Here is a 246,529-nt window from a genome sequence, read left to right as displayed (position 1 = left end):
ACTAAAATTGAGTGTAAAATTAATGATTTCGATCACTGAATACAAATAGGAACTCATTTTCAAACAAAACGGCCTAAAACTATGCTAATATTGAGTACCAAAGTTCATGATTTCAATACAATTTTAAAAGCTTTCATAAGGGTTTCGCTCCAACTGTGTACATACCATTTTGTTCGTCTCATCTCATTTAATGAAAGAATATTATAATAATGATTATAAGAATATTATAATAATGATTATTAAGTTGCATATCGAGTACCTAAATATTTCTTTAGTTTAGTAAAGGTTTTATTTTAAGTTCATTTTTCCTTATTCATACAAAAATATGGTACTTAACTCTACGTTTCGTGTTTTATTCTTATGAATCAATGCATAAGCTGGGCTGGCTTTATGCATTGATAAACTTAGGCAACTGCCCGGCTAACATGGGCAGTAGATAAAAATTATATCCCCCGATTATATCCACTGATGTCATAGAAATCAGTGGATATAATCGGGGATATAATTTTTATCCACTGCCCATGCTAGCCGGGCTGGAGTAAGTTAACAAAATGTAATATAATCATATTATACTTATAATATATATTATAATTATACTTACCTGTTATTAATTTTAAAAAGTGCGTTATTCCTCAATTCTGTTGTTGATAGATTGTACAATATCTAATATACTTAATAGCTGCTTTAATTTTACAAATTTTATACTATGTAACTACATATTAATAGGTAAATTGATTACTGAAATGCTATGGATTTTTGTCTGCACTTTCCAAAAAATTAGCTATTATGATTTTAAGCTTATTTCGTGGTTTAACAGGGCTCTCTTCATCACTTACCCCATACAATCGTAGTTCCGATTTCATTTGAATATTAAGCAACCAAAGTCCATAAAATTTTGCAGACATATTCTAGAAACTAATATCTGTGACTGTGGTGTTTTAGATTTTTCTAAAAATATCTAGTTTTAAAATTACAGGGGCTCAAAGATTTGTATGTGAATTTTTAAGACCGCGGAACTTTGAAACCGAATATTTTAACGGAAATCTGGAAAACCACAGGCATAGATATTAGTTTATAGAATATATCTGCAAAATTTCATGGACTTTGGTTGCTTAATATTCAAATGAAATTGGAACTACGTTTGTATGGAGCGAGTGACGGAGAGACCCCTCTGTAGTCGAGAGTTATTTTGTAGAGTCGGAGTCGAGACCACGACTCATGCAACTGAGTCGAAATACCGACAGTTAAAAACACCAAATTATTTGGGAGTACATGTTATCTACAATATAAAATTAGCTACTTTGTTAAGTAGTATCTACAGCAAAATAAATTTCTCATATTATTATAATTACTATGCTAAAATATTGTAAAATTATTATTATTTATTACTATGCATGTAGGTACCTTCATAATATTAATAGAGAAACTACTGTATAAGTAAATTATAACTCGAAAAGTGAATGTTGACAACATGGTTTATCCTACTTACTACCTATTAGTCATAAAAAACGCATTGTATAAAAATTATATTAAATATAAATTAAGTTACTTGCTTTACTCATTTATTACGAATTCAAACCCAAAAGCCTCCCTGTAGAATTTATTTCTGAATTTGATTTGACCCAGATTTGTAGTAGACTACCTATGAGGACAGATAATAGGGTTCCGTATCTCAAAAGGAAAAACGGAACCCTTATATGATTACTTTGTTGTCTGTCTGTCTGTCTGTCTGTCCGTCCGTCCGTGCGTCGCGTCTGTCATGAAAACCTTTAGGGTACCTACTTCCCTTTGCCCTAGAAACATGAAAGTTGTCAGGTAGGTAGGTCTTATAGCACAAGTAAAGGAATAAATCTGAAAACCGTGAATTTATGGTTACATCATTAAAAAAAATGTGTTTCAATTCTCAAAGCAAGATAACTGAACCAAGTGGGCTATCATATGAAAGGGATTTACCTGTACATTCTAAAACAGATTTTCATTTATTTTCATGCATAATAGTTTTTGAAACTGCAAAATGTCGGAAAAAATACCCGAGTACGGAACCCTCGGTGCGCGAGTCAAACTCGTATACTTGGCTGGTTTTTTTTAAATGTTATGAATTTAAAGAAAACCAGTCAAGTGTTAGTCGGACTCGCATCATGCAGGGTTCCGCATATAAGGGTAACTTTTATAACCGACTTCAAAAAGGAATAGAGTCTCAATTCGTCGGCATCTTTTTTTATTCCCTTTGAGGTACGGAACCCTAAAAATAACGCTAAACTGAATTAATTGATAAAAATCAACAAAAATAAAAACTGCTGAAAATAAAGTAGGCAAGTACCTAGAACCTACCTAGGAATCCAAACCGTACAAAATAGAGTCAATAATTTTCAATAGACTGTTTCAATATTGTAATAATATTATATTAATGCAATATAATATATCTTTATTAAAAATATTTGTAATTATTATCTTTCAAAGTGGCTGTTGGCGCCGTAAATTTTTGATGTAAATGTAATTAGAATTAATTAAATAAGTTACATTCCATGAATATTTTTAAATTTAGCGCCATCTATCGATCGGTGCAAAAACTACGTTACAACTTCAAACAAGTTTGAACGACAGCGCCATCTAGTGATAAGTAGATAATTGTTTTGGTACCACTATTCAACGCAAGATGTCACTATAGTCCCAATAAGTAAAGGCAAATTAAAATAACACAGCTCCGGGTTCTAAGTTTATAACCCTTTTGAGCCTTGCTTGTAATGTCAATCAATCTATACTTTTTTCTCCACGCAACCATTTAATTTATGCCAGATCCTTTTTTAAGGACTTGTTATTCCGTCTTGTGGAGTCCACGGGTGACCGGAGGTCTAGCAGTTACCTCGGTCAGCATATTAGTCTAGCCATTCAACGAGGTAACGCAGCCAGCGTTCTGGGCACCCTGCCTCGTTACAGTGATTTGGATTTTTATATTGAATATTGTGATTATAATATTACAAAGTCAATAAAAATATTATCTCATTTAATATACATATAGATAGGTATACCTGCATTCATCATCATCATCGTCATCAGCCTGTGGACATCCACTGTTGGACATAGGCCTTCCCTAAAGAGCGCCACCACACCCGGTCCTCAGCCTTCCTCATCCAGCCACTTCCCGCCAGCCGCTTAATATCATCGGTCCATCATGCTGGAGGGCATTATTATTATAGAATTATGAGCTATGCTATAATATTATATCCAAGTCAAATCGACTCAATAATAGCAAGAAACAGTAAAAAATTATTTTGCTATAATCCGCCAACAGACTCAATATTATTAATACTTGGTAAACTTGTGCCAACCCTCGCTGCAGGTAATTTTGTGCTTCATCTATCATTCGAAATAAGCACCATTAGGCTGTATTTAGAGGAATAATGAGCATAATATCGAGTGTTTACGCTGCCATTAACTTCGTGGGTTAGGTACCTACTTATAAATGACTTTCGAGACCAATTTAGTTGGTAGGTACTAGGTAGGTACCTATCTAGGTATCTACTATTCTCCTTTTAGGCGTTAAAAAACCGGCCAAGTGCGAGTCGGACTCGCGCACCGAGGGTTCCGTACTCAGGTATTATTTTGCTCGAAAAATCAAAAACTATTGTGCATGAAAATAGATAAAAATCTGTTTTAGAATATACAGGTGATATATACCCTTTCATATGATACCCCACTTGGAAAAGTGATCTTACTTTGAAAATTTAAACACATTTAAATATTTTTTTAAATGATGTAACCACAAGTTCACGGTTTTCGGATTTATTCCTTTACTTATGTTATAAGACCTAAGTACCTACCTGCCAGATTTCATGATTCTAGGTCAACGGGAAGTACCCTATAGGTTTTCTTGACAAACAACGACGGACGGACGGACGCACGACGGACAGACAGGCAGACAGACAGACAGACAACAAAGTGATCCTATTAGAGTTCCGTTTTCCTTTTGAGGTACGGAAACCTAATTATGGAAAACTCTCCAGAATACGGGTTTTTTCACGTGTTTTAATTACCGTTAAAGCACTTGATATTTAATTGCTTAAAACAACATTTAGATAAGTAGGTAGATACATGGTAGGTATCTTTAATATCGGTGCTTAAATCACTCATAACTCCGAAAAGTTAATGGTCGGGGATCGAACCTTGATCATCGAATAAGGAGGCTGACATCTTAACCACTAGGTTATCAGTTTTTTTCTAAGACTAGGGTACGATAATGAGAATCTAAAAGCAACTCTCGAACTAACTACCACACTCAATAGACAATATCGTTCAGTAAACTTCACGCGGTCTGTCTCAATTAGATTGTCTAGGGTTGGGCGGTGTCGATACGTCGATATCGATAAAGAACTGGGTGTAATTAGAACGCCAGTGTTTTTGCGTAAATGAGTGACACACACACACACACACACACACACACACACACACACACACACACACACACACACACACACACACACACACACACACACACACACACACACACACACACAAACACACACACATTACACGCACACACGTCTACACACACAAACTCATACACAAACAAGAGTGAAGTACGATAGTGAGAATCAAAATTTACCAACTCTCGAACTAACTATCACACTCAATAGACAATATCGTTTATTAAACTTAACCCCCCCCACATCTACACACACGCACAGACATACACAAACTTTCGTCTTTATAATCTTATAGTGTGACTATCTCTATAATCAATAATTATTTATTCCCCAAAGTTTACTAAAGGGTTAACATATTCCTTAGGTAGGTAGGTACCTACTTAACTATACCTGGTACCATCTCTGTTATCTCAAAACGTCAACGAGCATTGTTAGTGTAAATAAGGGCATAGCCAAAGTCATAGTCAAAGTCATTTATTCAAATTGGGTTCCAAATTTTGGTACGTACATTTACAATTTAAATAGGTAAATATCGGATAATACCTACATTAAAGTATTACTTACCAAAAAGGTACTTATTAATAAAACCTTTATCAGAAATTAACAGTCTCTCTCGATAATGAGGCTGTTATTTTTATCGTATCGATATCGATATACGAGTGAGTAGCGACAATTTCACAAGCCTAAAACCACAAGAATGAGATGCTCTAAACTTAAATCCGTTTCCCGCCATCGCACAATCTGTTCCACGCAACCAACCAATCGGGGGCAAGGAGGGCGTCAGCGGTCGACGAACGGCGATGCTGATTGGCTGAAATTATTAAAACGATAACAAAAAAAAGTCTGCAACATAAAGCTTACAATTGAGTGCCACTTTTCCGTCTCGCATTCATTGCCAACATGTAGAAATGTGTGCGATTTACGTAACATAATGAAGACGGGAAAAAGAAAAGAGATAGCGTGTGTAGACTGTAGAGTCAAGGGACTTTTGTTGTCTCTTTTTAATTTCCAGTGTTCCGCACCCAAAGGGTTTGTTACGGAGCCCTATTAAGGTCTCGGCACACATATGGGATCGTAACCGTAACGCCTTTCGCCGCGCTGTCAACCAGGCGTCGACCTACCGTATGCACGTAACGAAAGCGTATCAGCAGCGCCTGTACGTCAACTCGGCTACGGCTAGGCGACACCGCGCTTACGCCTCGCCGCCCGCTGGCGGAGATGTGGAGATGTGAGCTCGGGTACGGAGAGACGTAAGCGCGGGGACGATGAGCCGTAAGCGCGGGAATTGCAAGTTCGGAGCCTGTTCCGAGGCGAGGCGATTACGTTACGATTCCGATTAGTGTGCGTTGCAGTAGGGAGTTTAATACAAATCATTCTGAACGGCTCGAGGCGATACGGTGACGATCCCTTTCCGATCCCATATGTGTGCCGAGACCTTACATGTCACTCTATGTCTGTCTGTCTGCGTGTTACGGGTCTCCAGCTCGTAGATGACATTCGAGTACAAACCTGAAATTTTATTATTTGGTGTTGAACGTTGACCCAAAAAACCGAGTATCAAATTCGAAATCCAATATTAAAATATTTTTCAGGGGGGATCCAATACATGATTGAGTTGAAAACTGAAACACGACTGCGATCGTCTTAATAAACGCTGAAATATTACAGTAAAATTGTTTTTCTGTCGCTTGGTATATTTTAATGTTGTAGTAAGTACATTTAGGTATAATGAACTCAGAATTTTCTCCTCTTTCATTTGACATCCCAATCGATACAATAGCAAAAAAAAATTTTTGGAGACCCCTACTTTTTTTGATGTAATATCCGTTAGGTCAATTATTTTCGAATAAGATATAGCCTATATCACCCGTACTTTTACAACGAATCAATTGACATTCGACACCTCACTCATCAAAATCGGCCCAGTAGTTTAGGCGCTACGTTTAACACACAGAATCTGGACACAAACATACATATTATGTATGTACATACATAGACTGCTAAAATCATAACCCTTCCGTACGGCTTTGCCGTAGTCGGGTAAAAAAAACACTATCATAGGTTCTAAGTAGGTCATGTTTCTATCTAGAAAAGAACCTTTTTTAACCCCCGACCCAAAGAGGGGTATTATACCTAAGTTTGACGTGTGTATCTGTGTATCTGTCTGTGGCATCGTGGCGCCTAAACGAATAAACAGATTTTAATTTAGTTTTTCTTGTTTGAAAGGTGGTTTGATCGAGAGTGTTCTTAGCTAAGTAGGTATAATCCAAGAAAATCGGTTCAGCCGTTTGAAAGTTATCAGCTCTTTTCTAGTTACTGTAACCTTCACTTGTCGGGGGTGTTATAAATTTTTAATTTACACTTGTTTGTTACATATAGCGTGAAACAATTTACAATTCGTGTAAAAATTGATGAAGAAAGACGTTGAAAAAATTTCTCGATGAGATGCCCAGCTATTACCTTCTATAAAAGGAAAATGATTTATTATAGACGTCAGTGAACTTTTTAACTCATTGGACGTTAATAACTTTTGATTTCGCTCCGTCGCTTTTAGAACTCTGGGGGAATTTTATTTTCGTAAAAGCTATTGTTTTGAAAGTAACTTGTATCAAACAAATGAAAATAAAAATTTATAACACCCCCGACGAAGGTTACAGTAACTAGAAAAGAGCTGATAACTTTCAAACGGCTGAACCGATTTTCTTGGATTATAGCTAAGAACACGAGAATCAAGCCACCTTTCAAACAAAAAAAAACTACTTAAATTAAAATCGGTTAATTAGTTTAGGAGCTACGATGTCACAGACAGATACACAGATACACACGTCAAACTTATAAACCCCTCTTTTGGGTCGGGGGTTAAAAATAAGGATGTAGATACTTAAGAGCCCACTTCATGGAAGCGATACCTAACTCGTTGGCGAGTGGAACCTAAAATAGTGCTGTTGCCGCGGATTACGGGAACAACGTTATTTGTGCGTGTCATCCTTTCCCTCGTACTGCACCTCACCCCGAGAGAGGCCAGATGAATAAATTTTGCTTAAGATTCAAGATTTTTAACTCAAAAACGGTAAAGTGATTATTGTTTTGTTAAGTTTTGTATTGAGTGGAATATCATGTGAAAGACGAAAAAATTCTGAGTTCATAAATAGGTATAACAATTGTTAAAACAAACCGAGCGACAGAAAAATGGCGGCAATTCGTCAGTAGTAGTCGGGTTTTAGTGCTGTTTAACTTTATTAATATACCTACATACAGAAAATTACCCTAGGTATTAGGTAATGTGTCTTCAGCCTTAATATAAAGGCTAGTCATATAATAGCGCGTGGCGACGTGTCGTGGGCGACGCGCGATATCGTATCGTGACGACTTTATTCCATAGACGCGATTTATTCAAGACGAAACTTTTCCAGTTCGTTAATAAGTACTTAATACAGCAAATTAACATTAGTATTAATGTGTCTCCAGCCTTATCATAAAGTCTAGTCGTAATATGGCGCGCGGCGACGCGCGATATTGAATCGTGACGACTTAATTCGTAGACTCAGTTTATTCAAGACCAAACTTTTCCAGTTTGTTAATCGGTAATACAGAAAATAAACCCGCGTATGTTATACTTAATGTGTCTCCAGCCTTAACATAAAGGCTAGTCGTATAATAGCGCGCGGCGACGTGTCGTGGGCGACGCGCGATATCGTATCGTGACGACTTTATTCCGTAGACGCGATTTATTCGCGCCGATAACGATGCTCCAATAGATCCGATTTTAACGACTCTCTCAGGACGGTAAAAAGACAATTGATGCCTTCCGGTATGTGAGCTCGCGCGCCCGCAAGGGCGCGGGAGAGGCACGTCCGAGGCAATGGCCTCCTGCATGCGGGATCTTCCGCCTGGCGTGACTACGCCAGGGTCCTTGGGTTGGCCCATGGGCCTACGGGCTTTCCTCCTCAGTGAGGAAGAGGGAGTTGAGAGCGGTCCTCACGCCGTCGTGGTCCGACCTAGCCGGGTGGAACCCGCTTGTGGGAAGCCCAGCTGGGTGGTCGACGTGTGCGGAGGACGCGCTCCGAGGCATCTATGTGGCGCGGTTCTCTTCTTCCTCCTGTCTGGCGTCCTTGGTAGGCTGGGCCTCACCGGTGAAGGCGGCGAGTCGTCGCAGTCCCTCCAGGATGCGCAGGAGTGGGTCTTCCCCGCCATTTTTAATGGCGTGGAAAACGTCTTCAAGAGTCTCAAACGCCACGGCTTTGATGGCCGCGACGCTTGGTTCGGCGGTCCTTTTGGGCTGGGGCGGGATCCCCTCGGCAGGTCTGGGCTTCTGCGCAGGCGGCGGCGAGGGTGCGCGGGTTGGCGATGTCGCCTTCCTGCGGCGACGACCTCTCCTCTTTCTGGCAGGAGCTCTCTGCGTGGCCTCTCGTGGCTTCGGGTCGTTTGCAGGCGTCCGTACCCTGGAGCCGGTGGTCTCGGTGCGCGGCGGCGGTCTTGGGACTGTAGCCGCGACAGTGCCCGCGCGTCTGTTCCGTGCCTCCTTGCGGAAGACGGGACAGCCCACGTGGTTTGCGGGGTGGCTGCCTCCGCAGTTTGCGCAGGTCGCCGGGTCCTCTCGGGGTCTTGGGCAGTCCCGTGCGCTGTGCTCCTGCGAGCAGATCACACAGGCCTGGCGCCTGTGGCAGTGCGTTGAGGCATGGCGGAAACCCTGGCATCTGTGGCACTGAGCGGGACCCTTCTTCCCTCTCCATGCCTCGATGCGGACTCCCCCCATGCAGAGCAGCTCGGTGACTTCGTACACTGCTGGAATCGTGTGTGGGGTGCGGCGGAGCATGGCGAAGAAAAGGCAACCTGGTCTGCCCTTCCTCGCCCTGATCTGGCGCACGTACTCCGGCTCGAACCCCAGCTGGCGGAGTTCGTCTTCTATCTCTGCCGGCTCGGTGTTGAAAGGAAGGCCGCGGATTGCGACCTTCAGGCTCCTCTCGGCCGGCAGTGAGTAGGAGAACCAGGACACGCCCTCCGTCTTCTCCAGGGCGGTGAGGTACCGCTGGACGAGGCGGAATTCCTGGTCTTCCTGAGGCGTGAATCTAATACCCTTTCCATAAGGGCGAGCTGCTGGGTTTCTACCCAACTGGAGCTTAATCTGTTTGATGTGGTGCGTCCAGTTGGGCAGATTTTCCACGATGAGTGGCGGGTAGCGAAGCTTTCGCTGTTTCGTCGGGGCTGGGCCGCTCGGTGGCGCACCGCCGGAAGGGGCGGCGGCGGCGGGCTTCGGCGGTGGCGTTGCTCTCGCGCGGTCGGCGTAGGAGCGTGGGGCCGGCGTCGGAGCTCGGGTGTCGTCCGACCCAGAAGCTTCGGCTGTGCGTCGGGGCATCTCGTAGCGGGAGGGAGGGGTGGTCTTCGCAACCCGTTTCGCCTCAGCGGGCGCGTCCTCCTCCGAGTCGGTGCGCTGCCTGCGGCTGGGGAGCGCACGGCGATCTGGGCCTTCCAGGGCCAGGATGGCGGCGTAGTAGGCGTCATCCTGCCGAAGTCTAGGCTGGACCGTTGTCTCGCTGTCCGCCACACTGTCGTCGTCGAGCAAGGGCATCGACAGCGGGCGCGGCGCGGCGGTTAACGCGGCGGGCGCGGGTGCGGCGCGCGAGACGTGCGGGGCCGGTGGCGCGGCGTACGGCGCGAGAGCGCGCGTGACGGAGCCATACGGGGCTACAACGTCGGGCGCACTCGCGGGTGCGGCGCGTGATGCGGGTGCGGCGCGTGGTGCGGGCGCGGCCGGAGGCGCGGCGCACAGCGCGAGGTCGCGCGTGACGGAGCCGGTCGGGGCTGCAACGTCAAGCGCACTCGCGGGTGCGGCGCGTGATCTCGGATCGCGAGCATGTCGTTGATGGTGGCGGCCCTGAGAAGGGCCTTTGGAGGTGGATGGACGGCTGTCCATCCTCGCGCGGCTCTAGCGGCGCGTGGGAGCGGTCGTCACGCCACCCAATCGATCACCGGCTGGTGAGATCGGGCATCTCCGGGGTTCGGGCTTCTCCTCCGCGCAGACAGAGCGCGCGGGCGAAAACTGCTGGAGCTTTTTCTCAAAAAAAGTCTTCAGTTTTCTTCAAGGTGTAGGGTGCGTGCGTAGTGGACGACGTAGCCAATCCACGCCGTAGCCAATCCCCGTGCCTTGATTTAAAAGCTAATGTTATATAGGTATAAGGTAGGTAGGTAGGTACATAGCCTCGATAGCTCAACGGTTGAGGAGCGGACTGAATTCCGAAAGGTTCAAACCCCACCCGTTGCACTATTGTTGTACCCACTCCTAGCACTTTACGCTTAATTGGAGGGGAAAGGGGAGTATTAGTCATGATTAGCATGACTCATAGTAATTTTTGGATCACTGTACGTGTCACCATACTAACTTATAATTGGTATTGTATATCAAATATTTGTAAAGAGCAACCGCCGAGTCTCTTACTGGTTCTTCTCGGTAGAAAAGGCATTCCGAACCAGTGGTAGATGCATTTGACGATTCAAAAGTACCTGCTTGTAACACATGTTTTTTAAATTTTTTATTACAAAAAATACTAGGTAAGTAGGTACTTACCTACATACAGTACTACAACGAAATATACGCGGGCGAAGTCAAAAGCAACCGCTAGTATTAGATAAAAACAAAAAAGTCTTGATACTTTATTGCAATAAAGCTTAAAGATAAGGGGGCTGTTTCGCGAAGTGAGTGCGATTTATTCGATATTGATAAACGCACTACAATGGGTAGAATTGTAACAACTCTTTTGTAGATTGTGTAGGATGGATTTAATGTGCACCGTGCCTTATATAAGGGATGTTGTACACTTAGTTATAGAATACGTTGTCTCTGTCTTCTTGATGGTCTTATTAGTGAGAAGTCCCGGGTTCCACTCCTGGCAAGAATTTGGAATTTTATAATTCCTTAATCCCTGGTATGGTCTGCTGGTAGGCTTCGGCCGTGGCTAGTTTGCAAGTAGGCTAGTTTAAAGTGTAACGTTTGTATGGTGTGTGTACTCATACCCTTCTTACCTTTTTGTTTTTTTTTTACAGACTAGCTCTTGGCTGCAATCAGACCTGCTAGCAAGTGATAATGCAGCCTAAGATGGAGCGCGCTTGCCTAGAAGTTGCCTATTCACTCTTGCCTTGAAGGTACCCATATTAAAAGTCGAAGGGAAAGCTGACGCCGGAAGGGCGTTTCATATTCTAGCGGTTCGGATTAGAAACCAGGAAGCAAATCGCTCCGTATAACCTTTTTAACCCCTACATTATGACCCTACATCAGGGATCACGCGACTAGACACAGACAGACGCACATAATATTGTGTATAATCTATTGAAATACGAGAGGCATTTGTACGTTCATTAATACCTGCTGTTTATCGCGGTTTCATTTAAATACCCCCGCCTTGTAAAACGAAGTGCATGCGGGCAGGGAGAAAGTATTGGATGTTTAACGAATCGTCCTTAAAAATTTAAAAACAATTCCCTGCCAAAAATAAAGTATTTTAACTAAAAAAATTCACATATGAAAATGACGTCATACAGTCGCCATATTGAAGTTTTTAGGTCACAAGTTGAAACGCGACCTCTGAAAACAACTAAGAATCTCTGCAACAGATTAGTGAATAGGATAACAAGTGTAAATAAAAAATTTATAACACCCTCGACAAGTGAAGGTTACAGTAACTAGAAAAGAGCTGATAACTTTCAAACGGCAGAACCGATTTTCTTGGATTTTAGCTAAGAACACTCTCGATCAAGCCACCTTTCAAACAAAAAAAAAACTAAATTAAAATCGGTTCATTAGTTTAGGAGCTACGATGCCACAGACAGATACACAGATACACATGTCAAACTTATAACACCCCTCTTGAGTTATTTTACTGTCATACTCTGTCATCACTTGGCACACAACAATGCATGTAAACTTGTAAATTCCACTTTTTTATTTAATGATTGTTGCTGAGGTCGAAATTGATTTGAAAGTTTTTGTAATTGGAGGATCAATCACTAAAAACTTGTGACGAATTTCGTCTAAAGTTCGTCGTCTAAGACGAAATTGCGCGACGAAAAGATTTTGGTTTAACAGTTTTTGCAACAATTGCAGTAATTAACACTTTTGAGGGCAATCAAAAGTGTTAGTTACTGTAATTATTAGCCTCAATAGCTCAACGGTTGAGGAACGGACTGAATTTCTAAAAATTATTGTGTTGCACTATTGTCGTACCCACTCCTGGCACAAGCTTTACGCTTAATTGGAGGGGAAAGGGGAGTATTAGTCATGATAGTATGGCTAATATTCTTTAAAAAAAATCGCTACCATCTTGCGACGAATTTCGTCTAAAGTTCGTCATCTTCAGACGAAATTCGTCGTGTTTGTACTAAACTTTCCCCGCCTCCGCGTCGTCGCCATAATAAAGTTTGAACAGAACATAATATTAAATAGCTTTTAACATTCCAGCTGTTATCTTAATGTGTCTCGGAGACATTTATATTTAGCCCAATACGTGTCCAATGTTTACCTTTTTGCTTCTTTATCAGTGCTCTCAGTTTATGTTTTACTGATTTTCGGGTTCCGCAGGTAAAAGGGTTAGAACTTAATGAAAAGACCATTTTGGCTTAGACTATGGTTTGGTTGATATACCTAGCTGTGATGGCCTAGTGGTTAAGACGTCCGCCGCCTATTTGGGAGGTCGAGGGTTCGATCCCGGGCACGCAATTCTAACTTTTCGGAGTTATGTGCGTATTAACCAATAAAACTTAAAGCTAACCTCATCTAATTACTATACAAATCATGCCCGCGTGGAATGGTGCCAAGAATACTGGCTGTATTTCCACGATGGACAGCCAAGCTGATCCGTTGCGCAAAAAATGAGTCAGCCGTTCAGTCACAATTAAATATTATTTAAGCAATTAAATATCACTTACTTTAGAGGTGAAGGCAGGCATTGTGAGGAAACCTGCATGTCTGAGAGTCCTCCATAATGCTCTCAAAACTGTGTGAAGTCTGCCAATCCACCAACCAATGTGGCAGACTATGGCCTAAACCTGAGGAGAGGAGACCTGTGCTCAGTAGGTAGTGAGCTGGCGATGGGTTTATCATGATGATGATGGTTTGATGATGGTTTGATGATGGTTTGATGATGGTTTGATGATGGTGATCATGATGACTGAACCTATTTGGCTGAAAGGAGTGGAGACAACTTAATTAGTTACCCTGAACTTACACAATAATATGTTCTATTTTTTATCCTATTACTAGCCGATGCCCGCGACTTCACCCGCGTGGATTTAGGTTTATCGAAATCCCGTGGGAACTCTTTGATTTTCCGGGATAAAATTTCCGGGATTATCTATCTCCATTCCAAATTACAGCCAAATCCGTCAAGTTGTTTTTGCGTGAAGGAGTAACAAACATACACACACACACACACACATACAAACTTTCGCCTTTATAATATTAGTGTGAAAAACCTGAGTCCTACCCTACCTCCTACCGGCAAAGTCGAGCCGCCAATGGATTCATAGGTAGGTATGGGTTTAATAAAAACTGTCATACCCCTTCCATGTCAGTCCGCTTCCATCTTAGACTGCACCATCACTTACCATCCGATGAAATTGTAGTCAAGGGCTAACTTGTATCTGAATAAAAAGATGCCTATATATTAAATCTCTGTCGTATACAGAACCCTCGCTAACTGGTCAGTGTTTTTCACATAATCAAACATGTCTTTAGTGATTTGTGAGTATTTGCCCCAAGTATTGAATGCTTTAAAACCTTTTAAGTCCCAACTGAGCGTCGATAGCGGTGCATAAAAATGTAATTAATAGTTCCTATTAAAAGCCCCCCTTTTAGCCTTTTTGGGCATTCAGATACTTAAGCCTTTTATATGGGGTTCGATGTTGATTCTCATGTAAGACATGTTTTTAATAACGTTTTAAGTACTGGTTGTTATTTGTTATTGCGTGTTTAACAAGTTTTATATAATACTAGCGACCCACCCCGGTTTCGCAAGGGTAGCTGCTGCTTATCCATACTAATATTATAAATGCGAAAGTATGTCTATCTGTCTGTCTGTCTGTCTGCTACGCTTTCACGGCTCAACCGCTGAACCGATTTTAATGAAAATTTGTACAGACTTAGGATACATTCCGGGGAAGGACATAGGCCACTTTTTATCCCGGAAAAACAAACAGTTTCCACGGGATTTCCAAAAACCCATCCGCTTAACCGATTTGTATGGGTACCGAGGTAGGTAGCGTACCTGTAATTGACATAGGCAACTTTTTATCCCGGAAAATCAAACAGTTCCCACGGAATCTTTAAAAACCTAAATCCACGCGGACGAAGTCGCGGGCATCTTCTAGTTACAATATATTTTCGGGGATCTATATTTTTTTTGAAAATAAAATTTAGCCTATGTTACTCAGGAATAATGTAGCTTTCTTCTGGTGATAGAATTTTCTAAATCGGTTAAGTAGTTCCAGAGATTAATTCCTACAAGCGGAAGCGGTTTTCAACCCCCGACCCAAAAAGAGGGGTGTTACAAGTTTGACGTGTGTATCTGTCTGTGGCATCGTAGCTCCTAAATTAATGAACCGATTTTAAAGGTATGATTCCGAACTCGGCAACAAGCAGCAGTGCTGTTGCCGCAGTGCTGCCACTAAGGTGCTGCCCAGCAGTGCTGCCTGCCGCGCTGTTTTCGAGCAAGGCGGCAGTGTCGCTCTGTTCGTGGAGATGCGTTGTTGTGTATTCGTTAGTTTACTTTGAGTTGACAAGATGTCGATTGATGACCAACTTTTATTTATACTGTTGGAAGAGGAAGAAGATGACGATGATTTGTTGTTGCTTTATGCCAATAGTAAAAGAAAAGCAACAGATTCGTTTTATAAAAGCAGACAACAGGAAGGATGTTACAAGTCGCTGATTAAAAACCATTTGATAAGTGATGAAGAAAAATTCAGAGAGTACTGTCGTTTAAATAAAGAACAGTTCAGTTTTATTCATAGTTTAATTGCTGACAAAATTGAAGCAAAAGTTTCTCGCAAGGAAGTTATCAACGCTGAAGAAAAATTATTCATAACATTAAGGTGAGTTAAGTTTATAAATTAAAAAAGTCTTGGAGACTATCATCAGTGTCTTGATTAGATGTACGTAAAGCTGTAGGTTCTGGTGATGATACATGTCCTGGTGATTGAACATCCGCAATAGGAGAATATGGGTCTGTAATATGTTGAACAGGGCTTTGGCCAAGTATTGATAGATGATGTGTATCTCTAGGGCCTGGAGATACATTCGTTGAAGACTCTGACCCTTCTGGTGAAGATGTATACGAGGAACTCAGCGTATCTGATCTCTCTGTTCCGGTCGTAATTCTTGCTGCCAAGATTTCATAATCTGATACAACAGAGCTAATATGCCTTTTCGCTTCAGCCTTTTGTAAAGGCGGTAGACTTCGTAAAACGTTACCAATATAATTGCAGAAAAGTTGCACGTCGTCATCCTTGCGTTGGATAATAGTCTTCATTAAATCTTGCCTTTTTTCATTTCTTTCTTTCCAAATTTTTATTATATTATCGTCGCTATGTTTAAGGCGTTTTACTTTGATTGGAGTCTCATTTAGAACCAGTGATGTTTCCGTTTCCTCGGTATCTTGATTTTGTGATTCTCTTTCTAGGTGATCTGAATCAACACTATCCTCATTATCAGTGACATTCGAAGGTGAGGCTATTATATTTGTACCGCCCGATCTGTGTTCGGGAATATTGTCTAGGAACGACAACTGTTTGTACCTTTTGTCTTTTGCGTTTTTTGCTGCGGCTGACCCAGTACCCGCCTTATTTTTTTTTCTATATCTTGTATAGGAATCGCGTATCATTTTCCATTTTTTCTTGCAGTCATCACCTAAAACCAAGAACTTGAGTGAGGTATGTTTTTCTGGATGTGTGTGGTGTATCGTACGGACCTAAATACATAACTACATCAAACTATACTAGTATTGTTTAGATATTTAAATAAAGGTAAAACAATCTTGATGTTTTTTTTTTATGCAAAAAACATTTCTAACAATTAAACTACTGCCTAAACTCTTGTTGTACCTATTTAGATTGGTTTTTAGCTGCATTTTATTTACTGAGCTTTAAAAATTAAAAAGAAAAACAACACATCGAGATTAAAAGTTTAGTTAAATACCTAAACAAAATGAGTAAAGGATTTCATCATATCCCTCACTTTGTTAAATCATTATTATTATAAATATGAAAATAGTATTATGATTTTTACAGGTTCATGGCCACCGGTGAAAGTTTCAGATCTTTATCGTATTCATACCGTATATCTGAGGGCTATATATCACGTATCGTGAAACATGTATTGAAAGTTTTGAGGCAAGAATTAGTACCTCTCCTAATGAAGCCTCTGGAGGAAAACGACTTTACAGTCGTTGAAACATGTTTTTGGCATAAATGGAATATACCTAATTGCGTTGGAGGAATAGATGGCAAACATGTTCGTATCAAAGCTCCAAAAAATAGTGGATCCCTCTTTTTTAATTATAAAGATTACTTTTCAGTTGTCTTGTTGGCTATTGTGGATGCAAATTACAAATTTATAGCCGTTGATGTAGGTGCTTACGGCAAAGAATCTGACAATGGCATTTTTCAAAAGTCAAGAATAGGCAATGACATAGCAAATGAGAGATTTCATATTCCACCTCCTAAGAATTTGCCTGGAACGAATGTAACTCTACCCCACTTTTTAATTGGAGACGAGGCGTTTGCTCTTAGTAGCTTTATGATGAAGCCATACCCAAGAAGAACAGCGAGATTGTCTAGAGACAAAGAAATTTATAACTATAGACTATGTAGAGCTCGGAGGGTGACAGAAAATGCTTTTGGTCTTTTAAGTCAAGTTTTCAGAGTTTTCTATTCGCCTATCGGTATATCGACAGAGGTGGTTGATGACCTGATACTAACAGCTTGTTGTTTGCACAATTTACTTAGAGATGGTTACCTCGAAGAAAATAGCATTCCACATTATCAAACAAATAGTGACAATCTCCCTGACCGAAACATGATAGGTTTAGTGGCTTCGGGCGGGTTTTCGAATAGCAATGGATTCGAAGTCAGAGACAAATTAAAAGATTTTTTCGTTACTGAGAACGGTTCAGTTTCATGGCAAGATGCAGCAATTAGTCGAATATAATATATTACAAGCAAAATACATTTTTAACCGACTTCTAAAAAAGGAGGAGGTTATCAATTCAACAGTATTTTTTGTGTTTTTCTTTTTTCTGTGTTACGGATATTCTTTTCTAAAAAGGTGTGTAGGCCAAAAAATTCCACTACTTATCTACCTATATGTACACTAACAATGGAAAAATAAAACAACTTTAAAAATGTAAGTACCTACTGATGTGAGTACTGTAGATAGGTACTAATCATTTTCTACTCTTGCCAAACAATAAGAGTAAGAGTATTCATAAACTTATTTTAGTTTAGCTATTTAAATTTTGTTTTTTATTGTATTAACTATTTGTTATTAATTGAAGTCGGTTCAATTTTTTCATTGAAAAAAAATATACCTATATAACTGTAATTAGTAGGCATGTATGTAATCATGAAATTAAAATAAAGTTGATAAGAACATTTACTCACTTGTTTTATTGATTTTCTTCGATATGTCCTTCCAGATATTTTCTTTTATTAAATTATTACGATAATTAGTATGACTGCTATCGTAAAGGGCTGGATATAAAGTCACATAGTTAATTAACTGTTCCTCTTCTGAATCAGAGAAATTCATCCTTTTGATGTCAACATACACGTAGGTAGGTACTCTCGCTGCGGCGGCAGACGCGTCACTACTGGTCTGTCGCGGCGGCAGGGCGACACTGACGCGCAGCAGTGCTGCCGCTACATTGCCGCCGCGACTTTGCTGCCTAGCTCGGAATGTAATCTCATATAAGCTTATAGAGATTGTATGGGGACCAGTAGTGCCGCGACAGCACTGTTGCGGCAGCACTGCTGCGTGCAGCGTGGTTCGGAATCATACCTTAATTTAGTTTTTTTTTTTGAAAGGTGGGCTTGATCGAGAGTGTTCTTAGCTATAAACCATGAAAATCGGTTCAGCCGTTTGAAATTTATCAGCACTTTTTTAGTTACTGTAACCTTTACTTGTCGGGGGTGTTATAAATTATAATTTACACTTGTTCGAACTATGTGCCACTTCCGATTCGCAACCGACATTGAACATTATGGGATGTGTACATATCTATAATAGTAGGTTACATATACTTACTAGTGTTGTAAAGCACACTTTACCGCATTAGGTCCGTAATCGTACAACTCGGAGCGTAAGCAATGGCCTCCCGACGTCGTAAATGTCCCGCCAAATAACAATGCTAGTGCCGTTTGTATACCGAGCACGTTTACTCTTACTATGTGTAGCCGCACGGGTAGTTTTGATACTTGCCTGCCATTCATCGACCAATAGGTTTTGGTAGTTGGAATACGAATTCAATTTATTTTATAAACAAGTGTACTTAAATTAAAAATTTATAACACCCCCACAAGTGAAGGTTACAGTAACTACAAAAGAGCTGATAACTTTCAAACGGCTGAACCGATTTTCTTGGATTATAGCTAAGAACACTCTCGATCAAGCCACCTGTCAAACAAAAAAAACTAAATTAAAATCGGTTCATTAGTTTAGGAGCTACGATGCCACAGACAGATACACAGATACACACGTCAAACTTATAACACCCCTCTTTTTGGTTAGTAAATAAGTTCATAAATATCATTTATTCGTCCAAAAAACAAACTAATGTACAAAAATACTAATAGAGTACAAATAGGTAGCGCGGTAAGTGCGGGATGAAGGAGTGACCCAAAATGGCCTAATTGAGACCTTAATTAGTATGTTATAGGGTCGTCCTAGTTGTCATTTACCACAAGATCAAAGGCGTCGACTATACTTTAGCTCTCTTTATACTGTGGCATCCAGGAAATCACTAAATCGCTTGGCGCCAAGTCTTTTTCAGTAGGTTGATGGCTAGCAGCAACCAAATCCACCCCCCAAACAAGACCAAAGTCAATTTATAATCTTTGAAAAGAGCAACCGCCGAGTTTCTTGCTGGTTCTTCTCGGTAGGAAAGGCATTCCGAACCAGTGGTAGATGCTTTTGACGATTCAAAAGAACTTGTAAAAGTCTAATTGAATAAAAATATTTTGAATTTGAATTTATAGAAATTAAGAAAGTATAAACTTGGCCTTTCCGGGATCTACCAAGTTCTGATTCACCACTATGCCAAGGAAATAGTTATTTCAATGCTGCAGTGCTTTTGTGTCGTTTTCACTAATTTTCCAAGTCCGTAGATTATATTAAAAGTATCAAGAGCTCACAGTCCGAGTGTAAAAGGAGGATGTCATAAAAATGATATCCAAGCAAATATATTAGGAAGCCTACCTTTGTAATACACCTTTATTTCACCCCTCTGGCGCAGTGGTTAGAATTCCAACTATCATAATAATTAATCATCCCTGTAATCATTTAAGTTGGTAAATTCTAGCTTAAGCTTGTCATTATAACTGATGTAAAAAAGTTTAGCATAAGCATTTTTATTTCATGGATAGAATCCCGTAGGAACTCTTTGATTTTCTGTAAAAAAAACTAGTTATGTATGTATGATTGAAATAAATAATTATTATGTATAATATAATTATAATTTAATTAATTTTTACATAATATATTGTACTATATAAATAATATTAGGTACTAAATAAGATTTTGAGTATTGCGTGTAAGTACTATCCAACACTCCTAGTGTCTTCTTTCCTGGTGGAGATGCTCTGAGCAATAAGGCCGCCTTTGAATACAATTGTTTTTATTATTTAGTTTCTTTATTTTATATTGGTTATTACATGTTTTGTATGCAATAAAGTTTAGTCTCTATCTAGCCTATATCCGTTTAACTTATCAATACTTTTGTATGTATAATATTAGTATGGATTATCAAATATTAGTGACTAGCCGATGCCCGCGACTTCGCCCGCGTGGATTTAGGTTTTTCGAAATCCCGTGGGAACTCTTTGATTTTCCAGGATAAAAAGTAGCCTATGTGCTAATCCAGGATATTATCTATCTCCATTCCAAATTTCAGCCAAATCCGTCAAGTAGTTTTTGCGTGAAGGAGTAACAAACATACACACACACACACACACACACACACACACACACACACATACAAACTTTCGCTTTTATAATATTAGTGTGATACAACCAAGAACGGCTACGTGGTATAGGGTTCGGAATCAAATATTCGTCTCGACAAAAATTGTCGATGGGCATCACGCACGGTACACCAATACCTTGTGAAATATTCATGCGGATTTCAGTTCTACAGTGATCGGTTCCGTACGTGAACGTGAGCGCGCTGCCGTGATTTTATATGACTGCGGATACTTAACAGGGCTCTCTCCGTCACTCGCTTCATACAATCGTAGTTCCAATTTCATTTAAATATTAAGCAACTAAACTCCATGAAATTTTGCAGACATATTCTAGAAACTAATATCTGTGTCTGTGGTGTTTTAGATTTTTCTAAAAATATGTAGTTTTAAAATTACAGGGGCTCATAGATTTGTACGTTAACACCGCGTAACTTTGAAAAACCGCGAAATCTGGAAAACCACAGACATAGATATGAGTTTCTAGAATAATATTGCAAAATTTCATGGACTTTGGTTGCTTAATATACAAATGAAATTGGAACTACGTTTGTATGAAGCGAGTGACGGAGAGGCATATACAGTCAGCAATAAAGCAAGGTTTGAACCCGTCCATAGTCGCTTATACTGGCCGTAGCAAACTTAGCTTTGTTGCTGACTGTACCATACTGAAATGAGAGCTTTTGTTTTTTTTAATTCAGACACGAGTTAGCTCTAAAGTGCGATCTCACTTGGTGGTAAGTGATGATGCAGTCTAAGATGGAAGTGGGCTAACCTGGGGTATGGCAGTTTTCATTAAACCCATACTCTTTTGGTTTGGTTTAGTTTGTGAAATAATTCATGTGGATTGCAGCTCTACAGTGATCGGTTCTTTACGTGGGATCGCTGCCATTTTATATGACTACGGGTAGGTACCTACTGAGTATGAGAATTTGGGTTATTGATTTATTAGGTTGATTTCGGCGGCCCACTACTGAGTACGAGTCTCCTGAGAATGAGAGGGAGGGAAAATTTCAACTCTCTACAGATTACGGTTCATGAGATACAGCCCGCTGACAGAAAGACATACTGAAATATTAAACTTGTTGGTGGATTAAATGATGGACGACGGCTTTGTAGTACACGTCTTTATTTGGTGCAGGCTTATGATCGACTCTTTATGGACTAAACAGTAATTATATCGAAATCTTACATGCTAAATTTAAATTATATTTCTTAATCTAACCTACATAATTTTGCATCACCTTTTGTTCTAATTCAACATGTAAACAACCTACATACCTAAGTATTACACTACTGACGGACGGACAGCCGTCCCTGAAAAAGATCCAAATAAAAAACCTACCTACTTATACCTAAAAATGAAATAAATACATACATATTTAAATCAATCGCTAATATCAAAATGGCCATTCGCAATAATCTCTGTCACAGAACACAACCAAAATACGCGGCAATTTAATTACACGTAGATCCACATATAATTAGTTTTAATTACACTCATCGGCTCATTATTGTCGTATCATTATATCTGCATACACACTAGCGACTAGTCGTACGACATAAAGTTAAGTAAAAAGTTGGTTGTCTGTAAAGTCGGTTTACTGACGATAGTTGAACGTGACAACAAAGGCCGATTGTGCTTCTTTGTCGCTCGTTCCGCGCTCCCGCTTGCACTTCAAGCCTTACATGGAACGCCTCAGAGCGAGGTAACGCCGCATGAGTCATGTTTTTTCGTGCGTGCAGCCGGCTCTATCGAATTATAAGACGTTGTCACGTCAAAAATAAAAGTGAAGCCTCCTTTTGTGAGTAGGAGAACTACTAAGTACCAGGAGACACCGCTCTTCCATAACAATATTATCAACATTAGGTATATAGTAAGTGCTGCACTACAAGAAAATTATAACCATCATCATCATTCATTATCCATACTAATATTATAAATACGATAGTAAATTATTATCTGTTTGACTGTATCTATATCTGCTAACTTTTCACAGCCTATCCGTTCAGCAGATTTAGACCAAATCGGGTGCACAGGTAGCTTGCATCCTATAAAATGCTCGATACTACTGTTATATATACTAGATATAATATTATGTAAAAATCGCAGTACCTACTCAGCATTATCACAATTTAATTTTCTCACAAATTTTTAGGGCTGCTGAAAGAAATCTCTCCAGTGCAGATAAGTAGTCCTTTGTACTTTTTACATGTTTAAGTTATTGGTACTTACATGAATAAATAATAGATCTCAGTCTAAGAGTTCTCATAAAATTAAGTAAAGGACAGAGGTGCCAAAGCCGTGACCATTCACTAAATAATTTTCGCGCGTAGCTTCAGTGCCATGTTGTGTATCAACTTTTTGTCGCCCAACAAATCGCAAGCGTGAAGTTAAACTTAAACGCACCACGAGAGGACGTGAATAATTAAAACGTAGCACTCCCTTTATCATAGTCGGTAATATTGTTGTCATTTTGCTCATTAATACCCGCGTCATAGCGTTGATTAAAATCGAACTGATCAAACCACACTGAAAGTATTAAAACGAGTTTCAATAGGACCATTCTAATTATAAGTAGCTACTCATTTTTAAGTACCTACCTAGGCGGAATGCAATACAACGTATCAATTAATGGATTTCTGATAATAATTTTAATATCAAAGACTTAGTAGGTAAATATAAGGGACCTTAAAGATTTTATTAAGTCGGTTGATTTTAGAAACTGCAATCTACTTAAGTGCATTTTTTTTTAAATTTTTTTTTCACACTAATTTTACCTCTCTTTAACATTTTATATCTCGCCAAACTGCTGGGCCAGTTTGTTGGCGAGGTGGCGCTCTTAACTTTATGCTACCCATACACTATAACTACTTCTAATAAACATAATTAATAATACATAATTAATAATACATAAAATTAATAATACATAACTTAATAAACAATAAATAATCAGCATAATTGATTACATTTTAGGAAGTTTTGTTTTAAAGTTAGATAGACCATAACTACTACCTACTTAGCATGTTAAGCTAGGTTGACTAAGATATTATAGAAAACTACCACGACTTCGACACGAGTTTTTTAAAATCCCGTAGGAACTATTTGATTTTCCGGGACATAAAGTAGCCTAATCCACTCTCCAGGTTTTTAAAACTATAGGTTATCCATGCAAAAAATTACGTCGATCCGACGCACTGTAGTGTCGTGATTGAAGGACAAACCAATAAATCAGCAAACAAACACACTTTCGCATTTATAATATGGGTAGTGATCGTGTGCTAGGGTTTTTATTTTTTTAGGTTTAGAGCCGATTTCATATAAAGGTTATCAGCGTACTTTTTAACCGACTTCCAAAAAAGGAGGAGGTTTTCAATTCGTCGGAATCTTTTTTTATTGCCGTTTTACTCCATTCTGTATCGACGGTGAAGGATACCTAATATAATTTAATTTTTCATTAATGGAAAAGGTTACCACCGCCAGATTACAGAACTGTTATTTTTTGGCTGAGAATTTAGGAAAGCGAGTAGATCGGGGCGGGATGAACTAGTCTCAACAATTATTATCTCGCAACAGAACTAACGCACCCTCTTTTTAATTTGTCAAGCGCAGTCCATTGATGAACTGTTCCCCCAAACTAACTCAATTATAACACAATTTTATTCTGATCTGCTCCTCTGATCCATTTCATTATTTATTCGCGTCTGTTTACTTTTGGTTTAATACTCGTAGGTATGTTTCTAATTATAGCTGTAAGTACCAAATTGTTCAAACTCAAAATCCAAGAGTTCCTAACGCGCCCAGGTCTGAGAAAAGCTCATATTAATTTTGTGTGTAAGTAATAAACTGGCAGGAAATCTAAAAACAATATTCGTTGCCAGTAGATACTTATTTCGAATTTCGATCGATTTCATTCAAAATCGCATTATTCCGGAAGTAAGGTTGTGATCTGATTCTGAAAATTCTTTTATGCTACATTATCCCCAGATACCTACTATCACTACCCATCACTACCCATATTATAAATGCGAAAGAAATTGTTTGTTGGTTTTTGGTTTGTCCTTCAATCACGTTGCAACAGAGCAATGAATTGACGTGTTTTTGCATAGATAATTGGTGTAATAGTTAAAGACCTGGAGAATGACATCGGCTACTTTTTGTCCCGGAAAATCAAAGCGGGATTTTTAAAAACCTACATCCACACGGACGAAGTTACGGGAATCAGCTAGTAGGCTGTACATTATATCACGTGGACGAAGTTGCGGGTAAAAGCGAGTATTTTGTATACAAACTTGATAATGGTTATCTCGGGCTTGTCTTGCCCCGGTCTCCCCTTCTTTTCTTATATCTTCTACGTAGACTTAATTTCCTACCTAAAATCATTAACCGCTCTCGGCCATAAAGATAATAAGTGGCCCTAAAACAAAACCGTACTTAACGATATCAATAACTGTATGGTATGGGCGGTACCCCGCGCCCTTGCGATTACAATTAACTTATTGCAACCATCGAGGGGTTATGGGCATAGATCAGAATATAGTTAATGCAGATGTGACAGTTGCTTCATATGGAAAATACAGCGAAGATAAATACCTGAGTATTTTTAATGTGAGGATATAAAACGTAAATAATTAGGGCAGTCAACGTAAAGAACCGAAATGGACCTACTCGCTGTTTAAGAATTAGGTAAAAACCACAGAAATGAGAAACATGGGTACATAATTGTTTTATGAACAAAAGCTTATTGCAAATAGTAAAGATAAATAATAAGTAACAAAATAAAACCAAGACTTAATATATATAAATACTTAACGATATCAATAACTGTATTGTATGGGCGATTACAATTAACTTATTGCGACCATCGAGGGGCTATGGACATAGAATGGATATTTAATACTGATGTGACAGGTGCTTCATACCGTGAAGTGTGTATATAAGAAAGATAAATAACTATTTAAAAAAATCACAATTAGGTACCTATTATACGCAGATGCCAATAAAATAATCGAAATGAATAGACTTTAATACTTACGTAAATATCTAGCACAAAAGTATGAAACATAGATATGATACTTAATACTTGATGAGGATTATTCTATGAACAGAAGCTTGTTGCGCGTGTTGGGAAAGTAGGTAAAGACTATAGTGATAATAAAACATAGAAGAGCTAGGTATTTTAAGTAAGTAGATGTGCCAGATTGATGTGTTAATAATACAAAGTTTTCTACGTAAAAAGTCCATAAGTACGTACCTACGTAAAGTTAGTACCACGTAGGAAGCATTAGTTTTTGAAAATTCCCATTATAGGCGATTACTTTACTGAACAAGTGTACCCCAACACCCCCGACAAGTGTAGGTATAATCGATCTTTCTGACAGGCAATTCAAAAGTAAAATAAAAGAAATTTTAATTAAAAAAAGTAATTATAAGATTAATGATTATATAGATGATAAAAACGCATGGAAAATGTAGCCCTGCACAAACTATTCAACGAGTTAAGCTAAAAATTATGTACCTACTTGTGTACCTGTAATATTAGAAATTTGGTTTACTATTGTTACTATTGTTATTTTGATATTATTTAGATCCTACTTATTTGGTAGACTTATTTTTTCAGTGTATTGTGACTTTCGTAAGTGCTTTTATAAGTCTGAAACGAAGAATAAATAAATACAAATACAGTAACTAAAAAAGAGCTGCTAACTTTCAAACGGCTGAACCGATTTTCTTGGATTATAGCTAAGAACACTCTCGATCAAGCCACCTTTCAAATAAAAAAAAAAACTAAATTAGAATCGAATTTTTTGAAATAGGATGGGAGTATTAGCACTAGTAGGCATAAAATCCGTTCAAAACGTGTCGCATCTGAATCTCTAATCAAACATTATGAGCACAAAAGCAATTGGCCCCCGCTCTATTGAGCTTTAGCGCGCTTTTGTGGGTTAAGGAAATAGATCCAGTTTAATCTGACCCGCCCACCCCCTACTGGTCTTTGGGCGTACAAAGAGGGTAGGGGTCAGTTAATAGTGGTGATGCTATGAAATTTATTTGTTTGTGATCGAATTATAATCGATCTGGTTCCGTGATAGGAATCTTTATGAGGATGGCCGATGTATTGTTAATTAATGATTGTATTAATGTGCATTTTGTTGATTAATATTTAATGTCATCCATACTATCCATACTATATTATAAATGTTCAAGTATGTCTGTCTGTCGGCTAGCTTTTCACCGCCCATCTGTTCAACCGATTTTAACGTTTGGTACTGAGATAGCTTGCATCTCGGGGACGGATATAGGCTACTTTTTATCCCGGAAAGTTAAAAGTTCCCACGGGATTTAAAAAACTCTCAACCCACGCGGACGAAGCTGCGGACATCATCTAGTTAATTTTATAGTTGCGACGGCTTGCATTATAACCTAAAGATTGATATTTAATTGCTCAAATCGCATATTATTAGGTCCGAAAAGTTAGAGTTGCATGCCCGGGATCGAACCCCCGACCTCCCGAAGTGGAAGCCGATACGAGCGTGAACTCTTAAAATATCACTTGCTTCAACGGTGCAGGAAAACATCATGAGGAAACCTGCATGCCTGAGAGTTCTCCATAATGTTCTCAAAGAGCCTCGATAGTTCAACGGTTGAGGAGTGGACTGAATTCCGAAAGGTCGGCGGTTCAAACTCCACCCGTTGCACTATTGTCGTACCCACTCCTGGCACAAGCTTTACTCTTAATTGGAGGGGAAAGGGGAGTATTAGTCATGATTAGCACGGCTAATATTCTTCTTAAAAAAAAAATTGGTTGTCTGTAAAGTCGGTTTACTGACGATAGTTGAACGTGACAACAAAGGCCGATTGTGCTTCTTTGTCGCTCGTTCCGCGCTCTCGCTTGCACTTCAAGCCTTACATGGAACGCCTCAGAGCGAGGTAACGCCGCATGAGTCATGTTTTTTCGTGCGTGCAGCCGGCTCTATCGAATTATAAGACGTTGTCACGTCAAAAAAAACATGGGTGAAGTCTGCCAATCCGCACTGGGCCAGCGCGCAGCGTGGAGGTCTGTTGCCTAAACCTTTTTCATTCTGAGAGGAGATCCGTACTCAGTAGTGACCCAGCGATAGGTTGATGATAACTAAGGCTCTATAAACTAAAAGTTTTCGAAACAGATGGCCTTTTTACGAAACGAATAAAACACAATGTCATAGACTATAAAAAACACGCCAATCGATACCTACTGAATAAGCAACATTACAAGCACTCGTATAAAACAATCTGTCCAAACAAACAGAACACTTGAACTGCCTGTCACACTCCGTGACAACGAATTAAAAAACAGGGTCGCAGGGTTGTCACTTGAAAGTTATAAAAAATCTATTCTGAATTCTGATGATTCTAGCTTTTGTATATTTGTCAGGTTTCTTTAATGTTTAAAGAATATACAAGATACAGTCCTACAATACATAGCCTAGTGGTTAAAATATCGGCGTCCTATTTGGGGGGTTTGGTGCAGCTGAACGCGAGTGCCGTGCCGTTTTTATTATGGACAGTGAAATAAATATTTTTTTTAATTCAATTGAACTTTTACAAGTACTATTAAATAGGATTTTTAGAAACTTAAACCCACGCGAAAAAAGTCGCGGACAGCTAGTCACACTAATATTATAAAGGCGAAAGTTTGTATGTGTGTGTGTGTGTGTGTGTGTGTGTGTGTATGTTTGTTACTCCTTCACGCAAAAACTACTGGACGGATTTGGCTGAAATTTGGAATGGAGATAGATTATATCCTGGATTAGCACAAAGGCTACTTTTTATCCCGGAAAACCAAAGAGTTCCCACGGGATTTCAAAAAACCTAAATCCACGCGGGCGAAGTCGCGGGCATCGGCTAGTTATCAATAAAACAAAATTAGCTTTTTTTAATTTTAGATATACTTGGTACCTTGGAACCAGTGGTAAATTATTTTGTCGATTCAAAAGCACCTGTAAAATTTTACTTGAATAAAAATGTATTCTATTCTATTCTAGAAAAAAAAAATTAACAAGCACAGTTTTAGTTAAGTTAATCAATTTTCAAATGATAAGCCACGTGCCAACCCATTATATTATTCCCAATTCTGTGTGCCAACCCTAATAAACACCGCGTGTGCTAACCCGGTAGCTGCTCTCTACAATAAAAACGCAGGGGTGCGATCGAATTATCCCGCGCTATAATGCGATGCGCATCTGATATGATCGTTTGATGCATCGATATGATAGGGGATGCGAATTTAATTATTTATTTGTCTTCGCCACTTTCACTTTAGATAATTACCTCGTCCAATACTCTTTAGTGCTTGAAGACCAGACCAAAGTCTTCGAACAGTGCGTCATCGCTAAAATCCATACTAATATTATAAATGCAAAAGTGTGTCTGTCTGTCTGTCTGTCTGTACCTTTTCACGGCCCAACAGTTCAACCGATTCTGACGAAATTGGCTACAGGGTTATCTTATACCCGGGGACGGACATGGGCTACTTTTCATCCCGGAAAATCAAAGAGTTCCCACGGGATCTCTAAAAACCTAAGTCCACGTGGACGAACTCCTCGTGGAATTAGGTTTCGCATCCTCTAGTATATCATAAATAAGGCGCTGGCGGCTGGTCAGATGACACAATATGTTTACTAGCGTGTGACGTCACACGTGTCATGTGACCAACGCCATTACAGAAATGTCGTTTTTGGCGGTCTTCAAAACATAAAACTTTGTCATTGATTCTAAATATCAATGTCATGAGCTGATTAATAAAGAATAATTTAAAACGATTTCCAATGATTTCCAAAAAGTCAAAATATACTTAGCCTATTTGCAAAAAAATTTAGTACCTAATAAAGTACCTAAGAAATAATTTGTAATCAGTATGTTCGAGCATTTCATCGTCAAAACGATAAATTTACCTACCTACCTAAACCATTGATAAAATATATTATGTAAAAAGTATATGCGCCATGTCATAAGATGTATGGATGGATATACGGATGTTTGTTACTCTTTTACCTAAAAACTACTAGACGGATTTGGCTGAAATTCGGAATAGAGATAGATTATACCCTGGATTAGCACATAGGCTACGTTTTATCTCGAAAAATCAATTATATCTCACGGGATTTTTAAAATATCCACGGGAACGAAGTCGCGGGCTTCAGCTAATAAGAATATAATGTAAACCCAATGTTTTCACAATCTACTACTATTGAAGTCACGCGAACAAATGGAGAAACCATCAAAAAATTCAACAACAATACAATGAAGCCATGCGTGAGAACTCTACAATAAAGACATTGGCTGTCGCACCGAGATCATACCACTCTATCACCCCTTCTAATTTATATCTCTTTGCAACAAGATGTTATCCATTGAATGGACAGTCAAGTGCAAAATTCACTGCACCAGTGCAGATTATGGGAATCACGCCTCGGTTTCCACTCCAAAAGATCACAAGTCTCACCACTCATTACACTCAATAACCAACTTTATTTTTTAAGCCATAGAATATAAATTGGTGTGTCTTTAAGGTCGATTGGAGCAATTACATTGTCTGTTTCAGTAAAAGCGTAAGTGTGATCTATAAGTTTTTCTGTTTCAGGTTCTATTGATTGGTAGATAAGGTTTAATTTAGAATGTTATATAGAATCAATAACAAGTGAGTTAACGCGTGTAATCTCTAGGGGTTACAGTAACCCCGAAGCTTTGTGGGGTGGTTTGGAAGTTTATGAAGGCGCACTTGTTTCTGGGGGATTACAAAAACTGTTATTGTGTTTGTATCATACGCGAGGGGTTCCGTATCATCGTACGAGAAATAACACTTTTATTAGGGTTCTGTAAAGGAAATAAAAACCTAATAGGATCTTTCCTTCCTTCGTTGTCTGTCTGCTTGTCGTGTCAGTCAATTCGGAGGAATTAAACCTATACTTAGGCTATTTCCCGTTGATATAGAATCATGAAATTTGCCAAGAAGTTATATCTTATAGCTCAAATAAAGAAAAAAATGCGAAAACCGTGAATTTATGGTTGCATCACAAAAATGATTTAAAAAAATTAATTGTGTTCGCGACAAAATAATAATAATTATTTTACTAATTTACATCAAGATGGCGCTGTTCGTCATTAACTTGCAATATTGTACTACAGCACTGTTGAAGCGAATTTTTTTTGTAATGTCTTGTAGGTACGGTGGTACGGAACCCTTTGAGTTCGAGTTTATTTTATTTTATAGCCATTTTGATTTTTTATTATTTGTTGTTATAGCGTCAATAAAAATACCTACACATTCTGTGAAAATTTTAACTCTCTACCGCAGTTTATCGTAAAACTGTCTCTACATATTATTACGGTTCACAAGATACGGCCTCGTACGGAACCCTAAATACATACTGTTATTGTGTTTGCACCATACACGAGGGGGGGGGGAGTGAAAAAGGGGGGTCTTTATGAGTTAATAAAACGTGAAAATTGGCAATGTGTAATGCGGTACGCTTGTTACTCAATTGTCTAATGATATTTTTATAAATGGGCGCGCCGGCTGAGTTAATGGGGTTTTAATTTAATTTTTTTAGTATTGCTTAGTTTCTAATTTTTTTTCAGTGCTGTCTTTTGTTTTTTTTTTAAATTATATAGACTAGCGCTTGGCTGCAATCACACCTGCTAGCAAGTGATGATGCAGCCTGAGATGGAGCGCGCTTGCCTAGAAGTTGGCTATTCACTCTTGACTTGAAGGTATCCATATTGAAAGTGGGAGGGAAAACTGATGCCGGAAGGGCGTTGGTTATTGTACTGTTAGTACCTCAACTCAAGTAGGTATACTTTTTCGAAGTGGACCAGCAGTAGGATTCGACATCTCTGGAGCAGTTGTAAGCGCCGCGCCCGCCGTGCCTTGGTGTTTCTTCTCTCTGAGCTGGTTTTCGCACTTATACGTTTTTTAAATGCATCTCACCTGGTGGTAAGTGATGACTGATGATGCAGTCTAAGATGGAAGCGGGCTAACCTGGAAGTGGTATGGCAGTTTTCATTTAACCCATTACGTTTCCGTCTGTTGGGCGTGTGGCGTCGTGTAGGTATAGGGGACTTTGCCTTCAATTGCCAGAAGGACTAATCTGATAATTTCTAAATTGACGCTGGTCTGGTTCGAGGAGGCTTCGGTTAAGAGTACCTACCTATGGGTTTGATAACCCCTTCCACATCCAGGTTGTCCGTCTTTTATCGTAAACTGTATTATCACTTATTACCAGGTGAGATCGCAGTCACGGATTTGTTTGTTAGGTAAAAGCTTAGTAGATAGCACCTAGATAAACTTTATCTAACGGATTGACATTTTGGCAGATTACCAATACAAATACTGTCATAATGTCAAATTAAATCACTAAATAAAGTTTATCTAGAGTTGGTGAAACAGGCCCTTAGTAAAATAATAATCAAAAGTAGGTGGTATACTTAGTAAAATCAAAAAACAATTAGAAGATTTGATTTGGTAATTCTCGTCATCCATATTATTTCAACCCGTCGTCGTCGCCGACTGCGTACCTACCTGAGAATTCTTCATAGTATTCTCAAAGATGTGTGGAGTTTGCCAATCCACACTCCAGCGTGGCGGACTATAGTCTAAAGTCTGAGCCCTTCTCATTCTGAGAAGAGACCAGCAGTTGTGCTCAGTAGTTGGCCGACGATGATGATGACGCTGTATACATATACATAGTAGGTACGAGTATAGTCCAACGGATGGGAATTCAAAGCAATGTAATAATAGTTTTCCCACTTGACCCGTGCTATCAGTAAATCTTTCACTAATCTCTACCTCTCCCGTCATACAATATTCGTGCGAATATGATAACCACTTTACTACAACCCCCGAACCTTCATACATTCCCATAAAACGTAGCTATGTTTCCATGGGGTTAGATAATACAGGGGTCAAGTCAGCTGGTTTTGATGAAACCGAGCCCCATCATAAGTTTGTTCTCTAGAGACGAATTATAACCGTATTTGGAAATCGTCACACCAAACTATGCGAGAATCTCCCACGCTATTTGGTAAGTGGTTTATGATTAAATTCAATATAGAATTTATTAAAGCAGCTGATGGCTATGGCTACGCCCATATTCTAAGTCTGCGTGGATTTAGCTTTTTAATCCCCGTGAGAAATCTTTTGATTATCCAGCATAAATTTAAAAAAAACCGGCCAAGTGCGAGTCGGACCCGCGTACAATCCTTTTTCCGTACCATCGTACAAAATATACCTACCTAACATCACTTCTAGGTAGAACTCTGCAAGTTAATAACGGTCTGCGCCATCTATATGTTTTTGTGAACATATTTTTAACTTTTTTTTGTGTAATATAACTACAAATTCACGGTTTTCGGATTTTTCCTTTACTTGTGCTATAAGACCTACCTACCTGCCAAACATGATTCTAGGTCAACGGGAAGGTATAGATTTTCTTGACAGACACGACAGACGGTCAGACCGACAACAAAGTGATGCTATAAGGGTTCCGTTTTCCTTTTGAGGTACGGAACCCTGAAAAACAGACTTCAATAACCACAAACACTGAAAAGTATATGACCTATATGCATTTAATATGTAATATTATGGTACACCTCTTCCAGCGTACCTATATATTATGCCCATTTCGGTGTTGCTAATACATAATATCTACAGGATGTTTGGTAATTAGTATAATAAATAATGACGACACGTACTCATGCTACTTTGATCTGATAAACACAATGCTGAAGTATAATGACGAAATAAAATTATAAAAATTTCCATATAAAATTTAAAAAAAAATTATGTCAAAGTTTTCATGACCCTAACGTGACCTAACTCACTGAGATCGTTGGCCATCTTTAGATAGGCCGAGGCCAACGATCTCAGTGAGTTAGAGCACATTAGGGCCATGAAAACTTGGTCATAAAAAAAAAATTAAAATTTTGTATGGAAATTTTTATAATTTTATTTCCTCATTTTACTTCAGCATTGTCAGATCAAAGTAGCATGGGTACGTGTCGTCATTATATTATACTAATTACCAAACATCCTGTATATGCAGGATGTATTTAAAGCCCACAAGCAGCGCTAGATGGCTGGATGTTTGTACGCATCGTATTTGATACGACTGCGGTCCCTTAATGAGTCGGGTAATGCCGAGCCGAGTTAAAACACCATAGACCTATGAAGTTTAGACAGGACACTTGCATTGCTAGTGTTTTTCATTTAAAACCTGCGCGACCAAAGCGTCTACGAAGCAGGAATGTCTGCCGCACCGCATGTACACTACAGCTGCAGATACCACACCATGACTACAGATTCAATACAGAATTTATTAAAACAGCTAATTTGCGTGGATTTAGCTTCGTAAACCCCGTGGGAACTCATTGATTTTCTAGCATAAATAATAAATTTTCAAAAAAAAACCCGACTTGAATAACCACAAACACCAAAAAGTAATAACTCAAAATTTAAAAAACCCCCGACACAAAAACCTCTATAAGAAAACTAGAAAAGAGCTGATAACTTTCAAACGGCTGAACCGATTTTCTTGGATTATAGCTAAGAACACTCTCGATCAAGCCACCTTTCAAACAAAAAAAAAAACAAAATTAAAATCGGTTCATTCGTTTAGGAGCTACGATGCCACAGACAGATACACAGATACACACGTCAAACTTATAACACCCCTCTTTTTGGGTCGGGGGTTAAAAAATAATATAATTAATTACCGAATATAATAAGTACACAAGATTTTTTTGGAGCCGGTGCCAATTAGCCGTACGAACCGTCTACTCTTCATATTGTTTGTGTGACTTGCGATTGCCGACCTATTTTTGAAGCAATTAAAATAAACGGTGCCACTTCTATCGCTTCGTAAGTGAACACGAACCTCAAATTGCTTGCCAACCCCGGATTATATTTGATACGGCGCTAATCAGTCTCACTTACGCGCTAATTGCTTTTCGCGCCGCCCTCTAATAAATAATACTTGAGTCGCAGTACCAGCGGTAACGAGAATTACCTACCTACCTACCTATATACCTACCATTCCATTCCATCAGCCTGTATGCGTCCACTGCTGGACATAGGCCTTTCCAAGAGCGCGCCACCAAACACGGTCCTCCGCCTTCCTCATCCACCCGCTCCCCGCCACCTTCTTCAGGTCATCGGTCCAGCGGGCAGGAGGTCGTCCCACACTGCGCTTACCGGTACGCGGTCTCCACTCCAGAACACATCTGCCCCATCGGCCGTCAGTTCTGCGACAGACATGACCTGCCCGTTGCCACTTCAGCTTGCTAATCCTTTGAGCTATGTCGGTCGCTTTTGTTCTTCTACGAATTTCCTCTTTCCGGATTGCAAGACATTAGTTCTACAAAAGCCTCGTGCATCGTAGAACCCGCAAAAAAAGTAAAATCCCCAAAAACATTGGCCAAGTGCGAGTCCAACTTGCAAACGAAGGGTTCCGTGGTTCCGTACCATCGTACAAGAAATAACACTTTTTAATTTCTTTTAATTTCCATCGCGACTATTTTGAAATTTTTATTATTTGTTGTGATAGTGGCAATAGGAATACACATTTTGTGAAAATTCCAACTCTATACCTAATAAGTTTCATGAGATACAGCCCGCTGACAGACAAACGGACGGACAGCGAAGCCTTAGTAATAGGATCTTGTTGGCACCCTTCGTGAATACCCGAAAACTGATGGGTTTCTGAAAACTTTTCCTTTCATGAAGTCGATCAATAGGGAATCTTCACTTCTAGGTACACTTCTCACCATAAGTGTAAACCGATCTCCGCAGGTGTCGACGCCATGAATATTTGAACGCAAGACGGTCAAGGGTCAGACTGTAGCTGTCATCCGTCAAAGTCAATTTTAACTTAAAATTTACTCTTTATTTGAATTTTTTTGCCAAGTAAGGGGGAACATAAAAGCGTTATCGAGTTGGGGCGATGAAAATAATATGGGGAGAGGGACTTTTTAACATTGAAAAGTTGGCCTTGTTAAATATTAACACTTTTCGATTTGATTGTATAGGTACTATAGGCACTTAGGTTCGTCGGGAATTAGGGTTTGCTCAGTTTTACATTTTACACGAATGCAAAATAGGAGTGTAATGTTTTCAGGGTTCACGTAATATCCATACTTCCATACTAATATTATAAATGCGAAAGTGTGTCTGTCCGTCTGTCTGTCTGCTTGCTGCTACCTTTTCACGGCCCAACGGTTTAATCGATTCTGACGAAATTTTGTACAGGGTTAGCTTATATCCCTCGGGGACGGGCAATGGGCATAGGCTACTTTTTATCCCGAAAAATCAAAAAGTTCCCACGGGATTCCTAAAAACCCATCCGCTTAACTGATTTGTATGAAAGGCACCGAGGTAGCTTGCGTCCCTGTAATTGACGTAGGCATTTTATCCCGGAAAATCAAACAGTTCCCACGGTATCTTTAAAAACCTAAATCCACGCGGACGAAGTCGCGGGCATCCTCTAGTAATATTATAAATGTGAAAAAGTATCTGTCTGTCCGTATGCTAGATTTTCACAGCCCATCCATTTAAACGATTTTGATGAAATTTGGTTCAGAGATAGCTTGCACTCCGGGGGATGACATAAGCTTCTTTTGCTCGCGTAAAATCGAAAAGTTCCCGTGGGATTTGTTAGATGATATAGTTATAGGGGTGATAATTACGTAAACTTAAAACTAAAGATACAAGGCTAAGCTAGTTTAAAATATAAACATTAGATGTCGCGTGTGAAACTAAACAAACCAATAATTGGGCGGTTGTGTCTGAACTGTAGGATTCCTGACGGATGACGTGACGTGTCGTGACGGACAAATTGACGACAAAGCCCCCGTGTCAACTGTTTCGCTATTTCATAGTAGGGCTGCTTTGGAATGGAACATTATCAAATTATAAATTTGTAGTAACTAGATTATGTTCACGTCATTCCCAGCAGAGGTTTGGAATTTTATAATTTCAATATTTCTGCTCTGCTCTGGTGGAAGGCTTCGGCCGTGGCTAGTTACCACTCAACTGACAAAGTCGTACCACTAAGCAATTAAGTGTTCCGGCACGATGTTGTGTAGAAACCAAAGGAGTATGGGCTTGAAATTTTTTCACGTTATTCCCAGCAGGGGTTTAGAATTTTATAATTTCTATATTATATTTTCTGCTCTGCTCTGGTGGGAGGCTTCGGCCGTGGCTAGTTACCACCCAACTGACAACGCCGTAAGTACTTACCACCAAGCGATTTAGCGTGGCGTGTAGAAACCAAAGTAGGTAGGGGCTTATTGATAACTGCCATACCCCTTCCAGGTTAGCCCGCTTCCATATTAGATAGACTACATTATCACTTACCATCAGATGAGATTGCAGTCCCTTGTATCTGAATAAAAAATGCCTGAGAGCTGCCCATAATGTTCTAAAAGTGAAGTCTGCGCACTTGGCTAGACTATAGCCAAAAGCCTTTTCATTCTGAAAAATGATGATTATTGATTATCATTGATGTATACCATTCTAAATCTGTATCACTACATTTACTATACTATCTCAATAATTATATTATTTTCATGGAGTTTGTCCCCCGTCCTCACGCAATGCCGATTACTATTATACTGGCTGATGCCCGCGACTTTGTTATCGTGAAAATAGGTTTTCAAAAATCCCTTGGAAACTCATTGATTTTCCGGGATAAAAAGTAGCCTGTGTTAATCTAGGATATAATCTATCCCCATTCCAAATTTCAGCCAAATCTGTCCAGTAGTTTTAGCGTAAAAGAGTAACAAACATCCATCCATACATACATACTTACTTACAAACTTTCGCGTTTATAATATAGGCAATATAAGTAGGATTTTATCAAACGTCGCGTCGGTCGTCGATACCCCTGCCAGTCTCATTTGACGACTAATTTGGGACAGAATGACATGCGACCAGCGACAAAAATTTTAAATACATACTTTATGTGAACTGAAAAAGATTGGAGTATCCTTTTGAGAGTTTTTAGGGTTCCGTACCTCAAAAGGAAAAACGGAACCCTTATGGGATCACCCTATAGGGTTCTTGTTGAACTTGAATCATGAAATTTGGCAGGTAGGTAAGTAGAGCTTATAGCAAAATGACGAAAAAAATACCCGAGTACGAAACCCTCGGTGCGCTGACTTACACTTGGCCAGTTTTATTTGTAATGTAGTAGTTATTTTCATTATTTTAATAATGCTACTTACCTTTTAAATAATGATACCTACAATTATGCAGCTTAGCTGACTCTTCTCGGCTTTGCACATGTGTCCGTACCATAGTGGGCGTACCTGTACCTACTATAGAATATCTAGTAAATATATGCAGTAAATGGTTTGGCGGATTGAAGCAAAAATTTTAATCATTCTGAAAACTACTAGCTACTTAAAATGAACCTCAACCGATTGCAGAGATCAGACGATAGCAATTATATCTCCAAATAGCCGTATCTTGTAAACTGTCAGTAGAATTATTTCATTGATTGCCCGGAGTCCTAACCCTCTCTCTTTGGTTCTATTAATTTAGTTTTTCAGAAGAATAAAACATGGGCAATTAATGAAACACACACACAATCACTCATTCTCAGCCAATCAAAAGTGATTGTGATCACACATGATCCCAATCACTTTTGATTGGCTGAAATTCTCTCACGATTAGCACACCTCCGACAATCCATACAAATGAACTGATTTCATTACCAATTACTACTACCGGTGCACCGGTCTGCCCGCGCACAATTTGTGTGTGTGTGGGTAACGGTAGGGCTGCAATCACAACAATAGCGAGTATAGCAATCTGATAATCACAATTCTTGTGCTACTAGAATTTGTTTTAGCGAAGGAGATAATTTAGTAAAAGACGAAGAAATAATTAATAAACTCAGTGCCCGGTAAAACCAACTGTGGTTTTTGTGGCGCTGACTGTAATAAAAACTCTCTGTATATTTTAAATGTAAATAATAATAAATAAAAATAAAAATAATTGAAACGTGAATCATTTGAAAACTTAGCAATAACAGAAACAGATCCAAAAAACAATTTCTTATAATGGAAGAAAAAACTAATGCATTCATTTTTAAACTGCATTAAAAAACGATCGTAATGGCTGCGCGGGAGTCACGTACGTTTATAATCTATGCAATTACCATCGACCTCCTTCCCTCGAAGATATTAAAACTGTATTACTATGTAATTGGAGATCCTAAATTGTCGCTAAACCGAACCATTTCGGGGACGGAAACAGCATTTTTTACATCAAATCGATTTCGTTTAATGTAGTTTTGAGACAATTGTTTTCTTGATAGCTTCCTATTTTTTTGATTTTTTGTATTTTGTATAATTTGTGGTTTGGTGGACGGGAAGTTGAAATGGACTGTGTTCTAAAGACAATTTGATGGTTTTAATATAGATGCATCTTTTGAACGTAATCGTAGCGTAACTTTATTATGTTTATAACTGGCTGTTTTAGCGCTACTCGTAAGTATTCTATTTTGCCCTAAGGATTTTTTCAATCGGACTAAGTATATTGATTATCATTATTCTAAAGCCTATTACTTGCGTTAGAATTACGAAAATGAGTCTCTCCGAAAAAGACCAATATAAACTAAGTGAGCAGTAAAAATTTACTTATAATCTTGACTGTCTTGTCTTGGAAGCAAAAATATCTTACCAATCTTAACCAATCATGTTCAATTTGGGACCATATTATCACAAGCAGCAATCCCATTAGTTTTTTTATTGAAGTACCTACCTATCTCAATTCTCATTTAAGTATGAAATGTGATTTGGTCATTAATGTATATAAAAAAGAGTTTTGGTCCCAAAATACTGCCTTGTCAATGTATAGGCACACATTTATTTTATCTATCTATTTATTTATACTACAGCTATCTATTTATTGGCTATGTTATCCATTGGTTTCTTGGTTATTAGTGTTTCAGTCACAACTCACAAGCTTTTCGTTTCTTGTAACTTTTTCATATATTTACAAACCACTTTTTTCCAAGTTTGTAAACTACTGATCAGAAAGTCATTGATTAAACACTAGATGATTCAAGTTATTTCTTCCACATAAGTTTCGGTTTTTTAATAATCCCGTAGATCTCTTTGATTTTCCACCATAAAAAAATCTCTTTACCAAATTTCGTCAAAATCGGTTAATCGGATGGGCGTGGAAAGTTGATCCTCACGTATTTGTAATATTAGTAGATATGGAAGTATGGATTTTGCATTAGAGTATCAAACCTGATTACTTTTTTTTGGTTTCATGGACATCTGAGGACAAGCAGTTCAGATTGACCAGATTTTCAGAAGGTTAAATTAAACAATTTTTCATACATATTTCGTTTATTTTATTAAAACGACATTTCTCAGCGAGTTCTTTGAAAACATGTAACAATTTAAGTACAATAAGTACAGCATACCTACCGTTTTTCAGTTTTCTCTTCTACACAATATTAAGCTTAACTAATTAATAATAGCTATATTTTATTTATTAGATTTATATAATTTACTATTTACAAAATAGATACAGTTCTATTTTACCTTAGTTAATCTAAGTATTCATCTGAGTTTAGACTGTGATATAAAAAAAAACCTTGTAAAGCGTCGACCAAAAGCGTCGTTTATGAGTTTCTTTAGCAGTTTTCTTATTCGTTTACCTATCTTTTACGTCGATTTGTTTATCTTTTGAATCTGATAAGCAAAAATAGAACATACATTTTTCTACACGTGTGAATAAAAGAACACATATTGTGACAGGTTTGCGTGACATAATATTACATCATAATAGTATAACACATTGCAAGATATTTATGCGTACCTTTTACCTTAGATGTGGGATTAGCTTTAGAAGTATTTTGGATTAGCAAAGTATTTTGTCTTTGGAAAGTATTTACGGATGGATTTAGAGAATCTGACTAAGACGTCTAAAGGTGCCCACGCACTTGAACTGCACTGCAGCGGAACTGCGCATCGCGTCAGCGCCCCGCACGATATTCTCTCCAGCCGCGACGTAAGCTCGAGCAAAATGATTTTTTTTTACAAATTGATTTTTAACAAATCTAAATCAATGTGTCACAGATTTCTAGAAAATTCGCGGTGGAAAAAGATAGCATAATTTTTTGTCCTGTCAATTTAGTTTTATTTGTTCCGCGTATTATCGAATACTTATAACGTGAACATTCAAACTTGAAAATGACGATTTTATAGTAATAATATTATTTAGTTGATGAGCAATATACAATTATTATCTAAATTTATTTTAAACCTAATTTATTCATTTAAGTACCTACACATTTTGACTTATAACTAAATGCTTATAATAATATAATACTGTTTGAATCAATATTTACAAAAAATCAACCTAATTCTTACTTTATAAGTTCAATACATTGTGTGATAAGATTATGCTAAAAAGCGATTTCTACAAAGGCTGGCTATTTACAATTACTTAATATTTTTTTCCATAACTTACATAAATGTCGTAAAAGCTGAGCAGGCGCATCATTTACGTGTTTCAGCAAATATAAATTTAAAAAAAAAAAAATTTTTTTGGAAATTAATAAGGCTAAAGATAGATAGATAGATAGATAGATAGAAACACTTTATTGCCCACAAAAACACATGTAAAGGATCACAACACAGAAAGAAGAAAACAGAAAAAACAATTGTGTGCAAAGGCGGCCTTATTGCTTGGAGCAATCTCTACCAGGCAACCTTTGCTGAAAGGAGATGTGCTAGATACTAATAAGTTAAAGATCTTACTTAATTAAATACAATCTAGACTAATCTCAACATATAGGTGAAGCGACCGGCGGCGGGTGTGGAGGGGGGGGGGCTTGACCTGGAGCATTCATAAAGGAGCCTTGACTCCCCGCCCAAGGCTGCAAGTTTAACGCTGTGTTAGACGGAGGCGCCTCCGTGTTGGGTGGACTCTGATAATTAAGTGATTCAGCATAAATAGCTCTGAATTGGGGAATTGGATCAAATGCACATTTGCAGCATTAAATCGCTAATTTTTTTCATACTTAATCAGGTAACTAACATGAATTAAGTATGAAAAAATTAACATTTGCAGTGTCACTCAGCTGTAATTTCAAGTTCTTAGAAGGACGCCCTTAAGTAAATCTTAATTAGATACATTCTAGACTAATCTCAATTCTCAACATATAGGTGAAGCGACTGGCGGTGGATGTGGAGGAGGGGCTTGACCTGGAGCATTCATAAAGGAGCCTTGACTCCCCGCCCAAGGCTGCAAGTTTTGCAAAGCGTTTAACGCGGTGTTAGACGGAGGCGCCTGCGTGTTGGGTGGACTCTGATAATGAAGCGCTGACAGCGATGCAGCGCCCGGAGGAGGTTCTGGTATGTAGCCTTTGCTCAGCGCTTCCGCTTGAAGGGATAACATCAAGCGGTTGGCTGCTTGGCGTTCTGCTTCTCTTTCTTCTGCTGTTTGTCTTCTGTAACAATGGAAATGACAGTTAGCACTGGTTTTGATGTTTTTACTTTACGAAGTTGTGTGTGTGTTTAAGTAATTAAATATCACTTGTTTTATCAGTGAAGGAAAACATCATGAGAAAATCTGCATGGATTAGTATAGATATGGAGTATTATTTATTTATTTATTTAGATGTAATATCTAATTGGTGGCAGTGCCACTTACACTAACTAGATGTAAGCAATATATGTATAACTTAAAATTAAAAAACCCCCGACACAAAAACCTCTATAAGAAAACTAGAAAAGAGCTGATAACTTTCAAATTATAGCTTTCTTAGCTATAATTTGAAAGTTATCAGCTCTTTTACTTTCTACATTTGAAAGTTATCAGCTTTTTTACTACTCTCCATCAGGCCATCTTTCAAACAAAAGAAACTCAATCAAAATCGGTCCATTCGTTTAGGAGCTAGTTACGATGCCACAGACAGATACACAGATACCTACACACGTCAAACTTATAACACCCATATTTTTGGGTCGGGGGTTAAAAACAACGATGATTAATGATAAATTATTATTATTGAAAAAAAAGAGACAGTATCATACGAAAACATAAAACAAGTGAGACAATAAAGGAATTTGAATTTTGAATGTACGCTGAGAGTGATGACCATGTTACTTTAAAAGTCAGATTTCCATATCCATAAGGAAAATCCAGATTTTAAAGTCAAGATTATCCTATACTTATTTGTTTTTAAGCATAAAGCCCTAATTCGCACGAGCGTGAAAAAAGCGTTGCGTTAAAACCCAGCGTTGCGCTGAACATACAAAGTGCGCGTTAAAAAAGCGTTGACGTGTGAACAGAATATACTTGGGAATGCATTTGTTCTATTTTGAACGCTTTTTTAACGGTCGTTAAAAAAGCTCTCGTGCGAATGAGGCCTAAATCGCCTTCAAGCTACCTAATCACACAAGTAACCAGCATACAGCACCAATAACAGCGTGTGAATAATTCAGCTGAACCAATCAGCGTGAATATTTCACCGGCCATTAGTTCCGGCCACGAGACAAACATATCGGGTAATGAGGATACACTACTAATTGCCCATGCCATTCCTAATGAATAGTTTAAATCATTCCTTTCCTAAAAAACCCCACACAAAACTGGCTAATAAACATTCCAGTTATTTTATTTACGAACAACTCAAATATTATGTACTAGCTGACGCCCGCGACATCGTCCGCGTGGATTTAGGTTTTTCGAAATCCCGTGGGAACTCTTTGGTTTTCCGGGATAAAAAGTAGCCTATATGCTAATCCAGGATATCATATATCTCCATTCCGAATTTCAGCCCTCAGCCCAATCCGTCCAGTAGTTTTTGCGTGAAGGAGTAACAAACATACACACACACACACACACAAACTTTCGCCTTTATAATATTAGTGTGATGCTAAAAAAATTAAAGCTGTTTTCTTAACAAGGTAATGCTTTGGGTAATATTATTTAATAGATAAAAATTGCTTGTTTTTATCTTTCTACCAAAATTGTAGTTCTAAAAAGCGTCCTAGTGTGTGATCATCTTAAACACCAGTACCATATATAAATCATTTTATTTAATACCTAAAGATATTGTTACATTTAGTTAAATAAATAATGTACAGAATATTCATTTATGCTTCGATCGCCGTATACTTCTATCGTCATAATTTGTAAATTGTGTAATTAAAAAAAAAAAGTTAACTTTATATGATTTGTGACTTATTTGACAGGTTTATTTGTCGATTTTTAAGTACACAATCCCGTATTTATTCTACCCAGCTTTTTATAACATTTATCATGACTGAACTATAAGCTGTTTCTGGTAATGTCAATAAGTTCTATTAGTTACCTGTCCAGTATAAAAGTAAATATTCATATAAATTATAATAATTAATTTCATGATTTCTAACATTTGTGTGTAATAAAGAGTTACTTACTTCGTTAGTTACTAAAAAAGCATAACTTGATAGGTATCTAAATAAGAAGCATAAAATATAATTATATATATATATATATAAAATATAATAAGAAGAATGTCTTTCATGAGCATAAAAAGAAAGGGGGTTTTAAGACCACGAAATAATTTTTTTAACAATAACACATTATATGTTGCAATATAAAGAGTTCCGGACTTGAAACTCTAAAATATTAATTGATGGTTGAAATAAAGCTAGGTAGGACCATTATATAACTTAAATAGCACCATTATTAGCACCATTTAATAAACTAAAAGGCTGTCATGACCGAAGTAATTAATCTTTAAGCCCTCTAACAGTCTCACTTAGCGATATTATATGAGATTTAGAAATCAAACTCGAATAGAATTGATTTATTTCAATTAACATTTAACTGCATAATAGTTTGGACAATGAATTAATTATATCTGCATGCTAAATCAAAGCCAACGTAAATCTAAACTAATATTATAAACAGGTAAAGTTAGTCTGTGTGTGGGTACGGTGCGGGTAACCTCCAGAACTATTGATCCGATTATGAAAACTCTTTTACTGATAGTCTTACATTATCCCCGAGTTCTTATAACCTATTAATTAAAATATCACGTGGATCAAGTCACGAGAAACCAGAAGTAAGAACAAGTGTAAATTAAAAATTTATAACACCCCCGACAAGTGAAGGTTACAGTAATAACTAGAAATGAGCTGATAACTTTCAAACGGCTGAACCGATTTTCTTGGATTATAGCTAAGAACACTCTTGATCAAGCCACGTTTCAAACAAAAAAACTAACTTAAAATCGGTTCATTAGTTTAGGAGCTACGACGCCACAGACAGATACACAGATAGTTTGATAGCTTTCAAACAAACAAAAAAACTAAATTAAAATCGGTTCATTAGTTTAGGAGCTACGATGCCACAGACAGATACACAGGTAAAAACGGAAAGTTTCACAATGAAATTGAGAACAAAACCGGGAAGTCTCAAGTGAGCAGCTGATGTTACGTAGAGTAATAGCACGGTTTGATCCCGATTCCCGAGTCAAGCACACTGTCGTCCTATAAAGCGTAAAGTTCGCGCTTTTAGCTAAATGTACCGCCTGAATTATTTATAACTCGGCCCATCCCTTTGCGGGTTTGAGGATACAGATTATGCTAAAGTTTGTATTGAGAAAATGGTATTTTGACGTCCTTCCTGACTTATTTTTAGGGTTCCGTACCTCAAAAGGAAAAACGGAACCCTTATAGGATCACTTTGTTGTCTGTCTGTATGTCTGTTCTCTGTCCGTCCGTCGTGTCTGTCAAGAAACCTATAGGGTACTTCCAGTTAACCTAGAACCATGTTTGGCAATTAGGTAGGTGTTATAGCACAAGAGGAATAAATGTGAAAACTGTGAATTTGTGTTTAATTATTTCATACAAAAAAAAATGTATTCACGAAAAATTTAATTCACTAAATCACATAGATAGAGGTATAAATGGATGGATTGCATTAATCATGCATTGGTTACTATAATAATATAATGGTCTATCTTGGAATATAATGCGGGAGGTACCCAGGTCCTTATTTATTTATTTATTTATTTATTTATTTATGTACCGCCCACAGAGTTACACATTTAGATTAAATACATGTTGTTCCTTAAATTCTAGGGCTCTTATGCAACTCCACTTACGGGCAGTCACAGCATACATTAACATAAACATAAGTCGTACAGTAAAATATAAAATATAATATAATTGCTAACCTAAGGAATATGAAAAAATACCTAAGTTATAAATTTTAAAAGAATATAATAAGATGGAAATTAAATTAAAGTAAAGTTAAGTTAAACTAAGCTAAATTATCTAAATCATCTAAAATACAATATACTTACGGCTAGGGACTGACACTAATTATCGTTATCCTATTGAGGAATCGAATGATTTGAACAACTTGGCTTTAAATTTAGCCAGGTTATCGCAAAACAGATCCGTGGTAATGTCCTTGTCCAAAAATTCCTTATATGTACTACTAAACCTTGGTATTAACGAATGACGACCTAGATTGTCCTTATGCACAGTGGCGTCATACAATCACTGCTTTCCTTGGAAATGGTACCCTAGTTGAAATATTTCAATGCTTGTTATTCTTTATGACTCGCCAGTAAATAGGTTCCTACCTACCTTACTAATGCCTACCCTGGCTTTAAGAGGGGTCTCTCCGTCACTCGCTCCATACAAACGTAGTTCGTCTCTCATTGGAATACTAACCAAACTCAATGGAATTTTGTAGAAACGTTCCGGGAACTAATATCTATGTCTGTGATTTTCCAGATTTCCGTTAAAATATTCGGTTTCAAAGTTACGCGGTCTCAGAAATTCACATACAAATCTTTGAGCCCCTGTAATTTTAAAACTACATAATATTTTTAGAAAAATCTAAAACACTACAGGCACAGATATTAGTTTCTAGAATATGTCTGCAAAATTTCATGGACTTTGGTTGCTTAATATTCAAATTAAATTGGGACTACGATTGTATGGAAAAAAATAAAATGTTAAATCCTATGCACATCCTATGCACGCCACTGCTTATGCGCAAGATTCTACTAAGAGTATGCATACAAATTAATGCGAAAACCGCATATTATCAAATAAATCGAGTCATTTATTGTTATGTAGTTTTATTTTAAGTGATACTTAAATGCAAAACAACATTACAATAAAGATAAGCTTCCAAAATAACATTACGATTTAACGTTGGAATTCGATGATTTTATTGACCGCTTTTAAACATTTTTTAAATGGGCGAAAATCTTTGATGCCTTTACTAAAATAAATGTTGACCTCGAGCGTCAGTCAGACGTTTTAATTGCAATACATTGCGAACTTTTAGAATTTTTTTAATTTTTTCGCTTTTTTTAGGATTCCGTACCTCAAAACTCTTATGGGATTACTTTGTTGTCTGTCTGTCTGTCTGTCAAGAAACCTATAGGGTACTTCCCGTTGACCTAGAATCATGAAGTTTGGCAGGAAGGTAGGTCTTATAGCACAAGTATAGGAATAAATCTGAAAACCGCGAATTTGTGGTTACTTCATTTAAAAAAAAAATTAAAATGTATTTCAATTTTCAAAGTAAGATAACTATAACAAGTGGGGTATCATATGAAAGGGCTTTACCTTTATATTCCAAAACAGATTTTTATTTATTTTTATGCATAACAGTTTTTGATTTATCGTGCAAAATGTTGGAAAAAATACCCGCGTACGGAACCCTCAGTGCGCGAGTCTGACTCGCACTTGGCCGGTTTTTTTTTGCGGTATCAGTAATCATCAGTACTAACACCCGTTTTCGTTTTTGCTAGCATTCAAATTCAAATTCAAATTCAAAATATTTTTATTCAATTAGACTTTTACAAGTTCTTTTGAATCGTCAAAAGCATCTACCACTGGTTCGGAATGCCTTTCCTACCGAGAAGAACCAGCAAGAAACTCGGCGGTTGCTCTTTTCAAAGATTTGCATCCTCAATATAAAGTTGTCCTCATAAATAAACGTTCCCAGTTCACATAGCCTTGAATAATCTCAATTGCAAGATCCCAACATGGATCAGTTGTGCAACTAATCGCCGGAGTAATTTGAACTCGTCCTACATCATGCACCCCGCAGCACCTACCTACGCAACGTTCGTTGACCTCTAGCGTCAGTCAGATGTTTTATTTGCAATACATTGCAAACTTTTAAAAATACAGGTTTTTAATTATTTTTTCGCATTTTTTGAGGTATTGTAGCAGCCATGCAGCGTATGATAGATAACTTGATAAATAAAAATACCGCTACATATTAACTTGTATTACTTGGGCTGTATTTACAATATGTGCCTTGGTTACAATTAAAACTGTGGTAGAAAAACGAGGGCCGGAGCTTGATGCTAGACCGAGGCGTTTCGGTCTTGATGAGCTGAAGTGAATTGGTTGAATGCGCTGCCCGGGGTTCGTCCAGGCCAGCAAGATATTTTGAATCGCTCCGAATTCAAATTGTGTTCTCTAAGTGACAGCTGCAAAGTGTGTTGCTTTCTTCGCAGCTGCCGGTCTTAAAAGAGGCTGCATGCCTCTACAGTATCATCTATCTTCGTTTTTGCATCTAATTGCACCCTCTATATAAAGTTGTCCTCATAAATAAACGTTCCCAGTTCACATAGCCTTGAATAATCTCATCATTACGACCGAAAACACCGCAAAACACCTCAAATTGCAAGATCCCAACATGGATCAGTTGTGCAACTAATCGTCGGAGTAATTTAAACTCGTCCTACATCATCATCCAAATTAGTTTAGCTAGAATCGGCCTCGGTTTGAAGAACAATTTAATTGCTTTTAAAACTTTTAATGGTGCTCATTATTTTTGTTAGAATCTTAATTCTTTGGTGACGGGTTAGTTTTTTTTCGAGATTGCATAAACGTTATGTCAAGCAAAAATTACATACCTAATAGATAATAATATAATCTACAGGTTCAGGTAGGTACTATAAGAACGAACCAGTGAAAGGGTAGCTACGACTTAACAAACTAATAAACAGACAAACGAACAAACTACTGGAAATATAATTAAGTGAATGAATGTCAAATTCTAGGGCAAAACTGAAGTAAAACTTTCTTAGGCGCGATTTGAAAGTAATTCAGATTTTTTTCGAATGGGAGTAAAGCGAAGGCTACTTACGTCCTCATTTGAAATGGCCGCCCAACAGAACAGTTGTTTTAATCCAAATGTTCAATACATTATACCTACATAATACTATTCCCGTTAACTTAAAGTTAAAGGTGTTATAGGTATCTAATTCGTACGCGAGTTGGCTTCAGAAGAAGACGACAACAAATTCAGCCCAGCTTTTCACTTTATAGTCACTTCTAGTAACCTTTGTATATCATTGCTATTAAGTATGAATATCTTAACTCATCGTGGCCTTTGCTTAAAAGGGGTGAATACACTTTAGTCTAAGCACCACCTTGCTTAAAATATTGAACGCAAAGTTACTGTTTTGAACTTTACCTGTTCCTTACTGAGTGTAAAATGTGCCTTTATATAACTTAGATAAGTCTTCGGACTGGTTTAGGTATTAAAAGGAACAAAAAGGTTTTACGTTTATCTACTTACTAGCAAACAAAGCTTCGATATAATTACTGTTTAGTCCATAAAGGTCGATCATAACAGTGCTCTCTCCGTCACTTACTCCATACAATCGTAGTTCCAATTTCATTTGAATATTAAGCAACCTAAGTCCATGAAATTTTGCACACATATTCTAGAAACTAATATCTGTGCCTGTGGTGTTTTAGATTTTTCTAAAAATATGTAGTTTCAAAATTACAGGGGCTCAAAGATTGGTATGTGAATTTTTAAGACCGCGTAACTTTGAAACCGAATATTTAAACAGAAATCTGGAAAACCACAGACATAGATATTAGTTTCTAGAATATGTTTGCAAAATTTCATGGACTTCGGTTGCTTAATATTTAAATGAAATTGGTACTACGTTTGTATGGAGCAAGTGACGGAGAAACCCCCTCATAAGCCTGCACCGAATAAAGACGTCTACTACACCGCTGTTGTCCATCATTTAATACAACCAACAAGTTTAATATTTCAGTCTATCGGTTGATAGTAATGATCATGAAGCAACGAATGTTACCATTAAGTCTTAACGAGCATTAAAATTGAACACCTTAAGGCATAATCTGTACTTAGACTCTCGACTCACCGACATAGCCTTAATAACTCCGATTACGATAAAAAGGTTTCAATTTAATTGAGTCCCTTTAGGTCACAACGTGCCATATCTTTGCAAACCTAAAAGCTTTATTACCAAACCCAAACAATTTTAAACTTTATCCCCATCGAATAAAATTGAATTTAAATTGCACGAAATACTGAATAACAAATCAATGTTAAAACTTTAATAGGATTTTGAACTCTATTTTGATAGAGCTAAGGTTGTGTGTAAATGGCTTGTAATCATGCAAATGAATTGCAAGGACCACTCAGTAAGAATAACTATCTTAATTAGCAAGATACATGGTATTTGTATGTATGGGGCTCTTGATTTTACTAATGTAGGCGCTTAAGGAAGATAAACGTATCGACAGATATGGGTTTAAGTTATCGGTAGTCCCTACTATCTAAGTACATGTAAGGGACTCTAATAAAAACTAAATTAATTTAAATTTCAAAAACCCCCACACAAAAACTCTCTAAAAAAAATTCAAAAGAAAAATAAAACCGACATCAAAAACCACAAATACTAAAAAGTTTAAAATAATTTTTGTTTCTACACGTGTTATGTACTATGTTTGAAGTCGGGTTAGCTTACCCTTGGATTTCTAGTTTCTTTTATTATGCTCGCTCGACTTCATACATAGTACATTACACGTGTTGAAACAAAAAAATATTTTTTACTTTTTAGTGCTTGTGGTTTTTGAAGTCAGTTTTATTTTTCTTTTGATTTCTTTTTTTAATTTCGGAATAGTATTAGAAATGACATCAGAAACTTGCTAGAAAAAAATCGGCCAAGTGCGAGTCCGACTCGCACACCAAGCGTTCGCACACCACAATCGTACCAGAAATAACACTTTTCTTTTTTTACGGAATTTTCATGGCGGTCATTTCAAAATATTCACTAGATATTTGTTATTATATATTATAGTGGCAATAGAAATATACATTCTGTGTCAACTTTCTACCTATTATGGTTCACGAGATACAGCCCGCTGACAGACAGACGGACGGACGGACGGAGAGCGGAGGCTTAGTAATAGGGTCCCGTTGACACCTTTCGGGTACTAAACCCTAAAAAGATTAGTCATCGTAATGGATGGTAGGTTATCCGTCAGTCAACAGCAAAACCTATCGTCTAATGGACCCCTAAATAGATGGATGCTTAGGAGCCGAGACGAGGGTAATTAAAATGGGCGGCTCAAATAATGAATGATTGAACAAGGCGCTAAACCTATTAACGAAGGAACTTTATTGCGGCGGGTGGTTAATGCAAGAGAAGGAATGTGTCGAGCAGCTTTGATATTATATCGATAGTAAAAATTATTATAATAGTATTTTTTTATAATATACATATAAGTATAACTAAATGGGCTTGCACTTGACTGCAATCACACCAAGAGACTTTGCTGTTAAAACGCTAACATAACTGAAAGTTAAGTCTAAGCAAAGTCAAAGTACGCTCTATGGATCTCAGCCTAATATACGTAGGTAACGATTTTTTTCCTTATTTAATATTTCCTTACCCCGCCAACTAAGCGTAAAGCTTATGCTAGCATAACCACTATGCACCCCCGTCGTCGGTGGTATCCATGACGGATTTTCCTCACGAAGAAACAGGAGTAGGTACGACAATAGTGCAACGGGTAGGCGTTGAACCGCCGACCTTTCAGATATTTAGAACTGACTAAATAAATCACGGCCAAAATTAATAATCATAATCTATCAATGTATCTGTAATCAACGTCAAAAATTAAATGGTATTCTTTGACAAATATCAACGTCGCTATTTGCGAAGTTACGTTAGCAAAGTTACAGACAGATTGTAGATAGATTGATTATAATTATTATCTACCTACTCTCAGCCGATAATAATTCATGAATTATTTAAATTCTTTGACTTACGTATTACTTTGTTTAAATATTTTCAGATATAAAAGTTCTCTTGTGTTCTGTCAACTTTGCAAGCTTATTAAATTCGGAAAAGGTAGGTAGGTACCGAGGTATATCTTAAACTTTTCGGGCACTTCATCATAATATTCAAAGCTTAGGGTTAACGTAATTAAATTAAGCGAACGTGGAAACTGGAAAGTTTATCGATATTTCACACCGAGCAGCTTCCCCATCCCTATAATTAGATAAGTGAGGCGCAATGAAACTTCGCTTAAATAAGCCAAGCACCCAGCAATTAGTAATTTCTGCCTGATTATTTTATAGCCCGCGTAAGGATTATTGGGGGTTTACTGGAAGAGATAGCTATGAATTACAGGTTTGCCCTTCCGACTTCCGTTTTCACAACTAGCTGTTAAGTTAGTTTTAATTTTTATCCCCTTCAGGAAAGGCAAAGGTCGTAGACCATGCAGCCTGGTAAGTCGTAGTTGTAGATACAGTCTTATGTTGTTATGAAATATGAAGGCAAAGTCTGTTCAGTCGTTTATTTTAGTAAAATATTTTTTCTTTAATCTTCAAAGATTCATCTGAATGTTTTTTATGTGTATATTTCTTTCTTTTTCCTTATCTCCGGTACGGGTCAACCAGCTAGCTGTAATATTGGTATCTTCAACTGAAGAGTGAATATGCAGCTTCTGGATGCGTTTTACTTTAGGCTGCATCATTTCTCACTATTTGGTGTGATTGAAGTCAAGCGCAAGTCTTATCTAGTTAAACAAGTGTAAACTAAAAAATTATGATAAATTTCAAACGGTAGAACCAATTTTCTTGGATTATATCTAAGAACACTCTCGATCAAGCCACCTTTCAAACAAAAAAAACTAAATTAAAATCGGTTCATTAGTTCATCTACGATGCCACAGACAGATACACAGATACACACGTCAAACTTGTAATACTCCTCTTTTTTGGTGGTGGGTTAAAAAACAAAGTAGGTAGGTATTAAGTAAATAATCTGTAAAGATTTCTACATTTGTTTGTCCTAGGGTTTCTACTTGATATTTTTACGACAAAGTTCGATTTTTTTAGTAAAACAATGAACCAATGAGTGTCTGTCTGTGTGTTACAGTCATTATAATGTAAAGTATAAGAGCTTGAAAGGCCCGGTTATGGAAAACTGTTACCACTAGACAGGCTAGCAGATAAACAGTCGCACTTTCGCATTATTTATAAGTAATATTAGTATGGAAGTATGTAAAATAATAGTAAGTAAAATACTAGAAGCTTTTGTAACAAGCCTCAATAGCTCAACGGTTATAGGAGCGGACTGAAAACCGAAAGGTTGCAGGTTCGAACCCCACCCGTTGCACTATTGTCGTACCCACTCCTAGCACAAGCTTAACGCTTAGTTGGAGGGGAAAGGGGAATGTTAGTCATGATTAAAAAATGACTAATATTCTTTAAAAAAAAAAGTAGGTATGGTTCGCACTTCCAGTAAAAGCTACGCCAGGAATCGCTTTATTTCTGCGCGTGGTTCGCGGCAGTTAATTCAAACAAATTTATGTGAGGTAATTAAGATCTGTTTTATTAATTACTTTGCTCTTTCTCAACAGTTTTTACCTAAATTACGTTATTTTTTGTAATTGCTGCTGAAAATGTTTGTTGGTGAATATTTTATTTCACAATGCTCAAGGGCCTCTGAGTCTGAAGCATTTGAAAATTCATTAAAAACAGGGGTGTTATAAGTTTGACGTGTGTATCTGTGTATCTGTCTGTGGCATAGTAGCTCCTAAACTAATGAACCGACTTTAATTTAGTTTTTTTTGTTTGTAAGGTGGCTTGAACGAGGGTGTTTTTAGCTATAATTCAAGAAAATCGGTTCAACCGTTTGAAAGTTATCAAGAGGTGTTATAAATTTTTAATTAACACTTGTCCTATTTAATTTATTTTGTCAGCTAATGAAAATAGGTAAATAATTTCTATTGACAATAGTTTACACACACACTAAGGGCGCCTTCGCCGCGTACCGCGCAGAGGCAGCGCTGCCTCCCTAGATTACCTTATACCCTCTTATTCCACCTCCTCGCCCGTGACAAACGACGTGCAATAAAAATTAACGACTACGCAACTTATCCTCCCTACCTACTGACTTCCACGTCAATCACTAAAGGGATTTGTTCCCTAATTCCCGAGAAGACAGCCAACAAGCTACAAGTAACAATTATCCAAAAGACATCTCCAACAACCCAGAAACAAAACAGCTCAACTCCAATAAAGCATTAAAACAACTTTATACCTTATAAGAAACATATAAGACGTGTTATCGTACAAGTAAACAACATTAAGTACTGAATTAAGTTAACGCTAACAATTCTAAAGGAATATATGCTTTATGAGTAATATGTAAAGGTAGAGAATCGTGTGAAGGTGTAGACCCCCTAATTCGACTTTAATATTTACTTACAAAGGCAAAGAATTACAAGAAATGAAGCAGGGATAGGTGGTAAATAAATAAAGACCCCCTCGTATTGGTACATTAAGTGTTAGATGGTGGTTCCAGGCGATTCGATTTGTTGGAGCGGAAAGCGAATCCCGTAGTTTATCGTGGCTTTTAGAATGTGCAAATTGGTGGTAAAGTCCGGTGAATGATAGAGGCCTATGTAGAGAGCTATCATACACTTTTTTACCCGACTGCAGCAAAGCCAAAAGAAGGGTTATGATTTTAGCAGTCTATGTATGTATGTATTAAATAAATAAATAAATCGATATTATCTTGACAAAACAGTGTTTACAAACTTTAGTGTAAAGCCCTGCCTCCTGATGAAGTGAAAACTGTGTTTCAGGGGGCAATTAAGTAAGCGAATTAGATATGGGATGAAATAAAAATCTAAATAGGTAGGTATATAAATGGAAAAAGTGACTGCTTAGAATAACAACAATTTAATTACCAACTAACCAACTACTACAGGACTACATGAACTTAACACCTTTAGAGATTAAATATTCAAAAATCTTTTCTTGGCGGATGTCTAGTTCATTATCAGTAAGTAGTTTGAGCTGTGCGTTGATATCAGTCATTCAGTCAGTCACCTTATGGCTTATGCTTTTTAGGGTTTCGTACCTCACAAGGAAAATCGGAACCCTTATAGGATCACTTTGATGTCTGTCTGTCTGTCTGTATGTCCGTCCATCCGTCGTATATGTCAAGAAACCTATAGGGTACTTCCCGTTGACCTAGAATCATGAAATTTGGCAGGTAGGTACTAGGTAGGACTTAATAGCACAAGTACAGGAATAAATCTGAAAACCGCGAATTTGTGGTCACATCATTAAAAAAAAAAACAATTTTCAAAGTAAGATAACTATACCAAGTGGGATATCATATGAAAAGGCTTTACCTTTTCATTCTAAAACAGAATTTTATTTATTTTTAAGCACAATAGCTTTTGATTTATCGTGCAAAATGTTGGAAAAAATACGCGAGTACGGAACCCTCAGTGCGCGAGTCTGACTCGCACTTGGCCGGTTTTTATATGTTAAAGAAGATTCAAAACAACCATTATAAAAAGAAGTTCCTACACCAGACGCTCACGTAGACACATAAAATAACCTCAAACCGGCATTGTACGTAACGGCAACGAGCAATAAAGCCGGTGAAGAATGCATGTAAACACGCGTAGGTTCAAATAATAACAGAATACAGATGTGTGAGCACTCTCTACTCCCTTACACTTCTACATATTATAATTCTATGGGACAGCAATCCGATACAATCGGAAAGAGATCAGGCTCAAATCCAACGGTGTTAGGTCTTTCAGGTCTAATATATACCTAAGCAATACCTGTTCTTGACCAACAATTGGAGCCTCGATAGCTCAACGGTTGAAGAGCCGACTGAATTCCGAAAGGTCGGCGGTTCAAACCCCACCCGTTGCACTATTGCCGTACCCACTCCTGGCACAAGCTTTACGCTTAATTGGAGGGGAAAGGGGAGTCATGAGAATTAGTCATGATTAGCCATGGCTAATATTATATGATAAAGAAGAAGAGTCTGTATACTAAGAGTCACTAATAGTGTGTATATGAATTCAAAAAACCATTATAAAAAGAAGTTCCTACACCAGACGCTCACGTAGACACATAAAATAACCTCAAACCGGCATTGTACGTAACGGCAACGAGCAATAAAGCCCGCGAACAATGCATGTAAAAAGGCGTAGGTTCTTTTCTACCGCGGTAAATAATTGATCATCCGAAACTGCCGAGTTGTGTTACTCGTACATAATTGATATCCCTTGCTACCCTCGTGTTACCGCCTGCTTGATGTTTGGGGATATATTATATTTATACAAATAGACGGATGCGACGTTTACGATTTCGCTTCTGTTTATCGGTGACAGTTTTGCGTTTGACCAAGTCACCAAGATCTCGGAATTCAATCATAAAATGTTACGTACACATTGGCCCAATGCTTGGCCAATACACACAGCGTTATAATTGTACGCTCTACGCCTTTCTGGTTTTCATAAGCGGTGCAAAAATGCCGCTTTATAAAATTAATACCTATATTTGTTCCATTTGCCGTGGAGATTATCAGGCTATGAAGTATTAGTTCTAAAAAAAATTTAAGAGAGATTTAACCACAGTTAGTTGCTTCATCTGGAGACAGAAGAGCTGGCTTATTTCAATAACAACCTGCGCGGAAAAGCAGCTAATATTATAGCACAACTCCACGGGGACATGATATACCTATACAGTCATTACTAATTAGATTAGGCTAGCTTTAAGTTTATTTTTATCATCCATACTAATATTAAAAAAGTAAAAGTGTGTCTATTTATCTGTCTGTCTGTCTTATCTCTTCGCAGTCCTGGGTACATTCAACCGATTTTGACTTTGATACAGAAATAGCTTGCAACCCGGTGATGGACATAGGCTACTTTTATCCCGGAAAACCAAAAAGTTACCACTGGTTAAGACAATAGCCACGGGATTAAAAACCCCCAAATCCACACTGACTAAATCACGGGGAACCTTCTAGTTATCAAAAAGTCTAAATTAAAAATTTATAACACCCCCGACAAGTGAAGGTTACAGTAACTAGAAAAGAGCTGATAACTTTTAAACGGCTTAACTGATTTTCTTGGATTATAGCTAAGAACACTCTCGATCAAGCCACCTTTCAAACAAAAAAAAAACTAAATTAAAATCGCTTCATTAGTTTAGGAGCTACGATGCCACAGACAGATACACAGATACACAAATCAAACTTATAACACCCCTCTTTTTGGGTCGGGGGTTAATAAAATAGTCTTTATAATGTCGTAAACAGCGTTACACATTGGCTGATAGTAATTGATACTCGCCGAATGTATTGGTCCATTGTGTACAGGACCCATAAGAATCTTATCGGAAATTGTATTCATTACTCGTTGCCAGGGTGAAGTAACTACATTCATAAGATATAATGTCACATTGTTCCAGGGCATTATAAATGAGATATCGATATGATACAAGAATAGCCCTTTACTATGATACATCATAGGATCTACAAGATATATGACCTATACTCTTACGACTGATAGAAAGTATTGTATGTTTTTTAATCCCCGACCCAAAAAGAGGGGTGTTATAAGTTTGACTTGTGTATCTGTGTATCTGTCTGTGGCATTGTAGCTCCTAAACTAATGAACCGATTTTAATTTAGTTTTTTGTTTGAAAGGTGGCTTGATCGAGATTGTTCTTAGTTATACTTAATCCAAGAAAATCGGTTCAGCCGTTTTAAAGTTATCAGCTCTTTTCTAGTTACTGTAACCTTCACTTGTCGGGGGTGTTATAAATTTTTAATTTACATTTGTTACCAAAGATATTATAAAACTAATAAAAAGCGGTGATACCGACGTCCGCTTTCGTTTCGGGAGATCGGGGGTTCGATCCCGGGCACGCCCATCTAACTTTTCAAAGTTATGTTCGTTTTGAGTTATTAAATATCACTTGAAGGAAACACGGAGAAGGAAAACACCGTGAGGAAACCTGCATGCCTGAGAGTTCTACTTGTTCTCAAAGGTGTGTGAACTGTGAAGTCTGCCAATCCACATAGGGCCAGAGTGGCAGACTATGGCCTAAACTCTTCTCATTCTGAGAGGAGATCCGTGCTCAGTAGTGAGCTGGCAATGAGTTGTTCATGTTGATCATGATGACTCTCAGACAAAGTCAAAGGAAGCTGCTAGTCTATACTAATATTATATAAAGAGGTAATGAGTAGAGGGAGGTAAAGTTTGTGAGTTTGTTTATAGGACGTAATCTCTGAAACTACTGAACCGATTTTGAAAATTCTTTCACCAGCTACATATTTTATTTTCAAAAAATTAGAAATCTGTAGGAAAATTGTTACAAGCTACCCGTGCGAAGCTGGGGCGGGCCGCTAGTACGAGATAAAGTAAGGTCATTTGTCATAGATCAACCACCAATTCATTTGAATCGGCTAATCTATATGCTGTGACATTTGAAATAAACAGCCTACTTAATATAATAAGACAATGATTGAATGATGTTTAGAATATCAAAGGTCCTCGAATATAAAACAGGTAGCCAAATGAAGGCTTGGTAAAACAAAACGCGCGGCGGCAGCTGAACGCGTAATCATCGCAGCATGATAAAATGACATACTGAGCGATTAAGCGTGCTGTACCTTGAATCATCAGGATCGATTCAAGGTGACTGAAAGTGTTAGAATCCTATGACAATGTTTCAATTAAGATTAAAATAATAAATAAAAAATATTAAGTTAAATATACTCAATACTGTCTAATACTGTCTACTAAATTTCAATCATAAAGGTTCACAAAACATACAAAACAAATAGTTAAGTACCTACAATATGAATTCACCACCAACAGTTTATGAATCCTCATATCATAGCCGGTAACCCTACAGAAATAGGATTAGGGAGTTGGTCTCAGAATTTCTGTACGACCATTTCCCAAACTTTTCTATTTTATTAAAAAAAAAAACAAATCGATGTAAAAAAAAAAAACAAAAAAAAAAAACAAATATTGGTGACATATTAAGTGCATATTCTAAGATAATTTCTCGTATCGCAACTATTATGCTCTACGTTGTCGATACGCGTTCTCGTTGACTATGTCTTTAATAATTGTAACTTTTAATTTCGTAAAGATTATGAGGACATAACATTATGTTAATTATGGTGTTTTCATTAATAAGAATTTCGGCTTCGGCGGCTAATCTCCATAGAGATTAGCTAACTGCGCGCGATATATGTGTTTTAGAGCTGCAAGTGTGTGCGCAAACAAATATCTTCTAAATAAATATAAAAGTAAATAAATAAATAAATAATGCTGTAACCACAAATTCGCGGTTTTCAGATTTATTCCTGTATTTGCTATAAGACCTACCTACCTGCCAAATGTCATGATTCTAGGACAACGGGAAGTACCCTATAGGTTTCTTGACAGACACGACGGACGGACGGACGGACAGACAGACAACAAAGTGATCCTATAAGAGTTCCGTTTTTCCTTTTGAGGTATGGAACCCTAAAAATCAATCAATGTACAAGTTAACATTAAAAGGGTTGAATCCCAATCATAAAATGTTCAACATATTGTTAATATTATGTCTGACCAAAGTAGTTACCGACTTACGATGCGTTCCGGTTTAAAATTAATTTCGTGTTCAGGCTAGCATAAAAATCATCACACTATATAAGTATTATTACCTATAAAGTAGCATAAAGGCGTAAGTTTGTGTGTATGCATGTGTGTATGTGTGTATGTTTGTTATCCAATCACGCACAAACTACTGAACTTGGCTGAAATTCGGGATGGAGATAGTTTATACCCTGGATTAACACACAGGCTACTTCTTATTTCAAAACATCAAAGAGTTCCTACGAGATTTTGAAAAAACCTGATTCCACACAGACGAAGTCGCGGGCGTCAGCTAAATACCAAGGTTTAAATCCAAATCATAAAATGTTTAACATTTTGTTAACATAATGTCTGATCAAAGCCGTTACGATGCGTTCCGGTTTAAAAGTAATCTTGTGTTCAGGCTAGCATAAAGATACAATAAAAAATCTAATTAGTATGTTATCAATTTGTTTAACATTTCTGTACCGAGTAGTTTCGAGTTCGACTTCGACATCACGGTTAAAGTTAACGAGCGACAAAAATTTATAGTACTACTAGAGGATGCTCGCGACTTCGTCCGTTTGGATTTAGGTTTTGAAAGATCCCGTGGAAACTGTTTTATTTTCCAGGATAAAAAGTTGCCTATGTCAATTACAGGGACGCAAGCTACCTCGGTACCAAATTACATACAAATCAGTTAACCGGATGGGTTTTTGGGAATCCCGTGGGAACCGTTTGATTTTCCGGAATAAAAAGTAGCCTATGTCCGTCCCCGGGATATAAGCTAACCCTGTACCCGTCAGAATCGGTTAAACGGTTGGGCCGTGAAAAGGTAGCAGACAGACAGCAAGAAAGACAGAGAGACAGACAGACACACTTTCGCATTTATAATATTAGTATGGATGTGATCGATTTTTAGGGTTCCGTATACGAAGGGTACCAACGAGTTTCCATCCTTATATCGTCGACATTCCATCTACAGTCTACACGCACGAAACGTTTTACATCATCATTCCTTATACGCATGGCTAAGGTATGGAATACTCTTCCGTGATCTGTGTTCCCTACCAATTACAATCCGTGTATCTTTAAAACAAGACTGAATAGGCATCTTCTAGGTAAACGCGTCCCATCTTAGGCCACATCATCACTTTCCATCAAGTGTGATTGTGGTCAAGCGTTTGCATATAATTTAAGAAAAAAAAACGGAGCTCTATTACTAAGCCACCGCTGCTGTCCGTCCGGCCGTCTGTCTGTCTGTCTGTCAACGGGCTGTATATCTCATAAACCGTAATAGGTTGAGAATTGAAATCACACAATGAGTAGGTAGGTTGGTACCTATTACTATCCAGCAAATTAAAGAGTTTTAAAAAGTGTTAATTCTTGTAAAATGGTACCGACAGAACCCCACGTGCGCGAGTCCGACTCGGTAGGCTGTACAGTGTACTACATTAAAACTAGTCAAGTGCGACTCAGGGTGAGATCTATAGAGCGCGCTCTGCCTTTGCTTAGATTTAAGACAGAGTTAAAACGAGACAGAGCTATATCTCTCACATAAATCTGTCTCGTTTTAACTCAATCTTAAGTCAGAGCAAAGTCAAAGTGCGCTTTATAGATTTCAGCCTAAGACTCCCACATGAGTGGTTCCGTAACTATCATCGTACAAGAAATACCTAACACTTTTTTTTTTTTTGTGATGTTAACATAAATTCACCGTTTTCGGACTTTTTTCTTTCCAGTGCTTGTATTCCCGTGGATTTAGGTTTCTAAAAATCTCATGAGAACTGTTTGATTTTCCCAAGTCTTTAACTATACGTCAATACGTTTATTTGTGTAGTTATTGAAGGACAAACCACAATATATATATATTATTCACTATAGGTAAGCGCTTGACCACAATCACACCTGATGGAAAGTGATGATGTGGTCTAAGATGGGACGCGTTTACCTAGAAGGTGCCTATTCACTCTTGTTTTAAAGATACCCAGATTGTAATTGGTAGATTGGTAGACCCAGATTGTAATATAATATAAATTTGAAAAAAAATAACAATAGTTGTAAATGCTAGCTTCGAAAAGGGCAATACAAAATTCCGAATCCCTGTGAGACAATACGCGTTGGTGGCATCCTGATTACCTAATGGACAAGCGCTGTTTGTGCTCCGCGCCGATAACGAGCGATACCGCGGCGCCACTGGCTTCGGTATGTGATGCCTCCGATAGTGTGGGGATTGTGAGGACTGGTGTGGTGTATGAGTGTGGACCCATCTAAACATAAATTTAAAAAAAAAAAACCCGACTCCAATAACCGTAAGAACGAAAAATATACGGCCGAAAAAAAATTGAAACCAACTGCAAAATTTGCAAAAACTATCCATACTAATATTTACTAATATTATAAAAGTCTGTCTGTCTGTCTGTCTGCTAGCTTTTAACAACCCAACAGTTTAATCGATTCAGATGTTTCGCACAGAGTTAGCTTACATCCCTGGGAAGGGCATAGGCTACTTTTATCCCGGAAAATCAAAGAGTTCCCACGGGACTCATAAAGATCCATTCGTTTAACTGATTTATATGAGTACAGAGGTAGCTTGCATCCCGGAAATTGACATAAGCAACTTTTTATCCCGGAGTGTCAGAAAGTCCTCAAGGATTTTTAAAAAACCCAATCCACGCGGACAAAGTATAATATTGAAAAAATTAAAAAATAACCAACTTCAATGACACAAAAATATAGGTACTGCCGAAATCCAAACCGAAACATTTTGAAATTAAAATCGGTGGTAGGTATATAGGTAGTGTATCTATCTACTGAATTTTTTACTTTTAATCATAGCTAATTTTAATTTCAATTTAATTTTTTCAAGGCCCAATTTTACTCTGACGTTTTTGTGTTTCGACTTTCGACGCTCGAATTCTATCAACGTCGGTGAGATGTAAAATCTCATACTAAGCTTTTAATAATATGTAATTCAATGTAGTATGCACATGTGTAGAATAGAATAGAATAGATTTTTATTCAATTAAACTTTTACAAGTGCTTTTGAATCGTCAAATAATAATTTACCACTGGTTCGGAATGCCGTTCCTACCGAAAAGAACCAGCAAGAAACTCGGCGGTTGCTCTTTTCAATTGTTGTTGTGTGTTTTTAATAACCTACACCAAAAGCAAGCGTTTGGTGTAAGTTTGGTGTGAGACCTATAAAAACCTTATCCTGAATACAGGAATCCATCATAAAAAGAGCCTATTATTAACAGTCGATTTATCAGACGTCTCTTTGCATTAAGGAGCGGTGTTAATGGCTGCTTATCGCTGCTGGTTTTGTTGTTCCTTATTAAGTGCCTGTTGTTGTAATAAGGCCCCGTGTTCACGGCGCATTTTGGGACTAAGGTACTAGTAACTTTTAAATCAAGTAATTAAATAAATCAAAACTAAAAAAATATGTATAAAAGATGGTTAATGTAGGTACCTACTAAAAAGGTAATAAAAAACAAAAATCCGATTTCATAAATATCAAAAAATATTAAGCAAAATAAACAGTATTTTTTTAAAATAATTATTAAAAGCCGTAGTTGCACGTCAGTTTTTTTGTATTGGACGTGTGACTACGCCTTAAAATAATCAAATAATTTATGTAAGATAATTTTGTTTTGTAAGGAAAGATGAGTCTTCCGTTTCTTTTTTGTTAACTGCCCTTTTGAAATGGTTTTAAAAAACAGTATTTTTTGAATAAATGACAATCTCTGTTAATATTTATTTTGTATTTTAAAAACTTCCACAAAACTATAATCATGTTAATTTTTTTAAATCGATTTCTATTTTTGTGAAATTATACCAAAATACTTTAGAGTTAATGGCGTAAAATGAACCGTTATCTATTCTTTAATCTCTTAATGTTATCTACTTAGATAAAGATTCTTATCTTAATATTATGCTAATGACAGTTTAAGAGATATAAAATCAATATTATTCCGCATGATGTAATGGTTTTTTTGACTAAACGTTTTTTTAATTGGTAACATTTGCATTTGGCCATGGAGATCTGGGGAGCTAGTTACCAAAGTTTGAGAGCTACAGTGTGAAGATTGTAATCACTTGATTAGCACTTGATAGTACTTCACTATATATTGGCTAAAATGCGGTGTCGCAGCAAGAATATCATCATCAATCAACGGTCGGCCCACTACTAAGCATGGGCCTCGAGACAAAGACGCGATTCCTGCGACTTCATCCGCGTGGATTTAGGTTTTTCAAAATCCCGTGGAAACTCTTTGATTTTCCAGGATAAAAAGTAGCCTATGTGCTAATCCAGGATATTATCTATCTCCATTCCGAATTTCAGCCAAATCCGTCCAGTAGTTTTTGCGTGAAGGAGTAACAAACATACACACACACACACACACACACACACACACACACACACACACACACACACACAAACTTTCGCCTTTATAATATTAGTGTGACTAGCTGATTCCTGCGACTTCATCCGCGTGGATTTAGGTTTTTCAAAATCCCGTGGGAACTCTTTGATTTTCCGGGATAAAAAGTAGCCTATGTGCTAATCTAGGATATTATCTATCTCCATTTCAAATTTCAGCCCAATCCGTCCAGTAGTTTTTGCGTGAAGGAGTAACAAACATACACACACACATACACACAAACTTTCGCCTTTATAATATTAGTGTGATTAGTGTGATGGGAGTCTCTGTACTTTTAAAGCATTATTATTATCAACCCGTCGCGTCGTCGGCTCTATTAAGCATAGGTCTCGTTTCAATATGAGAAAGGTATAGGGCAGGCCATATTCCACCACTCTGCTCAAGTGCGGATTGGCAGACTTCACACGCCTTTGAGAACATTGTGGAGTGATTAGATAGAGGAGCTTTGCGGATGATGATCACAAATCTTCGTTTCTAAAAAGGCACGCGATGATGATGATGAATATTAGGTGTAAGAATCTAGAATAAAATTAACATTTTTACTGGCGAGAATTCTTTGTAACTGGTCCAAACTTAAGAGCACTTTATCTCAATTCTAAAACGAATAAAGTGTTGATTATCTTTAAAAGTATTTTATAGCCTACATTATTAATTAAGATTTATCGAAGATGCGTATAAAAATGTATAAGTTTTGCATAAATATATCAATAATAACTGGTCAATCTTATAAAATTCAATAAAACTACATTTTGTTATCTAACGTATTTTTCCAGTATAACTGTGGGTTTAGTGTGGGATTTCATCAACGTTGATAAAATTTGAACGTCAAACTCAAAACAAAATAACGTCAAAGTATAATGGACATACATCTTTTTGATTTAAAATCCAAACTTAATACAATTGATTTTAATTTCGCAAATCTTTCCTTTGAAGCGTTAGATGTATGGACGAACTAAATCTTTCATACAGTTAGGGCTAATTCGCACGAGAGCTTTTTTAACGTCCGTTAAAAAAGCGTTCAAATAGAACAAATGCATTCCCAAGTATCTGTTCACACGTCAACGCTTTTTTATCGCGCACTTTGTATTGTCAGCGCAAGCGAATTAGGGCTTAAGGCCTACGCAGACCGGGACGGCAAGGCAAGGGATTTTGCCGTGAGTCAGCGCACACTGGCCGCTTAGATACCGCGGCATTCCAGCACTTTGCCACGGCATGCCACGGCGTGCCGCGGCACGACAAAGCACGCCTCAGCGACTCCTGCTGCCTGATACACTTTTAGTCTTCAGTTGCGTTTGATCGAGTGTTGGTGTGCCTCAGTTTTAAAATGGTAGATTGGGATTTGGTGTTGATATCGATTATTGCAGATGAAGAAGAAGGTGCACAGGCTAATAATAGGGATAGAAGAAGATTTTGGGTTGATAATTTATGGAAAGAAAGGGAATCAAAGGGTGAATTCAATAATTTATTTAATGATTTAAAATACGACGTGCAAAAATTTTATGACTATCATAGAATGGATTATGAGAAATTTCAAGCACTGTTGAATATATGTCGACCATATATCGAAAAACAGAGGACCAATTTTCGCAACCCCATTGAAGCCGATCAGAGATTATCCTTGTGTTTGAGGTGGGTAGTTAAATGATTGTATAAGTTTTATTTTTTCTTCTTTTATTAAATTAAAAAAAAAAAACAATATTTTTTGCCAAGTACAATCATGTATTGTAGACACATAATAACGATTTTCAAGTTTTTGCACTGATAAACCTTCTCACTGATAATCCCTGGATCTTTATTTGTTTTTACTTAATTTAGAGTACCTACTAGTTTAGATTAGTTTCGTATTCAGAAACTGCAGTTTTGTAGCCAGACCCTGAAGCAGCTTCATAGCCAGGGCCAGAGGCGGTACCATAAACAGACCGTGAAACAGCTTCATAACCAGAGCCTGAGGCAGTTCCATAGCCAGACCCCGAAGCAGCTTCATAACCAGAGCCTGAGGCGGTTCCATAGCCAGACCCCGAAGCAGCTTCATAACCAGAGCCTGAGGTGGTTTCATAGCTAGAGACATCTTCAGATGTTGGAGCTGGAGTTCCCTCTATGTATTTTAATTCGGCGTCAGTTACCACATTAAATATTTGTCTCTTTATTTGGACCTGCACTCTTTCTGGTAGTTTTTTTACTGTGGCAGCCATTGTTTGAAAGAACGAATCAATGGGGTCCACCTCCTTTTTCGATTCAATGTATTTATTTAGTATTTCAGCAGTTGTTGTAGGTTCTGGTCTTATTAAGGAATGGTGTGAATCATTGGTCATTCGCGAAACTGAACGTTCATCATTATCATTGACAGCGGATTCTGCGAAAGAAGTCTGCGTATCCTCTGAAGAGGAGTCCAGATTCGAGGTTTGTTTTCTGTGCTGAATGAATTTTTTCAAAAACTCCAGCTCTTTTTCAAACTTGATAGGGCGTCGCTTTGTGTACGGGTCACCACTCTTTGTTTTTCTGTTATTCAGAGCTTTCCTAAAATTATTACGTATATTACCCCATATTTTCTGGCATTCTTCACCTAAAACAAAACATAAGCAGGTAAAATGGTATATTATCTTTCAGATTTTTGATCACGGGAAGTAGCTTCAAGTCTCTAGGTTACAGCTATCGCATGGGGTTTAGTACAGTGCGCTCTATCGTACATGAAACTTGCCGAGTCATTTGGAATGCCCTAAGACCTAGTGTTATGCCAAAACCAACAAGGGAAAAATGGACGCGAATCGCGATGGAATTTGATGAAAAATGGAATTTCCCGAACTGCATCGGTGCAATAGATGGTAAACATTTCAGGATAAAAGCACCTCGCAATAGTGGAAGTCTCTACATAAACTATAAAAAGTTTTTCAGTATCGTACTACTAGCGGTTGTGGATGCAAATTATAAATTTGTGATTGCAGATGTAGGATCATATGGACGAAATAGTGATGGAGGTATAATGCAAAACTCAATATTTGGAAAAAAATTGACTTCTAATGCCCTCGATATTCCCCCAAAAAAACGTTTACCGAGGACTGATCTTGAGTTGCCGTATGTTTTTGTAGCAGACGAGGCTTTTCCGTTAACCACAAACATTATGAGACCATTTAGTGGCGATCGATTGACAGATGAAGCAATGAAAATATACAATTATCGTTTGAGTAGAGCCAGGCGTATCGTCGAAAATGCATTTGGTATACTTCAAGAACGTTTCGAATTATGTCAAAAAGGAATTCAGGTTCAACCAAAATATGTTGATAATATCATTTTAGCATGTACTTGCTTACACAATTTCATCATAGGTGGTACAAGCACAGAAAGCCAAAATATAGCAAGTGTAAGCATTAATTTAGAAAACGATAATAATATGAACAATGCATTAGATGGTATGACAGTACGGGAGATGTTTAAAGATTACTTTAGGTCTGATGAGGGCTCTATTCCATGGCAAAACGATATTGTAAATAGACATTAATACTGTGTTAAATCTTAAAATATAATTATAGTGCAAAAATATTTACTTACCTGTTTTATTCATTTCTATTCCAATTCTTTTCCACGCATTGTTCTTCATTTGAGTGTTCATATAATGTTTTGATGACATATTATATAAATAATCATAGTCTTGAACTAAAGTTATTAATTTTTCCTCCATGTTGGAATAAAAAACGTAAAAAACTGGTCTCCGAAAAAATCACGTAGCACAGTCGTCAAAGACGCGGGCGCAAATGGATGGTCAATATTGGTGTGCATTCCCCGCTTCTCTACTCCCGCCGCCGCACCCCGCAGTATATCACTACGAGCGCCGGAGTCCGTGGCATGCCGTTGCCTACCGCAGTATGCCACGGCATCCCGCCACGGGAGCCTGTGGCGCGTGTTGCGATAAAATCCCTTTCAATGCCACGGCATCATTTTAAAGCATAGCAATTTATGTCGTATTTCTGTACCAGTACGGTTGAATGTCCATTAGTAAAAATTAAAATCCCTTGCCTTGCCGTCCCGGTCTGCGTAGGCCCTTAAGGATTTTTTAACGCTGAGCTTGTATTCACAGTTAAAATTTAGCCGTAATCGTAACGCAACCCTAAAAATCTGTCATGCAATATTGTAATGCAATATAATATGGCATGCAACGTCGTGATTCGTCGTAATTCCGAAAAAATGTAACAGTGATGGCAACACACATACTCCATTTTTTACTTCTGTAGAGTTGTATATCCTGTTCTGATAGAAGGGGAACTATTTTAGTGATGGGAGTTGGGACATACCTCCATTTCGTTCTTCTGTTCTGGAACCAGGTCTTGACTTGTGCGTCTGTCATTTTGAGCGTTTTTGCCAGCGACGCTCTCTCAGCCGACGCGAGGTACTTCTGTTTATGGAACCGCTTCTCCAGCTCAGCTATCTGCATCCTGGTGAAGGAGGTTCTGGGTTTTTTGCGCTTTGGAGGCGTTCTGTTCTGGTAGGGGTGGCCGATCCGCCTCGTGATGGGGAAGGATGCTGGAAAAATATTTTAGAAATTTTAATCCTAATTCATACTGATATTTTAAATATGAAAGTGCGTCTACCTGTCTGTCAGTCAGTTTTTCATGGCCCGTAACTGATTCTGACTAGAAATTGCATACCGGGGACGGGCGTAGAATACTTTTGTCCCGGAAAATCAAAGCTTAAAATTAAATAAACTAATTCTACGTAAATGAATTCGAGGGCATCATGTATTTGGTAGGTACCTACAGACATAGCTTGCATCCCGACCACGCATATAATAAGTTACTATTACCCCAGAAAATTAAAGAGTGCCTTTGTGATTTAAAAAAATATATCTAAATCCACGCGGACGAAGTCGCGGGCATTATTTAGTGATTTATTTTTAAAAACATATAGGTAGGTACCTAAGACTTGTTTCTGAATAGTAAGTATATTATTATTATAATAAGATGTACCACCTACTTATAGGTATTAAAAAATAATGTTGGAATAAAAAGTAAATGATGACTAGGTAGGTACACATAGGTAGGTAGGTATTTCATTTAAATATCCAAGATGGTTCTTTTTAAAATAAATAATATATTGAACAATAAAGTTGTACAGTTTTATTGTCGATCAAGTGTTGAAATAACTTCCTTAATGGCATATTTTTATAGGTTTCAATTAATTTGCACTTTATTGAAAATGCTTTGATTTGAAATATATGCTAAAGTGGATTTTTCTACGTGTAACGCATAAAACTGATTTACTTTTAGAATACTAGAAGATTCCTATGACTTCGTCCACATGAATTTGGGTTTTTAAAAATCCCGTAGGAATTCTTTGATTTTCCGGGTTAAAAGTAGCCTTTGTCCGTCTCCGGGATACATAGGCTCTTTGTTTTTTTTTGATTTAGATATAAGTTAGCTCTTGATTGCAATCTCACCTAGTGGTAAGTGATGATGCACTCTAAGATGGATATCTCTGTAACAAATGAACGATGTTCGCGGTTCCTTTGTTTGGATTTAGGTTTTTATGTTTACATTACACCAAAAAAAACCCATGGGGTTTTATTTTTTCATTCGGACGTTTGGAACCATAAAAATGGGAACCAATTCAATGAAATTAGCAATCACGTGGAATGATTTAAATTTCAGTCGAATAACTTTATCGTAAAATGGCATCTGAGCTATTACAGAAATTACATCCAAGACTTGAAGGCACATTTAAATCTTATCTTAGTAATTGAAATCACGACTTAATCGACTCGAATAACGTACGAGAATTACGGGAATGCCATGTATAAATAAAAAACTCATTAAAACATCGCATTATGTATGAATTGGTATTGTAATACTCGGTTGGTGTAATCAAATAGGTATTTTAAATTTTTCATCCATAATATACCTACCTACTTCCATAATCCATACTAATAGATACTATTCCTAAATGCGGGTCTATCTGTCTATTTGTCTGTTACCTTTTTACAATAAATCCATTTGACGAAATTTAAACAGAGACAGCTTGCATCCCAGGGAAGAAAACAGGCTATCACTCTAGGACTTTTTCTCCCGGAAAATCAAAAAGCTTTCAAGGGATTCAAAAAAACTAAATCTACGTGGACAAATTTGCAGGCATTATCTATTTGGTACAGGGATAGTTTGATTCCTAGGGACGGACATAGGTTACTTTTTGCCTGGAAAATTAAAGAGTTTAAAAAAAACCGAAATCCACGCGGCCCAAGTATCGCGAGCATCTTTAGAGAATTGTGTAAAACTAGCCGATGCCCGCGGCTTCGCCCGCGTGGATTTAGGTTTTTCGAAATCCCGTGGAAACTCTTTGATTTTCCGGGATAAAAAGTAGCCTATGTGCTAATCCAGGATATAAACTCTCCATTCCAAATTTCAGCCAAATCCGTCTGGTAGTTTTTGCGTGAAGGAGTAACAAACATACACACACACACACACACACACGTACAAACTTTCGGCTTTATAATATTACTTGGATGATCGAATACTCAGGTACCTATATTACGATCGCTAAACGATCAAATATAAGTGGTAGATACCACAGACTGAATGTAAAATAATACTTAGCTCCAACTGGCATTGAAACCAATATCCTAGTTAATATCGACATGATCTCATCTCACGGGTCATTTAATGCAAATCGTTCTATTAAGGCGAACACACTAAGTTTAGTACGAGTTTGTACATCACGAGCCTCGACAACGTTGATTGATTTCGAGTATCCAAACGCTATAACGTCAAAATAAAATAGACAAACTCACATGATTTAATGAGGCGTTCGCCGTTTTGGCTGATACTAAAATCAGTTTATAACTTCGTAACGCGAGGATCAAAATAGAAATTACTAGCCGATGCCCGCGACTTCGCCCGCGTGGATTTAGGTATTCGAAATCCTGTGGGAACTCCTTTTATTTTCCGGGACAAAAAGTAGCCTATGTGCTAATCCAGGATATTATCTATCTCCATTCCAAATTTCAGCCAAATCCGTCCAGTAGTTTTTGCGTGAAGGAGTAACAAACACACACACACACACACACATATACAAACTTTCGCCTTTATAATATTATAATGTGATTATGTAATATTTATCATTACGTTATCCTCCCTGAATAGTATGCAAGGAAAAATTCATTGGGCAAAGTTTTCACAATAGAAAAAAAAAGTTTTGGTGGTTTCAAGTTCGTCCATCAAGCGCCAGTGCCCTAAGCGCAAATATTGCAAAACAAAAATCGTACTCAAAAAATTACTTCCATAGCAATTACATTCAGTGTTCTTTTCAAAGTAACTGTAACTTGTTTAATTTTTTGTGGTAAGACGGCTAGGTTTCGATATTCGATGTTCTATCAACGTCGTCGAAATCTGTCAACTTGTACTAAGACTATTACCGAGAGCTCGACCTATTGAGGCTCGATTCAGAAAAATAATGTAATTTATAGTTTCGAAAAACGTTAACTCCGCCATCTTGTAAGTGACGTGAGCGTATATTTTTAACCCCCGACCCAAAAAGAGGGGTGTTATAAGTTTGTGTATCTGTGTACCTGTCTGTGGCATCGTAGCTTATAAACTAATGAACTGATTTTAATTTCGTTTTTTTTTTGTTTGAAAGGTGGCTTGATCGAGAGTATTCTTAGCTATAATCCAACAAAATCGGTTCAGCCGTTTGAAAGTTATCAGCTCTTTTCTAGTTACTGTAATCTTCACTTGTCGGGGGTGTTATAAATTTTTAATTTACACTTGTTTAATGTAACGTTAGAAATTCTATAAATTATTATAGTACGTAGGTATTTTTAAGAAATCTAAATGCATGCATACAAAGTCGCGGAAAAAACTAGTAATATGAGAAGAAAATTTAATACTTACCTACTTAAATTTAAATAAACACTTTGTTTAATGTCTATTCAATATCTGAAAGTCTAAATTTATTCAAAAACTAGATCATAAAATATATGTTTTAGTGGCCAAAACAACATACTTAATAAAGTTTTTATGGAAAAGTACATTTTTAAGGAAATAGTAAAAAAAAAACATATTATTATAATATATGTACCTACTTATATTAAATACATAATAACATACTTGACATTCATATTATTTTGGATTTGAATTTTTAAACTTTTGTGATAAATTTCATCTGCTAATTAATTTAGAGCTGATATTATTATAAAATTTGATCAAAAACAATTACATTTGAATATTATCTATACCACAAGAAGGAACTTATTAAAAAAAAAAACAGTAACAATACATCTTCATAAAAATATCGAGTTTTTCTAGATTTATGGGGATTTTATTGGATAGAACAGGAAAACACTTTAAATACATGACATCAAACCTGACCAATCAGAAACTAAATACCAATAAAACCGGTCAAGTGCGAGTCGGGCCTCTTTGTTTTAGGGTTCCGTATATAATTATGAACTGATAGATATGAAATACTTATTTCTTTTCCGTGCTAGAACATCGCAATAAACCGTGATAGGAAACCGCAAAAAATGTTCGTTTGTGACCAAATCACAGCTTACAAACTATTTTATATATCGTTGTTTTCAAAATTAGCCATGTTGCCCTGTGCTTGTACCTGTAGTACCTATCTACATACAACTTAACTCTACTCGCTTGTAAAAAACCATATCCAATCACATTACAACGTGTTATTTCATTTCAGTATTTTCAAAAATAGAATTCATTCGAAATGCCGAGCTCTTATTGGTCGAGCTAAGCTTAATGGCTGCTTTACGTGACCGCAAAATATGTACCAATTTACGAGGCATTTTATAGTCAGGGTTGCCATAGGTGCATTTGAATTTTCCCGGATTTAGGCTAAATATTATTATTTATTATTTATTGTATTCTCTCAGGTCATCGATATTCTTTATCAAAGTTTCAGGTACTTTTTCGGGTGCGTTCCAAATTCAAATTTACTATCAATATAATTTCAATAGAAAAAAAAAATTAAGTAAGTACCTACCTACGTAAGTAATATCGTAAGTATTGTTCCTCGCGTTCGAATTTCGAATGACTTTTTAACCCCCGAACCACAAAGAGGGGTGTTATAAGTTTGACGTGTGTGTCTGTGTATCTGTCTGTGGCCTCGTAGCTCCTAAACGAATGAACCGATTTTAATTTAGTTTTTATGTTTGAAAGGTAGCCACCTTTGCCACCTGATCGAGAGTGTTCTTAGCTATATAATCGAAGAGAATCAGTTCAGCCGTTCGAAAGTTATCAGCTCTTTTCTAGTTTTCTTGTAGAGGTTTTTATGTCGGGGGTTTTTTAAATTTTGAGTTATCCATAGTTGAAATTAACTTTTCCACTCAGATTTAGAACGATAAAAGAAGCCGTTTTCCAAGCTAGTGAGTATGTTTCTCGTAAGAAAAGAAAACATTGTGTAAGTAGGTATCGCTACACAACACAAAAGCACTATACATCGGTGAGAAGGGTGCCCTAACAAGGTTTGCTGGGCCATAATCCGTTTAGGGCGTATGATTCATGCGTGGTTTGTGTAACGTACGCCGAGCCCCTTTTATAGGTAATGTAGGTTTATTAGATGAAAGTTAGCTTGTAATAACACTGAGTGAGGCAATGTGTAAGAATCTTACATTATACTTATAGCGCATAAAATTCATTTTAATTTTAAAATTTCCGTCTAAAGCATGCTGTTATGTTTGTTGTGGGCTCTTCTCAGACCTGGGTGCGTTTGGAACCCTCGTAGCTTTAGTTTTAAGTTAACGTTATCAATTATCATAACTATATTATTATCATCTTACAAATGTAACAAATCTGTCAGTCAAAAGGAGTAAAATAGTAGGTATACCTACCTACCTATCTATATACTAATAAATAAAATTGGAGTGTCTGTCTGTAATTTCGAAATAACTACCTCATATTAAGCTCATATGGTTATTTGAACGATACCAACACTGAATCACACGTTTTCAAAATTTTTGTCTGTCTGTCTGTTTGAAAAGGCTAATCTTTGGAACGGATGAACCGATTTTGACGGGATTTTCACAGACAAGTAGAGGATTGACCAGGGTGTAACATAGGCTACTTTTTTAACCGACTTTCAAAAAGGGAGTTGTATTTTTCCACCTATGTACACCGAAATCTCCGAGATTTCTGAACCGATTTGTGTCATTTCTTTTTTAATCGATAGAGGAACTTTGCGACATTGTTTCATAAAAAATTTGGAGTCCAACTCCTCAATCCTGATGCTGCAGGGGATCTGACCAATCCACGCGGGCGAAGCTGCGGGCATCAGCTAGTTTTGAATAAATGATTTGAGTTCGAGTTTTAGTTTATTGACCTAGCACCTAAGACTTAAAATATGTTAAAAAATTGTGTATAATTCTTTTAGTGGCTTCTTCTAATAAAATAGAATGGAATTTGAATTGAATTAGAAGTTTTATCCCCAGGTATTAGTTTTCACTCACTCATCGTTGAGAACTTTATGGAGAAGTTTCAGGCCGGCAGGTTTTCTCACGATGTTTTCCTTATGTAATTGCTAACGCACATAACGCTAAGAAGTTAGAGGCCCGTGATCGAACCCCCGGCCTCCTAAATAACAGTTGGACGTCTTAACCACTAAACTATCCGGCTCCTGCACCCTTATTACAAGTAAAAAGGCATTAAAATTATTAAGTAGCTAAATTAGGCTATAAGCCAAAGAAAAGTAAATAAAAAAAAATTAACTCAAGGAAAATGCAATAACAATGAGTTAAACGCGCAGAAGAATTAACAAACAAATTAACTTTGAAAGGGTTTAACGTCTGGAGGGTGGACCCTTTATGATATTATCCCTTTGGGCCGAATCCCTTTCACCCTTGCTTTGGATTCGCCCACTCAAAACGAATTTGGAAAATCATATTTTAATTTTGCAGTACCATTTTTGGATTACAACAACAGCCGTGATGGCCTAGTGGTTAAAACGTCCGCCTTCTATTTGGGAGGTCGAAGGTTCGACCCCGGGCACGCACTTCTTGTTTTCCGGAGTCATGTGCGTTTTTAGTAACAGACAGACAGACAGACTAAAGACAGACAACAAAGTGATCCTATAAGGGTTCCGTTTTTCCTTTTGAGGTACGTAACCCTAAAAAGAAACTCACATACCTATATAGACCCTGAAAGCAATACACTTATTTAAAGGGTAGTCGTGTACAACTATTTTAAGTAAGACTAGCTGATGCCCGCAGCTTTGCCCGCGTGGATTGGTCAGGTCCCCTGCAGCATCAGGATTGAGGAGTTGGACTCCAAATTTTTTATGAAACAATGTCGCAAAGTTCCTCTATTGATTAAAAAAGAAATGACGCAAATCGGTTCAGAAATCTCGGAGATTTCGGTGTATTTCGGTGATAGGTAGAAAAACACAACTCCCTTTTTGAAAGTCCGTTAAAAAAGTAGCCTATGTTACTCCCTGGTCAATTCTCTACTTGTCTGTGAAAATCCCGTCAAAATCGGTTCAGCCGTTCCCAAGATTAGCCTTTTCAAACAGACAGACAGACAGACAGACAGACAAAAATTTAAAAAACGTGTGATTCGGTTATAGTATCGTTCAAATAACCATATGACCTTAATATGCGGTAGTTATTTCGAAATTACAGACAGACACTCCAATTTTATTTAGTAAGTATAGATACAGTACATACGTACGTGTTCATGTCAGCATCAACTCAAATTCAGCCGAAACAGCGGTCCATATTTCAAAATTTAAAAGCAAGGAATTCGCACTCATATTTATACGCCAGTGAGGGGAAGCCGGGGAGGGAAGACGAATGCCTGACGTCTAATTGGACTCAGGCGTCGCTGGGGATTACAGGTAGTCACTCCATCACGCCTGTACTCACACTCCCGAGCCTCCTCGTTCCAGTTTTTACGTTGAATATGATTTTAACACCTCCTGGTTACTCTTTTTGCTGAATTATTTATCCCACCAAAAACATTTCATGTAAAAAGGTTGCCAAGACTCACAAGTTCATAATGCTTTCACTGTTAAAAAGTTATGAGATCTCTAGTAGAGCCAAGCCCCTAGCTGAGCTTAGAATTGCGCTGCCCATGGGACCTATCCCAAGTCCAAAGTATATAGCTCTTAAATGTTCTTGAGTATATCACATTTATAACAATAAAGAACAAATAACTCTACTTACAAGCTCTGATTTTACAAACCTTAAATCTTAGTTAAAAAAGGACGGCTTGGCCGTTTAATGTTCGTGGAACTTTTATCTGATATGACATTTAAGCCCGGAATAGCTTGTGCGACAATCATGAAGTATAATACAAATTAGTAATTGTCGAACAAACTATTCCTTATGACCTTAATATAATATGTTATGTCGTGTAATAGTTTCACGAACATTAAACGGCCAAGCCGTACTTTTTTAACCAAGATTTAGGGTTTGTAAAATCAGAGCTTGTAAGTAGAGTTATTTGTTCTTTATTGTTATAAATGTGATATACTCAAGAACATTTAAGAGCTATATACTTTGGACTTGGGATAGGTCCCATGGGCAGCGCAATTCTAAGCTCAGCTAGGGGCTTGGCTCTACTAGAGATCTCATAACTTTTTAACAGTGAAAGCATTATGAACTTGTGAGTCTTGGCAACCTTTTTACATGAAATGTTTTTGGTGGGATTTCATTTCTTTTTGGCAGGTGCCCTAGATTTTTTTTTGGATCTATTTTTTGTAGGTACCTACATCATTTTCATGGCCCGCTCTATCGTTACCTCTTTTTTTAAAAGCTTTTATTCCACTTGCAATGTATGTAACTATGTTTGTTTGGGTGGAATCTTGCAACTCAATTTTAAAGCAAATATATCAAATTTCAGTCTTTTAGGACTTCAGAAAACACATTTTTTAAATGTACAGACTGGGAAAAGTTTATTTTTCTGTTGTTTGAATGAAATCCCTAGCCTACATACCAAATTTCAGTCTTCTAGGACTTAGGGAAGTACTTTAGAACTTTTGACTAGAGGGGTTTTGAATGGCAATAAATCTGAAACCATAACAGGTAGACAATTGATACTTAGTACGTTTGATAAGTCTGTCAAGGACATATTATCCTGAAAATATCAGCATTCTAGCGATAGACTTTACAAATAATTTGCTTCCCCCATACGTGGGAGTGGAGGGGGAAAATTTTGAATTTCTTAATTTTTCTGTAGTTTGTATGCAATTTTTAGTGTACACACCAAATTTCAGTCTTCTAGGACTTCGGGAAGTACCCTAGAATTACAGACTAGAAGTTTTGACTGTCAATAAATCTGAAACTATAAAAGCTAGACAATTGATACTCAATACGTTTAATAAATCTGCCAAGGACATCTTATCCTGAAAATATCAGCATTCTAGCGACAGAATTTACAGATTTGCTTCACCCATAAAAGGCGTAGAGGGGGGGCATTTCCAATTTCTTAATTTTCTTGTAGTTTGTAGTCAATTTCTAGTCTACATACCAAATTTCAGTCTTCTAGGACTTCGGGAAGTACCTTAGAGGTTTTGAGTAGAGGTTTTGATGATCATCAGTGAGGGACGAAATCGGCGTATTTTAGGTATCAATAAATCTGTAACCATAAAAGCTAGATATTTGATACTTGGTATATTTGGTAAATTTGCTGAGGACACCTTATACTGAAAATTTCAGCTTTCTAGCGTCATCCAGACCGAAGTTATGACGGGTCGAAAATACGGCGAAACACTTCGAGAAAAAGGTACTACGTAGCGCCCCGGCCGCCGTTTGGCTCGTCTTGGCGGGGGCACTGCCGTGCCCCCTGATGTATTCACCTGATTCTATGTAACTTTATTTTGAAGTTTCTATATTAGTAAGTATATTAGTTTCTAGAATATGTCTGCAAAATTTCATGGACTTTGGTTGCTTAATTTTCAAATGAAATTGGAACTACGCTTGTATGGAGCGAGTGACGGAGAGACCCCTATTAATTGGAACGTAACGAATTTTTCGGCTACTTACCATTCCAATTCAATTTTGGAAGTCCAATGGTCCAACATAGACCTATAAAATATTCTGGCCCAATTAATAATTTTACAATTAATACCTTTTGGATTTAGATTTACAATGATCTACGCATAATCCTTACCTACCTTGTTTGCCATACTAAGTTGCCATATTACGGAATAGCGGATCCTTCCTAAAAAACCGATGCATCATGCAAACAACCTATTGAATGTTTTTTACTCCATCATCAACTCATCATTGACCCAAAACTTAGCATGGGTTTCCTCTTAGAACTAGAAGGGTTTAATGGCAGACTTCACACACCTTTGAGAACATAATGGAGAACTCTCAGGCATGCAGGTTTCCTCACGATGTTTACCTTCACCGTTAAAGCAATTATAAAACTCAAACTCAAACTCAAATTATTTTTATTCAATTAAACTTTTACAAGTGCTTTTGAATCGTCAAAATAATCTACCACTGGTTCGGAATGCTGTTCCTACCGAGAAGAACCAGCAAGAAACTCGGCGGTTGCTCTTTTCAAATGTACAATTTACAATAATATGCCATACTGTATACAAGCAATTGCAGCGCCGTGTATTGCTGGAGCGCATCAAATCCAAGCTTTTTTGTCATTTACATAATCTTCGATTGTATAATAAGCTTTTTTCAGGAGCATACTTTTAATAGATTTTTTAAACTTGTGTAAAGGCAAGTCTAAAATTGATTGTGGAATTTTATTATAAAATATTACACTCATTCCCACAAACGATTTTCCAACTTTCCTGAGGCGGAGCGTAGGATATGCGAGCCTATCACGGTTTCTAGTTTGCCGGTCGTGGAAATCACCGATTTTTTTGTAACTATGAATGTTTTGTCGTACAAAAATTATATTATTATGATTTTTAAATCGCCTCTTCTTGGTCCATTAAGTCAAAAAACTGCTAATCAGGTCCAAAATGAAACTGTAGGTAATCAAACTTAATTCGAAACTCAAGCGCTTTAAAGCGTTTAACAGCAATAAATTTGTAAACAATAAAAACAAATTTTTATCCTCCATTCATGTCTTGTACCCAGATTGCTTTTATTGGCCATAAATACAGAATCACACTCGAAATCAAAAATACGGTAGCGACTCGCAACATTTTTCAATTAAGGCGCCGGACACTGCACGGTGGTGTGAATCGAAAAAATGGGCGGACAAAAAACTCATACATATTTCACGCAACATACGATTGCAATCTCCCGTAGCCCATGTTAATGGCCGGTTCATATTATTCCACTCACTAAATCCAATATGATTTTAGCGCTGGTCTGTAATGGATGACGTCTAGACTCTAGGTAGATTGTTCTAGAAATTAGGTAATTAAGCTTTTACGAGTAGAAGCTGTTGATGCAAGTCAACAGTAAAAGTAAATTTTTATCTCCTTTTACTTCTTATTACCAGATTGCTGGTATTGGTCATAAATAAAGAATAAGTACGTTAGAAATAAAAAATACGATACTGTAACTATTACTATACAGTGCAGTGTAAATAAAAAAATGGATGACTGAAAGTCTCGTACATATTTCACGCAACATGCCTATGATTGCAATCGTAGCAAAATTGATGGCTGGTTAGACATTATTCAACTCACGGGACCCAGTAGATTGATTTTAGCAATGGCTGAAAATGATAACTTTGTCTGTTATTCTAGTCATTAGTTGAACCTTTAAGAACTTTTTAGCAAACAATAAAAACAAATCATGTCTTCATTCACGTGTGCTTAGATTGTTTTAAAGGCCATAAATTACAGAATCATACTCAAAATCAAAAATACGGTACGCAGACGCCGGACACTGTATTAAGTGAAAAAATGGGCTCATGAAAATCTCATTTCACGCAATTTTTCACTTTTTTTAATTTTTCATGCCACATACGATTACAATCTCCGTAGCCAATGGTAATGGCCGGAATGATTCAAGTCACTAAATCCAGTAGGTGGATTTTAGCACTGGTCTGTCATGGAGAATTCCGCCTAGACTCTACATTGTTCTAGAAATTAGGTAATTGATCCTTCAAAAGCTTTTAAGCGTCTTAGTGCATATAAACTATAAAGTAATTTTTTATCCTCATTTACGTATTGTACCTAGATTCTTGTTACTGGCCATAAATACAAATTCGAGTAACGCCATTTCACCCCACACCGGTCACTACACAGTGCAGTGTGAATGGAAAAAATAGACAGACAAAAGTTTCATACATATTTCATTAAACAAATGATTGAAATTGCCGGTAACTTGATACAGCTAAAGTCGATTGCACATAGATGCAGCTAAAGCTGATTATAACACGCATCCAAACAATAGGTTTTCAGCACCTATTAAAATTTTTAATTAATTTATGGGCTAGTACAGTATCTCTCCGAACTATAATGTCTTACTCAAATGAGTGTCAGTTCTTGCTCTTGTCATAATTACATTGCGAAGATATTTGAATAAATAAAAAATTTGCAAGGTTTGCTATTGACTCGATTGATAAAAATCTTGCTAAAACTCTGAATTTTTTAAAGAGTTACGTGTATAGAACTTACGGCTAATAATAACTAATTAAAATTGACAGACAGAAGTGGTCAATATTAAATTGGAAAAACTCAATTCAATTCAATTTCATTTATTTGCAGATACAAATACATAAAGATGTAAATACATAATAAAATATTGCCCAGCTGTACCAATTCAAGTTAGGACTGCGATTAGATGCGATTGCATTGAAAACTTAGTTGGAAAAATTGCTTGATGAGGTAAGTATATTTGAAAAAAAAATTAAATTGGATCTTTAGATATTTTTTAAATAAGTTTGGTTTAAATAAATATTTTAAAAGGCAAGACTCGCGTTTCTGCTATATAAATGACTGCAATACACGACTTTCCAATTAAGGTACCAGTACATAGGCTGGACAGTGCAGTGGTGCGAATTGAAAAAATGGACGGACAAAATCTCATACATATTGCACGCAACAAACGATACCAATCCAAGTTGCGTTAGCAAACACACCTGGATATAACTTATAGTGTAAGAACTGGTGAAAAAATGAAATAGTTTGATCAAAGTATTTTAATTAGTAGTTCAAGTACTAGGTTTAAAGGGGGTTTCAAAAACCAAATTCTTTAAATAATATAGTATAGATTGGTATGAAGAGTAAAAAATTATGTATTCACCTTTTTTTGTAATGTAATTATCACATAAATATTGTCCTACTCTAATTTGACTTTCAATTGAAAACTTGAATGAAAGCTTATCCTTATTACTGTTTTATATAAATGGAAACTCTCCTTACTTTGAAAATGTATCTGACATATTTTTACAGTATTAGCTCTTACTAATATTATAAATGTGAATGAGTATTTAGTTGTCCTTTAATCATGCCGCAACAAAACAACGTAATTTTTTGCTAGGATATGGCTAACAACCTAGACAGTAACATAAGGCACTTTTTACTCTGGGAAATCTTTTTACAAACTTAAATCTACGAAAACGAAATTGCTGATTCATCTAGTTTTCAAAAAAACTTTTACCCAGTAAAACATCCACTTACTCTTGAACTATATTGGTAACAAACGAAACTGAATGTAGCGAACAGTGGAGGCTCATGGAAAATTCATTGGTTGAAAGCGGGATGCAATCGGTATACGGGCTTAGGTTGCATTTTTGAACATTGCATTTGTATGAACAGAGGCCTTTTATAACGCTGAGCTTTAAGTGCTCTCTCTCTTTTTAGTATTCCCTATTGATTTAATTCATTACTGGCACAGTTCTTACAAACAAGAAGTTCTTTTTTTGCACTGGATGACGTTCATGCTTACTGAAAAGCAATTGTCTAGATTAGAAATGTCTATTCACTCTTATTGATACTTCGGATAAACGAGACAGAAAATACGGTTGCTGGAAGAGTATTAAGTTATAATAATTTGTGACCAAACATGTTTGAGATCACACTATTAATTTATGTTACTACTAGAAGATGCCCGCGGCTTCGCCCGCGTTGATTTCGGATTTTTAAAATCCCGCAGGAACTCTTTGATTTTCCGGGATAAAAAGTAGCCTATGTGCTAATCCAGGATATTATCTATCTCCATTCCAAATTTCAGCCAAATCCATTCAGTAGTTATTGCGTGAAAGAGTAACAAACATACACACACACACGCACACACACATACAAACTTTCGCCTTTATAATATTAGTGTGATACCCATAGGCATTCAAGCAAATAAAACATATTTTGTTTAATTTCCTTTGAGATTGCCTGGTAAGCGATGTCACAATTGATGATCATGGATGAAAACAGCATTTGCAATTTTATATTTCCATTTAAATTAGAGCTTGCAGACAACGCACTAAAAACGCCGATTGCCACGCGATCACAATATCTTGTATTAACTTTAGTTTTGCATTTCAAAATGTAAAAATTTTAAATTACTTCATAATAAGCACAAACGTATATTTCCTACAAAACTATACGTTTGTAAACATTAAAATGATAAAAATAGGTGAAAAACAAACATCCAATTTTATCTGCAACTCTACAGGCACGCAAAGCAGTGCCTTGTACCGTTTCAAACGTGGATACCTACTCGTTTTATATTTTCAAATTATGAGAATGAGTAGTTGTCAAACAAGAACTATTAAATTTAACTTGTTTTTTTACAAAAAAAAAAAAAATAATACAAGCTCTATCAGCTACACATTGGTATTGTTAGATACTCATTATAAACCGTTAAAACAAAAACTTTTTGTAACCATACTAATTCGTAGTAATATTATAAATATGAAACTTTTTGTCTGTTACCTTTGCACAGCCCATACATTTGACCGATTTTGATACAAAGATAGCTTGCATCCCGGAGACGGACATCGGCTACTCTTTATCTCCGAAAATTAAAGTGTTTTCACGGGATTTCCAAAAACTCAAATCCCTACGGAATACATCCTATTTTTTATCTGACTGACTGACTAAAAAATTTGCTGTTAATAATAAGTACAAACTCCCTTTACAACCTTTCGAACTGCCAAGGGTCACTGGTAGAGATCTCTTATAGAGACAAGTGCTTCCCTATCCACTTTTCTTTCTTTTTCCCTTTACTGTTACAACTTTCTGGTACAAAAAAAAGTAAGTAAGTAATCATAGTGACTGAGCGTTACATTACCCAATTTAAAACTGAAACATACGTAATAGCTAATTATTTACTCGCATCTTAAACATAGGGTTATTGTCTGAAATCCCTAAACTTTTTACTAACAAAGAAATTCCTAAATAAGCGCCAGTTATTCGTTCGCACGCATTGGATCCCCTCATTAACTGCACGACAATGTTTTGTCATTAAAATTTTGTCCACTTGTTGTCATCGTGACACCACTGTGTTTAGGCATAGTACAGACTCTTTCCGCTCGAGTTTTCATTTTTGAATATTTATTTATTCCGTTACAAGTTAGCCCTTGACTGCGATCTCACCAGGTGGTAAGTGATGATGCAGTCTAAGATGGAAGCGGGCTAACTTGGAAAGGATAGGTAAGTATATATGGCAATTTAATTAAATCCATGCTTTTTATCGGTTGCTTGTTACAAGGTTGTCTAACGCAGTGAACGCAGCCTTATGGAGCAATCTAATTCCGTAAACCAAAATTTAGGGTAGTTAATCTTTTGGGTCTGTCTCATTGGATTTGAATATTATTTGAAACATTAATGTTAGAACGAAGGTTTGATGTTAAATACATGGGAAACATTTGAAGTTGTAGGTACAATTAGTAGCCTACATATTTACATAATTATGTCCCTAATGACTAGTTACATGATATGAATTATTAACGCACAAGAAATAACACTTTAAATTGTTTAATTTTCATAACAGTAATTTTGAGATTTTTAGTATTTTGTCGTTATACCGGCAATAGAAATACATATTCTGTGAAAATTTCAGGTTTCTATCTATTATGGTTTACGAGATACAGCGCCGCTGATAGAGATAAATAGGGAGTGGACGGACTATCGCGACGAAGGGACGAACGGACAGACGGACGAATAGTGAATAGGGAACCCTAAAAAGGTTTCAGCTCAGCATAATGTAGCCTGTATACCTTGTAGGTGCATGCACAAAAGCATAATAGCGCCGCACTGATTTTCATCATGATTCATGATTTATCTCATTTTGTTCCTAAGTATAGAACAATTTTTACACGGTCTCTATGAAAAGCAATAATTCATCTAAGCCCAAAGTGATAGTGTTTTTAGAGTTCCATACCCAAAGCCTCCGCTGTCCGTCTGTTCGTCCGTCCGTCCGTCTGTCAGCGGGCTGTGTCTCGTGAATCGTAATAGGTAGGGAGTTCAAATTTTCACAGAATGTGTATTTCTATTGCCGCTTTAACAATAAATAATAAAAATTTTAAAATGGACGCAATGAAAATTAAAAAATAATAATTAAAAACTGTTATTCCTTATACGATGGTATGGCACCTTTCGTGTGCGAATCAGACTCGCACTTGGCCGGTTTTTACTTAGTCGTAAAGCCGCCGGAGTTTGCCGTATTTTATCGCCAATCCATAACGTGAGAGATCATAAAAGGCGCCATATTTCAAATGTGTTAATATACGAGAGAGCTACCGACGGTAGACGCGAGGTGACGTATAGACATACATAAAATATTATATTGCTATTTATCTTCACTTTAGGGGGATTAGGTAATTCTTGGGAGGAGTTAACAACTTTAGGCTAATTATACCTACTAATAATGTCTGACTGGAGTCTGGATGTAAGCGACGCGAAACCGTAGCGTGTGGACTGTGGAAGTCTCTACAATTAATGACTAAGGAATTCTTTGAATCTTTGAAAATAATGTGACTGACAAGAAAGCTATCCTTTTCCACGGGGAACATTATGAGAAGGATAGCAATACGTTTAGATCTGTCATTTTAATTTAGTTTAGAGATTGTGTACAACATAATCACACAATCAAACTTCACACTTATATTATAAAGGCTAAAGTTTGTTTGTGTGTACGTTTCTTTCATGCAAAAACTACTGAACGGATTTGGCTGGAATTCGGAATGGAGATAGATTATACCCTGGATTAGCACATAGGCTACTTTTTATCCCGTAAAAATCCATGGTTGCCGTGGGATTTGCAAACTTATTCACCGCGGGTAACACCGCGGGGCGCACCTAGTTGACTATATGTATAATGTTAACTAAAAAATTACATTGTGAGAGCAAAATATTCTCAAATGTGTGGATACGTATCATCGCGTATCGCCTTTTCAAATTTTCATATCCTCCCGCGGGAAATGTTGAAAGAGGTTGGTATTTACTGTATCGATGATTTTGTGGGGCGTTATGAGAAAATGAACGCCTATAAACTTCGACGAACTCTACTGATAAGATGTTTGATAGTGAAAAGCAGGCGTTTCTTGCGTTTACAAGGGCTAATAAATTTAATCGTGTGTTTAAAATATCCATACTTCACACTATCACACTAATATAATATTATAAAGGCGAAAGTTTGTATGTGTGTGTGTGTGTGTGTGTGTATGTTTGTTACTCTTTCACGCAATAACTACTGAATGGATTTGGCTGAAATTTGGAATGGAGATAGATAATATCCTGGATTAGCACATAAGCTACTTTTTATCCCGGAAAATCGAAGAGTTCCTACGGGGTTTTAAAAAACCGAAATCCACGCGGGCGAAGCCGCGGGCATCTTCTAGTAATATTATAAATGCGCAAGTGTGTCTGTATGTTTGTCTGTCTGCCAGCTTTTCACGGCCCAACAGTTTAACCAATTTATATGAAAGTTACAGAGGTTAGCTTGCATTCCGGAAACTGACATAAGCAATTTTTATCCCGGAAAATCAAAGAGTTCCTACGGGATTTTTAAAACCTACATCCACACGGACTAAGTCGTGGGCATCATCTAGTTTTTCATTACCACGATTAACAGCCTTATCGGGTGACAGAAAGGCTGGCTCATTTTTTGCGCAACGGATCAACCTGGCTGTCCCGTGCCGAAAAATGCAGCTAGTATTCTTGGAATCATTCCACGCGGGCATGATTTGTATAGTAACTAGGTAAGGCTAGCCTAAAGTTTTATTGTAAAATTTGCAACAAAAAAAAAGTTTTTCATCATAGCACCATTTTCACTTACCTATAATATGTAACAAGTGTAAATTAAAGTTTAAAACACCCCCGACAAGTGCAGTATACAGTAACTAGAAAAGACCTGATAACTTTCAAACGGCTGAACCGATTTTCTTGGATTATAGCTAAGAACACTCTCGATTCAAACAAAAAAACTATATTAAAATCGGTTCATTAGTTTAGGAGCTACGATGCCACAGACAGATACACAGATAGACAGATACACACGTCAAACTTATAACACCCCTCTTTTTGGGTCGGGGGTTAAAAAGGTTTCATAGGCATTGAAAAAAATATATAGATATATTATATGTATAGGTCCTGTTTTATACGAAAAGCAATGTAGCGGCAAGGTATCATCGCATATGGTTTGTGTCAAATTTTTATGCGATCCCTCGGGAAATGTGAGCGAGAGTCTCAGGCTATACGCCCGTATACAGCCTGATATTTTAGTGTATCGATGATTTTGTGGGACGTTTTCAATTATATTAAACCATAGACATGTCATACTTTTTTACGGTTCCGTATCTCGAAGATAAACAGGAACCTTTATAGGATCATTTCGATGTCTGTTTGTCTGTCTGTCTGTCAAGACCCGTCAAGCTTTATTCTTTCAACACTGAGGAATTGTGTACCTATAGCGTAAAAAACGAGCTTATATACGAGCAAAAACTGGCCAAGTGCGATTGGGACTTGCACACGAAGGGTTCCGTAACATCGTACAAGAAATAACACTTTATTTTTATGTGACGTAACCACAAATTCACGGTTTTCGAATTTGTTCCTTTAGGTACTTGTGCTATAAGACCTACCTATACCTGCCAAATTTCATGATTATAGATCAACGGGAAGTAAGGACTCTATAGGTTTTAATTACCTTGACGGGTCTAGACAGACAGACAGATAGACAGGCAATAAGTAATCGTACAAGGGTTTTTTTCCTCTGGAGATACGAAATCTACTACCTTACCTTTTGCAATAATCAGTTTTCAGTTTCCCCTTCCACCTATATTATAGGTACCTTCAAATCAAGAGTGAATAGGCATCTTCTAGGCAAGCGCGCTCCATCTTAGGCTGCATCATCACTTGCTAGCAGGTCTGATTGCAGTCGAGCACTAGTCTATATTATAATTTAAAAAAAAACATGAATGAACCTTAGATTTGTTTAGAGAGGCAGTTAGGGTTTGTAGGCTTTATAGAGAGAAGTAAATGCCCAATTTGCATCCAATCCAACAATAACACAAAATGGCACATTTATTGTCACAAATGGCGGTAAGTAATAAAGAGGTTTTAAAACGTCAATTACTCGGCTATTAATCATGCCATTAAGTGATTGGGCGGCGGGCTTCAAAGCTCGATAACTATATAAAATACTGCGGTGTGCCGATGTCTGTTTGTGCAAGAGTGGTTCCTGTGTCGATTGTTAAAAATATTTAAACACTAGTTTATGCCTGTGGACTATACGAATTTAAAATGGCAACCATGTTGTTATAGCGGCAACAGAAATACCTACACAATGTGAAAATTTCAACTCTCCATCACGAGATATAGTCCACTAACAGACGGACGGACGGACGGACAGCGGAGGCATAGCAATAGGGTCCCGTTAGAACTTTTCGGGTACGGAACCCTAAAAATGTATGGTCTTTTGAGACAATCACTAAATACCTAACAATGTTACCTACTAAGTTGCTATATCTTATCGACATAATATTAATAGGTACAGATAGATACTCGTAAGTATAGATTGATTTTAGTAATTTCGGCCGTTAGTCATGGTCACAACATTTACAAATTTCAATCATCAAAAAAAAACTTATAAATAAAATGTTTTTTCAAAAAAAAAACCTGGTCAAGTGCAAGTCTGACTCGCGCACGGAGGGTTCTGTACCAAGAAATTTCAAACAAATACAGCGAGTTAATGACGGACAGCGCCATCTTGATGTGATAATAGTAAACTAGTTTTTTGGGTCGAGAACACTGATTTTTACTCGAGGCCCGTACCCCCGTCTTGACCTAGGTCAGATGGAGAAGACCCCGCTGCACTGATTTTTATTTTCTTTGGATTTTTCCTTTACTTTAATAAATTCAACAGGTAGCATTCTTCTAAATTCCATGATTTTTGGTCAACGAAAAGTATCCTATACAAAGCTTTGATTCAATTTTCTCGATAGACACGACAACGAAGTGATCCAATAAGGGTTCCTTTTTCTTTTACGTACGTATTTACTTACTTTTACGTATTTTTTTGAGGTACGTAACCCTTTAAAAAACATAAAACAATCAAGAATATAATCGTTTTATTCGCGATTCGTGTTTGCGCCGGCGTAAAGGCCGCTTTGACCTAAATTATACAAATTATAGACGTACAGGGCTCATTAAGAAAATGGAATGAAACAAATCGTGCCGTCCGAGAATTGAAGGGAATCACCGAGAATTGTTTCGGATTCCGAATAAAGAGGGATTCAAATGAGTCAAATGACATATTACAATCACTGAACTAATTTCAAGCAAAAAAAAACCGGCCAAGTGCGAGTCAGACTCGCGTACCGAGGGTTCCATACTTGGGTAATTTTTTTGACATTTTGCTCGATAAATCAAAAACTATCATGCATAAAAATAAATAAAAATCTGTTTTGGAATGTACAGGTAAAACCCTTTCATATGATAACCCACTTGGTATAGTTATCTTACTTTGAAAATTAAAACACAAATTATTATTTTTTTAATTATGTAACCACAAATTCACGGTTTTCAGATCTATTCCTGTACTTGTGCTATAAGACCTACCTACCAACCAATTCTAGGTCAACGGTAGTACCCTATAGGTTTCTTGACAGACACGACAGACAATGAAGTGATCCTATAAGGGTTCCGTTTTTCCTTTTGAGGTACGGAACCCTTAAAAAAACAATGACATGCAATTCCGCACAACCATATTATGGGGAATGCAATTACCCAACCGAAATTAATAATTTAATTAATCAATCCTATCTGCAATCTATGGTTAGGTTACCTAGCATATGAAAGGGCTTTACCTGTACATTCTAAAATATATTTTTTATTATTTTTATGCATAATAGTTTTTGATTTATCGTGCAAAATGTTGGAAAAAATACCCGAGTACAGAACCCTCAGTGCGCGAGTCAGACTCGCACTTGGCCGGTTTTTTAATAAAAAAACCCATCTCAAGTCATCGCCGGCGTACGGGTTTCTTCACAAAATAGGAAGGTTTTTGAAATAGTCCACAAAGCTGGCCTACTTCATTTATTAGGGTTCCGTACCTCAAAAGGACAAACGGAACCCTTATAGGATCACTTCGTTGTCTGTCTGTCTGTCTGTCCGTCTGTCCGTCTGTCCGTCTGTCCGTCGTGTCTGTCAAGAAACCTATAGGGTACTTCCCGTTGACTTAGAATCATGAAATTTGGCAGGTAAGTATAGGTCTTATAGCACAAGTACAGGAATAAATCTGAAAATCGTGAATTTGTGGTTACATCATAAAAAAAAAATTAAAACGTGTTTCAATTTTCAAAGTAAGATAACTATACCAAGTTGGGTATCATATGAAAGGGCTTTACGTATACATTCTAAAACATATTTTTATTTATTTTTACGTATGATAGTGTTTGATTTATCGTGCAAAATTTTGGAAAAAATACCCGAGTACGGACCCCTCAGTGCGCGAGTCTGACTCGCACTTGGCCGGTTTTTTTACCTTTGAGAACATTAAAGAAAACTCAGCCATACAGGATTCTTCATGTTTTACTTGACGGTTAAAAAAAGTGATGTATCTATCGATCGATAAACAGTAGGCTATCGATAACGCTCAAGCCGAATCACCGATCAATATGCTATTGATTCAATTAAGATAAAGTTGGAGTGATAACGCGATAAACATGTAAATCGGTGCCTGTTTGTAAATTTATATGGCCATTGAGAGATTGTTATCTGATATCCATTTAGAAACCATGTAGAGAGATGTTTCGTTACTGTTACTAGAGTATGCAACGTCACGCGAAATAGTAATATCTACATACAAGCGTAAATAAAAAAATTATAACACCCCCGACAAGTGAAGGTTACAGTAACTAGAAAAGAGCTGATAACTTTCAAACGGTTGAACCGATTTTCTTGGATTATAGCTAAGAACACTCTCGATCAAGCCACCTTTCAAACAAAAAAACTAAATTAAAATCGGTTCATTAGTTTAGAAGCTACGATGCCACAGACAGATACACAGATACACACGTCGCACTTATAACACCCCTCTTTTTGGTTCGGGGGTTAATTATCTATAAGGAAAAGCTGACTAACTGATCTACCAACGCACAGCTCAAACTACTGTACGGATCCAGCTGTTTGGCAAGCAGATAGCTATTATGACGTAGACATCTTCTAAGAAAGAGTTTTTGAAAATATACAACCCCTAAGGGGGCCGAATAGGGGCTTGAAAGTGCGGTTTTTAGCTATGCTACAATGCAAAGTGATAAGTAGGTATATTGTCATATTATAAACAAACTAGCCAATGCCCGCGACATCGCCTGCGTGGATTTAGGTTTTTCGAAATCCCGTGGAAATTCTTTGATTTTCCGGGATAAAAAGTAGTAAAACGTGCTAATCCAGGATATTAGTATCTATCTCCATTCCAAATTTCAGCCAAATCCGTCAAGTAGTTTTTGCGTGAAGGAGTAACAAACTTACACACACACACATACACAAACTTTCGCCTTTATAATAGGTATTAGTGTGATAGTGTGATAAACCGGTCAAGTGATTTTTATTTATTTTTATGCATAACAGTTTTCATTTATCGTGCAAAATGTCGGAACCCGAGTACAGAACTCTCGGTGCGCGAGTCTGACTCGCACTTAGCCGGTTTTTTTCTCTCGTTAGGGAAACCTAAAAAGAAAATACATTAGGATTGCTAGTTAGACATTTCAAATTACGTAAAAAATATTGAATAATCGACAATTTCAACACGCCACAATACGGTCAATGGCACATCACAGCCATAAACCCAAACTCATGGTCGATTGATCAGATTAAGATAAAATCTTAAGATAGATAAGATAGACCGATAGCTATGTTAATTCCGTCCACTCGTCACACAAGGCGATCGGGAGTTTCCTTATCAGATGACAAAATGTGAACCACTAAACTGTAAACATGGTTTTTAAAATACCAGTTTATTTTTTATGCTGGCATTCTAGTAACTAATTAATAGTTATAATTTTGTTTAAGTACTTAATTTAAAGAGATAACGTAAAGTAAAAAGGTCTACCTATGTGTAGGTATTTGTAGAGTATTAGGTCCCTAAACAATTATGAATACCTACGTGTGCCTACGTGTTGTGACTTTTTGGAGTGTTTTTTTTTTGTTAAAACTGACTGGAAAGCGCTCTAAGGGGGTGCCGTGCGTATGTCGGCGAGCACCGGCACAGACGGGGTCCATACTTGTATAGTTTAGCTAACTTGTTACAAATAACTACAAACTTGACATTGGCTAATCATTGTAAAAGCCAGACGAGAGAGAAAAAAAAACCTACCGTATAGACTTAGGTATAGGTGGTATCTAATTTTTACCCAACTGCACCAGAAGGTTGTAAGCACTAAAGAAAAAAAAAACCGGCCAAGCGCGAGTTAGACTCGCGCACCGAGGGCTCCGTACTCAGGTATTTTTTCCGACATTTTGCACGATAAATCAAAAACGATTATGCATGAAAATCTGTTTTAGAATGCACAGGTAAAGCCCTTTTATATATTATGATTCCTCACTTAGTATAGTTATCTTACTTTGAAAATTGAAACACATTTTAATTTTCACCACAAATTCACGGTTTTCGGATTTATTCCTTTACTTTTGCTATAAGCTACCTGTCAAATTTCATGATTCTAGGTCAACGGGAAGTACCCTATAGGTTTTCTTGACAGACACGACGGACGGACGGACGGGCAGACAAACAGACAGACAACAAAGTGAACATATAACGGTTCCGTTTTTCCTTTTACGGTACGGAACCCTAATAAAAGGAGGGTAATATCATCTAAGTATATTACGCACTAGCTCATGACCGCGACTTTACTCGTAGGTGTTTGAAAATTACGTGGAAACTCTATATTATTTTGTCAGGTAAAGTTTTCACAGAATGTGCAAAATATGATAAAAAAATTCAAAATGGCTACCATGCAAATTAAAAAACCGGCCCAGTGTAAGTTAAACTAGCACGCAAAGGGTTTTAACTTTTAACTTTTAACGAATTAGGTAGGTACTTAACAATTTTGGTTTTTTTTGGTACCCGTGAGTAAATAAAAGACTACGTCTAACTTAGATAAACAACCACTTTTCTTTAGTTGGTGCCGATGTTAAATGACCGTTAAGTAAACCTGTGCGGTCTGTAATGGCCACCGGAAGTGGCCAAGTGGCCATTATGAGAACAACACCAATTACGCTCTCCATCCATCGCCAATCGCCAACCGGAACCATGTTGAAATAAATCTGTACAAATAAATAAAATCGAAGTGGTCGACTGTGATTTCTAAATCTTATGCTTTTAGGGTTCCGTAGTAAAAAACACCAGCCAAGTGCGAGTGAGACTCGCGCACGGAGGGTTCCGTACTCGGCTATTTTTTCCGACATTTTGCACGATATATCAAAAACTATTAAGTATAAAAATTTGTTTTAGAATGTACAGGTTAAGCCCTTTCATATTATTATGATACCCCACTTGGTATAGTTATCTTACTTTGAAAATTGAAACACGTTTTTTTTTAAATGTTGTAACCACAAATTCGGGGTTTTCAGATTTATTCCTGTACTTGTGCTATAAGACTTACCTACCTGCCAAATTTCATGATTCCAGGTCAATGGGAAGTACCCTATAGGTTTCTTGACAGACACGACGGACAGACGGACAGACAGACAACGAAGTGACCCTAAAATGGTTCCGTTTTTCCTTTTGAGGTAAGGAACCCTAAAAATCGGTCAAAGGCGAGTCGGGCTCGCACATGAAGGGTTCCGTACCATCGCACAAGACTTAAAACCCTAAACATAAATTTTAACACAGCACAAAACACAGCAGCCATTTTTTCAGCCAATGGTATACAGGGTGTAACTAGAACGCTAGCAAAAACGAAGACAAATGCGAGAATAATGATTACTGATAAAATACCACAAGAAAATCCGCATTGTATAGCGTGCAAAACTCGGGTCAATGCCGCGTCGTAAGAGGGGCATTGACCCGAGTTTTGTACGCTATACAATGCGGTTTTGAAAAATACTAAATCACTAAAACTACAAGATAAGGCAAATGGTTATTGGCATAAGATTGTGTTAAGATTGCTTTCTCCGTCACTCATTTCATACAAACGTAGTTCCAATTTCATTTGAATATTAAGCAACCAAAGTCCATGAAATTTTGCAGACATATTCTAAAAACTAATACCTATGTCTGTGGTTTTCCAGATTTCTGTTAAAATATTCGGTTTCAAAGTTACGCGGTGTTAAAAATTTACATACAAATCTTTGAACCCCTGTAATTTTAAAACTACATATTTTTAGAAAAATCCAAAACACCACAGACACAGATATTAGTTTCTAGAATACGTCTGCAAAATTTCATGGACTTTGGTTGCTTAGTATTCAAATGAAATTGGAACTACGATTGTATGAAACGAGTGACGGAGAGAGCCCTGTTAAGGGAGTATAATAATAACGCTAAGTTTTTGCTAACGTTCTGATTACATTCTGTATACCTATAATATTTATATTACGGGTAGAATAATCGATAATTTGCAACTATTTGGATTTGAAGCGCATCTAAATGGGACGGTTTTAGCCTATTTGCGGTCAGCTTTGTCACTTAGCGGCTTTCAGTAAGCAAAAAGTAACTATACCTAGTAGTTGGATAAAAAGATATTGCTTAATGTAAACCATAGATATTTTGGATTTCTGTGATGTAAACTAAGTGGTAGATAGAGTAGAGAAAGGTGGTAGAGTTTAGCCCTCCGTCTCTACCTCTGGTAGAGTCTTGACATACGAGTAAGTATCATTAGTGGCACATGCTGTCCGATCCTGATTTCAGAGCCTCGATCGCTCAAAAGTTAAGGAGTGGACTGAAATCGAAAGGTCGGTGGTTCAAACCCCAGCCGTTGCACTGTTTTAGTACCTACTCCTAGTACAAGCTTTACGCTTAGTTGGAGGGGCAAGGGGAATATTAGTCATGATTAACCAGACTAAATTACCTTTAAATTTTTTTTAACCCGTTTATACCTACCTACTGTACGTCAGGCAATGTAAAACTAAGTGATCTAAGATTGCCTATTTTGTATTATTTCTACAATCTGTTAAAATTGGTTTAAAAAAAAACATTTTTTTTTTGTGTTTGCCGAATTTGTAAATCTTGTAATATTTGCTCAATTAGGTGTTTTTTGCGACCACCCGGTTCTCAGGAAGTGCAGACATCGGCGTCCACCCTGTAATTGAGACGGAAGGTGGCGTGCGCCGAAAGAATACCTTTGTCATTAGTTTAGCGCCGTTCAATAATTTGACAGTTCTTTTTTAGGGTTCCGTACCCCAAGAGTGTCAATGGGACCCTTTTTTTAATAAAATAGTGAGGAAACGAGCAAGCCATCCTATTACTAAATAATCACTCCATCCGTCCGTCTGTGAGCGGGCTGTATCTTGTGAACCGAAATAGATAAAGAGTTGCACAAAATGTATATATCTATTGACGCTATTGTAACGACAATTAATTACAACAAAATTTCAAAATGGCCGCCATGAAAATTAAAAATGTCATTTCTTGTAGAATGGTACGGTACCCTGCGTATGCGAGTCCGACTCACACTTGGCTGATTTTTTAAAGTTTTCGACGCAACAAACTATTGACGTATTATTATATGACTATTAACGTATTACGAATGACTCATTTTTGTGGCTCTTGTTATAGGTATTTTTCTAAGTATTGATGTACCTAGTAGGTATTTAAGTAGGTTTTCTCTCAGAATGGGAAGGGTTTTAAGAAAGAAAGAAAGAAAACTTTTTTTGTTTACGCCACAGTCCACTACACTGGACCAGTACTGACCGATCGGTAGTCTTCGCACACTCTCAGGAATGCAGATTTTCTCTCGAAGTTTCTCACGTTTAAAGCAAGTTATTTCGTATTTATCTAACATTAGGTATATACCTATTAATATTTTCATATTATACACAAGTAGCTAAAAAAATATAGAAGTAGGTTAGATATGGCATTCCACTCAAAAAGTCATTTAAATAACTAGGAATCAAAATAAGATAAACTCAAAAGTTATCATAAGGAACAGACCAGTTAATGATTACGAAAAAAGGTTTTTTATAGTAGAATCTACCACTCAATGATTCCGAAAAGGTAGGAAAAAAGGTTTTTTATAGTGGAAACAAATAAATTAGCCCAGCCGGGCGACAATCGGCGCGACAAATTACAGTGGCCGAGGCGCCTTCAATCTCGCCTTGAAAAAAAAAGTAAAAAAAAAAGATGTGTCACGCTATGACATAGGTAAAGAAACCGGCCAAGTGCGAGTCAGACTCGCGCACTGAGGGTTCCGTACTCTGGTATTTTTCTTTATTTATTTGCATTCATGTCTTACATCATAATAAAAAAAAATTACAATATTACAACATGAAGCCCCGTCAGGGCGCTGCAAAGTAATTAAATATAAATAAAAAATTTCCAATATTTTATATAAATAAAAAACTATTGTGCATGAAAATAAATAAAAATCTGTTTTAGAATGTACAGGTAACCACACTTGGTATAGTTATGTTACTTTGAAAATTGAAACACATTTTAATTTTTTTTAAATGATGTAATCACAAATTCGCGGTTTTCAGATTTATTCCTGTACTTGTGCTTTAAGACCTATCTACCTGCCAAATTTCATGATTATAGGTCAACGGGAAGTACACTATAGGTTTCTTGACAGACACGACGGACGGACGGACGGACAGACAGACAGACAGACAACAAAGTGATCCTATAAGGGTATGGAACCCTAAAAACGGTTGGACATCACAATACACTGTTTAATTTTGGACTAAAGAATAGGTTGTCAGTAATTTCAAGTTCGTGGAACTCTTTGATTTTCCGGGCAAAGTAGCCTATGCCCATAGACATACTTAGGTTGCTTTGCCTATGACAATCTCGGGATGCAATCTAGGTATGTGACATTTTTTATTCCATTACAATTACTTAGTCCGCTTAACCAATTTCGATTTCTTCAAAATCGGTCCAGTTAACGGGCAGTGACTTACACATGATAAATTTAATCATATTAGTGTAGAGGTAGATAAACAGCTAACTTAACTCACCACTTTTGTAAGAATGACCCAGATTCAATAAAACACGTATAAAAATAAATTAAAAAGACATCTTTTATTTTTATTGAGCGACTAAAATACGATTTACATTCTACTTAAACAGATTTATGTGTTGGAGATTAATTTTGGAAATGCAAAACATTTTAAAGTCAAAATAACGTTAGCATTTCGTTGCCTGATTAATTTTGTTTATCACGTAGACATCTACTGAGTCATTGATGTGAGGCTATTCAATATGACACTTAGCTTAGTTACCTACCAACCTTCCTAATCATTTTTTTTTAATTAGGTACCTAATAGGCAATGTTAGGCAAGTAATTATTTACACTGTGACTAATATTTTACTTATCCATCTAATTAAACGTATACTTTTATTTAACTTATGGATTGGGTAGGTACCTTAAGTTTTTTTATTAGGTAGAATGTCGAATTTTCGCGAAAATTCCCTTTCCGTGAAAACCAACATGCGAAATATCAGCGCTACATCTTTATCATAATTCATAGTTAAATTAATGTAGTAAACTACCTACATTGTAACTTGTAAGTGCGAAAATTGAAACAACACTTTCCATGAAAAATCGCCTGTGTATCACAGTGAAGAAAAGTCCAGTTCTTTGTGTAAAGTCCAGTCAAAAATAGGTTGGCCCAGGATTTTGGGCAAAATTAAGTGATAAGCTTGAATTTATAGTCTTGAACATAGTTCTGAAAACAAAATAAATACAAAAAACAGAAACAAGAAAAGTTACCTACTTATCCCAAAAATTTCGATCCTCTGCTGAATGGATAAGAAGCTACCTCTTGGGAAGAGAGGGCAGAGTTAAAACGTGTGAAATCTTAAAAAAAATATTATCGTTTCCGCCTTCAAAAAGTCGTGCTTCATTTAATTTTTGGTTACTAAACTCTGTTCATCCTGTTAGGTATATTATCCAACCACTTGTATATTTGGTATTCTCTAATCAAACAATGCATACGTATTGCATATTTAGCTGTGGAGATAAAGTCCATGGAAATATAATATACCTAGGTACCTACCTATAATCTTCCAATCTAGCCAAGTTCTAATAAGACAAATTCTAACAAGAACGGCAACGCACTTGTAGTGTGTAGATAGGTATTCACAAACCATTTCAAGCTAAGCACTTTCAACCCCATCGTAACGTAGAAACTATGCAACCTACTACAGTTTTGTATATCTATTAAAACTCCATTGATCACTTAGATTTAACTCACCATTTAATCTGTCCTTCACAACCTGATGAGCGAATGCTGCGGCAGCCGCCTGTCTCATAGGATCTAGGGCTACGCCCCACGCACCCAGGGCTCCAAGCGCCCTATGAGCCGGCACCCTCACAACCCCCGGGTTACCAGGAAAATAACCACCCCCCAAACTCAACCCTGGCCGGAGGAGTAAACTACCGTTTGGGTAAAGTCCCGGATTATGGGCAAAGTTAAGTGATAAGCTAGAATCCTTCGCGTCATCCTTCGCACTTTCCGATTCAGTGTCTTGGTCACTCCTATCGTCACTTTCGCCAGAATTCCGTCGTTTTTCTATATCCTCGAAATGTTTGCCCAGCAACCTTGATATGCTGAAGGGTAAATTCACCCTCTGTTGATGCTGCTGGGTTTCAGTCATATGCTCATTAGGAGAATCTCTGTACCTCTCGTTGAAGCAATCTGAATCTCTATCAGATCCAATGCTTCTATCATAATGTCCAGATAGTCTACTGTCAGAGTCAACATTGATCTCCTCTTGGTCATCATCCGAATGCACTGATGACATTTTTTTATTTTAACACTGTCACAGTTCAATTAAAAATTGTCATTTTTTTATTATTATTTTTTAACACTTTCTACTTCTAGGTTGAATAGGTTTTAAACTAGAAATAATTATTAACACTTTGACTAGTTCCAGGTTAATAGGCAAAGTTACCGCGCTGACCGATCGCGCGCGACCGTATCAACAGACTATGTCAGCAAAAACGAGCCAATCAGCTGCCCCCGCCAACGTGATAGTTTGACCGCACAATCGCTTCAACTATGCCCGTTGAGTGGAACACTTTCCGACAAAAGCTTAATACGATTTCCAAACATAAAAACTCGTTTGGACTCACTAACTTTACCAGAATGGCATGTCTCGTCTCTTTCTACATACGTCCCGCTTCAACGCTTCCCCCATCCAATTTCCTGCCACTGAAATTTCAACTTTCTGTACTACCATTATGGTTTAATTTTCAATGTTAAATAGATTGACTTACACCGTTACTCCATATGGTTACATGACGTAATTGCTTGAAAGATCAAAAGCTAAAAAGAGATGTCTATACACGTAGATTGCTGAAACGTATAAGTTAGATAAGGAAAGATACATTTTTGTCAGTGGGCGTGCCTTATCATATTGTAACGCTCCGTTTAAATCCAGTTATGGCCTGACAAATGGTGTACATATTAGGGGAGGCAATGTTAGGAAACTATTTTTGAATCTTTTAAGACATTTAAATTATTTAGAGGCCGGTCCACCGCTCCATACAATGCACTTTATAATAAAATAGACCCTAGTTTCGTGTTATGGTCATAGATAATGGAATAATGTAGAGTCGAAGATAGCTTGTTTATGCTATTGGCTCGGACAGCTCGAGAAGTAAAGGGTGTTATGGCTTGAATGATAAGACTAGAATGGCTTTTACAATAATTGTTGGGCGCGTTCGAATTGATATTAGTTTTGTACGTGACTGTACTGAATAATTGTTCAATAGTTTAGCTGGGTAGGTAATATTACATTAACATTACTTGGTAGGTGCCTACATGCCTACCTATTCCACTATTGCTATTAGTTTTATAAGTAGAGATGTAAGTACCTACCTATAATAGATAGATAAATAATTACCTACCTAAGTACTTATAAGTTATACCTAATAAAACTAATGTTAGGTTGGTAAGTAGGTACCTACCTATCTAAAGGAAAATAAGATCTGGCTTGAAAGTCTAAGTAGGTAGGTAAGTAGGTAAGTACCTAAGTGAAAGTAAGTGAACTTTTGTGCTTTTTGAGAAAATAAACTCTTCTTTAAACTTAAGTCATAAAGTTTCCTACCTAGGCAAGTAGGTACTTAGGTAGACGGACCTGTATTAGTCCTATACTTAAGACTTTACCTAGCTAACTACCTACCCAATTATGTTAACACTAGAAAGACGGCAAAATCTTCCTAAAAACGGTTACTTAGGTAAGTGAGACTCGGACTTGCACACGAAAGGTTCCCGACCAGCGTACAAGAAATAACACTTTTTGATGTTTTCAAATTTTCATAGCTAAGCTGTAAAAGAACAGTTTAGCGAAACTACTAGCAAAAGTGATGATAAGTATTATTTTGTTTTAGGGGAAAGACGATCGAAAAAGAAACGTATCTAAGCCTACGGTCAGAGTGAAATGTAAACCTATTTTGAAAAAATTTGGAAATACCCCAAGACAGATCGCAATTAAGTACCCCAATTCCAAGAAAACCCAACCTTAAAACATAATCCAATTTTGCAAATGCTGAAATTAAAAAAAAAAAACTACTTATGTACATTATGAGTAGGTAAGTAGGTAGGTACCTACATAGGTATCTCATTAAGTACCTACTACCTACAATGTTTCTCAAAATATTAGGGTAATAATAAGTATAAGGAAAATAAGTAGATTCAATCAGAAAATTTGTTTATATACCTAAGTACCTACTTATGTATAACTAACTGAAATAAAGACGTTAGATGATCTCATAGAAATTCCTGTCGAAACTACCCATATTAGGTACCTACCTATGAGGATAAAATATGGATTAGTTTTCCACTAACGTTTTATATTTTTAATTAGTTCCCACATACTTCAGTACCTACCTGTTATCGCGGCATAATATCAGTTTTTCCGCGGAATTAAAAAAGGTTAATTTTACATTTAATAATAATAATTCAATTAAACAATTATTATTGCATAAAGGTAACAGTGACATCTAGTGATCAGTAGCGAAATCAAAATAGGTATAGATAAGAAAACACAACAGTGCAATAATAGAATAATTCATATTTTGTTAATTAGTTCTTTAATTTTTTTATGTAATTTTAGTAATAAAATAATTAACTTTATTATATAAGGACTATTAAAAACTATTCCACCTTTCAAGTATTAATATCTTCTACTAAGTGTGCCATCTAGTGTTGAGTAGAGGAATTAGAGTAAAAGCCCACACAGTAGAAATTCCATTCCAAGGAAAACAAGGAAAATGAAAGTTGAATCATTCTTTTTGGATAAGCTTTTTGGTTTAGCAGTTTTTAATTAGGCAGGTACTGTTGAAATAGGATAAAATTATTGTTTACAACTTAAAAAAAAAAAAAAAAAAACTGGACTTCGTCTGTACTGGTGTTAGCTGGCGGGCGTGCTCTGCCTTTTTGGAGTGTTTTTTTTTTGTTAAAACTGACTGGAAAGCGCTCTAAGGGGGTGTGGTGCGTGTGTCGGCGAGCGCCGGCACAGACGGGGTCCATACTTGTATAGTTTCCCTAAGAGATAGGCAAAGAGAGTGTAATTACTATGTTTTATAGAAAGGTTTCTATTTAATTGTCCTTAATTAAAATCAAATAATCGTACTAAAATTTAAAAACATTGAATTCCTTTGAACTGGCCTAAATATGTACCTGCATAGTATAGCGGGCAAGCTATTCTTAGTGACTGTATGCAACGATGTGTTTTCAACCGTGAAATAAGGTAACTAACTGGACATGGTGGTTTTAGGTATGTTGGTGCAATTAATTATTTTTTCCATTATGTTTCTTAACAATAGTTTGCACTAGAGATCGATATGTTATTCAGTGTGATATTGTGTATTATAGGCGTTCAAAATGGTAAGTGTTTATGCCTACCTCTACCCAGTGACGGATTAAGACTACTTGATGCCCTAAGCAATCGATGCCTGTGGGCCCCCCTATCCATATGTCAACTAGAATCGGTCTTTAAACCTTAACCTCCTAAAAACATTAGTTTTTTTGTAAATTAAGATGATCAGATGTAACGTACTTTAGAAGTGGAGTAGGTACGACAACAATCAAAAACCGGCCAAGTGCGAGTCAGACTCGCGCACTAAGGGTTCCGTACTCGAGTATTTTTTCCAACATTTTGCACGATAAATCAAAAACTATTATACATAAAAATAAATAAAAATCTGTTACAGACGGACGGACGGACGGACAGACAGAGAGATAGATGTACGGAACCCTAACAAAGCATAATTTATTTATTTACTGAAATGTGCCTTGCGGCTTTCCGGGGCATTCGAATTGTCGAATGCACAAGCAGGAGTGGGGTTATGACTCTAGGTCGGTTTCTATGACAACTTAAAACGCGCGAATTTTCAAATTAGTCCTAGAAACTTTTTTTGGTGACGTGAGAGTGAGACGTGATGCCCTAAGGACGAATTTTTTTTGTGCTTCTTCTGGTGCCCCCTCAGACGTGATGCCCTAGGCAATTGCTTAATTTGATTAAGGGTTAATCCGTCACTGCCTCTACCCTCTCAGTTTACAGTAGATTCAATGACTTCTACGCGGTAGATTCGAACTTTGTGCCCTGCCCTTTGCAAAATCAAAATCATTTATTCAAAGTAGGTACTTATTGTACCTACATCTTTTGTTTGTCAGATTTGTTAGATATAAAAGATGATTTATAGTGATATAGTAATGAATTACGTTACCTTAAAACTAAAGCTACGAGGGTTCCAAAATCCAAAGGCGCCCACATCATTTTATTTATTTATTTTATTTTATTTGACTGACTAACAACTTTTATATATCAGCTTTGTAACCCGTTGGAATAAGTCGGTTATTCTAGTTCTTTCTATGGATATCCCCATATTTGATTTGATCACGTAGAAAAACTTCGAGCTTTTTGACAGCCTCGCTAGCGTAAGGTGATCTACCTATAGGCGCTGTTGTCTTGGGGCGCCAGCCAGGTAACCTCCCAGTGTGCCTGGATGCTGCTGGTCCCTTTTGGATGCGTCCGAGGGGAAGAGCAGTGTTCGGGCCGGTGCGCCCCGGTAACATGGCAAATAATTTCTCTTCGGAGATATTGTTGGCTATGGCTAATGACCTGGCAGGGGGGGAGGTTTCTCCGCGTGTCCCTCTGACTAGCAGAGGACACAGTGGATGAAGCGGAGGATGGGACGCGGGCGACGTGCGCGTCCCAAGGTCGGGGGACGCACTTCGTTGGTGCGTCCCGGAGGTGCGTCGATGGGGACCGAGCAGGTCCCCGGTGGAGGGTCTGCCTTGGCAGACGTCGCTGGCTGGGTCGCGGTTGTTTGCTTCGGCCGTTCCCGTGACCCAGTCGCCAGGCGACGCGCAGTAGCGCCGCTGGGGTTTAGTGGGTATTCCGGTCGCCTCTCGGCCGGCGAGTCCCACATACCCTCCCTCCGGGGGGGGATGCGTAAATGCATTCCCCAGCGTCAACAAAAAAAAAAAAAAAAAAAAAGGCGCTGTTGTCTTATAAATGGGATGTCTCGGGTTCGATTTCCGGCACGGGTAATTATTATAATTTTTACGAGAACATGGTGGTATCCCTTGGACCCACCAGTGGGACCACGAGTAGCTACATGGTGACGAAACGTAGTAGACCCACTAGTGGGGCCACGGGTACATGGTGGTATACCATAGACCAGACCACCAACGACGAAGAGGAAGAACCACGGACCCGGCACCGTATGTACGTGCTAAACTACTTTTTAAGAATAGAATAGAATAGGATAGGACAGAATAGGATAGAATAGAAAACTATAGAATAGACTAGAATAGATTTTTATTCAAATAAACTTTTTTTATTAATTATACTCCTTTTGTTACAGTATATTCCGAAAGCACAGATCATTCAAACAAATTGTTACTAAATCAAACGAGAAGAATTTTGAGAGGTAATGAAGCAGGTGATACTAGGCCGTACATGGTAAGTGCCCGGTCCCGTTTCGGTCCATTGGCCATTTCAAAAATCCCATTTTAGGCCACACCATCACTTTCCATTAGGTGTAATTGTGGCCAAGCCTGTAATGAATAACAAAAAAAAAAACCGGCCAAGTGCGAGCCAGACTCCCGCACCGAGGGTTCCATACTTGAGTAATTTTTCCGACATTTTGCACGATAAATCAAAAACTATTATGCTTAAAAATAAATAAAAATGTGTTGTAGAATATATAGGTAAAGCCCTTTCATATGATACCCTCCGATACCCCATTTAGTATAGTTATCTTCCTTTGAAAAGTTAAACACATTTTTTTAATGACATAGGTAACCACAAATCACGGTTTTCGCATTTATTTCTTTACTTGTGCTATAAGACCTACCTACCTGCTAAATTTCATGATTCTAGGTCAACGGGAAGTACCCTATAGGATTTCTTGACAGACACGAACGGACGGACGTACGGATGGACAGACAGACAGACAGGCGGACAGCAAAGTGATCCTATAAGGGTTCCATTTTTCCTTTTGAGGTACGGGACCCTAACTAAGTGACCCTATAAGGGTTCCGTTTTTCCTTTTGAGGTATGGAACCCTGAGTTCGCTTTTTAAAATACGAATAGGTACATGAACTTCGTCTAACTGGAGTTTTTATCTTTGTGATGATTATGCTGAAGGTGTACCTCCGGCCTGCAGCCACTGACAGCACTCAGGTCAAATCACCCAACTGGCTCTGTGGTGGTGTCATCATCCACGCCCAATACATCCTGACTTCTGCCGCCTGCATCGAAGATGTTAAGCAGTTCTACGTGGTTTCCGGGACACACAGGTATTTTTAGGGTTCCGTACCTCAAAAGAAAACCATATAGGATCTGTCTGTCTGTCCGTCCGTCCATCCGTCAAGAAACCTATAGGGTACTGCTGAAAGGTGACTGATGACTGACTGATTGATCCATCAATGCACGTCTCAAACCACTGGACGGTAGATAGCTATTATGACGTAGACATCCACTAAAGGATTTTTGAAAATTCAACTTATAATAGGTTAAATAGGTAGTTTGTTAGTTTTTACTTATTTGTTAAGTATGTACCTACATATTTTGATTATTGTTTAGATCCGGCCGTTGTTTTTTTTATTTTACAGATGGTTACCGCTTGGCCAAGAAGATGAATGTGTCAGGAATGGTGCAAAAAAAGCTATTTGGAAATGTGTGCCCAAAGGTAAACACAATATTTTACTTACAAAATTTTACAGTTATATATTAAATATTCACAATATTTTAATTCCTGAAGTAGGAATGATCTTTTCTCTCGATGCCAATCCTATTCCTCCTTTCATATATTGGAGCTATATAGAGAGGCATATTCGCCCAGCGAATAATCTCGTAAAATAAAGATTAAAAAAAAAAAAGGAATGAAGGTTATTATGTAGGTGCCTACTGACAACACGTAATTTTCCCAATAAAATCATCTCTCAATATCGTTATTACCAGCTCAGTACCTTATATGTATAAAGCTTTCTTAAAACACGACAAAATTAAAAAAAGTATGTTAAGAAATAATTATTTGACAGATTATGTTTTCGACGGCGAAGAATTCGACAATATACGTTGGATGATAAACGACATGGCAGTAGTGAAAGTGGAAGAAGAGTTTAACTTTGAGAGACGCATCCGTGGTTGCGACTTCATCCCTAATCTAATTGCTTTCAACAACCAGTCTGAGAGTCTAGAAGCTCCTGGAACCGTTGCTTCCATTGCTGGATGGGGATCCGTTGATAGGTTTGGTGATGTAAGACATAAGATAGATGTCATATAGGTCAATTGACGACAGTTAGGTTTCCAAGGGTGGTGTAGCCCCAATAACAGTAAGCGTTATGTTGGCAGATGAAATCAAATGAGTCGAAGAGAGCTGCTGGACACATGCGACGCAAATTCATGTAGAAATCCCTAAAAGAGAAATAGGTCCAATTACGCAAGTCCACCTATTGAGATGATAAACGTGTTTGACTTAGCATTAGTGATTAGAGATACCAACTGATCACCTATAACAATCACTCTGAGAGTCTAGAAGTTTATGGTACATAGCTGGGTTTTAAGACAATGTAGATAAACGAGTTAGAATTTCTCTGGTTTGAACATTTAAAGAGAAAGGGTTTTTACCATTTTCGGGTTTTAATGTGACAAATGCATAATAAGATCTTTCACCGAAAATTACTTTTTACTTTACATAATATAAAGTTTTTGTTACGGTACCACTGTCCAAAGTTAAGCAAACTAATCTTTAGACTGTTTATAACGTAAGCAAACAATCAATATGTTAAAGTATATGATAAATACAGGATTATCTAATGTACTAAAAAATATTTTCAAGACATTTGGCCGTTCAACAATGAATTCTCCAGAACTACTCGAAACGGACGTGATACTTATATCGGAGAAGAAATGCCAGCGCCAGTGGCCGGAGCGATATCACTACATCATTGAGAAGAACATGATCTGCGCTAAGGATGGCGTGGATGCTGATTCTATCAGTGCGCTCTGTAGGGTACGTAGGGTACCTTTAGCGAGCAAACGAGCAAACAAGTCACCTAATTACCACATAACATTTACAGCACTAAAGGAACCGTCAATATTTTGCTGGTTTTTCAGGAATTTGTTGATCTCCCCTTGAATAACCTATGAAATTCTCGTCTTCCACTTACCTAATCCACCCATTCCCCACCACGATAAATTAGCTTTAATAAGACGAAATTAATGTCCTTTTAAGTATTACTGATCAATAATGTGAGATACCATCTCACGACATTACAGTCTGCAGAGTGGGGTTAAACAAGGAGGGCTGTGCTCGCCCACTCTTTTCAACCTCTTTATAAATGACCTTAATTGCTCAGCAGGGGAAACATATTGATGGTGTCTCCCTCAGTAATATGTGGTTTCAAAAACTAGTAGCAACTTCTGAACAGTACAGCTACTCTAATTCACAAGGCTGGTACAAAATATTAGGTCGTCATGGTCTTTGGAGATGAAAGAATATAATTCGCAACAAAAAACAATGAATCAAATAAATAAGTCTTTGTGACATGTGGACTACTTTTCAGACCAGGGCATATTAAGAATCCTCGCTGTTTTTTTTTGAGGTGACGTAAACAATTATTATCAGTCACCATTACTACGGATTTATTAATATTGACTATTATAAAGTGAATGATATACCAACTAATTATTTTGAACTTTGAAGAACTAATTTTTATTTTGTCATAATTCTGAACAGGAACAAGGAATAAATTGCAAAGAACTAGTCTACTCAGATGAAGAAGAAGACGAATCTCACGCTCGTAGGTTTATGTTGGAGCCAAACAAGTCGCAGATACATTCATCCGCTCACAATGATACGAGGAGAGCAAAGGCAATATCTGGAGGGTTTTGTGAGGTAACTTCATAATATTTCATATTAATTGAGAGGTAATTAGAATCAATTTTTTTAGTTATTAGAAGCGATACCATACACCAATAACAAAAAGAATTTATGTACGTCTATTTGATTTTAAGCTAATTCAAAAAAGAGGAGTTTGTTAATTCGGCTTCTTCGAGATTTGTGGGCCGGGCCTACTTCGTTTCTGATAATGAAAGTTTTTAAATTGGTGATAAAGAAATTTAATTTCATATCTTCTTAAAGTCGTTAATTCTATTCTAAATTATAGTCTTTAATTTTGACACCTCCCCCTATAATTTGATATTGCTGTAGGTATTGACTTTTTATTTCCTAACTTAACTTTAACTAATTTTGTAATTTTTTCTTGATTACAGTTTTCAATTTTGTTGTTTTTCTATATAATAATATTTGCTGTCGTCTCTGTTATATTATCATAGTCTTTTATACCTAATAGACTATAGGCTTCAATTTATTGAATTTATTTATTTTTTAATTTATTGAAGACTGTAATCAAAAAAAAATTACAAAATTAGTTAAAGTTAAGTTAGGAAATAAAAAGTCAATACCTACAGCAATATCAAATTATATGGAGAGGTGTCAAAATTAAAGACCATAATTTAGAATAGAATGGAATTAAATTTTTTCATCACCAATTTAAAAACTTTCATTATTTGTTGTTTGCTCTATACTTCTCTATACTTCAACATTTTTCTTGTATATAGAACGACCACGGCGGACCACTAGTGGTGGGCCACGGTAAAAGCTCCGTCGTGATCGGCGTGATCTCCGCATGTATGACCGCGAATATCACACAGAAGTGCTATGGCCCCTTCCTCTACACCAGCGTGTGGCGTAACCGACACCTCATCACTTGTGCTATCGAAAAAGACATCGGGTAAAATTTTTCTTTCTAAATTAAACTATTTAACATAATTTTCTTTCTCCCTGCCAAAACTAAAGCTTTTTAACAATAAAAAAAAACGAAATATGCAAAAAAAAAAAATTAGGTAGCACTAACACACACACTAAACAGGTAGACTGTTGTTAGCGATCTCATCCAGAAAAATAACTAAGTGGAGAAAAAGAAGGAGAAAGAATAAAAATTGTGTTAATTAAAAGGTTGATATGACAATACTGAAATGGATGAGATTTGAAGTTTTGAACCTTTGTTGTTAACCTTTAGCTTATGAGACTATCTATTTACCTATTAGACTGACTGATTACTGAGGTACACATTATTATTTCAGGTTTCCTTTAGCTTAAAAAGTATTTTTTGTATGAGAATGAAAAAGGAATTCGTGATTTTTGTAATGGACCCCAAGGGAGTTCCTCGGACCAGTTTTCTTTAACATTGTTATCGGAAGCAAACTGAAAATAATATTTACAAAAAAATTAATTAATGCCATAAATTAAATGTTATTACGATTAAACCAAATATCCACTTTTGTATACTTGTGCCAAAAATGATATTTAATTTGTATTACATTTCAGAACGTCGTGCAGAAGGTTATTGAAGTCCTTAAGAACGCGTATGATTGAAACTAATTTTGACTGGCCAAGTCTTCGTGAAGGGTAAAACATGCTATAATTACTTTTTTTTTAAAGTTAATAAAAAAGGAAATGAATTACTAAATCTAAAAATAAAAAGGAATCCAATAACACTTTGATTGGTGGATTTTAACGAAACGAAAAAAATTTTGTTCAACACCATTTCAAGTAAAATGTATTTAACTATTTTTAATCGTTATTTACAGGCCAGAGATGTCAATGAATAACTCTAAATACGAGTACACGGCATCGGTTACAAAACACTTGAAAATGAGAAGAATAAAAGATTAAAGTAAATTGAAAATTATATTTCAAAACAGCGTTTTATTACATTTCCTAAAAAAATGAAAAAAAAAATATACATATTTTTTAAAAATCCGACGATGTTTTTGAAGCGAAGCTCCTTCATGATCTGTCAAAATGAAATGGACATTGGTTTAACTGGTTTAACAGCATCTAGTACCTATGTTTTTTAACCCCCGACCCAAAAAGAGGGGTGTTATAAGTTTGACGTGTGTATCTGTGTATCTGTCTGTGGCACCGTAGCGCCTAAACTAATGAACCGATTTTAATTTAGTTTTTTTTGTTTGAAAGGTGGCTTGATCGAGAGTGTTCTTAGCTATAATCCAAGAAAATCGGTTTAGCCGTTTGAAAGTTATCAGCTCTTTTCTAGTTACTGTAACCTTCACTTGTCGGGGGTGTTTTAAATTTTTAATTTACACTTGTATTATTGTCCATTATGTGTATGCGAGAGAGTATACGATACTATGTACAATACCTAAGTAGCTTCACTTTCGACTGTCTACTGTCTCATAATAACTCATAGCTTTTCCCTACTTGATAAGAAATATCAAACTAAGGTTAATGTTGAAGGCATGATAGATCACACAAAATTATTGATCTTGATTTGGCTTGTGATCAAATCAAGAAAACAAGAAGGTCTAAATAATCACAGTAATGTACTAGTCATTTCTAAATTATTTTTTTTGGTCTATCAATAAAATAATATAAATAAGTCAACACAATTAAACATAGACTGCTAAAATCATAACCCTTCCTTTCGGCTTTGCCGTAGTCGGGTAAAAACGATGAAAGTAGTACTTTATAAATAAATCAATCATTGGAACTAGCTAAATTAACTCCTTCAGAGGATTTGTTATTAAAGTCCTAAATGTTAATTTTATTAACCCAAAAAGAGGGGTGTTATAAGTTTGACGTTTGTATCTGTGTACCTGTCTGTGACATCGTAGCTCCTAAACTTATGAACCAATTTAAAAAAAGTTTTTTTTTGTTTGAAAGGTGGCTTGATCGAGAGTGTTCTTAACTATAATCCAATAAAATCGGTTCAGCCATTTGAAAGTTATCAGCTCTTTTCTAGTTACTGTAACCTTCACTTGTCGGGGGTGTTATAAATTTTTAACTTGTCATTGTGTATTATTCACAAAATTATCAAATTACTATAGTAATTATTTTGTTATTAGAGTCTCAATTCACGTATAGTATTGTGTATCTAAAAATTTCCTGCCATAAGTTTCATTGTGTTTTATCAATTTCAAGGTAAATTCGTTAACCATTGTAGAAAGTAATAATCAATAACCATAAAATTCAAAAGAAATTATTGAAACAACATTTTTTCCTTCATCCACCATCATCTTACGTATGTTATTGGAATGAAGTTATATAACTTATTCAAATGTATATGCTGTATTATTTTTGTAATGAAATGCTTTGTTTTAGGTATGTATAACATATTCTTAGATGTATGTATGTTTTTTTTTTATATTATATTTTTTAAGGTTATTAGTTTTAGGTTCTTGTTTTAATAATTTAGATTTTAGTTTTTAATTTAATTTAATTATTCTAAATGTGTGTTTAGAAATAACTTAATGTTTATTAAAGTAATAGTATCGTTGTCTATACTAATAAATAAAATTGTATGTTCTTAGATGTAGGTATGCACGTAAACTATGGCCTTCTACCCTGTTAATTTTAACAGTAACTAGTCATGTTTAATTGAATCCTCCATTGAAATTATTTTCCTCATTTTTGTTTCTCTTCAAGGTGATATAAATGTAGCAACTACAATACCACGAAACGTACACAACATTTTACAAAAGACAAATATAAGTACAGTCAGAAATGTCCTAAATGAATCGAGAAGAATTATGAATGGCGATGAATCTGGCGATGGTAGACCTTACATGGTAAGATCAATTAAAAAAGAATACTTACTAGAACGTATACTTTACAATTATAAAGTAGGCTCATCGATTATGGAGTAAAATTGGTACGAACTAAGCATTATAATACTCATTACTAAACGTGGACAAAAGATAAGGCCCAAAAATATGGTTCAATAGTAATGTCTACTGAAAAATCACACTTCACACTAATATTATAAAGGAGAAAGTTTGTATGTGTGTGTGTGTGTGTATATTTGTTACTCCTTCACGCAAAAACTACTGGACGGATTGGGCTGTTTAGAATGGAGATAGATTATACCCTGGATTAGCACATAGGCTACTTTTTATCCCAGAAAATCAAAGAGTTCCCACGGGAATTTTAAAAAACCCACATCCACGCGAACGAAGTCGCGGGTATCAGCTAGTATTAAATAACAATTAACATCTTATTATCTCGATATCTGTATTAGTTGCTACATAGTAAATGGTCTTTGCAGGTTTATATAAAACTTCCGTCAAATCACCCGAAGTACCAGAACTACCGTCGTTGGCTCTGTGGTGGTGTGATTGTCCATGAGGAGTACATCCTCACTTCAGCAGCGTGCATTGAAGATGCTCAGCATTTCTATGTTGTGTCTGGCACTTATAGGTAAGAAAATACATATAATCTACTTCTGATACACATACAACCGACAAAATGTATCCGATTCGTTACTTTCTTCGCGAATTTCTTAAGGTATATTCAAGAAAGTGTCTAAACTGATGAAATGATTCATTTGAATTATTAATTCCCGTCTCCCTGTCAATCTCCCCACACGGGAGATGAGCACATAGTTTGAAAAACTGATAGACTTGGGGTCCCAAGGTGCTGGAATGTCGACCTCGTACCGGAAGGCGCAGCATTGGAAGACCCCTCACTAGGTGAAAGGACGACACCAGGCGAGTGGCAGGGACCCGCTGGATTCAAGCAGCGCAAGAGCGTGGCGTATGAAAGTCCCTATAAGAGATCTACGTCAAACAGTGGTCGTGATGATGATGATGATGATATCAAAGTCAATAGTAACTTTTAATGTTTTTTGCAGATTTCGAATTAAATGATTCATTGTGCTACGTGTGCAGTACAACAATGGGTTCAGGGTACTGATGGGGCTGCCGCGCTGGTGCAGTGCATCACAGATGTTCGCAGAGGCTCATACAGACGACTTTTACACAATCATGAGAAAAAGAGCTGCATCTGTGATGAGCAGAGTACGCGGGAGCTCCAACAGTATTTTGAATACATTGGCTGCAAAGTGGGAAACCCCTTTATGAAGCACTGGGTGTACATACATATGAACACCCAGTGGTCGCGAAGTTACATGAATTAAGTCTAATTTAACAATTAATAATAATGTAATTTAATTTGATGTAATTTGATTTAATCTAATTTAACTTAATTTAATTTAATTTCATTTGACTTAATTTGTTTTGTTTTGATTTAATTTAATTTAATTTAATCACTAACATAGTTCATAAGGCCCTGTTACTAACACTATATGGATGAAATGTTCCGAAATAAATGTTTATTATTATTATTATTATTATTGTGCAGAATAACATTTTGTGACCATAACATTTTTTTTTAATGTCTCTTTAACTTTATCAGGCACAATGAAGGAGACGATCGCTATAACAATGTTTGTATCAAGAATGGAGCCAAGAAAGCAATTTGGAAATGCATACCGCGAAGTAAGTTGTAGATAAGGCTGTCTATGGAATAAACAAACCTATTGAGAATGGGTTGCCTGGTGAAATCAGATCAAGTTGGATTTCTTCAACTATTTGTTAATCAAATGATTTCAACACAAATAAAGTAGGGACTTCGTCTGTGTTGGTGTTAGCTGGCGGGCGTGCTCTGCCTAATTGGAGTGTTTTTTTTGCTAAAACTGACTGGAAAGCGCTCTAAGGGGGTGCCGTGCGTGTGTCGGCGAGCGCCGGCACAGACGGGGTCCATACTCGTATAGTTTAACTAACTTGTTACAAATAATTACAAACTTGACATTGGCTAATCTTTGTAAAGCCAGACGAGAGAGAAAAAAATAAAAATAAAGTAGAGAGTTCGTATACAACTGTAACTGACATATTACGTTTTTTCCAACCTACCCTCATTTAGACTTTAGCATAAACTTTAGAATTTCTGAAGGACATAAAGTAATGGATATATTTACCATAGATTACGTTTTCGACGGTCATGAAAACGACAATATAAGATGGATGAACAACGACATAGCTGTTGTCAAAGTGGAAGATGAGTTTGACTTCACTCGGCGAGTGAGAGGCTGCGATTTTGTACCGAAACCGATCTGCTACAACAACCAGACCAGTCGGTATGAGGACCCAGGGAATTATGGCGTTATTGCCGGATGGGGAACCACTAATACGTATAAAGATGTATGTATGTATGTATATACTTTATTGTACAAATGACAGGTTCCAAAAAATAAAACTTAAAATGTAGGTACAACAAGTATACCTAAATTAAAAATTTATAACACCACCGACCAGTGAAGGTTACAGTAACTAGAAAAGAGCTGATACTCGTAACTTTCAAAAGGCTGAACCAATTTTCTTGGATTATAGCTAAGAACACTCTCGATCAAGCCTCCTTTCAAACAAAAAAACTAAATTAAAATCGGTTCATTAGTTTAGGAGCTACGATGCCACAGACAGATACACAGATACACACGTCAAACTTATAACACCCCTCTTTTTGGGTCGGGGGTTAAAAAGGAGGCCTTGTCGCTAAATAGCGATCTAAAACCTAAGAATCGAAATATCGTTCTCTTAGTGAGTTGTATGCGGAAGGATCTGGGAACCCACCTTGTTATTATTCCAAGAGAACTCCTGCCATTATGTGATTAATGGAAAGGAGTCACGACCCTCAGCAATTAAGGAATACGACTATAAAGAATGAAGACCCTATTGATTTGATTGATTTGAGTTATTTGCATGTTCTCAGGGGAAAAACTCGGGAGCTGAAATGAGTCGAACTCTTCTCGAAACCTCAGTTGTATTGATAACCAAGAACGAATGCAAGAAACGCTGGGGCCCGCGCTACAACAACATCATCGACAACTACATGATCTGCTCCCGAGATATCATTGCGGATCTTAGCGAAGTTTGCAACGTATGATTTTTTAAAATATATATAGATAGATAGATCACTTATTGCCCACAAAAACACATGTAAAGGAACACAACACAGAAAGAAGGGAACAGAAAAAACAGTTGTGTGCTAAGGCGGCCTTATTGCTTGGAGCAATCTCTACCATAATATATACTTATATAATATTGAATATATAATATTGAATAAGTTTATTCAATTCGTTTATTTGCTAGATCGTCTGGTGACAAAACGCGACGCGAGCAGGCATTTCTTCCGATACAATAAAATGATTATTACCAGAATTTGTGTCAATCAATGTAAAACAATCAATGTAAATAGTATTTTTTATTCATTTTTATTTTTTATGGATTTATTTTCACTTCAGTAAAGAATCGAATTAGACCGTACCAAAATTGTTTTCACCTAAAGACAATCTTCTTGTTTCAACTTTGCCTATGATAACTCCATGAAAAAAATTGGTTTCAGGAAAAATACGTAGAATGCACAGACATTATGTACTCGGATGAAAGTCAAGGCTCTAGACGAGTGCTCAGCCCGAATGAGCTGGCTCTGCACTCAGCATACCATAATGAGACCAGGAGAAGAGATCCACGGCTTGGAAGTGGAGGGTTTTGTGAGGTGTGGTATTATTTAGGTACATAACATTAAACTCTGGACGGTTTTTGAGCACGAGAGGAACTATTAAAATTCCGACGGCTTTTGGGGAATTTCGTTATTTGCCTCTTGAATTTTTAAAATTTCTTTCTAAAGTCTTAGAGACCAAAGTACAGTATTGTTCATATTATGTACCCAGCAGAAAAAAATTATAATTTGGTATAATAAGTTAATACACTAAACCATTCAAATTATGACAGACTTTTTAGTAAAATATGAATTTTTCAATAGTTAGAACTGCAGCTTCTTCCTGCCTTCACGCCTTACAGATTTACAGACTTAATTAGATGTAGTATGTTTTAAAAAAATGCGTGGCAGGTGCGATATCCATAAAATGGATTCTAAACGCTCTCCGAGTGTTAGTCATGATGTATAAACGCTGTATGGTATTGTAATCGAATCTTTGAAAAGGGTAACCGCCGAGTTTCTTGCTGGATTATCGCTGAAGGAAAGGCATTCTAAACCCGTGATAAATGATTTTTTGACCAATTGACGATTCAAGAGTACTTGTATTTTATTTGAATAAAAATATTTCTATTCTATTCTGTAAACTAGCCGATGCCCGCGACTCGCCCGCGTGGATTTTGGTTTTTCGAAATCCCGTAGGAACTCTTTGATTTTCCGGGATAAAAAGTAGGCTATGTGCTAATCCAGGATATTATCTATCTCCATTTCAAATCTCAGCCAAATCCGTCCAGTAGTTTTTGCGTGAAGGAGTAACAAACATACACACACACATTTCTGTGTGTGATTCTGTCCAATTTTATATTAAACAAGTTTTTGTTTCAGAATGACCACGGCGGTCCCCTTATCTACGGCCACGGTGCTGATGCTACAGTCATCGGCATAATTTCCGCCTGTCTCGTCAAAGAGCGTACCAACAAGTGCTACGGCCCGTTTCTGTATACCAGCGTGTATAAGAACAGGCACCTCATTAACTGTGCTATTTTTAAGGACTACGCGTATGTCTTACTATCTAATCCACTGTATTAAGTCATTGGCATAATTTTCATTTGTTTTATCAAATACCAGCGAGTTTAAGAATAGGATTCTATCGACTGTGACACTGAGAGAATTTACTGTGATATTTATAAGGACTGTGTGTATGTGTTAATGTCTAATCTACATTTCTATGGCATCACTTCATCAGTATCATTTTCTCCTGTCTCGACAAAGAGCGTACTAATAAGTGTTACGGCCCGTTCCTGTACACCAGCGTGTATAAGAACAGGCACCTCATCAACTGTGCTATTTTTAAGGACTACGCGTATGTCTTATTGCCTAATTCACTGTCATTAGTCATTGGCATCTTTCCCATCTGTTTCATCACAGACCGCACCAACAATTGATACAACTCCTTTCCTCTATACTAGTGAGTTCAAGCACAGGATTCTATCCAACTTGATACTTTGAAGATCTACTGTGATATTTATCAGGCTGCGTGTATGTTCATGATGTTTACTCTACTATTCTGTAATAGTCATCAGAATCGTTTCCTTCTGCCTCCTTAAACAACAACAAGAGAAACAACCCTTTCGTCTATAGTCTATACCAGCATTTTTAAGAACAAGATTGTTATCAATTGAGCTATTTATAAAAACTATGAGTAGGTTTGTCATGTTGTCTAATTTACAATCGCTTTCCTTTGCTATATTAATCAGCTTCAATTCTGCCTGTCTCATCTGAGAGCATCATGAAAAAATCAAATTGGCATTAAATAAATCAATCAGACTGATCGAGCTATCATAAGCTGATTGATAAAAAACATATTTTAAGTTTTGTGAGTCTGCAATCTGAAATAATTCCAGTTTGATTTTCTAAGGGTGCCTAAAGCCGTTTATACAGAATATATACATCTGATAATGAAGAAAGTTCAAGAAAAGGCAAAGGCAATTATTAAGAATAAGGAAACAATTTTATTATTTTCAGAGGTGACTGCTCGAAAATATTCAGAACCGGTGATACACATATAGAAGAGGAGATATCTTGGGCTGAACATCCTGATGGGTAGGTATAAACAATTTTTATCTTCCAGAATATGAATCACTGACTATAAGATCGAAACTTATGACTAAAAGGCTAAAAATAGAAACTGCACCAGTACCTAAATTGTCAGCCTAAAAACCAAGAAACTGACTCAATTGATGCAGCAAGGAAAATTACAGTTTATTAACCCTTACTCCTTATTGGTTTATAGCCAAAGCCTCTTATCAAACCAGGCCTGATCCATTTTAGAAAATTATACTCTGGGCCGCAAGCCGCAACCAGTTACTTACTTAGATATAAGTGTTATAATATATATAGTCCAAAGCCGAAACTTCATTTTTCTATTTCGGCTTTGGACTAGGAATTTAAGCGCTTCTAGATTGGCCTGACAGCTCGATAAGCAAAGTCAAAGATTTGGTTTTGGATTAAGCGCTCTGGATATTCTTGACGATTGCTTGAAGATATTCTTGAAGGTCTCAGGCCAATCACGATATGCCAGCATTTCGGCTTTGGGCAGATAATGCCTTGCTTTTAAATCACAAATAATGACTTTTTCAGACCTGCAAAAAATGAAATAACGAAAATAAGAAGAACAGAAGAGAAGATGAATAAGAATGAAGCATTACAATTAAATAATACAAAACTATCAGTACTGAATGATACAAAGCCACGGCCATTAGATAAAGTGGTGAAACACGGAGGAGTAATTTTAAGGACATTTGGTGATCATGCGGAAATGAAAATGATAGATGCTAATTCAACTGTTTAGTATTTTAAATAAAACTTCTTAAAAATGGTTCAAGTTCTTTATTATTTAATGCATTAAGATGTAGGGTATTATTGCATTTACATAGGTTGATAAAATTTGATATCATTATTAAGTTTCTTCAGTTCTCTAAAGATGTAGCTTCCAAACCTCTCTTGAGAGAAGTTAGAACTATCCTTAGTAAGTAAATCTTTGAAGATCTAAAGTTGAATTTTTATAAATCCTTTCTTAGTGGATGCCTACGTCATAATAGCTATCCAGCCCGATCTGTCCAGTAGTTTGAGCTGTGCGTTGGTAGATCAGTCAGACAATCATTCAATCAGTCACCTTTTCCTTTCATGTATATAGATTTAGATGAACTATACAAAAACTATTGAACGTATTTACGAAAAAAATTACATTTAAAATTTATCCAATTAACAGGGCTCTCTCCGTCACTCGTTTCATACAATCGTAGTTCCAATTTCATTTGAATATTAAGCAACCAAAGTCCATGAAATTTTGCAGACATATTCTAGAAACTAATATCTGTGTCTGTGGTGTATTAGATTTTTCTAAAAATATGTAGTTTTAAAATTACAGGGGCTCAAAGATTTGTATGACAATTTTTAAGACCGCGTAACTTTGAAACCGAATATTTTAACAGAAATTTGGAAAACCACAGACATAGATATTAGTTTCTAGAATACATATATCTGCAAAATTTCATGGACTTTGGTTGCTTAGTATTCAAATGAAATTGGAACTACATACAATATGAAACGAGTGACGGAGAGTGCTCTCTATATTGAGATAAGAAAACAAACATTCAAATAATTAGGTAAGCCATCAACATAAAAATTTTGATTTCCTCTTCTTATATCTTTTAAATCTTATGGGCGTAAAAGCAATGCGTGTAATTGAAAATCCAAATAAATCAAAATTATTTTTCTTACTTTAATCATTCTGCCACTAAAATGAAACTCACTTGTGTTATAATAACTCTTCTGTATATTGTAAGTAAGTATTTTCTCATATTTTTTCGGACAGGTATGAATAAAAATGTTTGATGAATAAAATTTTTATTGTTGTTTGTTGTTTTTATGTTAATTCAGAATATCAAGCAGAAACTTAATTAGTTACAGGTATACATGGGATCGAGGTAGCAACACAACTACCCCAAGAAGTCAGCAAAGTTCTAAATGAGACTAGAAGAATCATTAACGGTGTTGAAGTAAGAGAGGGCAGACCGTACATGGTAAAGTATTATAACCCCGAATCTCGTATTAATATTAAAACCGTACAAATGAAATGAGCTGAAATCCCACAGAAATGTACGTTCGTTGCTCCCTCATTTCTAATTGGAACCTAGCAGCTAGGGCATCGATTGCCCTTCTTGCATTAGTTTTCCTCTCCACTATTAATACAGATAGGTATTGCTTTGAGCTATAAGGCAACCTTTGCATACAATTGCTTTTAGTTTCCTTATGGCTACATTACCACTTGAATGCCATATGAGGCAATATTTGGAGTGATTAAAATAAAAATTCAAAAAAGGTTTCCAAAATTACATCTAGGTGTACCTCAAATTGCCACGCGATAGTAAGAAGAAGCAAAACTATCGTACCTGGCTATGCGGAGGAGTCATTATCCATGAAGAGTACATACTGACGTCAGCAGCCTGTATTCAAGACGTGGAACATTTTTATGTGGTTTCTGGCACTTACAAGTAAGTACCATAGAACTAGCAGCTTATTTTGCTTTTTCCTAAACTTATCGTCAATGCATTATCCACCTCTTTTACACGCATATTCCCTTTCACGCAATCCATCCACCTTTTCTTTGGTCTTCCTTTCCTCTTTTTTCCTTCCACGTGCATATTTATCATTCTTCTAGTGATATGATTTTCTTCCCTCCGTATCACATGCTTATACCATACCATTCTATTATCTCTTATCTTTTCTACCATTGGCGCTACTTTCAAACTTCACCTTATATTATATCCATTCCTTATCTATTCTTGTCATACCACACAACCATTCCAACATTCGTATTTCAGTCGCATGCACTTATCTTTGATCCGTCATTTTTACCACCCAACATTCTGAACTATACACGTGACAGTAGCATCATAAAACTGAAGATGATTAAAAAATTAACTTAGCTAAATTAACGACATTCATATTTAACAGATATTCCGATGAAGACGATCGTTTCAACAATCCCTGCATTAAAAACGGCGCAAAGAAAGCCACTTGGAAATGTATTCCGAAAAGTATGTATTGATCGATCTAATTTTTTTTTACCCGATTGCGGTGAAGCCCAAAAGGAGGGCCTAAGAGGAGGGAGATGTTTTGACTTGTATGTATGTACATTTCTATGATCCTACTCGTATCTTATAAATGATAGGTACATTATTGATGGCGTGATAATATAATATTGATATGATATTGGTCGATATCTGTGGAGCCATGAATAGAAAACCAAGTATTAAATTCACAGATTACGTCTTTGATGGCCATGAAAACGACAACATCAGATGGATGAACAACGACATAGCAGTTGTTAAGATCGAGGACGGGTTCGACTTCAACAGGAGAATCAGGGGTTGCGAATTTGTGCCCAAACCTATTTGCTATAACAACCAGAGCCAGACTTTGGAAAACCCTGGAACTATAGTCAGTATAGCTGGCTGGGGGACCACGTCTAGGTATAATGATGTAAGTTTTGCAATAAAGATGGATAATTTTTACTGGTTCAATTTTTGTGCAAAGGAACAGTCCGGCTGTTCAGTGTGGACATGCAGTTAGGATTCTTGGTACCATTCCATGCATGCATAATTCATACAGTAATTAGACTAGTTTACAATTAGTAAAAAAGGTAAATTTTTATATAAATTCACATGTTTGATCCATAAAAATCCATACTGTATTTTATCAAAGAAAAAAAACCCCATGGAGATTTTGAATGTATTTTTCTGTGAGTATTAGTCGATTCCTACTACTTCTTTAGTTATATTTAGGTATAATGCTTCTATCACTTTAGGGTGCATGGAAACTGGTAATGTTGAAGTATTTCTTTTGTACTACTGTTTCATTTACTTGTAGTGGGTCAGCAGAAGAAAGGAGAACCAACAGAACCTTCTGGAATCCAACGTAGAGATCATCCCTAAGAACAGATGCAAGCGTCGCTGGGGCTCACGCTACCACAACATCATTGACAACTACATGATCTGCACCAAGGACCTCGGGCAGACCATGTCGGAGATTTGTAACGTATGTCTTCTTCTTCTCTCGTCTGGCTTTACACTGATTAGCCAATGTCAAGTGTGTAGTTATTTACAAGTTAGGAAAACTATATGTATAAGTATGGACTTCGTCTGTGCTGGCGCCCGCCGACATACACGCGGCGCCCCTCTAGAGCGCTTCTCAGTCAGTTCCTCGGTCAGTTCCACCACCAATAAACACCAGAGGGACACAAAAACCGGCCACTTCTAACAAAAAAACACTCCAAAAAGTCACAACACGCGCGCTAGCAAACGCCACCACAGACAAAGTCGTAACGTATGTTTACTTACTTTCTTTGGCTCTACAACCTTCGTTTTTAGGGTTCCGTACCTCAAAAGGAAAAACGGAATCCTTATAGGATCACTTTGTTGTCTGTCTGTCTGTCTGTCTGTCCGTCCGGCCGTCCGTCCATCGTGTCTGTCAAGAATACCCTATAGGTTTTCTTGACCGTCATACATATTTATTTACCGTTGACCTAGACTAGAATCATGAAATTTGGCAGGTAGGTACTAGGTAGGTCTTGTAGCGCAAGTAAAGGAATAAATCTGAAAACCGTGACTTTGTGGGCTTTTAACAGAATTCAAGAAAAAGAGGAGGTTCTCAATTCAACTGTCTGTTTTTTTATATGTTTGTTACACGATTTCTCTTAAGATAAGAGTAAATTGCTCACGATCAGTGTAATAGCATGTATTGCGTATTTTAATACAGTGGGGTCACTAAAAATTGTGAAATGAATTTTTTTGTGTGATGCTAGAGCTAATGATTTTAGTAAGATTTTTACTCTTTTTACCGCTTTAAACTTAGCAGCTTACGTGAATGAGAATAATTTTAATTTTACAGGAGAAATACGTTGACTGCCAAGACATCGACTACTCTGACGACGAAGACGCGCGAAGAGACGGCAAAGCGCTCAAGACGGAGTTAATACCAACTAACCTAACAATGCACTCCGCTTATAACGACAGCCGGAGATATGCATCAGCTTCGTCCAAGGCATCAGCTGATGGAGGGTTTTGTGAAGTAGGTTTTTTAAAAATTGTATCTAACAAGTTAGCGCTTGCAATCTCTCCTGGTGGTAAGCGATGATGCAGTCTAAGATAGAAGCGGGCTAACCTGGAAGGTGTATGGCAGTTTATCTCTTACTTCCTTCACTGGTTCGTTTGACCTCGTTGATTCTCTCTTGGAATGCGGCTGATAAAGTCCCGGGTTTGATTCCCGGGTTGGAGTAAAAATATTTAGGTGAGCATCGGAGTTTTTCTCAGTACTACATTAGAGTTAGAAAGTTGCCGGTGTTTCATCATTCTCATGTCTGGTTGATTCTTTAAAAACAGTGTCAATAAGTAGAGCGTATAGACTACAGGCCCATGTTCAAAAATGGGTGGGTCATATGAACCACCAGGTGACGTATACAGGACGATATAAGAGCATAAAATAATAAGTTTCAGCACTATGCCGTCACTTGTAAGCTGTCCAACAGAGTGCTGGTGAGAATTGAAAAGTGCAGGTAGAGTGAGTACATTTTGGTCATATATTTTTGTACGGCATTTTTACCATCGATAGATCCATGGAAAATAATAAGAAAGCGCGCAGTGCCGTAAAAAAATGGTGCGCCACAAAGTCAGTAAATGTTTTGATTTTCTGACAATTTCCGGGGTAAATTTGGTCATTTAATTCTATACGGCACTAGTTTCATACTGTTTCAATACAGCCTCTAATCCATTATTCCGCAACGCCGTACAAAAATCATGCGACAAGGGGAAAAAATTGAGGGTAGCAACCCCCTCTCTTTCCGTGGTCCGGGGGGTGATTTGAAACAACATAAAATTAATTTATTTTGAAAGTGTTTTATGCATAGATAATATTTTTTTACATGCCGTACATTTTCGTTGGTCCAAAGGTTTGTAGGGGATGTGGATATTATATACACACCCGTTCACTTCAGTTAGACGGCATAGTGATTTTATCATATTATCAATTGTTCTCTTCAAAAATATGTTAATGCCGTACAGTATCAGATGGCCATAAAGTACTACACCCTTAAAATGGTAGCGTCATTTTCATCAGCCTAAAAGATATGGTCTGCATTAAAATGTACGGCATAATTTTTTCCTAATTTATTTATCTTAATACTATTTAAAACAAGGGAAAAGCGTAGAAAATTGCTATATTTTATTAATCTATGAATATTTAAACTTTTGCAATAATTTGAAAAATTTCAGTTTTTGTCTTTATCTATAATTTTTTTTAGAACAGTTTCTTTTGAACGGCAATACTATATAACAATAGTATTTTACACTATCATGTTAAAAAAAAAGTTGCCGTACAGAGTCAAATGATTTTACAGCTTTAAAAATTAAGTATACCATGAAATTAAGATAATTATTGATACACATTCAAATGAACACTAACTTTTTTACGGCATTATTTTTAATAGTACTTTTGAGTGCTAGATAATGTTTTGGAACCAAAGCCGTACTTTGTCAAATCACCCCCCGGACCACAGAAAGAGAGGGGGTTGCTACCCTCAATTTTTTCCCCTTGTCGCATGATTTTTGTACGGCGTTGCGGAATAATGGATTAGAGGCTGTATTGAAACAGTATGAAACTAGTGCCGTACAGAATTAAATGACCAAATTTACCCCGGAAATTGTCAGAAAATCAAAACATTTACTGACTTTGTGGCGCACCATTTTTTTACGGCACTGCGCGCTTTCTTATTATTTTTCATGGATCTATCGATGGTAAAAATGCCGTACAAAAATATATGACCAAAATGTACTCACTCTACCTGCACTTTTCAATTCTCACCAGCACTCTGTTGGACAGCTTACAAGTGACGGCATAGTGCTGAAACTTATTATTTTATGCTCTTATATCGTCCTGTATACGTCACCTGGTGGTTCATATGACCCACCCATTTTTAAACATGGGCCTGTAGTCTAGTAGCTTATGACGCTGTTAACGCATTTTTAGTGTTCCGTACCTTAAAAGGAAAAAGGAAGCCTTATAGGGTCACTTCACTGTCGGTCTGTCTATCTATCGTGTCTGTCAAGACACGGGAATGAAAACCTATAGGGTACTTCCCGTTGACTAATATTCATGAATTTTGGCAAATAACAATGTCTTCTAGCACACGTAAAGGAGAAAGCCCGAAAAACCGTGAATTTGTGGTTACAACACAAAAAAAATTGTGTTCACGAAATTCAAATAATACTGTGTGTACTAAATCACATTATAGATGGCGCTGTTCATAATTAACTTGCAATGTTGCACTTAAAAGTGTTATATCTTGTATAACTACTTTAGGCTACGACGGTACGGAACCATTCGTGTGCCAATCTGACTCGCACTTGACTGGTTTTTTTCTAGAACGATCACGGTGGCCCTCTCGTATACGGCACTGGAGTAAACTCTGTCGTGATCGGTGTGATCTCAGCATGTCTGGTCAAGGAGAGGAGCAACAAATGCTACGGGCCGTTCTTGTACACTAGCATTTACAAGAACAGGCAATTCATCTCGTGCGCCATTTATAAGGACGTTGAGTGAGTAGAAACGGTCTTCTTCTTCTTCTTTGTTGGCCCTTATTAATCCATTGTTGGACAGAGGCCTCCTCGCGTGCATGACATTCTTCTCGGTGCTGGGCAAGCCTCCTACAAGTTTTTCGGAAGGTCGTCTTCCAACGTTTCTCCTTCCAGTACGTGGACTCCATTCCAGTATTTGCTACTGGATTGGAGGCCACGTCGATTTCATCGGTCATCTTGTAGTCCTACAGACATGCCCTGCCCATTTCCATTTCGACCTGGACACTTTCAAACCAATATCAGTTAGTTACGTTGTCTAGAAATGTTCGTAATTTTCATAATCCTCATCATAATTTCTCTTTCAGACCAAAATGTAGGCGACAATTTAGATCGGGAGTGACTCACGTTGAAAAAGTTCTTTCATGGAAAACGCATCCAGATGGGTAAGTTACTATAACCTAGATTCTAGGTTCTAGGTATGATTCTAGGTCCTAAAATCATTAATAAATCATACATAAATTAATGTGTGTCTGTCAATATGTATATTCGTTACCTATGCATTAGCACGTAGTTTACCAGACTGGATCGAAACAGTGTACAATTATTGTTGGAACTTGCGAGAAGGTTTCTACCATCAATTAAGGGATTTGTATATTAACTGTCAATGGTTTTAGCTAAAATGTAATATATTCAACTATTAAAATTTGAAGAATTAATTTATATTTTTTTCAGGCCAGCTAAAAACGAACAAGTAATAGTCCAACGAGCTGAAGAAGACAAGGTGGAGACTGCAGGGGACAAGGTGTTTGCAGGCAGCGGTTCCATAGTTAGACCAGATTCTAAAGCCGCACCTAATCTGAATGCTACTGATAAACACAAATAGGTGGCTAGAGTTGTTTTCAATAAAGCTGATTAAGACGATATTGTTTTGTTTTATTCTTCTTCTGCCTAAGTAGTAATACCTACCTGAATGAAACTTCCGTAGAATTAGATTTTAGAAATTACCTTGCCTAATGCCTTATGGAGATTCCATTGCTAACTCCAAACGGACGTGGTAATGAGTGAGGCACGTATTTAGATGGATCGATGGTCCCAGATGCGAAAATGGTGACCCTGCACCAAAAACGCAGTGTTCTTAGACCTCAAAACCCAAAATAATAAATTACAAAATCTAGAAGTGGATGTTCATTGATAATACGACGATGAATTTCTTTCTGAACTTAATGGCCTGTTATACTACTTAGCCGAAGGTTCAGAAAGATTTTCAAAGTCTGTTCCTTATACTGCATCATTATATTCTATGGCTGTACCGACCGGTCAAGGATATTTGAAAATTATTATGATAATAACTGGTCAAATGGTTTAAATATGTTTTGTTATTCAAATTCGCGGTTTTCACTTTTTTCTCTAGAGATATAGAAATCTAAAATAAATGGATAATTAAATAAACCTAAAATAAACCGTGATGGTACCAATAATGTTCAATCGCTAGAACCTAGCAAAGTTTTTGGATCAATGTGAATTTGAATTATCAAACTTAATCAATATTGATTAAATAATGGAATAAACGAATTATTAGAATCAATGTAGCGAAAATCCTTTGTAGATTGACCATAAAATTGCAAATACATATGAAGATCATGAAAACTAAATAACTATTTCCTTTTGTGATTAGTTTTTCTAGCACAATGGTGAAATCTAGGCTTTCCTTGGTCTCTTTCATTTTAATTTTAGGTAAGTACTACTACTTAACATTATTTTTTTTGAAATATTTGTTTGATTAATTTTAATACTGTTTTTTTGTTTGTTAGGTATAGTAATTGCAGTTCCAACTAAAGAAGAGAAGAGTATAACACTTAAGTCTGAAGCAACTGAAAGAACTAATGAAGAAATACATGATATTGCAGATGAAGGGTGGGTTTTCGAAAACAACACATTCGTTGATACGAGAAGAATTCTATACAGCAAGAGAGTTGAAATAGGAAAAAGACCTTACATGGTAAGTTTTTTTTTTTTAAATTCTGATGATTCAAATTAACCCTTGACTGCGAACTCACCTGGTAAGTGATGATGCAGTCTAAGATGGAAATGGGCTAACTTGGGTATTGTTTACTTAAACCCGTACCCCTGGTCGGTTTCTAAGCGGCATCGTACCAGAACATTAAATTGCTTTGCCGGTAAGATGGTAACTAGCCTCCACCAGACCAGACCAGAGACAATTTAGAACTACCCTTCCAACTAAGCGTAAAACTTGTGCTAGGAATAGGTATGACAACAGTGCAACGGGTGCAGTCTGAACCGCCTGTTCAACGGATTCCAACCTTTCGGATTTCAGTCCACTACTATAACCGTTGAGCTATTCAGGTTAGACTAAACAATCAGCAAATGCCCTTTGTTATCTCTGGTACGGTTTGTCTTATTGGTTTAGACTCTAAACTCTAAATATTAGAGCCATAAAAAGCACCTGTTGTCCCTAAACTTCAGCACTGGCCATCTTCCATCAACTTTCATGTGTAATATCGTCTCTGGAACCACGAAGTTCGTGGACAGTGTCTCCCTAATTTGTTCCGATTTATGAAAAATCATAGAAAACACCTGATGTCCCCAAAAGTCCATTTTCCATCAAAATTTCATTTGTGATATCTCACCCAGGTATATCTGCAATTGACTAAAAAGTCAGCCAAAGCCCACAAGTACCGCGGCTGGCTTTGTGGTGGCGTAATAGTCGATGCCTACTACGTGCAACATCTGCCGCTTGTTTAAAGGATGCTGATCAGTTCTTTGTCTTCTCTCGCACCACGTCTAGATTCTAAACTCTAAAGATAAGAGCCATAGAAAGCACCTGTTGTCCCTAAACTTCAGCATTGGCCGTCTTCTATCAATTTTCATTTGTGATATCTCACCCAGGTATATCTGCAATTGACTAAAAAGTCAGCCAAAGCCCACAAGTACCACAGCTGGTTTTGTGGCGGCGTAATAGTCGATGCCTACTACGTGTGACATCTGCCGCTTGTTTAAAGGATGCTAATCAGTTCTTTGTCTTCTCTCGCACCACGTCTACTAACAGTTTGTCTAATTCGTTTAGATTCTAAACTCTAAAGATAAGAGCCATAGAAAGCACCTGTTGTCCCTAAACTTCAGCATTGGCCGTCTTCTATCAATTTTCATTTGTGATATCTCACCCAGGTATATCTGCAATTGACTAAAAAGTCAGCCAAAGCCCACAAGTACCGCGGCTGGCTTTGCGGAGGCGTGATTGTCGATGCCCACTACGTGCTGACATCTGCCGCTTGTGTAGAGGACGCTGATAAGTTCTACGTCGTCTCCGGCACCACGAAGTTCGTGGACAGCTTCGATTACAAGAGCGATGACTGTGTTTGTAAACGCCGACGCAAGGTTGTATGGAAGTGCATTCCTAAAAGTGAGTGATTGCGTAGACTACATTTTTAGGATTCCTTACCTCAAAAGAAAAAATGGAGCCCTTATAGGATCACTTTGTTGTCTGTCCCTCTGTCTGTCCGTCTATCCATCTGTCGTGTTTATCAAGAAAAATATAGGGTACTTCCCGTTGACCTAGAATCATGAAATTTGGCAGTTAGGTAGGTCTTATAGCACAAGTAAAGGATAAAATCTGAAAACCGTGAGTTAGTGGTTATTGTACGAGGCTTGGCTCAATTCATCCAAAATTCAAGGTCATCTTTATCATCAATCTATCCCTGGTTTCTACCAAACACGAGTCTCCTCTGAAAATGAGAAGGCCTTAGGCCATCGTCCACCACGTTGGCCCACTGCGGATAGACACACTTAAGACTTCACACACCTTTGAGAACATTTGCAGGTTTCCTCGCGATGTTTTCCTTGTGGATGTATAGAATTTCCTTGGCTTAAATTATTTTTCCGAAGCAAAACTTGGCGATGATTAACTTTTTGGCTGGTCAGGAGGTGGGTGATGGTACAGAATACAGAAGGTGGATGAGGAAGGTGGAGGACCGTATGTGGTGGTGCGCTCTCGAGAAGGTCTATTATATCCAGCAGTGGATGCAAACAGGCTAATTGATTGATTGATAACAGGCAGCTTTAGGTATATGCCTGTCGTGTGTCCCACGTCTCACATCTTTTGTACTGTATTTTGTAGACTACAAATTCGACTTCCAAGACAGTATAAAATGGTCATCAAACGACATAGCCATAATAAAAGTGGAAAAGCCCTTCAAGTTCGGAGTTTGTGAGAAAGGCTGTGAGTTCGCTACGCACCCTATTTTGTACAACAACGTTAGTAGGGATATGGAAAAGGCTGGAACTAAGGGCTGGATAGCTGGTTGGGGGAGTGGGAATAACTTCCGAGAGGTAAGATTTTGAAACAATCGCTGATTTGTAGGATTCCGTAAAATTTCCGTCCGTTCTCCAAAGAAAAAAGGAACCATTTAGGATCACTTCGTTGTCTGTCTGCCAAAGACCACGCAATATAATGTGTTTTCGTTAAGAGGGCTCTCTCCGTCACTTGTTTCCACTCGTTTCATACAATCGTAGTTCCAATTTCATTTGAATATTAAGCAATCTAAGTCCATGAAATTTTGCAGACATATTCTAGAAACTAATATCTATGTCTGTGGTTTTCCAGATTTCTGTTAAAATATTCGGTTTCAAAGTTACGCGGTCTTAAAATTTTCATACAAATCTTGGAGCCCCTGTAATTTTAAAACTACATATTTTTAGAAAAATCTAAAACACCACAGATATAAGTTTCTAGAATATGTCTGCAAAATTTCATGGACTTTGCTTGCTTAATATTCAAATGAAATTGGAACTACGATTGTATGAAACGAGTGACGGAGAGAGCCCTGTTAAGTGGCGATGTAGTCTAAGATGGAACCGGGCTAACTTGGAAGGGGTATGGCAGTTTTATAGGTTTCCACACGGCATCGTACCGGAACGTTAAGTCGCTTGGCGCTATGGTTCTGCCAGTAGGGTGGTACGAGTAACTAGCTACGGCAGAAGCCTGCCACCAAACCAGACCAGAGATAATTTAGAAATTATACATTCCCAAATGACCCCTGCTGGGAATCAAACCCAGGATCTCTAAATAATGAACTCTCGCTCACCACTGTGCCAAGGAGGTGCTTATGATTTCAAAAACAAAACCATTTTTTGACTATCAGGGTGTGTACCGTCGCCAATCAGTCCACATACCAACCAACGCCAAGTTCCTCCAAGAGGCCAAGGTGTGTGTGATGGACAACGAGCAATGCGCCAAGAAGTGGGCCCAACGGTTCAGGGAGATCATCACGCAATACATGATCTGTACCAAGGATGTCATGAAACGACTCAGCGAAATTTGTGACGTAAGTAAAGTTGGAACTTGAATTATTTTCTTTTTGTTCAAGACCAATTATACTGTTTACCAAGCCAGATAATAGATGGCGCTGTATGACCAATATGTCGCGGTCTTGGTCGATTATGTAAGGAATATATACTCATGTAAAATATTGATCAAGTGTGTTCGTCCTTGGGTTCAATAAACCGGCCCGGTCTTTTTAGAACAAACCGTGGTTTTTTGTTACTACCTGCGGTCCCTTAGAGCACGGCGGGCTGGAGCGGGAACATTTTGGTCCTTCGAACCGGATATTTTTGAAGAACAAGTGGTCCACTGGTGGACCACTCACCGTACTCGCAGTGGATCGCTGCAGACACCAGAGTACGTGGATCCAGCAGCGGCGGCAGGCGCCGGCAGAGGGCGCTAGCAGCGCGGACCAGCGAGAGCGAGCGAGACAAGCGGTGCAGAGCAGGACAACCCTAGTACGCCAAGGATGGACTACCAAGGACCAGTTTGACAGGTGTCAAAGTCAAGCTGACAGGTGTCAAAGTCAAGTCTGACAGGTGCCAAAGTCAAGCTGACAGCTGTCATCGTGACGTGTGAGTGCAATAGTTCAAGTGAAGTGTCAAACCGTGAGTACAAACTTTATGTCAACTTTTCAAGCAAAATTAAACTTTATGTCAGTGATTCATATTTCAAGCAAAATTGAACTTTATTTCATTGGTTTCAATAACTTAGAAAATTCAAGCTAATAAGAACATAGAATTTGAAACTTGTAGAAATATTAGTAAACTCTTAACTTTAACTTAGAGTAAATTGCATGCTAGTTAGGACTTAGAATAATTTCACTAAAAACGAGGGAACGGGGAACCTATGTCCGATTTCCCCTAGAACTGTTTAAGTTTCAAACACTTGTAAAATTTTCAAGAAATATCTTAGGACATAGAATTTTTCGATCAGTAAAACACTTGTAAATTTTTCAAGATAAAAGAACATTGAAATTATTTAGGACATAGAAATTTTAGATCAATCAAACACTCGTGATTTACATGATGGTATAGAACATAGAATTATTTTGATTGATAGAACACTTGTTAATTTAATCGAGAACTTTGCTTTCACTCGGGTATTTTCCAAGTTGCTTAACTTAAATTAGTACAAATGAATTATTTAGAACACTTTTAGTTTGAGTTCAAATGAGGACAATGATTATTTAATAGGTCAGTAAAGAGGTGAAATTTTAGCTAAGTAGATCAATAATTAATTTAATTTGAGTACAAAATGGAAGGACTAATAAATGTGCAGTTAGATTTACATAATTCAATTAAAAAGGATTTATCCAATTTTAAGAAAAGTGCAAAAGAAAGAATAAGCAAAGAGTACGTAGAAATTAGATCGGAAAGTTTAGAAACCGATTGGTTATCTTTTAGAGCAAATCATGCTAAATTGTTTGAAATTTCACAACCAGATATTTTAGCAAGTACACAGTATGTTGTAAAAGAAATTTATGATATTACTAAAGATCACTATTTCAATTATAAATCTCTGTTAATAAGAACTTTGAATCAACTTAGGTCAACAGAAAGTCAGTCAAGTCCTAGTACAAATAGTGATAAGGTCAGCCCGTTAGTAAAGCTTCCAAAAATTACTATTCCGACATTTTCGGGTAGTTATTCAGAATGGACAACATTTCGTGATTTATTCGTTTCTCTTGTTCACAATAATACTGATTTAGACAATGTACAAAAGTTAAATTATTTGAAATCTCACATAACGGGTGAGGCAGAGCAATTAATAAGGCATACACCAATTACTAGTGCAAATTACAGTCGATGCTGGTCTCTATTAGAACAAAGGTACAACAATAGAAAATACTTAGCGAAATGCATCTTTAAACGCTTGTTTAGCATTAAACAGATGAACACTGAGTCAGCATCTGGTCTAAAAGACCTTATAGACACCACCATAGACTGCTTGAATGCCTTAAAAAATATAGACATTGATGTTAGCACATGGGATATTATCATAATTCATATTGTTACTTTCAAACTCGATTCCGAAACACGGAAACAGTGGGAGCTACATATTTCTAGTTCAGTCGATTCGAATCAATTGCCAACCTTAGAACAATTTAAAACTTTTATGGAAAACCGTTTTCGCGCTTTAGAATTTGTAGATTCTAGAAAACCTTCAGTACAGTACAACAGTGGTTCTAGTTCAAAACCAAAGTCTTTTATAGCTACAAATACCTCAGTTATGCGCTGTGAGTATTGTTCAGAGCAACACAAATTGTGTTTTTGTAAAAGGTTTGCTGGTGAAGATATCGCAACAAGGCGTGACTTTGTGGCCAAGAATTCAATTTGCGTGAACTGTTTAGGCAGCAATCACATATCTTCTCAGTGCAGAAATCCTGGATCCTGCAGGATTTGTAAATTGCGTCACCATTCCCTTTTGCATCAAGAGATCGAGAGCACAGCTTCCAGTTCAATGGCAGAAAAACCTGTTGAGAGTACTAGCACTTTAGCTAATACTCCACCAATAGTTTCATGTCTTTCAACTCAAAGGATTTCCAGTTGCGGTCAGGTTTTACTTCCTACGGCATTAGTAAACACCGAGTCTGAAGCTGGGAAGGATCATATCCTCAGAGTTTTGTTAGATCAAGGATCGCAGGCCAGTTTTATAACTGAGGCTGCAGTCCAGCTGTTGCGGCTTAAGAAGACTCCTGTAAGCGGAATGATTACTGGACTAGGAGGAAACAAAGCCATAAGATCAAAATATGTAGTTACCATCAAATTAAGATCGAGGACAAACCAGGACAACAACATACAGGTCACAGCCTACGTGCTGAAGAACATAACAACGTTCTTACCGGAACGTCAAGTGCATAACATGGACTGGACAGAATTTAAGAACTTACAACTAGCAAATCCCCATTTCAACACTTCCAAGGCAATCGATTTGCTGTTGGGTGCTGATATTTATAGCCAAATAGTACAAGAAGGCATAAAGAAGAGCCGTAATGGGAAACTTATAGCACAAAGAACAACATTAGGGTGGATTCTGTCTGGCACAGTTAACGAACAATTTAACAAGAACAACGAGGACACTCCGGAAATATCGGTTATGCATGCTCAGGTCACTGAAACTAAAAATTCAAAACGGATAGAAGTAGAGCAGAAGTTCAAACCAAGAGCACCAAATAGGACAGATGAAGGTTGCAATCAGACACGACACCTGAACGTAACCAAAACCCAACTATCACACAAAAGACTATCGAAGAATTTAGATCTGAAACAAATAGAACACAACAGAAATTTACAATTAGGCCATATAAAATCTGTAAACATAAATGACAGAGAAAATAATGAAACTGTCTACTTACCACATCATGCATTCGTAAGAAACGCTAAGACAACCTTAAAAGAGCAAGCTGAAAAATGGAATAACAATAAAGTAGATATATTAACAAGCATATACAAGAAAGAAGATCAAGAGAACATACAAAATCACACACAAGAAAACGACAAGCAACAGCAAGACACCTTAAGCAAGGGTAAGCACAAATAGAACACAATGGAAAAGAACAAACAGAGCAAAATTAGCCTCAAGATCAAAAAGGACATGAAGAACAAAAATGAATATTAGAACAAAAAAAGGACAACTAGAACAAAAAGAACAACTAGAGCAAAAGAACAACAAAAATTATTAAGGATAAACTAAAGATCGAACGAATAAAAATGGAAAAAGAGTACCATAGGGTTTAGAACTTACCTTTATTCAAAGCGAAGATCAATCTAGATGCTCGGTGAATACTGAAGCCAACGTCTGGACCTGAAACAAAAAGATCAATATTATCAGTTAGTATACATCATATAGGCCACTAGAGTGGATAGCACTAAGTATAAAAGCAGAAAAAATATTTATTCAAAAGAAAAAAAAAGCATATTCGGTATAGCAAAATAGCAAAAGATAATTTTAGCATAATTTTAAAGAAAATAAAAGAATACTTACCTTGAAGAAGTAGAATAACTTACTACAAGTACTAGTCCCACGCACATGCGATGGTGAAGCACATAACAGAAGCTAGTATTAAATTGCACAAGTTCGGTGATTCATTTAAATAAGTATACACAGTGCAGATCACAAAATCCACATTAGGTATCCAGTTACGGACAGAGTTAAAAGTTCATTCGGAAGGAGATCAAACTCTCATTTAGTTTTAAAATATTTACTGAAGAAGAAAGTACGAACCGAAGATTTAAGAACAATATTTCAAGTACTTAGGAGGACAAAAGTTGCTTACAATTTAAAATAATATACATTAAAACAGCCCATATCTGGAGACAGTTCAGATCTCAGTGACTCTCTGCCGTTTACACCGGTATTTGTTAGATCCGTAGGGCCACTGATAGCTGTACCAAAGGTTAATAATACTTAACTATTTTGAGTCCAATGTAAGTATACTGAAAAGGTGGCAATTCATTCAAAATGCGATAAGTCATCGTTGAGGTCAAACTGTTACTAGATCAACACTGTGTAGGTTAGTTAGATAATAAGAAATTGTTATAGTTTAAGTTTATGTATAGCTCAAGTTTGATAATATCTATAGTTCATAAGATCAAATTTGTAAATTTATTTCATGTAAGAGCAAACCATTGCATGGTTTAAAAGCGCAATTTAGTTCATTTATGATTGTTTAATTTAGTTCAAAAATTCAAGACTAGTGCATTTAACATTATGTAATTTCAAAGTTCAACCTAGTTCATTTATAGTTCATTTAGCACAAGTTTCAAACCATGTAAGACCACCCACCAAGAACATAGTCATATTTACGAGTACATAATATTAACACATTTAATTAAGGACATTTCTCACTAAATGTCCTTGGCGGGCGGTATGTTCAAGACCAATTATACTGTTTACCAAGCCAGATAATAGATGGCGCTGTATGACCAATATGTCGCGGTCTTGGTCGATTATGTAAGGAATATATACTCATGTAAAATATTGATCAAGTGTGTTCGTCCTTGGGTTCAATAAACCGGCCCGGTCTTTTTAGAACAAACCGTGGTTTTTTGTTACTACCTGCGGTCCCTTAGAGCACGGCGGGCTGGAGCGGGAACACTTTTTCTTAACTTACTTGGCTTTTCTAAACGTTGGCCCAGCATGTTGGGCAAGTACACTAGTCTATATGCGAAGTGGTTTCGTACACGTTGGCTTAATACCAACGGTTCAGGACCATCATTATACAATATATGATCTATCCACGTACCAAGCTACGCCAAATAATTCCAAGAGAGTTCTTCTGAAGTATCAGCTATTGACTTGCAATTCTATAAAAATATTCAAAGCTATTGACTTGAATCATGAAATATTGTCATAGCATTCCGTAGCTAGCTATTCATTCATTTTTACGCTATTTATCCACGGAACCCCAGTCGCCTCACATGGTAAGCGAGGCTGACTGGGATCAACCGGTTCGCAGATATTACGATTGGGTTATTTACTTTATTTTTATTATTATTTATTTTATTTTATTTAAAATCCTCAGAAAAAATACGCCAACTGTACTGACGTGGAGACGAGACGTGACGACGACTCCAGCCAACTACGCATTGACGTGGGGAGACATCTTCAAGACCCTGATGATTATACCGCACGGAGGTCAAGCAAGCAAGGAGGATTTTGTGAGGTAAACTTTCTTTCAACAAGAGGTCAACGCACGTTCCGTAAATAGATCACTCGAAGTAAATGCCACGTTATAGGCGGGGCATTGACCCGAGTTTTGCACGCTTTACAATGCGGGTTTGAAAAATATTAAATCACTAAAACTACAAAATTAGGCAAATAATAAGGCGAATGGCATTGGATTATGTTATGGTAGTATAATAATAACGCTAAGATATTGCTAGCGTTCTGGTTATAACCTGTATAATGATTTTTTTTATTTTTAAAAGAGTTAGTCATGCTAATCATGACTAATTATTCCCTTTTCCCTCCAATTAAGCGTAAAGCTTGTGCCAGGAGTGGGTACGACAATAGTGCAACGGGTGGGGTTTGAACCGCCGACCTTTCGGAATTCAGTCTGCTCCCCAACCGTTGGGCTATCGAGGCTCAAAGAGCTCAAACACCCCAAAGGCTCATTAAAGATACCTAGAGAATTCCAAGAGCACATCACACAACGATCTTTCTAATTTTTGTTTTTTTTTTTTTTTTGGTAGAACGACCACGGCGGCCCTCTCATAGTGAAGTACCAAGACAAGGAGAGGGTGATCGGGGTTATATCTGCGTGCAAGATAGACCCCAAGACTCACAGCTGCCACGGCCCGTTCCTGTACACCAGTGTATTCCAGAACCGACAGTTCATATCGTGTGCTATAAACAAGGATGTCGAGTAAGTTAAGCCTTTAAAACTTTCATATTATCATCATGATCATCATCACAAGTCACAACTCATCCCTGAGTCTAAGGGTGAGATCTATAGAGCGCGCTCTGCCTTTGCTTAGACTTAAGACAGAGTTAAAACGAGACAGATATCTCTCACATAAATCTGTCTCGTTTTAACTCAATCTTAAGTCAGAGCAAAGTCAAAGTGCGCTTTATAGATTTCAGCCTAAGTTTAAGCTAGAATAAGTTAATAGTCCTGCTAGAACTAGATGGTAATAGCAAAGGTGCCATGATATAATGGAGCTTTAGGGCAAGAAGAAAAAACCGGCCAAGTGCGAGTCAGACTCGCGCACTGAGGGTCCCGTACTCGGGTATTTTTTCCAACATTTTGCACGATTAATCAAAAACTATTATGCATAAAAATAAATAAAAATCTGTTTTAGAATGTACAGGTAAAGCCCTTTCATACAATACCCCATTTGGTTATCTTACTTTGAGAATTGAAACACATTTTGATTTTTTTTAAATCACTTCCCTTTTTCCGACAGATCAAATTGCAGGAGAGTTTTCCGTACTGGTATCACGCACGAGGAATGGACGGTCAAATGGGATAAAGCTGATGAGTAAGTTTTTCGAACTAATTAGTAAGTATATTCAGAAGAAGAATTAAAATGTACAAAAACCCGCCAAGTGCGAGTCGGACTAGTACGCAAAGGGTTCCGTACTATTTTTCATCGTACAATAAATACCTAAAACCTTTATTTAGAACTCTGCAAGTTAATAACGGTCGACGCCATCTTTATGTGATCTAGTGAATTAATTTCATTCTTTTTTAAATGTAATATAATCACAAATTCACGGTTTTCAGATTTATTCCTTTACTTGTGCCATAAGACCTATCTACCTGCTACCTAACTGCCTTTCATGATTCTAGGTCAACGGGAAGTACCCTATAGGTTTTCTTGACAGACACTACAGACGGACAGAAGGACAGACAGACAGACAGATAGACAGACAAACAACAAAGTTATCCTATAAGGGTTCCGTTTTTCATTTTGAGCTACGGAACCCTAAAAAGTACTTACTTAAATTATACTCATAAATAATAATTATAATCATTTATTTTATTTACAGTGACGATGATGCAAGAGATAAAACAGAAAGGTTCTAATTTTCTTTCACTCATTCTAGCTAATTACTAATTAATTAGCTTTATTTACTCATTCTAGCTAATTTTGCCTGCTTGGACGAATATTTTAAAAGGCTACAGGAATTACTTGATTTTCCAGGATAAAAAATATCCTATGTCCCCTAGGACGCAAGTTTCATTTTTGCCAAGCTTCGTGATAATCGGGTCTGCTGCAATTGACTCTTAAAAAAATAAAGATGGATTTAAACGTTAATTTTTTTATATGTTTTGATGAAAAAGTTAAATACTACCTACATAATTTTATTATATAAGCATAGTTTAGTTTAGATGTTGGTAATATTATTATTAGGTAACTACCTGAAGTAGATCACACTAATATTATAAAGGCGAAAGTTTGTGTGTATGTTTGTTACTCCTTCACGCAAAAACCACTGGACGGATTTGGCTGAAATTCGGAATGGAGATAGATACTATCCTGGATTAGCACATAGGCTACTTTTTATCCCGGAAAATCAAAGAGTTTCCACGGGATTTTGAAACACCTAAATCCACGCGGACGAAGTCGCGGGCATCAGCTAGTACCTAATACCTTTCAAAGCTTTTGTACTTATTTACAAAAAAAATTGATAACAATTGTTTTTTTGGTATTTTTCAGTGCTGAGAAGAATGACAAAGCTGATGATAGGTGCGTTTGATAGTTTTTTTTTTGCAATAAGTATACCTTCCCAATGCACTTTAAATAAACAATTTAACAAAATTCTACCATTTGTTGCAGTGACGAAGGACATGAAGAAATTTTAAGGGAAAAGTAAGTACCTACCTGATCCCGAAACAAAACAACAGTTAAGTTAAACCGCGTTTTTGGTCAATCGCGTGATTTTAAATTAGTTTTTTAGAATAACTTTTTTATCAGTGTTTCAAATTTTTCTTTTTCCGATGCTAGGAAGAAGGATCATCATAAGAGCTCAAGCAGTTCAGAAAGTGACAGCAAAGAGCATTCAAAGAAAAAAGAAAAGAAACACAAGGAAGAGCACAAGGAAAAACATGAACACAAGAAAGTGAAAAGGCACGCTAAAGCTAAACATTCGTATTCTAAACCTGGTGTGAGAAAAAACGACGAAGTTTTCTACGAGTCTAGTCGCGACGAGAACGTCAACGAGCCAGACGACGAATGAGTGTGAAGTGTCCTTAATAAATTCAGTTTTGTCGAAATAACCGTTGATATTTTATTTTAAAAACTAGATAATGGCCGCGACTTCGTCTGCGTGAAAGGCACGCTAATGCTAAACATTCGTATCCTAAACCTAGTGTGAGAAAAAACGACGAAGTTTTCTACGAGTCTAGTCGCGACGAGAACGTCAACGAGCCAGACGATGAATGAGTGTGAAGTGTCCTTAATAAATTCAGTTTTGTCGAAATAACCGTTGATATTTTATTTTAAAAACTAGATAATGGCCGCGACTTCGTCTGCGTGAAAGGCACGCTAATGCTAAACATTCGTATCCTAAACCTAGTGTGAGAAAAAACGACGAAGTTTTCAACGAGTCTAGTCGCGACGAGAACGTCAACGAGCCAGACGACGAATGAGTGTGGCGTGTTCTTAATAAATTCAGTTTTGTCGAAATAACCATTGATGTTTTTGTTTTATTCATAAATTATTCATGTTTTTAATAATGGAAAAAATACCCGAGTACGGAACCCTCAGTGCGAGAATCTGACATGCACTTGGCCGGTTTTTTGAAATGAGTCACCAGTCACTGTGTTAATATGGTCTCGAAAGGTAAGGAAGATAATGTAGCCTATAAATAATATAAGCCTATAAGCCTCAATAGCTCAACGGTTATAGGAGCGGACGGAAACCCGAAAGGTGGGCGGTTCAAACCCCACCCGTTGCACTATTGTCGTACCCACTCCTAGCACAAACTTTACGCTTAGTTGGAGGGGAAAGTTAGTCATGATTCACATGGCTAATATTCTTTTTAATAAAAAAAAATTACGTTTGTAAATGTATCAGTAACTTTATTACTATTACAAATGCTCAACAATCAAGTCTACTGTGACGCACGCAATGAATGTCATGCCATCAGGAAGGCAGTCTTCGTCTGCACGTTTCTTGATATTTATCGTCAGCTGGTAGCTGCCTGCCATGTCACTGTCGATTGGTAGGTTCCTCGGATATGCCTCTAAATTTCTGATGGGATATTTATTCTGAAATCATTTTTATATGTAGGTATAATCTACATCTATACTAATAAGTGTACTTAAATTAAAAATTTATAACACCCCCGACAAGTGAAGGTTACAGTAACTAGAAAAGAGCTGATAACTTTCAAACGGCTGAACCGATTTTCTTGGATTATAGCTAAGAACACTCTCGATTAAGCCACCTTTCAAACAAAAAAAACTAAATTAAAATCGGTTCATTAGTTTAGGAGCCACGATGCCACAGACAGATACCTACCACACGTCCAACTTATAACAGCCCGCTTTTTGGGTCGGGGGTTAAAAATTGAAGTGTCCTGTCTGTTTGAACGGGCTAAATGGAATTCGGAATGGCTAAACCTATTTTGACGGGACTTTCACAGAGAAGTAGAGGATTAACCAAGGAGGAACATAGGCTACTTTTTAACCGACTTTGAAAAATGGAATTGTGTTTTTCTATCTATGTACACTGGCACAATATCTCCTAAACATCGTTTATTGTATGAAAATTTGAAACTAGACGCCTTCAAGTCCGCTCAAACTTGACGGTAAACTTGATCTTGTATGGCCAGCGTAAGGCCTCATTCGCACGAGAGCTTTTTTAACGTCCGTTAAAAAAGCGTTTCAAATAGAACAAATGCATTCGCAAGTATCCGTTCACACGTCAACGCTTTTTTAACGCGCACTTTGTATGTTCAGCGCAACGCCGGGTTTTAACGCAACGCTTTTTTCACGCTCGTGCGAATTAGGGCTTATAGGGACGGTGCTTACTAGGTAGTCAAATCAGCAACTTTTAGTCATCATCATCATCATGATCAACCCATTTCCGCCCCACTACTGAGTACGGGTCTCCTCTCAGATTGGGAAGGGTTTAGGCCACGCTGCCACGCTGGCCCAATTCGGATTGGTAGGCTTCACACACCTTTGAGAACATGGAGAACTCTCAGGCATGCAGGTTTCCTTACGATGCTTTCCGTCACCGTTAAAGCAAGTGATATTTAATTGCTTAAAACGCACATAACTGAAAAGTTTGTGGTGCGTGCCCGGGATCGAACCCTCGACCTCCGATTAGGAGGCAGACGTTCTAACCACTAATTTTTAGTACTGGATATAGATTATGACTTACGGCTTCAAAGGGGCAGTCTCGAGGGAAGCCTAATCTCCTCATGTAAAACCCGTACGCGCTGTAAGGGTTGGCCAGCTCTGCGCACGCGTCGCATACCTCATGTGACAACATTATCTCATAAGATCCCCCCAAGTCCTTTGCTAGTACCAGTTCTATCTGCAAAATAAAGTTAACAGGGCTCTCTCCGTCACTCGTTTCCACTCGTTTCATACAATCGTAGTTCCAATTTCATTTGAATATTAAGCAACCAAAGTCCATGAAATTTTGCAGACATATTCTAGAAACTAATATCTGTGTCTGTGGTGTTTTAGATTTTTCTAAAAATATGTAGTTTTAAAATTACAGGGGCTCAAAGATTTGTATGAAATTTTCAAGACCGCGTAACTTTGAAACCGAATATTTTAACAGAAATCTGGAAAACCACAGACATAGATATTAGTTTCTAGAATATGTCTGCAAAATTTCATGGACTTAGGTTGCTTAATATTCAAATGAAATTGGAACTACGATTGTATGAAACGAGTGGAAACGACTGACGGAGAGAGCCCTCTTAACCCTAGAAAGATAACCTACGTCGTAGAGGCGCCCACGCGAGCAACTTTTTAGGGTTCTATACCTTAAAAGGAAAAAAAAAACCGGCCAAGTAGATACCCCACACGTATGGGTTTGATGAAAAAAAATATTTTGAGTTTCAGTTCTAAGTATGGGGAACCCCAAAATTTATTGTTTATTTTTCTAATTTTGTGTGAAAATTTTAATGCGGTTCACAGAATACATCTACTTACCAAGTTTCAACAGTATGGTCCTTATAGTTTCGGAAAAAAATGGCTGTGACATACGGACGGACAGACAGACAGACAGACATGACGAATCTATAAGGGTTCAGTTTTTTGCCATTTGGCTACGGAACCCTAAAAACAACAAAGTGATCCTATAAGGATAGGATAGGACTTGAAGGTATTAAAAGTGGAAGGGAAAACTGATGCCGGAAGGGCGTTTCATATTCTAGCGGTTCAGATTAGAAACGAGGAAGCAAATCGCTTTGTAACTACGTGTCCGAGGAATTTCAACTACGTACGGATGCAGGCCTTGACGATGCCTTGCAGTAAGTACTATGGGAGAAAGTTCTATTGTTAAGCTGTGGATAGTGTAGTTGATTACATATTTACTAATATTGAACGATAATTTAAGTTATAGCTGTAATATATAATATGTAATTGTTTATTGTCCCAAATAAATAAAAATAAAAATAAAATAAAAATAAAGGTGAAGGAGGAACCAGGTCACACTCCTAAGCGTCAGTGTGACATATTCGACGCGAGGTGTAAACTTAACTTGACCGAGTAATAGTTGATTTCTATTTTTTTTAATCTTTTATAAGAAATATTAGCCATGCTAATCATGTAAGGTTATTTTTAAAAATTGATTTGAGTTGTCAAAAATAATATAAAATTATTAATTTATCTAATGCAGGTAGTTTGATAAAATCGATATTTCGCTCATTCGATGTCATACAAACTGTTGCTAGGAGGCCAACAAGATTGAACTTGCATAAATACGGGTGTTTCGAAGGTTTTAGTTCAGTCTCCTTCTGAGATTCGGAGCGATATCGCATATTTTCGGTATTTTGGATTGTGAACTGAATAATTAGATGTTGTGATAGCAATCACGCTCTAATTAAATAATTTATTTTGGCATTAGTTTTTTTAGATTAAAACTCTCGGATAACCTTACACATTAAACTTGTGTTTTTTTGTGTTGGTTTTGGAGAGGACATTCCAATAATTCGATAAAAATATTTAAATAATACCTGCTTTTCTGAGTGACGCCAATAATTCAGAAGCGGGACGTGTCTCACGTTGTCTTAATTTCGCTTTGGTATCTTTTTGTAAACAACCCACATTTGATTATAATTTTTATTGAGTTTGATTTGGTGATTAAAATTTTTAGTTTTTTTTTAAGAATTTAGTCTTTTGTGAAGTGGAAAGTAATTTGCAATAAGTGGTTCAGATTTTGTATACATCGAATGAGAAGTTAGTCGTTTGGATTTATTGTTGACTTGATATTAAAACTGAGAGTTCGGCAGTTCAAGGGTAGGTTTTAATGATTTGACGGAGGGCAGGATAGCCCATGATTTGGATTTGACTTAGGGCAAGGAAGCCCGCGACTGACATGACAGGATTGATTAGAAACACGAGGACGTGTTAAATTCAGGACGGCCGAACTGTAAGGTTATTTTTAAAAATTGATTTGAGTTGTCAAAAATAATATAAAATTATTAATTTATCTAATGCAGGTAGTTTGATAAAATCGATATTTCGCTCATTCGATGTCATACAAACTGTTGCTAGGAGGCCAACAAGATTGAACTTGCATAAATACGGGTGTTTCGAAGGTTTTAGTTCAGTCTCCTTCTGAGATTCGGAGCGATATCGCATATTTTCGGTATTTTGGATTGTGAACTGAATAATTAGATGTTGTGATAGCAATCACGCTCTAATTAAATAATTTATTTTGGCATTAGTTTTTTTAGATTAAAACTCTCGGATAACCTTACACATTAAACTTGTGTTTTTTTGTGTTGGTTTTGGAGAGGACATTCCAATAATTCGATAAAAATATTTAAATAATACCTGCTTTTCTGAGTGACGCCAATAATCATGACTAATTCTTCCCTTTCCCTTCCAATTAAGCGTAAAGCTTGTGCCAGGAGTGGGTACGACAATAGTGCAACGGGTGGGGTTTGAACCGCCGATCTTTCGGGATTCCGCTCCTCAACTGTTGAGCTATCGAGGCTCTGTTTACCGTAGTGTCTTGCTCGAATCCCTTCAGGTAGTTGATGGCGCCAACCATCATGTTAGTGGTAGCGTTGTACCACTTCAGCTGCACCTCGGACGTGTCCACGAAAGCCTGACTGACCTCGTCGGGGCATACGTAGAGAGGGGAGTTGAAGTGCACGGTGTAATCCAACTGAACACAAGTGTAAATTAAAAATTTTTAACACCCCCGACAAGTGAAGGTTACAGTAACTAGAAAAGAGCTGATAACTTTCAAACGGCTGAATCGATTTTCTTAGATTATAGCTAAGAACACTCTCGATCAAGCCACCTTTCAAACAACAAAAAAACTAAATTAAAATCGGTTCATTCGTTTAGGCGCTACGATGCCACAGATAGATACTCAGATACACAGATACACACGTCAAACTTATAACACCCCTCTTTTTGGGTCGGGGGTTGAAAATATGGGTTCGTACTTAGTTCAAAAGATACACCTAATCAATGAATTAAGATACACCTAGTTAAATACTCGACTACAACGGTGAAATATGGTGGTAAACTAGCTGATGATGCCTGGGATGTCGTCCGCGTGGATTTAGGTTATTTAAAAATCCCGTGGACGCTTTTATTTTCAGGGATATTAAAACTTGTAATTGTTAGTTTCCGGGATGCAAGCTACCTCTGTACTAAATTTCATATAACTCGCTTAAACGGATAGACCTTTAAGAATCCCGTGGGAACTCTTTGATTTTCCGGGATAAAAAGTAGCCTATCTCTGTCCTCGGGTGGCACCTAAACTAACTCTGTACCAAATTTCATCAAAATCGTTTAAACTGTTGTATGTAAAGGATAATAATTTTCAATCCATTTAGCAAAAATTTGATTACCTACTTAGGTTTACTTTTGTAGGATGAAGATTTATTCGTATGTAGGCACCTGCGTACATGGATACTTAAATAATTAAAATCTTACCTGCGAATTAGCCAATACCAAGAGCATCATCAAAACGAATCCATTCAAAGTCCACATCTTCAAATTACAGAGCAAATAAGGTTCCCCACAAATTACCTATTTGCCATTTATTATAACCAGTTATAGCATGATAGATCTGATACCTAAGTCTAATAACATGGTGTAAAAATGTACCTATAGAATACATAGATAGACATCAAAACAATTTATATTGGTGTCATAATACAAGTGTTTTATGGAAAAATGTGTGATTTATGAACATTTGTCACGCAATACATAAGTATCTCTCTTGGATCTGATGTGTGCGCTTGGCCTAATCAAGTTAGGTCGCAGGTTCGATTCCCAGCTGACCATTTATAGGTATAACCAATGACTTTCTAAGCAAGGACATCGCACTGGCGCGCATAACAAGGGACCAAGTAAGTGTGCTTATACTCGGTGTAAGCACACTTTCTTCATTAGTCGCATGTTGACTGCAAAGCTGTCAAGACGCCTAAATGCGCGATCAAAAAGTGCCGAAATAATACGTTAGCGACGCAGAAAAGAGATGGTGTGACTTACCACCGGTAAGTTAATTTTACTTACGTAAGATAACATGCGAAAAAGTGTAAAATACTTAGTAAAACCATTGAAAACACTAGAAATATCTAAAATTATTTACAATGTTCCCATTCCTTTCTCTCACGCACATCGGAAAGAGACAGATGGAAGGGCGCGTCACGAATGTCGGAAAAACAAAACTGTGGAGTAGCTTTTTTTTGTTCAATGTAAAATCTATTGGCCATTATTGTATCACATTTATTTTATTATCTTTTGACGACCTCCGGTACGCAGTGGTAGCGCGGTGGATTTGTATGACGTGGGTCCCGGGTTCGATTCCCGGCTGGGCCGATTGAGATTTTTCTTAATTGGTTTAGGTCGGCTGGTGGGAGGGCCTTTTTTCTGTTTTTTTTTTGTTCACCAAGTAGACTTTCGGGTCCTGATCATCTTTCGCCAAAGAAGCATTCTTGTATCTTTTATATTCTCCGAGATAGACACCATGAAATTTGTATGGCCGCCATCTTGAATCCGCCATTTTGGTTTTATTTTTCAGCTCCCTGTCAATTGGATGAAGTTCTGAGTGACATTTGTTCGAGCACCCCCCCCCCCCCCCTATCTTCAATACCCTGGCCGTGCTCCTCACCGAAATCCTCAATCATCAGCTCTATCCATATTTTTCCTCCGAATCATTTTTTGTCCTCTATACGAAACCATCGGTAAAAAAAAACATACAAAATTTTACAGAAGAGGTGATCAAATGAGTCAGTCAATCAGTCAGTTAGTTAGTTAGTCAGTCAGTCAGTGAATCAGCACGAGCAGATATAGTATAATAGTTATATAGTATAGATATAGTATAATAGTTTCATATTTACAAAAACGAAAAATCTCTCAAAGAAATAACAAAAATTAATAGTGCTACACTACTACATTCCATTTTTTGTTCAAGTTTGCTTCTAAAATCACCTTATTCAGCTTCGAGTGCTTAGTTCGATTTACATTGCGGCTTAATCACTGAGGTTAGTTTACAGGACTTGAATGTTAGCGGGAATGTATAAATGGAGCAGTTGAAGCTACATAGGGTGAATTTAGAAACGTGTGCCATGTTTGGGCTCTTGTGTTGTATGCCACGATGTGTCCATGCTTAGAAAGTCATTGGGTATAACGCATGATTAGGTTCGTGCGGTAGTGGGTTGGTGCGGGAGGGGTGTGATGACGTCACGCGAGAGCTCAGTGATTCGTCAACTTATGACAACTGTCACTTTCCAGCAGCGCCCCACTAGGTACCTACCGCAGGTAACTCAGTTATGGCAGAGTGAACTAGAGTGAGGGAACTCTCGGTTTCAGTCCTGAATCGTCCATATTATCCATACTTATACTTATCCTGACAATATACATATTATCCATACTTATACTTATCCCTGTAATTGAGATAGGCAACTTTTTATCCCAGAAAAACAAACAGTCCCCACGGGATCTTTAAAAACCCAAATCCACGCCGACCAAGTCGTGGGCATCCTCTAGTAGATATATTATAAATGCGAAATTGTGTCTGTCTGTCTGCTACGTTTTCACGGCTCAACCGCTGAACAGATTTTAATGAATTTTGGTACATAGGCTACTTTTATCCCGGAAAATCAGAGTTCCTACGGGACTCTTAAGAATCTATCCGTTAAACCGATTTATATAAAATTTGGTACAGAGGGAATTATGTTCCGGAAATTAACTTCGGAAACTTTTTATCCCGGAAAAGCAAATAGTTCCCACGTGATTTTTAAATAAACTTAAATCCACGCGGACGAAGTCGCGGACATCATCTAGTGTCAAATATTAGGCTATGGTGACGTAAAATCAAAGGAAAATAGGGCTGTACAAAACAAACACCTTGATACATTTTGACGCCTGCCAGCGACGTCGATGCCTCGAAGATTTGTTTGAAGTTCCCTAAGGGCCGGCGCACATATGGCGGAGCGTAGCGCAGAGCATGCCTACAAAGTTTTCTAATCGCGTGACACATTACGCGAATTTCTACCAGAGAATGCGCGAGCACGCCCGGGCCTGCGCGCGGATGCGCGAGTATCCGCACGGATGCACAATTGATTTTAGATATTATTTCGATGAGGACAATGTCGATAATATTTTGACTGTGATAAATTAAATGCTCTGCGCTGCGCTCAGCCATATGTGCGCCGGCCCTAACTGTCGTGGTTATAGGTATTCTGTAAATAAAACACCAATAACTCGCTAGAAAAATAGTATATTTGGCCGTCAATTGTAACCGGCAAATAAGTACATCACAACATTTAGTTTTTAAATGTATAGAAATACATAAAATACTAAATTAGGTAATACCTAAAACAGGAAAACCTGACCGAATACAGAAAACCGTCTTAAAAGTTAAGAGAATCTTACATTATAGGTCAAACGTTAAATTAGGGTTAGTGATAGATTTAATTAAATTCTTCAAGAAAGAAAACAGGATTCTGTACGAAGATTTTCGCTAGGTTCATCCCTAGGCCTAAGCTAAGGCCCGGTCACCGGTGTCCACCTAAGCGGAGCGGAAATGTGTAGTCAACCAATGAGTTTTTAAGATACATTATGAATCTGATTGTTCAACTAACCACAGACTAAGTCTATGATCGAAGCAACTAACACACCTCTCCGCTCTACTTAGTTGGAGAGTGGATAGGATGCCTGTCCTGCACGTTGAGGGGAAGCGAGGATCTGTTCATCAAACCAATAATAGTATTGAGATGACGATGACGTGATAAAGCTATACCAATCTGATTGGTCTGCTGAACTCATCTCCACTCCGCTTCGCTTTAGTGTAGCTAAAGTAGCCGGCTGCAAGAGTCGAATTTTTCTGTAACAACTTGAAATGCAAGTGACGTCAGCAGCATCGAGCGTGCTGTAAAACATGTGTTGCATACGCTATCTACCTTTAGTAAATGCAAGATACACCTAAAAATTAATTGACTCTTCTGTATTCGGCCATAACTATACCAAAAACTCAAAACCAAGGAAATGAGAAACGAAAATAAATAAAAAATCCAAGAAAGTGTTAAATAAATTTATTTAAAAAAAAATACAAAACGAAAAAAAAATCATCCGCGCTCGCTACTAAAGAGTACAAAACCAATGGATGATACACGCATGTTAACAAATTAGTTGAAAATATATTACATACTTAACATGTGCTTAGAACAACGCAAACAGAATAATTTAGAAAATAATGAACCATCGCACCAACTACGCTTTCAAGTCCACAAAATATTTAAGGGAGCTCGTCCACGGTGACTTTTTGAAGCGATTCGATAGCGATACAGTCGCGATATGGCCGTTGGTCATATATCACACGCTAGTTTTAATAAATTGATTAGTTAATTGAACACATCCCCTCTTCACTTCGCTCAAGTGAAAACTGGGCCTAACTTCGAAGTTAGCTCTATAAATACCGACATTGTGTTACTTCGAAAGTAAAGTCAAAGTACGCTATACAGATTTCAGCGTAAGTTGATGTCAGTTGCGCGTATACCCGACCACTGCCAAGACTCAAATAGTAAGCCTGTTTTTCCACTGAAGCGTAGCTAAGCGTAATACATGTGAGCAATAAAGTAATCAGATGTTTGTTAGATGACATGATAATTTTATTACGTAATTTCTTGTTAATTTCATTGGTCAAAGCGTACACGTCTGCTCTTCGCTTCGCTCGTCTCCGGTTTAGTGGAAATGCACCTCAGTTAGCGAACTTGATGGCATAGTTGCGAGACGATTCATTTCAATAACTACCTACTTGTGCGCTTTATGTCATTAATCTCATTATAGTTAAATTAAAACAAAATCAAAAAAAACTTTTACCCTCGGGTAATGTAGGGTCAAAAACATGACTAAAAAGGTAATGAAGATCAAAACCAGTATTACACGAGAGTAATAGAGGATTAAAACGTAGGATACCTAGGATAATACATACTTAAAACCTAACCCATATTCGCTGAGAATCGAATGAAAATACTCGTTTTAACCTTATTCAAATTCTAAGGCCTGGTATCCACCAAAACGGATATAAGCGGAGCTGTTTTTAACACCAATCCGATTATTGAAATATGACGTGATAATTTGTTAACGTCATCTATCTATAATCTGATTGATCTTAAATACCATCTCCATTCTCCACCCATCTCCGCTTTGGTGGAAACTGGGGCTTAAGAACATGGTTTGACATTTGCTAACTTTATTCACAAATGTACAGTAACCTGACAGTTGGCAGGTGTCAATCCATACCTGGGGGCCTATCGGCTAAAAATATATCAATCATTAAAGGACAGCATCAATGTAAAAACATGGTTTTTGGCCAATCCCATTGGCTAAATACCATGTTTTGACATTGATGCTGTCCTTTAATGATTGATACATTTTTAGCCGATCGCCCTGCTGTTATCATTTGAATAGGATACCAATTCTAGACTTGATTGTACATAGTTATTTCATTTTATATAACGGGTGAATTTTTAAACACGTCTTGCGTTGTTTACCCAAAAAAGGATAATCAGCGATTCAGGATAGTTTAGGAAAATGTAAATAAAAAAAAAAATATTTTTTCAAAACAAATCAGATTCCTTATTTCATTGAAACTAAGATATTAACCCAAGGGTAACAGAGGACAACCGAAAAATCCGGAAAACCCGGGACTACCAAAGGTAATATTAATTGTATTTTAAATGCATTGGCAAATATAAAACACTTTTACATTATGAACTATAAATTACTGTCTTTTTATTAGGCTTTTAACGTTTCAGTATAAATATAAAAAAAAACGTTTCCATAAAAAAGAGTTTTTTCTAGGGAGAAAAAGCTACTCTATGGAAGTTCATTTTCTACGAATGCATCTATTACAAATCACTACAAGACAGCTCATTGAAACGAAAAACGCACAAGGGTATAAAACATACAATTTTCAAGGTGCTATTAAGTTTTAAACTATATAAAAAATGCACATAAGAAACAATCTCAAGCTGGGTATTCAATAAGTCCGCTAACCTGAATTCCGTAATTTTTTGACAGTTGGCAACTTAATCTAGAACTTTTTCCATACAGAATAGGCTGCTCAAAAGGGCTAGAACCCAGATCTGTAAAATCAGTTTAAAAAACCCATAGAGAATTCCACAATCGACAATAGAGTAGTGTCCAACAAGTCAGATAAGTAACTTTTTATTAAACGTCAAAACACGCGCTTAGTATGCGAGCTATATATATGAAATACTGGATTGTGACGTCACAATGCGTGACGTGCTTTTTAATGTAGTTCTGCTGAACTCATCTCCTCGCCGCTCCGCTTAGGTGGATACGGGCCTTAGTATGACCGCTGTGAAAAAAAAATGTACGGCACTCTATGGAATGAAATACAAAAAGCATCCGCCGCGCGCCTATATCATTCCATATAGCGTCATGCTTTTTGTCTTTACAGCGTTCAGTTCACGCGTCCGGGGCGCTTGCTATGAGTCCCTAAGAAAAAATTTAATTAACGGAGGATCGCAGAATTCTAGGTTCGCAAACTTAGTGAATACCCAATCTCACACAAGCTGCTATGCTACTTTTAAAATTTTGAGAACTCACCCGCCATTTTTGCTCTGTGGCAACTGTCATGTCAAACATACGGTTTACCTTCAGGCCTCATTTGTATGAGAGCTTTTTTAGCGTCCGTTAAAAAGCGTCCGAATAGAACAAATGTATTCCCAAGTATCTGATCACACGTAAAAAAGCGTTGACGTGGTGTAATACTATACTACTTGATATACTTGGTAATATAGTTATTTGATCTATTTGGACGGTTTTTAACGTACGTTAAAAAAGCTCTCGTATAAATGACACCTTAGCTTAAGGACTGAAATCGTACTTTGGACACAACAGTTGATACATAGCGGAAATGCCGAGCGAGTTCTCAAAATGTACGCACTATATGTTCAATACAAATATCCCCAAAGTTCTATATAAAATACATCTTTATATTCCACTAATAAAGAGACCATAGGACGTGTGAACGTCATAGTTCACTTAAGGCGAATCGACACAGTCCCTACGACGTAAAACTAAACGAAGAGAAATTTAATATTTACCGATAATGCGGTTAATTCTGTTTTACACATTCTCCTACGGCCAAAATTAAAATCAATCCATCTGTAATCTGTCGATCAGTTACTTAGCAATGTTGTTATTTCTCAAAAGTCGTTTTGACATATAACAGCGTTGCTAAGTAACATATCGACAAGTTAAAGATGGATTGAGCATTAACTTTGGTATGCGATCCAACCAAAATTTAAAAAAATGTTATGCATACTGTGGAAAAATATTTGAGTTTTTTTAATTAAGCTTTCGTGTAGTACGAAATTAACGGCAAAACCTGTTCATTAATACAACTGTTTTTTAAAGCTTGGTATATCATTGCGAATTAACTAAGAAAACATTTTAACGTAGATAAGTGTGAGAGTCGCCTTAATCTAGAGTATACTAAATAATTTAAATATATTATTATGACGTATATATTAACTTCTCGCATCTTAAATTACGAATAACCTAATACTGAAAAAAGTAGTTTTAAACCTTTTAAACATTAAGTTTAAAAACAAAAATATTTATACCAACTTTCTATGCATCGATATGTAAGAAATAGGGTAGCTGCCCATCTAAAGTGCGAAGCGATACTAAGCTATTAGAAGATTAAGTTAATCGACGCGCCAGGACTGACTTCATCATTATATTACATAGGTAAGCATTCAACATGATAGAAATTCATAATTAATAAAAATATTGCAGTTTAAGAAACTATTATATTCAACATAACAATCAACTTCTTGTACATAAATATTACTGCATTAATTAGAATGAATAAACTTGTAAACATAGCTATTCTTGGGCCGGTAGTTTTCGTTATTTAGCTAGTTATAAGATATAACTAACAATCGCTCCTTAAAAGTGCCCATAAATGGCATCCTAATAAAACCAAACTAAGGTATGATGCAGCGAAATGCTTCGTACGCATTTATTTGCTGATTCAGTGAAAATATGCCTTAAGATTGTTTGGCCGAGGCAATGTTCCAAGAACAAACTGTGGCGCAAGCGCGTGTGCTCGTTTAGAGACACGGTAAGTTATCTAACGGTTTATTTTAAATATAGTTTCGCATCGTATCGCTACGCACCTTTAATGGAACAGTAACGTTAGCATAATTTTAAAATTTATCTCTACAAGAAAACAAAAACAACTAGGTATTCAAAATATCGCAAAGTTGGCACAAATAACAAGTTCGAAACGGGATTCCAAACTTTATAAGGTAAAAAAAACCTTAGAAAACTAATCAAATCCGTAGAAACAAATATCTATACCTGGGGCGATCGCATAGCGACAATTACAATGTTTTTCAAAGTTGTACAGTCAGCGACAAAAATAGGTTTGCACCCGCCAGTACAAGCGACTATGGACGGGTGCAAATCTAGCTATGTTGCTGACTGTACTAGGGGCTGATTGCGATTGCATTGTGCAACTGAGCAGTTTGGAATCCCGTTTTCAAAGCACCTTAACTTTATAGTAAAAAAAAATCGGTGAAATCTATTTTTAGGACTCATGCGCACGGTAGAAAAAAACAACGCCGCGGTTTAAGTTCACCTTGTGTAACAAAGTTAAGTGTTATCATTTAGTTATGGGAAAAGGCGGCGTTAATCATTCCGTCTCAGTCAGTTAAACAAAAAAAAAACCCGCTTCCCCTATGCCTGCTTTTTTCCTAGTTTCTACATTTTTTTTATGGTGGGGCTTTCAAAGTTTTGGGTTGAGTTTGGGTCCCACTCACACACTTTACACAGATATAGTGTGTGAGTGAGATGGAATGATTAGCACCGCTTCGTTTCTGTATTGGCACGTGTTATCAATTTATGTCATCCGTACACACATGCCGAGTAACAGTGACGTGTACTATGACGTCATAGCACGCGATTACTTCATAGAATAGCTAAAAATGTTATGAACCCCGTTAATTTAAATCAAGTCCGCTTAAATAATATAAGTACATCCAGTTTTATACTCAATCGTAACTAAACCACCAATGCGATTTTTTTCTCCCGTGCGTAAGGACCCTTGTTACATTATACTAAAATATAGCATCTTTTACAAAATATGGAAGAATGCTTAAAAGTATTTGCATTGAACAAAACGAAGAGTAAGTTTTTTTTAAAATATATTATGCTGTACGCACATTAACGGCACGCCGCACGCGGCGCAACGCAACGTATTTAGTACTGAAATTGCGAATATCTACAGCAAGTTGATTCTCGGTATTATTTCAACTTAAGTAAAGTCGATAATGGTTTGGCAGTTAAAATGCTCTGCGCCTCGCAAGATTTGCCTTTATAAATGAAAAATGAATGATTATTTATTTAATACACACATCAATAAAAGACAGGTGACATCCTAAGATGCTGTAATTCGTGTTGTTGGCGTTATTTGCATTTTCAGTACTGATATAACTCGTGCCAATGAATAGAACGAAACGAACGCTAATAATTCCATCATACTCACACATTATACACAGGTGTACTGTGTAAGTGAGATGGAATGATTAACGAGGCTTGTTCCGATATGAAGCGAAATGAAGCAGCGGTAATTATTCCGTCGCACTCACACACTATACACAGGTACAGTGTGTAAGCGAGAGGATTCCCTCTCTGCCGTTATTTTAATTCATTTTTTTGACACGAGATATAAAATGCGTTGCGTGCGGAATTTCGTATCGTCCATAATGTGCTATGAGCATTAATCTAACGTTTAAGACTAGAGAACAACTAAAACATTCATAAAGATATATCAATATACTCTTTGTAAATATAGCTCACTCTTTCTAAACATAGCGCCGGGCGGTACGTGTTAAAGAAACAAAAAAAACCTTCGCGCGAACATTCATTCGAGCTATTTTCGAAACTAAAATCGAACCACGCTGCGGTTGGGTAATGCGTCTTTATTTAATTTTTTACTACATCAAAATCCAGTTAATAACATTACAATACTAAAGTATATTGTGATGTATGAGTTCATAAGTGATGTATGAATTGATAAGTACAGGCTTGAATAATATTCAATATCAGGTATGAATATTTAAATTCGGACATGAACCCATAAACTTGGCATGTACTATAAATAAAGGTAAGATAGTAATCATGGAAAATTAGCTATTAACTCATTGATAAAATTAAATTAAATGAAAAAAAAAATGATATTCATAGATTATTATGAAAAATCATAAAGGTCATTAAATGAGTATTTAGTTACTAAATACATTAAAAAAAAGTAGAATAACATTTGCCTTATAGGTATTGTACGTAAATCAATTAAGTTATTTTCATTACATTTTATGGACTAAATTGTTGGAGTTATGCAACCTAAGTATAAATTCTTCTTAATAATAAATACCCCAAAGTTTAAATAAACGTGTATTTTACCCTTTAATTGGTGTTTCATTATAATCAACTTAAAACATGGATGTTAGTTAAATAAAGACGCAAGCGACGCCGCCCGGCGCAGAGTAAAATCAACCTTATTACTAAAACAATTAGTATCGGAATGCGACAGGAGCCCCGTCAGTCCGCGTGCGATAGAAGCGAGCAACGATCGGGTTAGCCGACGTAGAACCTCTTCGCAAAATGACTCACTCTTAAAAAAAAGGCCTTTTCGCTTAATGGCATATTCCTAAAAAGACCTATACGATAAATAACTTAAGGCTCATTAGAACCACTCGGCACTCTATTTGCACCGCATCGCCGCGTGCGATTAGTATTATGTCCATACGAGTGCAAAGAATACTAACCGCACGAAGCGAGGCGGTGCAGATCCGGTGCTGGGTGGCTCTTATGAGCTATGACCTTTATTCTTAAACATACCTGTCTTCTCTTGAAAGTTTAATTAAAATAGGACCTATTCGTATTTTAATTTTAAAAAGAAATATTCACATGACACTTGAAGTCATTGAAACATTTTATTCACAATATAATTATTTTATTTGTTGGTGTTTTGCTGTTCTCGTCTGATTGGTGACGCCATCAGGCCGGGTGACGTCGTCGTCCCAAGAGGTCCATCAACTAACCCTTAAGAAAGTAGGTCTTTTTATAAGAATAAAGGTCATAGTTTATTGGAGCCACCAGGCATTCGACTTGCACCGCCTCGCCTCGTGCGGTTAGTATTCTTAATATGGACTTCTATGGACATACGCTCACTACAACAATTCCGTAGCCACATTATAGAAGACTTTTGCGTATTTTAATAAATTTAAAAAGTAATATTGACATGATACTTGAAGTCATTGAAACATTTAATTTTATTTGTCGGTATTTTTGTTGTTCTCGTTTTGTTGGTGACGTCATCAAGGCGGTCGACTAACGATGGGTTAGTCGACTTCAAAGAAAGAAGTAGTAGTCTTTTTAAGAATAAACTGATGTTAAAGAGTTGATGTAGTGAGAGTATGTCCATAGAAATCCATATAAAGAACAATGACCGGACAATGCGAGGCGGTGCTGGTCGGGTGCCGGGTGGCTCTAATGAGCTATGACCTTAAATCCATAGACGAATAGGCCTTTTTAGAAATATGACATTAAACGAAAACGACTTTTATAAGAGTGAGTCACTTTACGAATAGGTTTTATGTCGACTAACCCCGACGATCGTGTATGCGTGTTTTACAAGTAATCAAAACATATTATATTTAGTGTTAAAAAGGGAACTCTCGAGTCGATTATTATGTCAGCTCGCGGGAGTTAGTGTACCTGAAAAGAGATTATTTTTTAATATAATCCAATGAAATAATTGTAGTATTAATGAAGTTTGTCAAATAAAATCATTCTAGTATTATTGAAAGTTGTCATCATCTAGTATTAATGAATAAATGAAGCAGTCATTCAAATCGTCAGTTAGTCAATTGGTCAGGGCTCTACAACAGCAGGTGCGGCTTATCGTCGCCTGCGCCCTCACATCGGCTGACTCACCGACGGGCTCCGGCTCGGGCGCACTGGTGTCGATCGTCTGCGGCTGAGCCTCCTCGCGCGGCTCGACTACCAACAGACGCGGTTTGTCGTCGCCCGCGTCCTCACATAGCTAACTCACCTCAGGCGCGACGGGCTCCGGCTCGGGCGCACTGGTGTCGATCGTCTGCGGCTGAGCCTCCTCGCGCGACTCGACTACCAACAGACGCGGTTTGTCGTTGCCCGCGTCCTCACATAGCTAACTCACCTCAGGCGCGACGGGCTCCGGCTCGGGCGCACTGGTGTCGATCGTCTGCGGCTGCGCCTCCTCGCGCGGCTGGCGCGGCGGCGCGGGCTCGACGAGCAGCAGGCGCGGTTTGTCGTCGCGCGGCTCGTCGCCCGCCCCCTCAGTACCCCCTGAGCCCCCTACTGACATCTCTGCTAATGCGGCGATCACACCCTCCATGTTGGGCGTTGGGACTATGTCACCTTCGCCCTGTAACACAAATAAAATCCATACTATAGGTATAGCGCATAACTGAGCATATAATATAATAGCGCATTTTTACTTTGTGTCAACTTTCAGGTCAGTACGATTTTAGCCCGTATTTTATATGTGAACCGTACTTTTGTCATGACAGTTGACATATAGAATTAAAATTGGAAAAAGTTTACAGTCCATACAAAATGTGAACTCACATTCACATTTTGTACAGACTATAAGCTAAGTGGTGCACGAGGGTGACAGTTGTTACAACCCCAAGGGGATAAAATAGGGGTAGGAAAGTGTAGTCCACGAGGACAAAGTCGCGGGCATAAGCTAGTCATTTATAAAGTACTCAACTAATACTAGTACTGACAACATACTAGTGATATCGATTATTCCAATCACTCTCTAATCCATATTCGGTCAATCTGTATTATTTACCTTGGGCGGGCCAGGTTTGAAGAAATGTAGGTAGCAGAATCCACGGAAGCCCTGTGAAAAAAAAAACCATTTTATCACGATTTCTGACATAGTTGTGTTGTGGACATCATAAATTATACTTCGTTTTGTTTAACTTATACTCTATCCACGAGAAGAAGTTCTCTCTGTTACGTTATCCCATACAAATGACCACCATTTACCATTTTGAATCGCCAACCAATCACAAACATGTTTTCAAAAACATTCGAAATTCAATTCGAAAACAAACAGTACGCGACAGGTTGAAATGGCAATCGGAGAACGCCCTGCACACCCGCACAGCCCCCGCGCTATCCCGGTAAGTAGATGTGTGGGGGCGTCCCCCTGCCTCATACCCCGATTGCCATCCCGCCTTTAGTTTCGTTTGGCTCTATCATTTGTATGGAATTGTGTAACAGAGAGAGCCCTATACTAACTTCTTTCCGTGGATAGATAGTGGTAAAATATCACTAACCTTCCAAACCATGACTTGTGGTTTAACACCACGCTCTGACAACGCCTGTTTCAAATCGCGCACTCGTGTACCATTTACCATTTTGAATCGCCAACCAATCACAAACATGTTTTCAAAGACATTCGAAATTCAATTCGAAAACATACAGTACGCGACAGGTTGCAATGGCAATCGGAGAACGCCCTGCACACCCGCACAGCCCCCGCGCTATCCCGGTAAGTAGATGTGTGGGGGCGTCCCCCCGCCTCATACCCCGATTACCATCCCGACTTTAGTTTCGTTTTGCCTCTATCATTTGTATGGAATTGTGTAACAGAGAGAGCACTATACTAACTTCTTTCCGTGGATAGAGTATAGTGGTAAAATATCACTAACCTTCCAAACCATGACTTGTGGTTTAACACCACGCTCTGACAACGCCTGTTTCAAATCGCGCACTCGTGTACTGGGACTTATGTTTGAAATCTGTAAAAAAATCACACTAATATTATAAAGGCGAAAGTTTGTGTGTATGTGTGTATGTTTGTTACTCTTTCACGCGAGACGGATTTGGCTGAAATTTGCAATGGAGATAGATTATATGCTGGATGAGCACATGGTCTACTTTTTATTTCGAAAAATCAATGAGTTCCCCGGGATTTAAAAAAAACTTATAATACTAAAACTTTTTTAGCATCAGCTAGTCAAACATATTTCTCACTTCACATGCTCGTAAGTTTTTCTTTACACCCAGTTGTAAGCGGACTTCTGTTACGCAAACTAAGGAAGAACACTTGCCTTGACAGTGAAGTCAATGACGGGTTTGGGTCGCCTGGGCCGGCGCGGCTTGCCGTCCTCTTTGCCATCCTTGCTTACAGACTTGTTGCTGTTGCGGCGACGCGGTGTGCGACGGGCTTTAGTCGACTTGCTCTCTTCCCCTTCTGTTGTGTTGCCCTATTTGAAAAAAAAAATAGATTTATTACAGTTGAGGAGCTTTTTATTTTTAATCTGGCGTCTTTTGCCTTATGTAACTACAAAGTAATAATAGACTCCGTCTGTGTTGGTGTTAGCTAGCGGGCGTGCTCTGCCTTTTTGGAGTGTTTTTTTTGTTAAAACTAACTGGAAAGCGCTCTAAGGGGGTGCCGTGCCGTGCGTGTGTCGGCGAGCGCCGGCACAGACGGGGCCCATACTTGTATAGTTTCCCTAACTTGTTACAAATAACTACAAACTTGACATTGGCTAATCTTTGTAAAGCCAGACGAGAGAGAAAAAAAAAGTAATAATAAATTAAGTTACATTGGAAATGCTTATCTCTAAACAAAGATTTCTTCCAGCTTCCCACTCATAGCTCGTTCACACAAGCTGCGTAAGCGCGTAGCGCGTACCATTCCGTTGTAATGTATGGAACTGTATGAAACATGGCACACCGCTTGTGTATAGCGTGGCCGTATGCGTAACCCGGTGTGTTGGGGTTTACGCGCGTCACTACACTTGTCTTCTGGTCTTAAAGGTTGTGAGTAATACAAATCTGAACTCATTTTCAAGGAACAGGTCTTATCGCCCTTTGCATGCTGCAGCTAAGTTATGAGGATATGAGAAAGAAGAGAGACAAGGGTAGTGTAGTCAAGAGATCTCACCTCTCCCTCGCTCTGGCTCTTGTGCGAGCGAGTGCGCCTGCGTTGTCGGCGCGTGCGCTGTGCGGTGCGCTGCGCCGCGCGGTCTTCCACGTCGGTATCCTCTTCCTTCAGGACACACGCTCGGCCCGCGCTACACGTATACAAATACAAGATAAGAATATCAGGCTGACAAACAGAAATGTAAAACCTTGTAAATAAAAGATTAAAATAAAAACCGGCCAAGTGCGAGTCGGACTCGCGCACCGAGGGTTCCATACTCGGGTATTTTTTCGACATTTTGCACGATAAATCAAAAACTATTATGCATAAAAAATGATACCCCACTTGGTATAATTTTATCTTACTTTGAAAATTTAAAAACATTTTAATTTTTCATTTATGATGTAACCACAAATTCACGGTTTTCGGATTTATTCCTTTACTTGTGGTATAAGAGCTACCTACCTGCTTTCATGCCAAATTTCATGATTCTAGGTCAACGGGAAGTACCCTATAGGTTTTCTTAACAGACACGACGGACGGACGGACAGACAGAGAGACAACAAAGTAAATCCTATAAGGGTTCCGTTTTTCCTTTACGGAACCCTAAAAAGAAGAAGAAGATTATGAGTTTAAAGCCTTGGGGCCATATCCTTCGCACAAGACCATTCCGAATATTTTTTTGTTGGCTTGGAAGTTGGAATTCGTTTTCATTTACATCTTCATGTTCAGTGTCATAGAACACGATTTTCAACCCCCCGACCCAAAAAGAGGCGTGTTATAAGTTTGACGTGTGTATCTGTGTATCTGTCTGTGGCATCGTAGCTCCTAAACTGATGAACCGATTTTAATATAGTTTTTTGTTTGAAAGGTTGCTTGATCAAGTGTTCTTAGCTATAATCCAAGAAAATCGGTTCAGCCGTTTGAAAGTTATCAGCTCTTTTCTAGTTACTGTAACCTTCACTTGTCGGGGGTGTCATAAATTTTTAATTTACACTTGTCAACTTTGTTGTTGTGATGAACTTACAGCATCTCAATCTCGCGCAGTTGCCCCAACACGGGCATCAGTTCGAGGCGGCGGTTGGACAGCAGATGCCACAGGATCCCCACCGGCCGCTGACTCATGCGTTGAGTTTCTATCACCTATAACAAAACAAAAAGGTATCAAAAAAAAAAAAAACAGACTTCAACTACCAACTTCACTAAAAACTTCCTTTTCCTTCCTGTCCTTATCCTACACCATATGGGGGTGGGTAAAACATGTCTTCTTCTACTCTCTTCTGTCACCCGTCAATGCAATATCCGCCCCTTTTACTCGCATATTCTCTGTTTATACCTTTTCTTTGCTCTTCCTCTCTTCTTTTTTCCTTCCACATGCATATTTATTCGCTCCTCATTACATGCCCATACCATGCCCGCCCCTCATCTTTCTACCACTCGCGCTACTTTCTAACTTCCCCTCAAATATTCATTCCTTATGTGGTCTATTCTTGTCAAAAACTTTCTATATAATATTATGATTTACAAAAAAAAAAATGCAAATTCTGTAAAAAAAATTACCTGAGTTGGTGTGATAATCAGATCTATGGGAACATCGTGGGGCCCAAACAGTTCAGCCGGCAATGTGTCAAATACCTGAAACAAAATAGTGGATTGGTTCGTATTCTATCATGAAGAATACCGTGATCTTCTTTGGATGGAGATCAGTTGTTCTTTGCGTTTCTGCATCTCCAACAATGATACTTTTTCTGTATAATAGACGCAGGTGTTATTTTGCGGAAGTCCATGGACAAGGAACCAAAAGCTTAATTTGCTATAATCCGCCAAACCAACGAAATCTGTATGGTACGCAGCACCACACAAATTCCAACACAATTCGACGCGCATTTCGCACCGACACCGGAGCATCCTCAGGACATGTAGACCTTACGATGTCTAAGTGCAAGACAATAGTTGACTTTGATGAAATGATACTTTTTCTGTTTACATAGGGTTCTGTATCTCCAGAGAAAAAAGAAATCTCACGCCGTCTCTCCGTCTGTCAAGACCGGTCAAGAGAATCAAAACCTATATTGTACTTCCCGTTGACCAAGAATCATGAAAGGCTGGTAATAGGTTATAGCACAAAGAAAAAAATTGTTAGATCACAAAAAATTACAGTAGCCAGCAGGAAATTGTACCTTTAGAAAGAGCTTTCGGCTTCGTAGACCGTTGTCTCTGTCACTCATACCTATGTGACGTTTTGTCGGTCTCAACGACAGAGACGATGCTCTACGAAACCGCTATCTCTTTCTAAAGGTCGAACCTTTTCTTTTCAAATCTCACCTGACAGTCGTGAACGGTAGTAGCAACCAGTGTGTTAGGTTTAATCGCCTTCATGTGCATCATCAGGCCAAACTCCAAGTCACCATAACCTGAGAATGGTAAAGTTCATAAAATAATGCTTCAGATTTAGCCTACAAACTCTACAAGATGTAACCAAAAAATGTAAGATGTAATAGTGCATGCCGAGTCCACATCGAGAAGATACAATTGCGCACATGTATCATCTTGTATTTTTTTTTCAATTATAGTCAGTTTTGTGGACTGAAAAAAAAAACGCTAGCAAAAACGAAGACAGGTGATAGTACAAATGATTACTGATAAATCCCACAAAAAAACGCGATTTAAAAAAACCTACATTTTTTAGGTCCACAATATAATGCAAATAAAACATCTGATAGACGCTAGAGGTCAACGAACTCTCGACCACTCGTGGTCATTGCCAATGACACTGACCCCAAGTTTTGCACGCTATACATTGCGGGTTTGAAAAATACTAAATCACTAAAACTACAACATAAGGCACATGGTTACTGGCATTGGATTGTCTTTAGGTATTGTAATAATAACGCTAAGTTTTTTTAGCGCTCTGGTTGCACCCTGTATATGAACGATAAGTACCTTTTCCTTTTCCGATGCGATATCCCTCCTTAGAAACAGCAACGGAACCCATCACGACGAGATCCAGGGAAACCGAATCTTCGATACCTATGGGGGAAAAAAGTTCACATTGAATGAAATGAAATAATCATCCAAAACAGACATGACGGAGAAAGTCGGTCGGTCTCCATTGGTTTCTAAACCCTCAAAAGAAGAGTGAATAGGCAACATCTGGGCAGGTACGCTTCACCTTGACCTGATCAACCCATTGCCGGCCCACTACTGAGAATGGGTCTCTTCTCATAGTGAGAAGAAGCCATAGTTGAGTACATCGAGAACTCTCAGACATGCAGGTTTCCTCACGATGTTTTCCTTCACCGTTAAAGCAAGTGATATTTAATTGGTTAAAACGCACATAACTGAAAAGTTAGTGGTGCGTGCCCGGGATCGAACCCCCGACTTCCGATTAGGAGTCAGACGTTCTAACAACTCGGCTATCACAGCTTCAAAGATAGACAGATTGTTGACTAGTTGTGAATTTGAAGTTTCAACTAAAGAACCTTACTCCAGGATTGTTCAAAACCCTCCAGGCCATCGCGGGAGACAGTCCTCCTGATGTCTCCAGGTCTGGTCTCCTCTTCATCCAGGTTCAGGTAACCACTCTCCAAACGCGAAACGGGTACGTAAATCTTGTGTTTTTTAAGAATCAGCCCAGAGGAGATAAAAGTAAAGCTTTACTCAAGGTCCTCCTTCATATGGCCTTATGGACTCTTTACCTGGCCTTGCGGTCAGGCGAAATATTGTTCAGCTGCATTTTGCTATTTGCCAGGAAAAAAGAACCGAAAACCACCTCATTTCAGAATATTCCTGGCACATCCAAGTTGCCAAGCACTTACTAAGTACAGCTTGAGTCTTCAGCACATCCGAAATGTTTTTGGACGCGGGAAGTAGCCTAGAGGAAAGAGTAAAGTCTTACTCAATGGTTGTCCAAAGGTCTCCATGCCATTGCGAGAGACTGCCTTCCTGATGGCTCCAGGTCTGGTCTCGCCTTCAGGTAACACCATGCGGTTGAGGAAACCACTCTGCAAGCGCGGAACTGGCACGTAGAGCGTCTTGTGTTTTTCGAGGCATATCACTCTGGGAACAAAAGCACACGTTATTATGGATATTACTAGCTGATGCCAGCGACTTCGTTCGCGTGGATGTAGGTTTTTAAAATTCCCGTGGGAACTCTTTGATTTTCCGGGATAAAAAGTAGCCTATGTGCTAATCCAAGGTATAATCTATCTCCATTCTAAATTTCAGCCTAATCCGTCCTGTAGTTTTCGCGTGAAGGAGTAACAAACATACACACACACACACACACACGCACGCACGCACGCACGCACGCACGCACGCACGCACGCACGCACGCACGCACGCACGCACGCACGCACGCACGCACGCACGCACGCACGCACGCACGCACACACACACACACACACACACACACACACACACACACACACACAAACTTTCTCCTTTATAATATTAGTGTGAAGAGTGTGATTAGTGTGATTAATTAAAACTTCAATAAAATTATGGATCAATTAAGTTTTGTTGTTTTATTTCTTGAAATAAACTACTATTTTTTTAACGGTTTAGGAGGCAAATTGAAATAAAAACTCAAAATCATTTACTCAAAGTAGGTACTATTGTACACCTTTTGAAAACTAAAGCTACTTTAGACAACAGCTGTTTATAAAATGCATATTGTAATTTACACCCGTATTCACCAATCAGATGACTGTATCACGTCAGTTTACAATGATCTGATTGGTGGAACCTACACTATGCGTTCGAGCGCACTGTGAGACCTCATAGTAACGTTTGTGAATACGGCCGTTAGTATTTAAGGAAATTAACGTCTAAAGATCTATTTACATAATATCGGCAAGATTGCATTTTAAATTGCGGTGGGTGTTAGTGAGTCAATACTTGTAAAATCTAAAAGGTCGTTGGTATGAGAAAGTAAAGCTGTCTAGATATTAGGCATTTGATTGTTACTTTAGTTGAAATACTTTCCAATTTTTCCTAATAGGCTACCCTCCTTATAGTAAACTTTTTAGGGTTTTCGGATTGTTTCCTTTACTTGTGCGATAAGAACTGCCTAGCTGCCTTTCACGATTCTAGGTCAACAGGAAGTACCTAGTTCTTGACAGACACGAAAGATGTACAGACGGACAGACAGTCAGACAGACAACAAAATGATCCTCTTCCCTTTTGAGCACGGAAGCCTAAAAACGCCTTATTTCCTTAATTACCATGGTGTTAATATCGTGCTGTATGGATAAATATTTGCATGGACTTCGTCCGTGTTGGTGTTAGCTGGCGGGCGTGCTCTGCCTATTTGGAGTGTTTTTTTTTTTGTTAAAACTGACTGGAAAGCGCTCTAAGGGGGTGCCGTGCGTATGTCGGCGAGCGCCGGCACAGACGGGGTCCATACTTGTATAGTTTAATTAACTTGTTACAACTAACTACAAACTTGACATTGGCTAATCTTTGTAAAGCCAGACGAGAGAGAAAAAAAAATTTGCATATAACTATCAGACAGTCTCGCAGTGTGCTCGAATATGAGCGATAATACTGCATCCGAGGTTAACAGGCTGATTCGTCACTCTCACTATCATTTATTCGTCTTTGACAAATTCAGACTTCGTCCTTAATATGCAGTTCCTTATTTGACTTTGGTTACGTAAACTTGCAACTTACAATCTAAAAGGCGCTGCATACGTAACGTGGTTTCAAAAATCTCAGTGGGTGTTAACCATTTTGAATCACCAACCAATCACAAACATGTTTTCAAAAACCATTCCAAATTCAATCAGAAGTTTCGTTCGTGATTGGTTGGTGCTTCAAATTGGTTAGTGCATTTTTGTCTCGGAAAAGGTGTCTGACGCTGCGCTGGACGGATCGGGCATGCAGATAGCAGATAGCTGTTATGACGTAGACATCCGCTAAAAAAGGATTTTTGGAAATTCGAAAATGTTTTCAAAAAACGTTCGAAATTCAATTAGAAAAATAGTTTCGTCTGGTTAATTGGTTATGGTGACTTTTTTTTTATTCAGATACAAGTTAGCCCTTGACTGCAATAGCACCTGGTGGTAAGTGATGATGTAGTTTAAGATGGAAGCGGGTCAACTTGGAATGGTTATCGTAGTTTTTATTAAACCCATACCCCTTTGGTTTCTTCACGCCAAGCTATTTACCGGAACGCTAAATAGCTTGGCGGCACGGCTTTGCCGGTAGGGTGGTAACTAGCCACGGCCGAAGCCTCCCACCAGACCAGATCAGAAATTTAGAGATTATAAAATTTTAAACCCCTGCCGGGAACCGAATCCGGGACCTCCCACTAATAAGACCACAGCGTTTACCACTAACCATCACTACGCGCCAGGGAGGTCGGCAAATACTCAAAATGTAACCATTTTGCGCCCACTAAGATTTTTGTCTCTATAATTTTTATGGGATTACGTAAAAGAGTGAACGCTATACTAAATTCTTTCCCCGGACAGAGTAATAACAAGTGTAAATTAAAAATTTTCAACACCCCCTACAAGTGAAGGTTACAGTAACTAGAAAAGAGCTGATAACTTTCAAACGGCTGAACCGATTTTCTTGGACTATTCCGCGCCTACGATCCAAAGTATCTGAGTTTTCCAAAACATCATTTTCAAATAAATAATTATGTATATCTAGGCAACGTCCAGCTTGACATTTGTCAAGTGACACTTGAATATTATGAACCTAAGGGTTATCTAACCTTCTTTTCTACAAGAAAACTAGAAAAGAGCTGATAACTTTTAAACGGCTGAACCAATTTTTTTGGATTACAGCTAAGAACACTCTCGATCAAGCCACCTTTCAAACAAAAAAAAGTAAATTAAAATCGGTTCATTCGTTTAGGCGCTACGATGCCACAGACAGATGCACCGATACATAGATACACAGATACATACGTCAAACTTATAACACTCCTCTTTTTGGGTCGGGGGTTAATAAACAATATTTGCATTACCACGAGGTCTGAAGGGTATCAGTTTATTGGCTGGGTCAAAATGCAATACACAAACTTGGCTTATCATTATCAGTGACATTGGGTATAATTTAAGCTAACATTTTGTTGTTTACTGTCCATTGCTACTGGACCTGTACCACTGCACTGGACTGTACCATTGACATTGTATGTAGTAGAATCAATAAGTTTGTGTTCGCTTTAAAAAAATTAAGGAAGATAGCCACTAGAGACGCTGTTTTGAGTGCGTATCACGGTTACGTATCATCTGTACTTAATTACGGTCTGATAATTTGGGGTAACTCAGTTGACATAGACAGAGCATTCAAAGTACAAAAAAAATGTATACGGGCAATATGCGGAGCTCACTATTTGGATAGTTGCAAACCTCTTTTTAAATCCCTTAATATACTCCCTCTACCTTGTATGTATATAAAAGAAATGTGCATATTTGTAAAAAATAACCCTGATCTCTTCACCAGACATGGAGATGCCCTTGGAAAAGCAACGAGACACAAAGACAGATTGATATACCCTGATATAAAATTATGCTTATTCCAAAATAATTCGTATTGCATGGCAATAAGCATATTTAATCAGCTTCCTTCCCACGTCAAAGTTATGCCATTAACTACATTAAAATCATTTTTAAATAAGTGGCTATTAGAGAAATGCTTCTATTCGATTAAGGAATACTTGAATCCTTATAAATAATAGCACCTATGATTTTTCGATATCTCTAGTTTTTATTTTTATTTTGTTTGTCTAATTATTTTTAAAATATGTGTAAAAAACAAAATATATTCTGACATTAAGCACTACCTAACAGACAAGCATATTTTGAGTTGTTAATAATAATTGATATGTTTTTTATGGTTTTTATAATGTTGACATTTTTTGATCTTTATTTAACTATTATTTTATACTTTGCTTGTGTAAAGTCTATGTATGTCTTTCTTTACTTAATATTTTAGTCTTGACTTTATTTGTATTTAATTTAATTGAATTTAAGATAATATTCAAACACCAGTTATAGTGGTAAAATGTATAAGGCTCATCAGACATTATTCCAACATATTGTACCTACATTTTATTGAATAAATCATTGAATTTGAATTTGAATTTGAATTTGACAAAGGCTGTTTCACGTTACACCGTGTTGGGGCCGGCCATGCGTTGGACAGGGCACGGTCAAAGAATATACACGTGCGTACATTTTAAGAACTCACTCGGCATTTGCTGATGTACCTCGGATTCAAATCGGACATATGACGTAGAAATGGATTGGGACTTCGTCTGTGTTGGTGTTAGCTGGCGGGCGTGCTCTGCCTTTTTGGAGTGTTTTTTTTTGTTAAAACTGACTGGAAAGCGCTCTAAAGGGATGCCGTGCGTGTGTCGGCGAGCGCCGGCACAGACAGGGTCCATACTTGTATAGTTTAACTAACTTGTTACAAATAACTACAAACTTGACATTGGCTAATCTTTGTAAAGCCAGACGAGAGAGAAAAAAAAGAAATGGATTGATTTGGAAGCATGGATTTGACTCGCTCCAGCTATGCACGGGGCTGTAATTGCTTGTTAAAAAGAGCAACCGCCGAGTTTCTTGCTGGTTCTTCTCAGTAGGAACGGAATTCCGAACCAGTGGTAAATTATTTTGACGATTCAAAAGCACTTGTAAAAGTTTATTTGAATAAAAATCTATTCTATTCTATTCAAATGTTAAAGATAGCTTGAAATCACTATACATAGCAATGTCAAAGCACTGAATAGCTCGGATTTGTATCGGAGATCGGATTAGTGCGTAAGTTGTATCCGAATTCAGTCCGAGTCCGAATTTTTAAGGTTCCGTACCTCAAAAGGAAAAATGGAACCCTTATAGGATCACTTTGTTGTCTGTCTGTCTGTCCGTCCGTCTGTCGTGTCTGTCAAGAAACCTATAGGGTACTTCCCGTTGACCTGGAATCATGAAATTTGGCAGGTAGGTAGATCTTATAGCACAAGTACAGGAATAAATCTGAAAACCGCGAATTTGTGGTTACATCATTAAAATAAATAAATAAAATGTGTTTCAATTTTCAAAGTAAGATAACTAACCCAAGTGGGGTAACCAAGTGGGGTATCATATTGAATTGGCTTTAATCATATTGAATTGGCTTAATCATATGAAAGGGCTTTACCTGTACATATTAAAGCAGATTTTTATTTATTTTTATGCGTAACAGTTTTTGATTTATCGTGCAAAATGCTGGAAAAAATACCCGAGTACGGAACCCTCAGTGCGCGAGTCTGACTCGCACTTGACCAGAAAATCTTATACTAAGCACACAGTACATAGTTTAACATAGTTTAACAGTATTAATGCGCTGCTTAGTTCTGCTTCAATAATTTCAGTGAATTACATAAAACAAGTTATAAAATGCAGGATGTGTAATGTGTATTGAAACTATTCATTAAATTGGTTGCGTTATGCGTAACTATCGCAAAACATAATCGTCAGTCATAACCATAGTATTATCAATGCGAAAGTGTGTTTGTTTGTTAGTTTATTGGTTTGTTCTTCAATCACGCCGTAACGGAACAACGGATCGGCGTGTTTTTTGCATGGTCTGTCCATGCAAAAAACACGCCGTCCATGTTAAAGATCTGGAGAGTGGCATAATCTACATTTTATCCCAGAAAATTCTATGCTTCTATTATTATTTACTTTATTTGTAACCGTTTCATAACGAACTAACTCATTGCAATTTATTTACTAACCTAAAATTCAATAGATATAAATAATATGAACTCTTAATAGGCATATGTACTAACTAGAAATAAGAGCTAAGTACAAATGTAAAAGCTGTTTGTGTTCCATTAGAGAGAAATAAAAGAAAAAAAAACAAAGAGTTCAAATTGGGTACCATGGATTGCTTGTTGTGGAATTTGTAAGATAATGGTGATACATAATAAAATTAACTAACTTCGTAAACTTAAATCTAAAGCTACGAGGGTTCCTAATGCGCCCTGGTCTGAGAAGTTTAAAACCTAAATCTACGTGGACGAAGTCGCGGGCGTCCGCTAGTAGAATTATAGATTAGAATTGTATTTCAGCACTTGGTCTATTTATAAATATTGATCAGTTAAACAGGCCTACACCATTTTGCTGCCAAAATCCACATTCAACAGTGTTGGCTACAGAAATAAGTATGGGAGTCAATGATCTTTTTATTGTGACGCTTGCAACAGCTGACAGATCAAAGTAAGTTTCATCATTATAGAAAAAACCCTATTTTCTATAATGATGAAAATAGGGTATTTTCTATAATGGTAGGGAAATTTATAGAAAATTAGTATGGATAGAAAAAAAGAAATGACATATTAAAGAAATACGTAGATTTCTTTTGAATCACGCATTTGCCCATGTACCGTTAGGTTCGGATTTCGGAATCACTATACGGTGTGTTTTTAGGGTTCTGTACCTCAAAAGGAAAAACGGAACTCTTATAGGATCATTTGGTAGTCTGTCGGTCCATCTGTCAAGAAAACCTATAGGGTATTGACTTCCCGTTACCTAGAATCATGAAATTTGGCAGGTAGTTGTCTTATAGCACAAGTAAAAGAAAAAATCCGGAAACCGTGAATTTGTGGTTACTCCACAAAAAATAAAATTAAAATGTGTTTCAATCTTCAAAGTAAGATAACTATACCAAGTGGGGTATCATATGAAAGGGCTTTACCTGCACATTCTAAAACAGATTTTTGTTTAATTTTATGCATAATAGTTTTTGATTTATCGTGCAAAATGTCGGAGAGTGAACAAGAGTGAATAGGCACCTTCTAGGTAAACGCGTCCCATCTTAGACCACATCATCACTTTCCATCAGGTGTGACTGTGGTCAAGCGCTTGCCTATAGTGAATAAAAAAAAAGAGTGAAGCCATCTGCGCTACAGTACTAACCTCACAGGCTCCTGCGGCTTGTCCGGGTTGACCTTCACAGTGGTAGCGTTCTTGAAGACATCGAGCTCAGCCAACTTGGCCGCCGCCTCAGCAGCACCCTTGAAGTTAGGGATCCGGTTGTACACCGGGCGCGGGAACATGGCAAGGCCGTTGGTCTCCAAATGACGCCATATCTTGAGCCTGAAGGACTGCTTGGTCACCTCCTCTGGGACTTTTGCTGCAAAGAACAAACTTGTGCGTTATTTTTTCAATTCCTTGCCTCGGTCTTTGCTGTGTGCCTTGTTTGAGGCTTGGACGGAAAATACGGAATATGCATAGGCATGTCCGCATTTGAAAGCCATGAGTCAAAGCGTCAGTTAAAATGAACTCTGACTTTGACCCTGCGTTGAATGGGTGGTTTATCATAGTGGTACAAAAATCGGTCAGGTGCGAATCGGGTCCCACACAGGACGGGTTCCGTACCGTTGTACAAGAAATAACATTTTTTTTTGTCGCGGCAATTTTGAAATTTTTAGAATTCGTTGTTAAAGCGGCAATAGAAATACACATTCTGTAAAAAATTCAGGTCTCTAGCTATTATTATGGTTCACGAAATACAGCCCGCTGACAGACAGACAGACAGACGGACAGCGGAGTCCTACTAATATGGTCCCGTTGGCACGCTTCGGGTACGGAACCCTAAAAAGAGGAGCGTAAACCTTTCGTGCTGTAGGAAATACAACTAGACGGCTAATAAGTAATATCATAATTCATAACTCGTCCATAGTGAGTGTAGGTATATGATTTGAAACTCTTTTGGCTTCCCAAGGTCTATCTGTTTGTTTATTGAAAACAATCGAACTCAAATAGACCGAAATTATAGAAAAACGGTATAACAAAACAAGATAATTATTATCAGGGTCAAGATTTAGAGTAAAGCTGAACACACATTCATCAGCACCATACATTTGTCTTATTTCTATCGATCTACTAACTACGCGACACTTATATAGTACGCGACAGGTCCATATGACAATTTTCTATATTCCATTCGTCCGAACTTTTGTCTTCACAGCGTGAAATGTGAAAAATTCGGTTTTAGCCGGTATCAAATTCTGACCAGAAAAAAATTTTTCAAAAGAAAAATAAAACCGACTTCAAAAACCACAAACACTAAAAAGTAAAAAATAATTTTTGTTTCTAAACGTGTAATGTATGTATGTATGTCGAGCGAGCATAATAGAAGAAACTAGAAATCCAAGTGTGAAGCTCGCCCAACTTCATACATACATTACACGTGTAGAAGCAAAAATTTTTTTTACTCTCCTCTTTTTTTACATCTCCGAAGATATTCAGATCTTCACCAAATGTATATGGGACCACCTGCAGTGTATGCCCTTTCAAACAAAAAAAGAATCCAAATTGGTCCAGGCGTCTTTGAGTAATTGGGTAACAAACATAAAAAAAAAGATTCCGACGAATTGAGAACCTCCTCCTTTTTGAAGTCGGTTAAAAATAAAATCTCTCCATATGGCAAAAAACCTGTGGAACTAATTCATACAAGACCATAAATTATTATGGTCCACTAGTATATGGTCCATATACTATTGGCGCCTCCAGAGCTTTTTGTATTAAGTTTTAGGTTGCGCTTTTGCAGCAACGAATTTTGGCGATGCGACTTATAAATGTCAGTACTGTACTGTATAAGGATATAATAAGTTTTTTTTTAATATATCTTGTCGCTATGACAAGTGTCACCGCACTCCTGACAAGATGTCAGAGACATTTTCAGGCTTTTTTTTGGATATAATAAGTTGTTAGAATGCGTTGCGTGCGGCGCGTACGGTTCATGTATATATGTGCGGTCAGCTTTTAACATTCTACACTTGAGTCCAAGGTCATGTGAATCTTTTCCCCAATAACTAAACACCTGAACACATAAGATTCTGTTGAGTTGTACAAGTATTGAAGTTAAATAACCTACGTAACTTGTGACATTATAGCTGATTCACACTTTAACATATTCATCATCATCATGTTCAACCCATTGCCAGCCCACTACTGAGCATGGGTCTCCACTCAGAATGAGAAGAGTTTTTTATTTATTCAGATACAAGTTAGCCCTTAACTGCAATCTCACCTGGTGGTAAGTGATGATGCAGAAGATGGAAGCGGGCTATCATCACTGGAAGGGGTATGACAGTTTTCATTGAACCCATAATCCTTTGGTTTCTACACGGCATCGTACCGGGACGCTAAATCGCTTGGCGGCACGGCTTTGCCGGTAGAGTGGTCACTAACCACGGCCGAAGCCTCCCACCATGTTTAGGCTAAAGTCTGCCCACACTGGCCCACTGTGGATTGGCAGACTTCACACCTTTGAGAACATTATGGAGAACCCTCAGGCATACAGTTTTCCTCACTTTCCAAAAACCCATCCCACTTAACCAATTTGTATGAAATTTAGTACTGAGGTAGCTTGCGTCTCTGTAATTGACATAGGCAATTTTTTATCCCGGAAAATCAAACAGTTCTCACGGGATCTTTAAAACCTAAATCCACGCGGACGAAGTCACGGGCATCCTCTAGTTAAGAATAAAAATTAATTATGATAAGAAAGGAATTCACAATCTTTGTTCATACAGCACTGGAGCATGACAATTCAAGCTAATCAATCAAACTGCTTCAAAAAAGAAGTTTCTCGGTTTGATGCAATTCTAGTTATCAAGTTCAAAGTTTTCATAAAACTTAAACTCATTGAAAAATCCTAGCTTTAGTTTTAAGTTTACTTAATTTATTATCACCATTACATTATTTTATTATAAATTCCACAATTTGACAATCAAAAAGTGTACAATGATACTCAATTTGAATAAATTAAGTAGGTATTTGTTTTTTTTTTTATCATATTACTAAAACAGTTTTATGCCCCATAAGTACCCACTTGAGATTGTGACGTGAAAAAAAATTCCAATTTATCAATAACTAGAGGATGCCCGCGCCTTTGTCCGTGTGGATTTAGGCTTTTAAAGATCCCGTGGGAACTGTTCGATTTTCCGGGATGAAAAGTTGCCTATGTCAATTACAGGGATGCAAGCTACCTCGGCACCAAATTTCATACAAATCAGTCAAGCAGATGAGTCTTTAGGAATCCCACAATAAAAAGTATATAATATATGTTTAATGTATAAGTCTTAGTATAATAAATACATGTTTTTCCAGGATAAAAAGTAGCCTATATCCTTCCCCGGAATCTATCCTAAGTCTGTACAAAATTTCATTAAAATTGGTTCAGCGGTTGAGCTGTGAAAGCGTAGCAGACAAACAGACAGATAGACAGACAGACAGACAGACACACTTTCTCATTTATAATATTAGTATGGATATGGATATGCACATCTCTGCCCACACCACTTTGCAGAATATCAAGTCTTATGTACCAGTTTTTTTTGGTGTGTCTAAGGAGTAAGAACCCTATATATTTCAAGTAGGATACTATTGTACACTTTTTGATAGTCAGTTGTTGGATTTTAAGATGATATAAAAGTGAAGATAATTAATCAAGTTGTGCTTGTTCTGGTAATATACACATTAACCAATTATATTATTAACTACCAAAATAATTAATAAGTAATCAATCTATCAATTTAGGTACTTAGCAATGATGTTGTTAACCGATTTTCAAAAATTCCATTGTAGCAAAGCTGGGGTTAGCTAATATATCATAAAAAGCTCAAATCACATTTCTATATTCAATTATAATTATTATCACAATAATACTGTGATATAATTGAAAAATAAACTTCTATGGTAGAATAGAAGCCATTTACTAATTGACTTCTTATCAGAAATTAATTATTTATCAGTAATATAATATTATTATCTAATATCTGATTCCTGTTACTTCATCCGCATGGATTTATGCTTTAAAAGTTTTGTGGAAACTTGATTTTCCAGGATAAGAAGTAACTTATGTCAGTTTCCAGGTCTTTAAATGAATCCATGCAAAAAATTGCATCTATCCTTCGCTCTGTTGTTGTGTGGTTGAACCAATAAACAAATACACTTTCCTTTTTATAATATGGATTGATATTATATGTATTATTAGAGGTGATCACTATGTTAAAAATTAAAAATACATATCAGAAGACATAAAACAAAAGATATACTGAAATTATTTTTGTCTTGGAGGTTTGCAGTTAGTTTTACCAACAAGATTAAAATGGATTTTCAATCAATGCAGAAGTTGGTTTCAACATAAGAAATTTGTCACCGGTATGAAGGTAGATAAAAAATAAAATCGCCGCATTGTATTCTAACAAATCTCGCCTAGTTTCTTATAAATATATCATTACACAAAGTATGACAGAGATATGATAGCAGGTGGTAATTAAAGAGCTTAATAAATTACATTTTTACAATAAGTGGGTAGCAATGTGACTCATATTTCACACTCCAATTATGCCCACCAACAGTACTAATAATTGCAAGCGAAATCACACTAAACGCAGAAATCCATGCACGAAACCAAGTGAAAATATAATTTGACCGCGCAATTATGTAGCAGACAAGACGGTAGATTCTATATTAGAACAAAAATAGGCCTGCATGGTGAAAACATGTCGATATTCACTCTAATTAGCGAGGGTAATACAAAATAACGTGGTCGCAGCATGTTACATGAGATTTCTCAAGATTTTCACGAATTTCTAGAAGACATTTGCGGCGAAATCCGGAAAGGAAAACAGAGCAACAGCGCATTTAATTTTGTTGTTCTGCTAAGATTTACGACAACAAACTTGGAACGTACCTGTTTCGGTCGACGCCGGTGGTTCTTCTCCGTTCTGCATTGTGAAAACTTTCGCAATCGGGAGGAAAAGATCGATTCAATTGCGAACTATATGAAAATCATCAAATTTTCAATCTTTTTTTGCAAACCAGAATGCTTTATTTTCACCTGTTTTCACCAGACAGAACCGTCACACTCAAAAATAGAACGCGAATAAAAAATAAACGCAATCAACTAGCCAATTCAGTGTTTTCATTTATAATTTCGATTTTGCCCTAGTTTTCTAAATCACCGCCGCAATGGGTAACTTTACTTGAAAGGGTCCAGCTCAAGAAATTAAGTCTAGTATCGACTATTCTCACAAATTAGTCGATACTAGAGCTAATTTCTTAAACTGGACCTTTTCTAGTAAAGATTTTTATATAAACCTATGAGCATGATACTGCCATTGTCGCAATTAAAATGCCATAAACCTACATTGTCGTATTAGTTTACAAATTGCGAAAAACCAAATTAAATTTTAATTTCGCGGGCAGGCCCCTCTCATGCCCTTTAAAGCTACTTGATACTGGCGAATTCATAGCGAAGTGCATTCAGATCTGGCACTACAAAAAGCCACACAATTAAATTAGGTACCTACCTAATACAAAATAAAACAGGAAAAAAATTCTCAGGAGTCTTAAAAACATTGTGAATCAAAGGTCAGTTCAAATTATGGTAGGCTAGACTGGACTGACTGGTTTTAGAATTAGGGTCCAATACCCTGCAGACTTGGAAAAGAAGTTTTAAAAAGAAAACTTTTTGTTTTAAACATTTCTGAAACTATGTAAATTTTTTTAATTATAAAAAATACCTAAAACAACCCTGCAGATATCCATAACCATATTACATAATATTTGATAGACAGGGATAAAAATATATGGAGAGGTATAAAATATGGTTAAGTCGATTTTACAACTGATCTATAGTAACTTATAATATTAATAATGATTAGAATAAAATTAGTCCTAAGCCATACTTAATAACATTCGTTTCGCCCTTAAATAGGCGAAGTCCCAAAAAGTAGAAACACTGAACCAATTTTGCGACGCAGGATGCAGAGGTGTCAACTGCGAATGAAATGGGTGCCAGTGTGAGCAACATACAGATAATAATAACATATGCGTTCCTTTTTACGTCTTTTCACTAAGAACCCACCAAACTACCGCATCAAAGAATAAATTACTAAATTAATTGATTCAAAATAGTTAGGTATACTTTTTGTAAACTTGTATAAAATGCGGAGCAACAAGTGTTTTCATTTGACGCTGCTACTGATTTGCGATCTTTATGATTGAGCAGAGCTGAGCAACACATGCATGGTTCAAAATCAAAACATTTAACCCGAATATTGTTACAATCTACAATCTCAACTTATTTTTGTGATTAATAGGTATTCTTGTTGCTAAATTGTATTGACTTACCTAGCCAGAAACATTAATAGATTCTTCCTAATTCCTATCACTTATGCCCGAGCCACGTTAAAATTAACATCAACGGCCAACAACGCCACATAATATTATTACTTATAGCGTTAAACACTGGGCCCCACATTTTAAAGGTTAACGTTTAGTGTCAATTGAATTGAGGTGAAAAACGACTAACGCCAAACGGCATTGTTAATGCCGTTGTAAAATGAACGCGTTAGGTAGTGGCTACACCTGCGGTTAACGGCCATTAACGCGTTTTTCAACGGCGTTTCCCGTAAAATGTAGCCATCCCATAAGACTAGCTTTTTTCAGTTTTCTGGAAAGTTACTTTACTCAAAAGTTGTAACTGGTAGAGTGGTCACTCTAAAAGTCATTAAATGAAAGAGTTAATAAGATTCAATGTTTTATTTCATAACGTAAATAAAATTAAGCAACTCAAATTTAATTTGAGTAGGTACAATGAGGCTTATTCTATACACAATCTGTAAACTAAATTGACAGGTTTAAATTAATCTAGCGCTGTCCTTTTCTGCAGAGAGCATTATCAAAGTAATAGCAATACATTTAGTACAGTGCGACAAGGATCTTTTGGCGCGTGGCCTAAATCGGAACTAATGCCGCCATCTTGTGAAGTGTCACGCCGCCTCTTGAATGTGGTGTTGCTTATTTAAAAAATCTGAATTTCACTGTTTTTTAGGGTTCCGTACCTCAAAAGGAAAAACGGAACCCTTATAGGATCACTTTGTTGTCTGCCTGTCTGTCCGTCCGTCCGTCTGTCGTGTCTGTCAAGAAACCTACAGGGTATTTCCCGTTGACCTAGAAACATGAAATTTGGCAGGTAGGTAGGTTTTATAGCACAAGTACAGGAAGAAATCTGAAAACCGCGAATTTGTGGTTACATCATTAAAAAAAAAATTAAAATATTCCCAACATATTCCCTAAAATTAAGTAGTATCTAATTGCTGGCAGCTTTTGTTCAACACCCCCTGTCAATATCATTCAAGTGCGAAAAGATCGTTGTACTGTAAACCGTTATTTTAGTTTAGTTTAAGGATTGAGTACAACAGAACGCGCCACATTAATTAACTAGGTATTTAAGTAATTATCGAGCATTTAAATAAATTTTATCGTATAGTCTGTGACATGTGGAGCGGTGTCAGCATCAGTTCAAACGCCGCGTCCTTCAGGTTAGCTCCACGCAGATTGGCTTCGTGGAGATCACTGCCCGACAAGTCGCAACACTGGGAAAAATATCAAAAATCAATAAAATACGTGTATGCGTAAAAAATTTCTGTCAAGTGTCATGTCAAAATAACGATTTTAGTCCCTACTAGCCGATGCCCGCGACTTCACCCGCGTCGATTTGGGTTTTTCGAAATCCCGCGGGAACTCTTTGATTTTCCGGGATAAATAGTAGCCTATGTGCTAATCCAGGATGTTATCTATCTCCATTCCAAATTTCAGCCAAATCCGTGCAGTAGTTTTTGCGTGAAGGAGTAACAAACACACACACACACACACATACAAACTTTCGCCTTTATAATATTAGTGTGATTTTAAAGGTGAACTGTACTTTTGATATGACAGTTGACCCATACAGTTAGAATGGCGCATGAAAAATCATTTTGTACTGACTATAAAAAGACATAATATCCTGACTGGGTGATCTACATCTATTCTACTAATCGCGGTACACCGGTAGCCTCAACCGCGACGCGCAGTATGCTGAGTCCCTTTGAAATAGGACTCTAAAGGTCTAAAGGTTCGAAACTAGTCACGCTTACACCAACTGAATACGTGAGTATAGCTCTCACAACCTATACTTATAATGGAAATCAATCACGGTAGTGTAAACGCTATTCATTTACTATTTTATTATTATCTAGCTGATGCCCGCGACTTCGTTCGCGTGGATGTAGGATTTTTAAATTTCCCGTGGGAACTCTTTGATTTTCCGGGATAAAAAGTAGCCTATGTGTCAATCCAGGGTATAATCTATCTCCATTCCCATCGAAATCCGTTAAGCCGTTTTTGCGTAATTGAGTAACAAACATCCAAACATCCACACTTTCACATTTATAATATTAGTAAGATTAGGATATTAGGATACACCCTCACCTCCAAATCGGCGCCAGCCAGCACAGCAGTTCTGAGATCGCAATTCTGAAGGTTGGCATTCTTCAATGTTGCCACTCGCAAATTCACGCCCGCCATGTTGCTACCTTCTAAGTTCGCACCTGAAATTATTTAAATTATCAATACTAATAAAATATAAATTATAAGTGTCTGTCTGTAATTTCGAAATAACTACCTCATATGAATCTCATATGGTTATGTGAACTATACCATAACTGAATCACACGTTTTTACGTCTGTGTGTCTGTCTGTTTGAACAGGCTAATCTTCGGAACGGATATATTTACGCACAGCTCAAACTACTGGACTGATTGGGCTGAAATTTGGCACGTAGATATCTTTTATGACGGAGATGTCTGCTATGGAAGGATTTTCGAAAATTCAATCCCTAAAGGGATAAAACAGGGTTTCAAAATGTAGTCAAAGCGGATGAAGTCAAGGGCATAAGCTAGTGAATGACTTTGTTTGGTACCTTTTAAATTCACACCCTCCATGACAGCCCTCGATCCAGCAGGATCCTCCATGTTGCATCCTTTTAATAGAGCACCTGAAAACATGAATAAGAATAAATGAGAATAAAATTATATAACTTAGACAAAGTCAGGGGCAAAAACTATTGTTAATATTCTAAATTAGAGACCTCCCACAGATTCGCTCCCAGAGGAATTTCGAAAAATCCAGTCTTATTTGTTCTCTACATCGCAACTTTTAGGTTTCTTTACCTCAAAAGGTAAAACCGGCCAAGTGCGAGTCAGACTCGCGCACCGAGGGTTCCGTACTCGGATTTCTCAAGAGAGTTTCAGGGTGTCAAGTGGAAACAATATTTAAAACTATACTTTGGTTTAAATAAATAAATAAATAAAATAAAATATTTTTTCCGATATTGTGCACAATATATCAAAAACTATTATGCATAAATATAAATAAAAGTCTGTTTTTGAATGTACAGGTAAAGCCCTTTCATAATATGTACCTGGACATACTAAAACAGTTTTTTATTTATTTTTATGCATAATAGTTTTTGATTAATCATGTAAAATGTGGGGAAAAATACCTGAGTAAGGAACCCTCAGTGCGCGAGTCTGACTCACATGTGCCCGGGTTTTTATTGTATGAGGTTACATGCGTATACATCGCGTGGATGATTTCTACGCAATCATGTGCAAGCGTGCCGCGTCCATGATGCGCAGGCTAATGAGTACTACTCATTCACCAACACTCTTCTCAGCGCATTGGCCAGGAAACTAGATAGTCCTCTCTGGAGGTGCTGGGGGGGTGTGCACATAGGCGCCAAGAGGCTCCCTCGGACTTTTTAGTTATAGTTTTAGTTATAGAATTAGTTGTTAAGCTAGAAATAAGTACCTACTAACATAGTTTAAGTGATTTGTCATACTAACTCAATTATGGGTCTAATGGCCTGAAATAAAAGTTTATTTATTTATTTATTTACTAGCTGATGCCCGCAGCTTCGCCCGCGTGGATTGGTCAGATCCCCTGCAGCATCAGGATTGAGGAGTTGGACTCCAAATTTTTTATGAAACAATGTCGCAAAGTTCCTCTATCGATTAAAAAAGAAATGACGCAAATCGGTTCAGAAATCTCGGAGATTTCGGTGTACATAGGTAGAAAAACACAACTCCTTTTTTGAAAGTCGGTTAAAAAGTAGCCTATTTTACGCCCTGGTCAATCCTCTACTTGCCTGTGAAAGTCCCGTCAAAATCGGTTCAGCCGTTCCAAAGATTAGCCTTTTCAAACAGACAGACAGACAGACAGACAGACAGACAGACAGACAGACAGACAGACAGACAAAAATTTTAAAAACGTGTGATTCAGTTATGGTATCGTTCAAATAACCATATGAGCTTAATATGAGGTAGTTATTTCGAAATTACAGACAGACACTCCAATTTTATTTATTAGTATAGATTTACATGACTTTTTGGCAACATTTACCTTCCATATTAGCACATAGAGCCTTGACTCCTAGCAGCTGAGCTCCTTCCAGGTTGGCGTGCGACAAGTCGGCTCTCTCCAAGCAGCAATGCGACAGATTTGCACCACTCAGGTTGCATCGAGCCAAACATGCATACTGGAAATAAATAGACAATGCTTGCATGGATTTAGTTTTGTAAAATTCCTGTGGGAACTCTTACAATTTTCTAGGTTAAAAAGCGATTTTCTAGATTACAAGTGTAAATTAAAAATTTATAACACCCCCCAACAAGTGAAGATAACAGTAACTAGAAAATAGCTGATAACTTTCAAACGGCTGAACGGATTTTCTTGGATTATAGCTAAGAACACTCTTGATCAAGCCACCTTTCAAACAAAAAACTAAATTAAAATGTGTTCATTAGTTTAGAAGCTATGATGCCACAGACAGATACACAGATACACACGTCAAACTTATAACATGCCTCTTTTTGGGTCAGGGGTTAATAAGTAGTCTATGTCCGTCAATGCAAGCTATCTCTGTAGCTTTCATCAAAATCGGTTTAACTGATGGACCATTAATTATAGATAAAAAGCTAGGCGACAGACAGACAGATGAACAGACACACTTCTCATGTACAAGTATAGATGTTTATTTAAATGCATACTTTTTTTTTTTCATGTACAATAAAGCATATTATTTTAAAATTATTCATTTTGATTTGTTAATATCTAAGCAAAAGCTGCTTTGATTAATAAAACATTATTGTTTAACTGTTACACATTGAAAATCTTAAATTAATTTACACATTAACAGTTTACCTTATCAGACATACAATATTATTATGTAGAAGGGTAACTGTTGGTTCAAATAAATAAATTGAATTGAATTGAATTGAATTTCAACTTTTGAATTTCAGAAAATTGGTTTTCAACAAAAACTGAAATAAAATACCTTAAAATTGATATGCCTCAAGTCCAATCTATTCAAGTCTGCCCCAGCCAAACTAACTCCTTGGAACCTCAGTTCTGATGTGGTGGGGGTCATGATTATGAGCCTTATCACATCCATCCTATTGAGCGAGTGGTTCTTACCACTTTGGCTTGTTGACTCTTCAATTAACTGTTGCAGCTGTGGTATCATTGAGTCTATACCTGGAAATAATAAGATTATAAATTCTCTCTTATTTACAGCGTACACTCTATATTATAGCGAAATTGAAGGCGCCAGGTGTTTTATCCATACTAAATATTATGAATGTGAAAGTGTGTCTATCTGTCTGTCTGCTAGTTTTTCGTGTTCCAACAGTTTAACCGATTTTGATTAAAGTACATCAAGTACAAGTTGTTTACATCCCGGGGACGGACATAGGCTACTTTTCATCCCGGAAAACCAAAGAGATCCCACAGGACTTTAAATGGTCCATCTGTTTGATTGTATTTATATGAAAATTGGTTCTGAGAGCTTGCATCCCGGAAATTGACATAGGCAACTTTTTTATCCCAGAAAATCAAAGTTCCCACAGGATTTAAAAAAACCTAAATCCACAGGGATGAAGTCACTGGCATTATCTAGTACTTAATATTTTTTAATTCATACCATAAAAAACAGCCTCCTCCAAGACACCTTTAGGGTTGACATGCTTATCCAAAATAACTTCACCATGCCTTAAATAATTTAAAATAGGCTCGAAATATTCCGGGCTTCTATCTATTAAGTACGCTCCTGTTTTATCCTTAGCGCTAGGGTTCATTAGATACACGTTATTGTCATCAGCGAACATTCTTGCCAACATTGACAGAGATTCCTTAACTAATAGAGTAGATCGAGAGGTTGTAAACTGTTTACCACCAACGTTTAACGTAATCCAGTCCGAGACAACGCCTTTCTTCTCATTACAACCATTTTCTACACCATCCGAAACATGCAATCTTTCAAACGAATTTTCTATCGTATCACATTCTTCTGACACATTTCCACCTCTTAAACTTAAATAAACCTTCTCGTCGTCCCTAATAACTCTCGTGTCGTTTATTTCACAACCATTAAACGAATATAACTTAAGATTTTCCGGGTTCAAGTTGAAATTCAAAGCGATAGACTTCAGGAAGTCTTTAAACGCGTCTTCCACGGCCATAAGTTTTCCTTCATTCTTCGTTTTACTTGTGTACACGAAAACACGTTTCATAATTTTTATTTCTCAAGTTTCTTTTGTTATTTAATTTAATTTATAGTTAAAAACAGGAAAGCAATTTGGAAAATTGAAGACGGAATTCGATTTGTATTTTGTAAACAAAGTCAAACGTCACTCAGCTCAAAATGCAATTTGTCAATTTGTCAGTGTCACTGTCAGACAAAATTACCACAGACTAAAAATGTTTATTGTTTTTTTTTTTAGTTTTGGGTTCCCGTTTTTTAATCTAGGGAATTTCTTGAAAATATCACGCGACCAGCAGTAAAAATATGGTGTACAATGTACATAGGTAATTTTGTAATTCAAACATCGCGCATCGTGAGAAAACCTGCATGAATGAGAGTTCACAAAGTTATGTGAAGTCTGCCAATTCGCACTGGGCCATGTGGCGGTCTATAGCAGCTGAAAGATCCGTTCTCAGTAGTGGGTCGGTGCCCGGCGGTGGGTTAATTATAATGATGATGATGATGAATTAGGTGCCTACTTATTTAGTAGCAATTTAAATTGTTTTATTTATTGTCCAGGAACTAAACTTTACTGCATCGCAAACTGTAGATACCTAATTTGCATTTATATCGATGATATTAAATCACAGATGGCCGTCGTAAAATCTGTCGCCTCTGATGTTACTGTAAACTACGATTTATGTATGTCGCTGATACAAATTAAATGGTCTTCATATTCTTGGATGTACGTAAACTTACCTAGATTTCTACCTAACTATCTAGAGATAATTTAGATTTGCGTAGTAGTTACCTCCTAGGTATGCACCTGCTAAAATTACCTTCGTAATGATTCGCTTAGTCATATAAGGGATCATAACTTAAAATTAAAAAAACCTCCGACACAAAAACGTAAGAAAACTAAAAAAGGACTGATAACTTTCAAACGGCTGAACCGATTTTCTTCGATTATAGCTAAGAACACTCTCGATCAAGCTACCTTTCAAAAAAAAAACTAAATTAAAACCGGTTCATTCGTTTAGGAGCTACGATGCCACAGACACAGATACACACATCAAACTTATAACACCCCTCTTTTTGGGTCGGGGGTTAAAAAGTGTAATTTCTTGTATAGGCTACGATGGTACGGAACTCTTCGTTTGCGAGTCCAACTCAAACTGACCGATCATAGAGTCAAGTTTTGACACCGCGGCTTGCTACAGGAGGAATTTCGAAAATCCGGTCTTATTCCTTGTAGTATGTAGTATAAATAAATGAAATTGAATTGAATTGGATTGAATTGAGTACTAGTTACATTATAAACGGATCGTTCGTGCAAACAGCTTTCGTCAGTCCGGGGGAAGCCGGGACGGGTCGCTAGTCGTTATCTTCAGGGAAATTCACTTAGCTAACGTCAACAGATAAACCCCTACAGGGCTAGTTTCTCATTAACCTATCCGCTGACCCGAGATCCTTGTATATAGACCTAATGCATACTATGTACATTAATTATTATTATTGGTATACTACGTAATGTAATACTATGGACTAAGAGCCAACGCGTGCCAGATCTTCGTTATTTTATAAAAGCTGAAAGTTTCTCTGCGTAATTGTCCTCAGCTCAGGGAGGAACGATCAGCGACTACGAAGTTTGAATTTTGATTTGTTACCTAATATATTGGATACAATAGTCATAGTCATAGTCATAGTCATTTATTCTTGATAATATACATTATACGTCAATCCAATAATTCAAATTATTTTTTATCATAAAATGTCACAAATTTTTCTTAAAAATATAGAATAAAACACAATAATAAATATTAATGATCAATTTTGTTTTCAATCTTTCTAAGTAGGAATTCATTATAACTATAGAAAGACTCCTCGACAAGCCAGCTTTTCATTTTTCGTTTAAAAATGTTAATGTTTTGCGCATTTCTTATGACGTGGGGGATCCGATTATATACCTCGGGACCCATGCCAAACACTGTTCGCGAGGCTTTCTCAAGCCTGTGATACTTCACCATCAGGCGATTAGGATATCGAAGGTTAAATAGGCGCTTACTCCCCCTGTCCGCAAACTCATCTTTATGTTGCGCCACATAAATGGCTACATTTAAAATGAGTAAGCTGGGCAGGGTACGATAATGTAATACGACATTGTATCGTCGTTGTCGTTGCCGTGTCGACACCATGTCGTTGTCTTGTCGTTGCCGTGTCGTTGTTTTGTTGTTTTCGTGGCGTTGCCGTGTCGTTATTTTGTCGATGCCGTGTCGTTGCCGTGTCAAAGTCCTATCGTTGTCGTGTCGTCTTCTTGTCATTGCCGTGTCGTTGTCTTGTCGTTACCGTGTCGTCGTCTTATCTTTGCTGTGTCGTTGTCGTGTTGTTGCCTTGTCGTTGTCTTGTCGTTACCGTGTCGTCGTCATATCATTGTCTTGTCGTTGCTGTGTCGTCATTTGTATAACATTCCTGCTATTAAAACTCTATCTTGACGTTGTCTTGTCGTTGCCGTGACATTGTCTTGTCGTTGTCTTGTTGTTGCCGTATCGTTGTCTTGTCGTTGTCGTGCCGCTGTCTTGTCGTTGTCGTGTCGTTGCCGTGTCGTTATCCTGTCGTTGTCGTGTCTTTTTCTTGTCGCTGCCATGTCATCATTTGTCTAACATTCCTGCTATTAACACACTACATTTACCAATTTAAAAGAATTACCTATATGCTGAAATCTAAATAAACACTTGCGTTTTAGTATCTTCGGAGAGGGTAAAAATACTTTAAAATGTTAGTATACATTGTAATTTGTATACTATGTAGTTTGAAGTGGTTTGAAGGCTAGTTTGCCGGGCTATTTTGGACTCACTCCACTTCTGCCTTATAACATCTTTCGACAAGTGATCTGTTACGGTACTTGCTACTTCCCACGGGAATTTTAAAGAACCTACATCCACGCGAACGAAGTCGCGGGTATCAGCTAGTAGGTAAGTAAAATTGGTCATAATATCAAGAGCTCTCCAGAAATTATTATACCCAGAACTTTCAACTCCAACCAAAATAGTGGTTTGAGTCACTCATGCGCCACCCAGCTTTAGAATTAATTTTATTTATCACTAGCTGACGCCCGCGACTTCGTCCGCGTGGTTATAGGTTTTTCGAAATCCCGTGGGAACTCTTTGATTTTCCGGGATAAAAAGTAGCCTGTGTGCTAATCCAGGATACTATCTATCTCCATTCCGAATTTCAGTCAAATCCGTCCAGTGGTTTTAGCGTGATAGAGTAACAAACATACACACACACACACACACACACACACACACACACACATACAAATTTTCGCTTTTATAATATTAGTGTGAAGTGTGATAGTGTGATTAGCTGACGCCCGCGACTTCGTCCGCGTGGATATAGGTTTTTCGAAATCCCGTGGGAACTCTTTGATTTTCCGGGATAAAAATTAGCCTATGTGCTAATCCAGGATACTATCTATCTCCATTCCAAATTTCAGCCAAATCCGTCCAGTGGTTTTAGCGTGATAGAGTAACAAACATACACACACACACACACACACACGCACACATACAAACTTTCGCTTTTATAATATTAGTGTGAAGTGTGATAGTGTGACTAGCTGACGCCCGCGACTTCGTCCGCGTGGATAAAGGTTTTTCGAAATCCCGTGGGAACTCTTTGATTTTCCGGGATAAAAAGTAGCCTATGTGCTAACCCAGGATATTACCTATCTCCATTCTGAATTTCAGCCAAATCCGTCCAGTGGTTTTTGCGTGAAGGAGTAACAAACATACACACACACAAACTTTGGCCTTTATAATATTAGAGTGAAGTGTGATCAAAAGGATTCGCGGTATTTTGATGTGATGACGAAACCGAGTACGAGAAATGTCTCCGTTCGTTCACTCATACCGGTGTATTTTCACGGCACAATTAATTCTGAAATAACATGAAGATCTTTGAGTCTTTGAGTACTGTCTGGCACATAAACGCTTACCGCATTCAAACATTGAGGTTTACCTGGTCTACCGAAATGTATTTTACAAGTTTTTAGGGGTCTGTAGTTAAGTAGTAAAGAATTCTGATTTCTGGGCATAAGATCACACTAATATTATAAAGGCGAAAGTATGTATGTGTGTGTGTGTGTGTGTGTGTGTGTGTGTGTATGTTTGTTACTCCTTCACGCAAAAACCACTGGACGGATTTGGCTGAAATTTGGAATGGAGATAGATAATATCCTGGATTAGCACATAGGCTACTTTTTATCCCGGAAAATCAAAGAGTTCCCACGGGATTTCGAAAAACCTAAATACACGCGGGCGAAGTCGCGGGCATCGGCTAGTAAAACATAAATCTCTCTCACACATCATTAAAGTACTTTAAGTGTTAATGTTCTTATTTTTAACTTGTTTTGTTCAACACTCTCGATCATTGATCAAGCCGCCTTTCAAACAAAAAAAACTAAATTAAAATCGGTTCATTAGTTTAGGAGCTACGATGCCACAGACAGATACACAGATACACATATACACAGATATACATACGTTAAACTTATAACACCCCTCTTTTTGGGTCGGAGGTTAAAAAATGACCGAATATAAATCCATTATTTTATTTCAATTCCAAATTTTATTCCGCTCTAATATTTTATTCCAGAAAATAAATGTCTGCCTTAAAGTTACGATGGGTATCATCAATGTCGCTTGCAGACGTAGTGAATACAGCCATTTCAACATTAAGGAAATATACTAATAACAACAAAATTATGAAATGTACTAATAAATAGATTTTATAATCACACTATCACACTAATATTATAAAGCCGAAAGTTTGTGCGTATGTATGTGTGTATACATATGTGTATTTTTTTTAATTTTTTTTTAATTATATAGACTAGCGCTTGGCTGCAATCAGACCTGCTAGCAAGTGATGATGCAGCCTTTAAGATGGAGCGCGCTTGCCTAGAAGTTGCCTATTCACTCTTGACTTGAAGGTACCCATATTATAGGTGGAAGGGAAAACTGACGCCGGAAGGGCGTTCCATATCCTAGCAGTTCGAATTAGGAAAGAGGAAGCAAATCGTTTCGTACGTGTTCGAGGAATTTCGACTACGTACGGATGCAGACCTTGACGACGCTTGGTAGTACGATGGTAGAAAGGTGAAGGAGGAACCAGGTCAAAGAGTTCTTGTGCACACTCTCCGAAATATATCCTGTAGAATACCGATAGACTGGCAACTTTACGCCGATGTTCTAAACTTTGGAGTTTAGTATTCATCAGTGCTTCGTCACCAATGAGTCTTCTAGCTCGGCGATCCACCGAATATGCGGTATGTGTGTATATTTGTTACTTCTTCACTCAAGAACTACTCAAAGGATTCGGCTGAAATTCGGAATGGAGATAGAATATACCCTGAATTAACACCTAGACTAATCTTCAGAATGGCTGAACCTATTTTGGCGGGACTTTCACAGACAAGTAGAGGATTAACCAAGGAGTAACATAGGCTACTTTTTTAACCGACTTTAAAAATGGAGGAGCTGTGTTTTGCTACCTATGCACTGATATCTCCGAGATTTCTAAACCGATTTGCGTATATTTTTTTTAATCGATAGAGGAACTTTCGACATTGTTCCATAAAAAATTTGGATTCCAACTCCTCAATCCTGATGCTGCAGGGGATCTGACCAATCCACGCGGGCGAAGCTGCGGGCATCATCTAGTCTTAACAATACGTATAACAATTTTCTTCACGACAGTACTATTATTTATATTTTTTTATTCACCACTCGTAGCATGAAAAGCTTCAGACCTGAAACCTCGTACCTACGCGGATTCCGTGAAAAGCGTGACAAAAACGAATATTGGAAAACGGTGGAGCGAAAAGTGGAAAAGTGCGTTACGCATAGATAGCCACCGATGACACGTGGGACGAACTGAACCCGGTTTTATTTATAATCCCAGTGTCCATCCACGCTGAGTTCTCGCGGACGTATTGAAACAAATTAAAACTAACGTGCAAAAAAAAAAGTTAAAGTGATAGTGACTGTTTCTTACGCGACTGATCGATAAAAAACACCAATTCAAGTAAATTTAAACTAAAGAAATAATTTAAAATGGATACCTTGGAAGTGCCTGGCTACCCGCCTCCACCACCCCCAAAAAGACCGTCCAAACCAAAGATAACCCTCCAAATACCAAGCCCGGTCCAATCTACCCCTAAAGTCCCAGCCACACCCTCAACAATATACTGGGGACCTACAGCAACCAAATACTATGGAAAAGCCCCTCAAACCCCAGCGTCTTTGAGATCAGATCCACATGCAAACCCATATTTCAACCCTTTTATGCACATGTACCAAAATAAGGCCTCCGATTTTATGTTCAAACAGTTTGAAGGCTTCAAAGACTTTACTATGAATACGGCAAAAAGCGGGCTAAGTGCGGGAGAAAAAAGTGCGTTCTGGTTCTACAATAAGTTAAAGATATGGTCCAAGAAGTGGTTCACGCATTTCTTTTTGACTATTTGTTTGGTGCTATACAGTATTATGGGAGCAGCTATGTTCATGGCTTTAGAAGGTAAGCGATTTGTTTATACCATGTACCTTTCTCATAGAACTACTATCATAGTTTCTCATATAATTATTTACTTCTCATCATAGAAGTTCAATAATAGCTAGTCTTCCTAAAAACAGTTTTTAACCATAAATGTAGGCAAGATAGCTTTTCTCCAAGAGTTCCGATTTTTAAATCAAAGTAGAGCGTAGGGTCGATAGAGCTGTCTTGAACCAAGCAGGGGCCCTTAATTTGGGGACCATTTAAACAAAAAACTACAATGAAAGCATCAAAATGTACTTTTGTATTTTGAAAAGTTGAAATGTTCCAAACTGGCATCAATATGGCTCAAATGGAAGTGGAATCAACTCCCATCGGTGGTGTTCCCACTAGATTACAACGTGGAGCGGCCCAAACCGGAAACGCATCGGCGGCGGTTCCTCGGCAAATGTTCATGGGCGGCGGTAATCACTTAACATTAGGTGACCCGCCTCCTCGTTTCTTCGCTATTTTTTTATTAAGGTGGATGCGACAGGTCTACCCTAATTCCCGCGAAATTTGAATTTCGCGGGCATCTATAACACACCAATTAGTCGATACTAGAGTTAATTTCTTAAACTGTACTCTTTTAGCTTTCAAGTAAAGATTTTTATATAAACACGTGGTGGTATACTGCCATTTGCGCAATTAGAATGCCATATAAGCCTAATTTGTCGTATTTGTTTAAAAATTGCGAAAAACCAAATAAAATTTCAATTTCGCGGGCAGACCCATCGCTTGCCCCTCAAAAAAAAAACTTTCATTTATGTACCCCTCCCATTGCCACTTCAGTTTCACGATTCGTTGAGTTCATATCTGAATTATTATTTATTCCATTTGTACCAAATAGAATTTTGACGATTCCCTGATACCGTCGCTACTCGCTGATTCCAATATTCCTATAAAGGAAATTTCCTCTAACGCCGCCTCAAGAAATTTCCGGCTGGCAATAGGCGGGAAAACTGGTTGATTTCCTTATAGGTATGCCTATAACTGTTTAATAGTGAAATCACTATTACTAGGTTTATATGATTTGGTACCTAGAATGTACTATATACTACTTTACCTTACCTTACCTTCATAACCATCTCAACTTTTCGCCGGCCCAGAACCATGCATGGGCTTCCTCTTATGTTGGGGCTACGTTAACAGGGCTCTCTCCGTCACTTACTCCATACAATCGTAGTTCTAATTTCATTTGAATATTAAGCAACCAAAGTCCATGAAATTTTGCAGACATATTCTAGAAACTAATATTTGTGCCTGTGGTTTTCGAGATTGTCAAGTCAAGTTCGGGAAACTATGTATAAGTATGGACTTCTGTCTGTGCCGGCGCCCACCGACATACACGCGGCACCCCTTTAGATCTTCCCAGTCAGTTCCACCACCAATAAACACCAGCAGAACACAAAAACCGGCCACTTCTAACAAAAAAACACTCCAAAAAGGCATAACACGCGCGCCAGCAAACGCCACCACAGATGAAGTCCTAAATTTTTTTTTAAAGAGAAAACTTCTTTATTCGTTTTGCGGATCCGTCTTTTTGAGAATCTCATGGGAACAAATCCAAAAAAGCCGCTGTTTTTAGTTTGGACTTCTGTTAGCCGGTCCCAACTGCCAATTTTTTGATTCTACAGAGAGAGGTAGGTATACCTATAGTAATCATATCACACGTTACTAAAGTAGGTATTAAAAACTTAAAAGCTTTTCTGATATCGAAGTTTTCAAAGGGTTTTACCATGGACCCGATACACTTAATTGATGATAAATGATAACAGACACCGTTATCAGTTCGAAAGCGCAGTACTTACCTAGATTATTAGATAAAGTCAAAAATCAAAGACCTTTATTATGCGTTACAAGCTGGGGAACGACTCGTCCTATTAAGATCCTGGTTACCGTACTAATGGTTATAAACTACCTAGAGAGCAATTTTATAGGTAGACTAGCTGTGCCCGCGACTTCGTGGAATAGTGACTTTTCGGGCAGCATATACTCTGTACGTTAAAAATGTTCGCCGTGATTCTTTAAATTGACATAACTTTTTTATTTATGAACCGATTGACATGAAATAAACACTAAATGTTAAGTGAAGCTTACTACAATATATTAGTGAAAACCGTATCTAAATCGAATAAGCCGTTTCTGATATTAGCGTGCACAAACACACAGACAAACAGACAAAAAAAAATTAATTACAATTTCGGGTTCGGCATCGATATAATAACAACCCCTGCTACTTTTTTTTTATATATTTCCATTGTACAGACACCACTTTTCTACAATTTTATTATATGTATAGATAGATGGAGCATGCTACTTATCATCCCGAAGATTAAAGAGTCACCGAGATATTTAAAAACCTGAACCCTTACGAACAAAGTCGCATCAGCTATAAGTTATACGGCAATTTAATATCGCTTTTTACACAAGCGTGGCGTTTCAGGAATCGACGCTCGCTAGAAGGATGGCCTCGTAACCATAAAAACACCATTGTCATTCCCGGCCGTATCAAAAAACTGTTTATTTCCCCTGCTTTTAACCTTCAGAGCAGGGGTGGTGAACCTTACGATTTGCCAATATTTTTACCAAAAAAAATTATACTAATAATAATAGAATAAAACATTTCTTAAAGATAAAGCTTTTTATTTGATATTCAAAAAGGAAAGCCACTTAACAAAATAAGAAGAAGATGCAAATGGGTACAAAGACTGACCTACCACGTTCAAATAGTCAGTAAAGCCTGACCAGGAAATTAAATAGCTTGCCATATTGCGGAAAACCCGTGGAACTAATATAAATACTAATATAAGATATTTAGTCACCATAGACCATATTATACTAGTAACTAGTGGCACCCACAGTGCAATTCCGTCTACCTTTGGCATCCCTTCAATTAAACCTCTGTTTAAAATAAGACTCTATCAGCTCTTATTTCTTTGAGCTTAAGGCCTTAATTCGTATTTTTAGGTTGTTTTTAGGGTTCCGTACCTCACAATAAAAAACGGAACCCTTATAAGATCACTTTGTTGTCTGTCTGTCTGTCCGTCCGTCCGTCGTGTCTGACAAGAAACCCTATAGGGTACTTCCCGTTGACCTAGAATCATGAAATTTGGCAGGTAACTAGGTCTTTTAGCACAAGTAAAGGAATAATTCCGAAAGCCGTAAATTTCTGGTCACATCATTAAAAAAAATTATTGAAAAGTGTTTAAATTTTCAAAGTAAGAAAACTATACCAAGTGGGGTATCATATGAAAGGGCTTTACCTGTACATTTTAAAACAGTTTTTTTTTAGGCATAATAGTTTTAATTTATCGTGCAAAATGTTGGAAAAATACCCGAGTGCGGAACCCTCGGTGCGCGAGTCTGACTTGCACTTGACCGGTTTTTTATATCTAGGCAATAATAAAAAGAGCCATTTAATATTCTGAAGAATTCGATCGTTTGTAAAGTAATAGTAGGTACCTACATTCAAAATAAAAGACGCCTTTTAACGATGTTGTTATTCGACACAATAATGTTCTTGTTGATTTATTGTACCTATTCCATTATTTTTATATATATTTTTTTGTTGTTATTCTTTTTATATACCTACTATCAAAGACTTCATTTATTTGTGACAATTTTCTCTTTATCTAATGTTGTTTGATTGTATCTAATTTTTTTTCGAATTTAAGTAGATGCTCGAGCGTTAAAAAGCGTTGCGTTAAAACCCGGCGTTTCGCTGAAAATACAAAGTGCGCGCTAAAAAAGCGTTGACGTGCGAACAGATACTTGGGAATGCATTTGTTCTATTTGAAACGCTTTTTTAACGGACGTTAAAAAGCTCTCGTGCGAATGAGGCCTAACAGTACCGACAATCCATATTTCATTTTTCTTCACCCCTCTTTTTGGGTCGGGGGTTAAAAAGCAGATTATAAAAGAAAACATATAAATTATAAAAAGTATGATGTTTCAAATTATATTTTCTCCCAATTTCTACGTAGGTAGATAACTTTGGGAAATCCAATATTAATTATATTTACGCAGAATGTCTAGAGGCTGTTAGAAAACTTGAGAATCACGTAATTTCTAGGAAAATGGCCTCTTATTTGCGGTTTAGCCAAATCGGAAAGTCTATTCCCTAAACTTTTGGCGCGAACGCAAGTGTCTTGGCATAGTCTTGGCGCCAAAGAACACCAAGGTACTTATCGTAAGCGATAGATATTATTTTAAATATTAATTAATTAGCCATGTTAAGGTGCATGAGACGGGTCTGCCCGCGAAATTCAAATTTAATTTGGTTTTTCGCACGTAAACTAATACGACAAAGTAGGGTTATGGCACTTTAGTTGCGCCAATGGCAGTATCATCCTCACAGGTTTATATAAAAAACTTTTCTTAAAAGGGTTAAAACAAAATTAAATTTGAATTTCCCGGGCAGACCCGTCTCATGCAAATTAACAGGGCTCTCTCCGTCACTTACTCCATACAACCGTAGTCCCAATTTCATTTGAATATTAAGCAAACAAAGTCCATGAAATTTTGCAGACATATTCTAGAAACTAATATCTGTGCAAAATTTCAAAATTACAAAATTCCATTGAGTATGATTGGTTAGTATTCCAATGAGAGACGAACTACGTTTGTATGGAGCGAGTGACGGAGAGACCCCTGTTAACATAGTTTAGTAATTTAACAGTCATTCAGGCTATGTTCAGGCTGGTCAACTTACATGTCAATTTTAGCAAAGATTGGTCGTAAAATTCTGTCAAGAGGTCATTATTCGTAACTCTGTAAGACCTAGCCCACATAGCGATTTTTACTCTGGCGATTTTTTTCGCGCGATTTATTTTCCGATTTCCGCATACGGAATTTCACTTGCACGTACAGCGAGTGCGGTGAGCGCCATACAACTCCATATCATTCCATACTACACAAAATATTCGCGCGAATTTAACACCGCACCGCGTGAAAGAATCAAATCACAGATTTTTATCTCGCGCGAATTTTTTATCTCCATGGGTTCAGAAAAAAAATATCGCGCGAATTTTATTCGCTGTTTGGGCTAGCTGATAGCTTTAAGTTAAACATGAATTTATTTATTTTTGAATTTTGTGTAGATCTATGTATGGCCTTTCTTATTCTGAGAGGAGAGCTGTTCTCAGTAGTGGGCCGGCGATGGGTTGAAGTGATGGTAATGAGTTATTGCAGCTAAAACTAATGACCAAACCACTTCTTATGCTCGGCCCACATTAAGGTTAACGTCAATGCCCAACAACGCCATAATTATCGCGATTATCAACGCAATAAACTGAGTGGCCACACTTGAACGGTTAACGTCTAATGCCAATTGAATTAGGGTTCAAATCGTCTAACGCCAAACGGTATTATAAATGCCGTTGTACGTTGATCATGGCTAGGAAACGCCGTTCAACATTGCGTTGTTGGTCGTTAATGTGGCCGTGGCATAAGCTCATCGTCAAAAATATAAAGTGATTCTTTGAAAGCAATTTGGCCGTAGATTTAAACTTCCCTTGAGCTTGACTAACTGACTGGATGACTCGAGTGTTATTTTGGTATGTGACCGCATAATGTTGTTTACTCATAAGTATTACCGGGAGTTATGAAAATTGACGTAACGGTGGAAGTAAATAACATTTCACCTGACTGCCTAAGCCTTAAGGCTCTCATGTAACTTTTATAAATAGGTAGGTATAGTACGCGACAGGTCGTGATGGCAATCAAGGTGAGGACATTCCGCACTCCCGCACTAACCTGGTGCGGGATAGCGCAAATGATGTGCGGGTGTGCGGATTGCCATTACCACCTGTCGTGTATTAACAGGAAGGGGCAAAAAGCCTGTGACAAATACATTTGCACCCGAATTTACGATCACTGATAAAATACAACTTTTTTAACCCCCGACCCATGAAGAGGGGTGTTACAAGTTTGACGTGTGTATCGGTGTATATGTTTGTCTGTGTATCTGTCTGTGGCATTGTAGCTCCTAACTAATGAACCGATTTTAATTTAGTTTTTTTTTATTTGAAAGGTGGCTTGATCGAGAGTGTTCTTAGCAGCTATAATCCAAGAAAATCCGTTCAGCCGTTTGAAAGATATGAGCTCTTTTCTAATTTCTGTAAACTTCACTTGTCGGTGGTGTTATAAATTTTTAATTTACATTTGTTGTATACCTACGGTTTTTTACGGATTTTTTGTATTAATATAAAAAAAAATGAATTATATAATATAAAAAAATTAGACTTTATACTTGGCGTAAGATTTTACACCTTTATAACCTGTTATCTCCCAAAGCCACCATGATGCAAACTTCATAGTCGCTGATCGTTCCTCCCTGTGTTGGGGACAATACGCAGAGAAACTTTCAGCTTTTATAAAATAACGAAGGTCTGGCACGCGCTGGCTCTTAGTCCATTAAGAGTAGGTATTTAGTAAATATGACATGGTAAAGATGTTATGTCTGGAATTCGTTTTGAAGGCGACAAGTTACATCTATTTTTACAAGACCGTCCAGAAATGTGTTTCACACAAAAATAACTCCACACGTTTACCGAGTTGACATTTAGTTACGGCGTTTTTAGGGTTCCGTACCTCAAAAGGAAACACGGAACCCTTATAGGATCACTTTGTTGTCTGTCGATCTGTCTTTCCGTCCGTCGTGTCTGTCGAGAAAACCTATAGGGTACTTCCCGTTTATCTAGAATCATGAAATTTGGCAGGTAGGTAGGTATTATAGCACAAGTACAGGAATAAATCTGAAAACCGTGAATTTGTCGTTACATCATTAAAAAAATTAATAAAATGTGTTTCAATTTTCAAAGTAAGATAACTATACCAAGTGGGGTATCATATGAAGGGGCTTAACCTGTACCTACATTTTAAAACAGGTTTTTATTTATTTTTATGCATGATAGTTTTTGATATATCGTGCAAAATGTCGGAAAAATACTCGAGTACGGAACCCTCGGCGCGCGAGTCTGACTCGCACTTAGCCAGTTTTTTTATTTCATTTGAACCGCGGTGATAGTCTAGTGGTTAAAACGTTGTCGGTTTCGTAGTCAGGAGGTCCAAAGTTCGATTCAGGGCACGCACCTCTAACTTCCATACAATCGTAGTCCCAATTTCATTTGAATATTAAGGAACCAAAGTCCATAAAATTTTGCAGACATATTCTAGAAACTAATATCAGTGCTTGTGACATTTTAGATTTTTCTGAAAATATGTAGTTTTAAGATTACAGGGGCTCAAAGATTTGTAGGTGAATTTTTAAGACCGCGTAACTTTGAAACCGAATATTTTAACAGTAATCTGAAAAACCACAGGCATAGATCCCGGAAAATTTCTACAAATTCCATTGAGTATGATTGGTTAGTATTCCAATACTAACCAATCATCGAGAGACGAACTACGTTTGTATGGAGCGAGTGACGGAGAGACCCCTCTTAATATTATGGTTACCAAAATAATATGCTTCGCCCGCGCAAAGTACTCTAAGGAATATTAATGGTCGACTTTTTCAATATCATTTTATAAATACACAACGTACGCTTTTTATAAAATGGTTTTTTTTATAAAATGACTCACTTTTCTGAAAATGTTTTATTATGATGAAACATACTTTCGATAATATACTCGAAGGAAAATAGATAATTTTATGTAATACGAAATTCTTAGATACATAATGAAGGGCTGTCTGCTAGATAGTATTTTTAGGGTTCCGTACCTCAAAAGGAAAAACGGAACCCTTATAGGATCACTTTGTTATCTGTCCGTCGTGTCTGTCAAGAAAACCTATAGGGTAGGTACTTCCTGTTGACCTGGAATCATGATATTTAGTAGGTAGGCAGGTTTTATTAACACAAGTAAAGGAATAAATCCGAAAACTGAATTTGTGGTTACATCACAGAAAAAAATATTAAAATGTGTTTCAATTTTCAAAGTATGCTAACTATTCCAAGTGGGGTATTATATGAAAGGGCTTTACCTGTACATAATAAAACAGATTTTTTATTTATTTTTATGCATAAAAGGTTTTGATAACCCTCGGTGCGCGAGTCCGACTCGCACTTGGTCGGTTTTTTAATGCTCGCTACGGTAAAAAGCGGTGATAATCTAGTGGCTAAGCCTTTGCCCTCCTGTTCGGGGGATCAGCGGTTCGATTTCGGGCACGCACTTCTAACTTTTTTACCCGACTACGACAAAGCAAAAAGGAAGGTTCCTTGGATGCTGCAATCAATCAAAACTATAGTATGCGACAGGTTGAGATGGCAATCGGGGTGGGGACGCCCCGCACATCCGCACAGCCCCGCTTAAGAGGGATCTCTCTTTCACTCGGTCCATACAAACGTAGTTCCAATTTCATTTGAATATTAAGCAACCAAAGTACATGAAATTTTGCAGACATGTTCTAAAAACTAATATCTATGTCTGTGGTTTTCCAGATTTCTGTTAAAATATTCGGTTTTAAAGTTACGCGGTCTTAAAAATTCCCATACAAATCTTTGAGCCCCTGTAATTTTAAAACTACATATTTTTAGAGAAATCTAAAACACCACAGGCACAGATATTAGTTTAGCTAGAATATGCCTGCAAAATTTCATGAACTTTGGTTGCTTAATATTCAAATGAAATTGGAACTACGTTTGTATGGAGCGAGTGACGGAGAGAGCAAACCCGGTGCGAGATATCGCCGGTGACGTGCGGGTGTGCAGGGTGTCCCCCCGCCTGAAACCACGATTGCCATCTCAAACTGTCACGTACTTATACATTTTCCAATATTATCGTGTGAAAACATCATTTTCGACTACTTAATAATGCTTTTATACAGTGCCTCATTTTGTGGAAACACTTTATTAAAATGCGAAACCAACTCAAAGGAAAATATTTAGGTGTAAAATATAAAATAAACTTGTCATAATAAAATTAAAGTCTTTAGTCACTTTGAGACCTATTCTCGGTTCAACCAGTTTAGATGATTAGTTATAATCCAGTAAAGTAATAGGCCTTTATTAAACTTACCACTTTGACTCGCGCACTGAGGGTTCCGTACTCGGGTATTTTTTCCGTCATTTTGCACGATAAATCAAGAACTATTATGCATAAAAATAAAAATCAATCTATTTTAGAATGTACAAGTAAAGCCCTTTCATATGATACCCCACTTGGTATAGTTATCTTACTTTGAAAATTAAAACACATTTAATTTTTTTTAAATGATGTTACCACAAATTCGGGATTTTCAGATTTATTCCTGTACTTGTGCTATAAGACCTACCTACCTGCCAAATTTCATGATTCTAGGTCAACGGGAAGTACCCTATAGGTTTCTTGACAGACAGACAGACAGACAACAAAGTGATTCTTTAAGGGTTCCGTTTGAGGTACGGAACCCTAAAAATCGATACTGTGGTCAAAGATATTATTAAACTCCAGGTGAGCCAAGCTCATACCTATAATAAATAATTATTGTGAGTATCGCTTCTTAACGTGTTAATATTCTTTGGTTCGATGGGACGGCAATTGAACACGAACGGAGTCCGGAGAGAATTTAGGCACCAAATCGACAACTTTACGTACTCAAACACTATGTACCTACCAACTGTCTAGGCTTAACAACATACTATGTTTATACTATGCAGTGATGTTATCTGTGCAAATAATGTCGATCTATATCGTATTTTCGGAACTGTTTAGTAGATATTAGTTACAGTTCGTTGAAAGTAAATAAACAGTCCGCTTTTAATGTGTATCTATTATATTTTTGTTTCCGCATGCCTGAATACATATCGAAATGCGGAATTTCATTTGTGATGGTTTTTAAAAAATGCCTACCATTTTATCAATGTAGGTACTAGAGGGTGCCCGCGACTTCGTCCGCGTGGATGTAGGTTTTTAACGATCCCGTGGGAACTGTTTGATTTTCCGGTATAAAATGTCTATGTCAATTACAGGGACGCAACTCGCAAGCTACCTCGGTACCTTTCATACAAATTGTTTAAGCGGATGGGTTTTTAGGAATACCGTGGGAACTCTTTGATTTTCCGGGATAAAAAGTAGCATATGTCCGTCCCCGGAATATAAGCTAACCCTGTACCGAATTTCGTCAGAATCGGTTAAACTGTTGGGTCGTGAAAAGGTAGCAAACAGACAGACAGATAGACAGACAGACACCACTTTCGCATTTATATTATTAGTATAGATTACCATTTACCATCAGCGCCAAAATGGCTAGAATGAAGTTACTTTTTTTATTCACTATAATATAGGCAAGCGCTTGACCATAATCACACCTGATGGAAAGTGATGATGTAGTCTAGATGGGACGCGTTTACCTAGACGGTGCCTATTCACTCTTGTTTGGATTTTGTCTAGAACTTTCGTTTAGAAATAACTGAAACCAGAATTTTTATAAATGACTACTGTTTAATATATTATAAGTTTTGATACTTATCCATCGGTTTGTAATAAATTGGTTTCAAAGTAAGTAACAAAATATTTAAGTAAGTAATTTTTTTTCCGTGTTTTTGAAGTCGGTTCAATCTTATTGAAGTTGTTTATAATAATGCAGAAAGTAAAATGCTCAAAGGCTTCCGTTAGAAATATAGATGGAAGCCAAAATCTGCTTATATTCATACATCCAACTCATATCCAACTGCTAAAAAGTGTCGATCGCTCGGAAGATAGCATCCAATGATAAGCCTGTAAAACTTTTTATAACTAAACCCAAGAATAATAGTATTTCATTGTAGTGTAATATCGTATTTATGGGAAAATAACGAGTATTTTTACGAGTTTCCGCGCTTTATTGGTCGTAACAAACCGAACAGTTAAATCTTGTCCTCATAACATTAACGGACGTAGGTAAATTATTATATGCATATGATTTTATTAACTGACTTCAAAAAGGATGAAGTTATTAATTCAACCCGTTTAATATTATACCTATTAAGTACCTATATTATTTTTCTAAAAAATTCACACGATCAGAAAACGCTTACTTTCAGGTCTAAATAAAAAAATGAACAGTTCAGCGTTCTTAATAATGTGACCAGCCAGTCAGTAGTAGCACAAGATTCTGATCTAATGTAATAAATGTATCTGTTAATTAATTAAATAATAATGTATTGTAAATAAATGAATACACTAATAATATGGAAAAGTTTTGTGATACCAATAGATATGAAAAATAATACATGCATTGAGTTATACTAGTTTATTAAAAAATAATGATCTTTAAATAATCGTTCTTAATTATATGACCACAACTGTAGCTATCGATTTCAGCCCGATCTATTCTGTAGTTTGAGCTTTGCGTCGATAGATCAGTCAGTCAGTAAGCCAGCTTTTCCTTTTCAACCGACTTCGAAAAAAGGAGGAGGGGTTCTCAATTCGTCGGAATCTTTTTTTTTTATGAATGTTACCCGATTACTCTAAGACGCCTGGACCGATTTGGAAAATTTTTGTTTCTACACGTGTAATGTATGTATTTAGTATTTATGAAGTCGGGCGAGCTTCGTACTTGGATTTCTAGTTTCTTTTGTTATGCTTGCTCGACTTCATACATACATTACACGTGTAGAAACAAAAAATATTTTTTTACTTTCTCGTGTTTATGGTTTTTGAAGTCGGTGTTATTTTTTTTTGATTTTTTTTTATACATATATTCAGATAAGCCCCATATTTCAGTAAAAAAATAAAAACTTTGGCATTTTTGGAATTTTTATCTCTCTTTGCTATCGGCTGAAGCAGTTTACGAATTTTTTGAGCTCACAATCAAATGAAATGTAATATGCAAATAATTAACGTATTCATCACTCACCACAGCACGAACTACCTACCTATATAAATGATATTATTTCCGAACGTTTCAGTTATTTTTCATCGAGTTATTTATTGAATTTATTCAAAAGTTCATTTATGGTGGCTCACGCTTCAAGGGTTTGGGCAGATAGAACGCGTAACTGCAACCACGCTCTTAGAAGAAACATGATTATATTACCGCTGCCCATGAACATTTGCAGCACCAGAGGAACCGCTAATGCGTTGCCAGCAATCGCCAGCTGGGCCGACGGCTTCTATATGTATAGTGCAGATCTCAGAAAACTCTGTTAGTGTGATTAAGATTTGCATTTTTACTTTGACTTCCGATGAATGTATCAGTGCTGCCATCTCGTGCGAGAGTCATGAGTATCGTGAGAGAGTCAGGCTTGGGTTTGTGTTTTCCAGTGATAAATCAAATCAAAATCAACTCAAAATAGGTAGGTACTATTGTAACCTGTGATAATTAATTACGTAAACTTAAAACTAAAGCTACGAGGGTTCCAAGATAGTTGATTGATTTTTAGGGTTCCGCACCTCAAAAGTAAAAACTGAACCCTTATAGGATCACTTTATTGTCTGTCTGTCTGTCCGTCTGTCCGTCCATCCGTCGTGTCTGTCAAGAAACCTATAGGGTACTTCCCGTTGACCTAGAATCATAAAATTTGGCATGTAGGTAGGTCTTATAGCACAAGTACAGGAATAAATCTGAAAACCGCGAATTTGTGGTTACATCATTAAAAAAAAAAAATGTGTTTCAATTTTCAAAATAAGATAACTATACCAAGTGGGGTATCATATGAAAGGGCTTTACCTGTACATCCTAAAACAGATTTTTATTTATTTTTATGTAAAATAGTTTTTGATTTATCGTGCAAAATGTTGGAAAAATATCCGAATACGGAACCCTCAGTGCGCGAGTCTGACTCGCACTTGGCTGGTTTTTTCTCTTAGTATAAAATATAGATTGCGGGGATTCGGTAAATTTTCTGACTATTTGTACACAGAAGTAAATAAAATATTTCCCGTTTGATTGAATTACACGTCGTAATTTTGTTCAAATTAATTTTAATCTCTTAATAACTTTCTCAAGTTGTCCAATGAGGCCTCTGAAACCGGAGATTGGATTTGATTTGACGAAAGCCGCAGCTTTTAACTTTTGCGAGACAAAGTTGTTGCTTAAATTGGAAAAGTGTCAGCCGAGGTTTTTATTTATCGTTCTAATTTAACTGTCGTTTTAGCTTCACTTAATTACGTTTGAGTTACCTACTTCTTAGGAGGGGTCTCTCCGTCACCCGCTCCATACTTACAAACGTAGTTCGTCTCTCATTGGAATACTAACCAATCATACTCAATGGAATTTTGTAGAAACGTTCCGGGAGCTAATATCTATGCCTGTGGTCTTCCAGATTTCCGTTAAAATATTCGGTTTCAAAGTTACGCGGTCTTAAAAATTCACATACAAATCGTTCAGCTCCTGTAATTTTAAAACTACATATTTTTAGAAAAATCTAAAACACCACAGACACAGATATTAGTATCTAGAATATGTCTGCAAAATTTCATGGACTTTGGTTGCTTAATATTCAAATGAAATTGGTACTACGATCGTATGGAGTAAGTGACGGAGAGAGCGCTGTTAAGGCGTTTGTGAACTCATTAGTATTCAATTAGTAATATTGCCAGCATCTTGGGTACAATACCTCGCTGCGGTGGTCTTGATGAGGTTTTAGATTTTTTTCTTTCTTTTTTAGTTTTAGTAGATTACTAGCTGATACCCGCGACTTCGTTCGCGTGGATGCAGGTTTTTTCAAATCCCCGCGGGAACTCTTTGATTTTCCGGGATAAAAAGTAGCCTATGTGCTAATCCAGAGTATAATCTCCATTCTAAATTTCAGCCCAATCCGTCCAGTAGTTTTTGCGTGAAGGAGTAACAAACATACACACACACACACACACACACACACACACACACACATACAAACTTTCGCCTTTATAATATTATTAGTGTGATTAATTAATATTAATATTAATATTATATATAGTGTGATAAGATAAGAGCCATATTATTATGTGGTTCACAGGCAAGTGAATGTGCTATAGTATAGTAAAGCACCTAATTGTATACGCTGTTAAAATCCAAACTAGGCCACTTAAATGTTAACACCCCAATTTACATGCTCCATACTGTAATGGCTTATAAACAACATTTTACGAGCTAAGACTGAAATCTGTACTAATATTATAAATGCGAAAATTTTGTCTGTCTGTCTGCTAGATTTTCTTGATCCATTTGTTTTACCGATTTTGCCGGTGACTTTAGTACTTACCTAGGTTGCACCCCCGAGGAGGACATAGGCTACTTGCCTATAACTTATCCAAGGAAATCAAACAGCTGTTCTTATGGGACTAAGGAAATGGAGAGTCTCAAAATCGTTAGTTTTAGACCATTTTTGTGACGCGAGCTATCTCAAAAACTGAATTAGTTAGTTTATGAAATTTCAACAAATACTGAAAACAATGATTTACTAAATAGTTGGTAAGCGAACAAACGATCTAAATTCTAAAACAAACGAGGTTTGTTTTTGGGTTTTTCTTTTAGGTTTATTGCGATGTTCTAACTCTCTCAGAAAATAAATATTTCATACACCTAAAATATGATATTCATACTATGTACGGAACCCTAAAACAGCTAGACACGACTCGCACTTGACCGGTTTTTATTCCATTATTTTTGGTACATCTGTACATCTGTAACTCAGCTTGCCTTCAAGTTATGGACATCATAGCACCTTGTATATCCTGATTCCTGAATACCACAACACAATAAAGGAATGGTTCCAATTTCCACCGTACATTGTGTAGCTGAGCTTAGCGGCTCAAGCTGGCTCAGCTACTTCCTGCAGCCGGATACAGGCGGCAGTACAAATGCGTGGCTCGAGATAGCGTGGACACAGAGTAGATAATCAGCCAGACCGGAAAATTTCTTGTATACAGGGTACAGTGCGCGAAAAAGACTTCGTCTGTGTTAGCGTTTGCTGGCGCGGGTGTTGTGCCTTTTTGGAGTGTTTTTTTTTTGTTAAAAGTGGCCGGTTTTTGTGTTTCACTGGTGTTTTTTTTTGCTGGAACTGACTGGGAAGCGCTCTAAAGGGGCGCCGCGCGTATGTCGGCGAGCGCCGGCACAGACGAAGTCCATACTAATATAGTTTCCCTAACTTGTAAATAACTACAAACTTAACAGTGGCTAATCTTTGTAAAGCCAGGCGAGAGAAAAAAAAGTGCGCGCAAACCAAGTAGTCCCATCTGAAGTTGCAGCATGGAGCTTTGCGCAGGTCATAGATGATTGAATACATAGGCCCAGCTGAGATCGGTTTTTGTACAACAAATTTTTGTTAAACTAGTTTTTCACGTACTATTAAAAGACCTTTGACTAAAGAGCTGTCAAACCTGGTTACTTTAGGCATAGGTCTTGAGCATAGTGTTTAAAGTAGAGTAGCAGTAAAGTCTTAGTTAGAGTAAAGTAAGTTAGAGTATTTAATCTAAAATCATTTTCGATCCTTTTTCAGCAATATTAAAAAGAAAAAGATGCAAATACTCTAAATTTAACAAAGAGAAAAACATTACAATCAACGCCAATGTTAGTTCTACATTACGATCGTACAACAGGCTGAAGATGCAGTCTGCAGAAAATATGAAAGCGGGTTAACTTAGAAGGGGTATAGAAGTTTAGTTTAATCCATACTCCTAATCAGTTTTTATGCAGGAAAAGCAAACAAGCAATGCAACCACGCAATTCAAAACTCTCAAATCCTAAAAAAAAACACTACAAACCCTGATCGGAACATCCTTAAAGATTGACTTTACAATTGCACTATCTAACGAATAATAAATATATCTTAAAAGAAAAACCCCCGACACAAAAACCTCTATATGAAAGCTACAAAAGAACTGATAACTTTTAAACGGCTGAACCGATTTTCTTCAATTATAGCTAAGAACACTCTCGCTCAAGCCACCTTTCAAACAAAAAAAAAACTAAATTAAAATCGGTTCATTCGTTTAGGAGCTACGATACCACAGACAGATACATAGATACACACGTCAAACTTATAACACCCCTCTTTTTGGGCCGGGAGTTAAAAATAAGAAGTGTTTAGACTGTGGCGCTAGGTAAGAAGGTACTGTAGATGTACATAAATGTAATTAACATGTTAGGACAAACACACGTCTTTGCACCAGGGGCTTATGAATACGTGCGTATGCTTTAGGGTTTACTTACCTAGTTATACCGGCTGTACAGACTTGCATTTAAATATGGTTTTGCCCATGCGATTTTCGGGTCAAACCGTAGACAGTTTCTGTCTACAGATTAACAGGGCTCTCTCCGTCACTCGCTTCATATAATTGCAGTTCCAATTTCATTTGAATATTAAGCAACCAAAGTCCATGAAATTTTGCAGACATATTCTAGAAACTAATATCTGTGTCTGTGGTGTTTTAGATTTTTCTAAAAATATGTAGTTTTGATATTACAGGGGCTCAAAGATTTGTATGTATTTTTAAGACCGCGTAACTTTGAAACCGAATATTTTAACAGAAATCTGGAAAACCACAGACATAGATATTAGTTTCTAGAATATGTCTGCAAAATTTCATGGACTTTGGTTGCTTAATATTCAAATGAAATTGGAACTACGTTTGTATGAAGCGAGTGACGGAGAGACCTCTCTTAAACAGTATCTACATTGTATGAATTAATGATTTAATCAATAAAAATCCGATTTATATTATGTTATGGCTCTCAAAAGTTAATTTTTACAGGCAGGTAGTTACTTTTAATTATTATAATAGAGCATGGTCAAACTGTAGTTTTAACTAAAATACTGTAGTTTTAACAGTGATTTATACTGAAAAATGTCATACAAAGAATCAAAAGCTTATGCGAAAGTGTGTCTGTCTGTCTGTCTGCTATCTTTTCACGGCCCAACAGTTTAACCGATTCTGACGAAATTTGGTACAGGGTTAGTTATATCCCGGGGACCGACATAGGCAATTTTTTATCCCGGAAAATCAAAGAGTTCCCACGGGATTCCCAAAAACCCATCCGCTTAAGCGATTTGTATGAAATTTGGTACTGAGGTAGCTTGCGTCCCTGTAATTGACATAGGCAACTTTTTATCCCGGAAAATCAAACAGTTCTCACGGGATCTTTAAAAACCTAAATCCACGCGGACGAAGTCGCGGGCATCCTCTAATTTGCTATAATCCGCTATAAAAAGGCAAATCTTAAAATCGTTATATCAAATATTTTTTATGTAAAGTAGGAACCCCAGTAGCGTTTATCAAGTAAGGCAAGCGAAATGTGTTTCATTTATTATCCGTGGTAGGGAAGGGCTTTAACAGGGCTCTCTCCGTCACTTACTCCATACAATCGTAGTCCCAATTTCATTTGAATATTAAGCAACCTAAGTCCATGTGCAGACATTTCTAGAAACTAATATCTGTGCCTGTGGTGTTTTAGATTTGTCAAAAAATATGTAGTTTTAAAGTGTAGGGGCTCAAAGATTTGTATGTGAATTTTTAAGACCGCGTAACTTTGAAACCGAATATTTTTACGGAAATCTGAAAAACCACAGGCATAGATATAAGTTCCCGGAACGTTTCTACAAAATTGCATTGAGTATGATTGGTTAGTATTCCAATGAGAGACGAACTACGTTTGTATGAAGCGAGTGACGGAGAGACCCCTCTTAAAATCCCTCTCCGCGCGGCTTTGCGGGGATTTTTCACAGAAAATATAACCGTGACGGAAGACGGATGATGTTGTTACACTGTTTCCATTGCCGCTTATGATATTTTAATTTTTATATCGGTCCAGGGCGACTCGGACCCGAGCACAGAATGTGTACATTTCGAAAAGAAATAACACTTTTGTGATGTAGCCATAAATTTTGGGTTTTCGGAATTTTCTCTTTACTAATTGTGCTATAAGACATTACTATCTGCCTCTTATTGTCATTTTTTTTGTACGTACTCGTACGTACCATTCTTCTCCAGAGTAGGTAAATAACTTAAATACGTTCCTTATCTTAAACCCGTCTCAGTCTGAGAAGAGACCCGTTCTTAATAGTGGCCCAGTGGTGGGTTGAGGTGATGAAGCTTATCTACGGCAGGCAGGACCTAAAGGTAGAATGGAAACGCTCCCGTGGTGTTTTAAATATGAATAACAATATCTTATTTAATGCAACAGCTCGCGCTAAGAGCTGAGTGTTCGTAAATTCCTTTGCATCATAATAATTGCACTCTTTAAAATTTCTTGAAAATTATATTCTTCTTATAAACGAAGACTAAAGCCCCGACGCGTTAAAACTGACATCAGATACATTAATAGTTTTATATTATTTTTAGGGTTCCGTACCTCAAAAGGAAAAACGGAACCCTTTTAGGATCACTTTGTTGTCTGTCTGTCTGTCCGTGCGTCCGTCCGTCCGACGTGTCTGTCAAGAAAACCTATGGGGTACTTCTCGTTGACCTAGAATCATGAGGTAGCTAGATAAGTCTTATAGAACAGGTACAGAAATAAATCTGAAAACCTTGAATTTGCGGTTAAATTATAAAAAAAAAAAAAAAATGTGTTTCAATTTTCAAAGTGAGATAATTATACCAAGTGGGGTATCATATAAAAGGGCTTTACCTGTACATTCTAAAACAGATTTTTATTTATTTTTATGCATAACAGTTTTTGATTCATCGTGCAAAATGTCCGAAAAAATACCCGAGTACGGAACCCTCGGTACGCGAGTCTGACTCGCACTTGGCCGGTTTTTTAATAATTCAAATAAATTTTTAAAAATAACCTTTGAAACTTTCTAATGAATCACTATCATAGAACTTTCTAATGCATTACGATCCCGCATGTGGAAAAGCAAAATTTAGTTAAACAACTTTTAGTTAACTCATTAGGCTTCAGCGGTGCTATCTATTGCAGTACTGGAAAATTCCCAATATATCCGAATACCGGATGCAAGTTATTCAGGAAAGCCCTCACAACCCTTTTAACAATATTACCCACCTACCTAAAATTTTTTGGGACCTCCTAAAATCCATACATAAATATTATAAATGCGAAAGTGAGTCTGCATTCCTTCTTACTAGTTTTTCGCGTTTTGAACGTATACATTGTGGAATTCCTTACGCGATCTGTCAAAGTTAAAGTCAAGTCAAAGTCAAAATCAAAGTATGCTGCCCTCTTAATCTTAATCTTAATGAAGTAATCCTAGTATCTAAGTAAGCTTTCCCTCTGGCAAACCTAGAGCTTGGAATTTTGAGAGGTCGTTATAGGGATCAAGACGTGTGAGCACCATTATAATACTTACTAGAGGATGCCCGCGGCTTCGCCCGCCTGGATTTCGGTTTTTTAAATCCCGGAGGAACTCTTTGATTTTCCGGGATAAAAAGTAGCCTATGTCATTCCCCGGGATGTAGCCCATGTCTGTACCAAATTTCAACAAAATCGGTTCAGCGGTTGGGCCGTGAAAACGTAGCAGACAGACAGACAGACAGACACACTTTCGCATTTATAATATTAGTATGGATTATGAGAGTTGGTGCACATGTCCATGAGCTTTCGTTTAAGTTGTAACGGAAAGTCAACCCACTACTGTTTATCAAGTGTTTTCTTGAATATGTTTTTTTAATTTTCAGGTTCTAATGAGGAGCTATATGACAAAAATCTAACTGATGTTCGGAGGGAGGTGGCGACACGAATACAGATTGCACTGAAGAATCAAACTTCTTTAGAGGTAAGTAGCTAATGTAATAAATAGCTTGATAACTAAGTTTACTAATCCCAAGCTAATCTATACTAATAAATAAAATTGGAGTGTCTGTCTGTAATTTCGAAATAACTACCTCATATTAAGCTCAAATGGTTATTTGAACGATACCAACACTGAATCACACGTTTTTAAAATTTTTGTCTGTCTGTCTGTCTGTCTGTCTGTTTGAAAAGGCTAATCTTCGGAACGGCTGGACCGATTTTGACGGGGTTTTCACAGACAAGTAGAGGATTGATCAGGGAGTAAAATAGGCTACTTTTTTAACCGACTTTCAAAAAGGGAGTTGTGTTTTTCTTCCTATGTACACCGAAATCTCCGAGATTTCTGAACCGATTTGCGTAATTTTTTTTTTTAATCGATAGAGGAACTTTGTGACAACTTTCCCACGGGATTTCAGACCCTAAATCCACGCGGGCGAAGCTGCGGGCTTCAGCTAGTATCTAAATATACTGACTGACTGATCTATCAAGTACCTACATGTCAAACTATTAAACGGATCAGGCTGTTTTTTTTTTAAACACAGAATATAAGCCATGCTAATCATGACTAATATTCTCCTTTCCCCTCCAATTAAACGTAAAACTTGTGCCAGGAGTGGGTACGACAATAGTGCAACGGGTGGGGTTTGAACCGCCGACCTTCCGGAATTCAGTCTGCTCCTCAACCGTTGAGCTATCGAGGGTTTGGCATGCAGATAGCTATATGACGTATAGACATCCGCTAAGAAAGGATTTTCGAAAATTCTACCACTAAGGGGGTAAAATAGGAGTTTGAAAAATTGTATAGTCTACGCGTACGAAGTCGCGGACTTAAGCTAGTTATATTATAAATATTTATGTGAAAGTTTGGATGTTTGTCACTCCTTCACACCACAATGACTGAAACTATTTGACTGTGGAAGCTTATAGCCTGAAACAACACAAAAGTAGCTTGCCTTTTACTCTAGAAAATAAAAGAGCGTGGCATTTAAAAAAAAGTTATACCCACGCGGATAAAGTCGTGGGCACCATCTACGAGGAATTAAAATTATAATTTTAGGTTTTCACAGCTTATAATACTAACCTGGTATTTTTCTCTGCAGAGCAATCCAGATGTCCTGGAGCTAATCGAGCAAGACCTGGAGAAGTATGAGGAGAGCTTCATGGAGTACCAGAAGCATGTCAACAACCGCGACACGAAGAAGAATACCTGGACCTTCTGGAACGCCATGTTTTATGCTGGCACCATTTATACCACCATAGGTACGTATGTTAGTACTCATGGGGTCCTAGCACATTCCATCCAATTCAGTTAAATCTATCCATACTAATATTAAATTCAAATTCAAATTATTTTTATTCAATTAAACTTTTACAAGTGCTTTTGAATCGTCAAAATAATCTACCACTGGTTCGGAATGCTGTTCCTACAGAGAAGAACCAGCAAGAAACTCGGCGGTTGCTCTTTTCAAATGTACAATTTACAATAATATGCCATACTGTATACAAGCAATTGCAGCGCCGTGTATTGCTGGAGCGAGTCAAATCCAAGCTTTTTTGTCATTTACATAATCTTCGATTGTATAATAAGCTTTTTTCAGGAGCATACTTTTAATAGATTTTTTAAACTTGTGTAAAGGCAAGTCTAAAATTGATTGTGGAATTATACATGCGAAAGTGTGTCTGTCTGTCTGTCTTTCTGTCTGTCAGTCTGTCTGTCTGCTACCTTTTCACGGCCCAACAGTTTAACCGATTCTGATGAAAGGTACATGGTTAGCTTATATCCCGAGGACAGACATAAGCTACTTTTATCCCGGAAAATCAAAGAGTTCCCACGGGATATTTAAAAACGTAAATCCATGCGGACGAAGTCGTGGGCATCCTCTAGTACTTTATACAGGATGTAACTAGAATGCTACCAAAAACGCCAAAAACTTGGTTTCTCAGGCATGATTGTCATCAAGCGCAATAGCCTATCTCACACTAACAACATTTTCAAACATTCATAGTTCACTTACAGTATGTTCTTTTTAAATTCATTGTAGTGAACATTGCTTTTCAAATCGAATACAGTGAAAACGAATACAGATAACTAACATCCATTTATTCATTCTTCCATAAATATGCAATGAAATTGGACATTGGATTGGACCTGGACAATGTATCAAAATGCCACTTTGAAACAGAAACAACATTGTTTCGACGTTCAGTTATCTCTATTCAGTATTCTCTTGGTTTGTTACTATACCGGTTTCCCACGGTGCATGCTATTTTGGACGGATACGGACATTGTATCGTGGTGGTATCCAAAACCCAAGTTGCACCGACACTGAATCACATACTTTGTCAAAAATCGTTGCAAATACAGTGTCGAAATTTGTGACAAATTTTTATCGCGATGTGTTTTTAACTAGAACAGCATATCAGTCAATATATTATATTTTCAGAAAATAATGTTCTTCGTTTCTTGATTGGTGGCTTTTTGTAGTGCCAGCCCAGCACAATGCACTTTGCCATGTGAAAAGAATGTTTCGAAATCCCATATCAACATCGATAAGTATATAATTTCCATATTCTAGGGCCTCAATAGCTTAACCGGTAAAGGAGTGGACTGAAAACCGAAAGGTCAACGGTTCAAACTCCGCCCGTTGCACTATTGTCGTACCTACTCCTAGCACAAGCCTGACGCTTAGTTGGAGAGGAAAGGGGGATATTATTCATTTAACATGGCTAATATTCTTTTTCAAAAAAAAAGAGGGAAAAAAATTCCATATGATGTTCAGCAAAAGCAATATTACCCATATCTAGGGGTAGTGCAGACTCGTCATCATCGTCGTCCGCTCGGTGCGTGTCCGTGGTCGTTGGCAGTGCGCGATAATCCGCAGGATCATGCACCGTGGGAAGCCAGTATTATTATTTAGCCTGGAGTCACGTAATTCAAAACAAACAAAAGATTGACTTTGTCCCCTGTCTGGGTTATATTTAATTTAGAAATGTCGCCCCGGGTGTTATTTTTGCCCTCAATAAGGTGGAAATTTTAAATTCGACTCTTGTTCAGTTATCGGATACTTTCTACTCGCTGTGAATATAAAAAATATTCAGTTTCTGTTTTTCATTATGAGAAATAGGCTTGCGCTGGACGGAGTCATTCCTGAAAAACAGAGCAATGATTATTATGATTAAGATGGAGCGCGCTTGCCTAGAAAATGCCTATTCACTCTTGCCTTGTTTCAAAAGCAGAGATAGCCTAGTGCTAAGACGTCGACCTCCTATTTGGGGGTCCGAAGTTCGAACACAGGCACGCAACTCTAAATTTTCGGAATTATATCCAAACATGCATTTTTGAAAGTTCTCTACTATGGCCAAGTCTAAACCCTTCTCATTCTGAGAGGAAATCCGTGCTCAATAATGAGCCGGCAAAGATATTTTGATATTTTTCGATTGTTCCAAAAAACTTCAAAGCCTTAGTAGGTATTCCAAAGGCTTTGAACACACAGATACATACAGAAAAGGCATGTTTAAAAAAGAGTTACGTGCTAACTAATGCATACATGGCCTAAAATGTTTTTGAACGGCCCATTGTTATTTAAAGCTTTTGGAGAAACGGGAGCTTATTTTTTTTTTATAAGCAGGTACGCCTGAAGTAATGTGAGTAGCAAAAATTTGAAAATGCGATTCATACAAAAATATGTTTGAGAGAAAACTAAAACAGGTAGGTGCATACGTCAATGGTGGGTTTAAAAGATACAATATTTTCTTTTGGATTCCGTTCATCCTTTTAAAAAAGGATTTAAAAATTTCAAAGCGCCTGGCATTATATGAAGAGCAATGTTAAATGCTCGCATTTAAACGATAATTTGCATTCATAATACTAGCAGGCGTTGGATGAAAGTGTTTATTTTATTTTAGTAAGCACTAGAATGTTCAATCGTTAGTTTTTTCTATTGCACTCGCACAAAGCTCTCAAAGAAAATGGAGTAACTTTATTTCTTTGTTTTAACTCACACAGGTGCAAGACACAATCCTTTAAAGCTCTATGTAGGTTTAAAGGCCTGGACAGATAAAAAGCGCGGTGGTATCAGGTAGGATGTTGCATTGATCGCGTGAGTACTCATGTAGGAACGATTGACTTAGACTGGTTTTCTTACGCTGATCGCTGGCGCTTTACAATCAGCGCAGTAGTAAGCGCTGACCCACCATTGTTATTGACGAAGCCTTTATCATTATCATCATCATCGTCATCCGATAGACATCCACTGCTAAACCTAGATCTTTTGTAGGGACTTTACACATTCCACGGTCTTGCACAATCTGAATCTTACTTGGTGTCTGTCCATCTAGTGGAGAGGTCTGTCAACGCTATGCTTTCCAATGGGAGGTCACCATTTTAGCCCTCTAATTGAGACCCCATGGTCTATCGATTTTTCGATGCATATGCCTCCCCTATTGCCTCGCCTTCAGCCTCCCAATGAACTATTAATGCATAAAGCGCATACGGCCACGCATAGCTTAGCGCTTTAGCTCTTCAGGGCTGATAGGTGAGCGTTGTTCAGGAATACTTCACCTGACAGAACTGAGAATCAGCGCTAGAAGAAAGTCAGCCTTACTTGGAACTGTGTGAAGGACATTAGACTGTAGAGTGCGACGACGACGGTTCTTACGCCTGATTTGTCTTCGTTGGTGTCGAATTGCTACCCCATTGGAATAAAAGAGTGAGGGAATAGACAGTACACCTGTGTAGGTGTTCTGTAGACTTATGCACTATAATATTTCCTCCGTGAATGATTAATCTTCGTTGAGATTGACCGCGGTGGCTGAGCAGTGAAATTTGGTCAGAAGATATTTGCAAATACACATTACAGGAACCGCGTTGTGTTTGTCCAGTCCTTTAATGCCCTCTAAGGTTTAAGGGCATATAGGTACAAAGAAAAGCCTTCGTTTAGAAGCCTTTTCTTTGAAGAATTGTAGGATTTTCATTTTGTTTTCAACATTACTATAATATATCTATAAGTACCTAAAGTTTATATGTAATCCGCTTGGATAAACTTTTTACTTCACATACGAAACATCACCTTTAGAAAATAACGATAAAGACATTAATATTTTGTAGCGTACAATGTATTATTTTGAAACAGTTTTATTTAGCTTCACCTTCCTATACTTAGGTTATGATTAAAAAATTGTAATGGATTTTGATTGTTTCTATTGAATTTTTTAAATTTTTTTTAAATTGTAAATATTACAATAAAACTTAAAGCTAGTCTTATATGATTACTACACAAATCATGATCGCGTGGAATGGTGCCAAGAATACTGTCTGCATTTCTATTGAATGTATTAATGTCATAGGACGAACTCCATACTCCATAATATACATAATAGAATTCGTTTCAGAAGTGAAATCCAGGTTCCTCCTGAATATTCTAGGGATACTGGCTACCTAGATCTCGAGAACTAGGGGTCTGCCGATTGTGAATTAAAATTGCAGACCCTACCAAATATAATACTTATTATATACTTCATTGAATCTTTGGTTTTATCTCCTCTATCCTGACTCCTGATATTGGTTAGCATGCAGGATCTATCGATTAATTATTATACTATAGATATTCATCCTATGGCTACCCGTTCAGCTAGTTTATTCTTTCCCTGAAATTAAAATACCTAAACAGATAGATATCATAACTCTGTATTTAAATAAATCCAAATGTAAGTAATCTACACAATAAAAGGAATATTGAAGACCTCTGTAATGAGATGAAATCGAACAATTAGCTTTCTTAGCGTAGGTCAACATGAACTGGTTTTGTAGTTCATATTTTTAACCACGCAAACGTACTAAACGTAGCTGTAGTTGTTTTATTTTTGGAACCGTGCCATAGCGTCTTGGCGCACTTCGGCTCAGTCTCCACACATTCTAAACGTTTATACAGAAAATTCACTTTCATACGTAACAATACTCAAATATTCAGTTAATATCCTTAAAAGTTCCTATAAAGTGTTAAAACAGAACACATTTTGTCCACAAGCTACAATCGGGTCTCAATTTGCAATGTTTGTTTACGTTTTGGGCGACGAAATCCCGAAAATAGATTCTTTTAATAGATTGTGACCCGAATGGGATTAAGGATCAGTTTTTTGATGGTGAGTGCATTTATCCATTGTATTGAATTTGTTCCCAGCCTTATATGTCAACACCAAATTTTATTGGCAAGTGATACTCATCATATTGCCAAATATGCAGTTGTAATACTATGATGTGGACTATTATCTATTCAGTTTGCCTCGTCGTACTGTGAAGTTCTGATTATAATTGAACAGTCTATAAAAGAAGTGCTTTTTATATTTCCAGGATGAGTGACGAAGAAAGTGATTCTGATTTTGTTGTATCAATAAAAGTTCCCGAACGAAGAGAATCCGGAGCAACACTTCCACCGATCAAAAATAAACCTGACGATATGGAGAACGATTCATATCAACATCAGATGTCTATCAGAAAGAGGCGAAATTTATCAAAAAACCGAAGCCAGAACCCAAGACAACGTGAAAAAACTCCTGAACCAGGTAGAGCTAATATTCCACATGAAGACACCACATCTGATGATGAAGAAAATGAACCACAACGAACCTCAAGGGAAATTGAAGCCGACAACACATATGAAGAAATGAAACGTTTAGTTCAAGAACAGGCTAATGCCAAAGACCCTGTATATGATTTAGATACAGAGGAAATTTTAGAGGCTAGAGCACAAGCAGCCAACGAACGAAGGCGAAGAAGTATTTCACCTTTTGCATTACCTGATAAAGAAGACTTATGTAATTTGCAACGAAAAGGGAGTTTTATTGATCCCGAAAATAAGTTGTTAAGTACGAATTATTCAATAAGTTCTAAAGATGATGGCCCGAATCGAAGAAATTCCATAACAATGGAACCTCAAGAAAAACAGGAAACTAAAACTTCGTTATCTCCTCCAGTATCGCCTACAAAAAAAGAGTCTCCACAAACTTTACCAGCACCTGCAAAGAAGTTAGATGAAATGGTCTATCCCGATGAAATAAATAAAGAGACAAGTGATAAACCGAAAACAATTAAACCTGTTAAGAAAGAGGAACCCGTCATCACAGAGAAAGAGGTAAAGAAAGTAAACAAATCAGAACCTACGCCTGCACCTGGAGAGCTTGTAACTAAAGTAATACAAGTTGAACGAACTCCAAGTAAAAAACTAACACAAGATCAAAAACCGGTCGTAGAAGTAAGAGAAAGAGTTGTAAGAACTCCGAGCAGAAAATCTGACACTAAACCAGTCGTCGTAAAACAAGGGGTCCCTAAATCAACAACTGAAACACAAACTAAAGTGCCACCGGTAAAACCAGCAAGAAGCAAATCATCATCAAGATTCGTGGTCAGTTTCTATTTAAAGTTGTTTGTAATCATAATAATTCTTTTAATAATAGGATTGTATTTCCAATTGGCTCCATAAAATGTTAACAAACACAAAATATGTAATTAGAAACATTTAACACATAACGAAGATACACTAATTAAAGTTATTCATAATAATATTTCCAGAGTAAAACTAGCGAAAGTGAAATGAGTGAAGATCAAATGACTCAACAAGATGCTAATTCTGGTGGAACTAGGCGCAAGATTGTACCAACACCGCGACGGTTTAAGAAAAATAGATCCCCGAGATCTCATTCTGCTCAAAGAATTGAAGATACAAGAGGGCTTGATAAAACAGGAACAGGAATGAGCGAAACTAGTCGGGAAATAATAGAGTTATTGCAAAAAGCTAGAGCTCGGAGTTTGTCGATACCTAAAGATGATCCTCGACTGCCAACTGAATATAAACAACACAGTAGAACTTTACAAACTCCCAATAAAACTCCAGTTAATTTGCGACACACAAGAGGTATATCTTGTCCGAAAACTATACAAATTATTAGTGATAAAGAAATTTTATCTGGTCTGGCTAAGTCCAAAATTAATCTAGAGCATGAAAGGCATAGCAGACATAGTTCAGGATATGTTGAGGCAAGCCAATCCGAGTACACATCTAGCTGTTATTCTACTTCACCGAGTGAAAATGAATACGAATTCGATTTACTTGAACGATCAGCTGAATTAACTCGTAAACTCAATCAATTAAGAAAAAGGGAAAGCAGAAATGAGAGTGACAAAATTTCGACTGAGGAATTCGACCAAAAACCAGAATCAGAACCAAAATCTGTGCTTAGAAAACGATCAAATGCAGGTAAAAGTTTATCGAAGAGAGTTGATAAAGAAAGTGCAGATAAAAAGCCAGAAAAAGAAAAGGACATTAAAGCCAAAAGTGCAACACGATCGCGATGGAAACTGATCGCAAACTGGCAAGAATTTAAGCAAGAATATAAAACAGAATACGATAAGATAACATGTCTTAGGAACAGATGTTTTTGTGATCTATTTCTGATGATTATAATGTGTGGTCTAGGTGGAATGATGTTCAAGGCTTTAGAAGGATCTTTTGAAAATGCTTATAAGTGTAGTACAAGAAATGTGAAAAGAGATTTTATTGAAAGTCTTTGGCGTGGGAGCCATTACCTTAGAGAGGAAGATTGGAAGTCTCTAGCAAGAAACAAACTGTATGAATTCGAGAATCAATTGCATACAGCTCATGAGGCTGGTGTAACATCTTATAGTGGGCAGAGATCTTGGAATTTCATGAACTCATTTGTCTATTGCATGACATTGGTGACGACTATTGGTAAGATATTTTTGTTATGATAAGAACAAAAACTTGATCCGAAAAATCTCATGTTGTACAAAAAGTTGCAGATATTCTTATTTTGTAAATTGTGTGCATAATGGTAGTATATTTTGTATTATCAATGATAATGAGACTATCATTTGTGCTGCTTGTGTAATAAATTAATGTCTGATCCATTTCAACCCATTTCATCTTTTTATTTACTCAATGTGAATACTCACTCTACATTTGCCATTATATTTTTTGTACCTATTTATGTACCAACTTAACCGAAATAATATTCTATTAAATTACTTCTCGAATATTTAAGGATTGTCTTTCATTTCCACTATAAACTTCACAGTTTGATTCCCATAATTAAATATCCATAAACCAAAATTTCTAACTTATCCAGTCAACTTGTAAAATAAGTTGTTTTGTATGTTCCTCCAATACTAATTCTCCTAGTATCTATTTTCTTTTAAGAAATTCGTTAGTCCTAATCCTATTTTACACAATCTCTTCATTGAGCCAAATTGACACATCTAAATTATTGTCATGCCTTTTATAATGTTTTCAGTAGAAAAGAAATATCACTAGTTTTAGAACTGTTGATTAGTTTAGTTAAGAGATGGCGTACTTTATAGATAGATATAGCATCATTGATTAAGTGTGCTTACCTATATTGATTAATTTATGCTATATCTTCTAAATTTCAGGTTACGGTCATATAGCTCCTAAAACAACCTACGGTCGGGTGGCCACTATAGCTTACGCTATTGTCGGCATACCACTGTTCTTGATCGTGCTGGCTGACTTCGGCAAGCTGTTCACTAGGATCATTAAGTTCTTCTGGGCGTTCATTCGTCGGTTCTACTATACACGAAGTTGCAAACGAGTCAGAAGAACAGCACCTATGCAGGTATTCAATATCTTATTAATTAGTTTAGCAAGACTGTCTCGTTGGTCTAATCAGTAGTTAGCACGTTCAACTGCAGATGAGGTCCCAGGTTCAATTCCCAGGTCGAGCCAAAAAAGTTCAGTATTGGGTTTTCTGTTAAGTAATTCTCAGTACAAGCCCGAAATTAGGAAGTTGGTGTTGTGTTGACCGGTGAAGCCGTTGGCTCTGCGCCTGATTTCTCTCTGGTCGTGTCGAATTTCCGTCTCATCGGGCTATGAGACTGAGGGAATAGAAACTGCAGCTATGTTTGCGCACATACTTGTGCACAATAAAATCTCCCGCGCAGTTGGCTAATCTCTATGGAGATTGGCCGCCATGGCTGAAATTCGGTTGGGAGGATAACTTTGAAGAATTAATTCTTAATAATAAATATTAATTAATTAATTAATAATAATTAATTATTTTTCCAAACTTAAAAGAGCTAACATAGATTGGTACGGGCTTTTATCAGATCTTTTTTGCCATAATTAATAGCTGATTTTAAAAGGTCAGAAGCGGTGTTCGATTTTGAGCCTATTAATGGACTTTCCAAAAATCCTTTTTAATGGGGTCTACGTTATGGAAGTAACCTACTTGCAAAACTTCAAGTTTTTAAACCCATTTATAAAGATAAAAGTGATAAGTTTAGTTTTCAAACATTAAAAGTGCAAGACGGTAGGCCACAGATGAAATTAGCAATTCTTTATAGGTACTATTTAAGCCATACGATGTATACATATTTTCTACTTGTTAGTAAACATTTTAAAAGTATGTATGTTTTAAACCTATCTAGGCTTTAAACTTAATTAGCTGTAATAACTTCATAGAAAGGTCTTCAAGGAATCTACTAGAAAAGTGTTTTAAGTTTTAATATTGGTTATATTCATAACATTATTCAACATAATATAATTCTATAATATAAATCTTAATATATATAATATAAATCTTTAATAAATTGCCATCAAACATAAAATCACTTCCAATAAAACAATTTACGCAAAAGTTGAAAAAATGGCTGCAAGGAAAAAATTTCTATTCTTTAGAAGAATATTTCCAACATGATAAAAAAAAACATGATATATAAAGAAAATTCTCCTGATCTTGTTCCCAGGAAATGTTTCAAATTACTCCTTTTAGGAACGAAACAAAGCGCCTCGTGCCCTTTTACTCAGGAATGAGTAATGGTTCCGCTCCGAGCCATATGTTCCTGTACACTTTAGTATTTTTAGAGTTCCGTATCTCCAAAGATAAAGGGAACCCTTATAGGATCACTTTGGTGTCTGTCTGTCTGTCAAGACCCCTCAAGGGAATCAAAACCTTCAGGTTACTTCCTGTTGACTTGGGGCAGGTAGCGTTGTCTTATAACCCAAGTAAAGGGAAAAATCCGAAAACGGTGTACGTGTGGTTACATCACAAAAAAGTGACTGTGACATACGGACGGACAGACAGGCAGACAGACAGACATGACGAATCTATAAGGGTTCCGTTTTTGCCATTTGGCTACGGAACCCTAAAAATGTGTTATTTATTGTACGATGGGACTGGACCCTTCGTGTGCAAGTCTACCTCACACAATATGACCGGTTCTTTTTTAGGGCTAAAGCACACACGATACTTTTAAAATCAGCGACTAACGATTTTGCGACGTATGATTGCATATGAACTGCGTATTTGCCAGTAAGAATTGATTTATAATAATAATTTATTCGTGCGTTCATAGAAATGGTGCTATTTAGGTCATTTTTACTTACAAATACTCTGACACTATGAAAAGGTTGAATGTTTCTCTTACTTTTAGATGTAAAATTAGTTTTTCAATGCAATCCCAGCTGCTAATCTGAAAGGGATATGGCAGTTGTTTCTAAATCTGTACGCCAAAATTAAGGCCAAGATTAATAAAACAGGTGGAGTTAAATATAATTTGCATGTTCTAGCTTCAAAAGCGATCAAATTACCGATTGCAGATGCTAAAAGAATCGTGTGTGCAGTAGCCCTTATACTTTTTGTAGACAGAAGTTTTCTTTGTTAAGATAAGTTATGTGGAATAATTTATATTTCAGGAAGTAATGAAGGGTCTGAACACATTCTACGACGTCGTGCGCCGGCCTTCACAGATATTTACGGAGGAAGATATAGAAGGAAGACCGATGCCTGATGGCGATAAACCTCCGCCGCTGGAGAGGAAGTCCAGTGATGTGCCTCCACCTTTACCACCAAAACCCAGCACTCTACCTAGAGACTTCGAAAACGAAACTGAACCAGAAACCCCTGCCCCATCAGTTTTCGAAATAGATGACGAATTCAATCTACCAATATCTGTCGCTATAATCATTCTAGTATTTTACATAATCATTGGTGCTGTAGGCTACAATTTTTGGGAGTCTTGGAACTTCTTTGAGTCCTTCTACTTCGTCTTCATATCAATGTCGACCATTGGTTTGGGAGACATGGTCCCTGATCATCCAATGTTCATGATGGCATCGATTTTGTATCTAGTATTTGGTCTTGCACTTACATCAATGTGCATTAATGTTGTTCAAGTGAAATTATCAGATACTTTTAAGCAAGCCAGTGCGAAGCTTGGGGCTACTATTGGTCTGAAGGTAGCAGAAGAAGATGGTAGTTTGGTTCCAATGACTCCTCCTCCTATTGAAGTTCCCGCTGTCCATAAACCTAAGCCTGAAGCAGAAGAGAGTAGAAGTAAAGAAATAGTGGAAGAAGACACCAAGACTAGGTAAAGCAGTTGAATAATCGGTTGTTATAGGTATCGTGTGATTAGTAGGAATAAGTTATAACGTATGTGATAAAGTTTATTATTTATTATATAAAGTTTTATAATTATATATTTTATATTGATGTTTGTTGCCGTGTGTGTAAATAAAGATTTTTACGTTTTATTCTTGAATTTTATTTTGATCTAGTTTATGCCCGTGCCGCCAAGCGAGTTAGCGTTCCAAAAGGATTCCGTGTTGAAACCAAAGGGGTATGGATTTAAAAACTACCATACCACCTCCAGGTGAGCCCGCTTCCATCTTAGACTGCATCATCACTTAACATCAGGTGAGATTGCAATCCGGGACTAACTAATAAACAAAAACACACGATTTCCCGAGTAGATGGCGAACGTCTTCTGTACCTGAATAAAAAAAATGGGCTTGCGCTTGAAGATAATCATGCTTAAAAAAAGAATGATTGAGGTGGGATTGAACAGTAAATTAGGACAGAATGATTCATTGAAGGAAGCACTAAGTAAGCACTAATTAATTTTTTAAGTAGTGAATTAGTCATTGGCTTATGTATGCACGCATAAAATCAGAGACTTCGTCTCACTGATGTTTTTACACTGTGGTAGTACAGTCAGCAACAAACCTTTTGCACCCGCCAGTACAAGCGACTATGGGCGGATGCAAAGCTAGCTAGCCTAGCTTTGTTGCTGACTGTACACACAGAACGCTGCCTATATTTTACATAAAAATGCCGTTATGTACGCCCCAGGCAACACGTTAAAGCTAATGGGAGTGACGTATGCCGCTCGCCTCAAAAGCTTTGAACAATTTAATTATGCCCCTGCAATCCTGTCGGGGCTGCAGCGACACTGTCTGGGTCAGATTTCAGGTAAGGCCGCTTTGACACTTCCGTTTTTACCCCGACTACGACAATGCCAAAAGAAAGGGTTGTGGTTTTAGCGGTCTACTAGAGGATGCCCGCGGCTTCGCCCGCGTGGATTTCGGTTTTTTAAAATCTGGGGCTGTTGAATTTTCCGGGATAAAAACTAGCCTATGTCTTTCCTCGGGATGTATCCCAAGTCTGTACCAAATTTCATTAAAATCGGTTCAGCGGTTGAGCCGTGAAAACGTAGCAGACAGACAGACAGACAGACACACTTATATTAGTATCTATGTATGTATGAATGTTTGTATCCAGATTCTGGGAAATTAAAGAGTTCCCATTGGATTTTTAAAAAAACCTTAAACATTATCTATTAAATAAATGTGAAAGTGTATGTCTGTTGGTTTTTTGGTAAAAGAAGAAATACGAAAACCGTGAATTAAAATGTGTTCTCGAAAATAATTAGTTTTTTAAATCACTGTCTGTAATTAACTTACAGTGTTGCACATAAAAGTGATAATATATCTTGTACGATAATACGGAACCCTCCGTCTGCGAGTGCAATTCGCACTTGACCGGTTTTGTCTGCTGTATGTCGATGTTTAAAACGCTGCAAGGTTTTAAAAAGCCATGTGTGTAAGCAGCCTAATTAAAGGAAATACATTTTACCTGGATTTGAACGGCTCTTTTTAGAGTTCCGTACCCTAAAAATGCCAACGGAACCCTATTTTTAAGTCCGTCTGTCCGTCAGTCTGTCAGCGGGCTGTATCTTGTAAACCGTAATAGGAGCGTAACAGCATAGGCTTTGTAATAGGGGGTCCCGTTGGCGGGTGCCGGGTGTTCGGGTATGGAACCCTAAAAAACCAGCCAAGTGCGAGTCGGACTCGCGCACCGAGGGTTCCGTACTCAGGTATTTTTTTCGACATTTTGCACGATAAATCAAAAACTATTATACATAAAAATAAGTAAAAATCTGTTTTAGAATGTAAAAGTAAAGCCCTTTCATATGATACCCCACTTGGTATAGTTATCTCACTTTGAAAATTGAAACACATTTTAATTTTTTTTAATGATGTAACCACAAATTCGCGGTTTTCAGATTTATTCGTGTACTTGTGCTATAAGACCTACCTACCTGCCAAATTTCATGATTCTAGGTCAACGGAAGTATCCTATAGGTTTCTTGACAGACACGACGGACGGACGGACGGACGGGCAGACAGACAGACAGCAAAGTGACCCTATAAGGGTTCCGTTTTGTCTTTTGAGGTACGGAGCCCTAAAAAGTAAGTAAATATACACTTTTGATTTATTTGTACTTGAACAGCTCTTTTCATTCGCAGTACAGATACATTGATTGATTACACTCAGACATTACGGGGAAATTGTGCCCCACAGTACTTTCATGAAATTAAAATGAAGCTATTGTTGTTAAAATGTGATCATTTACTTTAGAGCGCTGGTAAAATACAACAATAATTCATTTAGCGGCAAAAAATACACTCAGTGAAAATTTCAACTCTCTACCTCTTACTGTTCATGAGATACAGTCCGCTGACAGACAGACGGACGGACGGTTTAGTAATAGGGTCCTGTTGGTATCCTTCGGGTACGGAACCCTAAAAAAATAAGAAAATATACACTTTTTAACCCCCGACCCAAAAAGAGGGGTGTTATAAGTTTTTAACCCCCGATAACCGAGGTTCATAATATTATGTCAATTGACAAATGTCAAGCTGTCAAGATGGACGTTGCCTAGATAAATAATTATTTATTTAAAAATGATGTTTTGGAAAACTCGGATACTCGGATACTTTGGTTCGTAGGCGCGGAATAGTCCAAGTCGGGGGTGTTATAAATTTTTAATTTACACTTGTTGATTTCATTTGTGCTTGAACAGCTCTTTTTATTGATTTATTGATTTATTTTTTATTCGCAGCACAATATTATTAACCCCCGAACCAAAAAGAAGGGTGTTATAAGTTTAACGTGTGTATCTGTGTATCTGTGTATCTATATATCTGTCTGTGGAATCGTAGCTCCTAAACTAAGGAACCGATTTCATTTAGTTTTTTTTTGAAAGATGGGGCTTGATCGAGAGTGTTCTTAGCTATAATCCAAGAAAATCGGTTCAGCCGTTTGAAAGTTATCAGCTCTTTTCTAGTTACAGTAACCTTCACTTGTCGGGGGTGTTGTAAATTTTTAATTTACACTTGTACATTGATTGATTACACTCAGACATTACGGGGAAATTGTGCCCCACAGCACTTTCATGAAATTAAAATGAAGCTTTTGTTGTCAAAATGTGATCATTTATTTCTGAGCGCTGATAAAATGCAACAATACATTTTCCTTCCTTTATTGTCTGCAAGAGCATTCGATTTCATTTTACTGAGAATGATTTCTTTGACAAAAACCGGCTAAGTGCGAGTCAGACTCGCGCACGGAGGGTTCCGTAGGGACTCGCGGTTGAAATGTACTTATGCCTATCTAAATTAGCACTTATTATAATTATTAAAAGGATTATGTTTTTATTTATTAAAAAATATTATGTGACTAGAATCATTTCAGTAAATAAAGGCTATATTTAAATATCAATTTATTATTTATATGATTTCTGTATCAGTAGCATGGCTACGCAAGCTAAACTTTTAGTGCTTTGAATTAAGGACTCAAAAACGGATTAATTTTCCAAACCAGTTTTGACCATTGAATTCAAACCAGAAATACCTAATTGCTGTCAAGATTGCTGTTTAGTTTTCGGTTAGCATATTGTGACCGGTTGGTGAGAGCCCTGTTTTTTTACAAATTACGACTCTGTTGAGCGAAATTACCCAGTTACATAATGACTTAATTGATTTTCGACGGTGTAAGTTAATTATAATTATAGGCCTTGATATTGGATGAATTAACCACTAATTCATCCAAGGCCTTGATCGATGATTAGGCACTACCTATATGTCAGTGACAGCCACAACAGGCGTGGGTTTGAGTCAAAACAGTTTATAACGCGTACAAACTAAGAAAGGGAAAACACGTCCACCACATTTTGTCATCCTAGCTGCCTTAGGTGTCAATAAGTTCCGATTAGGTAGGGTTGGCAAATCACTGCCTATATTGTTAACCCCCGACCCAAAAAGAGGGGTGTTATAAGTTTGACGTGTGTATTTTTGTATCTGTCTGTGGCATCGTAGCTCCTAAACGAATGAACCGATTTTAATTTAGTTTTTTGTTTGAAAGGTGGCTTGATCGAGAGTGTTCTTAGCTATAACCCAAAAAAATCGGTTCAGCCGTTTGAAAGTTATAAGCTCTTCTCTAGTTTTCTTATTAGACCGGTTATTACTATCCGGCCAATACAAATTAGTGTCCAGCCAAATTGTAATGAAAATGTGTCGGGCGGTTTTTTAAATTTTGAAAATTTTACTTGTAATAATAGTTGCAACGAGGTTCTAGTTTTCTTATTAGACCGATTATTACTATCCGACCAATACAAATTAGTGTCCAGCCAAATTGTAATAAAAATGTGTCGGGGGTTTTTTAAATTTTGACAATTTTACTTGTAATAATAATAGTTGCAACGGGGAAACAAATTGACGTGATTTTTCGCATGGGTATATACAATTTCAAGACCTGGAGAGTAACAAAGGCTACTTTTATCCCGGAAAATCATAGAATTTCCACTGCATTTAAAGAAACCTAAATCCACGCAGACAAGGTCGTAGGTATCAGCTATGACTTTATACAAAGGCGTAAAGTTAGGTACAACAAGATTTTTATCTTTTCTACAATAAAATTGTCTTGTTACCATGTTACAGAAATTCCCTTTATTCTATTCTACATGAACAATAAAAACATGAACATTATTCCAGTAATAGGATAAGAGCTTTTTGTAATCACAAAGAGAGAAAATCCCATTAATATTGAGAAAACGTACGCTCCCGGAATGTGATTACGTATTTTCATTTTGTCTTTCACGTTGTTTGCATTATCTTGACAGTTTTAAGCCTGGTCCACATTATACCAGTCGCTCGAATATGTGAGTTTTATAAAATACTAGCTGATACCCGCGACTTCGTTCGCGTGGATGTAGGTTTTTTAAAATTCCCGTGGGAACTCTTTGATTTTCCGGGATAAAAAGTAGCCTATGTGTTAATCCAGGGTACAATCTATTTCCATTCTAAATTTCAGCCCAATCCGTCCAGTAGTTTTTGCGTGAAGGAGTAACAAACATACACACACACAAACACACACACACACATACAAACTTTGTCCTTTATAATATTAGTGTGAAGTGTGATGTGCGTTCGTCTGTTGCCTTTTACCTCTCAAACTACTAATTTGAGAGTATATTGGTTGAGATGTGTCGAACGAAGGCGACCCGTATATTATAATCCATATTTAATAATATAAATGCGATCTGTCTGTCTGCTAGCTATTTATGACCGACCCATAAAACCGATTTTAATGAAAAATACAAAGACAGATTACATCCCCAGAAAGAAAATAAGCTACTTTTGGTAGCGAAAAATCAAGGAGTTCCTATGAGTAATGGGAAATTTAAAAAAGTTAAATCATTAAATGTTTAATTTTATTTAACAGGGTACATTAAAGAATTATTTTATCGTTCAACATTTTAATACTAAGCACTGTATTATAAATAATTTAAATACAATATAATGCTCTTAGAAAAATAAATACATAATTATACGTGAGCGAGTGAGTCTTATAACTTTTTACTCTAAAGGTTGCCTGGAAGAGATTGCTCCAAGCAATAAGGCCGCCTTTGCACACAATTGTTTTTTCTGTTTTCTTCTTTCTGTGATGTGTTCCTTTGCATGTGTTTTTGTGTGCAATAAAGTGTTCTATCTATCTATCTATCTATCTATCTTTTTGTCACATGTGTTTTAATCAACATTCTTTATTGATTCAAATTAGCTAAGAAAACCATTATTACTTGACTATGTTATTGCTATGCTATTGGTTTGTTAATTTATCTCTTCCCTCGTATCACCCACGGAGGTTTAGCTGTTGATTTCATGTAATTTTCATTCTCGAGTAACATATACATCATCTGTTGTGAAGACATCAATTTATGATTCACATATTCAGCGACAAAATGCTTATTATAGTACCGAGATAATTGTTTAACCATCTTATCCTCTAAAGCTACTAAATCATTAAGAGTCTTTTTACTCCACTTGATATGTTGATCATCAGTATCGATATCATTATTGTAGAAAGCTGTACTTTTTTGCAGAATGTCTTTAACGGTTTTTGATATATAAGATACAAACCTGTCACAGTGATTAAGAGTTTTGTACAAATCTATACCATCAAAATAGCATTGATTGACATCAAAATAATCAATTTCGATCGGATCAGTACAACGTAGTAAAGCAGTGAAATCATCATTCAAATTTTTGTTGAAAAAATCACTAAGATTGTCGCATTCAACCCAATCGTTTCCACGTTTGAAATGTTGAATCAGTAATAGATTGAGAAATAAACTTGGAATTGATACGGGTAACAACTCACAAGGAGGTGCATTATGGAAGTACCGCGACCATCCTGTCAAAATAATCCCTTTGAAACTGTAGATGTCTTGTTCACCACCGAATTTGTAGTTCTGTATAAGTTCCATCCAACTCAAATGGTTCGAAAACCGCTTCTTGATATTTGGTACCGTTGCATTCATACCATCAGCACCTTTGAATGCTGATGCTATCCATATATTATCGAATTTCTTATGATACATGTTCAAAGCTACATGCGATACTTTCAGCCTCGGCTGGTAATTCCAATAAACTGGTTCTACCCTCAAATTCTTTACAATCCCCCATTCAGGCATCGACATAGTTCGTAACATGTCCTCCCACATTAAAACTGTAGTTTGAGGACTTATTTTCTTTATGAAGTCCGTTGTAAATTTCACGTGGTTCAAAAATAAAGTTCTGAAAATTTAAAACATAAATTTTATTTATGTTGATAGAGAACGTAGCAAGGTCTCTTATTGTTCTTGGGGGATTTTGTACTTTTTCCATCTATCTTTCTGTCTGTTTATATTTGTATGCAAGTCTATTTATTTGCTAGACCACAATAAATGAAATAATCTGGTTCGTGTGGAACGTGTTTTGAATAAAATAATTCACTTACGCGTTTGTTTGGTTACGTTGCAAACATTGCTTGCATTTGTTTATGTGGTAGACTTCATCGGCACCAATGTGGAAATAATTTAACTGGAAGATATTTCGATGGAACTGTATGACCTGAAAAGTAAACAACAAAACATGAATAAACGTGAGCTGTGCGCGAGATCATTGAACAACATACAAGGGCTGCTCGAGTCATCCCTTTGATATCATAAGAGGGAGAGAGCAACATATAAAAGTAAAGAGTTTACCCGTTAGAAAGAGAGGTCTTTATTAAACTTTAGACCGCAGTGTTGTGCGAGTAGAATTGCACTTTATTGCGTCACAAAAGAGTCACTTATTTACTAACCCCAGACCCAAAAAGACAGGTGTTATAAGTTTGACGTGTGTATCTGTGTATCTGTCTGTGGCATCGTAGCTCCTAAACCAATGAACCGATTTTTTTGTTTGAAAGGTGGCTTGATTGAGAGTGTTCTTAGCTATAATCCAAGAAAATCGGTTCAGCCGTTTGAAAGTTATCAGCTCTTTTCTAGTTACTGTAACCTTCACTTGTCGGGGGTGTTATAAATTTTTAATTTACACTTGTTTAAAAGTCTGCGAAGTGAGCCTTGTGTACCTCTAAAGTACTATTAAGTATTCTGTGACTAAAGATACATTCGCAATCCAGTTTCCAAAACGTATGAGTTTGTTGTAGGCTTTCTGGGCGCGTTTGGAATCCTAGTAGCTTTAGTTTACGCAATCAATTATCACCATTATATTATTAACTTAAAACTCCACAATTTTAAGTGTACAATGGTACCCAATTTGAATAAACAATCTAATTTTATTTATATTCGTAAAACGCGCGTTGACTGTGCCTGAAACTGTTTACATGTGCAAAGGCCTTTACGCTTTTACTTATGTAATTTATTTTTGGAAAACTAAAATATCCATTACCTGCTTTAGCATATTCTTGATTAGGATTTGACTCTCAGATTTGCTCGGACAGATCACGTTAGAATGAAGCGGCACTTCCCTCAAATGTTCGAACTGTTTTAGCTTCAATACATGTTCCATGTGACCAAAGGTCTGGATTAGAGGGATTATGTCGAAGCCCAAATTCACAACCATCTTTAGGAAATCCTGCAACTGAAAAAGCAAAAAAAAACATCCTTGTTGTGATCAAACCATTTCCGGCTCACTACTGAGGATAGGTCTGAAATGAAATGAAATGAAATTTTATTTAATTTCATGGAACGAGAAGAGTTTAGGCCATAGATTGCCAAGCTATGGTCATCGTGAGGTGGAAGGGGAGAGGGAGGGGGAGAGGGAGGGTGGTTGAAGGTTAACGGTGAAGAAAACATAGGTAACCTGCGTGTCTGAGAGTTCTTCATAATGTCAATCCGGACTTGACCAACGTGGTGGACGATGGCTAAGCCCTTTTCACTCTGTGACCCGTGCTCAGTAGTGAGCCGACGTTGGGTTGATGATAATGACAATGGTGATTGTAAGCGCTGGATACAGGCGATGTCAATCAACCGATAGATGCCCACAGCTGAACATAAGTCTTGTAAAGAGCCTCGATAGCTCAACGGTTGAGGAGCGGACTGAATTCCGAGAGGTTGGCGGTTCAAACCCAACCGTTGCACTACTGTCGCACCCACTCCTGGCACAAGCTTTACGCTTAACTGGAGGGGAAAGGGGAGTATTAGTCATGATTAGCGTGGCTAACATTCTTTAAAAAAATGACTTCCATACGCCACAGTATTGCGCCGCATCGCCTGAATTCAGCGAATATCTAAACTATGGTCGTCAAAATATATAAGCATATATTACTAGCAACCCGGCATTGGTCGGGTAGCTTATTACAATTTTCATAGGGATCTCTAATTTTTTATATACAATAGAGCCTATGCCACTCAGGAATAATGTAGCTTTCTACTGGTGAAAGAATTTTCAAAATTGCTTCATTAGTTCCAGAGATTACCCCCTACAAACAAACTTACAAACTTTACCTCTAACATACCTCAGATTTCCTATAAGCGTTTCTCGCTTTCAAATTGGCTAATGGACCTTCATATGGAAACATGTCCTCATATTCTATTAAGAAGCCAGTCACTCCAAGCTCATGCAGTTGTGGCAGTAGTCTCTTAAGGTAACCAAGTTTCGGTGGAGATCCCTTCAAATCCAAATGTATCACAACATTTGGCAAAGTCACCGCAGTGTTATGTACTTGGATCTTATGATTGGTTGATTTGCTCATCAGTTTTTGTACCAACGAGTATGATACGAAAAGGTACATTGAAAATAGAATCAGTGATATCATGAAGAAGTTTATTTTTATTCGTCGACATTTTTTGAATATCTGAAACATCTTCGTTTAAATTTTGGTCTTGATTATTACTATTGTTTATGATTGAGATTAGTTGGCTTGGTTTAGAAAAATCCAAAACTGATTATAGCCAGCGATGTAGCTTATTTAAGCACTCGGTTTTAGCTTGATTTTATGATATTTTAGGTACTAAGATGCTACACCAAGTATTTAATTTGATTTGGAAGATTCATCATAATATTATTAAGAGTTAATTTTCATTTACGAATTGAAATTCCCTGTAAGATTTTAAGTATTTTGAGATTTACATTTTCACTAGATTTCACAATGATTCCACATTTTACGTGCCATCGAAAAAACTGGTTTTTGTCAGCGATGTGTATGCATTTCAGATGTAATTTTTTATTCAGAATATTATTGTAAATTGAAAAGAGCAACCGCCGAGTTTCTTGCTGGTTCTTCTCGGTAGGAACGGCATTCCGAACCAGTGGTAAATTATTTGACGATTCAAAAGCACTTGTAAAAGTTTATTTGAATAAAAATCTATTCTATTCTATTCTATTCGAAATTTAGTACATTTTAAGCATTAACGTAAGGTTTATTATGCGAACAATGTTTTCCGTCTTTTGTTATTAGTCTGTTTTCAATCATTGTTAATTAATTTTCACTAAATTACACTTCTTACAAGATGATTTTTTTAATTTTCTTTTTTAATTTGAACTATTATTATAACTCTGTTTTATACACTTTATACCATCGTTAATGCTACTGAATACGTGTTATTAAACCTATTCAGTGAAATTCAGTATATTTTAAGCATTAATGTAAGGTTTATTATACGAACAATGTTTTCCGTCTTTCGTCATAAGTTCGTTTTCAATCATTGTTAATTAATTTTCACTAAATTACACTTCTTACAAGATAATTTTTTTAATTTTCTTTTTTAATTTGAACTATTATTATAACTTTGTTTTATACACTTTATACCATCGTCTATGCTACTGAATACGTGTTATTAAACCTATTTAGTGAAATTTAGTATATTTTAAACATTAACGTAAGGTTTATTATACGCATAACGTTTTCCGTCTTTTGTTATAAGTCAGTTTTAAATCATTGTCTATTAATTTTCATTAAATTATACGCCTTAAAAGTTAGTTTTTTTTTAATTTTCTTTTTTAATTTGAACTGTTATTATAACTCTGTTTTAAACACTATATACCGTCGTTAATGCTACTGAATACGTGTTAATAAACCGGGTCACTGTACACTGAGTGAAAAAATCCCTCTGACTTTGAGCTTGTACGGCTTCGGCTAATATTTCTTTCGCTAAATCTCTTTAAAGATTTATTATTTTTCTTTGTTAACTTGTTGTAAGGTTCCTACTAGGCATTAGCCCTTACTCGCAACTTCATCTGGGTGGTATTTTCACACTAATATAATAAAGGCAAAAGTTTGTGTGTGTATGTGTGTGTGTATGTTTGTTATTCCTTCATGCAAAAACCTCTGCACGGATTTGGCTGAAATCTAGAATGGAGATAGATAATATCCTGGATTACCACATAGGCTACTTTTTATATAGTCGTATTTTATATATACAATATTATATAGTATCGTATATAGTATTTTATATGTTTTTTATAGTCGGGCTAACTTAGACTAAATACGTGAGTATAGTCGTAACAACCTGTACTTATAACGGAGATCATTCACGATGGTTTAAACAGTAAAATTCTCTAATTGATGGAAGGGGCACAACTCATTGCACTGAGGAATCCAGCACAGTGAGAAAGAGTGCCAGAATCACACTATCACACTATCAAACTTCACACTAATACTATAAAGGCGAAAGTTTGTGTATATGTATGTGTGTGTGTATGTTTGTTACTCCTTCACGCAAAAACTACAGAACGGATTCGGTTGAAATTTAGAATGGGGTTAGATTATACCCTGGATTAGCACATTGGCTACTTTTTATCCCGAAAAATCAAAGAGTTCCCACGGGATTTTTAAAAAACCTGTATCCAGCTAGTCATTTTCTAATGGTGTGGTTTTCATGGGATAATAATGTAGTTGGTTTTCCGATCGTTTCGCATGTATTTTCAAACCTAGGACATCTTACAAGGTCATTACCATCACTGTCATTATCAGATAGATACCTGTAGAATTGATAATGATATTGGTTAATTGCCTAACCGCAAACATGCCGCATTAATTATTAATTATGATCCAACAATTATAAACCTGGTTTGGGGTTGTTAATTTTCGCGGTTATAAAATTTATTACGCGGGCTATAGTCTAAACTCCACAGCATCATATTTCACTATTACCATACGTGGGATTAGCTTTGTGCATATTATATTAAGATCATAAATATATATGCATCATGCGGAATGCCGTGCATTCGCATGCATGTGCATGGATTCAACACATGGCCGCTATGTGCTAACTATGGCCCTTATAAGAAAGCTTTGAGCACAAAACAGATATGAGGAGATCCGTAGGAGAATCTCATTCACCAACTCACTCAACGGATTGCAAAGCTAAAGTGGCAGTAGCCAAGGTACAGTCAAAGGCCGTAAGTCGTTTAGCACCTATGGTCATATTCACGTGGTACGGTTATGCATATGCGTCAGATGTATGTGACGTGTTTATTGAAAAATGTCATAGCTGCGACAGTTTTTTGATGCAATAGTTTCGCGGAATTGCTACTCGAATTCTGAGGCCAACTCAACTATACATTGAACTGCAGATGGTCGATGGACGGTGCAAGATTTTTTTCACAGTTAAACCCCGCTTTTAGGTAAAACCTAGTTAAAACTAATTTTGATTATAACTTAAAAGCCTTTGTTACAACTTGTTTACATGATTTTTCGGTTGATTAGTTGTGCTTTAGTTTAGACAAAGAAATACTTGAAAATTTAAATGCATTCAATTCAATTTGTCCATTTAGTGAAACAGGTGCACGCTTAAGAGGGCTCCTCCGTCACTCGTTTCATACAATCGTAGTTCCAATTTCATTTGAATACTAAGCTACCAAAGTCCATGAAATTTTGCAGACATATTCTAGACACTAATATCTATGCCTGTGGTTTTCGAGATTTCTGTTAAAATATTCGGTTTCAAAGTTACGTGGTCTTAAAAATTCACATATAAATCTTTGAGCCCCTGTAATTTTAAAACTACATATTTTTAGAAAAATCTAAAACACCACAGACACAGATATTAGTTTCTAGAATATGTCTGCAAAATTTCATGGACTTTGGTTGCTTAATATTCAAATGAAATTGGAACTACGATTGTATGAAACGAGTGACGGAGAGAGCCCTGTTAAATGAAGCTTTTCAAATTAATTTATTCTGCAACATAAAATACGAAAGCATAACATTTCGCGTGTCATTTAGAATGGTTCTCTATAGTATTATAAAGTTCATAATATTATTTTAGCTGACGTAATTGGCGCATTAGAGTTTACTAAGCTGCTAGAGTGGTATAGCAACCGCAACGCTTTGAAATTTATGAGCACAATATTAGATTAAAGCCCGAACGCTTATGTTAGTCGTTGTTAGGATTAGACTGGTTTTTGTATGCGGGTTTTTACGGATTTCTCTACTGAGAAATAGCAAAATCCGTAAAAAGCCGCATAACGATAGTTTAAACGACTTTGACAGACAAACGCCAGTAGGTCGAAATTAACGTTTAAACTATCACCAACTCAACTATCACGTGCTACGTTTTCACGGCCCAACCGCTGAACCGATTTTAATGAAATTTGGTACAGACTTGGGATACATCACGGGGAAGGACATAGGCTACTTTTTATCCCGGAAAATCAAAGACTTCCTACGGGATAAAAAACCGATATCCACGCGGGCGAAGCCGCGGGTATTCTCTAGTAAGTATATAAATTGTTTATTGTCCACTAAAGAGCACGGCTTTCCTCTCAGAATGAGTGTCTATCCTCTAGTAGGTATAGTCCTACTAATATTATAAACGCGAAAGTTTGTATGTATGGATGTATGGATGTTTGTCACGCTTTCATGCAAAAACAGGTAGACGGATTTGGCTGAAAATTGGAATGGAGATAGAGTATATACCCTGGATTAACACGAGTTACTTTTTATCCCGGAAAATCAATGAGTTCCCACGGGATTTCGAAAAACCTAAATCTGCGCGGGCGAAGTCGCGGGCATCGGCTAGTATAATATGAAATTCCGAAAATCCAACATCCGTATTTTACAAAATTGATAGGTACCCGTATAATATTGTGTAACAGCTTAGTACAAAGTTATGAGATGACCCTTGGGGGCGATGTAGCGAGCGAAATGGCCGGCTCGGCAGTCAGCAGCCATGCGGGTAATGACTTTACCTCGCAAATTGCTGATGTATGCCATTTACAAACCGTCCATGGAACATGGGCATTAGACATGCACTGATTGAATAATCAAAACAGAATTTACAATAAAACTAGTTTATAATAAAAAGTAAAGTGACTTTAATCTTATATTGAGTAAAAAGTAATGTTTGTCGGTCAGTCTATTTGTTCGTTACCTATGTGTTTGTGCATTCGTCGTTCATCTGTGAAACTTTGTACTGTGTTTGTTGGGACTTCCGGGAAGGTGTCTAACATATTATCCAATAATGCGCGAGTCGCATTGCAACGGTAGCCAGATATTAGCTAGTATAATAACTAAAGTTATAAAACCTAATACTTATCAAATATCCGTGTTCAACAAAATTGCTACACGTACAATACTGTGTGACAGCTTAGTACAAAGTTATGATGACCCTTAGGGGCGATGTAGCGAGCGAAATGGCCGGCTCGGCAGTCAGCAGACATGCGGGGATGGTAATGACTTCACCTCGCAAATTGCTGATGTATGCCATTTACACACTGTCCATGGAACATGGACATTAGAAATGCACTGACTGAATAATAATAATCAAAACAGAATCAAAAGTGACTTCAATCTTAAATCCATACTTATACTTATATATACTTATATCATAATTATTTATTGATTGATACCAGAAAGGGTATCAATTCCAAAAATTATTAATAATTAAGTAGTTTTAAATATTGTTTGTATACAACATAAGACTGGTTATATTTATAGCGCAGACGTAACAAGCTGATTGAGCACGTCGTAAAGTACTGCAGCGCCATCTGTTAGTAGCTTTATAATTTAGTTAACAAGCATAGCTCACAATAAGCCCACTAGGCTAATAATCCATATCCATACTAATATTATAAAGCGAAAGTGTGTCTGTCTCTAAAATTCAAAAAAATTCAAAATTCAAAATAAGTATTTTTATTCAATTAGACTTTTACAAGTTCTTTTGAATCGTCAAAAGCATCTACCACTGGTTCGGAATGCCTTTCGGAATGTCTGTCTGTCTGCTACCTTTTCACGGCCCAACAGTTTAACCGAATCTGCCGAAATTTGGTACAGGGTTAGCTTATTTTCCGGGGACGGACATAGGCTACTTTTTATCCCAGAAAATCAAAGAGTTCTCACGGGATCTTTAAAAACCTAGATTCCACGCGGACGAAGTCGCGGGCATCCTCTAGTAATATTATAAATGCGAAAGTATGTCTGTCTGTCTGTATGTCTGTCTGTCTGCTACCTTTTCACGGCCCAACAGTTTAACCGATTTTCACGAAATTTGGTACAGAGTTAGCTTATTTCCCGGAGATGGATGGACATAGGCTACTTTTTATCCCGGAGAATTAAAGAGTTCCCACGGGATTACTAAATACCCATCCGCTCAACCGATTTGCATGGGAATCGAGGTAGCTTGCGTCCCTGTAATTGATTGACACAGGCAACTTTTTATCCCGGAAAATCAAATAGTTTCCATGGGATATTTAAAAATCGAAATCCACGCGAACGAAATCGCGGGCATCCTCTATTATAATATAATATAAAAAGTGTTTGTCTGTCAGTCTATGTTTGTGCGTTCGTCGTTCATCCGTTAAACTTTGTACAGCGTTTGTTGGACAAATGCATCGTCAGACATATTTACCTAGTACCTATACTAAAGACAAGTGAAGGTTACAGTAACTAGAAAAGAGCTGATAACTTTCAAACGGCTGAACTGATTTTCTTGGATTGATGGATCAAGTCACCTTTCAAACAAAAAAAAAATATATTAAAATCGGTTCATTACTTTAGGAGCTACGATGCCACAGACAGATACACAGATACACACGTCAAACTTATAACACCCCTCTTTTTGGGTCGGGGGTTAGTAAAAGTTAAAAAACCTTATATCAAAATAATATCCGTGTTCAACGAAATTGCTACACGTACAATACTGTGTAACAGTTTAGTACAAAGTTATGAGATGACCCTTGGGGGCGATGTAGCGAGCGAAATGGCCGACTCGGCAGTCAGCAGCCATGCGGGTAATGACTTTACCTCGCAAATTGCTGATGTATGCCATTTATAGACCGTCCATGGAACATGGGCATTAGACATGCACTGATTGAATAATCAAAACAGAATTTACAATAAAACTAGTTCATAATAAAAAGTAAAGTGACTTCAATCTTATATTTGTTAACAATTAAACTCTCAGATAGTAAAATCAACCCGTATAATGCAATGTAAATCGGTCGGAGCGCAAACAGCAACTGCCGCTTGTCGTTCCACGCCACGTCCTCGCCCTAGCGCCATCTTTTTCGTCTCGATGGAGGGGGCTCTGACGTCACGACCACAGCATAACCACCAACACCAAGCAACACCGAACGTGAGAACGAGTTGTTGCCAACACGGCCATGCTGCATGGTGCCCGCCCCGGGCACCCCACGAGTCGGGATAAAATTGCTGCAAAATAAACAACCGTTAACACCTGATTCACATTACCTACTTGTAAGGATCCTTCCTAACCTCCTAAGGAATATTGCCCATTCATTGTCACTTATCACTTCACAATCATACGACAGCTCGCAACTTAACAAGACACCTCCACTATGTACTCGTAAGATCCAGGAATATTGTCCATTCGTTATCGCTCATCACAACAACAGCTTTCAATTTAAAGAACAAAACAACCGCATCTAAAGGGACTTTGCCACACTTAGGGGACCAGATTTGTCGTAGTTGAAAACCAACTGCACTTAAAGAGCGTTTCGCTCACTTAAATGCAGCAAGTTGGTCAAGACCACTTGCACTTAAAGAACATTTCGCTCACTTAAGCGTACCAAGTTGGTGAAGACCACTTGAAGGTCACTTGCACTTAAAGAACATTTCGCTCACTTAAGTGTACCAAGTTCACCTTCAAGTTCCAAGCATCATAGAAGACCACTTGAAGACCACTTGCACTTAAAGAGCATTTCGCTCACTTAAGCGTACCAAGTTTGCCATCAAGTTCTAAGCATTATAGAAGACCACTTGAAGACTACTTGCACTTAAAGAGCATTTCACTCACTTAAGCGTATCAAGTTCGCCATCAAGGTCAAGCATCGTAGAAGATCACTTGAAGACCACTTGCACTTAAAGAGCATTTCACTCACTTAAGCGTACCAAGTTCGCCATCAAGGTCAAGCATCGTAGAAGATCACTTGAAGACCACTTGCACTTAAAGAGCATTTCACTCACTTAAGCGTACCAAGTTCGCCATCAAGGTCAAGCATCGTAGAAGATCACTTGAAGACCACTTGCACTTAAAGAGCATTTCACTCACTTAAGCGTACCAAGTTCGCCTTCAAGTTTAAGCATCGTATTACAATGTGATATTTTATATTCATGGTACAATATTCCCAATTATCTTTCAAATATTTTATCAAAGTTCAAGCTTCGTATCCCAGTGTGATATCTTATATCCATGGTGCAATATTCCAACTAATTAATCTTCCAAAATTTTTATCACGGCTCGCTGTATCAATTATGTTGCTATACATACTTAATTTTAAATAGATTACTCAACATAATACACAAGGTAGCCTTGCCAACACGGTTTTTAATACTCCATGAATATTCTTTAAAGAAGCAATGCATTAGCACTCACGATTAAAATCAGATCATACCTCTTTACTAAATCTCAAAATTCTTTACTAAATTCTGAACACATACTCAATGCCATAGCATCGTGCACCCACACAGTGCTCCGACACTATTCATCCACGTATGCAATCACCACACTATCTTTATCTACCGCGCATCCACGCAAGAAATCACCGGTGCCTAGTTCACCATAATACAAGGTATTTGATCTCATAAGAATCATATTTGATCTCATCCATTTTATTTTAACTATCAATGCTTTATTATTATAAACGGATCATTTGATTGTAAAGCTGATGCTATCAAAGTTAACTTTAAATAATTATTATCATACTAAAACATCACTTTTTAAACTAATCAATATCTTAACTTCAGTTATATTAATGATTTCACTAGTTCACTGCATTATTAATTACGAGGGTTGGTCACCAAATATAATCTTATAACCCACAAACTATTTTAATTCATGAATTATTCTAGTATCAAACAATAATAATAATTGGTATTTCATATTCCATATATGCAAATATTAATTACGCTATCTCAAATAATTATTAGGCTAATTAAAAATGATAAACAGAGAGTCATGGATTATGAGCGACACCGATGCATGCCACTGCCAAAACCAAGACTTTCTTTTTAACTCATTCATCTGTCCATTCACGCAGGGAATTCATCTACTGCCACTGTATGCTATCTAATATTTCTATTCGCACAATATACTCTTACTGTCACTCTTTATTATTTTCGGCCTGTCCTGATTATAGCACAGAATTGCAGCTGAGAGCATAAAAATGTTACATTTGTCTACCCTCTTATTGTAATCTTTTAAATGAGAATTTCTCAAGTTAATAATACCCACTTAGCTATCCGGACAAGAATATTTCTTTGTTCAACGCAAATGTGAAGCTTTTACCCAAATTTGTAATATTAGGTATTAACTACCAACATAAATCATAGTTATTTTTTTTTTTAATATTATTCTAATTTGCATTATTAATGATATACTATGACTTTACAAACTAAATAAAGCTTCATTATCATATTATACACACCACAATCCGTAATTATTATTTGTTTTTGAAGCAGGTACCCAACAAATGCAACAAAACTTTTGAATTGAACAGACTACAGGCAATAGTTCTAACTCTGAAGAGAAATATTACTTTCATCGTTACTAGTCTGTCTGTGTCTATTTTATTAAAATATAAGGTACAATCCTTTTACCTTCGTCCTAGTTCAATCTAATCGACTTGTACATGTATACAAAACGGTTCTCTGTTTGGATGGACAAAAAATAGCTAAAATGCTTTCAGAGGTCAATGTGTATACGAGTCTACTACTATTACATTACTTTTCTCGGGGATAAACCAAATCGGATCACTCTGTTATATTCCGTCCAAGCAAGTTATTACTCCCTAGTACCCAATAGGTACATACCTATAACGTAAAAATAAATTCGCTTAACGCAATTGAATCAAAAGGAATGTTAACACATTTTTTTTTTATTACCTTTTTGTAATTCTGCTAAAAAACCCTTGTATCAACAAAAAAATTCAGCTTTATTTTTAAATAGAAACCTTACGTAAAATTATTCATCTTGTATGCCAAAAGTACGCCCTAATATTATAACGATCTAGTCAAACATCATATTGTAATGCATGGTAAATTATTTTGACGATTCAAAAGCATTTGTAAAAGTTTACTTGAATTATTATATCATATTCTATTCTAGTCTAGTCTATTCTATTCTATTGTATATTGAATACTATATCGAAAATGGGATGCCTATGTCGATGAGCACGCAGAATATAAAAAAATAAAACTAAAACTTCATATGTAAATAATCTTTACTGTAATAATTTAAAGTTATTATCTATCTAATTAATTATTTACTTGGGTAGCACTAAGGTAAACCTGTACAGTACTTATTTAAAACTGCAACAAAGGTTCTTTTTTAAATATTTACTGATTTAAATAACCTGTATAGCAATAATAATAGATGAAACAAAAGAAACAATATTTAAACAAAACTAAAAAAATGGCTAATCCAAAAATGTTACTACAGTGTGCATGAACTATTGAATGAATATACCTCAATAATATGATAATACGATATAAGAAGATTGTAATAACTTTGTTAACCACTTTTTATTTGTAAGTACTTTTTTTTTTTTTTAAAGTCTGATTAGTTATAATAGGACATAATTTGAAAACTCCCATAATCTTTATTTATATGTGACCTTTTTATTTTATTTTTATTTAATGACCATATAATTAATTCATAATTTTTGCTATTCATATTTCATATTTCATAAGAATTGTAATATTACCTTTGATTATTTACATATGTTTTACTTTGCAACGCCCCAACGGGGCTTCATGTTGTAATATTATGATATATTTTTTTTATTTATGATGTAAAACATGAATGCAAATAAAGAAAGAATAAAGAATTACCTCTATAAAGATACGAAAATTCTAAATATAAGTCACTCGTACGCGCTTCAAACTTGTATTCCTATCAGGAAAATAATAACAGGATATATACACTCCCAATTATGCTTTAAAAGAAGAACAATTACGAAAACTTCCCTAAAAACTAGTATTATAAACGTATGGATGTTATTACTTACCCACACAATTATTCAATGTAGATAATATGAAGTACTAAAATGGATACTTGATATCATGTGCGACCATTGTAAATGTAAATAGCTGTAATTCCTGATATCTAAAAGACTGTTATGCTCTTTATTGATAAATAAATGTTTTTAAACTGAAATCCCTTTACTTACGATTTTGATATGCGCGGACAACTACTTCCGGTATCTATAAACGCCTCGTGACATGTATCAAAAATATACACTTTTAACCCCATATATTATGTAACATTTTCTTACAATTAATATAATAACTTATTATAATATTAATATTGACATTTTAATTAAGAGACATGTTACCATAGAAATTAATTCACTTTATGGTCTCATCAGGATTATTTGTACGGATTATTCCTGATGAGTATTAAATATTTGCATGCTTATGAAGTAGAATATGAAGGTCGCTACTTAGTTATAATTTTGAACTCAACAACTGATATTCAGCAAATAAATAAATTTCATTTCATTTCAGTATACGAGTTCGGGATTGGTTATCATGATTTATATCTGAGCTAACATTTCACTTGTGAAGTTTGACTAACCTAAGACATTCTTCGATTACTTTTACCACTACCACTATAACATTTTAACTTGTTCGTCATGTATACTACCCACATGTTTAATATTTTTATTATAAAAACTTCAACTTCTATGTAAATAACTAGCTCAATCATCACACGTTTTTAAATTATTATCTTCTAAGGACGTATATTCTGATGCTTCTATAATAATTGACCCACTATAATTTAAATAATATTTTGTTCGAAAAAAAGTTGAGACAAACGTGAATTTAACATTTAGTTCCAAAATAAAATTCGAACAAACTAAAAATTAACCATTTTAAAAACATATTCCTTTGAATTTGGAACTAAAAGACAATTTCGTTTACCGATCACTATTCCCACGAGGACCACTTATAGACTGTACGCAATATTAAATCGTGCCAGACTTTTAGCTGATACCTTCAACTTAGTTTAGTAACGAATTATCTCACCTGACTATACAAAAGTTTGAGAATACGATTTAGTAATTTTAAACCATATTCACTTAATCTTTAATAATTATTCAAAGTACTCACAGTTTCGGTATCTTTACGAGATACCTTATTACGTTTCCATCGCGGCCGACGGTGTCCTGGCACTTGAAGACCTCTAGGTGGAAAAGTACGTTTGCGTTTCGACCGATTTTTCCTCAAAGCGTAAGTTACTACACACTTCTGATGTTAACAATTAAACTCTCAGATAGTAAAATCAACCCGTATAATGCAATGTAAATCGGTCGGAGCGCAAACAGCAACTGCCGCTTGTCGTTCCACGCCACGTCCTCGCCCTAGCGCCATCTTTTTCGTCTCGATGGAGGGGGCTCTGACGTCACGACCACAGCATAACCACCAACACCAAGCAACACCGAACGTGAGAACGAGTTGTTGCCAACATATTGAGTAAAAAGTAATGTTTGTCTGTCAGTTTATTTGTTCGTTACCTATGTGTTTGTGCATTCGTCGTTCATCTGTGAAACTTTGTACTGTGTTTGTTGGGACTAAGGTGTCAAACATATTATCCAATAATGCGCGAGTCGCATTGCAACGCCTGCCAGATATTAGCTAGTATAATAACTTAAGTTATAAAACCTAATACTTATCAAATATCCGTGTTCAACAAAATTGCTACACGTACAATATTGTGTAACAGCTTAGTATAAAGTTATGAGATGTCCCTTGGGGGCGATGTAGCGAGCGAAATGGCCGGCTTGGCAGTTAGCAGCCATGCGGGATGGTAATGACTTTACCTCGCAAATTGCTGATGTATGCCATTTACAGACTGTCCGGTTAGTCTAATAGACTTTACTGGAACATGAATATTAGAAATGTACCCGGTTTCAGCTATTTCTGCTGCGGCCTTGATGCTATCTTCCTGATATGTGTCAACGCATGTTGAGTCCCCCAGTTAATCCATCAATTCTCTTGCCAACATTGTAATATTCCAGTCATTGCAACCGGTTTCGCTGGCAGCGATGTTCACGACGTCAAAAACCTACATCCACGCGAACGAAGTCGCGGCTATCAGCTAGTTAATAATAATTATCTGATCCCCGCGACTTCGTTCGCGTGGATGTGAGTTCTTTAAAATTCCCGTGGGAACTCTTTGATTTTCCGGGATAAAAAGTAGCCTATGTGCTAATTCAGGGTATAATCTATCTCCATTCTAAATTTCAGCCCAATCCGTCCAGTAGTTTTTGCGTGAAGGAGTAACAAACATACACACACACACACACAAACTTTCTCCTTTATAATATTAGTGTGATTATCACCATTAGATACATACCTACCTATCTTACAAATTATACAATGAACAATCAAAAAGTGTACCTACAATAGTAGTTAATTTGAATAAACGATTTACTTTAACAATATTTTTGTTTTCTTCAATGTAATTAATTAACAGAATTCAAAAACCTTGAATTACGAAGTCTTAAATTTTCCAGAAGTCTATCAATTAAGTTAGCAAGCAGTGATTAATTGAATAACACAAGAATTCAGTAAACTTATTGCGTTCTCAATTAAATACCAATTTAATTATTCCACAACATTCTCTTTAGAACTTTGACAAAAACTCGACTTAATGAATACCTAATTAGACTTGGGAGAGTAAAAAGCCTTTGACCTATGTAATACATGTCCTAAGTACATGCCCTTTTGTTATTAACCCCCGACCCAAAAAAAGGGGTGTTATAAGTTTGACGTGTGTATCTGTGTATCTGTGTATCTGTCTGTGGCATCGTAGCTCCTAAACTAATGAACCGATTTTAATTAAGTTTTTTTTTGTTGGGAAGGTGACTTGGTCGAGAGTGTTTTTAGCTATAGTCCAAGAAAATCGGTTCAGCCGTTTGAAAGTTATCAGCTCTTTTCTAGATATTAATGTAACCTTCACTTGTCGGGGGTGTTATAAATTTTTAATTTACACATGTACAAAAGTAAATTCAGAACATTATTTGTATTATTAAATATCCTTACTATCCATACTAATGTTAATTTATGCAAAAGTGTATTTGCCTGTCTGTCTGTTACTTTTTCACTGTCCATCCACTTAGCAATTTTGACAAAATTTGGTAAGTAGGAACAAGGATAGCTTATCTAACGTATGGATATAGCGATATTCGGTACAGAAATAGTTTATCTATAAATTGATAACTCAAAATAAAAAATAACCCCGACACAAAAACTTCTATAAGAAAACTAGCAAAAGAGCTGATAACTTTTAAACGGCTGAACCAATTTTCTTCTATTACAGCGAAGAACACTCTCGATCAAGCCATCTTTCAAACAAAAAAAAAAAACTAAAAATCAGTTCGTTCGTTTAGGAGCTACGATGCCACAGACAGATACACAGATACACACGTCAAACTTATAACACCTCTCTGTTTGGGACGGGGGTTAAAAAAAATTAGAAAATATCTCAAACTAAAACATTATTTACTATAGAAGTTTAGACAACACAAATAGTCTTGTCATTTCAAACGCATAGTCACCTTATTTATAACTCCATTAGAGGATCACTAAACCCCCAATCATTCAATGTCATAATTATTGGGGCGCCATCTTGAATTCGTCCTATTAATATTTTACTAGCTGTTATCGACAAATGGTGATCGGAATTCCTAATGAAAACATCAATAAAATCTCTATTTAGCCCATCAATCTAATACAGTATGCCCGCTCGCCTCCTCCGGGCTTCCCCTCTGTCCAATGATGTCCGCCACTTCGTCCATGTGAATTCAGGTTTTTAGGGTTCCGTAGCCGTGTGGGGTATCTATGGATAGGTCTTCAAAAATGATATTGAGGTTTCTAATATCATTTTTTTCTAATCTGCATAGTTTGTGCGAGAGACACTTCCAAAGTGGTAAAATGTGGGTGTGTGTGTGTGTGTCCCTTCCCCCTGTAACTTCTAAAATAAGAGAATGATAAAACTAAAAAAATATATGATTTACATTACCATGCAAACTCCCACCGAAAATTGGTTCGAACTAGATCTAGTAAGTAGTTTTTTTAATACGTCATAAAAAATTAAAATGTGTTTAAATTTTCCAAGTAAGATAACTATACCAAGTGGGGTATCATACGAAAGGGCTTCACCTGTACATTCTAAAACAGATTTTTATTTATTTTTATGTATAATAGTTTTTGATTTATCGTTCAAAATGTTGAAAAAAATACCCGAGTACGGAACCCTCAGTGCGCGAGTCTGACTCGCAGTTTTTTTAACAATCCCGTGGGAACTGTTAGATTTTCCGGGATGAAAAGTAGCTTCAAGTTAGCTGCAAGTCTAAAAATTACGTCGATCCGTTGCTTTGTTGCGTCGTCATTGAAGGACCAACCAACCTGCCAACACAATTTCGCATTTATAATATTAATATGGAGAACAGGATAGGATGCTGGCGTTATGACGTCATTAATCCCTATCTACCCTTATCTCGGCTGCTGGGTGACGTTGAGACGAACGGGCTTATTTTACGTCAAATTTTACGATCACGGCGTTCACGGTGAAAAAATGTAAAATACAGGTAAAAATATTATCAGAGATTTTTAGTGTTTTCAAAAGTACTAAGACCCACGGATTTGGAATGTCTACAAGGTGAAACTTAGGGTTATTATAATACTATCTAAACACAATCCAATGCCAATAACCATTTGCCTTATTTTGTAGTTTTTATGATTTCGTATTTTTCAAACCCGCAATGTATAGCGTGCGAAACTCGGGTCAATGCACCACCTACCACGCGGCATCGACCCCGAGTGGCCTATTTACGTAACGTTCGTTAACGTAGCGTCAATCGAATGGTTTATTTGCAATATATTAACTTCTTACAAGATTTAAAAAAAAATTGTGGTATCTTATCAGTAATTAGGATGTACAAGCTCGAGTGAATTCAGCGAGCTAAAGTTATTTCGCGGCTTTCTGTTAACAAAATGTTGCAAAAGCTAGGGCTTAAGTAGGGCTACTACGATGGCATACCAAAGGGTAATATAATACACTACACTACACTACACTACACAGGGACAGGGTACTACACAGAGACAGGGTATTACACAGGGTAACATAATCACGGTTTGTACTCGCAGTCCTGTCGTTATCTTCCCCGGGAAATCACGGTGTAATGGAGACACACCGCCCTCCTTTGTGATAATAACTCATTAAGATGCATTTTACTCGTTTTACGGCTTCTTGATAATTCAAACCTTATTCCACGATCTAAGCGTCGCAAGTATTCAGCAATGGAATCAATGAACCACCTATAAAAATAATGAAAGTGTAATAATTCCTTTAGTTCTGCGTGTCTGTCTGTCTGTTTGCTTTTGACAGCCCATCTGTAGAACTATAATCTGTTTTATACTTTTTTTTAATAATATTATCTAATATCTACTTATATCTCAAATAATTATAACCAGTGAAACAAGGTTTTTTTCGCGGCATTTCTATTAACAAAGTGTTGCAAAGGCCGCAAGTAAGATATTTTGTCGGCGTTAAGTTACTCGGGAGATCGCGGTACAATGGAGACACACCGCCCTCCATTATGATAATAACTCATTAAGGTACGTTTTACTCGTTTTACGTCGTTAATTGCTCATTGATAATTCAAACCTCATTTCACGATCTAAAAGCGTTGCAAGACTTTTTTACTATTTCAATTTTTACCCGACTGCGGCAAAGCCAAAAGGAAGGGTTATGATTTTTAGCCGACTATGTATGTATGTATATATGTATGTATGTATGTATGTATGTATGTATGTATGTATGTGTGTATGTATGTTTGTATCGAAATTCTGTGTGTTCCACCGTAGTGCCTAATCTACTGAGCCGATTTTGATGAATGAGGTATCAATTGATTTGATTCGTTGTAAAGGTCCAGGTGACATAGGCTATATTTTATACGAAAAATATTGACCTAACGGATCCTACATTAAAAAAAGTGGAGGTCTCCAAAAAATTTTTTCTACTGTTATATCGAGTGGGATGTCAAATGAAAGAGGAGAAAATTCTGAGCTCATGAATATAGAATAGATATACAACAACATTGAAATATACCAAGCGACAGAAAAACAATTTTACTCCAAGATTTCAGTGTTTATTAAGACGACCTCAGTCGGGTTTTAGTTTTCAACTTTATCTTGTTTCATTATTAGAATCTAAATTAACCTATTTTTAATAAATATAGGTACTGT

At 37.1% G+C, this 246,529-nt stretch overlaps 10 protein-coding genes and 2 long non-coding RNA genes across 23 annotated transcripts; 6 read left to right on the top strand and 6 right to left on the bottom strand.

Annotated features, from left to right (window-relative positions):
• Positions 1–15,053: 15,053 nt before the first annotated feature.
• LOC123877865 (protein ALP1-like) lies at positions 15,054–18,066 on the top strand. Its single transcript, XM_045924795.1, has 2 exons — positions 15,054–15,506; positions 16,701–18,066. Exons 1-2 carry the CDS (start codon positions 15,196–15,198, stop codon positions 17,617–17,619), a joined length of 1,230 nt encoding a protein of 409 aa, XP_045780751.1. The 5' UTR covers positions 15,054–15,195; the 3' UTR covers positions 17,620–18,066.
• LOC123877868 lies at positions 15,409–16,701 on the bottom strand. The gene has a single exon (XM_045924799.1). The coding sequence runs from the start codon at positions 16,292–16,294 to the stop codon at positions 15,518–15,520; it is 777 nt and encodes a 258-aa protein (XP_045780755.1). The 5' UTR covers positions 16,295–16,701; the 3' UTR covers positions 15,409–15,517.
• A 261-nt stretch (positions 18,067–18,327) lies between the features above and the next one.
• Positions 18,328–27,794, top strand: LOC123877869. The gene is made up of 3 exons (XR_006798693.1): positions 18,328–18,477; positions 20,211–20,216; positions 27,784–27,794. It is a non-coding gene; the product is annotated as an uncharacterized LOC123877869 (long non-coding RNA).
• Positions 27,795–41,805: 14,011 nt separating this feature from the next.
• Positions 41,806–98,275, bottom strand: LOC123877867 (T-cell leukemia homeobox protein 2-like). Its single transcript, XM_045924798.1, has 3 exons — positions 97,575–98,275; positions 68,153–68,381; positions 41,806–42,155 (listed from the first exon to the last, which is right to left on the bottom strand). The coding sequence occupies exons 1-3, from the start codon at positions 98,122–98,124 to the stop codon at positions 41,861–41,863; spliced, it is 1,074 nt and encodes a 357-aa protein (XP_045780754.1). The 5' UTR covers positions 98,125–98,275; the 3' UTR covers positions 41,806–41,860.
• Positions 64,980–67,407, top strand: LOC123877866 (protein ANTAGONIST OF LIKE HETEROCHROMATIN PROTEIN 1-like). Of its 2 annotated transcripts, XM_045924797.1 has the most exons (3): positions 64,980–65,495; positions 66,474–66,688; positions 66,809–67,407. In XM_045924797.1, the coding sequence occupies exons 1-3, from the start codon at positions 65,191–65,193 to the stop codon at positions 67,360–67,362; spliced, it is 1,074 nt and encodes a 357-aa protein (XP_045780753.1). In that variant the 5' UTR covers positions 64,980–65,190; the 3' UTR covers positions 67,363–67,407. The 2 variants fall into 2 exon arrangements, with proteins under 2 accessions (XP_045780753.1, XP_045780752.1); XM_045924796.1 differs by having other exon boundaries at positions 66,474–67,407.
• On the top strand, positions 69,957–84,792 carry LOC123877870. Its single transcript, XR_006798694.1, has 3 exons — positions 69,957–69,966; positions 70,407–70,408; positions 84,711–84,792. It is a non-coding gene; the product is annotated as an uncharacterized LOC123877870 (long non-coding RNA).
• A 2,837-nt stretch (positions 98,276–101,112) lies between the features above and the next one.
• Positions 101,113–137,897, top strand: LOC123877509. The gene is made up of 41 exons (XM_045924312.1): positions 101,113–101,213; positions 103,199–103,296; positions 103,984–104,135; positions 104,451–104,527; positions 104,880–105,097; positions 105,680–105,853; positions 106,580–106,738; positions 107,464–107,636; positions 108,233–108,313; positions 108,496–108,577; positions 109,912–110,026; positions 110,345–110,493; positions 110,970–111,121; positions 112,118–112,200; positions 112,685–112,902; positions 113,471–113,638; positions 114,104–114,256; positions 115,082–115,254; positions 116,222–116,299; positions 116,837–117,041; positions 117,950–118,043; positions 118,163–118,281; positions 118,601–118,752; positions 119,216–119,298; positions 119,526–119,743; positions 120,131–120,298; positions 121,151–121,330; positions 123,680–123,852; positions 124,197–124,274; positions 124,564–124,712; positions 125,643–125,830; positions 127,018–127,252; positions 127,967–128,178; positions 128,991–129,173; positions 134,697–134,837; positions 135,367–135,539; positions 136,081–136,155; positions 136,667–136,696; positions 137,338–137,367; positions 137,458–137,490; positions 137,626–137,897. Exons 1-41 carry the CDS (start codon positions 101,171–101,173, stop codon positions 137,855–137,857), a joined length of 5,697 nt encoding a protein of 1,898 aa, XP_045780268.1. The 5' UTR covers positions 101,113–101,170; the 3' UTR covers positions 137,858–137,897.
• An 813-nt stretch (positions 137,898–138,710) lies between these two features.
• On the bottom strand, positions 138,711–143,888 carry LOC123877508. The gene is made up of 4 exons (XM_045924311.1): positions 143,763–143,888; positions 142,816–142,980; positions 140,011–140,166; positions 138,711–138,890 (listed from the first exon to the last, which is right to left on the bottom strand). Exons 1-4 carry the CDS (start codon positions 143,817–143,819, stop codon positions 138,711–138,713), a joined length of 558 nt encoding a protein of 185 aa, XP_045780267.1. The 5' UTR covers positions 143,820–143,888.
• A 5,012-nt stretch (positions 143,889–148,900) lies between these two features.
• On the bottom strand, positions 148,901–174,220 carry LOC123877853 (methenyltetrahydrofolate synthase domain-containing protein). Its single transcript, XM_045924778.1, has 13 exons — positions 174,013–174,220; positions 169,224–169,440; positions 162,206–162,366; positions 161,251–161,337; positions 160,633–160,721; positions 159,868–159,942; positions 159,335–159,450; positions 158,329–158,458; positions 157,490–157,645; positions 157,088–157,177; positions 156,220–156,270; positions 155,560–155,787; positions 148,901–155,096 (listed from the first exon to the last, which is right to left on the bottom strand). Exons 1-13 carry the CDS (start codon positions 174,050–174,052, stop codon positions 155,088–155,090), a joined length of 1,449 nt encoding a protein of 482 aa, XP_045780734.1. The 5' UTR covers positions 174,053–174,220; the 3' UTR covers positions 148,901–155,087.
• Positions 174,221–176,288: 2,068 nt separating this feature from the next.
• Positions 176,289–181,831, bottom strand: LOC123877854 (BTB/POZ domain-containing protein KCTD9). The gene is made up of 6 exons (XM_045924779.1): positions 181,129–181,831; positions 180,484–180,683; positions 179,550–179,685; positions 178,069–178,143; positions 177,579–177,697; positions 176,289–176,701 (listed from the first exon to the last, which is right to left on the bottom strand). Exons 1-6 carry the CDS (start codon positions 181,715–181,717, stop codon positions 176,585–176,587), a joined length of 1,236 nt encoding a protein of 411 aa, XP_045780735.1. The 5' UTR covers positions 181,718–181,831; the 3' UTR covers positions 176,289–176,584.
• Positions 181,832–187,624: 5,793 nt separating this feature from the next.
• On the top strand, positions 187,625–220,457 carry LOC123877630. 2 transcript variants are annotated; one of them, XM_045924455.1, is made up of 8 exons: positions 187,625–188,247; positions 207,787–207,884; positions 209,002–209,165; positions 209,278–209,289; positions 214,230–215,301; positions 215,469–216,645; positions 217,347–217,549; positions 219,628–220,457. In XM_045924455.1, the coding sequence occupies exons 1-8, from the start codon at positions 187,785–187,787 to the stop codon at positions 220,303–220,305; spliced, it is 3,867 nt and encodes a 1,288-aa protein (XP_045780411.1). In that variant the 5' UTR covers positions 187,625–187,784; the 3' UTR covers positions 220,306–220,457. The 2 variants fall into 2 exon arrangements, with proteins under 2 accessions (XP_045780411.1, XP_045780410.1); XM_045924454.1 differs by lacking the exons at positions 187,625–188,247; positions 207,787–207,884; positions 209,002–209,165; positions 209,278–209,289 and adding an exon at positions 213,778–214,042 and having other exon boundaries at positions 214,251–215,301; positions 219,628–220,454.
• Positions 220,458–225,792: 5,335 nt separating this feature from the next.
• On the bottom strand, positions 225,793–230,902 carry LOC123877641 (hexosaminidase D-like). 10 transcript variants are annotated; one of them, XM_045924482.1, is made up of 5 exons: positions 230,850–230,902; positions 229,331–229,669; positions 228,262–228,453; positions 227,330–227,442; positions 225,793–227,127 (listed from the first exon to the last, which is right to left on the bottom strand). In XM_045924482.1, the coding sequence occupies exons 2-5, from the start codon at positions 229,628–229,630 to the stop codon at positions 226,167–226,169; spliced, it is 1,566 nt and encodes a 521-aa protein (XP_045780438.1). In that variant the 5' UTR covers positions 229,631–229,669; positions 230,850–230,902; the 3' UTR covers positions 225,793–226,166. The 10 variants fall into 10 exon arrangements, with proteins under 10 accessions (XP_045780438.1, XP_045780429.1, XP_045780436.1 ...); XM_045924473.1 differs by having other exon boundaries at positions 229,331–229,914; positions 230,859–230,895; XM_045924480.1 differs by having other exon boundaries at positions 230,859–230,892.
• Between the last annotated feature and the right edge of the window lie 15,627 nt (positions 230,903–246,529).

This window comes from Maniola jurtina, chromosome 24 (genome assembly GCF_905333055.1).
Source record: "Maniola jurtina chromosome 24, ilManJurt1.1, whole genome shotgun sequence".
Lineage (NCBI taxonomy): Eukaryota > Metazoa > Arthropoda > Insecta > Lepidoptera > Nymphalidae > Maniola > Maniola jurtina.
The sequence above is the reverse complement of the archived record's forward strand: the minus strand, read 5'-3'. Positions and strand labels throughout refer to the sequence as shown.

Excerpts from the sequence above, each read along its gene's own strand:
- LOC123877865 (XM_045924795.1), top strand. The coding sequence starts at position 15,196 with ATGTCGATTGATGACCAACTTTTATTTATACTGTTGGAAGAGGAAGAA. Across the intron at positions 15,507-16,700 it reads AAATTATTCATAACATTAAG|GTTCATGGCCACCGGTGAAA; the intron begins GTGAGTTAAGTT and ends TGATTTTTACAG.
- LOC123877868 (XM_045924799.1), bottom strand. The coding sequence starts at position 16,294 with ATGATACGCGATTCCTATACAAGATATAGAAAAAAAAATAAGGCGGGT.
- LOC123877866 (XM_045924796.1), top strand. The coding sequence starts at position 65,191 with ATGGTAGATTGGGATTTGGTGTTGATATCGATTATTGCAGATGAAGAA. Across the intron at positions 65,496-66,473 it reads AGATTATCCTTGTGTTTGAG|ATTTTTGATCACGGGAAGTA; the intron begins GTGGGTAGTTAA and ends ATTATCTTTCAG.
- LOC123877867 (XM_045924798.1), bottom strand. The coding sequence starts at position 98,124 with ATGTCATCAGTGCATTCGGATGATGACCAAGAGGAGATCAATGTTGAC. Across the intron at positions 68,382-97,574 it reads TGTGAAGGACAGATTAAATG|CATCCTTCCCCATCACGAGG; the intron begins GTGAGTTAAATC and ends ATATTTTTCCAG. Across the intron at positions 42,156-68,152 it reads AACAGAAGAACGAAATGGAG|AAGACAAACAGCAGAAGAAA; the intron begins GTATGTCCCAAC and ends CCATTGTTACAG.
- LOC123877509 (XM_045924312.1), top strand. The coding sequence starts at position 101,171 with ATGTTATTCAGTGTGATATTGTGTATTATAGGCGTTCAAAATG. Across the intron at positions 103,297-103,983 it reads GTGATACTAGGCCGTACATG|GTGTACCTCCGGCCTGCAGC; the intron begins GTAAGTGCCCGG and ends ATTATGCTGAAG. Across the intron at positions 113,639-114,103 it reads ATCTTAGCGAAGTTTGCAAC|GAAAAATACGTAGAATGCAC; the intron begins GTATGATTTTTT and ends AATTGGTTTCAG.
- LOC123877508 (XM_045924311.1), bottom strand. The coding sequence starts at position 143,819 with ATGTGGACTTTGAATGGATTCGTTTTGATGATGCTCTTGGTATTGGCT. Across the intron at positions 142,981-143,762 it reads TGGTATTGGCTAATTCGCAG|TTGGATTACACCGTGCACTT; the intron begins GTAAGATTTTAA and ends ACTTGTGTTCAG. Across the intron at positions 140,167-142,815 it reads GATTCGAGCAAGACACTACG|ATAGAACTGGTACTAGCAAA; the intron begins GTAAACAGAGCC and ends TTTATTTTGCAG.
- LOC123877853 (XM_045924778.1), bottom strand. The coding sequence starts at position 174,052 with ATGCAGAACGGAGAAGAACCACCGGCGTCGACCGAAACAG. Across the intron at positions 161,338-162,205 it reads GACCTTTGGACAACCATTGA|GTATCGAAGATTCGGTTTCC; the intron begins GTAAGACTTTAC and ends TTTCCCCCATAG. Across the intron at positions 157,646-158,328 it reads AGAGCCAGAGCGAGGGAGAG|GGCAACACAACAGAAGGGGA; the intron begins GTGAGATCTCTT and ends TTTTTCAAATAG.
- LOC123877854 (XM_045924779.1), bottom strand. The coding sequence starts at position 181,717 with ATGAAACGTGTTTTCGTGTACACAAGTAAAACGAAGAATGAAGGAAAA. Across the intron at positions 180,684-181,128 it reads GGAGGAGGCTGTTTTTTATG|GTATAGACTCAATGATACCA; the intron begins GTATGAATTAAA and ends TATTATTTCCAG. Across the intron at positions 177,698-178,068 it reads GGAGGGTGTGAATTTAAAAG|GTGCGAACTTAGAAGGTAGC; the intron begins GTACCAAACAAA and ends AAATAATTTCAG.
- LOC123877630 (XM_045924455.1), top strand. The coding sequence starts at position 187,785 with ATGGATACCTTGGAAGTGCCTGGCTACCCGCCTCCACCACCCCCAAAA. Across the intron at positions 215,302-215,468 it reads AATCATCATCAAGATTCGTG|AGTAAAACTAGCGAAAGTGA; the intron begins GTCAGTTTCTAT and ends TAATATTTCCAG. Across the intron at positions 216,646-217,346 it reads GACATTGGTGACGACTATTG|GTTACGGTCATATAGCTCCT; the intron begins GTAAGATATTTT and ends TCTAAATTTCAG.
- LOC123877641 (XM_045924472.1), bottom strand. Across the intron at positions 228,454-229,330 it reads ACGCTTATAGGAAATCTGAG|TTGCAGGATTTCCTAAAGAT; the intron begins GTATGTTAGAGG and ends TTGCTTTTTCAG. Across the intron at positions 227,128-227,329 it reads CAACGTAACCAAACAAACGC|AACTTTATTTTTGAACCACG; the intron begins GTAAGTGAATTA and ends TTAAATTTTCAG.